Source organism: Pseudopipra pipra, chromosome 6 (genome assembly GCF_036250125.1).
Source record: "Pseudopipra pipra isolate bDixPip1 chromosome 6, bDixPip1.hap1, whole genome shotgun sequence".
NCBI classification, from domain to species: domain Eukaryota; kingdom Metazoa; phylum Chordata; class Aves; order Passeriformes; family Pipridae; genus Pseudopipra; species Pseudopipra pipra.
In genome coordinates, this window is record NC_087554.1 from 40,910,285 (window position 1) to 41,137,713 (window position 227,429).

A 227,429-nucleotide genomic window follows, 5' to 3' on the forward strand; every position below is an offset into this window, starting at 1 on the left:
AAAATTTATTAAAAAAACTCCAACAGTAAAAGACCAAACCAACACACTTTTGTCAACAGGAACCTTCAGTTGTATTTACAGCAAAAACAATAAGAAAGAAGTAGGCAGGTGAAAAAAAGTCCTCCTGCTACTGAACATAACAGATTATTTTATTTTCATAGAATCATGGAATCATTTATATTGGAATAGACCTCTACAATCATTAAATCCAACTCTAATCCTAACACTACCAAGTCCACCACTGAACCATGTCCCCAAGGGCCACATCTACATGTTTTTTAAATATCTCCAGAGTTGTTGCCTCAATCACTTCCCTGGGCAGCCTGTGTCAATGCTTTACAACCCTTTCTGTGAAGAAATTTTTTCCTAATATCCAATATAAACCTCCCCTGGTGCAACTTGAAGCCATTCCCTCTCTAACTCTCATTCCTAACCACTTTCACCTAGTTTATATCCTCACCCATTATTGACACCAGTAACATTGTTTAAAAGCAGTGCAAAAATTCAGGTATCAAGGTTCCTTAAAGAAATTCAGAAACTTTTTCTTTTCTCCTACCCCCAAGTCAGATGCAGTAATGTAATAGATTTCAATATTTATGTTACAGTAGGCACTACACAAAGGTAAACAGCTGTGCTGAAACTATGCATTTTGACATGTTCTAGATATTTTTCATTCAAATTAGACAACCAGAAAGATATAATTATTGTGGGTAATTTTTTCTTAAAAAAAATGAAAAACAAACTTTTATAAGTAGCAGTGTCAGGAGTCGCAGATCATTAAAAATATGATCCTACTAGAACAACAAAAATAGAGGTCTCTCTAACTGTTCCCTGCTGTTACAAGTGGAAAGTGTGATAGTCAGAACAGGTGTATTAGCCATGTTTGAGTATTTGCAGTTATTGCAACTTTCAGAGAAAATACCTTTTAAAAGATGGGGTTTTGTTTCATCTTTCTTTTTTTTTTTTACAAATCTTTAGCTAAAATCAGACAAAAATATTTGTAAGAAGAGTTTTCAATAAATTTCAGACCCTATCCCTTGTTCACCTTCTGGCTTTGCTGTTCAACTCTGTATAATCCTTGGGCACATTGTGTGTGATATACATCAATCATGAAAATTCAATACCTCTCATAACAGCAAGTAATAACAGCCTAATTGACCTGTCACTCCCACAGGCTTCTGCATTCACTGAAGCTATATATATATTCTACCATGTTTAAATTTAACACTGAATTAATGTTTTATTGCTGTTTGTTGTTTGTCTAGGTTGATGAAAACAGAATAGATTGCTCAGTCAGTAAAAATCATATGGAATTAAAAAACCTTCTCTATGACTTCTAATACAACTTATTGAATGATTGTGGAGTTCTAATAACAGCTATGAAATTGGGAATTTATGCTTTGTTTACAATACTTATATAATGTGAGTCAGAGCTTGTTAATCACTAACCTGTCTATTAAATGACCTCTCTAAACTGGGAAAGTGACTGTTTTCTCCCAGAAAAACAAACAAACAACAAAAACAAAACAAAACAGCCTAGCTATTGCTGTGATTAGCCAGATTGAGTTAGTTATGTCAGATGGAAAAGGTTGTCCAGTGTATCCCTCTATGTAGTTCAAGGAGAAACTCTCCAGTCTAACTCAATCCAAAGACAAGGATGACATTAATACCACGCTTGAGTTCAGAGCATTCCTGGCAGAGCTCACTTTGCTCACACAGAAAAGCCCGACACATCTAAACCAGGAATGGAGTAAAGACATGGGAAATGCCCTACAGAAAGCCAGCTCCATCTTTTAGTCAGTTAAGCTCCGCTTTGCATGCAGGGAGACAAAGGTGTGATCAGCTTTTATTGATCCAGACACCTACGATACAACCCTATAAGCAGTTTGTGACTTACTGCTTCTCCTGATTCGTAGCTCCAAGTTAGTCCCAGATGTGTAGAAACATTAAAATTAATGAAAAATAATTATTCTGCAAAAGTCAGTTTCAGGAAGAGTTATGGTGTTTCTGTACCATCCAAGCATTCCTTCAGCACCAAGACCATACAGAAGGTCAGGCAGACATGCCTTCATCTTACAGCACTTCCTTAGTGCACCATAGAGAGCAGCCAACAAGGCAAAGACACAAGACATGTGAGGCCTGGCATATAGTGTGCCAAATCCCAGACAGCTCATACAGCTTGTGTCATTTGCTCACAGCTAGAGGTGCCAAAAAGCCTTTATTAAAGCATGAAATTAAGGGTTTTACCAGAAATGAAACTGAGGCAGAAGGACAGTTTTCTGTAAACTGGTGATGCTGGTAATAAACTGTCTTATTCAACTTTGTACAGGAGAGCTACACTAAATGCTGTGCAGTGACTTGTTTTAAGTAAAAATGTACCCAAAAAAAATCAGGGTTCTGGTTACAGGGCACTGACGCTCAGAATGGGACATTCTCCCAAGCCTGTGTCCCAAAAGTTCACTTTCATTCACTGGAAGAGCAGCTTCCAGAGAATATATCTTATAGAAATAAGATCTTCCTGTTCATCCCTAACATCTGCGTTTGTGTTCCTTACTCTCTCTGGCAGCTTCTCTGTCACTCTGAGTTACTTCTTATCTCCTTGTTCACAAGAAAAAAGTCTTCCCTACCACTTCATCTGCCTCAGGCAGGCCTCTGATCTAGTCTTCTGTCTCTCAGCCTTGGGAAACTATGTCATATCTTGAGCTATGTGGCTCTTGAGAGTTTCATCCATAATTTTTATTCTTGATTATTAGAGTATTGTCTTTTAACCAACCAAAATGGACAATTTCTTTGAACATCAGGGATTGCCAGTGCCTACAGTGAGAAGAACTTTCTACTTTGCACACTCAAACAGTCAGGTGGGTGATCAGGTGCAGTAGCTGTCATGCTGAGCTCAGTGCATGTTGGATGGCTACTCTTTTAAACTCTGTTTCACATTAATGGGTCTGTAGCCACAGCTTTAAACAGTACATGGTCAAGAAACGTATTGATGGTGCAATCAGGAGTGACATAGATGCTGAAGACAGGAAAACAACTAATTAATTGCATGCAGATCCATTAATACTAGAGGACACGTTCCTGGTCTGTTTTCTTAGCAAAGTGAAGAAAGTGCCTACCCACAAAATCCAAGTGAATGGACATAACAGACTGGTCATCTGTGAAAGGTTAAGACCAGGAACAACAAGGAAAAAAACCCTGTACATGACATCTCCAAGTAAACTAGCAAGACTGAGATCAGCTGCTGCGAGTCACTGAAATGTTCATACCCTGACATTCTAGAGGAGATAGCTAGATTCCCTAATGGGAAAGGGAAAGTACCTTGGTCTTGAACAGTTAGGGCCAACTCAATAACCTAAAGGTTTAAGAATCTCTTTCTTTAAACACTCAGAGGCCTCTGTTCAATAAATGCTGCTTTTCAATGCATGCCCAGCACACTAAAGGTTAACAGTGTTACTGTCTGGTTAAGGACAATGTGCAATTTTCCTATCTGGAGTTTCCTTATTGTTGGCACATATGATATTAGGGAGGAGAGGGTGGGTGGACTTGCACTGATTAATTGAATTAATTTCCGGTTTAATTAAAATACATTATGTACTACATATTTTACTGCAGAACTACAGAATGACATGCTCTCAACAAACACACTTCTATTATAAGATTTCCTTCAATTAGCGCCAGCACAGCCAGCTTCTGAACGCAATGTACGGCCAAACAAGACTCGCTGGGAGGAAGGGGCCATGCCAACATGAAAGGCACTGTGCCTGGCATACTACGGGGTGATCCAGTGTGCCTCTGGCTTCAAAAAGATGGGTGGTTGTTCATTGTAGGACTGACTTACACCAGGAGACAGTGCCATGCTGCTTCCTGATCCCTCTGCCAGCCTGCTGGCAGCTTTTGGAGTTATGACATGGACAAGATATTGGGGTGCTGGCTGCCTCCTGACTACCAGGCATCGTGACCTAATCATGACCTAATCCATGGGCCTCATCTTTATTTTGAGTACCAGCAGTGCCAAGATGAAATAGGCAATTATTACAGCCTTGTACTAAAATTGTACTAATTCCTCATCATCAGATTTTGAGCCCTTCACTGCTGCAACTCCCCCCAAAAAGTACATGTCCAGTTTTACTGCAAGCTGGTTTCACATTCTTGATTTCTGACACATGAGCACATACATACTGAGTTAGTGACTGTTCTACCACCCACATTAGCAACATTAGCATCCTCACCACATTATGATGTCCGGATTTTGGGGAACCATTTCTCTTCACAGCTCTCTGTCATCTGGGGATAATTTTTGCTGTTGTTGAACCAATTGGATGCAGGCCAGAAAACAAGACTTGAAAACAAAAGCACGGTAATTGTGTAGATTGCTAGAACTTGAAAGCAGGAAGGAACTGAATATCACTGCTTCCCAGCATAGGGAACAAATACTATCTGTGTAATTGCAGAGCAGTTACAGGCACACAGGTAGCAGAACAGGTGGTCTGAGCAACATGGGAGAGCAAATGGAGACCTGCCAAAGCACCATGGAGTACAAGCAAAAAAAAGCATGCAATTATAAATCACAAGATGGAGTTAACTGCTACTTCCAAGCAAGAGTATGGCATTACTTATGAGTGAATTGCCCAGTGCAAACAAAACTTTTTTATTCAAAACCATTCAGCAGAGAATAAGTTCTCTTTTTTAGTAAAGACCTTAGATTAGAGGTAGCATGCCAAAGCCAAAGAACTGTGAATCTCACCCTGAATTTTTTAGTGAAGTTATTCTACAACCTTTTGACATTCAACACTTTTTTTTTTTTAATTTTAGAGGTTTAAAGAAGTATCTTGTATATGACATAACCTGACAGCCATGCAGGTGGAAAGAGGAATCATGTAATTATTCTGAAATTTTGGATTTACATCTAAATACTACAAGCTCGACTCTCCATAACCTCACATACTGTAATCATGTAGATGATTACTCAACTTAAATGCTACCGAATTCTACTGGTTACTCTCTTCCTGTATAGATGCAAATAACTGGAGGCAGGGAATAATCAGGGCCCTGTATACTTGAATGCCTGTGTTAGAGAACATATCCAGAACTGCTTCTGCTTTCACAAAATATTTGGGATTTTACTTCATTTCAAGGTCCATTCTGTGAGAGCTGAAAATCTGAATGTAATTACTGATGCTGTGCAGCCCTCTCAAATTTAAGAGTGATAAAGTTCTGAAGAGTTCATGCCAGTCTTTCTTTCACCTAAGCTGTTAAAAACACAGTGATTAACACTATATTGGCCCATATAAATCACAAAAGCCCTTCCTGTAGGAATAGCAGAACCTTTGCTTCCTCCCCTTAAATTAGCCCTTGAATTGCTTATCTTTTAAATGCAGGCTGCTCAGAACAGAGGAGCAACACAGTAACTGCTGAGACAACAGGAACAGATGTGGAACAGTATACAAATTTGCACATGAACTTCTTCTTCAATAGTGGGACAAATTCAATTCATCTGTCGATTATGTAGCAGTGCAGATCATATTTTATACTTATTATTACATTACAGGATATATACATGAGAAAATAACTCTGAAACATTCCCAAACACTAAACATCCACATTGCCAGCTACAAGATATTATTCAGAATAAGACAGTGTCATCCTCACCAGCAACTGTAAAGTTGTGGGGACATCAATACTGTAAGGTATTATGCAAGGTGCTGTAGTATTTGCATTTTATATTATTTAGAAGTTCTTCAGAAACTGAGTGGGATTTTCAGAAATGATCACAATTTGCTTAAATATGTTCTCTCCAAATGAAAATAACTGTACCACTGGCTTTATTCATAACAGAACTAAAGGATGTTAAAACTTCTTGAAAAAATCTTTTAAAGCTTCTCCTGAATACAGAATTTACAATCTTTTTGACATTTGTTGCTGACAATGTAGATTGTAATAACCCCTACAATCTTTTCACTGCATCACAGCTTGAAATACTCAGAGAAACAGACTCCTGTTTTTGCTATTCTGGTAGGGTAAGACAGACATAGGCCTAATTTTTTTCAACAGATGTTGCATCTCCACTGTTTTGGTGGCTGCAATAGTCAGGTAGGAGTTAACCAAGGACCTGCATCAGCTTGAGTTACTTTTGGAGAGCTGGAGCAAAAGGCCATTGGTGGCGGTAATCATGCAGCATATGGAGGTTATGTGTTCTTTGATGCTTTCCTGCAGCTTCTTCTTTAAGTAGATTAAAAGCATGGAGAAAAACTCCTGAACAGGAAATCTTTGGCAGAAACTTTAAGCAGAACTTGGAAACAGTTGAGAAGCCACAGCATGGGAAAAAAAGTTTGCAGAGGAGCAGATTGTAACCAGGCAGCAAGGACCTACCTAAGCCTGCAAAGAATAGCCAAATTTAGATAAGGCTCTGTGTGTCTAAGGATTTGTTGTTTTAATCACTTTGCTTGCAAAACTCCTATGGAAAAAAAAATCACCTGCTACTCTATACAAGCAGTTCCCTGTGACTGTATATGGTGGTTTGTGGCAGCTCCGGAAGCAGAGCTGTGGCTCTGACCAGTCAGAAGCAGATCAAGTAGGTCAGGGGAAAAAAGGGGTCAGTCATAGCAATCCATCAGAAATAAAGGACATGCCTAGGCCTGATGGTAACAGGACATAGAGAAGAGAGGAAAGGTAGTTTTACCTGATCTGCTTTACTGCTTTACTAAAAGGCATGCCCATTAACACCATGAGAACCTTCATGGGGCAGCAGAGGTTAACTAAATTTCTCTTTTCTTTCAGACCATTCCTTATGAGAGTTCCCTTCCACAAGGTAAATCCTTCTTTTGCCCTTAAACAAAGGATCATATTTCTAGTCAACCAAGATAACAGATTTTCTTGCTGTCTGTTCTTCACCTAGGTAATGGCCTACAGTTACAGAAAGCTCCAACAGCATTCTTTTCCCTGCTTTGAAGATACCAACATCCTGATCAAGAATAAACATAGCGGGACTGGAAACAAAGGCAACCATTACACAGGTGGCACTTCCCTGGTGGAAGCTTCCATCACACTACACCAAGCACTCCTTTCGTATATGTAGCCTGATGCTCAAGGTGAAACACAAAATTGTGCAGGATTGGAGAGCTGGGGTCTGTTAGTACCTTGAAGTATTTATCATGACTACCTGGTATTTCACACATCAGTGAAGTGCAAGACAACAACATTGAACCTTTTGCACTCTTGTCTCTCTTTCTGTCAATCACAAGTTTGGATTAATAACTTGACAGTTCCAAGTGTCTCATTACAAGTGAGAGCTGTCGGTGTTCATCATTGCTAGGAATGAGGCAAGTTTTAATGCCCTCAGATCATCACCTTTTGAATATTTGAGAAAGGAATTCAGTCCAACGTATAACACAGCTAATGGAAGGCAGGCAAATCCAAGAGATGTGATGTCTTATTGCTGTACCCATGCAACTGACTTATCAGAACTTGAGAGGGACTGACACAGAGCTAGCAAAGACAAACAAGGAAGATATCTGTGATCCAAAGGACTGATCAAGGTCTTACCTGGTTAATAAGAGAATGACATGAAGATAGGGAAATGTACAAATATAGCATTTAAAGACAAGATATATATTCATAGCATGAATGATTGCTTCTAGTGAATAAAAAGCCAAAACATCCTTGTATGCTACAGGCAAACAAACAACACCTTGGATTCATGCTCCTGCAACCTGTTGCTACTGTATGGCCACCACTGTATCAGTTGTGACTATTACTCTCTCCCATTGTCTCTAGGAGTCCACCTTGAGAGGAGGGTGAATAGCAACTGGAGTCCTTGCAGTGCTGGATTTGGTCCCTGGAACAAAGCAGTCAGCAAGGGAAAAATCCCATCAGGAGCCACCTGTAAAGAGGAACACTTAATGCTGGGGTGTGGTCAGCAAGGCCAGCAAGCCACCTCCACTGTCAACTACTGAAGCACTAGTTGGTTGGAGAGAATAAAAACAGACCAGCAGCCTAAAGAATACCTCTCCAGGGAGATAGGAAGGAATACTCTGCAGTTCTTCAAATGCAGGTCTGTTCCTATAATAGCAGCGGTACTGCGACAAAGAGGTCTCTGCCAGCGTAAAATAACATTTAACTTTTGCATTTTCCACAAAGTCTTTGGGGTTTTAAAAATTAGTCTAACATAAATCTAGATATTCTTCATATATAAATATGAAAAACTTAAAGGAAAGAAGATGATCAGAATATAGTTATTTAAATTAACATATAAGTAAGTAAAAAAACTCCAAACTATTGCCTGAGATCCTTTTTCTTACGTTTAAAAAAAAAAAAAAAAAAAGATGTAGACCCATCTAACAGCAGATTAATCTTAGCCTGGAAGGATAGTGCCCTCTAGTGACAAAATGCCCTGTTATTTGAAAGTATGATCTCTTGGGTTTTAATTATGAGCCTTCTAAGCAGCTGCACTAGACTACTTAATTGCCAAATCTTTAGTTTTAAAATATACTTGATTAAGAAGCTTTCATTTATAGTAAAGATATCTGACTATGAATGATTGCAAAAATCAAAAAAAATAACATTTTCTTACCTGATGCAAATAGCTGCTGACCAATTCTGCTGCTCTGCATTTTCAATATTCCTTAAAGTTCACAGGAATTTTATAGTTGCAAGAGTTACATGTTTTCTGGTTGTGCCTTTTGAGAATAAACAGAGGTCTAACACTCAGTCATTGACCTGCTCCGGTTCCCAGTAAGTTCATCTAGCTAACTACAGGAAAGTAGATAAGGATATGTTCACATTTGATCCTATTTACAAAAAATTATTCTACCTCCATAATGTGTTCCACTGAATATTTCACTAATTCATTCAAGTACAAGTAAATATGTAAATTTGAGTGGGGAGGGGGAAAAAAAGAAGAGCAAATATTCACAAATTGACAAATCTTGCCCAAAAGTCCTGAAATAAAGAATCATGAAAAGGACCAAGATATTGATTATATTACCCGCATCATAATACTAACCAGTATTACTCAGATGGTCTCCTCCTAGAGAAGTATGTAAATGTAACTAAATACTGTGCAATTGCACACCTCATATCATAGTTTATTTTTCTGTAAAATATCTAGTTTGCTTCAAAGAGTCCTGCTACAAATCTACATCCCTCAAATAAGAAAGAAAAAAAGGGGGTGAGGATGCTGAGAGAAGCGAATTCATTTAGACAGCAAGACAGATACTTTAACTAGAAGCACACAGCATCAGGAGTACAATAATGTATATTTCTGACCAAAGTCAATAGACACAACATTCTACTCACCCATGGCAAAGCAGGTTCAGTGGCCAAAAGGAAGAGACCTGACTCAGTTCCTCCCTGTAGAAGTTCCTCCAATTACTTACCATCCCTTATATTGCTACATCTTACTTTCAAATTATGGCAATATTACAAAAGTGTGTGCTAAATGAGATATGTTTAATATCTTTGCTAGGTTGCAGGGGAAGTTCAGAAGAGTCCCGCTTAAATCTGGTTCACTATCAGCCCTTTCTACCAAGATGAGACTTTTGCGGCCAGTTTTGTCTATTTGCAAATACTGAAAAAACTTATGTAGCCTTCTCCTGAGGCTGAAGACAAAAAACATTAGAGAAAGACAGAATACACAAGGGGAAAGAAGCTAGTGAAAGCCTTCATACTGAATTGGTATCTATAAAGATATTGGAGGTGCAGACTAATTCATCATATTGAGGCTCCCAGATCCTAGTGTCAGGTGTAAGGAAAGCACCTTTTGAACTCCTTATACTAAGAAGCAGCAGCAGCTAAGACACAATTGTGGGAATGCTGACATCAACCTGCCTGCATTCACAAAGAGGGAAACTGAGTGATGGAGAAATCCCATAGTCTGTGCCAAATATGACATTTCTAATCATTAGCTGTGTCTCACACTAAATATTTCCAGGTATTGAGGCTGCGATTCCTTTGAGATTTTTTTGTTAATGTTTTTCCATAGCTGTGTGCCCAGAACAAGAACCATCCTTAAGGAAGAGATTAAAGTAGGCTAATTTTGCCTTGGAAAAGGATGGAAGCATGACAAAGAATAACAGGAAAGCCTCGGAAAAGCTGAACCATGCTGCCATGGCAATTGAAAGAAGTATTATCCATCTTCCCACACACTGCAACAACAGCAGCAGTTGCCCTTAAACTGTTCAAGGACTAGTACCTGTACCAGAAATTTTTGCTACACCACACAGTTTAGTGACCCAGGCAACTCCCTTGGCCTATACTGTATCACTGTTGTTGGTTCTGTAGCAGCATGCATTAATATAACAATGCAATAAATCATCTAGAATGCCCCTAAACCCAGGATACATTCAAGGTGTTAAGTAGTTTCCCTCACAGCAACACTTGAGAAATAAAAGACAACAGCAAAATCCACTGAAAAGAAAGGAGGTTCGGTCTCATTTCCCTTTTCCAATATAGGTCAATCTAAATTTTTGAGCAGCTGTATCTGTCTAACTGCCTTTTAAGAGCTCTATGTTTTAGTTTTGAGAACTTGAAGATAGGGATAGTAAAAAAGCCAATTTCACCTAAATCTATGCTAGGGAACATGTTTAAAGTGGCATTCATGTTCTATTTAGAGTTTATGTAAAATTAAATCCTTGTTATTTAGTTATATGACTTTCTGAATGCTGCTTTCAAAATTAAAGCAGTAATTATGTGGGGGAAGTACACATCAAATGCAGTTTAAAAGTTGGAAATGTTTATATTATCCCCCAAATGGAAAATTATTTAAGAGAAATCTGCTTCCAGTTAACTAGTACTTCTTAAAAATAATCTTTGTAAAGCAAGATGCAGTTCTGCAAATTAGTCTGCACACTGTCTTAGATGTTTGCATTTTTTTCTAATAAAAATAGTTGGGTAAGGTGTTTATAATGTTGAGCAGTCACAATCATAATGTTAAAAGCTTTAGCTGGGCATTTAAATTTTTCATGAGCAGTTTCCAATTGACAAGAAAAAATAAAACACAAAGGAATTTGATAATAAGTCAACTGTTAGTTAAAACATGGAACTTCTAAAAATAGAGAAGGGAAAGGTAATAACAGGTTAAGATGCTTTAAAAACTACAATATATGTTCTGTTCTTAAATATTTTATTATCTATCACTGCTCCTACGAAATATATGGATGAAGGGGATATTGATTTTTTTTCTTTCCATTGAAATCCATTTATAGAACAGCTCAATTTTTTTTCATATTTGGTATCCTATTTAATATTCTTACTTTGACCCCTATGATTTACTTTGTCTCAGCATATCAAAGATTTCAGTAATATAGGACACACTCATCTGGACATGAATCAGATTCATGGAAAAACTGAAACATAGAAATTATCACAGGATTATAGACTGTTTGATGTGCTAGTTTAAAAATTGCTACTAACTGCTATATAGTATGACTCAATACCAAAGGAGATCAAGGAAGAACTTTCTACTTAAAAAGTTATTTTTTTGACTTGAGAGTGGAGATGTGGAAGGAACTGCAGTCAAATTTTAACAAAATATTCCTCTGGTATAGTCTCCAAGGATGTCACAGGATACTAATAATAATTCTGGAAGACAAGAAGTTTTGAAGTGTTTATAAGCTCTTCTTTTAAAACCTTAGCTGATGCCTCAGACTTTTAGTCTCTGTCAGTTCAAGCATATCAGAGTAGAAAGTGCCACTGATGTAACACACACTACCAGCTGTGGGAGAGTGAACCTACAGAATATCACTGTGGAGAACTAAGTGAACAAGGCTTTTTCCTACGTAGAAATTGAACATGTGAAGAGAGTACCTAGACATCTGTACCCAAAGTACAGCTAAATAAAAACAGTGAATAAGTAGGTTCCACAAGAAGGATATATAATTAAGTGTGACTAATTTTTAAGTGCTCTCTGAATATGCTGCTGACTCATGTCTATTTTGTTTGAATTTATGACTTTTGTTTGGTTTGGTCTTTAAGGAGAACAAGTGTTGCAAGAATCACTGCAAAGTCTCCAAACTTGTCCCAGAAGAGGACATCAGGTTGCGTGGCCCAGAAGGAAAACATGATACAGCATGGAGGATAGGAATAAAGTAAGGAATGGTAATAGATGAAATTGTCAGGGTACCAAACACCTCAGGACAGAGATGAGATAGCATGATGTGGGAACAACAAGAGAAGTGTGAAAAAGAAGTGGAAAGGAGGAAAAATGTATTTTTTATTAGAACTAATTTTTATGCAATTAACATTTTTCTCCACAAATGGAAAAGTTCTCCAGCAACTGCTGGATGAAACAAGACTTGTTTCATTTTTCCAATGTCTGGCATACAACTCACTTTATCCCTCTGATTCAATTTTCGAATCTGCAAAGTCTATCACACAAAGTGTTAAAAGACATTCAGACAGCAAATACTAATAAAATAGTATGCTTCATCTGAAAATTCCCACCAGTCCACTGTCTCACTACCTTGCACTGCATCCAGACAAATATATTAAAGTGGATCAGAATGACTGCACATCATTATCATTCCAGTCTCAAGATTTTTCATGCCGGTTTTGAATGGTTAAGTAACCATACCTGAAGTTAATAATGTGTTCAGTTGTTGAGGTTTCAATAAATTTCACTTTGTTTTGTTTATTTGGTGTCAATCTTATGTCACTTATATCTATGTTGGTTTTTAAACAGCATTGAAGATTATCAGATCATTACATTGAATAATTTTATTAAATGTAACTATAGTGCTACTATAACCATTGCTACAACACTAGTCAACATTCATTGCAAATTTACTGTTTAAGGGACATCACATAAGCAAAACTAATTACTCATTGTTTTATAGTAATATGTGAACTTTATATCAAATAAAGTCAAAAACATTGAACATTTTTAAGGTTAAGTACTGCTCCAAGCAATTCTGCAGACTATAATTAATTTAAATTAAAAATATTGTTTAATTATTTCTGCCAGCAAAACAGCAAGAAACTTATACCAGCTTGGGTTTCTACCCTGAAACTGTTTCATAATAGACTACAAATATTTACAAATTCTCTTGTCATAAAAAGAACATATGAACACTGATTTAATTGCTGAGAGACAGTATGTTCACATATGCTCTGGAGCAAAACTGAGCTGTTTTTCAACAGAGACTATTACCATCAGTTTTCCAGAGCATACACACACACACAAAATACTAAAGTCTACTCTTCTTAATATGAGACCTGCTATATTTGCTAAAACCCAGCCAGCTGAAGCTGCTAGAAGTATTGGAGTGCAGGTAACTATTCTTTCTTCCCTCTTGATCCCAAAGTCCATTGTCCACCCCTTCGCAACAGCCTAGATCTGTAAAAAGAGCAAGCAGGATCACCCAGTAGTTTGGGTACCCTTTGCTCTGGCAAGAGGTGTTTCCCCATCTGGATTGTAAAGAAAGGAGGGATACCAGCTGGATGTACTGCCCTCCGCACTGCAGGTCTGGGTGTAACAGTTCCAAGCTGAAGGAGGCTCAAGTTTTTTGTCTCTTACATACATACTTTCCTGAAATGCAAATTCCCCATGGATTTGGGCTCAAAGAATAAGGTCATAATGTAAATTTGGGGTTGTAAGCAGAAATATCTTAAAACATATGCAAGGCCTGTATCTGCACGTACCTTTCTGTGCACATCAATCAAATTCTCCTGAAAAGTTGATCTTTATGCTATGTTTCCTTATAGGATAAAGCACACAGACATGCAGATAACTAGGAGATACACTATGTGGCTGTAACATCCTCGCACTCTGTTCACCTTAACCTGGAAAGTGCAACTGTATCCGTGACAGCAGTATTTAGAAAGAATTTCCTTCTATCACAGGATCTGTGAACTAGGACAGGGTGGCATTTGGGGGAGTTTAATATTTTCCTTCATTTTCTTTCACCTCAACTCATTAAGTGGAGACAAACAGAATCACCAAAAGCCACATCTGACCACTAGCTCCCAAGAGTCTGTAAGAATACAGCAAGTTGAGTGACATCATTTTGGTTCCCAAGCCAGAGGTTGTAGCACTGTATTTAATAGAATTCGAGAAATCTTTCTAGTCTTATCATAGAATCATAGAATCATTAATAATACAATTTCCACAGTTTGGAATAGGATATCTACATTTTATTGGAAATATTATTCCCAGATTTGCAATTTATGAGACACTAAACACCTTAACTGACACCACACATTTCTGTTCTAGTGAGTTTGTTCCCATCTGAGTATTGCAGAGATGGTAATTTCTAGAAAAACCCTAAGTTGCTGAAATCAAAATATTCTTTCTCACTTTCTAAGTGTTTGATTTCAGACATATATATAGAAATTTTCAGAAGAACTATGTGTTTCAAACTGAAGATAATCGAATATGTGGTTTCACGTATCATGCCCACTATGAAGCCTGAGGCAAAATAAGTCCTGCGTATCTCATGCTGGGTGTCTCTGCTAACAGATATTAGATTGTAATCAAAACTTCCTAGGAAAGATTAAAAAACCCCAAACAACCAAAAAAGTTATAGTATTCACAATACTGAATTTCTGAAATTGCTGATTGTCAACAGAAATGAAAAATCTCGTTTCATGTTTGCACAAAAATTTGGTTTCATTTCAGGTTCATTGTGTATCACTGTCAGTTGCCTTGAAACTTCTACCCTGGGTGTTTTCATAATCCTGCTGGGGACCTTGGAGTGAACAACTGCCATCCCTAGTGCAGTCTCACTTCCTGTGCACTGCAGGAACTTGACTCACCCTACGAAATCGCCACAGCCTTTGATGGAAGGCGGAATAAGTGCACATAGGCTAGGATGTTCATACGCATTAAACATAGCAAGGACATACAAAACTTTCTTTGAACTATTTTTTTTTCAGAAGACCTTTCAAATGAAAAGTCAAGAATTCACTGATAAATTTATAATTCCACTTACTGTAATAAAAACATGTTTGCAGTCTCACAAAAATTAGATCACACTCTTTGTGGTTCTAAAAACTTAAAAACCTTCCCTGGATATTGCACTATTTAACCTAGATTAAAATGCAAGACTATTAAAATCAATCCTTATACTAAATAACTTTCAAGACTACTCTTTGCAGGAGAGAGAGATGGGGAAGCACAATAAATAAGTTCTACAATAGTCAAGCTAAAAGAAAAAATAGGTCAATACAATCAAAAAAGGTCAAAAGCAGCATTTAGTCTACAAGCAAATGTGTTACTTGCAGTTATGAAGAATAGCATGTCTAGCTAAATATATAAAGGGAGTAAAATAGAATAAAGAAAAAGTAACTGAATATATAATTTAATTATGAATTTTAATTTTTTTTAATATAGGATTAGTACTTTGGCTATATGGAACATATGTCTCATTACTATGAGAAAGCAGAAAGGGATAAACAAGATAAAATTTACTTGCGAGATCTGGATAAGTATAACTCTTCAGAGAATAAATAAATCCATTCAGCTTAAGTAATTGGCTTTGCTTTACTTTTCTTTGTAGCAAACTGTGTGATTTTTGAACACATCAAATAAATCTGGAATAATGCTTGCTTTGTTGACTTTTGAAAGCACTCATGTTAAAGACAGTGACAGGAATTTAATAGTTGCTACACTTAGATTGAAATACATCACCCCTGGGTTCAATCTCACTCAACCCTAGTTCACACACATTGCATTCCTTTGCTTTTCAGCAGGGAGTCCTGTGAATGTAGATTCAAAACTATGGTAAGAAAAGCGAAAATCGATCCTTTCTATGCAGGAAGGCAGGAGCCACCCAATCAGCCTAAAATACTCTGAAAATAAGCATCTCAAAAAAGACACAAGGATTAAACTAAACTGGGCTCTGAGGAAGCTCCACCAGCAAGGACAAAGTGCCCTACATATTCATACATAGAAGAGTGTGTTTTCCCACACACAGAAAATGACCATTTTTTACATGTTCTCTTAGCAGAGCATTTAATATTGTCCTTTCTCCACTAATTTCGCTCTCCTTTCTTCCTTCAAAGGATTAGTTCTGCCCAGACAGGGCAGAACTAGCTTTTTGGAAAAGAAAAAAATTACAGGATAACTACTATTTTGTAATGAAGTTTTTATTAATGTCATTAATGCTATGCTCTTCAGGTTAAACATTGCTGTCTTTGCTTAATCTGACTAGCACCAGGTGTACTATGTGTAAGCACAAAAAAATAAACCAGTTTTAACAAGCACACATCCAAGTGTCTTTTGTCTCCTATGATACAATATCACTGTCTGTTGCTATGAAGTCTTTTTCCTTATTACATTAACATTTTCATGTGTGCCTCGTTATTTCTTCATGCTGATTACTCAGTGGAAAAGTTGGATTCTATTTAAGGCTATGGAAAAGGTCACAGACAAAAGGGAGGTAGAGTCTCTGCTATTTTAAAAGAAAACTGTCACACTAGTGTTAATATTTGTTTTCACCTACAGAAGTTATACTTTGATTGTCTGAATGGCAAATCATGGTGGGCAGTGTGAATGAAAAAGTACTGAGGTGAAGTTATTGATCTCAGAAGAAGGATGTAGACATTCAACAACTGATTCTTTTTCAACAGAAAGATCTTAAATATTTGGGGGTTTCTTGTTATGACTAAAAGCTGTTGAAAGACTTGTCAGTTACTGCAAAAAAAGAGAAATTACATTTTTTGTAGATGATATCCAATGAAGTAAAATAAGTGATCAGAACATACAAGTTAAAAGAAAAGGCTATTATAATAATTTAAACTGAATACAAAGTAAAAATTACTATAAACAAAACATCTCTTTCAATAAAAAGAAAATTACTTTGGCACAGGACACGAATTACATCTGGGTTTGGTCAGCTGATTGATTACTTTTGGTGGGGGGAGTAAAAGCATTGTGAGAAGAATTTTGGCTGCAGCTTCACAGTCTTAGTTCACCAGACAGACAGTCATTTCTAAATGCAAATATTACCACTGATTTCAAGGATGGTGTCAAACCTGGTTTTCTAAGAGATAATAAAGGTCGGGATTTGAGGTTTGGTGCCTGGGATCATTTAGAACATTTCAAATAAACACTGTATTTTATATTGTGAAAAGTTATTTGTTGAGAGGCAATACTTCATAACTTGTAGAATTGTTTGCCAGTTACACGTGAGAGTTTGCACAGACTGTAAAAAGGGCTCAGTCACATCAGGATCTCCCAGAGCAGGCACTGACAGACACAGGTATTACTTACATTGCCTGCTCTGCCTTGACATCTGTCTTGGTTGTCAGAAGTGAACAATGCAACATATCCCTTCCAGTATGAGACTGTCTCTTTCCTCAGAACCATTCATCCTTTTAACATCTTGCCCATCTCTGTTTTAAGTGGGAGCCAAAGAGAAATTAAGTACAGGAAGACTGAGACTTTCCCTGCCTCCAGTTAAGAGTAAGGCTGTCAGCATAAAGAAGAATGACCTGAAGGAATATGCAAAGGACTATGCTAAAAATGCAGTTATGCTCCAGCAGAAGAATGGCAGGAAATTGCATCTTTGAAAGGTTGAAACAGGATGGCATTTCCACACAGCTTTGGTGTCAATATGCTAATGCTGTACATTTGACAGTAGTCTGCACCAGCTTCTGCATCTATGAGAGCCAGGGCAATACAACAACATTTAAGATAGCACTTGCTTATTATTTTAAAGTAGCAACTAAGTTCATAGATGCTATGGTATTATAATATGACTCAGATGATCATTGGTTACCTAATTCTTAGTTCAACCTAAGAATGCAATTAAACTGGAGCTACTTAAACGAAAATGGAATCCTAATGCATATTAGACTCTGCCTTTAGACTATTGTCCAAACACAGATGTCCTGAAAACAATGTTTCATAAATCCCAACACATCAGGAATGCTAATAAAGCTTGTAATGTCTGAAGACTGTAAGCCATGTTCTCTCGATGGGATTTGTGTAGGTGTTATTTTGTTTTCTTTAAAGTAGATTAACTTCTTTTTTGCTTTTTTAAGCTTTTAAATATCTGTAAAACAGCTTGGTTTAGCTGTTCACTGCAGATTGATTTATTCAGTCCAATTACTTCTTTTCTTATGTGATACGAAAGTGTTATTCATAAGCTCAGTTTGACAGATCTAAAATTATACCTGCCTCTCCAGTCCATTTTACACACTGAATGAACAGATAAACAATATAATTCACTTTCATGAAGCTATTGTCTTTAAGAAAATGGCACAGTTCACTACACAGAATTAATAAATTAAGTCATACTAAGGGATTAAAAAGCACATCGATGGTTTTGAACTCTGCAGAAATTGAAAACATAGAAGGCAGTTAACAAAAGTTTCAGACCAGAACTACCAACCAAGGAACAACACGACTTGGGGCAGTAGAGGAAAATTAAAAGAGTTCAGGATTATGTCAGAAGCTGCTTCCAGTGACTCATTTAGCAAGAAGAGAATAGAGTTTCTCTGTATAAATTCTGAGTGCCTCTGAGTTCACCTGGAACAGGGAACATTTTCTGTAACCTGCCCAGAATGCACCCTGCCCCATGGCCTCCTCCAGAAGCACCTCACCAAAATGTACCCTACCCATTCAGCAGAGTACTTTGGGGAGCAGGACATGGAGGTGGAGAAAGTATCCATGCCCAAAGAGAGCAAATAAAGTAGCGATCACCATGTCCTCTCCAAGAGGAACTCAGAAAAAAGCCAAGTTTCTGTACTACTCCTTAGTTTCTCCATTCCTGTCAACATTTGACTTGACCGCTTTCACAAGGCATCGTTTTCACTATATTCACATCCACATAGGCAAAATGTGCAGGCCAAAGCCACAGAGAGGAAGAAGGAGCACAAGGGAGAAACATCTTCATGTATTTGTCAGTGTCTTCTCTCCATTGACTATTATAACAATGAAAGAGTTCCTATTGAACATCACTGGTTTGAAACATTTCAGAGTGATTTAGTAGGTCGGGGATAAGAATTATCTATATCCAAGATTCACAGCACAATAGTTTACAAAATTCTGCTTCTTTCAATATCTCACAACAACTTATATCATCTAACATTTTTCTTAATTCTATGAATATTTCCAAAACAAATTTCAGCTTCCTTACCATATTGTTGTTTATTTATTGTTTTCATTTAAATTTTCTCCCTCGCACTAGGATCCCACCACAGAGATGACATAGCCATTCATATGTTAATAGGGTTTAACATTACTGGACCATCTTGTCACCTGGGTCTGAGCAAAGGAGTTTTCACATGTTTGCAAGGCACAAGTTCTTGGATTGGAATTACTGACCCTGAGAAGGTTCATATCATGTTACCTTTTCCTGCTTACTAATTTCACTGCTCATTTCATTAGTTCAAGATAGTTGAACTAATTGAACTAAAACACTCAAGAAAGAGATTAATTCTACAGTAGTGTTCAATCTCAGTAATTTCAATTACTTGCACTCATCACAAACAACTTTGGCCTACCCTTTATGTCACTGAAAAAAATGTATCTTAGAATTCACTCTCCTTTCTGGAGGAAAAAACAGAAAAGAAAAAAGAAAAAACCCTGACCTTCTAGTGCAAAGTACTGTGTTAGCAAAGCATTGTCATTGTACCACACTAGAAAAAGAATAATGTGGCAAATGTATAACGAACAATTTAAGCTTCTTTCTTCTACTAACTAAGATGATTACTTCCTCACATATTTAAAAAAAAAATTATATAAGTTGCAGCAAGGACAGTGATTTCCAACACACAAATCCTGAAATTGGACAAAATCTCTGTTTAATATTACAGTTTCATGTTCCAAGTTGCAGGAAGTTCAGACTCACAGGTCCAGGATCACTGCTATTTATGAAGTTTAAAACAGAAACTATGTCTCCCACATCAGCCTGGAGTCTGCCCTCCTAGAATAGTGTGTTCCTAGATGGGTACTGGGAGAAGCGTTTCAATCATGAACACTGCCTGATTCAAGTAGAATACTTTGGACACTTACAGTTTTACCAAGCATCATTTTCTTTCTCAACCAAGTATTTTCATAGAATCATTTAGGTTGACAAAGACAGTAGCAGAGTTATAGAGTCCAAAAGAAGTGCACAGGACAAGCTCTTCTACGGGACTACAGCTTGCCCTTGGTGTTTTGTTGTAACCCTGGCACAAATCTGGCGTACTGGAGTTGGTGGTCCCCAGCACAATATGCAGATATAACTCAGAGATGTCATATCAACACTAAGATCTACTCCCAGCTGGCAGCATAGGCAGGCTGCACTAGGCTTGACTTCCTTCTGTCCTCTAAGACTATCCCAGACAGCTTCGCACCTTAAAGCATCCTTACGGATCCCTGTGCCAAGTCCCGTGTTTTCATGCCACAAAGACGTCATTTCAGAGGCTTTGAATTCTTCACTTCTATCCTGGATTATGTTTGAGCAGGACTGAGGCTCTGCATGGGGCTTGCAAGAGATTTATGGCAACTACTACATCATCCAAATACCTCTACACTGCAGTGCTTGGCCTCAGTTCCCTAACACAGTTCCTGGCTCCATTTCACCTGGAACAGGCATAGGCTCAGACTTCTTCAGCCTTGTAACAGAAAGGCAAGAAATTCAGCAAGACTTATCCCTCTTTCAGAGATGCTACCCTCATTCCCCACACCAACTTTCACTTACGCCCTTAACATTTGATAAGGATGATAGACTCCATGTTTTGCCATCCCTATTTCCTCCTTCTTCATCTGTGTCATGAACTTCTTTGTCAAGTTTCAGGTGAACTGTTGTGGTTTTGCACTGACCAGTGCAATTGCCTTTACCACAGTCATCAGCTATTCTTCCCCTAAAGGAACAAAGATGTACATTTGTTTTGTCCTTTACTCCATCAATTGGGTTTTTAGCTGTTGAAGCACTCCTAAAACCACATATAACAAACTGAATTAAGTTACCAAAAACCTTAAGGCTCAATCTCATCATACATAAGAAACATGCCTATGAGAAAACAGATTCACCACCTGCAAAACAGGCAACAACACTGCCAAAACAAAAAGATCTATTGTACCAAACTAAAACATAGTAAGCTCCAGTTACATCCTTCTACTGAAATTAAGTACAGCACTGGCAAGCCAATACTTCAAACACCAGCATGAAAAGTGTATAAAAGGGGGAGTACTACTTTTTATAGGAGGTTTTAAGACAAATGTTTTTCTTTTTCCTCACATCAGTACCTGATGCCCTAAAACAAAGTGGGGAGAGGGGGGAAAACACAAAGACTCATACAAAAGAAAATCTGCCATCCATCTTCTAAGAAGCATAAATAAAGCTTGAAACTTATAGCAAAATATGTTTGGGGAACATATATTTAGCTGAAAACATTTTCAGTGTTAGCCTAGAAAAGAAGTCTGAGAAGCTCTCCTTCATCTAGCACCAGCTAATGATGTAAGATTTCTTGGACTTCAGACAGTTATTTCTGACTGGTCACAGTGGAAGTGGGGAAGTGTACTCATTCCACCACTTCTAGCACAACTGACTGAACCTGGCACAGCTCAGCATTACCGGGGCATTGACTAATTAAAAAAAATTAATATTGATTTTATTCCATTTTCTACAGCTCTACTCAAGGGCTTTCTTCCCTCAGTTCTGCAAGTACACAGCTCTGCTTTCTAAATTAAGCAATTTTATAACCCTATCCCGTAATAATACAGGTTCTTAACACTGGTCTCTGTAAAACTTGGAAGGAATAATCACATAATCATTTAGGCTGGAAAAAGTCTCTACAATCATTGAGTCCAACCTTTGACTGATCACCACTGTGTTGACTAGACCATGGCAGTGACTGCCACGTCCAGTCATTTCTTGAACACCTCCAGGAACGGTGACTCCACCACCTCCCCAGCCAGTCCATTCCAGTGTTTAACAACCCCTTCTATGAAGAAATTCCTGCTTATGTCCAACCTTAATCTCCCCTGGGGCAGTATGAGACTATGTCCTCTCATCCTGTTGCTAATGTGCAACTAAATGCCAGGAGAGGAATAGGAATGGCCAGAAAACATAAACCAACCCGTTTTACCAGAAAGCGCAGAGGGCAGTTGGCAAAGGAAGCAAATGCCAGTTGTACCAAGCACCCTAGAAACTTCAGCCCCAGAGCTCCTCAGCAGCAGTACAGGCTTATCCGAGACAGGCAGAGCAGGTAAGCCTACATGTTTGCTCTTACATGGTGCCACACAAATACACAGTAACATTTCTACTAGTGCTTTGACAGAAGAGACCTACCCACCTCTGACACAATCCGCAGAGCATGCGGTCATTGCCAAATGCTCACACAATGTTATCAGCCTAGTTACGAACAGAAAGGTTGTTTCTGTTTAACAAATGAAGGGAAAAGAAGAAGCAAACACACCTTTTCTCTTCACGAAACCAGGAAAATAAAAAACATTTGTAACAGCATGATTAAGAGATCACTTTTCCTTGCTTTTCTTGGGAGAAGATCAGAAATAGCCACAAATAGATTTATGGACAGACTAATCCATTTAAATGTTAAATTGCAATCCCATCTGACAAGAGCTAGAACATTAGTGCCTGGCTTTCATATGTGTTGACATCCCACACAGCAAAATCTTTGAATTGTAATGAAATTACTTTTTGCTGATGACAGGGAAGGGAGTTTGGGTGGAACTTTTTTCCTCTCAGTAATAAGATTTTCCATTGGCCTGGGTATCCCTGAGGAATTAACTTTTCAGTGATTTGCCTCTTTCCTTTCCATGAAGAGTTTTGCTACAATTGGTTGCTCAGGAGTCAAACTCCAGAAAGTTTCAAGGCCTTAAGGTCGGTGTGCCTCATAAAGACACTATTTCAGTGAATGGGAGACTACTCAACAGGTCTGTCTCATGTATGGTTCATAACATCTCATAATATCTGTCTTTCAGGTACTTCATAACCTCAGTCACTTCTTTCAAACAGGTCCAGTCTCCCATAATACACCATAATGCACTGTAGCACGAGGCTTTGCACAGGTGACAAAGCACAAGGCTCATCACTCCAAGGGAGAACACAGGGCATTAGCAAACAGCATAGGGACATGTGTTACAACTCCATGGATAAACTGTGGAACTCTGTGTCATTAAACATTACATTGCATCTATCTAAAGTTGGCGGTTCAATTAAATACATAATTTCAGCTTTTCTAGAGAGAAACATAATATTTCAGCAAAAGTCTCAGTGAAGAAAAATTCCTTTGCAGGTCATCCCTGTACTACTTTTAGAAATTCCCAGGTAGCCAGTGGAGGTCAGGAAGGATAGATTGGATGCATTATCTGGGAGGCTATAGCTTTCAGAACAAGACTCTAATATTTAGACCATAATTCATAAGTCCTGGTAATCACATATGCAGCTAAAAATTGTAAATTATAATAAATAATAAGTAGGGCATGTAAGCAAAAGACCCTGTCACTATGAAGCCAAGAACCTCAGCACATCCTTAAGTAGTTTGCTTAACCAGTTTCATCAAATGATCTTTTCTGCTTCCAAGGGATGTACTAACTCAGCAATAAGTGGGTGTTCATTTAGATGTGATTAAGAACCTGCTAGTAAGCCTTACAACATGCTCTTCCCAACACCATCTGTATCAAGATGGGATTAATATTTTTTTAAACATAACCCAATCTACATTTCTTCATTAGTTCTCTTAGTGTTTCCTATTAAACGTTCCTCCTGTGGTTCTCGCAGTTTAAGCACTCCTCTCCATTGTCCTGCTTGCCGTTTTGCCTGGTGTCACCAGTCTATTCTGGGAAATCTCTCACTCATGGAGATTATTCTGCTATCAATTCCCAAACTGGCACTTCTCTTCCACCAAAAAACAAATAAAATATGATATTTTGTACTGATACTTTGCAGCTACCTGGAAAAATCACCATTAAAGAGATATTAAGCTAAAAAGTAAATAAAAATTTATTAAAATTGAAATATAAGTAATGTAGTTTCAAAATTTTTATATGAATGTACAGAAAAATGAAACACTTCCATCTTCCTTTCCTTCAATCCAGTTCAAGATGTTTGTCTCTTCTTGTGCCAGCTACCTTACTTTGAAGTTAAACCTGCACGGAGAGATTATTTCCACTCTCTTTTCACTTTCCTCTTCCTACTCACTGCTCCCAAAAATATTAACAGAACTCTCATAGCTAAGTGCAAACATCTCCCATCCTGGCAGGAAACAGAATCTGTAATTTTCCTGAAGGTTACTAAGCTAGAAATAAAACATTCATACTTCGCATGGTTTTGTGAGTGAAATAAACATAGAACTTAGATTTCTATGGCAAAACAGGCATGTATAGAAATAATGCTGCCCATTTTTTTATTGTTCTTAAGTGAAGCCGCACAGTGGCAGACAAACACTCAGGGTAGAGATGTCTTTCAAGTGACAGATCCCAAGTCACCATGAAAACTGTGACTAATTTTATTGCTTTGCAAACATATTTACTGTAACCAAATGTCAAAGTTGTTCAGAGGGCTAATTCTAGTAGAAGAAGAGAAAGTAAGACTTAAAAGGTCATTTTCCTTCTTAACAGGAAGTATTGGAACTGGGGGCAGGAACTGGGGGGACGAGCAGGGAGAAACCAGTCATGCAGATAAGCAGGGCCAACCGGCCTCCTTTGATGAGGTGAGGAGGAAAACTAATTTAAAAACCCAAGGTGAATGACACAACTACAAATAAGTTCAAGGTGCTGAGGTCAAGTCTGACCTCACCATCTGGAAGTCTTCCAGCTTCTGAATCAGTCCATAGAGTCTGTTCAGAACCCTTCCCGAGAGCAGTCAACCATCAAAACACACAGATACCAGTTACATCAAAGTCACCATAGCTGCAGGGCTTGTTTTTTAGAGAGCTGTGTAGTACTCTGTGTGTGTATACATTGAAAACTGGTGGGAAAACAATGTGCCTTTTTGATTATTTAACTTGATACTCCAATTCATTATATCAGAAATTAATTTTTAAAATAAAAGTCAATGGAATATTTATAAGCATCACAGAACACTTCAAAGAATAAAAATAGTGTGTCTATTCCACTCCTGTGAATGTCCTTAACTAGTGCCAGACAAAACATACCATGTGTCAGCCAAAATTAAACTAATTGGAGAATTAAAATCCTTCATGTTACCAGAACAGAATTCATTCTAACATAAATCATGTGTAAATTAATTAGCATAGATAAGCTATCACTTACAACACCAATCTACTTGACAAAATAGCTTCCCTAGTTCTGGGCCTGTCACTGAGCCATCTATCTCCCAATCATTGTAATTAGCTCCCACTCAAACATACTAACTTCCATTCAACAGCATGCTTTAGAAATGTCTGACTCTGTGTACTTTATGACTAAAGGCATGTTCCCATTACTAAGGATACAAAGAAGAGCTGATAGGAAGAGGGAAAACAGTGAAAAGAACATTATTAAAAAAGTTCAGTCAAAATAGTAAACTTAAAAACTAATCTATTCGATCTCAGTCTGATCAGCACACAGGGGAGATTGCTGCCTATTTTCCTGTGGGAACTTGCACATGAGCAGCTACTGTAGAAGAGGTATCTTGTATATCTTGTCTGGTAATGTTGTTTTACTGATATCATCTAAGAAATTAGACTTTGCCATGTTCCACATGTGAGAGGATCAGTTCAAGATAGTCAGAAATCTGTCCTGCATAAGCCAACTGAAAGGAAAAAAGAAATAACAGTAACTTTTGCAGGGACTTGGCTGAAGGCTGAAAGAGTTACAAGGGCAGAAATAATAATTTACTGTTAATTATTGGAACAAGACTGTCCTAGACCTAGAGGTATCTTTGTAACAGAAGTTTCCTAATACTGCATGTACATGAAAATTTTACTCTGACATGAATATTTCCTATTTTTGTTGCAGTTTATCATAGGATTAGCTAATAAACAGGTCTGCTTCACTCCCTAAAGCTTTAGACTGGAAACTCCACAGAACAGCTTATATGACAGACCTGTGGTTGTGAAACAGTGTTATTATTATAAGCGGTTTCAGAAGTATTTTAAATATTTTAAATCATAGCCTAAAATTTCATGTAAGATTTGGGAGTCATGCACAGATATCTATTCATATGTCATGTCACTGAAAACCCTTTGTGGATACTGAGCAGTAATAAAAATGTTAAATAGCAAATCAACTAAGCCTGGGTAGGAAAAGAGTTGAGGCTGGTAAGCTTGAGAAAAGTGGGTTATATTTGAACACCGTAATTACAGCTCTTCATTTTATCAGCATTAGTGAAAGTCTTTCATAATAGACCAAGAAAAAGTCTTTGGGATCATGGCAGCAACAGAGTGGTCCTGGAGGATTTCTTGATATGAACTATGACACACCTCACCTTATCTCTGACAGCTAGTGAAAGGCAGAGCCCAGGCTGAATCCCCACACAAGTTGAAGTACTGTTAGGATTACTTTAACTAGCACCATGGATGGCATTCAGTTCAGGATCCCTGCCCACAGTGTATAGTAACACACTTTCATCCACACTCTGGAAACATCACCTGGAAAGACGAAATTAATGTGCTGAAGATCACAAGATATTTGGATAGAAAACCGGTTACTCTTAGATGTAATGTATTTTTGAAAAAACATTTCATGTCTGCTGTTGTACAGCTGTATTAGTAACAGAAGTTTTTAAAGAATTTTTTTTTTATGTTGGTGTGTTATGAAAGACAACTTTTTCTATTTTATCTGTTTTCTGTTCCAGGTCTTATACTTCTCCAGGCATACAAAAAAATCCTTCCAAAACAACTGAGTTATTTATAACTGCTTTTTTTTTTCTGTAACAGGAATGCCTATACAGGTATGACACAATATTTTCAAGATCTAAGAGAAGTTTGAAAATGTCACACGTGTGGTATCACATTATGAGACAGTTTCATTTTATACATGGAGAAGAACTTTTAAATCTAAACAACCATTGCATAACTAAACTTGTAAGCCAATTCACTGAAACAAGCCCAAAAACACTGGGTAAGCAACACACACTGAGTCATTTTGCTACTGCAGCTGGGACAGAAGTCAGCTCATCATAAACCAAATTTCAGGCAAATCAAAAGTTTCTTAAAACAATTTCAGCAATACAGCTGAAGAGAAAAACAAAAAAAGAGCCTAAAATAAGTTCAAAATTTGAGGCTTGATATGGCTAAATTATTATCACACAAACTACTACTAGCACGTAGACAAACTAAATTCACCAGGCCACAACACTGTTTATGGCCTAGGCGTGAGCTGAAGACCCCTTTTGAGAGCAGAGAGGTTAACTCTTTAAACTTTTACTCAAATTTTAATCAGTACAGTGACCTCATTTGAGACAGATCTCTAACAGCACTGGACATGCTGTAGACTGTACCATTTCAAACACCAGTGGAATTGAGTCCATTGTCCAAAAAAAGTCCAAAGGCAACCTTAGTTACTGTGGGTCTGAGGAGAGTTGTTAAAATATATCAGTAACAATCCTATGAGAGCATTGCATTTAGACAGGAAACTCTACAGAGAACGACAATCGGCTTTGGTTTTGTGCATTTGAAGATCATTATTACATTGTCATATGCATCAGGCCAGAATATTGAGATGTCACACTTTCCCCTTAACATGTTGGGGAGTATTCACTTGGGATCAGATTATCTTCCTCTTGTTATTAAAACTGTAGTGCTGGGGAAAATGGAGTTTACTTGTTTACCAGTTCATTTTGGTTTTCCTTCTACAGGATACCACCATTAAGATACCCAAAGATAATGAAAAAGATTTCTCTTCTCATGTCAAGCATAAAGACCATGTAGTCATACCAGAGATTCCTCAAGGAAAATTACTTGCCAGCCTTAAGTGGCAACTGCTCCAATCTTTTTCCTGGCCTGCTTCCACACGCCGTCTTTCACTTGTGTCAGGAAATGTCTGCAGTGGCACAAAACCCTCCCTGCAGCCTACCACATCATGCTGTACTCAGGAATTTCTCAAGGATTGGTCTGCACAACCAACCTGGAGGCAACTTGCACAAAACACCTGTGGCAGATTTCTAACCACAGCTGAGATACTGGACTCTTCATTACATATGGAAGATTATCAGTGAGGTACATTTCCTTAATAAAACAAAGTTACACTGTATTTCATTCTCTGTTTTGAATGGAAAGGAAAACAAACAAACAAAACAAGCAAGGATCTTTTCAATCTATTTCTCAAAACAGAGAGTCAACATATTCTTATTACTATAATGAATCTGAAAATTCATTCAGTGATCCCAAGTTACCACTATCATCTTGTTCATATCAATTTTCCTTCAGTCAAAACCACCCTTTTTTCACTGCTGAGCCCACTCTTCCAGTACTCTTATGGTATGGAACAAGTCTTGACTTCACACTAGTCAGTATGCTGACCTTCGATGCCTCTTTTTCCCCCCAGAAAAATCTTCAATTCTGTTTAACATGGGAAGAACTTAACAGGGTCTCCATAGTCCTCACATACATAAAACCTCCTATCAAAATAAAGTTCTTGTGACATGAGACTTCCAAGCCGATGATAGAGAACAAAGACTTTCTTTTCCCAGTTTGTGTAGCTTGGTTATTGTGCTCAAAGATAAAAGCATTGTTTCATCAAAAGCTGAGTCTACCAAAAGCCATGACCTTATGCATTATGCATGTACAATAAACACATTCCACGGTGTATGAGACTACAGACTTAGAAATATTGCAAGTATTCAGTAATCTGAATAAAGATAGGTCAGTTGGGTCTGAGCTACATTTGCTTCTTGCAAAGGTTACAAGTAAATGTCACCTTAACTACATCTGCATTGCATTAAGGCAAAAATTCCAAAGAGGGGAATCATTCAGATTTAAAGTGGTTTCTAAAAGGCAGGATTGTCATAAAAACTGGGTCACAAGATCTGTGAGTTGGCCAATGGCAGAATTTAGTCTAAAAATAATAAAAAGATAGATGTACTAACAAAATACCCTTGAATTCTAATTACAGGCTGATTTTGTATGCAACCAAAAACTTTGGCAGAAGGCCCAATTGGCAAGGCAAGGAGTTGTTAATGAATTAAAATGAAAAAAAAAAAAAAAAAAAAAAAAAAGAAAACCTCCAAGAAGCAGAAACAAGGACAGGCAACAAAGGAGGAGTATAAATTATTGCTTAAGCAATTAGGGATGGAATCGGGAAAGATGGAGCCCAGTTGGAGCTCAAGCTGCCAAGGGGCACAAAGAGTAGAAGAAAAAGAATTTTGTAAGTGGGCTAATAGCAAACTGAGGGTCAAAGGAAATGTGAAACCAATGTTGAATGGGGAAAACAACCTGGTGTCAAACAATATAGCAAAGGCTGAAATATTGAATTTTTTTTTTGCCTCAGTCTTCAAAAAAATTTCAGACCTCCATACACAACTGCAGTTCAAGAAAGGAGGAAACACAAAAGTAGGAGAGTGAAGGACTATTTAGAGACATTGGGTATATTCACATCTACAGAGATACATGGGACCCACGGAAGGATGGTGAAAAAGATGGGTGATGTGATTGTGAAGCCATATCATCCTCAGAACATGTGATGATCCAGGAAGGTACATTGAAAAGGGGCTAAATTTTGCAGTCATCTTTAAGAAGGCTACAGAGGAAGATATGAGAAACTACATGCTGGCCAGATTCAGCTCAGTCCCTAGACAGACTTAGGACAACTCCTTAGGATCCATTTTGAAACAAATGAAGGACAAGTAGACAGTGAGGAAAAATGTGGATTTACAAAGGGCAAATCAGGCCTGACAATCTGATTGCTTTCTTTAATGAAATTACTTGCTCTGTGGACAAGGGGGCGGTAGTGATTAGAATATACAGCCCTCAGGGACTCCATGCAGCAAAGTCACCGGTTTTGCCATTGAAAGAGCTTCTTCCATAATGTCTACAAGTCACCAGTACCATACCTCAGCTGCAAAGACACTTGTGCCTGCTCTAGCCTTGCAAAATCATGTTTCTCTTTCCTGACACTGAACTTCCTTGCCTCAGGTTTGCCTGTTTTCACAGAACCACAGAATGGATAAGGTTGGAAGGGACCACAATGGGTCATCTTGTCCGACCTTCCTGCTCAGGCAGGGTCATCCTAGAGCACATGGCACAGAATTACATCCAGACTGGTTTTTTAATATGTCCAATGAGGGAAACTCCACAACCTCTCTGAGTAACCTGTTCCAGTGTGCAGTCACCCACACAGTAAAGTTCTTTCTCATATTCAGGTGGGACTTCCTGTGCATCAGTTTCCTTCTGTTGCCTCTTGTCCTATTGCTTGGCAAAACTGAGAAGAGCCTGGTTCCTTCCTCTTGACATCCCCCAGGGATATCGGCCGCTCCTCCCAGCTTTGTGTCATGAGTGAACTTGATGAGAAGGTGTCTGCCCCTTCATCCAAATCATTGATGAATATGCTAAACAGCACTGGGCCCAGTATTGAAACCTGGGGGACACCACTAGAGACAGGCCTCCAACTAGACTCTCCTTTTACCTGTTTCATGCCATGACACAGCTCCCAGCTGTCTCAGTATTCTGCAGAGCTGCTTAAGTCATTTGTGCGACACCAAGGATACTGATTAGGTGCAATGGTCCTCTTGTTCTCTCCCATTTCCAAAAGATCTTTGACAATGTTAAATACCCAAAGGTACAAAATAAGCTAATGTTGCCAAAAATTTGGATTAAAAAAAAATTATTACAAGGCAAAAGCTGGTTAATGGAAGGAAAGCACAAAAAACCCCATCCATTATCATGACTTGGTGACGAATTGATTTGCTAGGCAAACAGTACTTAACTGCCAAGTAAATTGGACATATTTGGTGTTGTAAGAAAAATTAAGCTGTTTATTAGCTAAAACAAAACAAAGTCAAGAGGGCTACTGAATTATCATCTTCTAAACTAGTGTAAACAGTTCAGTACCTCTGGAAGTTTGATACCAATTATTACATGAATAAAAGTGGTGCAGTTATTTTAAATTTTGTCATTACTACCTTTATTTCCACATTTCATTTCAAGAACCAACAGAAATCAGCGCAATAAATACAAAAGTGAGAGAAAAACATGTATTTTATTTGTTTTGAGGCAAATGGAGTTCATCTCATTTAGATCAAGGAAATGGAGAACAATCGATTTAATCAAGTTTTTAAGAATTTACAGAAAAACCACCCTCATGCTTCTCACACCAGTAAACGACTGAATTTCCTATGCGAAAACCTTCTTCCTTTAGACTTGGCACAATTTTTTACTGCCCACTACCACACTTCACATCTTGGCTTGTCAAAATGTCATATTACCTATGTAAACGTGTTTTATGTGTAAACTTCAACAAGTAAATGGGAAAGTCTACTAATTTACCCATCAAAAAAAAATTAAGTATGAACTAAATAGCAAATTAATTACATCACATGCTATGTAATACTGTTTCAAAAAGAACTACAGCCTGTGGAACTCATAATAAAAAAGATGCAGAAACAAAAAGCAGATGTGCAGTGTCATGCATTAGTGTAGTAACATTATAAGGCAATAGTAAAAAAGGTGGATTTTTTTTTTTAAGTATACTTGCCAAGACAAAAATCAAGGCTGTACTCTTAGTCAGTTCACTTTGGTAGTGTAGGATTTCTTTTTAGCTAAAAGTAGAACTATTTTTTTTTGAGCATATTCACCTGTTAACTGTGTTTGATAATACTTTTTTGTCAAAATACACGTGGATTTAAATTTCGTGCAACAACAGATTTTATACTTTTCAGTTCAAATTCTCTGTGTTGAAATAAAGAAAAACTCTGTTCCCAAAGAATCGAATCGGGTAAATGGGAAGGAATATTTGAAATTAAATACCCCTAAAATAAACACAATACATGAACAGTAATATCTCTGCAGGCAATGAAAGTTCATCAGCCTAAGTAAAAAGACTGAGTTAATATCATTTTTATATGGTTTTTGTTGGTGCTTTGTTCACTCCATGCTCAAACTGAGTAAGCAAAAGTAATCATGTGGCAGTCTGGAAAGCCCAACATCACCAAGGATTTCCTTTCTTGTTCAATGGGCCTTTGTAGTGCTGAGCAGAATCAACCCCAACGCTTTAAAAAGGAAACTGAAATTACATCTCAAAATTGTTGCAAATGATCCCAAAGTAATTATAATATCACAGTAATCAAAATAACTGTTCTTTTTCCTCTGCTTATAACTTAATTTACTACCTGTCATTTTTACAAACTGTAGTTCACATTAAAACATTTGCTGATAACAAAAGCTTTTCTTTGAAAACAACACTGCTTTACATCTAGTCAGGCAGCTTGTGCATATCAGAGCATTCTGTCAACTGAGACATGGGAAAGGGTAAAGGAGAAAAAGCTGAAATATGGCTGCAGATTATCTGTGCCTTTAGTGCACTGCAGAATCTCAGGCAGCACTAGAGACAGCAAGTTTCTTCAGATGATCCATAAATACTTGCAAGCTGACATCATCAGTAAGAATGGGTGCTCCAGACTCCTATAAAATAAGAGAAACAAGAAGAACTGATTATGCACATTGTGAAGAAAAAGCATTTTAAGGCACAATATGTTCCACTGAATAAACGTTTTATAAATTTAGAAAGACCTTAGAAGCACACCATTACTGAAATTCTCCGACCAAAAAAAACCAGCAGACTGTACATTTACATAAATTTTCATATGTTTACATGAATTCAGGCACAACCCACAACTACAGTCTTTCATATTCATGCATACAGAAATGAGATGCTGTATAGCAAGATTTACATCAACCAGACAAAACTCACGAGTTTTTGACAGCTGCCAAATACTAACTTACAAATTTTCAGAAGTAAATAAAATTTCAGTGGTGCAGTTCCTGTATGATTCCTACCTCAGTGGAGCAGACAAAGGGGAGAGGAACAGTAAAATACAAGTGACACAACTAACAAATCAGTATCTGTCAGTGAAGCTCAGACATATCAAAATGATGAAAGGAAGAAACAAATCCACTAAGGGTCTGATTTGACACCGAGTAAAGGTCAACTGGCATTCCCAAGAAGAGCTGGGCAAACTCTCCTCCTGTAGCTCTGTGCCACCTCAGAGAAAGACCAAAAAATATGAAAGTCACAAAAAATCAGAACACAAAAGCTCTGAAAAAACCTTTTGGGTGGATTCTTGCAATTTACTTTTTGACCTCAGAAGTATTTTAAGAAATTCAAGAAGTTCTAAATGGTCAGGTTTTAATTACTACTTTTGAACAAATTTAGAGTCAAAACACCAGTTGGTAACTCTGCAAATGTTACATAGCAGCTCTCTTAAGTCTTTTGAGACCAGTCTGCCACTATTTCCATTTACAGCTATAGTAAGAAGTCCTATAAATCTCAACAATTCCACCATTTCAAAGGTACTAAGCACTCACATTTACAAATTAAACTAGAGCTGTCTGAACTGTTGCAAAGTCTTCCAAAACACAGACATAAAAGTCTAAATGAGGATTCTTAGAAGCATCTTTTTGAGAACGGTGGCTTTTTGAGAACTGGCTAAAACCAGTTCTCAGTTAATAATCAAGGGACAAATCCAAGTGCAGTAAGATTTCTTGGATCACTACAATACACATCTACTCTCAGGGAAGGCACACTAAATTACCTATCGGCTGATGGCAGCAAGGTGAGATTAAAGGACGCTTTACTTCCAAGCCTGTTAAATACTAAGCCTGAGCTCTCTTAAATAAGAATCATAGAATCATTTAGGTAGAAAAGACCTTTAAAGTCATTGAGTCCAACCATTAACCCAGCACCACCAAACCCCCCCACTAAACCATACCCGTAAGTGCCCCATCTACATGTCTTTTAAACACCTCCAGGAATGGTGACTCCACCCATTACCTGGGCAGCCTGTTCCAACCCTGTTGACAACTCTTCCTGTGAAGAAATTTTTCCCAATATCCAATCTAAACCTCCTCGGGTGCAACTTGAATCCATCTTCTCTTCTCCTATTGCTTGTTGCCTGGGAGATCGACCCCCACCTCTCTACTACCTCCTTTCAGGGAGCTGTAGAGAGCAATAAGGTCTCCTTTGACCCTCCTTTTGTCCAGGCTAAACAACCCCAGTTCCCTCAGCTGCTCCTCGTAAGACTTATGCTCCTGATCCTTCAGCAGCTCTGTTACCTTTCTCTGGACATGCTCCAGTACCTCAGTGTCTTTCTCATAGTGAGGGCCCAAAGCTGAATGCAGGATTCAAGGTGTGGCCTCACCAGCGCCGAGTATGGGGGACAATCACTTCTTTGGTCACGCTGCCTACACTACTTCTGATACAGGTCAGGATACCACTGGCCTTCTTGGTCCCCTGGGCACACTGTTGGCTCATGTTCAGTCACCTGTCAATCAGTACCCCTAGGTCCTTTTCTGAAAATTTCAACTGCATCTTCAATAACCAACCACATAATAGAGATGCATGAAAACTTTACTGCTATCTTCTGAAAATGCTTTTCATACTGTAAAGGCACCGACCTATTAAAGCCTAAAGAAAATCTTTACTTAGAATATTAAAAACCAAACTAGGCCATTCATAACCTCCTGAAACACGGTTTCAGTGGTGTGTGGGTGCCCTCTTCAGGTCAATGTGGACTTTCAGTTGTGCACAAAATAAAATTTTATGAAACAATCCAGGGAGCTCATGAAAAAAACAAAAGCAAGATGCAAATCAGTTTTAAATTGCCTCTAAACTGTCACATTTCTCATTTCATAATTTGTACTTTATTCAACTTTGTTCACAAAAATCCCTGCAAACACAAGAGCATATTATGTTGAGCACATACACTGCAATGCCACTGGGGAGATTAATACATTTCTTATGTTACCCTAGAATTTCTCTCACAATTAAAAGGGAAAGCTGTCTTTTGTAAGATGTATAGAAGAGTCTCTCCTATCCAGCATGAATAATTTTCTTAGAGCAGGTAAAGAATTGTTTTGTATTTGCATTTACATTTGTAATACTGCTTCACTTGCTTACTAATTAAATGAGCAGAAAATAGTTGTCCTGTACTGTTGGAAACGTGAATTTCAAAAATTTCCAGGTAATGTTTAGATAAAGACAAGACCTTCCAAACTACAGGATTCGTGTGTATGTTGTGGGGTAAACATGATGAAGAGAGATAGTAACAGACAGCTTGTTAGGTTATTGATGTTGGAGGCAAGGGAATTTGGGATTTAGGTTCAAATCATGCTGGTTCCAACACAGTACAGAGTTTTCAAGTATTTTCACTCTGGACCCCAGTGCTCTTCACTGCCCGAAGCTTCATTAGAACCAATTCATCCTATGAAAATGTAACCCTGAAAAACTTACCTGACAAAGACCACTGCCAAAAGATTGCTACAGAGCTTCCTCACTCATGACTTTACACTGTCAACGCTTTAGCAAAATACTCTAAGAGCACAGTTAATATGTAGCTTCAAGTGTCTGATGCCACTACATTTGCATGAGAAAATGACACTGCACTAGCATTCGCCCACAGCAGTGTTTCTCTTCCCACTAAAGAAGCTGAATGTGGAAGGAAAACATGGGAAAAGAGATGCAACATTCAAGAGTGCAAGCTGCTCCAGAAAGTTTAACTTGTGAACTCTTACATAACTTCCTTCCTGAAGACAAGATTTGTAAACTGATTCCTGGTCAACTGGGCCACAAAAATTCTGGAAAATGTCAGTACGCTGGCACTTATGTATATTCTTGTTCTTGTCCATAACTATCATCAGCATTTATTTCCCCTATTGCAAAAAGGTCCCTTAGTCCTTATGTGTGGTAAGTACTCTCATTGCCAGGATTGTGAAGGTATTTATAGGGATGAGGTCTAAAGCTCTGTGAGATAGGTGGCCAAGGAGATAACAATACAAGGCTGCAACATGCTGACTTTAGAGGAAGCCATAAGATGACGGTCAAACAGCTTCACTAATGGCTCAGCTGGGGGAAGGAGATGGCAATACTAAGGTGTTACAGTTCAGTTCTGCCCTTCAGCAAGATATGCACATGTTCATCTGCAAGCCACGTAGCTCAACCCAATCAAAGCTACCTAAACCCTCACTGTCCCTCCTTTATATATGAAAAACACACCCACCAACATGAAAATTATGAAGTGGCTGCTCTCCTACCATCTTTTATGGCAGCCAACAGGGAATCAATCCTGTTTGACTACAGCAGGTATAAAATTGGTATTTTAAGTCTGCCATGGTGTGGACCACCGTACCTCTCAGACAGGTTGATGGGCTTGCTCCTCTCTCCTCCCCAAAGCAGGAACACCTCTTTGGTAAGATTTGTGTCTCTGCTATCTAGTGGATAATACTCGATGAAACTAAACTTAATTATAAGGTAAGTTTAATTAATTGTAAACTGTAAACTCAGTTTAATCAATCATTGGCTAGCCTTAACATATTTAGAGCTAAGGCAGCAACTGCATTCCAAATCTTCATATTTGTAGCCTCACTAAACTATCTATTTTTGATTTTGCAAAACTGTCTTAGTGAAAGTCCTCAGGCAAACATCAAATCTGTACTTTTAAGACAACACTGCATAAGAAAGTTGGCTAAACATGAAAGCAGCCTAACAGAAGCTTAAAATAGCAAACCAGACCGTTTTTGTCCAGAGACTAGAATTTTCTTAACTTTTATAATTTTGGTTACATCAGACCAAAACTAAATTTCTTTTTCAGTTTCAAAACTTGGCATTATTACTTATATGTACACAACGTGTCACTTGACTTCTGAAATAGGGAAAAAGAAAACCGTGTACAAGCTTCATCAGCAGATTCATACTTACCTGTCCCCATGCATACATATTGTTATGAGTCTGAGAGGGATTTACTTTTGAAAGCAGGAAGCGAGCCTTTAAAAAACAAAACAAAGACAGTAAATTAATCTTCTCAAATAGGATTTTCTTGCAGTCAGAAAAAAGTTGCACGTGTATTTGAAATATGTCATTTCTATTATTTGGAGATGCAGACACCTATCCAGAACTGCAAATAGCACCTCTATAAATAAATCTACTCTCTGGATGCTATAGCTATAATTCAGAATTGCTAAGAACTTTTTGATGCGGCTGAAAGTAAGCTTTTGTCTTTTTTTAAGCATTAACAAAGTAAATGTGAATATAAACAAGACATTAATGAAGAAGTTTTTAAAAAATAACACAAAGAATAACTCTGGTATTGGTTCACAGACCCACACAAGCACTGTCTTTTCTGTCCTACACACCCTACACAAAGAATCCAAGAGTCCAAGTCAGTAGGGTAAAAATAATAATAACTAACAGGATTGACAGATTAGAGAAAAAGCTGCTATTAAATATCTGGCTCTGTAAAAGCTTTAAGATACAAAATGTTCACTTGCAATTTATATACATCTTAGCACAGAAATGCATGTTTACTACTAAAACATCTCATGACATTACCAACACACCATTTCCTAGATTATATAAATACCTGGCTTCCTCCATGTTCTGTATCAATGTATCTGGGCATTGGAAATCTGGAATGAAGAATTTCTTGGGCATCATCTATTGGAGCTTGTAGCAAGTGGTGAAAATTTTCATATTCCGGCATATCTTGGTACCCTGATTTACGCCACTGAGCTATGGTCTGGGCACAGGGAAAAGAAAGAAGTTTAGAACTGATTCACCAGTCTTTCTTAGAAAATACACAGGACTTTTCTGAGGAAAATGTGCCATTGGTGGCCTTTTTTCTATCACTCACCCCTTTCTGCCCTGTATGCAAGTTAATTTTTAAAAGCCAAGATGTGCAAGTAACATGCCACTATATTTCTTTTTTTTTTTTTTAACTCTTAACATTTTGTGATCCATCTGTCTTTCCTCTTTTGTCATCTTTGGTATGTTAAATATTTAGTTTAGAAGGTCAAAGATACTATTTACACTTCTCTATTTTTCATGTCTACGACACATAAGAAATAAGTATTTATACTGATATTTATCTTTCAGAGCCTGTAGCGAAACCTCATCACTTTCTAGCAGTGAAGCTGGCTGCACAAGGACAGCTCAGTGACACAGCCTGTTGTTAGGAAAGACCCCAGGAGGGACTCTCAGCAGGCATTCCTTTCTCCTCTGCTTGGCAGCTGCTTTTAAGCTGAAGGTCTCATTCCTGACTCCTGCTTGAGCTACACAGCAGCCACACCCATGTCTGAGCATGTACCCTACTCATCCCAACTCCCATCCAGGTACCTGACTACCTAACTAGAACCTGGACCTGCTTCATCCCCATCGACTTGTCTGGTGATGTGGACTAAAGGCTGAGCCTGGCTACTGCCCACAACTACTCTGCTTGCCTTGCTCAAGTACACTGGGGGCCAGGTCTTCACTGGCAAGACCCCTGACTGCCTTGCAGTGATGATCAGTTCCCTGTTCCCTTTCCCTCACAGAGCAGCCCGCCCCTGCTGCTTCCTGACAAAAATGAGATAACATTTTGCTGCTTAAGAAGCATTGAAGTTTAGGAAATATTTTTATCAGTGCAGCTACAAGGATATGATCCAGAACAGTATTTTCCAAACTCTCAGCTGTGAACCATTTACAGTTGCAAAGTAGTAAAAAGCAGCAGTTCAGTTCCTCCAGAGAAGCAGAGAACTAGGAAATCACAAGCATTTGTATTTAAATTACTAAGGAATGTCTATCTACCTAACTACCAGGAGCAGATCCATTCCTCCAGGACAGTGCAGATGAAGGGTGAATATAAAACTGTGTTCTGACTCCCTGTCCCTGAAGAACTAATTTAAAAGTCTAAAATAAATGAGTGAAAATTTGGGGAGAAAGGGAGGGGCAGGGAATAACACTTTTAAAGGTAGGAAAAATATTGATCTAAAACAAATAATCTGCATATTGAAGTTAATTAATCTTAAACTCATCATAAGAAATAGGACCAAAACATCAAGTAATGTCAGTTATCTGTGTATAGGCATGTCAAAGTACCAAACTACAAAGTTTAACTACAACTCTGCTGTCAGCCAAGCAGATGACAGGGCCAAATACTAAGGTGCATTGGAACTGGTGCTTGACTTCCATAATGTAGCACTCCTATCAAAAAAGAGTATTTATGTAAGCAATGACAACTCTTACCTCCCCATGATAAATAAGGATCTGGAAAAAGGTGTCCATAAGGAGAATGCGATCTGGTAAAATGCTGCTGCTATCCAGAAGAACAGGCTAAGGTTTAAAAATAAATAAAAAATTACCAACTGATGCATAATTGGACAATCAGATGGCATTGCCAGCTTTTTGAATCAGTAACTGAATCTTAGGAATCACTTACTAAAACTCCATATTTGCTCCTTTTCATGTCCCACATCTGCAACCCACACAATCTCATTCTGAAGTTATCCAGCCTGATTCTGAATACATAACTTCATGAAAGTAATAAAAAATGTATTCAAGACCTGAAACTTCTTTCATTATTATGCGCTTTTCTAGTCTTGCAAGTACCTCCATATTTACCTATACAATGTCATTAATTTGAATTGTATTTCAATGTATAAAGATTTAGAAGTTATTTGAGTATAAGATTTGGAGGCTACGGGTTGTTTGGGGTTTATTTTAGTCTTGTTCTTGCAGCTCTTATTACTGTGCCTATATATCCACCAACACTGTATATAGTAAATATGCATGACTTATGAAATCTAATGTAATATTTAAGGTTTTAATTCACCTTTTTAAGGGTAATGACAACATATTGGCACTATATTATTTAACTGAATCAGTACCACATGATGGACTTGAATCAATATTGCTAGGGATACCAAAAATATTAACCATTCCAAGAATGAAAAAAAAGTATTATTACTCATTCTACACTGAGATATCAGCTCCTGCTTAATCAGATTTCTCCTCTGCATCATACCAATGTGATTGCTTGTTTTTCATACATGGGAGAATGATCTTACACCTGTGAGCTTCACACCCCACCTTATTATTTTAAACTCCACTTTTAAAAGTCCTATTTTTTAACCCCATGGATAGTTTAAAAAAAAAAAAATCCTAACAGAACTTAGAATTCCAACCTGCCAAGAGCTTTTACTACTATGTTTGTTTCACTGTCTCACTCTCTTTTATGTAGCAGATTATTTTGGCTGTCTCCTGTCTTATACTTCTTTCAGAAGCTTCTTGGAAGATCAGCTTTTTATTTTAGGTTTATACAGAACATGCCATGACAAGGTCAACTGGAAGGTTCTGTACCAAATCTACACATAAACGGGAACCACATCAAAACTAGAAAGTTTGGATTAGGGCATTAAGATAGAGGAAATTTTGTACATTTCAAAAAAACCTCAACTTTTCTTTCAGACTCGACAGAAAAAGTACATTTTTAATTAAACCCATTTTTGTTTATATTTACATTCTGGAACCACAAACACAAAAGCAAATCTGCTACATCTCTCAAAAAATAACAAAAAAACCCATTCCTTAGTTTAAAACATCACCTCTTTAAAAAGCAACTTTTGATCTCAAGACTTCTACATCAGAATTCTGAGATATGCCTTGTTCATAGCATGTTGTAAATTAAATGAATATTCTTTCTCATAAAGTAGATTATAAATCAACACCTTTTATAACATGCAATAGTGAGAACAAGAATCACTTCTCTCAAAAAAGCACCTCTTGACCTACTATGAAGTTATATTTACTGATACCTCTGGAGGTCCATTGAAAGAGTAGGCATAAAGAATTGGCTGAACCATGATAAGCGACTGGGTTAGATCTTGACGCATAAAGTGATGACGATAGTATGAGCTCTCATCTGGACTGTTGTTAAAAACTTGTAAGAAAGGAGATCTTCTCAAGTGAAACATAAACTGCAAAACAAGAACCATTTGTTTGAACTCTTAGAGATAAAAAGGACAATTGTACAAGGAGAGAAATGTTTTCCACAAACTACGAGACCAATGCCACAACAAAATTGAATTCTAACTCCTTTAACATTTCTAACTTGTATATGCAGCTCTGCCAGTTTTTATATACTCTCATGACAGTAGAAGAGGTATCAGAATGGGTAAACCTACAAAGCTGCTTTGAAGTAAGAGAAAAATTTAATATTTCTTCTTCTGCAGTACTAACTGATAAATAGTATGACTAAATATTGTTAAATCCTTTCTTTACTCTAAGTTCTACTGTTCCTGTGAGGGTGGTTGCTGTGCTGGAACAAAGTAAGTTATAGCATGTGTACAGAAAAAAGAATATCAACCACAGCAAAGGTGAACTTTGCAAGTAAAATGGAAAAAGTATATCCCCTCATTGCTGAATCAAATTTTCCACATGCTGAATCAGTCTCTCCACAACATTTAACACCTTGAGACAGACTGGTAGGTAGTTCAAACAGAAATATTATGGAAGTCTATGGAGAGTCCAAAAGTGACAAATCTGGAGCCATCAGAATGGAGTAATTTATTAGAAGAGATAATTAGCAAAGAAACTATTTGAAGTTTAATATAACCAATAATGTTTCTTTTGTGGTCAGTATTGTAAATAATATGGGAAAGAAACAATAAAGCAAACCCATACATTTTCTTACATTTCTGAATTTCTTCATTAAAACAGTCCTTAAAAAGTATCATTATATGAATTAAAATTCAGGTAGGATGAGGATTTCATTATAGGAGAAACAAAAAATATACACAGTTAGACTAAGTTTAACTGTAAGGGCAGAGGACAAAAGGGGATACAGCAGCACAGGCAACAGAAGTGATTTGCTTAATGTCATGCAGCAGACAGTAGCTGGGGGTAGGGGGTCTGTTCATCGTGATATCCAGCATAATGTCTTACTTCACTCTGTGCTACAGGGCCTCTTTCTTCACTGAGCATTCTCTTTTTATCACTTATAGATAAACCTTCCAATAGACAAACTCACCTGTGGGTAAAGTGAAAAGGTTTCCGAAAATCTGAAAGAGTTTGGATCATCCTTGTGATATTCTCCAAATTTCTGACACTGGGGCAAAAGAAAAAATTATCTAAATTCTAAATTAAGAAACATACTTGCTTGGTCATGCAATTACTGTAAGCTTGGTTTTACCAGACACATGACTTGTGGTGCTTACAACTTTGTTTACAAACAGAAATCTAGCAAAAACATTGACATAAGTTCTCAACAAGCAGTGATTTTCTTGCATATGTGGCTTTAATGGTTTTTGGGGGTTTTTTTCCCTAAAATCACTAAGCAGAGTTAGATGATTAAATTATTGAAAACTACTTACTTACATGTAAAAAGAAAATAAATAAAAAAACCCAAAAAGAAAATTGAACTTTTGAAAATAAAAAAATTCCATATGGGTTTCTAGATACTTTGCCTCTCTTTTTTTTCCCCCCTAAAAATATTTAATCTACAATTTCATTACAGGCAGCAGAAAGTAGAGAAAGCTTTGATTTCTGCAAATCTCATGTCATAATTTCTCTTAACTGCTGGCAATTACCACGTGTTGAGGAAACATTAATCAACAGAAAACACACTTGCTTTTTTTTCATTTAAAACAGAATATCTTAGTTAATTCTGCATACCCTCATGTGAAAATGAAGCATTCAGCTCATTTTCTGTTTTTATTTTTAAAGAAACAATCACTGAACACTAGTCATTTAAGACTTATGTGTCTACAAGCAAGAAACCAATCTGACTCTTTCAATACAGCTCTTTTTACCAGGCGGATAAGTTGTCTGTCCAGCCACCTAAGCACATCAGGCCCCTCCTCTGTCTCTGCCCTGTACACTGCCAATCTAGCCATGAGAATTGCAGCAGCTTCCTGGTCAAAAGATGCAGCGATGTTTTGAATCTGGGTTTGTGCATCTGCCCAGCTGCAAAAGAAAAATACAATGTTTTCATCACAGTGAAAGGAAAGATGTCCAACCACAAAATATCCCTTCGAAATTAAGGCAAAGAAAGTAGCGTTAGCAGTTTAACAAACTGATGCTGAAGCTTCAAAAAATCTGCTGGGTATAAACAAGCAGCCTCTCAGTTAGCCATTCTTTAATTAGAAATGTTCCTTATTTGTACAGATGCCATTCAACAAGTGAAATAAAATATAACGTCACTAAGAACAGCTATTATATTTTTTAAAAAATTAATTACGAAAGGTAAGTTACAGAAAGCACCATCCATGAAGCTTACCACATATTCCCACACTAGCAACTTTCTTGTGCACCTTGATTGTTCTTTTCAATTTATAAGGTGAACTATTAATCTCATCTTTTATCAGCTGCCAAGATTTTACTAATACAACTAATGTAAGTTAACAACGTAATCATATCAACAGTTAAGGTAAAGTTTTTTTCAATAAATGGAATTTTCCATTGAATTAACCGAGCAATGATCTCCTTCAGCTTCAAGGAAATGTCACTGGACATTGAAAGATGCCTTTATAATATTAAACATCACATCCTAAAATTGTGAATCAAGGAAACTGTAGGTAAGGGGTACACGTGCAAGAAGAGGTATTTACATTCCCCCTGAACTGCAGCTGGCATTCTCAAGTTAAGTTATGAAGTGATTGCTGCCATTCTGTAAGTCCAACCATCTCCTCAGCTTAAATCACAGAATTTCACTCAAAGCTTCCCCCTCCTCTAAAACCACTTGGTTTACTTCAGAGCACTCCCATCACATCATTATACAGCTACTGCAACTCTCAGAGAAAAATCATCCCACAGAACAAGAGAGGCAACTGTCTCAAAGGTATGCTCATGCTTTCACCACCTGTGGCACTGTATATCCCAGAATAAGAAAATAGGTACAAAATCTATAGAGTAAAAGGCATATATATATCCTGATCTTTCAAAATTCATTCATCACAAATAGAACGTACTTTCTGGCAACTGTGGTCACTCTGATACGTCTCTGTCCACTGGAATGTTGGTACTGAGTCACAAACTGGATTGCACCACGTCCTCCTTGAGGAATGGGAGCATTGTGCTAAGTACAGGAGGAAAAAAAAAATTAAATGAAGGAGAATCTCAAGATTTTACAGTATACGTTGAAAGTATGTAACTAATGACTAGAAAATCATAAAATTCTTTGCAACAGGCAGCCCAAGTTATATAAATTAATTGTCTGGTGCTTTGAGTATCCTTACTAAATCTGGCTAATGCACTTGGAGACTATTAAGGGATATGTTGGAAGCAGTTGCTGTCTCCATCAGACATCCTTAAAGCAACCAATGCTCTCTCTTTCCACATACCCTTACAGAGACAACATTTTCCAAGGGGCCTTACGATTGCTAATTTCATTACATCATATTTGAAGACCTGGAATTACAGGACAAGAAACCTGATATTAGTCTAAAATGTTGAATAATGAATCTCCAAAACTGCTGTCAAAACAAAGATTGGAATACAGGTGTAAATTGAAATTTCAAAACTCTAGTCAGTGGAAATACAGGTTTACACACTAATTAGGAAAGTAACTCAAAAGAGAAAGATAGTTGAAGTTATTTACCACATATCATGACTTGGCCAGTTTTAGAGCTACTAATAAAATGAGACCAAAATAAATATGCAAAAAGTAAAATGAAAAATGGCTAAGGTAAGTTCAAGTTTTCAAACCTTTGCATAGATAACAAACTATGAAATACAGCATACTAATTATGTAGAAACTACAGTCAGCTCACGTAGTTCCTGAGTTTCAAATATTTGGAAGAAGAGGAAGTATGGGAAGGAGTGGCACATTTGCTCCTCATATTTTCATCCTCTTTCCTAGCAGCCCCTCAGGGAAACAGGAAACCAGGCTATATGCCCCTGACACCTTTCAATGAGGCCAATCTTTACTTGGAAATACTGAGCAATTGAAGCATAAATTAAAATGTGACATCACATAGTAATTACCTTGTAACTAAAACATCAGGGAAATACTGAAAAGGACTTTTAAATACGCAGATTACAGTATTTTCATATAATGCAATTGAAATACATTTAATAAGTAACACTCTGAAAGGAAAAATTGGAGTTAAAAAGATTATGAACACTATCCAAAATTTGTAGAGTTCTTTGGTTCCCATTACCATAGTCAAGAAGAAGATTAACTCATCGTTAAGCAGTTAGTGTCCATCTCTAAATTTTGACAAAACAAAATGGCGGCATCATTTGTATCCCTGCTATTGTGCTTGGGGGAACCACACAAAACTACAGGCTTCAATAGTTACATAAAATAAGATTACTGTGTTTAGTAGACGAGTAGACAAATATTTATTACCTGGTTTACCACCTCAAAGTACAGTGCAAGCGTTGTAGTAGGATTAAGACCACAAATCTTCCACTGACAAGTGCCTCCTGTTCCAATCTCCTGCAGAAAGATTTTATAACACTTTTACAAACTAGAACTATTTCCTTGTTTGTGAAATACAGCATCTAGCCATTATACATAACTGTTTAGAACTACTGTCACAAGCTTTCTCCCTGTTCAATCTGTCACCTTTCCACACACTCTAGCAAAACAACTGTAGCACTGGTTGTGGGAATAATAATAAAAAAAAAGAGATTGTTGTTTTAAAAGATTAAAACATTTATAAGACAAAGAGTTGGCATTAGAAAAAGTTAAAAAGCAGGTCAGAAACAGGAAAAAGACTTTGCTTAAACAGCCCCAAGATAAAGAGGCAAGAAGCACATGTAAGTGGAAAGACTCTTCTAGGGCACAGCAGTAAAACTTCATGTAGAGAGTTTACATAGGATATTGTATAATATAACTAATAACTAGGAAGGTAACTGTACAGAGATAGTGACCTATTTCAACTGACAATTCTTTTTTGGCATCAAAGGAACATAAATATCCAGAAAAGCCCATTAAAATAATTCATTAACCATAATGGACACAGTGAAACTGAATAAAACATTCAAGGAAAATTACACTGGCAATATTGTCACTGTGCTTGTATTCGTTTAGAAGCATTATAGCTACAGGAATTGTCCAGTTCCCACTGAAATGAGCTGCATGCATCCTCATTTTATTCATGTTTTACCCCAAAATTTTTAATTTGGATAATTTCAACAAAAAGGTGTTTGAAATATAAATTATATAATTGCAAGGCAAAACAATGATAGAACAGACATGAATTCACAACTGAATTTCCTATTACATCCTATGAAATAGATATGTAGTTTAAATAAGATGATGTACATTTAATTGGTTTTATGGGGTTTTAACATTTTTTGTAATATATGTGGTCCCTTCAGGCAACAAAATATTAAAATCTGTACCATATCACTGAGAAAAAAAAATGCTGATTATATAGAGATTTTTAATTCACAAAGATGCAACCACAAACACAAGGAAAATTTAAGGAATGAAAAATGTTTGATTAAAGCAGGCCATTTGTGAGCATTTTCAAACTGGAAAGTGCTCTATTATACAGACTGTTAGGAACAAAAATGAGACTTCTCAAATGTAAGACATTTGGTTACTTGCATGAATTGTTTTTTATTAGTAATCAAATGTTAAGAATATTATCTGATAAGAAAAAAAGTGATGATTTAAGCCTAATATAATTTAAAGGAGTTACTTCAGGAGCCTGCAATAGTTGTATCTTCCAATAAATTAAATGTGCATTTGGTGAAACAGCTACAGAAATGGGAAGGCAGAATCAAGATAAAAGGGATGTTTCCACAGTCTTGTATCCTTCTCTTCTCTCAAGTCTTTCTAAAAAATGTATTTTTACTGTTCACTTTAGATAAAAGGACATAGCTCTGATTTTAACAATAAACCATTGGTTTCTGCTACATCAGGGTGTAATTTCTGCATAATAATTTTACAGCAACCAAATCTAAACAAGTGGACAAATCTTAACAAGGAACAAGGAGTCTGCAAGGTTTCATACAATGTGAATGTGATCTAGTAATGAATACAAGCTTCATGTATTGAATTTAAAATTGGTAAAAATTGAACACTATTTGCTCCATTTATGGAAAAGTTTCAGTGTCTCTTCAAATCCAGAAATCTTAAATCCTATTTTTCCATAGTAGGATATTACCCTCATTTTCAGCAAAGTTTACTTACATTTTCTGAGACACAAGGTCCTTTAGAGTTGAGAGAGACACAGGGTCCAATTGCTCCAGAAATCTTTACTTCTCTTGAAGTCTTCATATTTAGAACAAAAACATACATTACCATGCCATGCTCAAGAATTCAGTCTTATTTTATCATTAGATAATTAAAACCTCAATGCATATCACATTATTGATACCTTTAGGAAAGGTTATACATACAATAATGCTTAGAGAAACTTTCCATGTGCTTACTTTCTACACTTAATTACATTTGTTTGCTGTACCAATTAGTACACCTGAAACAACAGCACAAACAAATTAAAAAATGGAGAAAAGTTGCCTAATTTATAAATGTGAGAGCCTATAAAGTATACTGGGTAATATCTCTTTTCTAACCAAGAGATTAAAATATTCACAAGATAAGAGTAAAACTGAAGACTGGAAAGATAATGTTACACATATCCCAAAATGCATTTATATTCTATCTCCTAGACATATGCAGCTAAAAGCAAGATCCAGTTATTCACATTTTTCCAATCTCATTTTCCTGTTTGAAGTGATTTGTACATCCCTCTAGACCTGGGGCTCCCTTTTTACATTTTCCAGGATCTTCCAACAAAATTCACAAGAAAATGTATACAAAAAAAAAGGGTTCAACTATTTGTCCCAGTAAAACAGAATTTTACTGAAAGTGAAAATAACCTCATATTCTTCTACAAGGCAGGACTGCAATATTTTGCAAGAAACATCATGGAAGACAATACCTGAACCTATAGCACATTCAGCTCTAAGCTTCTCAAAAGGGTGGAGGTGGAAATGACCATTGTTTAAGTGCCACAATGGATTCTCAAAAGGATGGAAAATGAAAGGAAACCTGTCCTGAACTACGTAGAGAAGTTGGACCAAAACCCAAGAAACACTCACTACTGATATCAAAATCAAAGCACATGGCATTTTGAGTTTCTAACAGAGACATTTATTTTAGTTTAGTTTCTCTTTTAGCTGTCACTGAACGCAGAGTGAGAAGGAATTACCACTCTACCTAACTCACATTTACAGAATCACAGAACTACAAAAAGATAGCTAAGCAGTAACAGCTATATCCAAGCCAACCTTAACACATCTGTTTAGCATGTTTTCCTAAAAATTCCTTTAAAGGGCAAAGATTCCTCAGTTTGTAGCCATCCTATTCCAGAGTTTCACTAGACTGAATTTTTGTATGCTTACCTTTATTTCTAATGTGCCGCCAAATCCCATTTTAAATTGTCCCTGCATATCTTTAGTGAATACTCTCTGAAAGGTCTGTTTGAATAAAGATGTATTGAAAGAGTCTCCCATTACCATGTAGCCTCTAGACAACAACAAAACAAACAAAACCCTTGAGTTAAAACAGATTACTTATTATGCAATAATTTAGCACATGGGATTTACATAGCTTATTTCTATTAAAGACTAAAACTAAAGACAGTTCATTGTGAGGTACATTTTTGCCTTCTTAAAATAGACTAACATTAAATTACTATTTTGCTACAATGTTAGGGATGAAATTTTTAAGTTAGCTTCTTGCCCTATGCATCTTGAGGTTATTATGATTATAATATGTAACAAAATCACTGGGAATATACTATACTGGACTTCAACATTTTAGATGTCTCAAAACTCTGTCATGCAAAGTCAGCTTACTTCTAATATTTACAATTCCAAACTATATTATTTTGGGTAGCTTATTCATTATTTCAGGCTTAAATCTATGCTCAAGAAGCATGATTTATTTTTATGCTTAGCAATATTTTGTGTATGTAACTGCAACAGTTGCCACTTACCATGAAATACTATATAGTGCATTTAGAAAATAGTAATGGGAGATACTATTTTCATTCATCTAAAAATATTAATTAAATTCTATTAGTAAAATACGTCAATAGGTAAAACATTACACCCAAAAGAAGTTGTCAGGTGGATATTCAAAGATAGAAGAAAATAGACATGGGTGGAATCAGAAATTCTTCCCTGTATGTAGGATGTAACTAAAAAGAAAATAGGAACAGCTGTAGGAGAAATAGATAAACTATATATTAAGGATAGTTTTGCTAGAGGAGTGAAAACAGGGTGAGTCACATGAGCAGACAGAAAGAGCAAAATTACACCACTGTATATAGAAAAAACACAGCTTGAGTTTGACGCAGAAAAGGAACAGGTGTCAAATATGCAGACAAAATAATAAATTTAAACAAAGATTCTGAGCAGTGAAAACTCCCAACCTAGGGCTATACACACAGCTCCAAAAAGAAGCAATCCAGCAGTGTCAAGCTGGCCTGAAACTCAGTGGCATATCCTCATTACAACCTGTGGCTGCACTCTTATTCCTCTTGGATAGAGCATATGTAGCATGTGCTTAGGATCCTGTCATATACAGATATTGACACACAACTAAGAAGGCCTGTTACTCACAGATATAACAGTTATTAAACTAATAAGCAAAGATGCTTCATTTAATTTTACCTGTACTTCATATTGACAGAACTAATGGTAACAAGTAAAAGAAACGAGTTTGGCACAAGAATCCAGAGTGAATACAGAAGACTAACCTAAAACTCAAGTAGTACATAAAGCAGATGGCTATACTAGGAAAGAAGAAGTATCATAAGTGTAGAATAGGCTTTCAGAAAGAGAAAGAAAAGACAGCATTTGAAAAAATAAGGAGGAAGACTTGGGAGGATTTACCAAATTAACGAGTGAATTACGAAATTAATACAAGCATGAGTGAAAAGCTATACCAGACTACAGAACTGTGTAACAGGAAAGGTAAGGGTGTTATACAATGACAGAAAATAGAGGAGTGGTTTCATGAGAAAGACTAGAACTTGCTTTAATTGTATCAAAGTGAACTGATGGCAAGACAAGCTGGAGGGAATACAAGATCGTGTCTGAAATGCAGATCTGGATAGGGGGAGCAAATATCAGGAGTAAGCGATGTACCTGATAATCACCTACACTACAAGCTGAACCTATAAACACCAATATATAAAAGAATGGCATAAACAAGACAGAAAGAATAACAGAGCATTTTGTACCACTCTGAAGAGCAAGAAAAACAAGGATGACAGGTCCTTATCTTTACTGAAACCTGCAGCTTACATATACACACATTGAAAAACAGAAATAGTGCATATGATAAATTGTCTGTTTAAAAGATATCTGTGTTATTCAAGCCTCAAACAGATCACATTAAAAGAAAAACCCCCTTCTTATAAAACCCACAATTGTGGTGACAAACTTGCCAGAGGCTGAGAAATTCCAAAATTCCAGTATAAATACAACCAGCACAGTACAGAGTGTGTGTGTGCTTTTTTTTTTAAAGCAGCTCATTTTTTGTAAATGCTTCCTGTTAAATAATTCAAGAAACCAAAAAATTGCATCTTCATATACTACTTAAAAATTAAGAGACACATACCCAGTGTAGTTGGGACAACACTTCATCTCCAGAAGACCAGTCTGATCCAATGCACATGCATATATGTCAATAACATGACCATTTGTTGCAGCCCGATTAGCCAGGGCTTCAAAATGCTAAATCCAAGATGAAAATACAGTTCATAGCAATTTACAACATGAACTCTCCCCATCTTCATACTAAATCCTAAACTCACAGAATTTTACTAAAACAACATTATCAGACTTTATTCATATAAAAGTATATTTTTAGCTCAAGTTAAAATTAAGACTGGAATTTCAACACTTGAGGTTTTTTTCTGATAAGCTGAGAGCCCAGTTCACACTAGAGAGAGCAGTGGTTGCTATTTAATCTAAATCTAAAAAATTACCTTAATCTTTTTCTTTTTAAAATTTGCATTTAGTAGTAACACAGCACCGAATTTACCATTCCAATCTCATGTGTCTATAATGACAGGTGCCTGTGACTGAGCTAATTGTTTAAGCTTCCATTATAATCAGTTAAGATGAATTCAACAGGTTTTGGATGCAGTTCACCAGCCCAAATCTACATTTTAGATTAAATTAACAAGGTCTAAACTCTACAGCCTAGCCCTCCCCCAACTACAGAGGCAGTTTTGAGCACCTGCCTTAGAAGTACCAGCCTTACACTAGATATACCATTTAGTAATATAAATTTTTTCTGACTTAAACCAGAGAAACACTCCAAAGAACTTTAATCTGACTAGAAAAGTTCTAACTCAATATACTGAAATTTCTGAAGACATTCTTAAGACACACCACTATTCAGAGCCAAGTGAACAAAACCCCACCATCATCTCTTACCTTAGTACCCTTTTTCACATATTTTGCATTGTCTTTTTCAATATCATGCCATGATCTTATGGGTAACTTCAATTCATCCCCTACAACCATGCCAGGTCCCTGCGTAGCTGGGCCTCCAATGAACATCATTATACGTGCACCAGTATTAGGAAAAGTGCACTGCAGGAAATAAAAGACAAATAAAACCATCAGGTTTTGCTACAAATTGAACAAAATAAATAGCTGTGTGGGTATTTATCACACTGATAGGATTCTAACAACAACTGCACTTCTACAAAACTTAAATCTGCCATTAAAGTCTCAATTTTGCCTTATTAAAACGTGTAAATGTCCACAATATTCTACGTATATAAGGGATGATATGCATCAGATCATCCTACAACTCTAATATGCATCAATTAGGAAGGTTTTTACATATTGATTGCAGCAGCTTTTCCACAAGAAAATTATCTACATATTAGCACAGCTGTAGTTAAAAGCTATTACCTCAAGGAGTCCTACAGCTATAGAAAGAGCCACTCCAGAAGAACGTAAGGGCCGTTTTCCTTGTGGAACAGGCCAAGGATCCCGTTGCAGTTCACCCAAAAGATCAGTTAGATTCATATCAATCTTCTGGACTGGTTGCAAAAATCTGGAAACAAATACATGGAATTAGTTTAGAATTAAATTGTTAAATGAACATTTTATCAGTAGCTTACTAGCAATATATTAGACATATACCAGCAACATCTAATTCTAGATTCTAGTCTGGATTCAGAGCAATGTCTCTGCCTCACCAAGATAAAGCCATTTGGAATTATTACATACACACTCAGCTTAACAAGTTCAGCAAGGAGCTTGTAAAACTAAAACTTGCTGACTTAGAGATACCACCACTATCCAGAAAGAACCCTACTTAGTCAAAAGAACAGAGCAGGCGATGACCTATGAATCTCAAAAAGAAACTGAAGTTTCACTACTGCAGTGAAAATCTAAGATCAGAAGACAAAATAACATAAAATATCTTCTGTGCTGCTGCAGGCAGTCTACAAATACAGCTATTTTCAGGAGGGCAGACTGGAAAACTGTCGTTCTCTTTTATCATTCCATAAATTTCTTCTATGTCATAGTGGAACACACAAGAAAACCAAACACCAGGCTGTGATTTCCAAATGAGAGACAGAAGAGGAGTAGAAGAGGAAATAAAAGGGAAGGCACAACTGGATAGCCACATAAGAACGGGGCATTAAAGAAGCTATTAACACTTTCCAGCACATCAGCCAACAGAAGCATCATTATTTATGTATCTGTAACGTGCATCTCAGAACACTTCCAAAGCATCATCCTGATAATTTTGCAATTACCCATTGAGCTGACTGTTTTCATTGTCTAAAAACACTGGTTTTCCAGTAAATCAGTGTAGTCAAGTTATCTGTTTTAGGTGTTTTAAGTAGATTACCTGTTAGAAGGTGGTGGCTGCTGCACTTGAGGACCCCGACCGACTTGTGAAACAGCTACTTTTGTAAGCCCTAGCATTTCCTGTAGTCAAATACATAAGATTTTATTACAAAATTTGTTTACAGACTATTTCATTATCATCACCTTGATGGCTTCCTTTTGTTTGCTTCAGTGCATTACCTGAAGCTGTTTTGCAGATAGGTCCTTTGTTCCTCTGAAGACATAACTTTTGGAAATTCCTTCACAGCCAAGTTCATGAACTTGCACCATTCGGCCAAAGGTAATGAGACCTACTAATGCAGTTGGTGGCAGGAGACTAAGGGACATCTGCATGGATTCCTTCAGAGCTTGCAAGTCTTCATCTTCCATGCATGTGTCCACAACATAAAGAAATATCAACGGCATCTGAGGACCACGCTTTGAGAAACACAATTATAATCACATGAAAAACAAATCTTCCAATATTTACAGGACCAAAAATTAACAAGTAAAGTACATTTTGTAAAAGTTTTAACTTTAATCATACCAATAATGTTAATGTTCCATCTACCTTAACTCCCCCTCAATTAGTCATCAGGATCTGGAACAAAACCCCTACCATAATGAACTCTGCACAAAAAGGAAATGGTTACTATAGAAGAAAGGAAAAAATCCTTTCAGGACGTCACAATAGTTTTGAAGCATGTGCCAATTACAACAAACTTTCATTGCTCCAAATGAACACAACAGTCACAAAGCTATTCACAATGATAAAATATTCCAAACTGATGACATTCTGTAGCATTTCACCTCATAATTTTACTCTAGAGATCATCAGTTCTTTTTATTCTATCCAAACTGTACTATAAATAAACAACCCATTTACTTTGCACTACAAGAGTTGGCAAAAAGTATAGATTCCGCTCAGTGTTCACTCTTCTTTTGATTAAAATTTGTAAGACTTCAGTGAGGATTCAGATTATGATCTGCCTCACTCAAATCCTACAAATTTTAATCCTCAAAACTGGAATTTAGACATTACAAAAATTTGTAATTGCGAATATTTGCTATTTAGGGGTTTAGGTCCATTTTTTGTTTCTGTTCAACTAACCTCCATGCTAAAAAAGGATGAATATTAAAATTTAAACACTTGATTTGAATACATATTAGCTGTTGTCTCCAAACCAGTTAGCCCTAAAACTAACTACTAATCATCCAAATACAAATTTCAATTCAAATTATTAATGACAGGTCAATCAACAGTCAGTCAAATTTGAACTGAAACTGCTTGAGCAACTAACAACAGTGAGCAGCCTCCTGGCACAAACACAAATTAGCTCCCTTGTAAAGAAACAGACCTAATAGAAATATCACCTTTACAATAGGCCTCTCTTTTTCTTTCCTTTTTTTTTTTTAAACCAGTCTTATTAGCAATCCTAGTGTTCTTATAAAATGTTGTTTTCCTTTTCCAACTGATGACATAAATGTTCAATCTACTAAGAAGTACATATATACCCAGAGTCATTACAATTCAGTGAAGAAGTAAAATTGAAATGAATTCTTTTTGTATATTGCAAGGCTATAAATGTCAAAGATTTTATCTAATGATTTTACCTGTACTACATATTCAATGCTGGAGAATTGAGGCAAAAGTTCAGCTGGCTGATTCATTTCAGATATGCCAGCATAGGTAGGAGGAAACTGCAAATAAAGCCAGAGAAATTAAGCATAAATGAAAGATAAAAACTTCCACAAAAGCGAAAACATACATATGGACTACTTTGCAACAGATGTTCACTACTGTTGTTATGAAAAAAATATCAATGCAATGTCTGAAGATACAGTTGCATACTCCTGCTCTTGCTGTCAATTTCAGTTTGCAACTCTAATTTGAAAAATCAAGATTTTCATTTTGCCTTATAAAAATATCTTCTATACCCTGAATGTTTCATTTTCTTACCTGATTTCTCTGGTAACAGAAGTTGCAAGCCCAAAGTTTTGCTCGATAATCCACTTGGCTATAAAAGTACAATAAGAAAAGTTTATATGGCATGAACAATTCATTTTCCTCCACTGTCCCTAGAACACATTTCTTTTAGTGTTTCAAAAACACAGTGACTTTGGAAAAGCTTCCTTCTAATGTACTTTCTCCTAAATACCCATATTACAAACTCAGAATAAGTGAAGTCTTACACAGATGTATCAGGCAAATTACTGTGCTTAAGGAGAAAGAATGGTGTTCAAGGAAAAGAAGAAAATAAGAAACTTAAAAATACTCAGCCCCTATACTAGAGACTTTCTCCATGCTTTCAGCAAATCTTTTTAACTCTTCCTACCTTTGCATTTTTCATTGTTTTCTGCTTCTGTCTATTAGCTGTCAGTCTGAGACTATCCTGAAATTACATTATGCCCTAAAAAAACAGGTTCCAACATTACAGCTACCTCTATAATGAAAATAACATTTTTTTTCAGTTGATAAGACTATCTCCTTTTGTCTACATTTTTATTAATATAGTTAATATAAAAAATGCAAATTGTATCTTCATGCCATAGAGATGTCTTAACAGAGCCCTACTCACATCTTAAGGGAAAGTAAACTTTAGAGTTCTCAATGTACACTTCCTGCTACCATATCTTCTGTCTGCAAGGGCAAAAATCTTTTTAAAATATCACCAAATCTTTGGATAAGTCCCAGTATGCTGTAAACACAACACAGCTTTATTGCTATCAAATTATCTATACCAATTACAGGGGCTGCAAATTACCCAGCCCAAAGCGCCACACAGAGTTCAAAAGGTCCCTCCATATTGAGTCTCTTGCTTCAAAACTGTCTTTTCTCCCAGGCAAGGACAAGTCATTCATAAAACTGAATTTGTTCTACAGGATCTTTTACATCACGTCTAGTCTCTCATTATCACTATCTAATCTCTCACTATCACTCTGGATCTTTCCCATGCCATCAAACTCCAACTTAGAAATTTTTCTGTTTCTTTTCTATACTTCTGTAACAGGAATGACATATGAAACGCCTCCTTTGCTTCCAACCTAAACTTGTCCATGACTAGTCCACAATCATTTCAGCTTGTGCCAATATTACCCTTTAGCTTAAACAGCTTTTCACCCTTTCTCATGCCTTCTTCTGATGTTATCTATCTATCTGTCTGTCTATCACCTTCTGCTTTGGTAAACTAAACCAGCTAACCTGCTTTGATCTACAAATGAACTAAGGTCAACAATAAAAATAGTTTAGTTCACTTGGAAATTAAACTATATCAGGGTCCAACAGTTCAAAAGATACAGTATTATAACTTTTTACTGCAAGTCATTTTCTAGAGGCAAAATGTTAAGAGTATACTAACTCCCAAGATGTTCCAGAATAGTTCCAGAAAAATAACATACCTAATCAATAATTAAGTACATTGAAAAGACTCCTTAATGAAAGCTGTGTCTTAAGTGTATATGCCACCTACACAAATCTATGTGCAGAATCATCTAAGATCTGTAAGTTTGAGCTGTATACTCATGTGAGGAGCACTTGAATTTGCACACGCCAGATCTTTTCCGCAGTTCAACTAGCACTATTCTCAAGATTTTAAGATAAAATACTGGAATAACATATGCATTAGGTTTACCATAAGGGATTCAGAACAGCTCGACACGTGGTCCTACTGCACAAAACTGGCTCATACTGAATAGGAGGCAAGTCTGGCCGTTCCTTCAGTGGCGTGAAGAGAGCAGCCACTGGGACTACCATTCTCGTAGCTTCAAGACGACTTGAAGGCCAAACATTCCAGCTGAATCTAACTCCATCTCTGTCCTCATTCTGCTGGATAAATTCCAGGAAGGTTGTCATGGTCAACTTCTCTGTTTATCACTAAAATAAGAAGATAACCATTAGCAGAATGTTGACATACAAACATTTTTAACCACTAAACATTGAATACACTTTATAACAGTCACTCATTCAAATACTGTAATTGAGTTACAATCAATAAAACACTGAGTAGTGCTTCCTAAATCCTAAAAGCAGTGTGCGGAATTCTAAGAGGAAACAAAAAAAATTAAGACTCATAGGATGCAGCAACTCCTTCAAAATAACAAATAGTTGATATATTGCAAGTTTTAGCAGTATTTATACTGCTAAAATACTTACCTTCTAATAACTTCTTGACTTAAGCAACAAACTCAGACAAGGAGTAATATAACTAAAGCAATAATTCTAGGGTTGGTCAGAGTAGAGATTATACAGCAAACTAATACTATAAAGAAAGTCTTAGTTACCACACTGCTTTAAGGACTTTCACTAATGCATTTAGTCATTCATTCTGTTCACTAACAAAAAAATCAGTCAGTCATTCTTCCAAATTGTTTTAATTCTCTAACTTATTTTAAGAATGAAATAGCAGAAAGTATATCTCCTAAGAGTACTTGTTTTATGTTTTCTGCTGTATAAAATTTTGTAAGAGTTTTCTAACCATGTTTTCGGTAACTCAGGATGCTGCCAACATGCAAACATAAAGGAATAACAACATGATATTCCACAAGAGTAATTTCCTACAGCAAAGCTAGTAAATAACCTCATAGGAAATACAAGTGACATATTTCAATACACTGTCTATCAAGAAGCACTTTTCAACAATTCTTTGAATTCAAGTTTACAATTTTGGGCACTGACCAAAGGCTTTCAAAATTTTCAGCTATGGTTACTCAGAAGCCAGAGCACTGGGGAACAGACACATCTGAAACACTCAACAGGTACCTGTGAACATCAAGGAAAGCCAGAAAGGAGTGCACTCCCTCCTCTCCAAAACAAAAACCCTCAGCTATATGCACGCTGTTCTTGAATATCTGTTGCATGCTTCACAGTACCTTTTATAGTACATATAGCACAGGTTTTTCCAGGAACTAGGATATCTAAACTCACACTGGCTAATAATCAAGAATTTATCATAAAAGTCTACATGAACCTTGTTAGAGGAAGTAGAAATGCTCCTAGGTCTCAATTTAGACTGTACTAAGTTAATGAACAGCTATCAGAAATGCTGGAATCCTCCTGAACTGGGATTTAAATCAGGAATTCTCACAAGCACACTGAAATTCTAAGTCCTGCCATTACATATGCTATGTGAGACTCCAAGAAACTCTCCATTTATCAAAACCTATCTCTATTTACCAAAATTATAATAGCATTGTACCTTTTGTTTCTATGACAGTTAAAAACTTTTCAAGTTATTTTAAATTATAGCTTAACTTAGTGGTTTTACTCTAATGCTGACTTTCAAGAAAACAGATTAACAAAATACATAAAACAAAGAGAAGCACCACTTTCACAGTTAATATCCTTAGGAAATAATCAATATTTTAATGGGCATGTCACTGATACTAGGTGCACATCTGCTCCTATCTAAACATGTCATGGCAATAGCAACACAGGGAGCATACGGGACTTTGTGCATAAGAGCACTTCCACCATCACTTTTACTCAAATTGCTGCAATACCATCAGGCAGGGGACAAAACTGAGCAAAAGGAGAGAATATCTGGAAGTTATAATTTCTACAGAGAGATCTGAGACAGAAGTTAATCCAGCTAAGAGAGGAAAGAACAGCCTGGTATTTCAAGAGGATATAGAATTTAAGAAATTTCTCTCTTAACAGATTAAAATCCATCAGTGTTTTGTAAAAAAGGTGAAGGAGCATTATCCCTGAAAAACAGGGTATCGATGCAAGAATCTGCACTAGGCAACTATCTCCACTATAACCACAAACTGAATAATCCCTCCTTTTAAAAATGATCTGAGAAGACAGAGCAAATTGCAATTTAAAGGTTATTTCAGCCATTCATTGGCATTGGCTACAAAGTACACCAACTCCAGCTCCAAACAGTGCAACATGAACTCACACTTTCTGTACTGGACTTCAAACTGTTTTCTCAACATTTTACTCTAGCAATGTTTGAAATGGCTTTACGCAGACATTACTTTTACCACACAGTTACTGCTCCTTAGAGAGCAATGTACAAGCACCAGTGTGCAGTGACTAATAATAAGCACATATATACATAAAGGATTTTTTGGACTTATGGAGTTACATACTGTTACTTTCTCATAAAGCATGTATTCCCTATGTGGAAGGCAAAACCTGCTAATAATTACTTTCTCCTCCATCTTTTCTTCCATCCTTTTCTTCCTTTTCAAGAGCCAATAATGCTGACCTATTTCATCATTCATCAAATGTGGACTCTTGGTCTGACAAGTTACATTCAGTACTATTTTTACAGCTATGCAGGCACATTTTCTGGGATAGCTGTGGAGAGGTACTGCATTATACAAGAACAGCAAAGCCTCCTGACCTACAGGGTACACACCAAACTGTGGACACCCAAATGCCACAAAATACTCATTGCCCTCGGAAAACAACAGAGAAGGGATTTTCAGAACAGCTGAAAGCAACAGCTCCCATGTTGGGATGTCACTGCTTTACCTTTGCTGCAGATTAGGATATCCAGACAAAACTAGCAATCCTTTCTGGCTTCCTTCCTACCTCCCACTGCTAAGGCTGAATGTACCTTGCATCCCTGCACCATGACAATCTGTGTCACAAAAGAAGCCACGCTTCAGTTGCATAGAGAGTCACTGGTTGACTTTTAGCACCTTTAAACATTTATACATCCCGGGTACATCTGTCCCAATACAGAAGATCCCCACAACAATATCCATTAATCCTCAGAAGCACATACAAACAAAATCAAAACATTTCTCTTTACGGCATTGTAAGAGTTCAGCACAGACGGACCAGAGTCCCACATATGACCATGTGTTTAAATACAACCAGATCAGTAACAGTTCACTGTGTACTTTTCTCACAAAACACCTACTTTCAGTTTATTATGCACTAACAATCTGGTAACAATTTCTTTATGCCCAAATCGCGCATCAGATACAGATCTATTTCAGTTTCAAGGAGGAACTCGAATGCACGAGGAGAATGGCTAAGTAGTTATCTAAAGCAATTACAAGTTGACAAATTGACAACATTTTCACTACTGAAACACAGCCATCCTCCAAACGTGCTCTCCCAGTCCTGTTACTGAGGACTTTCTTTGTTTTTTAATAACCAAGGTATGTGATAACCCGCCTAAATTAGAAGAGAAACACATATTCAAAAGCAGCAGGGCCTGCATTTTGTATAGTTTTACCTACACCTCAAGGCACCCCCGCCAGCGGCACAACGACGCGGGTACAGCAGAGCTTGGGCACAGGAGCGCCGCAGCCGCTGCCGGAGCGAGCCGCCCTTTACCCTGGGCGCAGCGACGGCCGTGCAAAGGCCGTAGCCCGCCGGCCCTACCCGAGCTCCGGCAGCCCCGGCCGACCACGGCGCTCTCGGCGGTCCGAGCACCGCCCCGGCCCGGGCGGGCGCTCCCCGCCGCACGGGAAGGGCGCCCGCACCCCCGGCCCGGGAGGCCGCGGGCAGCGCTGACCCGCCGCCGGCAGTACCCCGGGTACCTCAGGGCCACCGGGGGCCCCGAGAGCAGCGCAGGCCGCCCGGGGATCCCCCACTGCCACGGTGGGGAGCTCCCACCACACTCGCTCCGGACCCGGCAGCCAGGCCGGTGCACCCGAACCCCGCAGCGCGGGGAGCGCGGCTGCCGCCACGGCGCCGGCGAAGGACTGTCCTCCCCCCGGCACCCCCAGCTCGGCCCGCTCGGGCTCCCCGCACCCTGCGCTGCCCCCTCAGCCCTGCCCTGCCCGCTTACCCCGCGTCCCGGCCGCCGCTCTCGCCGTAGCCGCTCTCGCCGCCCGCCCGCTCACAGCCGCCCCGGCGCTGCCGACGCATCAACATGGCTGATGGGAGAGTCCGCGCCACGTCAAGGGGCAGAGCGTGGGGCGGGCTCAGCGCCGCCGCTCCCCGCCCCCGGCACACCGCGGCGCGGCCCCCCGGGCCTCCGTCTGCGTCCGCAACCCGTTCAGGAAAGGAGACATCCCGGCTGTCGGAGGCAGTTTCGCTTCCTCTACCCTCCGGCAGCGCTGGGGCTGCACCTGTGCTCGCAGGTGCCGGATGCGCTGCTCTGTCCGCAGCTACTCTGTCTGTCAGAGAATTCCTCGGGACTGAGCCAGCCAGGTTTCCAGGAGTCCTTGAGCTCACCCTGCTCGTTGCCCACCTTCCACTAGGTGTACTTATGGCAACTTTTTAATCTGGAAGATTGTTTACATGTTTCTTCAGCGTTCCTGGGGAAAAAATATACTGAAATTATATTCCTGCTCGTTTTTAGCCTGAAACAATACCTCATATTTAGAAATATTTATAAATACGTGTTTATTTACTATCTGCACAATAACTTTCACATAAACACAACTGTACGGGTTTGTTTGGGTTTTTTATTAGTGTGGTTATCTTTTTATCCCCCAAACCCAAGTTATAGTGACGCTTCGGTTTCAGGAATCATTTTAACGAGCCTGCCGCAAAAGGCTAGAACGGCAACTTCTGTCTTTCCTGAGATATCTCATTGCCACCGATTCGGACATGGGGGAGGACTGAAAAACATTCTGCTGACTGACTACCCCGTCCTGCTTTATTGCAACTCGGAGAACCATGCTATGACCTCCAAACAAATATAAATGACTAAAACATCCTTATCGTCTTTTCTTACATGTCAGATGTCATTATGATAGAATTTCTATGTTATTATTATCTCCAGTATAATTTGCCAGTCCTCTTCAGTCTAAAAACATGAGCATGTAAACAAAAGCAGAACTGTAAGGAAGGGATTTTAAATTTTCTCATCCCCAAATCCCACTGCCAGTTGGGGGAATATTAAGCAGGAGCTTGCCAAGGACACTTAGCCTCAGTCTGAACACCAAAAAAAAAAAAAAAAAAAAAAAAAAAAAAAAAAAAATCCAAACCCAAAAACCCACAACAGAGTGAACTTCAAGCAGATGCACAGAAAACAATTCAGTGTTATAATTTCAAAGTACTCAAATACTTTGTGAAACATTTTCGGAAAGTTACATTAAAAAGAGGCAAGTCCCAAAATCAAAACTGCGGGATGAAGAGTAAACCACAAGAGAAAAAAGAGGCAACTGATACTTTAAGACACATAAAGGAGAAGGGAAAATAAGAGAGTATACTACTCTGAAAATTCACTACGAATAAAAGATATACAGTATTTTTAACCAATCATCAGTACAATTAAATTTCATTACATAATAACTCAATCCAATGCTCTAAATTTCAAGAAAAGTCTTGCAGCTGTTATGATGGTGCAAACCACAGAGAAAATCGAGGAGAAAGAAAAAAATAGAACAGAAAATAGTTATATATTCACTATAGGAAATTATTTCATTAGCTCCCAGTATTAGAAGGTAGATTGAAAGCATTTAATTTTTCCTAATTCAGAATTTTTAGTTTACGTGTTAGATTCTTAATTTTTTTTAGCCAGAAGTGCATATCCACTAATGCAGCTTACCCTTTCTTTGGAAAAGTACTCTTCCATAATACCTATGCAGTTGAGGAGAAAGAATATACATTTCCAGTTTACTTTTCCTCTTTCTCCACAGAGTCATATTTGCTTGCCATTGCATCAGCATTGTTGGCAAAACTTGTTAGGAACAATTTTATTACCTGTGGAAGACTACCTGTAATAATTAAAAACCTGTTACTTTGTTTAAAAAGTATCAATGGAAAATTCCAGAAAAAGTAATCTAAAGACAGAAAGTATATTTAAAGAATATTTATATCTGTGGATTCTCTTTCTGTTCATAGTTCTTGACTTTACAAGAAATAGGAAAAATAAGTTCTGAATATTACAAAGTATTAGAAATGAACTTTTTATAGCTGGACTCACCAAAGCTTTTGTCTTGATCATCAGTCAGCCTGCCCAGCGTTATCACTGTAGTTTTAGCTAAGCAAGTTTTATTTCTAGTGGTGACTGCAACTGTTGCACACTCAACTAGGACCTTAGATCCGGGTTTCAGAATTAAAACTCCCTGGTACACGTAGGTGGTTTTGGAAACACCTTAAAACAAACAAAAGCCCTGGGAGAGGAGGAGTTAAGGTAGGTGTTTGATTAGAACAGCTAAAACACAGCCTTGCAGGGGAAAAAAAAAAAAGGGCATTCCTTTTTTTTGAACTCATGTCACAAATATCTAGAACTACTCCGATCTACTAGACGGACTGTGCGTAGCACCAAAATGACTTCACATGCAGAACTAATAGGAAAGATCATATCTAGACTGACATTTAGTGTAACAGGAATTTCATAATACATAATGTAAATTATTACAGCATCATCCTTCTGCTTTTTATCTTAGCTGAGAAGCAATCCCATTATGTGCTACCTTGCTTTCTGGCATGGGGGTGCTCCCACATAATAGTCTTTAGATAAACGCGTACAGGAACAATTCACACACTGACCCTTCCAGAATGAGAACTCTGTGTAAATTTATAGCAATTAATTTTATGTAACTGATTTCAACCACAGATCTCTAAGTATTTCAAAGAAGGGACAAATATTATTATTACTGGATGTTCACAGGTAAAATAGAAAATACTAATGGGTGAGTTTTTACTAAAGAGTCACTTGTAAAAACTACAGTGCATTAGAATAATGGCATAGGGCCTTACGAACGTGATTATTAAAGGTTTACACATAGTCATCAAAAATAGTGTTGTCCCAAAATAGGTCCTTTCACCAGGTGTGCGAGAGGCCAATCCACACACAGAGTTGAGGTATTTATTTACAGTTCTGCACTGAGAGAAGAATTTTCTAGGTGGCAAATTTACAAAGCCAGCAACATATCTACCAAAACTGTTCACTATTTATACATTTAAGCAAACAAAGGCATTAATATTCATTTGCTACAAGGTACCTAGAACTCTTATTAATTAGCATTCTATATGTTAATGATTCACTGCTCATAATAATTAGTCTGCACGCTCATTCTTTCTCTTATCTTGGGTCAGAGGATTTTTTGAGTTGGTGGTCACGATCTGCCCCTGCCAGAATTACCTTTAACCCAATTGGAGCTGGATCAGCACAGTGGCTGAGCTGGCTTTATTAGTTTCTTCCTTATCTTGGGAGTTCTATCAAATGTCCTTGTGGCTCACAAATTCTGCATTCTTTGTGTCCACTATCAGTGGTACATCCTTCTTCCCAGCCACTGTTAACCTCCCCCTAGGTCTGAGATCTTTGAAGCATGTCCAGCCCTAAACCTTAATAAGGCAATTCTACCAACAAGTAGTTTGTCTTTCTAACACCTGGGCATCACTTAGAGCTTGTTAGCTGCTCTCTGTTTCACGGATTCAATCACCCTTCTTCTTCTATGTAAAAATTTTACACATTCCACATTTTCCAACAACTGGCCTGGTTTGATGGGCAGTAAATTGGCACAACCCCTTTCTGCTCTGCTCTTGGGCCAAACTCCCCTCACGGGGTTTTCAGGGCAGCCGAAACGGCCGGAGCAGGTCGCGACACATCAAAGCGCACCGCCAGGCCTCCCTTACCGGGGCGCCCTGAGGGCTCCGCGAGGGCCCCATCACCCCCCGAGGGCACCATCGCCCCCCGAGGGCCCCATCACCCCCCGAGGGCACCATCACCCCCCGAGGGCACCATCGCCCCCCGGGGGCCCCATCGCCCCCCGAGGGCACCATCACCCCCCGAAGGCACCATCACCCCCCGAAGGCACCATCGCCCCCCGAGGGCACCATCGCCTCCCGAGGGCACCATCATCCCCCGAGGGCACCATCGCCCCCCGAGGACACCATCGCCCCCCGAGGGCCCCATCGCCCCCCGAGGGCCCCATCGCCCCCCAGCCGCGCTCCCGGTACCGGAGCGGCTCCGCCCCTCCCGCTCCGCCGCTCTCGCGAGAGCAGCGCCGACCGGCCATGGAGCCGGGCGTGGAGGAGTTGATGCCGCGGCTGCTGCCCGTGGGGGACTGGGACCTGGCCGAGGACTTCGACCCTACGGTGCCTCCCAGGACACCTCAAGAGTATCTGAAGCGCGTCCAGTGAGTGGCAGGGCGGATGGTTCGGGGCGAGCCCGTCACCTCTCCGCTAGAGCGGCGCGGCCCCGGTGCTGCCCGGGCCGAGCTGCGCGTCGCGGCGCGCCAGGGCGGCCGAGCGGTGCTGCCCTTTCGCCGGCAAATCCGTGTCTTACACACCTGCAGGAGGGGCAGGTACCGGTCTCCTCGCTCTAGTGACCAGTGACAGGACTCGAGGAAACGGCATGAAGCTGAGTCAGGGGAGGTTTCTGTTGGATATCAGGGAAACATTCTTCACCCAGAGGGTGGTTGGGCACTGGAACAGGGTCCCCAGGGAAGTGGTCACAACACCAAGCCTGACAGAGTTCAAGAAGCGTTTGGACAATGCTCTCAAGCACATGGTGTGATTGCTGAGGTGCCCTGCGCAGGGCCAGGAGTTGGAATCGATGATCCTGATGGGTCCCTTCCAACTCATGCTTTCCATGACTCTAGGAGTATTTCAGAGACATCCGGCATATATCCACCTGTTACAGAATGGAAAAAATGCAGCCACTTGATTTTATTTTGTAGGATTGAAGCAGCACGATGTCCCGATGTGGTCGTGGCAAAAATTGACCCCAGAAAATTGAAAAAGAAGCAGACAGTAAACATTTCAGTAAGTTTGAGAGCTTCTACACATTTTGAAAGGGGAAAAAATAAAGGGCAACAATGTTAATATGATGTTTATACTAATTTTGGGAAGTCGGCATAACTAAATAGCACTGCTGGATTTTAAAAGCATTTAAAGAATTAAATGTCTGGATTCGAAAAAACATCTGTGCAACTGCTGGTTAACAGCAGTCTTTATAACTGATTAAATTGATAATATCCATACTATATGATACACAGCAGACTATTTTACTGTCTGAGGAAATCAAATGTTGCATTAAATTTTACAAATATGTAATCATAAAATTAAATTAACCTGCATAAATTTTAGAAGAAAGATCTCTCCATACGTATTTTAAGGTTTAAATTTATATCTAGGGTAAGGGTAGTAAGTGCAGCTGAGCTTTACTAAAGTCAGACAAAATTCTACCACCATTTTTTCCTTATTGGTAATAATATTTTATTGGAATTTTTCCTTACTGCCCAAGCAAATTTTTCTGTTGTTACATTGGCCTGCCAGCTTGGTCTTTAATCTGCTTTCAAATAGTTCAAGAGACCAAGTTTGCTGTTCTCTGTGTAATCTGAAATTTCACTACTAGATTGCTCAAGGGAAGTTTCTGGTGCTGACATGACCGTGTAACTTCTGTGACCATTCTCTTCATCTGTCTGTAGTGGAATTCTTAAACACTTGTAGAAAGATTTTAATTTTTTAAATAACTGTTTCATGCTAATCTTTAAAAAGGTTATATCTACTTAATTGTAAGAGTTAATTTCCTAGATGTTTTTGTGATCTTCTGTCTTCTGAACTTATTATCTTGACAAGTAGAATGCCTAAGATTGATAGCTTCTGTCCAAGGTAAGGAAACAGCACCCTGATTTTTATAAACAGGGAGATTAAGGCAGAATAATTGCTAAAAGAAAGACCTTAAATATTGACAATATGTTTTGAACACTTAGTTCTGCTTTCTGTGTAAATATGAGAAGAGTCAGACAGAAGAAATTTTGTCTGAAGCAACTCTTAAGTCAGTCTTGGATGCGGTCATGAAGTTACCTTAGGTGAAGATTTAAAGGATATTGTTTACCTAACAGTAAAGATCCACTGATTCTCTTGTTCTTAAGGATTCTTCTTATAAAGCTCTCTTTACATTATAATTATTGCCGGTGTTTTCTCAGATTTCCGGATGTCAGCCTGCTCCTGAAGGATACTCTCCAACACTCAGGTGGCAGCAGCAGCAGGTGGCCAATTTCTCAGCTGTACGTCAGGTACAAAATAGTGTATGTGAGGGATCTTGCACAGTCTAGATAGAATATCTGTGCTTTCTGGGGGACAACTTTACATCTAGTATAGAAATATTATGACTTTGTGGTAAAATAGATGTTTGTAGGCAAATGTTTTAAGTTCTTGAAAAATAACTGAGTATATACTGTATGGCTTTTAAACCCCTGATAAAAGTCTTGAGAGAGTCACATTTAAAAAATTCTTCAACTTCAGCAAAAATATGTCAGTATTTAGATTAAGTGATATGGAGTAGTTGAGGAGGAACAAAAACCTCTATGATGTGATCAGTTATATTAAAACCAAGTGCTAGCAGGAAATGTTCTGCAGAACTCAACTGAAAAAAACAAGTGGATTCTAACCCACCAGGACATTCATAAAGTAGAACACACTTTCCATTAAGGAATCTGTTGACACCCAACAGATGTGTGGCACCCATTATGAGGAGAAATATTTATTTGGTAAAATGTATTTGTAAGGTTGTAGTGTTAGCACAGACTTAAATCTTTCCTAACACGTTTGCACCCTGCTCTTAAATAACAACAAAACTAGAAAATTAAGCACTCTCAAAGGGTAAAGGTTCTAGGTTCAGCTAAGCTACAGTTCTAAACTAAAGGAGGGTCAATTTAGATTAGATATAAGGAAGAATTTTTTCACAATGAGGGTGGTAAAACACTGGCAGAGCTTGCCCAGAGAGGTGGTAGATGCCCCATCCCTGGAAACAGTAAAGGTCAGGTTGGATGGGGCTCTGAGCATGATCTAGTTGAAGATGTCCCTGCCTATGGCAGAGGGGTTGCACTACATGGCATTTGAACGTCCCTTCCAACCCAAACCTCTCTCTGATTCCATTATTCTCTGTGTACAGTTCAAACAGGGTGAAATGGAAAACATAACAAAGATGAGATCATTTGAGAGATCATTTGTTACCCCAGTACGGTGGACAGCATGCAGTGCATCGATGCTGCACTGCAGGAATACCTCAAGTACTGAGGTATGACCAGCTGTGCCAAAGCTGCTGTAGCACTGAACTCTGCATGAACTCATGTACCATGTTTTTTTCAGGGAGGAAAATCAGTGAAGGTGGAGATGCATCTAAACATTAACTGAGCTACCCCCTGTTTCTATGAGGGATCACATTGCATCCTGTATATTAGTCATAATCTAAGGTTTTAGGAGAACTAAGGAAACTGACATCTAAAAGAATATTCACTGTATAGATATTTCTTTAATGCACAAATCAATTGTCTTCTCATCTGTGCCAGAATTAACACTGTGAAGTGTGAGACTATCCTAAAAAGTCTTTAAAACCTAAAAAGAGCATTGGAAATCACTTGTTCAAACACTGCCTCAGCTGCTGTTACTTACAGCATTTTTATCTGTTCTTTTGTATGGCTACAATAACAATTAGATTGGGAGACAAATTTCTTCTGTTACAGAATGTTTACATCTCCCTACAGGAAAACTGTCAAGCAGACCAATTTGTCTTACATGGCATCCCCATCAGCTAGAAGAAATGTGCTAAGGAAGCACACTTGCCTTCTTTCAAACTGTTCTGTAGACCTCTGATGCAGATACAGACCACTATTGGAAATAGGATATTGGCTTTATGTGTGGTTTTGGATTAAATCAGTGGATTTTTTCTTAAGTTTGTTATACCAAGAGAAGTCTAGAAGACTATTAAAGCTTATTACCTAGGCTAAACTTTATGCAGTAGACTTCAAAATTCCTTCAGCTTTAACATTACTTCCAAAAACACAGTATGAGCACCTTAATTACATTTCTGCTAAGAGGCATGAGAAATACTTGGCCAGTTGTGCTGCCTATAAATCTATTGATTTATAGAAAGTCATAAAACATACTTTTCGTACATTTTAAGAGTAATGAAGAGCACTTATTGCTAGGATAAAATAACTGCAGAGTTAAGCTGTGATTTGGCTTTGTTTTAATTACTCAGAGCCTGAACAAGCACAGAAATCACTGGCGGTCACAACATTTGGACAGCAATGTTATTATGGTGAGTAGAATTCATAACAGTGCCATGTGGTTTGTTTTCCCACTCATTAAATCCATGGTTAATCTTGCTTTTATGGTTTCATGCAACAGTTTAAGAATATTATCAAGTCTTTTCTCCAGTGTCTTCAAGACAGCAGTATTACACAGTTTTCATTTATTTTTATTTACTTCAGCCAAAATCAGAGGATGAAGAAGGCTGGAAGAAGTTCTGCCTGGGTGAAAGAATACACTCAGAAATAGATGCACTACCCAATAATGAAAGTATAGGAATTGATTACATGAAGGTAAGTATAGGACTTATATGTAGTTTTCAGCTGTTATTTTGTAGACTAACTGCCAGAAAAAAATCCTACTGTTTACTACCACTTGTGCTAAATAGAAAATAGGCTCTCTGGTGAGTGCAGAAAGTCCCATTTTTCATTCCTTTTAAGCAGAAACTGTGAAGCAGAGAATGAGTTTATCTCTTCAGTCAAAAAGCTGAAGAGTTCCTTCATCTGTTGTCAGCTTAAGTGCACTACTTTGTTGCTTGCTGATCTGAATGGAAAGTCTGCATAGACTTCTTTAGTGTTTGTTGCATAGTGATATGTGATTACCCTCCTCATAGATGTTATCCTACAAACATGCCTTTCACTGCATCATTTTGAAAAAACAAAACTTTAACAAAAAACAGTAAAAGCAAGGTTCTCTGATACCAAATTTGACTAGACCTTATCTTCAACTTGCTTGAAGATTTTTTAACAGATTTCAAAGCTCTGAACAGACTTTCCAATCACTAGAAGTGTCTGAACATCACCTTAAAATCTTAGCACATCAAATTAGAACAAAAATGTTTATGATAATGTTTGCATTTTCCAACTTCATGTTTTTCAGGTGGGCTTTCCCCCTTTGCTAAGTATTGTTAGCAGGATGAATCAGGTAAGCCTACCTAGTAAAATATGAGAAATAATGATGTAGGCAATGTTACTGTGTGATTCTGACTGTTGCAGCAGTCTTATCTATTTTTCTGTGCCTAGAGTAGGCAATTGTTTATTACAACTTCTATTCATTGTACACTTTGAAGGAAGACATGTAATCATTATCTCACCTTCAGCTACAAATAACTTTACTAGGGAATATTTTTCGTTACTAGTTTTAAGAGTATTTTGTTGTTGTAATTTCTCTATAGAACATTTAGTGTTTGAATTTTTGCTGAATGCCCCAATAGGTGCTTGACAATGTTTTAAGGTTTCTCATTTGGTGTTTTAAGTGCAGCCCTTCAACTTGATTGTGAACTTTTACATACATTGCAAGACGAGTCACATTTATCATTCCTTTACTACGTTTCCCACTAGTCATCTTTATGCAGAAACAACTAGTCAGTGTGATGCCTCTTTCCTAATCTGTAACTATTTATCCATAACTTTTTGTTAACACTGAAAATTACTTCATTTTATATAAAGTTCTTTCCGGGAAGTGGTGCTTAACACACTTACTTTACCCTTATATGTAACTTCAACATGGAATAAATACCATGGAGTATCACAGTGGAGTAGAAATATTTTATAATAAAATCCTTCAGCTAGAAGGACAACAAAACTAAACATTTCAAGTATTGTCTCTTTCTGTTCCTCTTTTGAAGGCAACAGTAACCAGTGTCTTAGAATACCTGATAAGCTGGTTTGGAGAGAAAAAATTTACTCCAGAACTGGTAACTTTTAATTTAACTACTTGCACATGAATGCGTTAAACGAAGCATAAATTGTTTATAGTTTTCTATTAAATTATTTTGATTTCTAAAGAGTTTTTTAGATGGATGTGTCATATTGTTACTTTCAAAGCTTTCTTGGTTAGATATTAAAATAAGTATTCACAGAACTTGCTGGAAGGCTGATTACAAAACATACCAGATACAGACCTAACAAGTATTACCAAAACCCCTCCCCTTTTTATCACTCCCCAAACTAACTTAAGCCATAAGGCTTGACAATTATCAATGTTGGGGAGAGCAGAGGGTCAGAGAGCAGCAGCTTTGGTTCTGATCAGTTTAAGCTGCCAGGGTGCCACACACTGCATTTACCAACACCTCCATTTTAGTTTGGAGGTGCATGACAGTGTGCTGGCAAAAACATATTTAATCTTTTCATGTGCAGCACACACCAGAAAGCTTAGCTGCATTAGTGTGGCGATAAACCAAACCTAAGAAATCCTGGCACTGTATCTACAGAACACCTTGGTGAATGCATCTCATCTCCTTCAGTACCACAAAGCAAGAGAGTCATGAAAAATTACTTACATGATACTAAACACAGTTTCACTATTTTTGAGTCACTAAAAAGCCTTTCACGTTCTGTCCTTTTCTGTAGCACTTGTTTCTTTTTAAGCAATGTGTTGCAGAGAATGTGCACATTGACTTTTACTTTAGTCCTACAATGAAAGCCACTAGACACTGTAATTAAATGAAAAAGTTAGACTGGTAGCAGAAATTATATTTGTAAGAATGCAGTAGAATTCTATGAAGTAAAATGCAAAGGACATGTTTTCAGAGTGGTAGAAATCTTCAAGCAGATCTAACCACTAATTCCACAAAGATCTGACTTAATAGATTCACTCTTCAGGAATGTTTTTCTGCAGATTGTGAAGTTAAAAAAATAATAGCCAAGTAATACTCTTTAGATATTACTAAAATAATCCTTCCCTCAGATGGTAATACTGTAAGCTGTATTAATTTGTATTTTGGCCAGCATTCAAAAAATACCAGGAAACCCAGGAGTACTCCTCACAATCTTATCTAGAGGCACGAAACTCTACCGCGTAGTGTCTAATTTGGCTTTCAAAATTCAATTACAGCATGTAGCACTTAAATGCAATTTTGTTTTGAGACTTACACTCCAGTCCTACTCTGTATAACAATAACAGCTTGAATCTTCAAGGAAATGCTTATAATTAAAACTTTTGTTATTTGAATCCTCACAGGGTAGATGGCTTTATGCGCTGTTGGCATGCCTAGAAAAACCTTTGCTACCTGAAGCTCACTCCCTTATTCGACAGCTGGCAAGACGATGTTCAGAAGTCAGGGTAATGGAGGTAAGATTTAATATAACATTGTGCAAAGGACTTGGTGAATTTAGCAGATCAAGAGGATTATTTTTCAATTCTTGAAGTCTTAGTAATTAACTTTTCATGTCCTAAGTTTGCTTGAGAATGAAGGGAAGACTACAAATACATAAAACATGGCGTGTAACAGCTTTTCTATTTGACACAGATAACAAAAGAACTATTCTAATATTTACCTCTTTTTCAGGAGAACAAGAATGAAGAACAAATATCAGCTCTGAACTTGATAATATGCTTAGTTAGCAGGTAATGCAACTTATACACCTAAAACAGTAATGTATGTCCAGCATAAATGTGTGATTACTTGTCCTAACCTATATTCTTTTAAAAATGATATAGCAAATATACTTAGCTAAAAGGACTTAAGATAAACCTAAGAATAAAGTAAGCTTATTCCTTTCCTCAGACGAGCCGCCTGAACCACAAAGCTGTAATTATGATAGAAACACTAAAAGAAGAGCTAGAAATCAAGGGATCTAAGAACTCAAAGTATGGAGTACATTGCATTAGAGGTGTTTTACCATATTCCACTTTATTCCACTAGGTACTTCGATCAACGTGACCTGGCTGATGAGCCTTCCTAGGCCATTTTGACAATATCCAGTATTTTGCATTGCCACAGTACAAACAGCATTATCAGAGTTAACAGCAAGACACTGCACTGTTCAGACCCAAAGTACCATACAATCCCTTCAGAATACTCTCACCCTAATGCATTTGGGACAACTATGAGTACCTTAAGCTGAACTTTAGCATGAAATTGTCAACGTCTCTGATACCATCATCGTGAAATGGTAAATGAACTGTCTGGCATCATCTCTCAAGCTCCTCTCTTTGTAAACTACATTCTTGGTTAGAAATTTCTACCATTTGAGTAATCCTATGAACACTGCTATTAGGTAAAGTCTGAGGTTACATTACAAATGATTGTTCTTTTTCTAACAGACCTATTGAGGACTTTTTTTAATAAAATTAAAGGATTTTATGGAGTGTTTGTAAACACTGTGTTTTTTCTCAGTCTATACTATTTAACAGCAGCCTTACTATAGAAATTTACACAGCTAGGGTTTAAGGTACTTTTTCAAGTTTTGGTGCCTGAGCTTAAGCACTGCTAAGCAGTTCAGCTATATCCAGTAGGTTACTGAAACAATTGTTCTAGTAAAATATAAATATTACTACTTCATGAGTAATAATACTATTTTTAGTAAACAGTTGCAGAAACCAGTGAAAATTACACATCTGTATTCAATGCTTTTAATAGAAGCATTTATTAACAGAATTTATTTTCTGTACAAATGTATCTTGACAAATACATTAGCTCACTTATTTACATATATATTTAACGTGGAGTGCTTTGCCAAGAGGATCAGCATCTGCTTGGTATGTACATAACTCCCTCTGATTATAATTGTCTTCTGCAATTAAAAATCCATTTTAAAGGAACTATGAATTCAGCTCATAGCAGCCAATTGATATAGAGTATTAAATGACGTGCTTCCTGTGTATTGTGGAGATTAAGTCCCTCTCCTCATTATTAAAAATAATCATTAGCCATAACCAGTTATTGATACATTGTTAAAATGGCTTTGAATGATTGGCATTTTTGCATCTGGAATGGTAGTCTTAACTGTCATTGAAAAATCAAAATTAGTTGCAATAACTACCAGAGTGTTATTTCTGGAGATGCAAGTAAGAGATTCTGGAGATGCAAGTAAGAGATTCTGGAGATGCAAGTAGCAGATTCTGTCCATGATGATGCCACAATAATCCCCACTGCAGATACCTAAACATGATGACAGTGAAATGCCCATCTATTAGGCACATAGCACAAATTATTTCTAATCTCTTTATAGTAACATTTTCAGCATGTTGAAAGCAGAATGTGTTGGCAACTGAATAACCTGGGTAATGCAAGAATACGAGTTAGCTAACTCTCCACTCCTACAACTCCAAACAAATCTGAGTTATAAAGGTGAACAACCACCACCACCTTCTTCTAAACAACCAGTATAAGAACCCAGTGTTTTCAATCAAACTGCAAATCCCCACTGAGTACCATACTACCATAGTTACTTTCACCTCTGCTAGTTCTATAAAAAGTGGGACAGCATTCTGCTGGTTCAATTTCTGCTCTCTTTGTTTCCAAGAACTGTTAAGTTATTCAGCTACAGCTAATCTGAGCTATCATTCACAGTACCTGAAAATATCAGAACTTGGTCACATCTTAAGCTCAAGTATAATAAACCCCTGGTTATCATATTTATAGTCTCTAGCTTGCCAGCTTGTGACAGCTTTCTAGAAAAGGTTTGATCCATTATAATTTTCAGACCTTTACTAGAACTTATGAAAGAACAGTTTCCACTGTTCTTGCCCACCATACTACAGTACAACATACACTTCTCCCAACACGGAAGGTAGTTGTGTATCAAAGGTGTCATTTTAATATGTGAGCTTTTCTAATTAGCCTGTTATTTACTGGTCTCAAAACCAGAAACTGAATCACAATCACAAGGCATTCTCATGCTTCTGAATAAACACTGTTTCTATTGTGATGCATTTGAAAGTAAGTATAAGGCCTGAACCTGCCAACAGAAAAGTCTTACAGCAAAATTCATTAGAAGTTTTAACAAGATGTTTTCATGCTTACCTACAGCAAGATATGTATTGTTATGCAAATCTTGTAACAAGTATCTAGCAAACCCCAGTGTCCTCAAGAGTCTTGGCGATGTCTTTATAGCTTCTTTCAGGCCTAATCATCTTCCTGCACACACTCATTACAGAAGTGATCCGTAGTTAGCAATTAAAAGCAAGTACATTAATATCAAGTTTATGTACAACAAGCTAGAACAAATTTCCTTCTTGGCCACTACAGATAACCTTAGGTGTAAAATCATTCTGACACAAAAAAAAAAGGTGCTAATTTTAAGGAGGTAGGAGAAACTGTTTAACTATGGAGAAGTAAGTTCTTGTTTCTGCTGCATCATACCTACATTCCTACATGCCACATGCCCCATTCCGACACTGGCTCCGTAAGAGAAATACAAAGGCAATCTCTGCTGCCTCACAGTTCAGAGTGAACAGGGAAAAACAGCAGTTGGGCATTCACATTAGGTGACACAACACACGTTAGTTTCTTATTCCAATTTCATCTTGATCAGGCTTTTACTCTGTTCTCAAACTGTGCCTCTGGTCTTCCAGATGTGCTCTCTTGGTAATTGAAATATTTTGCTGAAAACTTGTGAGTACGCAGTTTTTACCATATGGACATTAACACCTTGGAATACAATAAATTTCATACGAAGACACAAGGATAGTGTTAAGTTATTTCAATGAATATTTATTACATATTTTGGAATTGTGCTGCATACTGCTATAATTTACAAGTTATATACAAGACTGAGCCAAGATACTGAATCCATACACAAAGGATTTTTAAGGTAGATACCCAGATTTGAATGTGCTCTACATCTTCTGTATCATCACCTGAAATTTACCTGCAAAAAAAGCAAAGTCAGGTCACATTATTACCATTAGAGTTATTTCTCCAAGTAACTATTTTATTAATTTTTTTAAAGAAATAGTAAGGAACATCCCAATCTTACAGTTCAATTGTAAGCAATTGTGCCATTATTTAAATTTAGCATTTAAATTTTAACTCCAGCTGAAGAGCTTTTTTTTTTCTTTTCTTCTTCCCTGTAAGTTGATCCATTCCCACATCACAGAAGTTAGGTCAGCCAAATTTAGAATTTGTGCAAAGTCTGTGGAAAATTTTTAATCGAGCAGTAGCTACAATGGACCTGACTTACTAACTTTTTTAATGGCTCCTGTACAGAAAGATCTTCACTTATTCAAATAGCTTTCTGGACATACATCCTTATGCATTTGATCCTTTCAAATGCAAATACAACTTTTTAGTTTTGCTTTCCACTCAACATGATGGAGGTTTATCCTCTGTCAGTATTTTCTAAATACCAAAGCATTTAGTGGAAAGCCATATCCTGAAGTTCATATGGATTTCTATAGCCCAGCAGCTTCAAACTAATCCCACCTTGATAAATGCTTATACAGTGATGAAATCAGCCAGGAAAGTTATAAAGTGAAATAGTAATTGAATACTCCAAGAACTACTTACATGCAGGCATTGATGAAACTTCAGCTGTTACAATACTCTTTATTCCCAAATTCGATAGGCCTCCTCTGATTAGTCCACAGGTAAAAGCTAAATACTAAGTACAAAGTTGCTCTTTAAATAAGGGTAAAGGCTGTAGCTTATTGATAAAGATTGAAACTAAGCATTCAAGCACAAGACTTAATGCTTGGACAATAGAAAGCTATGGAAGTTTTGTTTGGTGCTTGAGACCTTGTCAGGTCTCTAATGGACAAAAGCTCCAGTATTTGGTAGAGCAGAGCTCACAACACAAGTTGCTCTTGTTAGAGGCACTATTCTGAGTTACTTGTTTCTAATTCCATTAAACCTTTAGGAATTCAATATTCTTAGAACAATATTCCTAAGACTTGGTTGAAATTAGCAAGTGGCATTAAAGTCAATTAAGGAGGAACAGTGCAAGACAGCATTTTGGCACAGGCCACATTGCAGAATACAAAGGCCGGCGGATACTTAAAATATATGTTGCAAAACAGAAGAAACATCTCACCAAACACTAAAAAAAAAAATCCCAAGGACAGTAGCCAGCAATAAGATGATCAAGAATTAAGAAACCATAAAATGGAACTGAATGTTCTATTTCTTACATCCACCTGAACTAAAGTCCTCTATAATAGGTTCTTCAGAGGCATTGATTTTACTTACATGAACTATTACCCTAACTCAGCATCTGCACTCAGAACTGTTCTTAACTGGTGGAAGATCTTTCTGAACATTCCTATCAGCTCATCTCAGAAGCTTGTTCTCACTAACAAATAGTATCTTCCAAATGTGTTTTGTAAGTTTTAAAAAAGCTTCTGAAAGCACATGCTTTCCAAAGAGAATTTGTGTGACTGCAGCAGATAGTGGCGGATAAGCTTCCACCATCAACATAATTGAAACATAACAGCAGCAAGTTTCTCAACAACCATGAGTGTTTCTTGCACCATAAATCAAATCCGCTGTTCCAAAACAAGGTGCATTTCCAAAAAGTACACAGGTTCTGAAAACTTATCTTTAGCTGCCCTTTTCAAGAGTTTGTATCCATTCAATTACAAAATTTAAAGTTATTATTAATAGATCAAGGAAATTCAAATCAAACCGGTAGACCCCGCATATAAAATTGAAGGGTACCTTCGGTGCATGTTCTAAATACTGCTTTCCTGCAGACATTTGTGTCAAGAGACGAAATTTATTGTCTTGGAGGACATAAATACCCTGTTTAAAAAAGAAAAAAAAAAGTTGGTTTTTTTTAGTTGAATGTGCAGTACCTTAGAATCAACATTTTATGTAAATACATTTGATTTGTAAATATATGTTGTTTATTGTCTTCATTTATCTTTATTCTTAGGCTGAAAAATGAAATTTTAGATTAAGGCATATGTGATTTAAGTTCAAATTGTATTATATACTTGCAAGGAATATCAAACCAAAAGGTACTTAATTATGAGTTTACAACAAAACTCCTAGATAATAATATGATCTCTAAAAAACGTTTATGTACATTTCTTCTTGGAAAAGTCCTTCCAGTGCTCAGAAACAGTAGTTCCATACCAGAAAGTCTTTAGCCATATATCAAATGCATACTGGTTTTTACATTCAAATCTCAATCTTTATCTGGTATGCAATTCACTATTCTTATTCTCAAATACAGTGGGAATTATCTTCCTTAACAGCAGTACAGGTAACACACCTAGCAAACAACAGAATTAAAAGTCTGGTGTTTTCTACATTACAATTTTGTGTAACAATAATAAATTAGTATAATAAAACTATAAGTAAATATAATAATAAATAAATAAATTCTGAACATAGTATAGCTTTATCTACACCTGTCATTTTAATTTCTTTGTTAATGACTGTGCTACTTTGGAATTTCATAACCCTTGAACTTAAATAAAGGTTGTATATACAATTAAAATCTTAAGCTCAATACTGCAGCTTTCTTTGAATTAAAAAAACCAGATTTCTAAGGTAATTATTATCTGTTAATATTGATAAACAAATCACTGAAAAATAAAACCTACTTTATTTGGCACAATCTTTGTACAAATCTTCTTCTTACTAATTGGACACAAAAGGAAAATGGTCAAAAGATAACCAAGTCTTCAATAGGAAAAAGCTTTTTTACTCTAGTAAAATGGCTCCTTAAATTATTTTGATCTTGCTTTAAGAACTGTAGCTGTTGATATAGACAAGGACATGGATACAGCACAACGTCACCAACATGCAAATTTGAGAATTTTTTCAGCTGTTTCTTACACAAGTATGTTCACTAGAGTGAGCTGTCTCAACTGCTGAAAACTGTAAATATTCTTCAAAATAAAAAAATTACTTCAAGGCAGCCATTCTATTTAAATAGATGTTAAGACAGCAACATCACTTTTTCACTAGTTTTCTACTAACATTTAGAGATACATAAAAAAATGTTCTTGTTTAAATGTTAATCAACTGTAACCACTCCCGCCCTCTATGTAACTCTGCAACAGTGCATATGAAATTCAAAGCACTGAGTCTTTTCAAACAGAGTGGCAATAAAGACATCACTAGCAATCATTACATTGTATTCTGAAGCTACATGAATATTACAAAACCCTGCTTTTTAAACAAAACAAATAAGAGCATTTTGGGTTTCTTATCAGGTAATTCATTCCAGACCAAGAAAAACAAAAATGAAATAGCAATTCAAAAGTCATAATGATTTTGTAAGTTAAATCTTATTCTACAGCATTAGTACCTGATGATTAGTCCTTAGGTTATCTATTTGTTTTTTGAATACAGTTGTCCAAAAATCTTTGCAAATGAACTTCATAATATCTAATTCATCCTTGAACCTGGCAGTATCTTTTGTAAACCTAAGAAATAAGTGAGACATGTATCAATAATGATGGTACACACATCACTAATTAAACAGAAAAATAATTTTTTAAAAATGGTACTATGCAACATTATTTTTGAGGCTGTTACAGAAATTAGTTTTCCAACCATTGTACAGCATCATTCTAGCATCACTCTGCATTCATCAAGTATTTTAACTTAAGAGCAACAGTGTTACCTTAATATCTGCAACATGATAGCAGAATAAATTGTTTTAATTCCATGATTACTAAAGATGATTGACATACACAAAGATGCAAAGCACTCCATCAGTTTTATCTTCAATTAAATGTGTACATAGAAGATAAAACACTCATACCTATACTACTGCTTAGAAGGAATCCTCAAATATGCAAAAGAGGTCTAACACATAGGAACAAACATGTAAAACTTGTTCCTGTTTTTCAAAAAGGGAGATAGATCTCTCTCTTGCTTATTTCAGTTTTCTCTCCCTTTATCCTCCTTGAGGGTCTTTATCTGGCACAACAGCATCACTTTGTTGAATGAAAGCATCACTTCACAAGACCAAGAGTCTTCACACGACCCTGGAACGAGGGCGCTGAAGTTGTACCTCGGGTCCCCAAAGGGCCCGAGCAAACAAGGCAGAAACGAGCTCGGTAGCCAAGTTACGAGGACTGGGAGCGCTTTGCAGAAACGAAACAGAGTAGTAGCCAAACATAAAATTACGTTTAAGAATTAAATCAGAAAGAGAATAAGATCATGAAACGTACCAGAACTAGGAAGCATGCAAAAGTCTACACAAACTGAAACTAAAGATGATTATAAGTATTAAAAGTAACCGTATACCCTGACTCAGTTTTCATGATGGGAAGCACCAGTCAAATGCATACCCCAAAACTGTCCTGTGACACTCAAACACAGGTGCCCATCAGAATGGGATTCCAAAATAGAAGATGCCGGGGTCCGGAGGGACTCACCTCTCGATGAGCCCCTGTCCGACGCGGAAGCCCATGCTCTCCAGCTTGGTGGTGCAGCGCCCATTCTCCTGCAAGACACAACGCGCCGCCACCGCGTCAGCCCCGGCGGCTGCCGGGCGGCCCTGGCACGGCCCCAGCCCCACTCACCCCTTCGCCCTGCTCGGCGGCGCGGTACAGCCCCGCCACCATCTCGCTGTGCAGCAGCAGGAACAGCGCCTCGTCCGCCATCGCCGGTGCGGGACCTCCGCCCCTTTCGGGCGGGCCCGGACACCGCAGGAACTCCCGGCCGAGGCGGGGCGGCCAAGCAGCGCGGCCGAGCCGGTTCTCCCCGCCGGGGAAGCGGTGCGAAAGGGGCTCTCGCGTTATGTGTCTGCAGAGCCCGCGGGCTCGGGCAGCGCTAGGCCCAGGACCGGAGGTAAACGCGCCTCCTCCTGCGGAGCTTTTCCCGCCCGCCCCACTGCTGACAGCGGGCGGGGCGGGTGTGTATCACTGCCCCCGGGACAGCGCCCGTGCCTTCGTCTGCCCGCCGCGGAGAACCGGCAGCGGCGCCGGCTGCTCCCGGGGAACAGCGCGGTTTACAGCCTGGCCGCCGCCCCGGGCGCCAGGAATAACGCCCAGTTCGGAGTTTCCCCACCGCAGGCCGAGCCGGGCCGGGCCTCTCCCGCGGGCGGGAGTTGAGGGCAGGCGCAACCTCAGCCTCAGCCAGGCCTCAGAAACGGCCCCGCCTATTGGCTCGCCGCGCACGGCTGCCTTTGATAGGGCAGCGGTGATTGGCCCCCGCCCGAGCCGCGCGCGTGCCGGCTGGTCAGCCCCATTGAGAGAGGGAAGGCAGGACGCGTCCCGGTGGGCGGGAACGAGCGTCCGCGAAGTGGTTTTCTGACCGGGCTACAGGAAAACGACGCCCTGAGTTCTCATTGGCGCTGTGTGTGTCAGTCCGACGACCCATTTCACTGATTCGCGGAGCTGGCACGCAGAGCCTTCCTCTAGTTGGGCGGCTGGGGTGCCAGTCAGCCTCTGAGTCCTGTGATTGGTGAGCGCCTATGGAGATCCTTTACCGCGGGGCGTGTCCTTTCCGCTCGTGCCCGATGATTGGTGCTCAGAGGGCGCCGCCGAGTCGCGATTGGCTGTGCCGGCCTGGCCCGCGGCCGCGGAGTGGGCGGGGCCCGTTCCCCTCCCTTCCTTTCCCAGCGGTGCCTCGCGCGGGGCCCGGCCAGGCCGCGCGGCGGGCGGGATGGCGGTGGCGGTGCGCGCGCTGCAGGAGCAGCTGGAGAAAGCCAAAGAGAGCCTCAAGCACGTGGACGAGAATATTCGCAAGCTCACGGGCCGGGACCCCAATGATGTGAGGTGAGGCGAGAAGCGCCGGGCGCGCCGGTGGCCCGCGGAGGGAAGAAGGGCCGGGCGGGGGGTGCGCGGCGGGCCCGAGGCGCGGGCGGCGCGGAGCTGCCCGCGGGCCCCGCGCCCTCTGTGGACTGGGCGTGGCGGCAGCTCTGCCCGCGGCGAGAGGGCACGGCCGCGGACACGTCGGGCCGGGCGGGCATCACTAACAGCGGCCGCCGTCTCTTGCAGGCCCCCCCAGAACAGGTTGTTAGCCCTCACAGGCCCCGGTGGAGGTAGAGGACGCGGGAGCTTATTGCTAAGGTAAGGAGGCGCAGAACGGGGGTCGGGTTCCCTCCACCCGTTCCCTGGCGGTGCTGCCCTTTCGCTTTGATGTTGCGTGTTTCTCGTTTGCCCCCGCTCCTCTCTGTACTGCTGTTTCAGTGAGCACCAGAGCTGCCCGACAGGACTTCGGTGTTTAAATTTAAAGTGCCTTTTCGTTTTGAGTTACAACAAGTTTAAACTGTGGCCTTCCCCAACCCTTTCAGCTGTTAAATGTAAGGGGGGGGTAACATCACATTTCAAGGGAGGAATTGTGTTGTGTCTGGGACGTTGTCTCTTTGAAATCTGTCAGGATCAATCTCTTGGTAATTAAGAAACTGGTAGGTGCTCCAGGAGGAATGGGAAGAGTTGAAGTGGGCAGGAATTTTAAAATACATTTAGATAAAATCACTAGTCTGTCATTGTGGCTTCTTCTTTCTTATTTCTCCTTTTCTCTCCCCACTCCACCAAGTAGAATGAAAAGAACAATTTTTGTTCAGCAATTCTTAATGGAGCATGTATTGGCTTTTTCATTGAAGTTCAGTATTAAGCCACTGGTTTAGGCTTAATACATTTTGAATACGATTGCAAGTACGATCATTTGAGCATAATGGGGTCCTTGTTTGACTGTAGTTACTCAGTTAAGTGCAGAAATTCAAGGTTCACAAGCAGTATGTTGGAACAGCTTCGTCCACAAGCAGTATGTTTGAACACTTTATTGCAGTAGCAATAGTAAACAGTGATATAACTGAGCAAAACTTTTGTTTACATCATGACCACAAAGCCAAAATACAGTTGAATTGTGCAGCCTTAAGGTGGCTCTAGGGTTAACCTAACCTGTTCTGAGATCACAAATGTTTTCTTTTTAGGCGTGGATTCTCTGATAGTGGAGGAGGACCCCCAGCCAAACAGAGGGATCTTGAAGGTGCATCCAGTAGGTGGGTGCAAAAACTGATGCAGAGAACTTGCTTTTCAGAATGAGAATTTGTAACAGTAAATCAATAACTGTTAATAACTGATGACTTTCACTGTCTTCTTTGGAGATTATGTATGCAAGACTTGTTGGAATTAATTTGCATGATAGCAAAATGATGAAATCTTTTTCATACCTTAGAGCAATACAAAGATGGTAGCACTAATATAATGATATAGCAATACAAGGACACGTGGAATTTTCTGTTTTACTGGATGTACAATTTGCTGTATTAGTTCTGCTTAGTAGCCATGTTTGTTTACAGTAAACATAACTTGAATTATAATTGAAATCTCTTCAATAAATTGACTGCAGGCAGTCTGATAATGGACTCAAATTTTGAGTTTTCACATCTGGATGCAAATCCATCAGATGTGACTGATAACAGTGAGCTTCAGGCAGTCTGACAATGGACTCAAATTTTGAGTTTTCACATCTGGATGCAAATCCATCAGATGTGACTGATAACAGTGAGCTTAAGTGCTGTGGGCACTTAATGTGCAGTGGTAGTTCTTGGCTAAAGCAAGGCTTGCTTTGGAATTTTTGAGTTAATGGAAAGTGAACACTGGGAAACAGGAAAGTGCTGTGCCACAAAGATGAAATTTGGCTTTGTGCCATAAAGCCAAATAACTTCTATTTAAATTATTTATTTTAATTTTTATTTTATTTAAATTATTTTTTTAGGTTGTTTTTTGTTAAAACCTTAGTTCATTCGTGTTCTCAGATGCTAATACTTCTGCCCCATTTTTAGGTATTTGGCTAGGTAACTTAAATAGCATTTCCCATTTGAGAAATCATACCAACCTTTCCACCTCAATGCATTTCAATCTGTCTAGTGATCCCTTTATACCAGTAGCCATTTTAGAGGGTCAGCAAAAAGGAAAGTGCCAGCATTTAAAACAAGAAATAAATTCCAAATGTATTCTACCATCTCAAGTATGGTGGTGTTGTGGAGTCTTGTGTTTTGCTTTACTGTGCAAGTTGTGTTAAAATTTGAACTATTTTGTCTCAGTGATTTTCACCGATAGTAGAATTTGTCTGTAAAATGTTATGTACTGGTTGTTGGAAGAGTGGGGAGATTTTTCCTGGAAGTGTTGGTTCTTCTGACTTGTATTTTTCTCCTGTTAGAAGAGATGCTCTCCTAAATGACATTGTTCTCTAATGGCCACTAACACTTTTTCCTCCTCAGGCTGGGTGGAGAACGTCGGACAAGAAGAGAATCACGCCAAGAAAGCGACGCAGAGGATGATGATATTAAAAAGGTAATATATGGTAAGAGGAGCTGTGCAGGAAGAAACTTACCTGCAACGTGATGAACAAAGTGGTTTGCTTTTCTTTATTGTAGCCAGCGTTGCCATCTTCTGTTGTTGCTACCTCCAAAGAGCGAACACGTCGAGACCTTATACAAGATCAAAATATGGATGAGAAAGGAAAACAAAGGTATGCAGAAGTCTCTAAACACTAACATGATACTTTTGAGTGCTAGCATAGGAAGTAGGTTTACATTTAAAAAGTATAACACACAGGCTGTAATGTATCAAAGATTGTGTTGAAGAGTTACCATAATGGTGTCAAATTTATTTTAAGGAATACTCTCTGAAAACACAGCAGTAACACGCACATTGTTCGGTTCAGGTAACTGACAAGGAATTCTGCTTCTCAGGCCCCCTACAGGAACAGGTTTGCTAATGCTGTTGTAACATTGCCTTTGAATAAAACAGAAATATATTTAGCTTCATTGGTCCATTAGCTTTTTGGACTGTTACAGCTGTCTTGGTTCATCCTTTGTTGTGTTGGTTGAGGGAGGCTTTTGGTGTACGTTCTTCTCCCCCCCAGCTTTTTTCTAAAACACAGTAGTTCCATCATGTGGGTTTTTTTCTCTTCTTACTTTCAGACTTAGTATTGTGTGTTCAATCTGACCTTCCTTTTTGCCTGCTGCTTTTTAGATTTCTCCTATGTATGTATCTCCTTTTTCCTATATTTTATTTGTCTCAGGTAGCTTATTAAAATTCTCACTGAAATGCAGTTCTGTTTGTAAGAGTTGTTGGAAAAACAAATTTCCAACTGTATCCAAACTCCTTAGACTCAATCTGCTTCAGACTGCAAGTCACCTGGTGCAATAATCCATACCTCAAATAAATAGAAGAATGAAAACTGGAATAAGGATCTATAGAAGGCTTCTCTGATAAGGCCCACAAATCAACTGGTACAAAAAACTGGCTCTTTGCTCGCTTCTTTTAGTTATCACACCACTAATGGTCTGCTCTCGCTTCCATTACTGCTTTCTAACTGCTTTCCTCACAGGAAGATTTTCAAAATTCTTAGTGAACTTCCTAGAGCTTCAGGCACTAAAAGTTTGTTCCCTCAGAATTGTAGTTTTACTGTTTTTCACTTCAGTAGTCTTAGGGTAGATGAGAAAACCAGTATTGGTTTCTGTATGACTTGTGGTGGAAAGAAGTTCTTTAAGAGGACAGCATCCACTGAACTCTTGATTTTGCACAGCGCCTTCTGGGATGTCATTCATATAAAATGCACTTTGAGTGATCTTTGGCTTTCAATTCTTTATTTGTTTGTGCTTCTACTATTTAATATCCAAGTGCCTTTACCTTTCCACGTCAGGTTTGAGCCACCGTAGTAGAGTGGTACTTAGTGAAGACAGTAGCATTTCCTTTCTCTCTTAATCAGGAAAAAGGTCAAGGCAAATAAGAGGCTCTGCCTCTTGTTGTACAGACTTAATTTGGGATTAAATGGAAGGAGAGAAAAGTTGAAAGTCAAGAATCCAGTTCTTGTTCTGAAGAAGGGAATTTGTTGAAGAATTTGACTTATTTTTCTCAAAACAACACCTAATTGGATGAGAGCACTGGCTTCATCCCACAGTGCAGTGTCTCATTGTTAGGCAACTGTGATAGATAAGCTTTCACTCCCCTATGGCTCCATTTCTCCTTAATCCTGTAAGCAGGTTGTGGACAGGGGAGTTTATGTTTTTCAGAAAGTGCAGTGACCTTCCAGTTTGCTGCCTTATTGATAGCTCCCACTGTATTTACTTGAATCTTTTTTTCTTCAGTACTCTCTTCTTTAGGATTTTTTTATAATATTTCCTTAGTGTCATTATTTCTAGATGAAAAACGTGCAGGCTTCCAATTTTCCCAGTGCCGAGTTATGGATAAGATCTGTGTCTTACACATAAGCAAAATGATATGTCACTGTAACTTATATCCTTGACTGTTGGCACAGTTAATATGTCTTCTATTGCTAATGGCCTTGAGTAATACTGAGTCTTTAAAAATAAATATCTTTGAGGTGGAAAGTTTCTCTGATTGTTTATGCAAATAAAAATCTTAGTACTTGAACTGAATCTCAAATACCTTTTTGTTGTTTGTTTTTCAGGAATCGACGTATATTTGGCTTGTTGATGGGCACTCTTCAAAAATTTAAACAGGAATCCTCAGTTGCCATTGCTACCGAGAGGGTATCTCATTTTAAGTTCTATCAGATTGTAAACAATAAAGCAAAATTGTGTGGTTAAGCTACTTCAGATAGGAATGAAAGTTCCCTTCCAGGTGCAGCAAATTGGTGAGAATGCATGTAGGTTTTTGTTTGGCTTAGGTCAGGGAATGGGGGTAGGAGGCAGGATAGGGGCTCTAACTATGACTTTGTAACACTATTTATGACCTTTGCAGAAGTGAAAAGGCAGAGTTTGGTGGATTTTTTTTAATTAATGTACATTTTTAAAACATGTAAAACACAAAATAGATTTATCTTTTTTCTTGTTCATGTTATGGAGGATCATTTCAAAGTAAATGGAATTTAATCAGGTAACTATTTAAAAGGTCATAGACTACTTCTGGAAATAATGATGACGTGGTATTGTTGAAGCAGTGCCTACCCTGGTGTGTTCCAGATGTTTAAATTATAACCACGTGTACAGAAATCTGGGGTTGTATTATGCTGTCTGTTTGTCTAAAAATGCCTTCCCCTTTTCAGTGTGGATAACAAGAATCTGTTTTTTTCATAAATGATTATGTGATTGCACTGAAGTAAAGGCTTTGCATAGCTTAATGATTACCTCAAAAAACTTGTATATAAGATGGTGGTAACTTTATTCCTAGTATGCCTTTTTAAATTATGAAGGATATGGTATTTGTTTACTGTTGCCCCAAATGAGTTATTCAGTTAATACTAATAATCTTTAGATTAAAAATAGTGTTTGAAAGTTCTCCTTTCAGCAGTTTAGTGGAAGCAGATAGAAAGTCTTTGAATTTAGAATCTTTTCTGTGTAGTGTTAGCATGGCTGACTTGCACTGCTGGTATTGATTACTTTCAGATTCAGTATTTGAGTCATTTAGCTAACTTGTCATGCGGCACGTAAGACTAAAGTTCACTTTTGCCTGCTTGCTTTAGAAGAAACTGTTGATTAGGATGGTCCAGAAACATGGAGTCCTTATCTATTTTATAGTAGTAGGTGTTTGCACAAAGAGACCTTGAGGAGTTACTGCCCTTTGCAAAATTTTTCTGAGAGTTCATATAGACATTTTTCTCTTCTTACGTATAAACTTGCTATAAATCAAAGTAGAGGCCTGAGGAGTTTTATGATAAAGCTATTTTGTTGTTTAGGCATTAAATTCTGGGGTTTTTTTAGACAATTATTGTACAATCTGAGCATATGGCAGTCTAGGGCATGAGAACAGGGCATTCCTTGATTATAATAATATATACTGGAAGTCTTTACAAACTAATTTGTTTTGTTGGTCACAAACACCAGTCTGCAGTCCTTCATTTGTTTTGGGGGGAGTTGATTTTTTCTCTCAGAAGTGGGAAATCTACCTGGCTTCCCTGATACCTGAAATACATTTCTTTTATTTTTCTGCCATTGAGGGGAAAAAACCCCACAGAATATTCTGAGCTGGAAGGGACCCACAAGGATCATCTAGTCCAGCTCTTCAATGAATGACCCTTACAGGAATTGAACCCACAATCTTGGCAATATTAACACCAGGCTCTACCCAACTGAGATAATCTCAGCTTATATTGAAAATTCAAATCCAAGTGGTATGATAGAAAAGCAGACAGAAATTCAGAGGGCCCCATAATTTTATTGTTAAACCAATAAAAAATTAGGCACCAGCAAGCAATGATGCTCTTTTCTTCTGTTACCTCTAATTTAGGCGATATTTCTTCATGTGTTTTCGGAATGTCTTTAATGGTGTAAATAATTCAAAATTTTCAAGTGGACCAAACTAGAACGCTTTCTTGATGTAGGAAAAAATTCACATATTTCTTTATTTATCTTAGCAAAAGAGACGACAAGAAATTGAACAAAAACTTGAAGTGCAGGCTGAGGAAGAAAGAAAGCAAGTTGAAAATGAGAGGCGAGAACTGTTTGAAGAAAGACGTGCTAAACAGACAGAGCTGCGATTACTTGAGCAAAAGGTTGAGCTTGCTCAGTTGGTGAGTTTTAGTTTTGTTCTTGATCTTTCGCTTGTTTAAACTATTCTTTTGTATCTCAGGATGATTTACTTTCATTTCTCAGCAAGAAGAATGGAATGAACATAATGCTAAAATAATTAAATACATAAGAACAAAGACAAAACCCCATTTATTCTACATACCTGGCAGAATGTGTCCTGCTACGCAGAAGTTGATGGAAGAGTCACAGAAAAAGATGAATGGTAAGTGGTCTTTGTGATACAAAGGCCTTCGTTCTTACCTCCCTTTGTTTGCCGAACAAATGTAAGTCTCTGTTTAAATACATGAATTTCATGCTTAGGACAAACTGTATGTTTTTACACGGGTGTTCATCATAAGTGAACATTACTCTTTCAGTGACTTATTTTTTTGTTGGGTGTGATTTGATTCTGTTCCAAGAAGTGAAAAGATGTGTATGCACAGTCTCAGAGGTATGTGTTTAAAACATAGTCCTTTATATTAGCTTTAGTACCAAGATGTATGCCAGTGCAGTAACTTAGTCTTTGAAAAGGCAGATTCTGTGGTTTGAAAACCAAGGAAACGCAGGTGTTTACAGAGCATTTGAGAAGTGTTTTCTTAAGCACAACACTGGAACTTTATGATTTTTTTTTTTTTTATCTCAATGTGTGTTCATTTCTGTTTCACAGGATACCTATATTTTTCTTTTGGAAAACAATTTAAAATACTCCAGTTGATGGTAGTCCTGCTGTTCTTTTTTTATTAAACTAAGAATATATTGGTTTGTTGTTTTTTTTCTTAGGAGCTTTTCTTCATTGCATGGGGTTGGGGAATAAGAGAAGCTAGCTCATCTGAACAGCCTACAGTAATTAAGCTTTCTTAATACCTAAACAGCTTTTTGCTGATTCTTACTATCTTTTGTTTACCTTAGGAAGTATAACCTTATTAATAGATAAATACCAGGAAAATAAGATGGTATTTTGATATGCTGTTGGTTGGATTGATTTTAATGAAGTCAGAAGCTCTTTCTGTTAATTTAGATTTAGGGCTTTACGTTCTGATGCTCCACTGAATTTACTGTCTCCTTTGCTTTGTTTTTGTAAGGTAACTAGCAATCTTTTTCATCATGAACCAATGGCTTGCTACTTCAGAAGGAATAAGGATGCAGTATTTATAAGTTGAACAATTTGACAACTTATTAGCTCATAGTTAAAAGGAAAATAGACTTCAGTGTCTGTAGATTATCTTAACTATTATTTATGCGTTTATTCCCTAGCACTCTTTGAAAGCAGGCGAAATGAATTTGCAGAGCAGATTAACAAAATGGAGGCCAGGCCCAGAAGACAATCTGTGAAGGAAAAAGAACAGCAGGAGGTGCAGAATGAAGAAAAGAAGGAAGAACAGAACAAGGAGCAGGAAGAGGGTAAGGTGGCTCAGCAGGTGGAAGAGATGGAGACAGGTAATCAGCACAATGATGTAGAAATGGAGGAAGCAGGGGAGGAAAAGGGAAAAATAGGTTCAGGGTCAGGGCATAGTGATGCAGAGAAAGAACAGGAAGAGGATGAACAGAAACATGATGTGGAGTTTAAAGTAGAGGAGACTACTGAAGTGAGGGAGAATGACAAGCAACAGGATGGTCAGCATGAGGCGGTCACAGTTATAAAAGTGGAAAGTGAAAACATTCAGCCAGTGGATAATGAGCAGGATGTGGCTGAAATGAATGAGGCAGATAGTGTAGAACCTGTAGAAAATGAAAATGGCAAAGAAGGAGAACCAGAGACAGAGTGTGATGCTCAGCCAGAAAAAGTGTGTAATGTTCCTTCTCCCAAGAAGGAGAAAGGTATCAAAACAGAAAATAAAGCTGAACTTGAAGAAATGCAGGAGAAAGCTCCTGAAGCTCAGACAGAACCTGTGGCTGAGGCTCTGTCTCAGCCGCACTCTGAGCCACTACCACAGTCACCTCAGTTGTCTCAGTCCACTCAGGATATAGAGCCCCAGGCAGACAAGGATGAAAATGCTGTGGTGTCTGTAAAGGTGGTTGAAGCACAGGCAGAGCAGAATCAAACACTGAGTGTAGAAAGTAAGAGTAAGACCAGGAGTAGAAGCAGGGGTAGGGCAGGAAACAAAACTGGTAAGAGTCATAGCCGCAGCAGCAGCAGTAGTAGCAGTAGTACTTCAAGCAGTACTACTAGTGCAAGTAGTTCCAGCACTGGCAGCAGTACCAGTCGGAGTAGTTCCACCAGCAGCAGCACTACAAGTGGAAGTACTAGCAGGGATAGTAGCAGCAGTAGCTCTAGTAGTAGTGAAAGTAGAAGTCGAAGCCGAGGAAGAGGGCATAACAGAGATAGAAAACGCAGAAGGAGCACGGACAGGAAGCGAAGGGATGCTTCAGGAGTAGATAGAAGTCACAAGTCCTCAAAAGGTGGGAGTAGAGATACCAAAAGCTCAAAGGATAAAAGTTCAAGGTCTGACAGAAAAAGGTCAATATCAGAAAGTAGTCGGTCAGGCAAGAGAACTTCGCGGAGTGAAAGAGACCGTAAATCAGACAGGAAAGACAAAAGGCGTTAACAGAAGAGACCAAGCTTCCTTAGCCTAATCTTTGCAGCAGAAGATTATTTGAGTGAAAGGATTCCTTGTAAGGAGGAAGAGAAGGCTGCCTTAAGAATTGCATGCTGTAAAAAATCTTTTGGAAAAATGCAGACTGTTTACCAGGCATTCTTGTACTTTTTACATAATTTTGTAAAAGGTTACTTACCAAAATTATGTGAACTTCCTGAAAATGTAAAAATAAAAGATTAACACTCCTTTGCATCTTTTTTTTTAAATATCCTGTACTCATTAAGATCTTCTGTATATTTTAATAGGTAAACCTTTTACGTAGGTGTGAGCATTTCTTCTGTATCATATACTTTTTTTTGTAGAAATAAATGTGCATTTTAAATAAATTGTTTGATGTCCTGTTGACAATTAAATTCCCCATTTTAGATCATATTTAGGGAGGCAGTATTGCAGGAAATGTAAAAGTTTTGCCTTTCCCCTCTATTCCTTGCAAGAATGGGAATTGTAAGACCTAGTATGGCAAATAATCTCTTCAGTGCTGGTCAGGAAGGAAAAGTAATTGATTTGGATCTATACTTTTTGCTTTCTTCTGTACTTGCAAGCGCTTAGTCGATACTATCTTCCAGTCTTATAAAACCTTCCTGTCCATAGGCAAGCAGTGATTAAATGGGAATGTTAACACTGGCCAAGATATCTCAAGTCAGTCTGGAAAACCACTCTTATCTGCCTTCTGCAGGTACTTTGGTAGTATTTACATCTGTATTCTGGAGACAGTTAGTCTGTTCAGTGATGATCCTTGCTTGGTGGCCAGTGGAGGAAAGACTTCAGCTTGCTCCTCAACCAGGGTTCTTTTTATTTTAGTTGCAGACCAATCTTTGATCCCTTCATACCACTAGGAATAATTACATAGCACTGTTGGAGTTACCTGGGACTACCTAATACTAATGTTTTGTGCGTGCAAGAATGCTTTCTGAATGTATTTAATAAAACTTAAAGTGGTATGGTGTTATCTCTGAAGGTGAATACTGGTTTTATATAATTTTGTATTGAAAACAATAACATCTGTTGCTTTGTTCTGTACATGTGCAAATAAATGTTGCTTTGTAGACCACTCTCTTGATGCTTGTGATATTTTCTTTTAACAGGTGTATTACCTTGGTCTTTCTGCATTTAAAGCATGAATTGTAATTACAGGTGACTGTACCTTACATGCTCCATATTCAAAATTATTCTTAAAGGCTTTAATGAATTGTCTATTAACTGAGTATGAAACACGCTATAATCTGTGTTGTTTTGACAGGAGAGAATTCTATTATCTGATATGCCAAATCACAGACTAAGAAGTACTAGAAAGATTTCAGTATGGAAAGGACATGTAAGCTTATTTTAGTGTACAAAATGCCATATACACCCCATGTTTCTGCAACATAGAGCAGACTTTTGCAAAGTTCTAGTTTGGAGTATGTCAGGTTTTGGATTTTTCATCTGAACTCAAGAGTAGTGACAGATTTATGTGTTCTGAAGTGCTGAATGTCCTGACTTAACGAAATGTGTCTAGCAGGGGATGGAGTGTCCTTTCAGCAAATTAGGCACAGTGGGAAAACTCCAGGCTTCCTCTTTTTCAGTTAATTCAGTACTTCATTCAGATTCTTCAGTCCATATCCTATCTGCCTCCGTTTCTCTACAAGAGTGGTTTTTAGTTCTTGTCAGTAGTTTCCAACCACATTTCCTTTCCTTCGGAAGAATGTCATAATTTAATGTGCTGTCTTTTCTGAAGGACAAACTAAAGTTCAAATGCCTTACTGAACATATTAAACCCAGCATTTTACCAAAAAAACCAAAGTCTTATACTTAGATGTTATTAGTTTGCAAGTTTCAACTAACTTCACATTTCAAATTGCCTTTGGAAGCCGTTTTAGTTTTGTCAATTATATTTTTTACCTGAGTATTTTTGAGGTTTCTTATTTTGAGCTTATGTGATTCACTGCTGTAGTGTATTTACTCTACAAGTCTTAATGACTGATACTAATAATGTTGTCATTATACAAAACTCCTGGCCACTGTTTCAGAGCACCATTATTAACAGCGTTTATAAAAACAATTGGTGGGTCCTGGTAGGTGAATTAGGGATTGGATTGATTGTTTCAGGTTATATTACATTCAGGCAGCAATGTATTTCTGATGGTGAAAATACAGGAGTTTTGTTGCCGAGTACAAACTTGGTGATGTATTTGATAGTTTAACGTTTGTTAGAAGAATCTTACTGCCATGGTTCAACTGTGCCAATAATTGTTAGCCTTGCTAAATCTAAGCAGCTCAGTGCAATGTAAACATCAGTGTGTGATAACTTTGTAATAATGAAGTTATCTAAGAGCTAGGTATTCCAGCCAATATTCCAATCAGAAATAGTATGAGATAGTAGTATACTACTAGCACAATAAAGCAGCAGTATATTTACTAACTGTTACATTTTCCCTCAAGGTCCCCTCCTCCTGAAACAATTTCAGAGCTGTGGATAGGAGAGACCACAGAAATAGCTGACAACTTCAAGACTAAATGTGATGGAATAGGTTGTATTTTCTGAGCATTTGGTGCAGATAGCATGGGGTAGGAAATGATTAATTTTTTTTTTTATTTCCCCCCTAGTGGTGAGTTGAGATCAAAGGAAGAACACCTTGTTCTCATTTCACTCAAGTGGAAAAAGGAACAATGTTTTTCCCCTTTTCTAAGAAAGGAGTAGAGATGCTTTATGTGAGTAGAGAATATACCATGTATGCTCTATGCCTGTCTTGTGGAGTGCTTCCATCAGATAGTCCCTTCTAGCTTTAAGTATAATTTCAAAAGCCAGTTGGTTCATTTTTTTAGAGCCTGTATACTATGCACTGACTATATCATTACTTATTATGTTTTTCTTCAGTCCTGATGCACAGATAAAGTGGAAGTCTCCAAGAATGTGTTTTTTCCACAATGCTCCACTTGGAGTCCTTGTCAGCATAGATTTTATACAGATCGTTCATTAACTATAAGCCGAAACATGACTTTACATAAAAGGTATACATCTTCAGATTCCTGCACCTTTATTTCAGGCAATGTCTTTGTGCTTGAAACTTCTTTATATTTTATTCAAAGGAAACCTGAACATAAATTTTCCTGGAGAAAGTAAGTATTAGTAAACTGAACACCCCCCTCCAGCAAAGTTAATTTCCAAAACCAGTAAATTTGCAAATAGATATCTAGAGCATCTTTTATTTCTCAGGAAAGTAATGGTCTTGTGGTTAGGTCCCAGTTACAATTTTAACATTCGGGTTCAGCTGCTGATTTTTTAGCAATTACTGTGGTATAACAGGGCAAACACTTGTTTTATTTATGCCCAAGATCTTTAAAATTAGTTTCCCTGATCAATGAAGTACTTCTCTGAGACTATGTGTATTTATGACGGGATCAAATGCCGCAACAGTGGTGTATGAGTAATATACAGAGACCTGTGTTTCACTCTTTCAGACTTCTTTTTTCTCCTCTTATTCCAGCAGTTTTTATTAGGTGACAGTATTCTATTATATGGCAAAATATGAGGCATTGAAAGCTTGGAAATGTGTTCTGAAGATGCAAAATTATAAAAGTCACAGGTTCCATGATTTTCTAGAAATGCACTGTGAGTTATGTTTGTAACTGGTTTTGTAATAGGGAATCTTGCTATTTGTTATCATAGGTAAAAAAGTTGGTTTAAGTCTGGATGATGAATGACTGTTACCTGTTAAAATTTGTCCAACTGGAAGCATGAATTAGTGTTACTTTTCTTCCTTTGACTTACTTTTTAAAAGATACTTGTTTAAAAAAATCTTTTTGGCATGACACTTGATCCAGTGTAAAAGTTGATCCATATTTTCAGCCAAACGTCCTAAGTCAAGAGAACTATATTGTTAAAGTGTTTTTGCCGTGGACTATATTCTTCCATATATTAGTGCAATATTCTACACTGTGAAACTCTATATTCTGCATAGAATAGCCCTTTGGTGCTATCATAAAAGTGTAGCCAAAGCTGTATATTATAAACTATACAGTACTTATTATAAAACAGATATTAGGAAAACTTTTACCAACTTATGATTTGCTTTGGGATCTTTATTAATAAAGCAGACACTGAGTGGTGTAGGAAATGCAACATCTCCCTTACTTATACAAAGCCATGTCTTCAAAGAGCCATCCAGTGTGCCATACTACTCAGATTATTTAAATTACACCATTAATTCTGAGTTGACCCTTCTGTGAATTTTAGTATAAGAGCCATAGGAATTTTAGCCACAAGAGACGTCTGCCTTTCTACTCAGTAGTTACAGTTACTAAGGTGTCATTGCAAATAAGTTAATAGTTTCATCCTAATTAAAGCTGTTGGAAATATCTCTTTTTCATTATCATTGTTTGTCTGCACATATGCAATAGTACTCATGTTCATTACTTCAGTTCTGCAGAATGAAAATTAACTGAAGTCTCCCTCTATCTGCTATAAAGCTTTCAACTTTGTCCTTTGGAAGCCAGCTGCAATAAACTCTATGAATCTTTGACTTTGGTTCAAAGGTGATTAGAAGTTATGCTTGTATAGCATATGGAAGTATAGGATTTGCACCCAAAAGTAAAGAATATTTGATATAAATATGATTTATTATTGAAGTTACTAGAGGAACAAAGAACTAGAGATCAGAGCAGCATTCATCAGCATTTAAGCCTTGAAAAATGGGTGTTGGGACTAAGCTACACAATGAGCAGTGCCCAGAATAACCTGAAAATTTCAGATGTAGATTTAACTGAGTAGCTAAGATGAGCTATTTATTTTACCTCCATGTAAAGACTTGACACTAAGTTTGGATATCCGTAGGAAACTGAAGTCAGAGCTATTCGGAGCTATTTTCACAAATACAGTAATAATGTGCAGATCTCAAGGTGTAGGTCTGATTGTTCTCCCACCCAAACCTGCTGAAGTATGTAAATTTAGGTGTCAGAATACCTGACTTTTCCATTTTTAGGTAAAGGAGCTCCATGTTGCCAGGTTCAAAAAGGGACTGTTAACCTTTCTAGGTCCATTGTTGGGTTTTCTCCCAATGTTCCGTGGTAGATGTGCAACACTGTAAAAGACTTATGACCAGCTGGATAAAAATGTTGTCTTTTTTTTTTTTTTCATTTGTTCTACACTTAGCATATAGAGAGTTCCAATACAAATTTCTTGTATATTCCTTCTCACCAATCTGCCCTGTAGAGATCTGGGTATGACCCAAAAAAAAAAAAAAAAAAAAAAAGCCTGTCCTACTTTTCTACTTAGAAACTTCCTTTGCGTTTGTCATATTTTAGCTGCTTGGCATTCCATTTTTCTCCTTTCACATCCTACAGATGAACCTAGAGGACACCAGGAAAGGTCCCAAATCACTGAGCCACTAAGCAATACAAGCTCCAAGGGAGGGAATGTTCATGCTGGGGATGGGGTAGCATTAAAGCTAGTCAGGAGTGACTGGGTGGTGTTTATAGTGTACTTTCCTTGGTGCACAAGGCTCCCTTGTGCGTTACATAACAGCAGAAGCAGCTGGTGTACTAAGTCATAGGATAGGCCTGTCTGACAACCAGATCATGTGGCAAAGGAAAGGGCCAAAGTGTTAAATTGCAACTGGAGGACATGTCATCTGCTGTGATGTTTTTGTTTGCAGGCCACTGCGGCTTAACGTGACCCTGGCTCACCTTGTGCCCTCTCTTTGCTGGCTCAGTAGATCAGACTAAGCATTAGTGTCCGGCAGGTTTGAGTTACAGAGCAGGAGGAAGGGGAAACTATGCTGCAAGTAGGATATAGCTTGGGTTTGGGGAAAGAGAAAACAGCAAATTCTGCATGAGTCATACTCAGGACTGAAGGAGGGGCAGGCCTAGTAGGAACCATATGACTGCAAAGATCAGATTGGGAAGGAATGCAGATTCTTAGGGTGCTATCAAGAAAGCAGAGAGGAAAGGCTCCCTCATGCAGGAGAGTGGGAAAGGAAAGGTGAAGTCTTTTTTGTAGGTAAGTGAGATGTACTGTGTTTAGGTCACCAAAGAAGTGTAGGAAAACCTTTGAAACAAAGCTTGCTTCTAATGCAAACAAGAAGATGGAGACTCCTTTTTTCACAAGGAGTCACATGGAAAAGACAATGGATACAAGTTAATCCAGGAGAGATTCTGATTAGATAGAAGAGGAAAATTTTTCACAATGAGAACAATTGGCCATCAGCGTAATCTTCCCATGGAAATGGTGTATTCCCCAGTGTTGGACACTTTTAAAATTCATCTGGACCATCCTGTCTAGACCATGCTTTTGCAAAGACAGGATGGACCACATGATCCTTGAGGTCCCCTTCCAACATGGTATTCTATGATTATCTGCAAGATTTCATTTATAGCACAACTTCACACCAATATAACCAGTTTTCAACTCCCTGCATAATTACTACTTTAAAGCATAACCTGTAGTTGAGAAAACATTATTTATAACTCCATATCGGATAATAGGTTGCTAAGATAGAGGGTATTATTTAAAAAGCAGGACATGTCATTTACTTATCTTTGGTATATTGCTCTGTGATATGTGATGTAGGGATAGCACATGGATTTTCTAGTTTTCTTATGAGCCTGAAAACTGCCAAGTACCTTTAAAAGACTTTGGAGTTGAGTAAGTATTCTCCATGCTAAAGGATTTTACTTAGCGTCTAGTGCATGAGAAAGCTCCAAAACAGTATGTGAAAAAAAATTCTATTCAAAGTTCCCAATGACCAGCTACAAAGTATCTAAAATGTATCAGTGCACACAAAATAGTTTATTAAACAAACAAATCAACAGAAAGCTAGAAAACTGTCAGTAGCTATATTAGCAATCATGCAAATCAATATAAGCATAAAACTGATAGTTCATCTCTTCAGTTAAGAGTACAGAAATTTGGCAGAAAATACACCCCGCCCCCTGCATTCCAGCTGGTCCTTGGAGATCAGAGGGTCTGGATGTGGCTGGGCTTAATTTATGATTATAATCAATTTGGCAGTATAGTCATGTTCAGTAAGAACTTTCACAAGCACAGATTCAATAATAGTTTAATTTACCAATCCAAAACTACAGTTCTGTTGTGTTCAATAAGAACCTTTACTGTCCCAGATTCACACACATGTTTATTCAAACAACAGAAACACACATTTGGGATTGCTGTTGATAAACGGACTGGCTGTGATAGAGCTCTAACAATAACAATAATATTGTGCTAGCCTGGGTAATAATAACTGCACATAAGCTTACTAAGCAGGCATCCCTGCTTGTGAAGAGGGAGAGGAGAGTAGCCTGCCAAGTGACTCCCAGCCCTTTTCATGTCTTCCTCCTAACTACATGAAAATTCTACCCTCCTGATATACAGCCCAGTCTTATTCTCCTCCTCCATCTTTACATGTAGCATAATCTAGGTGGAGAGTTGAGTAATGTAGTCATATATATGGTAGAATGTACTTCATTAATCTTATTAGTATATGCAGGATATGCATTTTAATATCCAAATAACCCTTAATCAGGCAAAAGTTACTTTTTTTGGCCATGGTGTCCTTCAAAGCTCTGGTCATATGACTTTATTCTCTTCAGTTCTTCAGAGCCAAAACAGGACCATCCTACCCGCACAGGACCTCCTCCTTAGGCCAACTCATCCTTTCTTGACATCAGCTATGTAGAGTTCCATCCACAAAGATAATGTAGAAGGTATGTGGTGTAGGCTGTAGATAGTAGGCTGTCTCAGCCCTTGCCTGGCTGCTTGGTCATCATCCCCCACCATCTTAAAATCAGATGGAAGATGTACATTAAAAATGCATTCATAATACAGAAATAATCCTGATATACAACTCCTGTCGAATTTCCCCAAGCACAATCTCCTACAAACTCAGAACAGAAGAATCTATCTGACAGAGGCTAAATATTGATGTGACCAGAACTAGTTTCTTTGTATTCAAAGCGTCAGCCTAGCTATCAGAACATAGTTAATTATTAATGCATGTGTATAATCAGGACGTCTGACTCTGCAGATTGTTAGCAGGTTAGCATAGTGTACTTAGGGTTTAAGCAGATGAGAGAAGGAAAATAGGATTGTAAGTTTACTTGCAATGTTTTGTTAGGCTAAGAAAAATAATGTAGAATATTCTTGCTAACGGCACATCTATGCAGTTTCCACAATTTCAGTGCATTCTGGATTTAATCTAAAATGTCAAAGATCTTGGATCAGAGAATTCTGTTGTTAGTAATTTCATTTTCAGCAAGTGTGCAGAGTACAAAGGTACTTTCAGAATGGAAGAAGTGTGGTGATCCAGAATGTGAGAGTAAGTAAAAATTTGGTTTTTTTTCAAAAGGAGTCTGTGGTATATATGCAGCTATTACAAACCATAATTTCAAAATTAGCAATGAAACAGACTGAAAATAAGTAGCCATAGCAAATGTTTGTTGTTAATACACTAAGTTTACAAGCAATAGGCTTAAACTTTTAAAACAAAAAGAGAAAAAAAGATACTTGCTGGATTGTTGTGTAAGGATATACGGATCAAAGTTCAGTAAAAATACTTTTGAACAGCTAGTTTTTCTCAGTTTTCCCAAAATGGGCAGTGTAAAACAACTTTAAAGTATTTTAACTCATTTTTTAAAGATATAAAATAAATTTAAAAAAAAAAACAAAGAGATAAAATATAAATAAAATAAAAATGGTAGGCTTTAAACTGAGAAAGAAGACTCTAACATGTGTTTATAGTACATTCATAGCCTATTCTGCAAAACTCTTTTTTTTTCTACTGTAAGCAAGCTGTTTGGTTTGGGATTTTTTTTTTAATTCTTCTTTAAAAACATGTTCTTAATATATCCTCTTTACTTATTTTTTCTTCTTTACCATGAAGTAAGTGCTGTAAATAGTTATGCAGTTCCTGAGCAGTAAATAGCTCTGTGGGAGGCTGAGCCACTGAATCACAAGTGGGCAGCAGCAAATAATGCCCCATTTATTATCCATCGATTACCATTGTGAAACCTATCACAGTTATATGAAGCTGTTTCTAAGCTGTTTCCATTGGTTTGGCAGCCTTAAGTTTTGCATTTTCAATGTAGATACCTTTTCCTGAAGTGGAAGAGACCTTAGATTTCCTCTGATGATGGATTTTTATTTTCCTGTGGAGCCATACCAACTTCAATGGGTTCTGGATGTTCAGAGAAGTCTATCTTTGTGCAACAATGTGGAATGGGCTCCAAACTGACCAGAGCACATCAGTAGTGCTTTCTGTGGGGAGACAGGGGTGGAGACAAAGAAAATTTAAAGTAATTCAAACTGAATTGGAAACTTTGGTCTTAACAATGTGTTTAAGGTTTAAGTTGCTTAAATTTACTTATTTCCTTCATAAGATAAATGTATGCAAAATAGAGGACAAAATCCCTGAAGTAATACTAGATTTAACTCAGAATTTCTAAAATACAAAATTAAATATGTCTGAGAAATATTTTTTAACTGTTTAGGTCTGGCTTTAGTAGTTAAATTTGCTAATTCTGCATACACATTTAAGCATTGAAACTTTGGCTGAGTAAACGTTGGAAAATGTCCACATAGGACAAGAGCTTTTCCACTTGATGTCTGCAGTAAATAGGAAAGAAAACAGGAGAGGGTTGCTTTTCCCATTAGTCACTTTCCACTTGATGATATAAACAGATTAGTATCATAACAAAGCACATACATTAAAATGTTTAATACATCAGTATTATATATACATCAGACTTCTTCAGTAACCTGACTTCAGACAAAATGGCAGCTATACTTATTTGTTTCTTTTTTTCTACATATTATTCCAGAGGCAATGAGCCGAGTTCAAGCCACTACAGACTATTTAGGGCCTGACTGCCGGTATCTTAACTTCAAAACAGGAGAAGAAATAATGGTATACTCCAAACTTTCCAGGGAAAATGAAAATCTGTGGACTGGCAGTGTAAGTACTTCAATCCGAAAGACTTTCCCTGTAAATATTTTAGATACTGTAATAAGAGCATAACAACTGCAGACTGCTTGCTTCTAAGGATCTTCCACTTCTTTTGTAACATTAACCAGTCCTGGATCAATACAGTATTTGGGAGATGGGTCATTGTTGCTATATTTATATAGAAAGCGAAAATCAAATCTTGGAAAAGATCACTCATGAAGAAACAAAGTCAATACCAGAATACAAGTTTTCTGACTCCTTCATGTTATCATTTGGCTGTAATGATTTCATCTGGTTCCCTTAAAAACACTCAGGTCTATCAGGTCAGGTTCCTACCTACAGGTAGGTAAGACATCCAGTGCTGGGACCTGACTTCACAGTTCAGTGCTTAAGGAAAGTTCCCAGAGAAGTTATCATGCATATTTAATGATTTGGAACAATGGACAACACAGACCAGCCATTTGAGAAGGAATAGATGCATTGATCCAAATCAAGTTTTACTGCTAGTAAAACTGTGTAAGTACTTCAAAACTAGAATATATTGGTAAACTTTTTTTATCGTAAATGATCTTTCACATTTATTGTTTAACAGTGAAATTCTGTCTTCCTTTTTGTCATTTGGGAGTATCTTTGCAGGTACCTCACTATTCCTTGCCTTCCACAATGCATTCCTCCATTAAAGACAATCTGCAATGATTTGATGTAAAGCTAGCAGTTGGTTTCTTGGCCAGAAGGACTTTACTTGATTCTTTTGGACATTATCATTAACTTATTTTCTGCAGTGTTGCTGTCTTCATGGCCATTTTCTCTTCTGCTGCTTGTACCTGAATGTCATATCCTACTTTTCTTGCAACTTATTACGGGTCATTAGTTATTAATCATGACTTTTCTCCCACTTGAGACAATGGGAGCCAATTTTAGTAGGAGGTGGTTGCGACCATCTATGCACACAACATTGTCTTCAGCTGAAACACTTTTAAGGCTACTGCCTGGGTTCTGCACAAACACACATTCATAAAAATAACACAGAAAATAGCAATATGGAGCAATACACTCCCCCTTGCTTTCTGAAATGGCAAATGGAACATTTCTGTGAAGGAAAAATAAACCAATCTTCTGACGAAACAGAATGAAGGGGATGGGGGCAGTTCTATAAACTTATTGTTCATCCATGCTTTTCTAGGACATATGCAAGCATCTAACATATTTATCACTTAAGTTTAAATGCTCTCATTCCTTTTATATTTTTTACAGAAAGGAAAGGATTTTGGATACTTCCCAAGAGATGCTGTGAAGGTTGAGGAAGTTTTTATTGGAGAAGAAGTTGAAGTGCTCACTAAGGTAAACCAACACCACCAGATTTTCCAATGTAGTTTACAGCAACTGAAAATCTAATATTCGGTAAGAAATTCAAGTGTTGATGCATATTTTATTCCAGATAATTCAAAACATTTGTTTTTTACACTTGCTCCATTTGCATGTTTATTGTCCTCTAAAATATTTATGTAATTCATTATATAGAACCCTTAGGAATAATACAATTAATTATAGTTCTTTGTGTAAATTTATAACTATACAGAAAGCATGAGAATATATATTGCTGTGCTACACGGTGCTATAGAAAATTACACATTAAACCATTTTAAAGTTAATATTATTCTTTTAGGAAACTGATTTCCTCTGTCTTCATGAAGATAAGTATGTTTTTGAAAATGAAGATAGCACATTATATGATCACAACAAAGAAAGTGAATATTCATTGTCTGATGCAGAACCAAAGCTGCATGAAAACGAAACCTTAAATTATACAAAAGACTCCATCCAAAATGAAGAAAAAATTGAATCAGTTTCTGAAAACGATTCTGAGGAAACTCACGTTCAGGAGCCTGCAAACAAAAAGTTGGTTAGAAAAGATGATAGTAAAGAGCCACAAACCCAAAATAGTCTCCCACTAGAACCCATTCAAACTCAGTCTAGCTGGATTTCAGGATGGTTCACCACAGAAAGTAAAAATGATGAAGAGCCCTTAAAAGTTGTTACTGAATCTTTAGAAGAAAATAAATACCAAGGGAGAAAAATAATGGTAACAGATGAAAATGACTTACAGGAGCCAAACGACAAGGAGGAACAAGAACCCCCAGCACCTGGTTGGTTTCAAGGTGGACTGACGAACTTTCTGTTTTTTGGTGAAGAGAACGAAGATGTAGATTTGGCATCAGAAAAAAATGATCCACAAATCCATGATGTTTCTGGTGTGTCTGAGCATACCAATACTGAACAGGAAACATCAGACACAGAGTTACTGTCAGAAGAAGAAAAGAGTGAAAGCCAAGAATCCAAATCAAATTGGTTTAATTTGGGTTTAAGCGATGTTCTTAATTTTGGCCATGCCGAGAAAGATACAATTGCTACAGAGGACCAGAAAAGTGGAGAAATAAAGGATGGAGCAAATAAGAACGAGGAAGAGCAGACTTTAGACCAGAAAGAATCACACATGGACAAAGAATCAAAGGAGACAGCTAAAGCAGTGACAGAGGAAGATGAAGAGAATAATGCACAAGAAATAATAGATTCACACAGGCCACATCCTGAGGAGATACCAGCAAGCGTACATACTCTTAATAACACCAAAACCACCTCAAATAGCACAGAATCATCTTTTGATATACTGACATGTGACAAAGAGAAGCCAATTGAACCTTACAGTTCAGAAGAAGATTTGGTATCAGAAATCCAACTGTTGAAAAACACTGAAGCTGAAAAGAGAAATCAGGAGTCAGAAAGCAGACGTGGCCAGTCAGGTTGGTATACAAATATCTATAATAGTTTTATTGATTATAATGCAGACACACATGATAATCAACAGGGACATGAATCAATTGCATCAGATCAGATTTCTTCTTCTCCTAGCCTACCTCCAAATTGTGATCCCTCAGACATAAAACATACAGAAGAAAAGCCCGACATATCTGAAGAAGAGAGCCATTTCTTCTCTTTTAGACATTTTGCAGACATACTGAAGTTTCAGAGTTCAACAGCCAAAGAAGAGCAAGTGCAGAGTTATGGGGAACTACCAGGAACCACAAATAATCATCCAGGCATCAAGAAGACCCCCTGTGACAGTGAACCAAGTCTTAGTCTGGAAACACCTGAGAAAGACAAACCAGTCAAAGCTTGTAATGCACAACAAAATTCAGCATCCAAAAGCCATTTCAAAATGGATAATGATGTAAAAGAGAAAATTCACAAACCAGAGAATAAAAACAACCCACTGAGTTTTTATGAAAACAACATCAAAGATTTCAGTCAGGATATTTTTAATAATGAACATAATCAGAAACCTGGGGAGTCCCAAGAACCGACTCCAGACCAACCTTTCTCTCCTCAAACCTCATCTAGTAGCTTTGGTTTAACAGGTACCAAAACTTCTGAAGAAACTGGCCATTTGGAAGACATGTGGAGTTTCAGAATGGAAGGTAAAAACTGCTTGCAGAGAAGATCTAAGCTTCCATAATAAAAAAAAGGCCTCGTTAAAGTCTTGATAAAATACCACAGGGGAAAAAAAACTGAAGGCATTTCAAAACAGAAGGTTAAACATAAAGAATCAGATAACAGTAATGCAGATACCTCCAAAGAGACTGATCTTTCTCTTCAGCTGGCAGTGACAAACAGGGCAGTGGAGGAAAAAAACTACAACAAAATCTACCAACCTAGTAGAATATTCAACTGCTCTTGATGCTCTTACTGATAGCTTGTCAGAGAAAAGTGACAAACTGAACAAATTCCTATAAACATGCAATATCATCAGAAAGGTGAAGCAGAAGTAACATGGGAAGATTCATATTCCCAATATCAGCTTCTGGTACCAGAGAATGGGCAGTCTTAATCCTGATCTTAGAAAGAATATAAACATTACCTGTGATACAGTAAAGGAAAACATTATTCTGTATCTTTAGGTTTAGGCCCATCAATTCAAGCTATTATGATAGTGCAAGATACAAAAGCATAGAAAATAAATCTGAGTTTTGGAAGGCATCATCAAATACTACTTCAAAAAGCAAAGTAATACCAAAGTCTTCAGCTGAATCCAAGTCAAAGTATTTACAAAGACAATTTACCAAAAATAAAAGAAAAAGTCATGTGATATTAGTCTGATCAAATGTGAACTTTTACCCTAGAAGCCCTCTAAAATAGAAGACATTTTTAAAGAAAAAAAATAGACACCTAATGTCTCCTAAACCCCTCAAACTAGAAAGCCAGACTGCTATTAAAAAAAATTAATTAAATCTTGATAACCTGGGATTGCTCGTAAACCTGGCTGATAGAATATATGTTGAAAAACAAGATACTGTTGTAATCAAAAAGATGGATAATAGTGGAAAAAAAAAAGATTGCTGCTACTAAAACTAGTTAGAAGAAGAAAAGAAAAAAGAGAAAGAATCTGAAAATCAGAGAGTAAAAGTCCAGAAATATAAATAATAGCAATTATATTCTAGCAGAAAGAGTTCCAGTAGTATTTTTACCAAACCACTAGGGTTCTTTGCAAATATATTTAGTAAAACTAACAATAAGCCTGTCAGAAAAAGTCTAAGTATACATGTTTTGTCAAAAAGCCAAATGAAAATAGAAGTGACACTAGGACTACTGTCACTAGTGTACTTAATACTGCACAGAATGATGAGATGGAGGTAGGAGCAAAGGAATCTGAACAAGAAAAGATACTCCTAAATGTGGAGAAGGTGCAGAAAATGCTGAAATCAATTTAGAAATCGTGCAAGAAAAATTTGGGGAAGGACAGCTTGGCATTTTGTAAAAAATGCTGGAAAACAAGGAAATTGACAAAATCACAGTAGGGTGAACAGAGTTCAGGTCCCAAAAAAAAGGAAAACCACGCAAATATTGTATGATGAACAGATTTACCAAACACATTAATAACATTCCAACAATTTTATTTAAAGCTAAAACAAAATGTTCCCTCTATGAAGGAAGCAAACTGCTGCAGCTGCAGCAGCAATTTGAAAAGATTCATCATGAAATCACAGCTTACTCAACTAAAGATAATCCTATGCAGAGGGAACAGGTCATTGTCTCTGCACAAAAGGGGCACAATTTTGACACTGGGCAGGGAAAAATATATGGAAAAAAGGAATGTTCTTCTAGAGCTGGCAGAGCTTTTGTCTGCTATACAATTAAGTGTGCTGCCCAAAATGCAGCTAAAGTTACTAGGCTAATGTTTCACTAACAGTGATTTAGCAAGAACAAAATATCCTTTGTTGTCAGAAAAAAGTACAACAGATACAACGCTGTCTCCTTCTGGTGATTTAAAATTAAGAGATAGTGAGCCTAACTCACACTAGTTAATGTCTAATTTACGATATTTTGAGGATCTGATAATACAGGTTGTGTTAATATAATTGTATCACTTTAAGAGCCAATTACTTGTCTTGAATTTTGACTACTGGACTATTTGTGATGCATATCTTTGGCCCACTATCTTGAAGCATAGAATTAAATTAAACAATCCATCATTTTATTTTTTTTATTCGTGGGTAAGCAAGATGTGCGTTTTTTTGAAAGCGCTATTTTATTGACTTCAGACAATTTACTCCAAGTCACTAAAACTAAGGCAGCCAGTTGTCTTCAGTCATACTTCTGCATGAATATACCTGTGGTTCCTTGTATTTTGCAGTGAAGCTTGTTATCTTGTGGGAATTTGTTAATCTTTAATCCTACATGGCATTTTTAGTTGTTCTCCTTCTAAAGCTCTTGTATTTGGAAATAAGAAAGAGATTTACTAATCCTGACCAGGGAATCTATATGCTATCTATCAAATCCTGAACACTGATTTTTAACTCCTTTACTACAACACAAGTTTTGCTTAAAGCTCTATCCTCCAAATTCTGAGATTTTGAATAGTATTTCTTAAATAATTTCTTAATCATAAGTCTTAGCATATTTACTCTAATGTGGTATTCTAATGTTTGGCTTTAAACTGAGAAAAATAAAAAAAATTAAAATCTCTGTAGAGGTTTATATCTTATCAGAGTACGTATGTGTAAGTTGAATCCTCGGAAAATAACCATGATTTCCCTTTACATTTATTTGTAGGAGTAGGCAGAAGGAAGCTACTAGAAGAAACACCAGAGAAGAAACATGAAATAAATGTAGCTGTAGATAGGGAACTCAACAGTGACCAAGATTCAAAAGGAACAGCCATTGCTTCAGTAAATTCTGAAATAAAAACGGACAGTTCAGTAGCTGACTCTGTATTTGATGTTAAAAAGCCTTTCTCAGATGCCATCCAGAACTACGTTCCAAGCAACGGTAAGTGTTGAGTTTCTTAATTTTAAGGAAAATTAATTTGCAACATTAAAAAAACCCCAAACCACTAAAAAACAGTTGGAATTACATGAAGCTAACAATTGTAATGTAGAATCTCTTTTTTTTTATTTCCTTATGATCAAATTAGAAGGAGGCTGGATATATCAAATACTACTCTTCTTGAATGCTCTGGAGATCAGGGACTCAATGAAATCTGTATTGTCAGCAGTGATGAGTGTTATCAAAAAGGTAAGAATTCTTTCTGTGATATAGCATTGACATTAGTGCAAAATTAAGCCAGTTACAGATTATGTTCAGCAAGGAAGCTCCTAAAAAAAAAAGAAAAAGAAAAAAAGAAAAAATCCTTTTAAATAAACCCTCTGAAGTTTTTTGCTTCTGCAGTTATCTGATGCCAAATGAGACAAAGATAGCTCAGGAAAATGTCAGGTCAGCTGCTGCTCATCTGCCTGTTATTTGCAGTGCAGAATCTGATGAACATAGGGTGTGAGGGGATTTTTTGGTTTTTTGGGGTTGTTTTCAGAAGAGCCAGAAAACACCTCAGTGGTGTTTTTAAATTTTCATGTGTGTTTGCTGGTTGTTTGTGGTTTTAAAAATGAAAATAATAGCTCTCTGTAGTTCCCATGATAGTACTGCTTAAATTTGCTTGGACTTAGAGTTTGGGTTAGGATGACTAAAATAACCAGAATGCTTCCATTGTTTTTAAAAAGTATTTTCAAAGCCTTGAGTCCCAAATATTCCCCTAGTTTGTAATTGCATTAAAAATACTTTTCTAAGCAAATATGCAAAATACAAAATGGGGTTGTTATTATTGCTATGGGGATGTTTTAAATATCAAAACATAGGGCAGAGTGAAGGTGGACCTTAATGGACATAACTGCACAAGAAATGATGCTGCCAGAGAGAAAAGGTAGATGGTGTTGCACTGTCTTTTCTAAACAAAAGAACAGAATCAGGAAAAATGAATAATTTTGGTGCTTTGGTTTAACTTTGTTTAGATTGGTTAACTGAAGTTTAAGAACCACATAAATGTGTTCCTGATTTACAGTGTACTTATACAGAATAGGGTTAAACTGCAGTCTAGGATGATGAAGACTGAAGGGCTTTGTTTGTCATGACCCAGACTGGATCGTAGTGATCACTGACAGTTCGCCACTACGGCCAAACTCATTCCTGTTTGTTTGATACAGCTAAAAAAGCCACTGCCACCTTTTACTTAGCCCAGTCCCTTAGGTGGTACCAGCTTCACAGGCAAGTCACTCGCCTTGCACTGTGAAAGTTGTTAGCACACGTTAATTAAAAAAATCATTAAAAGAAAAGTTAAAACAAACACAAAAAATAGAGTTAGTCTCAGTGAATAAGATGGAGAAAAATCCTTTGCCATGTGGCGTTGCGTTTGTACACTGGCGCAGCAGCAGCCCCGGTACGACCAGTTTTTGGCAGACACGGGGCAGGAGGTGACGCCCCAGCCCTGCGCCACCGGGGCTGCTCCCCCCGCGCTCCACCTGCCGCCCCCGCCCCGCCGGGCACGGACGGCCCTGCGCCCGCACCGGGAACACGCGCGGCGGGTGTCCCGGCGGGAGTCGGGCCCTTCCCGAGCATTCTGTTTCTGGGATCACCCGCCCGCGCTCGGGCGCACATGGAGGCAGCGGGCACCGCGCGGGAGGTGAGTTTTCCTGCGCGTAACTTTAGGGAGTGACAGGAGCGTATTCCCGCGGGGCCATGTCGGTGCCGGAGCACGGGGTCGGGGGGAGCTGCCGGTCCTTCCCGGCTGCGGCCCCCCTGCCAAGGGCAGGGTCTGTCGGGAGAGGCCCCGAGCCGCCGCTGGGCGAGCGACGGAAGCCAGGCCCGGCCCCACCACTCCCACCTGTGCCGCGCCGTCCCCCCCCGCTTTCCGCGGCAGCGGTGGCTCTTTCCCGGTATCCCCCCCTCCCGGGCAGTGGTACGGGCCGGTTGTCAGGCGGCGGGCCGGAAGGGGCGCGCGCCGCCCGCGGGAAGATGGCGGCGGGCGGCCGCGGGGAGCCCGGGGCGGGCACCGGCACCGCCGGGATGTGGCCGGAGCTGCGGGACAGCGCCCGGCGCTACTGCGGGCTGGCCTGGGAAGGGGCGCGCTGGGTGAGCGAGGGAGTGGCTCCGGGGCCCACCTCCGCCCGGGGAAGCGGGGGCCGGGGGCCGTGCGGCGGGGGGCTCAGGCCGGGGAGAAATCGAAATTTACAGCACAGTGACATGTTCTTAAGCACGGCTCACATATAGTAAGTGTGAGCTACGTTGAGGATGTTGTATCTTTGAGTAAATAGTGAGATCCATTTACAAATAAAATGTGAGTGTATTTAAGTGTTTAAAATGCGTTAAATCACTGACGTTTTCAAGTATGTTATTTTAGCATGAGGTTGGCTGAACAGGTTTTTCCACCAGAAAAATGTTAAATACTTGCTAGTATTGATTCTTCCAACAGTGAAATGTGTAGACAGCTCAAAGGAGAATTTGCTGTAGTACATTCTCAGTACCTAAAAGGGTCCTACAGGAGAGCTGGAGAGGCACTTTTTACAAGGGCTTGTAGTGATGGGGCAAGGGGGAATGGCTTCAAACTGCAAGAGGGCAGGTTTAGATGAGACAAGAGGAAGAAGTTCTTTACTGAGGAAATGGTGAGACACTGGAACAAATTGTCAGAGAAGCTGTGGATACCCCAGCCCTGGAAGTGTTCAAGGCCAGGCTGGATGGGGATTTGAGCAACTTGATCTTTTGGAAAGTGTCCCTGACCATGGCAGGGGGATTGGAACTATATGATCTTTGAGGTCCTTTCCAACAAAAACCATTCTGTGATTCTGTGATAGTGGTAGGTTCAGAAGGAAAAGTTTTCAAAGCTTTATCTATTCATTGTCATATCTTGTTGGAACTTTTTTCTTCTTTTTTTTTATTTACTTGGTAAATCTAAAATTCAAAAATCAAATGCTTCTGTTAACCATTTTTTCAGAGTTTTCGGAAAAAAAATAGATGTAGAAGGCTTGTAAGTAAACTAAGTCAACATGTAATGTCTATTTCTATTGAAAATCTTAATCTCTTTAGCTGAAGCTTTTTACTTTATTTTTCAGGCTGTGGCTTCACTACCTGAAGATATGAGACCTGGCCCTGACCTGTATGGTTTCCCATGGGAAATAGTGATTTGTGCTGGCATTGTTGGAGCATTTACAATTCTCTTGTTCCTGTACAGAAGTTACCAATCAGTAAGTGTTTTTGTTTAATCCCAGATGGCAGCTAAGCACCACACAGCTGCTCTCTCACTCCATCCCCTGCATAGGGATAAGGGAGAGAGTCAGAAGAGTAAAAGTGAGAAAACTCATGGTTTGAGATAAAGACAGTTTAATAGGGAAAGCAAAAGCCATGCACGCAACAAAGCATAACAAGGAATTTATTCTGCTTCCCATGAGCTGGCAGGTGTTCAGCCATCCCCAGGAGAGCAGGGCCCCATCATGCAAAACGGTTACTTGGGGAGACAAACTCCATCACTCCAAACACCACCACCCCCCCGCTTCCTCCTTTCCCCCAGCTTTGTATGCTGAGCATGATGCCATATGGTGTGGGATATCCCTCTGGTCAGTTGGGATCAGCTGTCCTGGCTGTGTCCCCTCCCAGCTTCTTGTGAACCTGCAGCCTCCTCACGGGTGTGGTGAGAAGCAGAAAAGTCCTGGACTCTGTGTAAGCACTGAGCAGCAATAACTAAAACATCCATGTATTATCAGCTCTTTTCAGCATAAATCCAAAACCCAGCCCCATACCAGCTGCTGTGAAAAAAATTAACTCTATCCCAGACAAAAACAGCAGAGTAAGCAAGTTGTGTGCAGATATGTAGAGTGCATTAATGGTTTGCATTGAAGTTGTTATCCTTTTCAAGGTATATAATGCTTCATACATATAATGCTGTTGTAGTTGAATTTAGAATCCCTCTAAAAGAGGAATTGAAGGGTCTGTTTTGTCAAGACATTAGGCGTTTAGGCATGTACTGAGTGACTGTTGTCATAAGAGGAAATGCAAGGAAACTTGATGTAGTAAGGCTTCCTTTTTCCTTTTCTATTTAATTTCTACACCAGGCTTTCAAAGACAGCCCTTAAATTATTTTCACAGCATACAGATGTCTTCCTCAGGGTGTATATTTACTGTGACTGTTGATATCTCTGTGACTACCCTGGCCATAGCCAGACCAGCTCAGGTGTTTCAAGGTAATTGTAAGCAGAAGCAATCCATGTGGTTTCCCATCAAGAAGGACATTTTAAAACTCTTTGGGCAGTGAGCTTGATTCTGTTTATTGGAACGTTGGAACACTGAACCAATTTCACTGCATGCTTTTTGTGAGCAGTAATCTGGTGACTTCGAGAATTGCAGTACTGAAACCTTTTAATGCACAAAACAGATTATATTTTTGAGGTAATGGCTTTATTCTATCGTGAGTAAGTAAGAATCTGACTAATAACAGCTGCCTACCATACTTTTCCTACTAAGGAGATGGGGTCAGTATCCATAACACAGTATTTAAATTTCTCCCCAGTTTTTGCATACTCTCAAATAGTCTGAATGTGATTCTAGTGATAGGTGTAATGATGCTCATGTTTGAAGATGGGTTGGGCAGCCGTTTAGTTTTTCAGATATGAGCAACTGCATTTTTAGGGTTTTAACATCAGCTAACAGGTTGTGTGTAAGGGGATCTGTGTGTGAGTTAATGTAATTGTAACTTGGGTAATACCTTCTGTTTTCTAGCAGCATCCCTTTAGATGATTCAACTGAAATCACACAAGCATCAGCTCTGGTATTGTTTTCCTCCTGCTTGTCACTTAAGGCATTAGGTATTACAGAAGTTATTGATGTTTTTTCAATCAGCCATACTTACAGCTGCACTGACTGCTCTTTGGACAATTGATGATTACCTAGAAGTAATGGGGATTAGCTTTGGGGATGATAGGATAAAAGTATACTTATGACTTTCCCTTTTTTGTTACCAGGACTACTTAGCCATCCCATGACTTTAAATGAGGAAGAAACAGGGAAGATCTGAGGGACCCATTGTTGCATTAGGCACATGATCCAGGCCCAGCCTTGAGAGAAATGCTATGTTGTAATGTTTTTGTGGGTCCAGCCAAGTTCTGCATCTCTTGCACAGGCCATTTGTGATAGATTTGTCCTGAAGTTTGTAAGATTTTGATTTTAGGGCACTAAACCCCACATGGCAGCTGCTGACTTGGCACTTCCCACTGAGTTGCATCTGAGCAGGATGTCCATGAGGTAGTACCCCTACTGCAGCTCTAACTATTCTGTGTTAAAATGTAGGGGGGGGTGGGTTTCCCAATGGGAAGTTTGAGCTGGTGTATAGAGCTTCCCCCTTCCTTCCCTTTCCTACTCTTTTGACAGTGCATGTCCACTACCACTCTGTGTTGGCAGTCATGGTTATGTGATGACTATACAGAGGTGTGTTATTAAAGTGATCCAAGTGAACACTAACCTTCTTTCTCTCTTGTCTCTGATGAGAGTGGGAGAGGGACAGGGCAAACACACAGACATGGAGGAGGTAAGAGCAGAAGATACGATTGCCTATTTTTAATAGCAGCCTGTATTTATATTCCTTTTTTAAGTTCCATGGTTAAACTGATCATGGAACCACAGCTTAAAAGATTAGTTTTCAGATACTATGCAAGAGTAATTGATCAGACATTTTCAGCTTGTTTTTTTTTTTTCCAGGTTAGAAGTCGACTTTATGTAGGTAAGCGTATTTTTCATACTGTTTCTTTGGAGTATGACTTTATTCTTTCTTTCTTCTTTTGCTCCTTAAACTATTAGGATATTGCAACATTTAAGTGTCATTCTCTTTTTAGGAAGGGAGAAACAGCTTGCCAATAAAATTGCTGAACTAATTGACGAAAAATGCAAAATTCTTGAAAAACTCAGCCTTTGCAAAAAAGAGGTAATGGTTCTCATTTAGTGCTTTCAGATGTGTCACAGAAATGGACAATCAAAGTATTAAACTTCTATAAAAGTAAGATGTTTTAAAGCTTTTAAAGTAATTCTTCAAATGCTTTTTTCTACTGGTACCTTAAGAGCATTAAGGTGTTATCAAGTTCTGCCTTTAACTCTTAATACAATATGTTCCACTGGAAACAACTTCAAAATGTATTTGTTTGGTTTATGTCACTGGGATAATCCAGTAGGGCTGAATCTTTCCTGATTTCCAGCAAGGTGCATTTGTGAATATTTAGATGGTGGCTATGTTTCAGACTAGAGCATCATAAATTAATGCTATTATTTAATCAATTATTTACGTACACTCTGACATAAGTAATTCCTTTTCAGTTTGAAGATTTAGAATTGTCTCTGAAGGATGGTAATATTATGAAAGAATCAACAGACACGTCTTTTTTTGAGGTAAAAAGATAAATGGAAATTGTTGCTTCTGTATTTTAAGACAGTATTTTAGGAAAATGCTGCCCATATTAAATAAAAAGCTCTGATTAAAAAAACCCCAACAGATAAAACCAGCAAAGCTCTTCCAGACAAAATCCAAAAAAACGCCAATTTAATTGTTTTAATTGGGTTACTGAAAATGACATAAAATCAAGGCATTTAAATTAAGAGAAGTTTTTCTTAACAATAGCATTGTGAGTGATTGATATAGAGCAAATGGCATATTGGACAATAAATAATTTTTTAAAAGTGAATTGTTCCTGTTTCTAGGATTGAGAGTAGTGCATGAAATATCTTTTCCACATCTGATTTAATTAAAATATATTTTATAGGCTACTGGAGCACAGTTGTAAAGAAAAACTACCGCTACATTATTTATATCCCCCAAACTGAGAATATATTTGTAAAAAAGTCCTGAATAAGTGAATCGAGTACCTATTAGGCTCTATAAAATTCATGTAACAAAAAAGCAAACAGATTTATTTCATTCTGCATGTCAGATCCTGTAGAGCTAATTCTTCCAGTTTTGTTAACATGCAAGAGTCTAGAGTACTTGATATGGTGAAATTTGTTAAACATATTTTGCTGTCATATTTAAAACATACTTGTTGTCTTCAAATGTAATTAATTTAGGAAATGCATGAAAAACTGAACAAGTCAAACTTGGAACTCAACCAGGAAATAGAGAATCTAGAAAAAGAACTGGAAGAAGAAAAATCTAAGCAATCAGAAAATGACATCTTGGTAAGAATAAGGAGAATCCAGGTTTTGTTACTATTCATTTAAAAAAATTGCCCGCAGAAAAAAATTTTCTGTGGAGAAGACAAACTATTCTCCTTGTGTGTTTTGAAACAAAATGCACATTTTTCATTTTATCTCCCCTAATACTCATTACATTCCAATTACACTCATAAAGGCAAATACTCAAAAGAAGAAAAACTTTTTTTACTGATTTGACAGTAAAACTTCCTGAGTTTGGAAATTAAAATAATGTTATTAGTTGCCTAGACCTTTTCAGTCAGATGTGTGGAGAAGCTATATGACAACTAATAATTTTCAGGTGGCTGAAATTCAGGAGAGAGTGGAGTCTTTAGAGAATGAAGAAAAATCTATCCAGTCACAAATTGATGAGGTATGTCTACTCTTCGTAGTTTCTATTTTCAAACCTTTGTTAATTCTCTATTTTCCATATAGTTACTGTTTTAATTTTTTTATTTTAAGGATGCAGAAATAATATGCTGTATAAACCAAAAGAGTTTGTAAGGCTTAGTACTTCTGTGTGACTTGATTGAGCAAATTTTAATTTTATATAGGGATTGGCATTTGTCTTTTCTTTGTCGTCTTATTACGCAATGATATATAGTGTTGCAAAAGTACAGTCAGCAAAAACTGTTGAAATGGTAGAGAAAATATGAGAACACATATACAGGACAGCTAGAAAACATAAAAATAAGTCCAGTAATACCATCATGACCCATCATGACCTTATCTTCACTTACAACATTTAAGCAACACGCTTTTTTATTTCACTTAGGCCAAGTCCACCCTAAAAGTCTATCAGATTAATACAGAGAGACTCAAGACATCTCTTCAAGATGCAGTAGATGAAAACAGCCATCTCCAGGAAAGTGAAAAACAGGTAGGTTGTTCCTAGTTATCCTTAGACATATGTATTGTCTTGTGGTACTACATAAATAGGATTTCTCCAAGGAGCTAATCTTCAACAAGTTTGTTAACACGCCTCATGTATTCTAGTAAATGGAATGAGGAAGAGGACATGTTTTTTAAAATGTTTTATGTTGGAATAACTTTGTGTAAAATAGTCTTGTTTTAAAAGAAATTTAATAATCAGTGGGGAAACATACATAGAGTTCAGTGGAAAAAGAGCATGTGGTCATGTGAGCCTAATAAGAATATTGCTGAGACCTGGAGGAAATCAGAAATATTTGAGCAAGTCCACAGCTAGGACCCTCTACAGAGGCAGAGAGAAAATTCTTCTATGTGATCCAGAAAACAAAAGAAATTGAGAAATTGCAGAGTATGCAAATGCAGGTAAAAAGCTTATTGTAGTATTTCTTTAAATGTATTAATGGAAAGTCAGGTAAGTAACACAGATAAAGAACAGAAAAGACTGTTACTTTCCAAATTTTAGCTGTTTGTTTTCCTGAGTGCTGTAGACAGATCCCAAAGAATCTGGTTGTTTAAAAGTGTTCAGCATATGCAGTAGTTGTCCTCTGCAATAGGTAGTTTTACAGTGAAGCTATTAATTGTCTCTTCTAAAAGATATTTTCTCTGAGTATTTAATTTTCTGAGGAATGTTTCTGGGGTTTGGGGTGGTTCATTGTGTTTTCAATGGATATGTTCTTGTTTTCCTGTCTGATTGGTGATCTTGTTGTCTGTGGAGTAAGACATCTGATAGATGTCTTGCAGGGGAAGGAGTAATGGTGGGAGTACAGGCCTGTTGCTTTTTACCAGTCTTATAAAAAGGTGAGGAATATTTTAGTCCTCTCAATGAAAACATTGTGTAGATCAAACTTATGGATTCAAGAAAAAGAAAGGTTACTGGAAATAGAATATTTTCTGCAGGACGAATATTTCAGTTCTGCCCAACTCTGGTACCAATAAAGCTTCAGCTTTTTCTCCAATTCTAGGAGGAGTACCTGGTTGTAAAAAAAAAAAAAAAAAAAAAAAAGATAAATTTATTAGGTGCCATGAGTGGAAAACCAGTATATTGGGGTGAGATCTCTCACTGTGAGATGAAGTTGCTTGAGAATTATTTTCCTACAGGAGTCTTTTTCATCTAATCTCTACATCCTTATTGTTTCTGTAAGGAAGAAGGTTCTGGTCTCAGTGCTTCATTTCAAGTGTGACAGTATTCTTATGTAATAAACTTTGAGAAGCAATGCACAAAGTTTTATTAGAGAGGGATTTTCTTTTTTTCCCCCCTCTGATGATTTCTTGGGTTTAAACAAAAATAATCCAATTATTTGTGTGTGTGACAGGAATCTTCTCTTTCTTTCATTTTATTGAGAAGTAATACTTAGAGAAAAACAATACTAAGTGCTAACAATAAACCCTGCGTTCACAGGCAATCATTTTATATCAAGCAAAACCAGGGGGAAAAATCAGTAAAAACAACTCCCAGAGTTTAATTGCCATGTTCCTAGATGAAAAAAAAAAAGTTTTTTGCATTCCTTCCAGATAAAACAACCTGGGTTATAGGTAGTTCTTTAAGGATTAGTTACTACACTTCTAGGATTAATTACTATATTTTGTTGTTAACTGAGCTTTGTTGCAGTTTTTAGTAATTGAAGAACATTTGTGCATATTGTAATTTGTTGTGCTTCTGAGTAGATAAATAATCTGATAAGAGTCGATGGAACCTGATAAGTAAAGAAGAGAAAATATGTGCTTTGCTTGTTTGTGTTCTCATTTCTGAGGTGGTTGTAAGCATGTGAGTTAGTTTTCTGTATTAGAATATCCATATCCCTCTTTTATTTTTCTTTCTTACTTTTTTTTAAGATGGAATTGCACTTATTCTCAAAAGGTAACAAAGGTGTTATTTGTTTACAGAAACTTGAGTACTTTCTTCCTCTGTCCCTTTGCACTAATGGGTCATAATCTTCTGGCACATCATATCTTAAACATTATAACAGATGTGCGGTTTCAGGTTTATGATGTGTCAGAGAGAGGATTGGGCCTTTTAGGTTGAACAAGGGAACTGTTAATGAACTCCTGTGCTTTGCTGTTTGTTTTTTTTTTTCTTCAGGAACATTAGAAATATATATTGCTTTAACTTATTGCAAATCCTTGCTGTTATTGTAATTTTTACAGGTGCATAAAATCATGTAAATTTGTTTTGGTTTTGGCTTCATGAAGAAGGAATCACTTAAACTTTAGCTTCCCTTTGCGGATGACAATGATAAAAGTAGTTGTCTGTGTATGTCTTCTAATCCCTAATATGTCCTTTGCATGATGCTGCAAATTCATACATGGCTTTTACTGCTTGGAAAGTTCAGTTGTGCGCCAAGGGGCAATGTGTGTTAATCCAGCTCTAGTTACATACCTTTTGTTTTATGTCTTCTAGTTTATCTTTGAGAAGTAGTGTTCAGGCTTGTTTGTCTATTTGCGCCTAAGTTCCCCTGTTTAACTACCATTGTCTGGTTTTATTTTTAGTATAACTGGCTGTTATGTTCTTGTTGCTCAATCTTGTTAATCCTTTCTGTACAGTCACTGCCTTTAAATTGATTGCCTGTTGTGCAGCTTTAAGCACTATTCTTTTGACACTCTTAAGACAATTTTTTTTTGTATTTTACCCCACATTGTAGAGCATGTTTTAACATAAATTTCTGTCAGTTCAATTTTATTAATTTTATTCTCATGATATAAAGACATGGTTTAATTAGTTAAGATGTTTCAGTGGTTATTTTTAATGGGCTGGTGCTGAAGTGTTTTAATCTTTTTACTGATGTAAAGTATTTTTGTGAAGTTAGGTTTTACTGGGGAATGTCTGCAAAATGTAACCTTGGGATCGACCTGTCTTTTTAGTTAAGCGCAATAAATTACTTACAGTTGCTGTGACTTCCATTAACAGGGAAGCTTGTTTAGAACAAAATTTAAAAATTATTTTAAGAGATATGGAGAAGAATAGGAGAAATAATACAGTTTTGCAAGTCACATGAATTTAAATAGCTGTCTTAAAAGCTCCCTGTTTTCCCTTACTTCGCTGACCTCTTTTAAGTTGAAAAGACAAAGGCATCATTTAAGGAGTGTGTGTACATATTGGGGTAGGAGTGTTCTCCATCTATTCCCCAGTGTATGTAGCTGTTACACAAACTACCAGTATTTTATATTAATTGCTATTTTCACTTAAAGGTTTTTAAACTGAGTGGATTCTTAATTATGTTCTTATGAACTCTATGTTTAAAAATATCCTAACAACTAATTACAATGGATAGCTATAGCAGCTAAAGCAACTGAACAATAATATAGAAGTCTTAATTTTCAACTCTTGGGATTTGTCTTGTCTCTCTTAATTCTTCCTGATGGGTAAGAGGTTTAAATTCTGCTTACGTATAGATAATATACATAACAAGCTCAGTACTATTCATCCTTGATTCTTGCTTGTAGTAGACAATCGCAGTAATCTGGTATTTCCCTTTTCAGCTTTTACAAGAAGCTGAAGGATGGGGTGAACGATTTAGTGAACTCAATGAACAAACAAAGATGTTTGAATCGTCTAAAGCAGATGTAGAAGACGTTTTGAAAAATAAAGAGAGTCAAATCAAGGTAAATTATGACACTTAGCATTGAATCAAATTATTCAGACTGATGCTAATCATTGACTTGCAAGAAAGCCTGACAACCTCTCCTTGTTTTAATATGCATTAAGCAGTTTGGGGTTTTTGTTTGCTGTCTCCATTCTCTAATGTCTTGTTTTTCTGCTAAGCAAAAAAAGGTTGCTTAGCAGCACAGTATAGCAGTCTGGTAGCCTGGGAAGCCAGCATGAAAAATGAGGAAAAACTCTTAATTCTGATAGAGTTTGTTTTGTTGTTTTTTGGTTTTTTTTAAAATTTGGAGCATGGGAATTGGGTGTACCTTGCATATACAAGCCTTGCTAAAAATATGCATGCTTGGCTGTTTGAAAATTCTTCACAAGGACATGCCTGTTGACCTGCAGATACATGTTTTGATAGAAAAAGTAATATCGAACATCTAGAATCCTGTGTATGGGGCTCACTTAATCTACTAAGGGAACTAAATAAAGGACAGAAATCCTGAAAAGCAATTGTAATGGCAACTACATTTTCATTGCTTGTATTTGTTTTATTGTTTGTGGGTTCTTTGTGGGTTTCTTCTTAGTCGCTGACACAATATATACTGAACATGAAAGACTGGAGTTCAGCAATAAGAGAAGATGATGACACTGAAGACAATCACTGGGACACAGATACAAAGGGTGAGACAGAGAATGGAGAGCACTTAGGTATGGTTTGTAAAGCTTCCCAACTTAAATATTTAATAGATGTTTTAGAAATACAGAACCAACAAACTTGCAGAAAAGCTGAGAGATTGGCTTTGTGGAAGTTAGATATTTAAATCTCACCCAGTGTTATTCATGTTGGATGGTTAACTGTTGCTTAGACACATCTGGAATAACAACCTATCCTATGTTTAGCAGTGTGTGGCATACATACTAGCACAGAGCAGTGTAAAGACTCAGTGTTCGGTCTCTTGCAGAATGACTTTAGCCTGTGTGAGTATTAAGCAGTGATACTCTGGCATTTTTAGGCAGAAACCTTGCTTTCATTTCTTCTTCAGGCTCCTCCCAGCACTGTGGGTCCTTAGAGCCTAATTTCTGCTTCCTTGTTCTTACACAGTGTTACTTGTTGCAGGCAGTGTGGTAGCACTGGAATTGGATGAGTGTTGATGTGGGTCCCCTTAAATAGCAGCACAGAAGAGCCCTTCTTCCTCCTGTTGCTTGCTGCAGCTTCTTTTTATGCTGGTGCTTATTGTACCATAGGGCACATCCCTGTAAAACTTAACAGTTCTAACATGAGCAATCTGAGTTGTGATCGATGGGCAAAAAAGATGCTATAATACAGGCATATCTCCTCCCCACCTCCCTGCTTTTCTTTTCTCCTTTATCCTCAAAGTATGCTGTGCCTGTCATGGTATTTTGGGATTGTTTCTGTATAAAAAACCATAAAATAATAGCAGTAAGCTCTGTCACAAACCTTTTTGTGCTTTTTATGTGACATGTTATTCTGTTCCTTCAATCAGATGATGAGCAAAAACGAACTGTAAAAAAATTGATCTATGCTGCAAAGGTATGTGATTTTCAGAAACTTGTGAATGTAAGGGGGGAAGCTGAAGGGAATATATGCAATTATTTTGGTAATATCAGTATTGTAGTTCAGCATCTTTCAATGTTTAATTAGATATTTTTGCATGCAAACAGTTTCTGGTAATCTTAAAGTGCTCTTTTTTTAAAATTTTGATTGTAGTTAAATGCTTGTTTAAAAACCATGGAAGGAGAAAGAGATCAAATGTATTCAAAACTGTCCGATGAAAATAAAGCTAAAGAAGAACTTACAGGTAATTAAATGTTGTTTTACCTTTAAGATTAATAAGATGCTGCCTTTGTAAAATGGTGTTACTGGCTGTATTACTTCCAGTAAAAACTGAATTAAGTTTACATTAATAACTACTTGATTTTTAAAATTCCTGTTTAAGTTGCTTAGCTATTTTAAATATGTGATTTTAAAGGTAAAGCAATTGAAGTTGCAAATTTTGTTGTACTGTGTTGGAATATTTTGTAGCTATTAAGTTATAGAACTTTAAAATATATGGGCAAAGAGATGTTAATAAATATATAATACCTCCTTTACGTAATTTCTGGACATGAAACAATGGAGTTGTAATCTAAATTTTAAAACCATCTATTAAAATGGTAGCTTAATTGTAGTTAGTTTGTAATGGGTGCAAGCTCAATACTTCTTAAAATTACAAAATACTGCATTTGGAGAATTAAACTTAAAAGCATCTTGCTCTGTTTTTTTCCTTTGTTGTGTAGGACATACTGAATTAAACCTTATGAAATGAAAACACTGCCACTCTAGTTCAAATTAAAACCTATAATTAGCTATTGTTTTCATAATCATAGCCAGCAGAGTGGCCATCACATTTGAATGTACTGCACTTTGTTATTTGGGTGGTGAAATGCTCTGTAAGACTGTATTTTCCAGTTTCTGATAGTCCTTAAAACTTACTCCTTGTGCTAGTGTGTTTTCTAAATTGATTGTAGCTCTGTCCCTGTGCTGGTTTAAAGGGAAACCGGCAGGGGAAATGAACCCAACTCAAAAGAGAGATTATAAGTCAGAATAACAATTTAATAAAATAATACAATAAGTACAATCATACAGACAAACAATTGGTTTTAACCCACAAAACCCAAATGTATAGCCCAGCACCCTGGGGCATGAACAGAGTGGTGTTCTTTGGGCCCCCTGAGTCCAAAGTAAAAGGAGAGGGGAAAATCCTGTTGGTGAGAGTGCTGTTGCATTCCGGTCGAGAGTGATGGTTGCAGTCTGGTTGAGAGTGGTGGTCTGCAGCCTTTCTCTGGATCCCACGAGTGGTTAATAAAGTCCCAAGACCCCAAGATTATATATCCTCCAGTTCAGGCAGGAATGCCCAGTACCTCCCTCAGGGCGGGGAGTTCCACAATGGGTGTGAGGACAGGAGCAGCCTCCTATCTCGCAGGCCTCTCAACACCCAGTTTATAGCCTGAGGAGTCAGGCTGCTCTGGGCAGAGGGTGTAAATGGTCTATTGACAACAGTTTCTGGGAAATGGCATGGAAGGCTATAGAATACACAGTTTTGGATTACCCCTGTACAGTGATGAACTGGTCTCAGCTGTCCTAACTAGGACTGTTCCATAAAGATACTCCAGCTTACTTGAAGCTTTGTTACATTTCTTGAGAAGAGGTACAGGAATAGTAAATAGGAAAAGAAACATGACTGAATTTAATTTGGAAAGATAAAGAGATTTTGACAAATCTGAGTTAACTCTTCAGGCTTTTCAGGAAGACCTTGTGTGAGTAAATCTGCAAAAGTGTGTAGTGGTACCAATCTTACTTCTTTAGTCAAATAATTACAATAATAAAAGTCCTAAATGAAAATTTATATTGTGAATTACAAAACTGCATTGTTTTCAAGGAAGTTATACAGTTTGGAGCAAAGACTAAATCACACACAGAGCTGCACTTTGTGGCAGGTAGAGAATGTAATTGCTGGTTCCTCATTTTGTATAATACATTGAAATAATATTAAATCAAGATAGGATCAAAGGTTTTTACAGACTTTTTGTACACTAAAATATTGCAAAGGTGTTATCCCAATGTAATTATATTTCTCTAAATTTGACAGAACGCATAGAAAACCTTCAAAGTCAACAAGCTTCCTTGCAGTCTGAAAATGAACGTTTTGAAAGTGAAGTTCAAAAGCTTCAGCAGAAACTTAAAGTAATGACTGAGCTTTATCAAGAAAATGAAATGAAACTACACAGGTGCTGCTTCCTCTTTTTATATTCAAAGCTTACTGTTTTATTTGAATGTAACTCTTTGATTTGGAGGACTGAAAATTACTGGATGTTTGAATAGTTTCCCAGAATTTTCTGAGTTGTGAAGACACAGTTTGTCACACCTTCATGTACATTTGTGATCACAGTAATTTTGTAGAAATTGTTTCCAATTGTTTCCAAATAGTGCTGTATTATTTTAGGACTTTTCCACAAGCAAGTACAGAACAAAGAAGTAACAGATTTTTAATCTATGAAATCAGGTTAGTAAAGTAGGAAAGCTTGATTTTTTTTTTTTTAACTAAATTATTACCTGATGTAATACAACTGTCAAAGTTACTGAAAGAAAATCAGTAGGTACTTTAACTGTGAGGTATATTTTTTTTTTTATATACAACGCGCTTGCAACAAACGTGGGTAGAGCCCTTCCCAAATCTTCGTTTGCAAAGCCCAGCCATGATGACATATTTTATATAGTAAAGAGAGCTAGTAATGTCAGAGGAGTGATGATATATGTAAAACTAAGAGTTAAATCCTAGGCAAGCTCTTGTCAGTAAGCAACATGGAATCCCTGTGAGTCAGGCTTTCCTCACCAAGAAAAACCGAATGTGAGGCCCTGCTATCTGCCTCGCAGTCAGGATGGCATCAGAAGTATGTATAGGACTAGAAATAAAAGTTGATTGGTCTGGGGCATGTAGTAACCTTCAGAAGTGTGTGTGTATTGGGCAGGTGGGAGCAGGGTGCATCATTTTAGGGCATGATGGTAAAATTACGGTTTTAGTAGCCAGAAATGATTTCTTCAAAGAGAAGATGCAGATTTGAAGGCGGCAAGAGAATCAGTGCAAGACTAGATCCTGTACTGAGCAGTATGCAGGACCTTTTGAAAGTATTAGTTTCAGTAATCTGCTCTGTAGTATATATATTTGTGTAGATATTTAGCATCTTTGTAGATGCAACAAATCCTAGAAATCCACTACATTAACATTTGATTTTTAAAAAAGTGCAGGGAGGGAGTGGGAAGGAACCTATCAAAAAGAACATATGATGAGCAGTCAGAAAGGAAATATGTTTGCAGACTGTGTGGATGATATTTAAAAATACCTCAGTAAAGCTCAGAAAATGTACGCTGCTTACCAAAGAATTTTAGAAAAGCCAAAAAGGACTAGGGATAAGCTTGTGTGGTGAAATAGCAGCACAAAAGAGGCTATTAGCGTGAAAAAGGCATCTTTTAAAAAACTCCCTCTGTTCAAACAGGGGAAATAGAAAAGTAGGAAATGACGACTGACTAGAAAACAAGTTTAAATCATGTTCACAAGATGCATGATTTTGACAGCTTGACTGCTCAGAATGGTGTTTATGGGAAAATGACCAGTTTATCCAATCAGGGCTATGTGCACCAGTGGCATCTGTGTGTTCTGCCGAAGGACCTTGTGCATAATCTGTGGCCTGGCGTGTGGGTTTTCTCTCCTGTAGTGCCCAATAAGGCATAAAAAAAGAGGGACCTGGAAAGACTTTTTTTTTTTTAACAGCTAGTAACAATCTTTTTTTTCTCCAGAAAACTATTTTTAAAAAGGACCAGAACAAATCGCTGACCATTAGTGTAGTTTGGGGCTGCTTTCAAAATTGTTGACTTGAAACAAAATTAACCATAGGTTTTGAATTTTTTTAAAGGAAGCTGACAGTAGAAGAGAGGGAGCGTTTACAGAAGGAAGAAAAGCTGTCTAAAGTAGATGAAAAAATTAATCATGCTGCTGAAGAACTAAACAGCTACAGGTAATTGCAGATTTTACTTGCTGTAATCACTTGTTCCGAAGTGAAGCAAGTGCAATAGAGAATTAATAAAAACACCAGCACAAGTAAATGTTCTTGTTCTAGTTATTATTCTAGTTTCTTTGTGAGGGGTGTGTGTGTGCATTACATGCTAGTTTGTGTGTAATAATACAGACTAAGGGTGGTTTTGCTTTGTTTGAACATTTGGGTGTTGAAGATTACTAGCAACTTCTCTTCCATTAGAATGCTAATTGTATGGATATGTTAGCTTTAATGCTGTAATAGAAGTGGGTCTCTAATCTAATTGCCTTTACTGAACAGAGATAAAAATTTTAATTTAAGAGAATGCTGTGAAATAAATGTAATGTTTAGTTTTCATGTAGAGCTAACATTTATTCTGTATAGTTATAGTATTCTATTTTGGTATCTCAAAGCTTGTCAAATAGTTCTCTTAGAAATTCTTTACTAAAATAGTGTGATGGGGGAATATTTCCTGTAGTTGTTTTTTTAACTGCTTTGCCCTGTTTTGTGTTACACCAACTGTGTACCTCTGGTTTCTTGCTGCATTTTCTCAAACTATGGCATAATGTTTCAATATGTAATGTATATTTGCCATCTTACTTCAATGTTTTTGGGAGTATTAGCTCTTAACTGAACAATAGTGATCAACAACACTTCCTGAAGAGTTAATTAGATTAATTCTTCCTCTAGAATGTAAAGTGCTTGTAAACATTCTTCAGTATTCATATGGGAAGACAGAATTCACCCTTCTTGATTTACTCAGAGCATGAACTTTGTAGGCATCTTAATTTTAAAGGGAATATTAATATTGGAAATGGATTATAACTAAGCAATGCATGTGTCTTTGGCCCACCTCCTGAGAGAGTGTAGAACCTAGAGAGGCTGTGCACAGGGTAGCTGGCAGCAAAGGTGGCATCATCCTGACAGTGGTCTTGAAATAATGTCAGTGCAAGTGACTGCCCCTCAGGACTGGCTATGGTAGTCTGTGACAGCCTGGTGCTCCAGCAACACTGTTACCTGTGCTGAGCTGGGAGAGGAGGCTGTTAGGAGATACACTGGAAGGATATCCTTTATATTGGAAACATTGCAAACCATCGAAAAGTTGTGAGATGTTGGGGTTTTTGGTTCTGTTCTTTTGTTTACATTCCTGTTTATGCTAATCTAGGGCCTAGAATTTCTGCTGCTGCTATAATTTTTGTGTATCTGATGGCCGTAAGTGACAGTCCTGTCTTTTGGATAGAAAAATGTTAAATTATACCTTGTGACTTCCATTGTGTTTAGTGTATTTAAAGGTACTTTCCACCACATTTTATTACAATGTCATAAATCTTCATTTTGTTACAGAGAGCGAGCAAAGGATCTTGAAGAAGAGCTAGAAAGAACCATTCGCTCTTACGAGAATCAGGTATGTGCTTTGTGTTACCATCTGTGCCAAGTAGGAGGGATGTTATTGCAACTGAAATACCACTTGTCGTTTGGTTGTGATATTGTATTTGGCTTGGCTTTGTTGGGTGTTTATTTTTGCCTCTCCCTCCCTCTTCTTAATGTCATTTGGTTTTAACTGACACGATTTCATAGCAGAGATCACCAGATAACTTTGTTAAAAAGTTAAATTTGAAGTTTAGATGTCTCATTGTAAATTATCCACACATGTTAAATTTATTAATAAGAGCATATAATCTTAAATTTTCCTTTTTAGATGAATAATGAATCTCTCTTTCACAGATTACTTCGCATGAGAAAAAAGCTCATGATAATTGGGTAAGTTCCAAATACTGAATTTTCTGAACTTTGTGCATCTTCATTTTTCATTGTTTGAATAGCTTTCTTTATCACTTCTTTTGTTTCTTACTGAAAATATAATCAAATTATCTCTAACTTATCACTTTTAAATGTATGGATTTTTTGCAGAAATACGCAAAAGCGTGTTAAAAATACTTCTGTTATATAAAATAGTTGGAATAATTGTCGGATACCAATGAACACAGTAGAATGATAATCTGGTATTATTTGTTATAGCAATAAATCTGCTGGAAGAACATGACACCATATAACAAATGCGTGGCATTTTGCTAATAATAAAAGCTTTTGGCCTTGTTTCAATGCCATTTTGATATTTTCCCTGGATGTACTTCACTTCTTTTATCTACTAATAGGATACGTTATGTCCTATGAGTACGGTATGTTCCACTGACAGCTTCCTAAGAGTGTTTCTACACAGTCCATTTTTACCTTTTTTTTTCCAAACAGGAAACTTTAAAATATCTCCTGACTAATAATGCATTCTTCAGTTTCACAGAATGGTCTCTGTAAGATAAAATCCTGGTAAAAGCTATAGTGCTTTGTGGTCGTAATCCTAGAGTTTTTAACTATCTGTTTTTAAAATAAAACTTTCTTACACAGAACTTGAGACTTTAAATCTTCTGTAGGCTTCAAAGCAGCTACAGCCAAAGAATTTAATTTCTGAAGTTTTAAGAACCTGCAGGAAAGCCTTATCATTCTTCAAAAATTTGGGTTGTAGAGCTGTTAATGTCATTTGCTGATGTACATGAGGCTCCATACATGAGTCATGTCTTGTGAAAGTACAGTCCATGCACTTCACATAGAATGTCTTGTATCTAGGAACTGTCATGTTTATGAAGCATTTAATCAATAAATAGCAGCATCTAAGCATCTGATTTTTGTCATTCCCCAAAGCTGACAGCCCGAGCAGCTGAAAGACATCTTAATGATATAAAAAAAGAAAATGCACATAACAGACAAAAGTAAGTGCAGTCTTGATCTACTTCTAAAGAAATGCAATTTGGCATGTGAGCATGTTTTGGATTTATGTAATTTGATGTTTTCTAGATCTGTGTTAATGAATATTGGCCCAAACAGGGCAGAGAAATCACAGTGTTCCATTCAAGTTCTGAAAGAAGGGGAGTCATTTGAGCTTTCCTGTGATTATGACATGCAAGAAATTAAGAATTTAGGAACTGTGTGAAGTATTGAAATATTTCATGAAAGAAGCAGAATGTAGTAGTAGAACACAAATGTTTGGGAGGTTTATTTTTTGTTTCAAAGAAGTAAGTATCAACTAGATGTCAGGGTTATCTAATGATTTTACAGCTTATCTCAGAAGTTAATACTGAGCTAACAGATCAAGTGGTGGTAGTTGAGGGGAACCTTTAGGTATGAAGTTAACTAATACTTGGAATGCATAACTAATACTAGGAAAGTGACATCTAACATGTCACTTCAACTTCTGAATTACATTTTAAATACAGCAGCATAGAGAAATACTTTCAAGCATTTTTAAGTTCAGAGTTCTGTGACATCCTTTGTCTTTTTTCTTTTTATTTAGGGAATAAAATACTTTGCTTCATTAACCAGTGAACTAGAAAGCCTAGCAGTAAACAGTGTAGTTTGCTAATGCTTTTGCACTTCTTGTTCATTTACTACTTATTTGTTGTTTATTTGCAGATTAACTGAAGCAGAATTTAAACTTGAACTTTTAGAAAAAGATCCTTATGCTCTTGATGTTCCAGTTAGACCATTTGTCAGAGGTACAGTATTGAATTGTAAAATAGAGCCTAATTGTTTTGGTTTACAGTTTTGTTTCCCAAGACTCCACATGTGTAATTGTTTGAAAACTATCTTGGCCATGTGTATGTACAAATACCAGTAATTTTAAATATAATTGGGTCAGAAGTGACTCTAGGTCATGTCAAGTATTTTGTAGAAACTAAGAGCATTTGTAGTATTGATGAGAGTAGACTTGGGAATATGTTACACATGGTAATTAGAGCACAGTTTTCATTTCACTTACACAATTTTTAGTTTTTAACTTCACCTGAGAAGTTATTTATACAGTTTGCTAAACTAAGTATTGTGAACTTGAGTATTTTGTTTTAACTGTTCCAGAGCATTCCCCATATGGACCCTCACCAATGGGCCGGCCTTCATCTGAAACAAGAGCTTTTCTTTCCCCTCCAACTTTATTGGAGGGTCCTTTAAGGCTTTCACCTATGCTTCCAGGTGGAGGAGGAGGAAGAGGTACAATTCTTAAACTTGAAAATTTATCTATTCTGGATTTCTCTCTCCTCTCCTATAAACCTGTCACACCTTTTCCTCTTGCTGGTGACAAAAAGTATTAAAATAGCCAACTCAACATAAACAGTTAATTGGACAAACTCTTCCTGTTTTTCAACTTGCTTCTAAAGCTGTTTAATATGTAACAGTACAATAGAAAATCTAGTTATTACTGGTAGGCTGGTCAGGGGATTCAGTTTAGAAGCATAAATTAAGAAAAGTGAAAAACCAAACTTAATCAGTCCTCTTTAATTTCTTGGACAAATGGTGTTCTGCTGAAATAACCATGATTTTAAAGTAAACAAGAGTCAGTTAATTTTCTGAAGAAGGAATACTGCCACTTACATCTCACTGGTCTACAGTCACGGAGAGACTGTTGTCAAAAACATGAGGCAGTTTTATTGGGGGTAGTGATACTAGAAAGTTACTGATTCAGTAAATTGTTTCCCTTCCTTTTGTTCTAAATTTGAGGCAGTCATCATACATGGAGAGCATTTCTTCCCTAGTGATAAAAGGGACTAGGAAGGCCTTGTGTAAGCAGTACAGTTCAGAGATTGAGGAGTAGGTGAAAGCAAGCTGAGGTGTCATGGGTTGTAAGGGAAGAAAAACACTGTTCATCCATATTTTTGATGTTGATGGATACTGTAGATAAATGCCAGAGTGGAGTTCAGCATGTGTTACAGGTAATAAAGAAGCTGCTATTTAATTTGCTACTACCATTACACCCATTGAAGCCTGTACTTAATTAATGGAAAATATGTCCAAATATCTCTTCTGTAAGGATTTCATTGATTAATATTGATTTTTAAAAGGCTAGAACGGACTGTTTATTTACTTTAATTCTTTGTAAAAAGCATATCCAAGTGCATATAGAAGTTGATTCATTTCCTAAATCAGAAAAGCTTGAATGTTCAACTGTACCTATACCACACACAAGCAAAATTATACTTGACAATGTATTTCTACAGAGCCAGTAATGAAACTGAGCTGTCCAATGTATCTTTAAATTGTGGCTCAGCTGTTGTTGGTGATGAAGAGTGAATACTGGGTTTCAGGATGCAGCAAGGAAAGAGACCATGCAAAGGCCTAACTGCTGCCCAGTTCACCATGGAGCACTGATGTAACTTAGTTTAAACAAATGATGTCTTTAATGCCAGCTACAGAGGAATTGTAGTACTCATCTCACAGTGCGCAAGACACACAATGGCTTCAAATTTTAGGTTGAATTTTAGCATGGAGAATAATAGAGGATAATACCAGAATTCAGTATTTATGTCATTTTTTAGACCCGGTCTATTTTAAAGGAAGCTTGCAATTTAAAATCACTCATTTTTACAGTTTTTAGTGCACTTAGTTATGTGTTGACCTGCTCTTATATTTTTTGTTTGTTTGTTTGTTTCTTCTTGAATAAAGAATTAGAAAGAACCAGAAGAGTGTTGAATGTAATGTGGGTATTTTACAATACTGGTATTAACTCTTGATGTGCAAAATTTTAGTTTGATAAGCAGCAGGTTCTTATCACTGAGAAGAAGATTAATCATGAGGGTACTAGTTTCTGATTTGAATGAACCAAAACTTGTAAAATTACTAGTTTTTTAGAAAGCATTGCAGGTCCTCTAGATTGTGCTCTTCCTGAACTCAGACTTTTTCACTGCAAACTTCTAAATGCTTCTAGTAGACATAACTGATCATCAGCAAACAGCTGGAGTGTCCTGCGGAGCCATGCGCCTCTCATATCTTGACAGTGTTGGCATTTCATGATTTATTTTACTATTTTCAGACTTAATGAAGAAAGCCATAATAGAGGATTTAAAATACCTGGATAAATAACTGTCTGATTACTTTGATTAGGATCCAGAGGACCATCTGCTATGTATGAAGTTGGTAGCGAAAGAGGAGAGCTGATTTCTGATAGATTAACTGATCCCCACAGACCACCATCAGATACTGGATCCCTGTCTCCTCCTTGGGAGAGAGAACGAAGGATAATTCTGCCTCCACCAGGTATAAAACTCTGCTTAGCTACTGTATCCATGGAAAAATGGATATATATATATTGCAATATATATTTAAGTATATTTTGCTTAAAAATATTAAATGTTTTCTTGGACCTGCACATGCAACTGCACTGGAAGGGGTTTTTAGCAGTATTTTTCTTCTGCTTCTTGAACGGTGAGGTTCACTTGCACTTCTCCTGTGCTAATATATATTGGTGTTAGCAGGGTACAATCAGCTGTTTGGTTTCATCATTTCACTGGGAGTTTGTTTAGTGCATCCCTCTCTGGGATGGATAGTTAATAAGAGATCTGAGAAGTAAAAAGTTTTAATTTATTTTAATAAATAAATAAAAACTAGCTAATGTTGAAAAATACCATTTTTCAAAAATAAATTTATATTAATAGTACAGGAATACCATGGTCCAGTCGTCCTGTCTGGCACATATTTTCCTGTTATACTGTCTCTTTGATGATTAACAGGAACAAAATCAGTCTTCACTCTCACTTCTTCAGCTAAACATCTGTATTGCACTTTACCACCCAGGGGAGGCAGAGATGAGTCAAAGAGAATTCTACTGATATTTCTCAAGTTAAAACTTGGGGGGGATGGACAACCTTCCTGTATACTTGTAATAAAGAAGGAAAAATGTTAGAAGTTCAGAAAAAATAAAAATTTAGGTAACATACACAGATTAAAGTACCTCAATTATTGGATGCAGCAAGCAATATTGTAGTTGCTACACATCTGTGTGAAAGCCTGATGATAAAACTCAAAAGTCTGCTCAGGGTGCAGTTTCTCATTTGCCAGATCTGATCTGTTGACGGGATACTGCAGAGAGGTAATCTTGTTTCCTTGACCTGTGCTGTGTTTTTAGCCCATCTTTGCCCTTGGATCTCACTGATACGGTTTGTCTTGTAGCTGCATGATTGAAATACAGCGCAACAAAACATAATGGAAAACAGCATTCTTACCGAAGAATGGCTTAAAACGCAGAGTATCTTACTTTGTCTTTGATCTTTTTTGCTATGCTGAACCTTTGTCTCAAGGCCTCGCTGCTTATAATCATAACTTTCAAAATTCTGCTGTATGTTAAACCAAAAATCAACAAACTTTTTCTTTTGCAGGTCCTGAGAAACATAAGCTATTGTACATACTTAGTGGGATTCCTGTGTTTGAGTTATTTTTGTTTGCTCACCTTGATTAATAGATGCAAGAGAATCTTGCTGGTCTAAAGTTGTATGGAATGGGAGAAATAAATCTTCACTGACTTGTTCTGTGATTTCTTCAATGATAGGTGAGCCTTACGCTGACCCAGTTCTTCCTCCTCGAAGACAAGAAAGATTTTTCCCTAATCCTCCAAATACTGGAAGACTTTCTGGACCAGCAGAACTACGAACTTACAATATGCAGTCTTTTGATAAAACAGGTGGGAATTGCTTCCATGGTACTGTCAAACAGAGAATCTCAGTGTAAGCTGACTATGCATGGTAAACCATGGCAAGAAGAAGCTTTATAGTTACCACAGACCTGCCGTTCCCTTGTGTAAAAACATTGTAGCACCTGCTAATCTCGATGCAGTCTTTCCCTATTGCTAATAGCCCTCCCTGCTGTCAGGTGGATGGGATTCCGTGAATGGTAGTCATGAGGTATTTTTTTGGTCCACCTTCACTGTTCTGTATGTTAACCACTCAGGATTGGCTTTGAGTCTGTTTTGGCTCCTCCTGTGAGGCTCACCACAGCGTTGAAATATCACCAACCTGTACTTGCATTTCCATGCCAGATTTGGTAACGTTAGATAGAGTTAGAATCACTAAGAGTGAAAGAAAACCAGCAAACTTTTCAAGTATCCACTGGCTTGGCACATGGAAGTAGAAGGTCCTGAGGCCTCTTCCTTCAAACTGTTGACCATACTGGCAGCTTTTTGTAGTTCACAGTGCAGTTGCCTCCAACTTAATCACACCTTTCACTGGCCCAAGTACCACTAGTTTTGAATTGCCCAGTTACTTACATTCTAGTTCGTGACACTTAGCAACTGCCAGAAGCTCAGAGGCAAAGTTTTGGTGACTGAAACAGTTTAAGAGCTTAAAACTTATTAAGCAGTTTTTGTCCTTATGTAATGCCTGGTAAGTCACATGTGTTTGATTTGTCAGCAAGGTGAAGCCATTAAACTCGCAACAGAAACTTCACCACCCAGTACTCAGTTACTGATATGATTAGTAGTCAGGTACCATCCTTGTTGCAATGTTTCTGGCAATAGGAGAGAGAACCTTTGTTACTTGGTGTCATAATGTGAGAACTGGGACTGCTGAACTTAGTTTCAGGTTGTAGGTTCAGGAGTTACAGTGAATTTTTCTCTACCGGAAGATAATTGTGTCCCTGTACAGTTACTCAACTTCCCTCTTTCCCAAGCCTCCCATGTGTTTCACTTCTGCTTTCTAATACTTTGTGTTCCACTGAGGTCTTTCTTCTAGTACTTGGATGCTGACTGAAGGACAAGAGAGGTGCACTGCCTTTGCACTTATTGCATCCATTTTTATCCCTTTCTTCAGTCGCTGCCAAGCAACAATTAATTAATTTTTTTAAATTATGTATTCAGTTCTTGGACAAAACCTCCTTAATGGAAACGGGTTTGGATAACTTTGCTGCCAGCATTTAACAGGTCATTAAGCATGTGTAAATGTTGCTTTTTAAAAACATAAAATTTCACTAGACTTGGGTATTCATTAAAATAAAAAAAAAAAAGAAAAACCTCTTCAATTAAACAACCAAACGAACAAAAACCAGCCCATCCAGCACATAACATCTGACTTTGGAACAGCAGTGTGTCTCACAGTACTGAAATCCAGGCTCAAACTCTAAAGAGAAAATGAGTTACTCTTACTTAGAAAGATTATTAAATGTTGTTTAAAGTGAACAAAATAATATGCATTTTCCTAAGCTGGGGTGGCAAACTCTATAAAAACTTTCCACTTGAGGAGGTACCTGAAGCAGGAAACTTCTTGTCAGAAAAGAGAGTTAAAGGTTGACAGTTTGTGAGCAACTTCACAAGGACTTAAAATGGAAAGTGTTATGGAACCTAAGTATCAAGGCACGACTGTTCTCTCTGTGACATAAGGAGCTGAAATGTTTCATATGGTTAAGTAACAATATCATCAACAAAGGCAGGGCCTGCTTGAAATGACAAGTAATTTCGATTTTTTTAAAAGAGCTTTGTTTGCTTTCAAGGAGTAGAAATACAATATGTACATGAAAATTCTGTCACTAGTTAAAAGTATTGTTTTGGTCTTGTGTTTTTTAGTATAATTGCCTGTGTTCAAGCTGAACTGTAACAAAAGCAATATTTTTCAGATCTTACGTTTGGGGGGTTGTTTGGTTGGGGTTTTTTGGGGGTTGGTTGTTTGTTAAAGAAAGTGCATGTAATGTATATATTTAGTATATTTATATCCAGTCAGATTCTACTCTCTGACAATTCCCTTTAATAATTTTCTCCAGTTATTACTGAAAATAGTTGTTCTCAGGAAAGTATAAAAGTAAAACCACTGAAGTTCATATTTATCTTTTAAGTTATAAAGTGAATACAGCAAATGAGAGGATGATTATTATTATCATTTTTGAATGCTCATCCAAAACTGATGTTCTGAAAGTCTCCTTGATATTTGGCAGCCAAGGAGGGAATTAGTTTTTGTCAGACTTTAATAGGATTGGTGTCGAGCTCTATGCCAAGAGCATGTCATAGTGCAGCCATTCCCAGAGTGGACCTTACCACAGAAATAATTTATTAGTAGGAGAGAGGGGGAAGTGGAACTGCTACAGTAATGTTAAGATGCACTGCCAGGAAAAGGCACTTGTTACTTCTAAAAAAACCCTTATTTGGACACAAGAAACTTTGGTAAAAGCTACAACTTGTACATAAGTTGGAGAAAATAGTCAGGCAAACCTTGGTGTTCCTCAGTTGTTTTTCAGTCTGCCTGCAGAGCAGTTGCTTGGTACAGCAGTTTGTTGTTATTGTTGCCTATATATCCTGATTTCAGAAAAAAAGTACTGAATTCAGTGGTGGAGAGAAAGACAGCACAGAATAACTTAAATTTAACTTTCCTATACAGACGGACAAACATCTTCAGAACATAGTCCACGAACAGAACCAAGCGGAGATGGGATGAAGGATCATTCTAACCTTAGTGTAAGTAGTGAAAAAGAAGCTTGATTAAAAGAAGCTTTAATTTTCTGCAAGATATTTAGAAACATTTGTCTCTCTCTAGTCCATTGGTCATGTTATGTTGCACTGTGCAGTCCAAATTATAAAATTATATGGATACTTTTATCAGAACACTTATTGACTTGTGAATTAACTTTGATGTATTACTGATATAATCCCTGTTGAAAATGAATTATAACCCAAAAGATGAAACTGGTCAAGCTGATGGTCACTGCACATAGATAGCCTCACTCAGGATTATGCTGCAGCTAAGGCAGAGTTGGAACTAGCTCTTAGCTGGTGTCACAGCCTACATGACAGCGGGCCTGAGGGGGTTGGAAACATTCCCTTTCCCTCAGCTAACTTCCCTGGTTTCACTGTGTTGCAGAACTCGGTCCCTGATCAGTCACTGGTACCTGAAAGTGAAGCTGTCAGTTCAGGGTTTGTGCCCCCACCTTTCCCTCCAGTCAGACCTCCATTGATGCCTGTGGATCCTAGAGCACCACCAGTACCTTTCATGAGACGAGGACCTCCTTTTCCTCCCCCTCCTCCTGCTGGCATGTATGGACCACGGGAATGTTTTCCAGTACGAGACTTCGGGCTTCCGCGCCCTCCACTGCCAAGTACGTGGCTTTTGCCAGCATTTACTTCAAGTTGGTGAACATGTACATCTTTTTTTGGATATACTACTTCTTAATTCAGCTGACAGGGAACATCTTTTCTGATTAAGGTTCATGGTGGTGTATACTTCCTTTTCCACAACAGGTTATCTTGATTTTTTACAAATACTAGCTTTGGCTGAAAAATACACCCACACATCCTGTTCAGCATTTAAAGGATTCTTTTTTTGGTGTAGGAAAAGAAGTAGCTGGTTACCTTAATCCTTTTCTTCTTAAGAAGTTGCATCATCTATAAATCTTGAAGTTTTGTCCTCTGACTCTGAGGTGTGTTAGTGTCCATGCAAAGGGAAAAACAACTGTTTTTCCTTAGCGTTTGCATTAGTGGAGCAAGATGTATCAGATGGCAGCGTTTCCTTCTGCCTCCTGCTGTTCTCCAAGCAATCTGTGAAGAACTAAGCCATTTATCATCCAAATACCTGTAAGGTGTGGCAGGCAAGGGCTGCTACGGACTGAAGGGGATGCTGGCAGGAGCAGCCCATTAGCAGGCAGTGACCGGCTGCTACTGTGAGTCTCTTGTGGGTAACTACTGAGAAAAGTGATGTTTTGTCTCCTCCTTCCTGGTACCTCTGTCTCTTCAGAGTGTAACATGACTTCTATCTAGGTAGGCCTAGCTGAGCAGGAAGATGTGGGGCAAGAGGAGCAGCTGTGTGTTTACTGTTGTGATTGATATTAACTGGTCTACTCTGATTCTTTCACAGTAAGAAATCCATTTCCAATGAGACCTTATCCTCACTATCCACCTCAACGACCTGGATTTTTGCCTCCACCACCTCCTCCTGAAAATAGAGTTGAACCACCTCAGTCAAATCCATCAGCTGTAGACCAACCAGAACCACAGCAGGAGACTTGATGGCCATTTGGGGAATGTGCTGAACCCTTTCTGTGCTCTCCTAATGGCATTTTCCTTATGTTAAGTAACTGTTGTTACTTAGGTATATATAAACTACTTTGCTCAAATTGAAGCTTAACAGAGAAAATTCTCAGGATAGTACATTGTAAATAAAGAATGAAATAACTATGAATATTGTGAATAAGTGATTTCCACTGTACAATAGTCATTTTAAATTAAGTATTTCTAACTTGAGTAATCTCTTCAGAGGTGTATAAAATTAAATCATGTGAACCATATTGTAAAAGTCCAGCTGCTCTGTCCTTGTTGACCTGTACAGGGAATCTCTCTGCATGCCAAAAGTGGTACTTGCTGCTTTATGACTAGGATGTGAAAACAAATGGAAACAGTTAATAAAAATCTACAGAAAATGAAAGCAATGTCATTGTTAATGTGGTATAATAGAAGTAGGGGAAGAGGAATCACCATCGTGCTCCACTGCAGTTTCTGTTAATGACCTCGTAGGTGATCTTTCAGCTGTCAGAGCTTTACAAAGTGGCAGTTGTCCTACCATGACACTGGCAGGGAAGGGGAAGTGGAAATGCTGAGCAACTCTCCCATCACTCCTCAAAAGCTGGAGTGGGGTAGTGTTTTATTGAACATGTGTACAAGAGGTTTTTATGACCTGGAGGAAGGAGTCATAGCTATGAGATGCTCCAGCGCCACCTGACCCTGGCCTTTGAAGACGTACATCTGCAGCAAACTAAATTAGAGCTGGTGGGTTTTTTTTACTGTCTCAACACGAATTCAGTTTATTAGGCTTCAGATGTTAACACTAGTGTTTGGGAAGCTGGGCAGGACAAAAGCAGAATTAAAAAGTACAAGAAGGAAGTGGCAAACTGCAGCATTTGTTTGTGTGCAAACTGCACATAAGTTTGTGTCTATAAAAGCATTTGGTGTGTTATCTCACTCACCCCTTCCTGTGAGGTTCCTGTTTGCACTGTCCCTTGCAGGAATGGCTGTCACAAGAGGCACAGTGCCTTAGCTGCAGCCAGGGCACAGGCTCTCCAGGGCTGTGCTGGCTCCAGACAGAGCCAAGCTCTGTTTACTGACGACTCTACAGTCTAAAAACTTCTGGTAGAAGCTGTGCTGGCTGTTCTGGCAGCTTGAAAACAATGTAAGGACTCAATGCAGTCATTTGCTAAAGGACCCTTTAAGATAAATAAGCAAAATGTTTTTAGCAAGATCCCCCCCCAGCAGCAGTTCAACCACCAGTCCCCATTCTTTGCATGCACACACACAACACACGGTTTCAGCCTTTAATACAAATGCAGCCACCACACCCCATAATTAGAAGTTAGCAAAAAACCTCCAGTCTACTTTTTTTGTAATTGCTTCGGTCAAGTCTGCCAAGGGAGCTTTTTCTTTTGCAGCTCAGTACTCCTGCTCCTACCATTATTCCCACCTTGGCTTCTTTCAGCTGCAGAACTCTTCATGGCTCATACCTGCAGTTTCTTTATTCTCCTTTCTCCTTTAGCCCTCAAAGGCATTTAGATTAGCCTTTGTACAATGACAAGTTCTGACAACAGATATTTTAAAGCATCATCCATGTCAAATTAACTCTTTTTGACTATTGCATCACTTTTAGCCAATTAGTTGTTGCTCTAAGTTTGCTTGAAAGACTTCACCAGGATTCTAAAGGGAATTACTGGATTTTACCCTCATCGTTGTCATCAACCCTAGGAACAATCAGAACTGGCAACTACAACCTTACCCCTGCACAGAGAACCAGTGGATAGCACAGTCCTGGGCTGATAACACTACCATAACCCTTTTTTATTGATTCCCCAACTCACCTGAAGGGCTACAAAAACTCTTTGGGAATGCACCTATGTTTTCTGAGAAAATACAGTATTTTCTCTGTATGGGTTAAATATTTGTTCTAGCTTGTAACCATTAACTCTTTGAAAAAACAATTCTTCCTCCACCAAAACAATCTACTCTGCCCACAATGGTACTGGAAGCTGCAGGCAAAACAAAAGATAGCTGGACTAAGATAATGCAGGACAAGCATGGATTAGATCATCCTGCAGAGAGAATTTCAGACTTTTTCCCTCCTCCAGTAATAGCCCAAAATTTTATTTGCAAATTTGAAAGCAAGCTCAGGTTTATGCAGGTAGATGGTATCCCATAAGATGTATTTAGGTATGTTTAAGAGAAGGGTCACACAGAAGTGAATGTGGGGAAGTCTCTTTTTCCCCCACCCTCAAGCAACCCAGTTTTAGATGAGGGCTTGTATTCCAAGTTTCTGCAGCTAAATCTAGAATGCAGCAGACTAACCTAACAGTGCCATCTCTTCAGGACAAAACAACAGAAGTAAAATCCCATTTGGGATTATGCAAGCTCAAAGTAATTTCACAGTTTGTAAGGTCCCACTCCAAAAGCAAATGCACTTTCCACATTAGGAGCATCTTAGTTTCCTAACATTTGGTTTCAGATTGCTTCATCTTGAATCCCTTCATCCTGGTATCACTAATACAGATTACTGCTGAAAACACAGGCAGACAACAAAACTAAGACAAGAGAACAATCAGAGGTGCTTTTCTCCAACCACTGCTCAAGGTGTGGCTTTCACCACACACTCCTGCCTTACTGGACTCCCTGTACTTGTCAATTTAAATACATTGACTTCTTCCCTGGAACACAAGCCAAAACCAGTGAGTAGACTTCAGAGTGTATGAAAAAAATCAGACCTGGAGCACTAACAAAGGACACTCATTGATAACAGCTGATATTAAACATTCTGGCTGTAACTGCAGTAAGTGAAAGGGCTGCAGATCTCTACCATAGTAGGATGAGCTGCTTCTCCTGTTCGTCTTATCTTTTGAGATTAAGTTAATTAAAACAAAGCATAAAATAGGTTAGACTGAATAGAGAAAAAACCTTGTTTATATAATGGAAAGGCAAATGGGTTACTTCCAACTCCAGTTAGTAAAGCAGTTACCCATAAAATGCAGTAGCTTACAGAGAGAAAAGCTGCATCTATGTTTAAACCAGAGAATGCAGCATTTGCTCCATTTGCTTCAGGAAGCTGCACAGAAAAAAACAGAAATCTTGAACCCTTTACGACCAAACTTCAGGTTCAGATGTTGCTGAGCAATCACTACCAACTTAACTGCTACATAAACCTCACTCCTGAGGCTGAGCCCGGAAAGGCACCGAGACCAAGTCCCTTTATTTCACTTTACTAGAATATGAAAAGCTGTATTTGCCTTATCTTTTTTTACCCACAGCATCTCTTCAGTATGTTGGTAAATGATCTTGCTCACCAAATTTGGAAGATCTAGGAAACTGCTTGAACAACAAGCAATGCAACTCTCACTCTTGGCAGCAGTTTGGACTATCATAAAATGAAGTTCAGGAGCTCGAATGAAGTCCGTGCTTGGCACGCACACATGGAACAGCCACTCTGACAAGTCTCACAGCACAGTCAGCCACTGCAGGGCACAGCAGCTCCTCCACAGCTGACCAGACATCTGCAGTTTTCATTCAGAATTCACAGCTGTGTACTCTGAGTACGGATAAAATGTCAAACTGAAGCATTGCAGGTATTCATAATCTATTTAATAGTGGGACACCAAAGAAGTACTACACATTTTTCTTGAGCACATTAGATTTTGATTTAAGCAATTGCAATGGATGCAGTAATTTCCCAAAAATAGTCTTCTATATTCTACAATCCACAGTTTACTGTATCAGTCTAATAGGTCATATAATGATATACTGTTTGTGCTAACTGGTCTGATCTTTAGCAAAGCATCCTTCCCCTTCCTCCACCACCCCAAAAATTGTTGACAAAATTCAGCCAAATTAAAAAAAAAAAAATTACTGTATGACTTATTTTAGATTCTTCTGCTGACCTAAACACAACGGGAGCTACCAGTTACACACAGCTTATGAATGATGTTGCGTTTTAATTCTAAAAATCTTCATGCTGACAACAATAAAATATTTTATACAGCGATCAATTTTTAATGCTTTATTCATTGATTAAAAGAATATAACATTTAACATAAACCATACAACATCAGTCATCAATTCAAACATTCAGCTGGTTTCCTTACATTTTCTGTCAGGAGTTTTTTTTTTATCTGATCACATTTGTAAGATAAAATCTCACCACATCTGGCATATACACACACTGTGCCAGTGGATTCACTCTACTGATGTACATATAAAATCCGCATGGTATGTGCTCACTGGAGACAAAACAGCGCACACCTGTCAAAAGGTCATTTTAATATAAGATGGTAAAACCATTTGTAAAACACATATAAACTTTTTCCATAAATAGAATCATATCTGGACATCTGTTGCATAAATTGTGTTTTCCAAAGCTTACAATATAGCAGCCAGGTCTCAGCACTGCTGGGCACCCACGTTGGCCACTTACTTTATTATTGCAGACTGTCCTTTAAACATTAAATGCACAACATTCGTACCACTTAAAACTGGGGTCAGGTGGAAGTCTCACAGAGACCACGTCTGTACCGCGGTTGCCCTGAAACAGTTAAATCGGCTTCTAAAGCCTCTCAGATATAACAAGATTTTAAAACATACTTCATGGAATGTTCTTCATGCATCATAGCAGCTCATACCTGTGATAGAACAAGCTTTGTATTAATTTCCTTTCCTTCCTTTACATTCACTATTCACAGTGAAACAGGTGCATGTTTGTTAAGAGTTCTGAGGTTGCTGACTGAGCCACAGCACAGCTGTGTACCACAGGTCGAAATTCGACCTTATATATTACAATCTAGCAGTATCTGGCTGGCCAAAAGTTGGCCTGCCCCTGCCAGCATGTGGGCACTTCTTCGTTTTTAATCTATTCTTTGGCAGCTGACACAGGCGCTGACAGAGAAAATCCAGTGACTTGGTTGTTAGGGATTTCACGACTAATGTTTGTTTGCAGGTGTAGACCTTTGTATTGAAGTCTTCACTGTTATGTGTTTACCTCATCGGAGTGCACATTCTTGCTTTTTCCTTTTAAACTTTGGCCCAAAGCTAACTTTTAAGAAAGATGACAGAACATGAGAAGAAACAAGGAGGAGTTTGCAAAGAATCCCAAAGACTACAGCTTATGGAGTGAATCTGTAAGTGCAGGTACCTGAACGCTAGTGTTTCACACCGCCGCTTAACAGCTAAGGAAAGCCGAGAATGGAGTTAAGTCATGCTTCAGAATCCGCACGTGAAATAAAGCAAGGTAAGAGTCTTAGAGTGAACAGCCCTGGAGAGACTTCTCGTCCTTTAAGCCTATTAAGCAGCATGCTACTGGATTAAGCACACAATGACAGCACAGAAATCCACTTGACTATGAATATGGGTATTAAAAACAGTTGGCTCCCGAGCACAGGACTCCAATAGCAAAATAATTCAAAATGCAGTTACTCAAGTAAAGTAAAGTTAGCCGGCAACCTCAGACAGCCTTTGGCTGTATCTCTTAAGGTTTGGTAGACAAGTCCATTAACCGTGAAAACCCTAAACACTGCCACTTTCAGCTTCTAAACCAATACCCGACTACGTTCTTTGATCAAGAAGTAGAATACACATATATAATTCTATATAGCTAATACTGATTAAACACAGCACAAAAGGGGTTAATTCACACTACCGAAAAAACATAATAGGACCCTACTTGCATATGTAACCACAGGAATTGTAAATAAGGAGCTAAATGCCTTCACTGAAGCTCTGCATCTCTCTGTAAAAGTGACGGGTTGGTTCAGTGAAGACACTGAGCAGCTCAATGTCCATGACGGCGTGCCAAGGCCGACCCAATCCGAGAGATACTTGCTCAATGAAATTGTGTACTGGATCCACATCCTGATCAGCCAGTTCTCCTTGGTCGAAATCGATGCTTTCTTCTGTGACTTCCAGTACTTTCAGGTCAGAGCCACGAAGACGAGCGATTGCTATAAGATTATGAGCCCAAACAGTGTAACCTACGGTGAAAGAAAAACAAAGTCACTCTGTCATTTTGCTACAAGGCAAAACTGTAGAACTTAATATCTGACCATCTTAACATCCTTCCCAATCTATTTTGTCACCTTCCATCTGGCAGAATCCCCCTATGGCACGGTGGGGGATTTTTTGATTGCAAGTGGTAAAGCCCCATTTTATACTTGGAATAAGAAAGTATAAAAATATTTCAGGTAGTTTGACCAAGCTTTTCTAGATCTATTTTTTTCTCCACTTGCAGAACAGTGGACTACTTCAAGTTATATATACAATTTCAAACCTCCTGTGATCTACTTTGTAGTATAAATAGAATGAAAAAAGGGAGTAATCAATTATTTGAGGTGAATGCATAAAAGGACTGTTTTAAAACTCTGTGCATGGTAGAAAAAAACCTGAAGTTTGCTTTTGTTGCATTAGAGGTAGAGTTAAAAAAAAATGCCACCAAACAAACAAAAAACTAACACACACAAACCAGAAGCCTCTCCAGGTCACAGCAGTGTGTGTGTGTATATATATATATATATATATAATCTACATATATCTTGTTTTTCTGTCTGAGATTAAACACAATTACCAAGCTTCACTCTCTTCACCTTACATATTGGCATCCCTCTTTAAAAATTCCTACTCCCCAGTTACCTATTAGCTTTCTGTGCCCAGGTTAAGGCAAATGCTGAGCTCCTCCTTATTCAGATGCAAACAACAGCCAGTCAGTCTGGGAACTTCCCTTTTGGGGAGCTCTGCCAAATCAGTCCTTCCACTGCAAAAGGAAAGGCTCATTTCTGCCTCTATCATCTTTCTTGCAGGTGCTAAGCTTCTTGGTAAGATGCCCACTTAGATTCCAAGTGAAGCTGCAGTCTGCAAAATATTTGAACTGGGAAAGCTAAGCTGCTGAGAAGTAAAAGCTAACTGTGGGTTGGTCTTCCAACAATGCAGCTAACATGCTCTACATCAAAATGTATCAAAATAAGACATAGTTACAGAAACACAATAGAGAAAAGTAAAAGAAACCAGAATGAAAATTTCTCTTTATTACTTCATCAGTTTTCTTCATTCTTTAACTATGTTGCTTAGGGTAGGTTTTCAACAAAGAAGCCTGTATACATCTATATGGCTTATTCCTGGTATATTAACCATTAGGAATGCATGAATTCCCACAATTTTCATATGCTTGATACTTCACCTTCAACACAACTGTCCAGATGAAGTTGTCAACAGGCAGCTTAACTTAATGTCCCTTCCTTAATAGGGACATTAAACTCAATGGAAAACTCCCCCCTGTGTGATGACACTCCTATCAGGACATGAAGGAGATCACAACACCTTCCAGTTACCTTGATCATAAAGGAACTTACCAACAAAATTCTTGAAAAAAAGCGCAAGAATAAAGGGAAAAAACCCTTCAGACTAAGTCCCCTTTACCACCTGGTGGTCAGGTATATGGCTTTTGCTATAACCTCTCATGGTGAGATCCTCTATGCACCGAACAACTATCTTATTCTCAACTTAACCTAATTTTAAATTAACTCTCAAAAGTTTTGCCTGAAATTTCCTAGTGACCTTCCAGCTGCCAAAAAGTCTCTGTCCAGCTAAGTATTCAGAGGTAACAGGGACTGATCACTTCACTACCGGTATCACTGAACAACAAATTCACCATAAGCACACCATAATTTAGTCTTCCTAGCAAAAATTTCAAATTCAGCATTGCTCATGGATAGAATGAAACTTAATTAGTATGTTTACAACACAAAGTCACAAAAGCCCACATGAAGTGTCCTTCCGTTGAGGAGGAAGAAAAAAAAAAAAGGCTTCTATTCCCACTGATGTACCAAGTTTTTTACACAGTGCCAGATCATGTCACTATGAGTATTCTACTGTCCTTATCCCATCCCAAATGACCACACACTCTTTACATCCTTTCTTCATTCTGCAAGAATGTATTTAAAATCCTTCAATCTGCTTTCCTCTGCTTTTGAACATGCTACGTTGGTGGACAGACAGTATGACTTCCCACAAAAGAAAATGTGGAGGCACCCCAGAAAAAAAGTGTCCTTAAGCATATGTTTTCCCTTCCTCTTTTGGTCAGTGGCAGCCAAAACTAGATGTAAATCAAAGCTATTTCCAGAGCAAACTGACACCAAAAGAGGGAACACACACATACACACAAAAAATCTGAGAACTTTGGAAACTGAAGAACAACCCCTTCAGGAGACCAGAGAAGAAACCAAAGAAGAAACTTTCATTAAAAGTGAATTATGGTACCTTGGTCAAAACCATCACCTTTTCCTGAAGGAAGCTTGACAGTGTAATATGACAAGCAGAGCCAAAAAACATTATATAGTAAACCTCAGAAAACCCAAGCATGAGGCTAAGATGCTGTACTGAGGCATCACAGTATTTCAGATATTTCTTCCTAGTAGTGTTCCTCCTACAGTTGCTACTCTCAAAGAAAGATGTTCATGCTCTAGTACTAGAGGAGTCATATTCACAGCTTAGAAAAGATCAGGAGGCATTTATAAGCAGCTTAGCTAGCTTCTGCTGCAAGGAGGGGGGAAAAAAGGGTAAAGAATCTGAATCCAAACATAACAGCAAGGTGATATTTGGCCCTTCTCTCCCCCTGGCAGACACAGCATCTCTCCAAAGAAACATGTAGCAACAACCATTTGCTAGACAGAACCATCAAAGATGTTTGCTTTCCCAATGCTCTGCACAGACTAATACCTTCTACTGAATAGACATATGCTGATATTAAATGGTATTTACACTAGCTTATGTTTACATGTTTTACAAGCTTTTAAAGTTAGATAACATATGACAGGACTTCCCCACAGCAGGATGATAATTTAAGGTAGCAAATATTTTTTTTTAAAAAAGGTCCCAAAGTAGTATACAAATGTTAAAAGAAACTACTGAAATCCACATGTAGAGTGGCATGGTTGTGTACCAGTATCCAAAATCTGTCACTCCTGGAAACTATAAAGGAGAGAGAGCTGATTTGATCATCATTCCCTGCTCCCCCCCACCCTGCAATGATTTTTCAGTAGAAGACCAAAAAAAAAGAGCAAATACAGCAGGAACTTCTTCTGACTTCAAACAATGGAAATATGAATCTACATCTCCCTCTGCTGAAGGTCTCTCCTGTTTGTGCTGAATGACTGGAGATTAACTCCCCAAAGCACTCTGAAGAAACACATTCATTCTTATGCAACACAGTAACAGTCATCACTTAACGCCTTCATGCATCAGCAAACTTTGTCTTGGTAAGCTGATTCCAGCACAAACAAAAAGCATTATTCTGCATTATTTCAGTTTCAGGTGCCTTAAAATTTGCCAAACTGCTTGCAACTTCTAGCAAGTGTTGTATTGATGACAGAGCTAAATACAAGTGCACACTTGTTAAAATCTATTTGCAATTATATGGCAAATAAATAGGTGGGATAAACCTATCTCTGGTATTACTGGTGAAACCAGTGTACTCAGTGAGGCAACCTCCTCTACATTACAGTTTTTTAGCCTTCATCTGCTGGTAAAGTCTTACCAAACTGGTAAGAAACTTCTTCCCCTCTGCTTTGGGGCACTCAACCCATGTTATTTATCAACAAGAAGCAAAATCATCTAATCCTGCCAGCATATGAGCTCACAGTAAAACAGCAAATGTTTTCAGTGTTCACACTCACATAAGCAGTCACTTAGTGGAACTCACACAGTGCAGACCACTTCTAGGATAAGCCTCCTGGAACGCTGAGTTCTTAGTTATTCTCATTTCTGTGAGAACTCTAATAAAATTCTGTGTGACTTCTCAATACAAGTAGAAAGCTACAAGTATGTTTAAAACTCATAAAATAAAACACCTTCAACAACAGCATGTATAGTAACTCTGCAGCAGACTTTGGAACACCACTGCACTAAAATACACTATGATTAGAAAGGCTGAAGTGTTGAAAGCATTTAAAAAGTCTCATACTATACCTGTGCAAGGCATTACCTACCATGAACAGCTAGGAGAGACAGCCTTGTGCACCTCCAGGCTAATAAGACAAGTGGATCTTCATTCCGGTTGTCACTAAGATCTGGGAAGGCAGACATATCTACCACATCATTCATTAGTATAAAATGAGTGAGGAATTTGTCATACTGCCTGGATATGAGGTCAACAACAGCCCCTGAAACACAAGTGACATAGCTGTCAAAGTGAATCCTCTCTAAGGGGATACTGGGCTTAAGAATCCTTAACATATCATCACTCTTGACATCAAAAGCCATTATATAGACCCGAAGATTAGTGCTGTTGCGAGTCAGCGCCTGCCAATTCTCATCTTTTGGCATATTGTCCAATGACTTGTGCATTATGGAAACACTGTGGACCAGGAGAGACAGTCGATGCAAAGGCACATGGTTGCTGTCAGCCAGGACTCTTGCCATTTCAGCTGTAAAATCACAGAAATCCAAAGCGAGCGAACGCAGATTCACAAAGCGCTCCAATTCAACCGCAGTGATAAGAGTGGTATTACCAGGGATGTGGTTGTCCAATAAGCTCAGATGTTCCATGGTGTTGGCTATGGGGTTTGATAAGGAGGACAGTGATGTGGGAGTTACTATTTGCAGCATTAACCCACAAGACAGCCATTTCAATTGCCTGCTATTGCCTAATATCTCTTCAAACAGCTGTTGGATTCTGCAAGTAAACAAAACAGACAATGATCCTATTAAACATGGTTTAGTCTTACCAATTGCATATAATTCAATTTTTTTTTATTCAAGAATTATTATTCTTTTATTTACAGCCTTATTCTGCAAAAAGGTCCTATTATTATGGTTCTTGTGAACTACAAAATGTTATAACCTGACTGCAGACCTCCCACAGCAATTTAACCTTTGCTGCACTTAAAAGGTTAAAACTGTTAACTATCTTGAAAGAAATTATGTACTTTGTCTTTCAAAAACAGTGGCACACCATGAACCTTCACTTCATGTATTTTCCAGCATGTATTTAACACCCTCCCACATATATTTTAAGGTTATGCAAATAAGAAAACGTGTAATGCTTTTAGAACACAGCTCTTGTTTTTAAAAACAGCTCTTCGTATTTGCTAACCTCTCTAGAACTGCAAATTCAATATGGAAAAAAAAAGTAATTTTCAATTAAAGGTGGCAGAAATTTGACTTCGAGCATAAGTTAGAATGATCTGAAACTACTTGCTTGACCTTGTTCATTAAATGCTAAAGAAGAAACATATAAGAATATTCCTTAAATAATTCCAAATGTGCAGCTAACTGGATTTTCAAGTGCCAACAGGTTCAAGTTTTACCAAAACAACTTGGACCCAGTAGCATTTCAATCTCAAATTATCAGTGCCAATGATCACTATGCACTTACTCAGATGCACCCCACCTCTCCTAACCCCCACTTTTCTTTTAGTGAAGAGATGTTCTTTATGTGGGATATCCATTCAAAAAGGCAACAGAATTATTTTAAATTTTTAATATTAAATGAAAACAGCACAGTCAAACTTCACAAACTTTCTTCATATAATTATTTTTCCAGTCTTCATCCCACAGCTGCTAAGGCTCAAAAGAGTCAAAAGATCAGCATTAAAGGGAAGTGGTTGAGCCAGGCTATGACAGTCCCATGAAACATTAAGAAATAAGATAGAAACACCTCCAGTACAAAATTTGCAGAAATCTTTGCGCCTCAGATCAGATAATGTTTTTGCACAGAACACTTTTTCCTTTATTGCTATCAATATCTGTATACTTTATACATCTAAGCAAAACAACATTGTAAAGTTCTTATTCTCATACATGTAACTTTAATGAAGATAATGTCCAGACAAAATCAAAAGTTTAGCCCGGTATCCCAACTGACAGCAGAGAAACACTAACACCTTAAGGTGACAGAACAAGGAAAGCACATAGGGATATTTCTCAAATATCTCTCTAGTTTCCAAAACTTTCTAACTCAGATCTCCTGAGCCAGAGGCAGCTTTATATATTTTGCAACTCTCAGAGACTTCAGTTCTACAAATTTATCCAGGTTCCTCCCTTAGCTGAGGAAGCGTTTAGCAACTATAACATCCAATAATAAAGAACTTTGCAGTGTGATTCCCCCCTCTTCTTGCTTGCTCTGAACCCATCACCTACTACCTTTGATGCCCCACACTCCTTCTGTTGTAAAGAAGTCAAAGATTAGTTCTCATTCATCCTCTCCCTCTGCAAATCTTTATTCATAGAATCACAAAATCATAGAATCAGACGGGTTGGAAAGGACCTCCAAGATCATCAAGTCCAACCCTTGATCCACTACCACCACGGTTACTAGACCATAGCACCAAGTGCCACATCCAGTCTCATCTTAAAAACCTCCAGGGGACAGAGAATCCACCACCTCCCTGGGCAGTCCATTCTGATGCCCGATTACCCTCTCTGTAAAGAATTTCTTCCTAATATCCAACCTAAACCTCCCCTGGCAGAGCTTAAGATCATGCCCTCTTGTCTTACTGACAGCTGGCTGGGAGAAGAGACCAACCCCCACCTGGCTACAACCTCCTTTCAGGGAGTTGTAGAGAGTGATGAGGTCTCCTCTGAGTCTCCTCTTCTCCAGGCTAAATCACCCCAGCTCCCTCAGCCTCTCCTCATAGGACTTGTGCTCAAGTCCCTTCACCAGCCTCGTTGCTCTTCTTTGGACCCTTTCATCCCCTCCCTTGCCTGCGTGTGCTTTCTTCCTTCTCCTGTGAAGGTACTGAGTTTGTAAGGCCTGACTTCTCTTAAGCAGAAAAGTTTGTGTGGTTATTGTATTTATCTGTTGAACATCTCAGTTCCCAAGGTTTTGCCTATATAGTCATCAGGTCAGAATACTTTGATTTTTCTAGATTTCTCCAAATATTTATTTCAAATTGAGGACTGGCAACTGTGACATAAATTAAACACAGTTTTAAACAAAGGGTGAGACTCACAGACAGTGTAATTTTTCTATTTTATTCCTGAATTCTTTTACGGTTCAGATGAGCCTTGTTTGATCCTGGCAATGTTTGTTTCATAACTGTTCTTGTCAATGCTTATACTGAAGGCAGATTTTCTCACAGTCCCCCCAAAGAAAAAGATTCTACCACAGCAACCTCTCAAATTTCTTCCAAACACCCTTCCCTACTCCCTCACCACACATCTACAAAAGGTTCTGTAATGGCTGCAGCAGTGGTAGGATTCATTTTGTAATAGCCCAGGTAGTCAATCTTAATAGTGTGCTTGTAATATTTTACAGAATTATTAAAGATAATTTTGAGTTGCTCAGTAGTATACTACCATTTATGTGTCTCGCTGCACTAAAAATCTGTTAAATTGTGGTTCTCATACAACTTCAAACATCTGAGCTTAGAAGAATACTGTTCTAGTACTTGCACAAGTTAATAAAAAGAAATATGATATAGAACTCTGCAGCTGTAGAGTGGGTTCTCTCCCCAGTGGAAATTGCATTAAACTTTTTAAAAGAGAGATACTGATTTAATGCGATCTACATATCAACTTTTTAATGCAAGCACAGAAGTATTTATACAGGTATTTAGATTTGTACTGCTAATCTAACTACCTGTAAGTCCTAAGAAAAATTAACTAAGAACTGGAGAAAGTTAATAAAAAGAGATCAAACATGTCAGTAGAGAGTATTTAACAGAAATCATTTCTGGATTGTTTCTAATATCTGCTTTATACAAGGCCAGACAGAAAGCACTATATATGGTCATTCATTTTAACGTATTTCAAATAAATTTTTTAAAGTCCTTAGCAGGTTTTTTTTTTTCCCTCCCCTGCAAATTCTTAAGTACATTCTATTTTTCATAAACAGATTGCATCTAACTGGAGTTTGCTGTAATAGTCTGAGCCGTGTCCTAGAAATTTAGACACATCAGGTGAACTCTTGGAAATTAATACCTACCTTATTTTCGTATTAACTTCAACTGTCTAACATGTAGTACAACATTTATCCCAACTTACACACAATTATTTCAAAGCTCACTTATAAAACTAAGTTTGAGCATATAACAGAAAATACAAGCAGAACTCAGCATATGCAAAAAAGCAATATAACCTACTGATGTCTCAACAAGCTTAATCAGTTCCCCTTTGCTCCCTGTAAGCAGCAATTGTGGTTTTTTTACTATCGACCTGAAACCTACAAATTACTAAACTGAAGCAAACTCTTTTAAAAATAAAAAACTCAAAATAATTTACTTTCACAAATAATGCCCCAAATAGCGCTTTCATCCAGAAGACAGACTAAAGCCTGACTAGATAGGCCAAGTTACTGCTAAAGCCCCAAAACCAGTCCTAACCAGTACTGAAGCACATCCATGGCCCTGGACAGGAAGCAAACAAACTAGCAAGGTCCATATGGAAGCCATCAGCAATAAAAATGGTTTTTTTAACACAGGCTAAACTGGTTCTTTTGGAAACCAAACTACCTGAACCATAGAGATCAATCACGAGAAGCAGATTTCAGAAAGCCAAAATTTTAAACAACTACCCTTTGTTCAACATAAGACAAATTTAATGTTCACACTGAGTTTCCCAACACTAAGGAACAGAGTTATGAAGACAATTTTAGGAAGTAACCAGGGGATACACATGCTACACAGAAAAAGAACAAGTATTACAAACTCATACTGATCACCACAAAAGTATTTTTGAAAACACAAACCAAAGCTTCCTCTGCCTCAGGACAACCCTTAGTCTTAACCTGGGGAAGCATCCTACTGGTTCTGTGATAGCTGAGATTCCACCTGCAGTCTGTTACACTCAGATCAATGCAAAAAAGATTTAAGGAAACATCACATTTTCTTCCCTTACTGCTTTAATTGCAGGGAGTTCCTGAAACAGCTAGTAAAGTTTATCACCATAGAGGTTCCAAAAATCCTCAACTACCAATAGCACTGTCTTCAAAGGTTGCTCACATCTTTCAGTGTTAGTTATCAGCATCCATGCTTTGCAACTTAACTGGTGCAAATCCCAAGTGCAAAAGACAAGGCTAAGAAGCTATAAAGATTTACTTTCTGAAGTAAATCTGATGCTAGTGCTGATAAACTTCAGACAACCGAATAAAACACTGCCATCTTTAATTTAGACAAGAACTAGCAGGTCCCAAGTATATTGTTTTATTTTAGCAAAAAGCCAAAAAAAAAAAACAAACCACCAACCAAAAAACGAAGACCAAAACAAACCAAACAAAAAACAGGTAGCATTTATTTCCTCTTTCAAAAACGTGCAAAGTTCAATACTCACCTAAAAGACTAACATCAAGTTAAATAATGAGTTTGGAAGGGTTTATGGCTCCCAAAATGTGCAGACTAATTTGAAGAAACATTTAACCACACGCTCAGCTGAGTAAACATCTGCTTAGATGGCTCTCTTCAAGCCCCTTGGCAAAGATTTGGTTATATATTTACATTTTCACAAAGGATATGAAATAAAAGAGCTTTTACTGAATCAGCTTTTTACCTGCACACAGCACTACAGTACCTACATTAGACAGAACTGCAAATTGTTCTGAGTTCTGCATTCTAAACATAACAGATAACAAAGACACAGTATGTGACTCACAGCTGTATTTGCACTGGTTTGCAAATTTAGGTCAGAACCAAACACTTGACGATTGTGTTCACATACATACACTGATCTGACAATATACCTATTTTAGTTCTAAAAATCGCTCAAAACAAAAATTAGTAAAGACTGGCTGTACTTACTCCACTCTCAGGTCACTGGGAGAAAGATGTTTAAACTGACACAAATCAAAATGACAGTATTCAGTTTTTATTATATAGGAAGTTTTAGCAGAACTGCTAAAATAGTTAAGTTAGCATCACTCCCTTTGTGGTAATTTATTCCACAAATCAGTAGCTTTTTACACTGTATTTAACCTTTTCCAAAGAAGAACAAATAACTATTCTCATTATAAGCATTCAAGGACTGTATCATAATGTAATTATGGCAAGCTAAAATACACCTCTGAACTAAACAAGCACATTGTGAGCTGTGATCTTCCAAGAATTGTGCAAACACATAACCTAGTTTTGAGATACAACTAGAAATCAGTTGTAGCAAGTAAACTTGAAAGAGAACATAAACACAAACATATTTTTTACTCTTGTGCAATACAATTACTTCCTTTTCTAATTTTTTTCCATGTACAGCAATAGTAGAGGTGCTGGTAACAACAACCCCTCAGCCCTCCTCTCCCTTTGTGCCATTAACATAATATTATTTCTAGAACACAATGAAAAGAGGAAAGAAAGGATTCTCACCCTGATGAGAAGGGAGAAAAAAACCCAGAACAGCCACAAAACCAGACTACTTCATATAAATAGCAGAAACGAGAATTTAGATTCTCATCCTGTTACAAAACTCAAAGCTTTCTCAGTCTTGTATTTCAGAAATGAAAATCTGTGTTTCATTACCTATTTTTATTATTTTACTGTGCTTGATAATTCACAAATATAACTTACTGCTTAATCTTCTTGCCATCCGGGTCAACCTTTCCAAGGTATGTATTTGATATACTTCCATGTTGCTGCAGAATGCTTATATCCCCAAAAAGACTTAACTTCTGGAGGTTCCTACAAAACAACAAAATAAAAAGGAATCTGTACACAAAATTAAAACAACGTGAGAAATCATTCTGGATAAGACAAGTACAGGCAATAAGAACCCATTATTATATGGAACACAGTCTGTATTGGGAACCTTCCTACTGTCCTAGAATACAGGCACACATGGAAGTACAGAAAATGAGACTGAAGTGTAAAGGGGAAGAGGACTGCATGAACTGCTGAACCAGCTGTAATAGCAAATGCCGGTTTTCAGTCACCACAGTATTTTCAGCAGGCCAGCAGCACCACAAAGAAAACTTTTAGCAGTGGTTTCGTGCAATTTTTAACCCTCAGAACATGTGTGTTGAGTATCACAGATGAAAACATCAAATACTTATTTCTTTTAACATTTAACACCGCATTGAATGCCCAAGTAGAACACAACCACAAAGAACCCTTCCTGAGCACTTACATACATCAGCTGGTTTACAAATGGGAGCCCAAACCTGCCTCAACTGAGGCATCACAAACCTCAGGCAGGGATAGCAAAAGCTCCCCACGCCGTAATCAGTATCTAATTTCTGTTATATCAAAGCAGGGGAAGCTGCTCTAATATTTCCTATCAGTGAGGGTTAGTGGTCCACCATGACATACAGCTTTAACTTTTAGAAGGGACACCTAAAAAGAGTGAAAGAAGAACCTCTAAGTATATGCTGGACATCACACAGTACACTAGACAGTCACTTTTCCTTTCCCTAGTACAGCTTATTTTTCTGACATGCATCTTTTCTATTCCTAAAACAGACTGAGCAAGAGATATGAAAATGACTGCAGTTTTAGAGCAGCTGTGTGACGTTTGCTTTTAAGATTATTAATTTTTTAGCTGACTAAATTTTGGGTCAACATTTCTTTTATTTATATATGGTGTAAATTAATTTACTCCTAACACGAAAGGACTAGTCTACAATTGATAATTAACATGGCAGAAACTCCAGTTTCATCACAAATGGATACATAAGTTAAATTAATCTTAAACAATGGATGCCAATTAAGGGAGTTACCATACATTCTTATTTCTTCTGGCTTACAAATCATATGCTAATATTTCAGATCAGCTTTGAGAAAAATGCAATACAATTACAATGCTCAAAGTATAGGGAAGCTCTGGTACAGTTCACTTCATTCACAGTACAATTTCATATTCTACCAAAAGGAGCGGGGGAAAAAGTATTAGGTAGCCAAGTTTTACATTTTTAAGTATGAACTGCAGTCTGTAATTGGTATCTAGCATAAATCATAATTTACTTGTTTTGAAGTTTCTGTATTCAATAACAGTACACTGATTTCCTGAAATCTATCTACTGTTGCACCTAGTACTCTTCTTCTATTGGTGAACAACAACTTAATAGCAAGATCCGTGAACTTCATATAAAGTCTGACGAATAGTGGAGCAAAATACCTAGAATTTACAACTGTTTCTGAAATTCTAACAATTTAATATTTATTATTTTAAATACAGGACTACTGTACTGATGATACACTAAAATAAACTGAGTCTTCACCACATGATCAATATTCTACAAGTCTGACTAAGACAATGCCTGATCATACTAAAGAGTAAGCTTGGCAGAGAAACCTAAAGCACTGGTACCACCACACCACCACCAAGAGTATTTTAGGCTCTGCTTTCCTCAAAAGCTGTAAGAGAGAGTCTGGTGTGATAGAAAAAGTATCAGAAACCTCCACCTGGTCTGAAAAGCAGTGTTCACAGCCATGCTATAATTAAGCTTTTATCTTCTGATCTCAGTGACTTAATTCTGAGAGCTAAGAGCCAAAATGCAATCTTCAGAACAGTTCTGAACCACCTGCATATTCACATCACACACAGGTCTTGCTTAGTGCTACTCATACCCGCAGCAAATGCTATCACAGGCAGATATTAAAACTACATGACACATGAAACACTAATTACTAGTATCCCACACATTTTTACTACATCTATTTGACTGCCATTTCATGCACTACAGAGACACACAGAAAAGTTCTCCACCTGAAAACTTAAACAATGACAACATCCAATTATTTTGCCACTCACAGCACAGTTATTACCATCAAGAAATCTAATCACAGTTCAACACAATGTTAGATTTTTGTTACTATTTGCAGTGTCACACAACCTCTATCGCATTCAGCTCACATCTCATCTTTGTTTCAGAGTCAGTAAAGTGATCGTTATTTAAATAAAATTATTTAGAAGTTAATTGTCATCTTTTGCTAAAAGTAATAATGGTATCTTAATTCTGTGTAGTATCCATACATACAGCTGGGGAAAAATGTGTTTTGGAGGGATTTCTAAACCATTTATTTTCTACTAGCTCAAAAAGCGCACTATAAGTAATAAGCTTCTTACATCTTCAGTTTTGGTTGGTCTTTTTGAATAACCAATCAAAAAAAGAACAAAAGGTACTTGCTTACATTTAAGATGAACAAAGCAGTAAGGCACATATTGTATTATTATACCAGTTTCTGCCAGTTGCAGCTGCCTGGTCAGATCAACAGAAGAGAGTAGTTAGAAAACCTTAAATACAGATGCAGTCTACTGTTTTGAGCAATTCACCAATATTTGGCAACTCCGAGATAGATACCATACTTTGCCAAGATACCACAGTTTTACAGTAATCTGCATTTATGTTTCCACAGCAAAGATCAAACAAGACACATAATTTAACATACTGCAGAGGAGACGCGGGGGGAGGTGTGTGTCACTATTTCCCTATCTTCCTTTGTAAGCAAGGAAGGAAGAATAGGAGAGACTATGCTTTGGGATTCCAAGTTACATAAAAGAACACAGGATTTTCCTACTGAATGATCACCAGTTGCTTATTAGCTGCTGTACGTGCTCAAGTGACTCACACGAAGTTCGTCTCCCTCCCACCTGCTTTCCAGAACTTAGTTTTAAAAGATCAGTTTGAGAAGGTGCAGACCATGAGGATCTAAGAAACAACATCATCGTGCCCACCCACAGCTTTTTTTTAAATAATAAGTAGAACATCAGCTGTTTAAACAGTAATACACTGTTATTTTCCTTCAATTTCAGTCATAAACATAACTCATGGAAGAGTTATACAGATCACTATAAATGCTACTTTAGTACCTTTTAATTAAATAAATGACAGATTTTCAGAGCTCATCAAGGCCCCAGTGCTATTAAAGCAATATTTTGGGAGTAATATGCTGCCACACACAAAATAAAGTTTATGGCAACTTGAGCTCTACCTCAAATATGAGACAGACCTAGAACGTACCTTTCTGGATGGTAACACTGGCTGCCAGCAGGAATACTTGTCAGAAAATACTATCAGTCGTTTTCAAACCAAGTTGTGGACAAGCTGTTATTTCCTTAATTCCCTCAGAATTAGCAAAGGTCAACCCAATACCTTTTTGTATTTTTATGTACTTTATAAAAATATTTCTATTTTTCTATATTTTTCTTAACACATAGATTTGCTTAGAAATCAGCAATTTCGTGTTGTACAGAAAATGCTTTTAGTGGCAAACCCACACATCACTCTCCTCTAGCCAAGAGAGCATTTAGAATTACTTTTAGTCATTACTTTTCTTAGGTCCTGCAATATTGTAGATCCTCAAGGAATTCTAGAGCCATCTAAAGTACGTGTTTTTTCTTGCAAGGAGGGTTGTTACTGTAATAATAAATTTAAAACTCCACAACAACGTTACACAGTTAAGAAACAGCATCACAAAAGTAGATTTGTCCCTCTCCAGTTCTGAAGTAAAAGATGGAAACTTTTGTGAACTTCTCAAAAAGCTATCATAAGGGCTGACAGGAGTTATGAAAGAACTGTCCTGTTCTAAACTTAATTACAAAAGGAATACATTTACAGTGATTCAGCCACTGGATAAATTAAAAGCCCTGCTGTTCCCATTATTTTGGAAATTACACTAGCTATCCCTTGTACAGTGACATATAGAAAAAACAAGAAAGAATTATTCATTATCCTTGAGTTACAGATAAATAAAGAGAAGCAGAGAAATTAAGTGACTGGACTGCAGTCCTTCCTTAGACAAAACAAAGGATAAGGCAGGTGACAATGCCTCCAGTTTAGATGTTAGGTGGTCACGGTAAGAACCAAGCAGCAATTTGGCACAAGTTCATGTTCCTTCCCAACTCATTTCAATCTCAAAAATCTACTTAAAGAACTAAAACCCAGTGTTCTACATGCCAACTAAATAGTTACTGGTAGTTACTCTGCAAGAAAAAAACCTAAACAGTTTGAGGGGGAAAAACAAGTCTAATCTGAAACTAAATCTGAAAAAAGGGCCAAGTGTTTAATGTAAATCCCACGCACACACACACACACATTTTAAAAAGCTCATTAAAAAAAGGCCTGCTGTTATAACCAGGTACCCTGTGTTCCCCAATCATGCATTATTCATTTCAAAACAAAAGAGCAGCATGTAAATGATTTGGAGACAGCAAGAAAGTACAGCAATGCAAAATTCTATCCAACTTGGTAACTTTTCACCTCTGGCTTACCACCAAAATTATACTAATCTACCAGGTACCGGAGAAACAACTACTTATGCGTAGTATTTTGCTGCAGTCCTGAGTTACACTATGTACACAGAATCTGCGAAATGAACTTCATAAAGCAAATGTCCTTGTACAGATTTCAGATAAGGCGATGGAGAATGAATCTTTTTTCAAAAGAAAGAAGTGTACCAAAAGCCTTCTCACAACGCTTTTGACAGCCTCTTATTTTAGTGAGGGAAAAAAACCTATTTAGTTTTTCAACAACCCCCTCGAGGCAACATCTCCTGCGGATGCTATCTATTTTAAAATTCCAAGCCCGTGTAGTGCTATCTGTCTCAGATCGGATAATCGCCGCCATCATTTCAGTATTTTTTCCACTTATGATACTAGCAGCATTTCCCTAAGATTCAACAGTTAAGTGAAAGCTCCTGAAAGGCAAGAGAAGACCAATCAGGAGACCATTAGGATTGGCACACCAAGGATTCACAGGGCAAGAAATGAATTAAGATAAAGGTGAGCTGGGACTAACGAGGTGTTTTCAGAAGTAAGGTCTGTAAGTCTCAACCATCGGGGCTGCACCACAGGAAGTACCTGCTGGGTGCAAGAGAGCAGAGGAACTGAAAGTGAGACTTCACACACCACATTTGCATTCATGTGAAACCAACGAGGAATTGCATTTAAAGTTCTCTTGCTACAATTCAAAATAAAGAAGCAAGGGAGGCCTCAAGCTACTCTCTAATCTCCCCGGAATCAAAGAGGGGCAGTGACAAGCCGATGACTCAGTTGCAGACAGTTTTCTGAAGGCCATCCACAAGGTTTAATTCATCCTAAGGATGTCCTGAAACACCTGCAGTTCCCCCCCCCCCCACAGGTAAAGCAAATGCACACAGAGGGGAAATTATATTAACCATTTCCTATCCTAAAATCTGCATGGCTTTCCAAACTCATCATAGCCTAATTGTAATACCCTTGCTTTCCTGTCCTAGGTGCTGACTACAGGCCATATATTAGGGTATCTGATTATTATCTTTAGAAGAGAGATTTATCTCGATCACACCCACACATGGTAAAGAGAATGCAAGTATTTTCATTTTAAAGACCTCAAAGCTGAGGAAATTATCTAACCTGCCAAAGTAAATTGTGAAAAAGCAGGATCTACGCGCATCTTAAGTATAAACGACAGGAAGATATTTCTATCATTTAAATTCAACTTGGCCAAGAAAGTCCTACGTGTGGAGCGTTTTTTCAATAAACAAATAAACGTAAAAACCTCCTCCCAGTTAAAACCGAGTCAAACCTCAGCTTAGCAGGTAACACGAGCGCTGGAATGAAAGCTTAGCTTTTCTACGGCAAAAACCCTCACAGCTAGAAAGATGAAAGCATTTTACTGGGGCAGTAACTCAGTATACCAGTGGTGTGATTTTAACATCCCCTTCTTACTAATTTCTCGTGACAATTTTTTTCAAGCACGCATAAGATCTAAACCCTGTCTGTAGCTCTATTTTAAGTGAGAAAAGTGCCTTTGTTAGGCACCAGATTCAAACTCCCAGCTCTCACTCGCTCCGCTGGAGCCGCATTCCCCCCTTTCCGTCCAAAGGACGAAGAACTTTTTATTACTGTAGCTATGTCAGTTCTGCGTACTGACCAGCTGATCGCCAGCTGGACATCTGAGCGTTTATATGTTTATATTCCCCACCAAACTACACCATATGATAAAAATTTGTTATTTCCGAGCGGTGCGGCCCCGTTCCTGCCCAACACCGCAGAGCAGGGCTCCGGCCGCAGCCCCGGCACGAACCGGCCGCCGCCGGCTCGGGCGCTGTTTCCGCTCGCAGAACCCGGCGGAACCGGCCCTGCGCGGCCCGGGGGGCTCCGCCTGCCCCCCGCCCCGCTGCGCGGAGGTACCTGTTGTTTCGGACGCTGCTCAGGACGCACAGCACCAGCTCCAGATAAGTCCTCAGCAGGTCGAGCCAGCGCGGGCTCAGCGGCGGCGGCGCCTCCCCGTCCCCCGCCGCCGCGGCGCCCTCGCCTGCCGCCGCCCCCCCTCCGCCGCCGCCCGTGGGGTAGTTGTCGGCGGCGAACTGTACGCGGAGCTCACGGACGAACCAGCCGCACTTGCGCATGAGGAACTCGAGGCGCGGGCGCTCGGCGGGCGAGACGCGGAGACTGAGGCGGAGGCGCGGCCAGAGCGCCGGGTAGAAGAGGCACTCCCGCCAGTGCGAGCAGGCGGCCGAGGCCCGCAGCCGGTCGGGGGCCGCCAGGAAGGAGAATATGTGGACCACGAGCTCGCTGGGCAGGGAGCCGGCGCCCACCGCCTCCCCGCACACCGACATGCCTGGCGCCGGCCCCAGCCCCGCGGCGGCGGCCCCGGGCGGCGGCCCCGGCCTGGCCTGCGGCTCCTGCGACACAAACAACAACATCAATGACACGGCGCGGGGGGGGCGGGCGCCAGCCGGGACGCGCCTGCTACCGGGATGCACCACTCGCGCCGCCGCCGGGGGGGGGACGGGGGAGCGGACCGGGAGCTACCACCGCGCGGCGCGGCGGGGAGAGGTGGCCCGGTCCAGCCACCTCAGAGCGAGATTGTGAGGGGAGGCCACGGCGTCACGGCGCTCTCTTCTTGCGGGGTGGCGGGAGCCGCTGCGGCGGACGGAGGAGGACTTCCCCCGCGGGGGAAATGGAAGGTGCCGGCGGTGGGCCGGGAGGCGGGGCCGGCGCGCCCGCCCCGCGGGGGACGTTGGCCGGTCACCCCCCGTGCCGCCGGCGCGGCCCCCCCGCCCCCGCCCCTACCGCCACTCCCAACGCAGTGCGGCGGAGCCTCCTGCCCGGGGCGCGGCTTTGGGACCGGATTCCCTGCGGGCTCCACGGGCGCTGCCGGGGGGCCAGGCGCGGGACGTCCCCCGCTGGGCCCCCCTACCTCTCGCGCCTGGTGTTTGGGAAAACTTGGGAAGGGTGTGTGGTGGCCGCGGCGCGGAGGCCCGTATGGGACCTCACGTACGCTTTTCAGCCAGCGAAATTATCTCAGCAGTATTCTGCTGCCGCCGCGGGAAACGCGCTGACTACGCAGGAAAGGCGGAGCGCGGCGGAGTCCGACATGTGACAGAGCGGGGTGCGAGCCCGGGGGGAAACAGGAGGAAATCCTCCAAATCTTGGTGGGCTGAGCTTCGTACATCTCAGCCGCTTTGTAACACCCGTGCCAACATCCGCTGTAAGCGTGGAAAGGTAATTTTTCCTGTGCGTACAGACTTGGGGGAGAATTTAAAAGTCTATTACATGCTGATGCTGGAAAGGCTGAACATGAAAGTGACGGTAATTGCATTTGTACATGTAAGTTTAATAATAATCTTGGAATAATGGACATGAGTTTATATAACAACATTATATCTGAGTGTATAGAAATGTACACACGAAAGAACAGAAGATGTGCTAAGAGAAATAAAGCCTAGACTCCCCTTTATATTCAGAGTAGGGCCCCATTATAACCAGATTCATCAATAACCAAATCTAAAACACCACTCTCCCCTCGCTCCATGACTAGCCATTTTCACTGTCTCACAGCAAGGGTGAAAAAAAGGTATCATTTGTCTTTTCTTGAATTTGGTCATGGGGCAAATGTGACTGAGTCTTCCATTTGTCCTTGATTAGAGAGAAGGATCATGGAGAGGCAGATGTTAATGAGAAAGTGAGACTGTAGGAAATTCCCAGCCAGCCAGTTCTTCTCCCATCAGGGAGCAGTGCTGCTTCACGCACCTGTGCAGCTGATTTGAACCACCACAAACAACTCAGGTAAGTGCTGTGCTACTCCCTCTGCAGATTCCACCAAAATTCCCCAGGCAGTCAGAAAGCAAGTTCTGAAGCAGCCAAACTCATCTGGCCTAGAACGATGCAAATGAAAGGAACTGTTGCGCCTACATGTCTCTGTATTTTAATATCTACTCAACAATTTCACATTGTTGAGCTGATGAGTCAAAGGACTTCCGACATTACTGAGGATCTTAATGTAAAACAGAATCAAGCTTTACGATTCAGTGCCCTGGAATTACCGAAATGGCATCAAGAAAAATTGGTTTATGAATTTAGTAGTTCTGCATTTCTGGTCACCTTTGTTGAATTGCATTGGATCAGCAAATGTGGCATGTTGGGATCGTGCCCGTGATAATAAATGTTAAGGAAACTTTCCTGGACAACATCCAGGAGCCGCTCTGGCAGTAACACATGCACCACCTGAGCTGGGACCGAAAGGCCTTCACAGCAGGCATCTCCAGCGAGCGCATGGGTGCCAGGCCTGACTCCCCCCACACACCACGCTCACACTCAGACCAGGTTTCCCATAACAGAGTCTCAGACATCCAGATCTTTAAAATAATTTAATCTTGGTGCAATAACTAAATAACAAAATAACAGCTCAAGCTGGAACCCTGAACAAAGGGAAAGTCTGGAGGTCCTTAGCTCCTGCTGTGTCTCTGAGTGTCTGGTTACCTGGCTGGGCTGCAGGTGCCTGAGCCCTTTGTTGTGCAAAGGGCTGGCAGTTCATGGCTTCAGGCTCAGGCTCCAGACCCCAGAGCTCACTCTGTAACTCACACTGTAGCTCACACCAAGCTACCCACACTATATGTATGCATCTTTAAGCTACAAATCAAAATTTTCTGAAAGGCAGTGCAGCCATACTGCACATCCTGGAGGGGCTGGGGAGAGGAAACCGTTCCAAAGCAGTTCACAGGCAGGAGATGACAGTCATTTACCAGGAAGTGACTGCAGGTTTTTGCACAGTCCATCATGGATCAGAACAGGCTGTGCTCCTAGGGAGCCTCAGGAAACCACGTTTTGCCAGCCTCAACAGCCCCTGTTGGGTTACTTCGCTATCACTAGGATTCTCAGTGCTTAGCAGCACCAGCACTGTGCCACGAGCAGCTGTTTTGGCATGGGAGCCAGGAATCACACATGGCTCCAAAGATACGGGCTAGCCATAGGAAAGTTAAAGTTTATTGGACCTGAAGGTCACTGATTCAGCAGATAACGTCAAGACCAGAGGCTGCCAACATCTTCAGGTGCTCTGTCCTGCTTACTTACAGATACCAAAATAAGGCTAATGAGCTAAAACCAGAGTGCAAGTGTTTTAAATTAGTCAGTCCCTTCTTGGTTTTTAGGTACCTTTCAAAGACATGTATGTTTCTGGAATTACTAACTTGGGATGTGTCATTAGTGAGCTACTGTGAACTCTGGAGTTTTCCATCACCAACTACAAGAATGGACACAGCAGAAAGTCAGAGCAAAGCAGAAACAGAAACCAAGTACCAGTAGGAAACCTGTGTTTCCACATGTGCTATAACTGGACTAATGTGTCTTCCGTGTTGATCTATGTGGAAAAAAAGAGGAGCTGAAGGTTGACCATAAGCTTCCTGTATGATCTTCACCGGTACAGTAACTCTTCATACATAAAAGAGTATTTGAAGAGGAATCAGGCTGCAGCTGAAGCCTGCAGCCCCGGTGTTGCCTTAAGAGAGCGCAGAGGAAAAAAGACTCCAGGCCAATTTAGTGTATGAGATAAAGAGTAGGTCCTTTAATCAGCCTACAGGCCCAGGGAATACACGTGACGCACGCGCACCCAGACAGCAGTTCTACGATTTTGTAATAAGGTCCATCAATCCCAGATTTGTCCACCCCTGGTTCTGCCCAGTTCTGCCCTCTGACATGCCCCTTCGGGAATTGGGTCTGGGGTCTTTGGGACCCCTTCTTCCTCATCTTCATCTTCTTCACAGCATGTACACTGCTTGGAGCTCCTCTAAAGTTCTGGGCTTGAAGGTTCCTGTGTCTGTGTGATATCTCCTGGTCCAGGCCTAGGGTGTTTTTTTGCAATTCTGTCTTGAAAAGAAGACTAAACACGCAACGGAATTTAGAGGGATTGATAAGAAATGGGGTTGGGTATGTGTAACTATTATGTTAAGAGTAAGGGATATAATACAGCTATATTAAAATCTACATTTACTACACCACTACTTCTAAAATCCACAAAAAGCTAAAAAAATCAAAAACTCTGAGGCATCACTGGTAATGATCCCAACACAACCGGGGAAAGCTCAAGCACAGAGCCGTTCCCCTCTGTCTGTGGGGACGAGGGTAGTGCCGGGCCGGCTCCGGGCGGAAGCGACGGAAGGCCGGGCGGAAGCACCGCCCTGCTCAGCGCGAGCTGGCGGGCCGCGCTCTCCCCCGGGTGGTGCGCTGCACTTCCGGACGGGGCTCGTCACGTCCGGGCAGCGGAGATGCCGGTAAGGCGGGCGGGGAGGCGGCTCGGCCGCTCCGCCGGGACTCGCCCCCCTCCGCGGGCTGCGGGCGCCCAGCGCGCCGCGGAGTGAGGGAGGCGGCCCAGCTTTCCCCTCCCCGCCGCTGGGGCCGCCTCTCACGGCGGCGGCCGGACGCCCGCGGGCCGGGCGGGTGGCACCTGCCCCGCCGGGCCGCGGCGCTCCGCCCTGTCCGCGCTGCTCCCCGGGGGTCCGCCGCGCTTCCCCCGTGCCCTCCCGGCCGGAGCGTGGTCGGCTGGACCTGGCAGCGCTGGCTCTCGTCCCCTGGGCTCGCTTGGGGCCCGCTGTGCCGGGTGCGAGCTGCGAGGGGCAGCGGGTGGGCGCGGGAGGATTGCCGGGCCCCGGCTCGCTGCGTGCGGCAGGCTGAGTTACCCTGCGGTCGCTGTGTGTGCTGTCTTGTTCCCTCGCGGCAGGCGAAGCTCCCGTGCCGCACTGCTTGGTGTCCTGAGCGCTAAAGGAGTAGTTTTAGGTTCTCTTTTTTAACATAGTCAATAGATTGGTAATTATGATGGAAGGGGAAGAGAACTGTACGTAATTCACTTTCTTTTCCCACCGCCAGTGTCCGAGTGCTTTCCTGGTAGGCAGAAATAGATACAGCTTGTTCTCATTTTCCCCTTTTAGCCCAAAGAAGAAGCATCATATAGGTATTTATGAAATAGCTTCCGTTTATGTGGACTCACCAGGATTTGTCACAGAATCAGAAACGTAAGGTCTCAAATTATGGGAAAAGATGAGGTTTCCTGGTGACAGGTTGTTTGTATATGGTTCCCTTTCATCAACAGTTTGGATAATTCCACTGTTTTGAAGGCTGGGAATTCAACCTCCTTGTCTCTTGCATGATTTATGTGATTTGCAGTTGATCCCACAAGTTTCCAGAACAAACAATGCAATTTTCCATTGAAAATGAACGATTGCAAAGGAAATGTGGTAAATAGCCTTTAAAACTTACTTTCATAGTAATTTAGGATGTTATTTTGTTGACTCAATGAAAACAGAAATCCAGAAGCCTTGGTAAATGAGTTTTCCCAGTACCTCAAAGTATATTTTACAGTTACTTGCAACGTGTTCACTTCTTTACGCTTTGCTCTTGCTTTTCAGTTCCTCTTTCTTTATATTTCGTTTTCTATTGTTTTAGGTTAAACTGAATATTTGCGCAGCACAGCTTCTCACAGAAGGACCACCACACTGGTTTACACTTAGGAAAATATGAAAATAAGCAGGGAGTGTTGTTCTCTCTGAACTAAAAGAAAAAAAATAAATAAATTGTGCCTTGCTGAGGACAGCTGCAGGAATCAGACACTTGAATCAATGTTATCGGATGAGTTAGAATCCAAACCTGAGGTGAGCAATTATGAACTGGGTTTGGTTTCCAGGAACATTTGTGGGCAACACTTAGAAAAAGTTCAATGAGTTTCCTCAGTTTGCTGCTTACATATTAAGTTTTCTAAGTGTTTTCAGTGACATCTTCTAATGCTTCCATGTTTTGATTTGAATGGTAAAAGATTAAAGAATATTGCAGGTATTTCAAGTATCAGCCAATACTCCTACCTGTTCTCAGGTTACATTTTTTTGCCACTATTATAGTGTTCTTTCTGTTACAAGAATAAAATAAATTACCATATCGACTACTTCTTTCCCTTTAAACCAAATTGACTTTACTTGGTTTTGGGGAGTCTGAATTATTCTATTAGTATCAGCCAGTTCTATTGTTTAAAGTATATGTGTTTCCATGAAGCAGTTGACAGAAATGTTAGGCAGCAGCACCCAGGGGATCCTCGTTGCTCGGTGTGAGGCTGCCAGACCATTCCCAGGTCCAGCCAGTGGCACAGCTGAGCATAAATTGCAGTGATGTACCTGTGTGCATGCACAGCTGGCCTCAAACACATCCTCACATACACAGGTAAAGTACCTCTAAGAGATAAACACTAAAGCATGAACAATAGATTTTTAGTGGACTATAGCTATACCCTGTCATCACTCTACTCGTGCATACTCACATTCACATATGTCTGCCAGGCCTAAAGTCTTTGTGCCCAGGGCCAGTTTCTGGCTGGAATCCTTTTGGTTTTTTCCTGGACCATGGTAGCCTACTGACGTTAAGTCAACTGGAAGTTCACTAGCAGTGGACTCACTTGTGGGTAGAATATTTAGGAATATGTTCAGTAAGTAGATAGAAGGGGCTGCAGTAATCAGGCACAGCAGTGTTCTGACCAGCAACTAGTCTTTTCTCTCCCCTCTGCCCCTGGTTCTTCAGTTACTCACCTTGATTCATCCTTTGATCCTTCCCCTAAACATTGCATAAGAAGCTTAACACATCCTGCAGTCTCTGTTTTATTGGATAGTAAGTTTGGTCTTTCCTATGAGACCCATTCCAATTACCAAAGACAATTATGTTTTCTTACCACTTAAAATTTCTGGTTGAACCTTTTCAAGATTTCCCTTCAGCAGTAGCCCATTGATCAGTTTCTGAGGCTTTCTGGGTTTGTTACTCTTACCTATGATGTGCTAGATACAAGTGTCTGCAGTTTGTTACATTCGGTCACCTGCTGCCTCTGCTGTTTCTTGCCTTTATCTTTCAGGTTAAATGCCATTGGCCAGCTTCCTGTACATTCCCCCACTTAAAAGGTGCGGAGGATTGTATCACTTGGTGTCCTTGCTGTTCTGGTTCTCAGCTTTACCTCTGCAAACAGCTAAGGTCCTAGAACAGAGGACATGATACAACCTTTTGGGGAAGTTTGCAAGTCTGAATTGGTTTTATTGAGTCTTGTTTTTATCCCTTTTCAATAAGCAATACAGCGTGCACCTTAAAATGGTACTCTGAAAAGAATTATGATTACATGCTGGTAATTTGTTACAGCCCAGGTGATGTGGTAAGGCATTTGTTTCTTAACAGAGCAGCCAAAGCTCTTCCATCAAACTATTCAGGAAAAGTAGCTGCAAATTCGTAGCTGTGAGTAGTCTCAGCATGACCTACAAGGAGTTCCTCTCTCTCTTGCCTTGTTGTTGATATCTCATACTTTCTATCATTTTTTTTTCCCAGTTCTGAACGATAAGGTGGGGGGAATTTTGTTACTTCCATCTGCAAGTGGGTTCCTCAAATAGCAGCTGTAACTGGGCCTTGTCTTTTCTCTACTTGAGTACGGTATTTGTTAATTAGGCTTGTTTACATAATAGTCCTATTTCCCCAGAGCAGAGTTGCATTTCCTTCCCAGCAAGCCCAGAACAGGAGTTGGCCGTTCTCCAGTAGAACAATCCTGATGCATGAAAACTGCGGTGGTTGTTGCAGAGGACATCCTTTCTGTAAATGCTATCTTCTAAACCATGCTTCTCAATCTTGACCAAGGCTATTTTATACTACAAATTTTGATCCATTTCCATGTATACACGCCCTCTTTTTCCGATTCTGATTACATAAGTTGAGAGTTAACTTAGAATTATTTTGTACTCCTTTGATGTAAAACTGGTAGATATCCTTTTTTACACCTTTCCCAACTAGCAGTTCAAGTATCTCTAAAAGTCATTCCTGATTTTATATCCTCTGGTGAGCCACAGCACTACAATTCTCATAGCCACAGATGTTCTTTCAGATACCCTACCATGTGAGAATGGTATTAATTAAGAGCTAGCTGTATTTGTGTGACATCTAGATAATATCAATCAAAGCACTATGTCTGGATTGCACAGACTTCTTTGCTACTGGTTTTATCCCTAAAGAAGTCATCAAGGTGCCATTAAACATTTGATGCTTGAGTAGAGGTGAATCCTCCTTTCGTAGAAAGTTTTAAAATTGCTTGGAGACAGTTTGTATGAGGAGGTGGATCTGCTTTTTCCTCTGGTTTCCCTGCCCCCCAAAGCTGTATTACAAATATTCCTCAGGGACCTGATAAGATCTGCACTTTGCATGCTTTAAACCTTCAGGGTGATTTGTTACAATTGCAAGTATTTCCAGCCACCTCCACCACACTGGTCCATTGCAAGGTGCTTTCTGCTGCTGGGGTAGCTCTTAGCACAATCAAGTGAACTACAACTCTGTTCTACAAATTGAACCAGCTATTGAAAGGGGAGTGAAGAGAGATATTTTAGAGATCCTTTCTCTCCTCTTCAGTGCCTCACAAGGAGAGACTCTTGTGAATTAATTAGTTCCCCAGAGGCTGTATGGCAGGAGGACATCCCAGTTTCTAGCTAGCAAGTCTCCTGCCCTCCACACCCTTCAGCTCCAACCCCTCCTTTCTCCTCTCTCTCTGCTAAATTTTCTTTTGACTTCTTTGTTTTGTAGTGGTTCACTGGTTAAATTTAGAACAGAAATGTTATCGATTAATGGTCTCTGCTGCTCTGGGAGTCTAGTCTAGCTCTCCAGCTGTCCAGTGGGAGGATAGATCTGAACAATAGTACTGGAGAACCTTCTTCACCTGTCCCTCCCAGCCACTCCTACTTCAACCAAAGCAGCTGCCTAACACTTCGTGGCTTTTGAATTGTCTGTTACAGGACATGAACTTAACCTGATCCATCCCAGATGGCCGTGTTATCATTTGTTTCTGTAGTGGGTTTTTTGTTTGTTTCTTTAAGGATCTCTGGTAGGGGTTCTCAGTTCTTTCAACAGATTTTTCTTTGTTGTTTGTCGTGGGGTTTTTTTCCCCTCTCGCGTCAGGGACAGATAAGAAGTTTCTCGGTAACCCAAGCATTCAGCACTGCTTTCAGTGACAGGCCCTGGAATCATCCTGTACAGCCATCTCTTGTTGACCAGCAGGGATGACAATTACTTGCTTAGTGACAAGAGCCAAGAAATATTTTACATTTTTAATACATACAGTGTCCTCATTACTTACAGAATTTTCAGAGTTATGTGGTATTTCAAAAGAAGTAGTTAAGGAGGTTATATTCAAGATGGTGATATGGCAGAGCTAAAATAAAATTCTTTATAGCAAGATGCAGCCAAACTTTGCCTGTTTTGTCCCTCCAAGGCTTATAGATTCTCCCTGTATGATTCATGTCTGGCCCATAAAGTTTGAATCTCTAAGTCAAGAATGTCCTTTTACAATATTAAAATTTATTTCAAATTCTAAGGGATCTCTTAGCTATAGAGCAAAGCCTCCTCCATTTGTGTTCTGTTAATATTCTGTACATTAAGTTCCCCTGGTGCCCCAAGATGACCTGTCTGCTTCATTACAGATTCTGCCATTTTGATCATATTTGCAGAAGGATCAGTCTCCTCCATATGTAGGGATTTTACAGTCACCATCTTGGGAATACTTACAGCCCGTCTGGGGCCTGTTTGTGATGCCAGATGTTATGTGGTGATGAGATCTGCCAAACTGTAGCATCCACAAGATTCTTCCCTTCCTAGTCCTTCAGACATGAGACCAGTGGACTGTTCCCAGGTACACACAAAAGTGAGGCTGAGCCTGAACTGCCAAAAATGTGCCCACATAGACGGTACAGACATCTATGGCTATATGGCAGGATAGTGCTTTTAGTGGCACTCTCAAACACAAATGGCATTCATGTAGAAAAGAAAGACTACAAATGGCCTAATCCTGTCCCTACTTATCAGGTAACCAGGCTTGAAATCTGCTAGCATATCACACATATGTCCTCACTTGGCTGACATGCATGTTCCTGGTCATGCACCTGTCCAGTCTTTGCCAAAACTCGAGTCCTTCTGGTATCCGTCTCCAGGCCTTGGGCTTTTTAATTCAGCCTCTGGCCAGGATCTTGGGTTTCCAGGTTGTGGTTTCCTCTATTCACAGACTAGTTCAAAGTGAAGTTAACCAGATGAATGCACTCAGAAACTATTTAGAAGCAAAAAGCATTTGAGAAGATGGGCTAGACCACAATGATGAGACAGAGCAGCAACCTGCAGCCTGCTAGCATGTAGTCGACCCATATTATCTCCCATCCTGTCTGTTCCCAATGGTTGTTTCTCTCCTGTCTGTCTTGATCTCTCCCTTTAGTCCTTCCCCTAAACATCCATACATTTTTTACATTTCCAAGGTCTCAACTAAAGATATCTTAATAAGTTTTACCCAGTCCCAGAATTCCCTCATATCCCATAAGAAGTTTGCTCTTGGCCTGTGAGATGTGTTCTGGTAACCTATGATAATATTGTTCCTATTCCTTACAAAGTTTCTGGTTGAATTTTTTTCAAGGTCACACTCAAGTTGCTCCTGTAATGGCCCCATCCATCAGTGTCCCAGGAGTTCTGGATTTTGATACTCTCTTATCGGCAGTTTGTTAGAGCTTGTGTGTCTGTGCTTTTAATTTATCACCTCTGCTATTCCTAGACTTCTGTGCTGAATAGCCAATTACCAGATACCCTTATAATTTCCTATTTGCTTTCAGCTGTAAAACCATATTAAAAGAAACTTTAAAAAGTATGTCACAATGTTTGTAATGAGTTCTTTCCCATATTCCAGTTACTGTAGTTGTCCACAAAGGTATTTAATGATTTTGAACAGGAAGATTTATGAAAAATCCGGCAAGATAAAACTGTAGCACGAAAACTTTTATTTTTTCTGAATTATTTGATGTAGAGTTGGTGATTGGTTTGCTTTAGTTTATGTGAAGGTTTTTTATTCCAAATTTTAATAACAAGAATGATTTGCATCCTTTTGTTTCCTTCTGCTTCATTTGCCCCCTTTTAATACTAGCTTGTTATTACTTTACGAAGCAAATTAAAAGGACCTCTTTACTTCTGAGAATCTGTTTGTGGCTGCTGCATTTTGCTTTTCCCTAGTGGCTTAATGCTGATGTGTTGAAGTGGAAGTTTTAAAGCAAAGCTTTCCTTCTGTAGGAGGCAAGTTTCATCTAGGTCTTTTTGTATGAAAATAAAAGAGTCCATAAAACAAGTGTTTTATGGTAGAGTAAGCAGCAGTAGGGCTAATCAACAGCTTTGAAATTAAGACAATCCAGTAATTTAGAACTATCTTACCACTCACAGTTTTTAGTCCCCTGCTTCTTTCTTCTAGTTGCTCATTATTCCTAACTCTCCTCTTTTTTACCCCGTTTCTGCTATTTTTTTAATCCTAAATTAGAATGCATGGGGGAGGGACTGTCTCTTATTAACTATGTATTTTTTTGACAACATAAAAATAATTCTCTCTTCTTACTGGGTCCTGTGGATAATCTTAGATATAAGATGAAACAATTCTAACCTTTCAAAATGCAGCCTGGCTTGTGTCATAGTTCAAATGGCATATTGCCATCTGAATGACTTCAGGACTTAATTTGTACCTTCATAGTTGTCAGTGATGACAGGCTGCTCCTAAGAGAGGATGGGCAGGGAGCCAAGGGTGATCCCAGCCCAGGCAGTGCCCTCACTGACCAGGGTGCAATACTGCAGCACCTGAGCATGGCAGGCAGAGACAGATGCTGGAATCCACAGCCCTGGAGGAGGGAAAGTGATGAACCAGGTCCAGAGTCTATCCGAAGTCCAGTCAGGAGCAGCATGATATGGGGCTGGAGACACAGATGCAGTAAAAATCTGAGGTTCACCCAGGAGACAAGGCTTGAGACAGGTAAACCTACAACACAGCTCAGGAATGGAATGAGTAGCCCAGGCTGAGCTTAAAAGGAGCCCCTGGAGAGAGAGTGTGAGCATCCCAGGTGAGACTAATCAGAGCTGTTAAGGCTTCAGGGTTCTGACAGCAGTAACTCTTAGAGGTAAAGCTGTTCGAGGAAGCATCAGTATTTCTAATGTTTTCATGAGGAAATAAGCATGGAGAAATCAGAGCACAAACAATTAAAAAGTTTTCTTCACAGTTTCTTTGATTTAACAGGCTTTGTCATGGTGTAGGAGAAGCTTAAAAAGCTGATATTTGCTACAGGAATGATTTGGAATTAGGTGCTAGTAAAAAAGTTAAGTACTAAGACAATCACAACACACAAAATAAGAATCAAATTATTTGTGACTGTTGGGTTTTAATCACAAACATACCATGGGCACATCATGCTTTTTTAGTCTCTTTCTTTGACATTGATGAACCATCTCACTGTACAGACAACTCCATCTGGGCTCTGTGAAATTTCCTTCTACATGCCAAAGACAGAGGAACTTTGCTACATACAGTTGTTTGCTAGACAGCAGCAGAATCAGCAGAATGCAGGATCTTTATGTCAAGGGGTTTCCTAGAGGTAAGGAATAGTGACTTGAGGACTAAGTTTATGGTGTATTGTTATATTCCATATTTCTTTGTTCTATGTTTTTTAAAAAAATTTGAAGGTGTGAGTATAGGAGTTAGTCTGTTTGACAGAACTTGAAAGCAAATAAATAGATCCTACATACAGTTTCTGAGCAGTATATCTGCTGAAATGCAAAGTACGTGTCTTGGTATGTTACAACTGTGTAAAACAATTGTGTGTTACAGTTGTGTGTTACAACAGACCCCTTTCTGGTCTCCAGAAGTTTAATTCCATGCAGGGGAGGGATTTGAGACTGTGCTTACGAAAGCTTGTACTGTTCACCAAATTTGTTCGGTCCATTGCAAAAGTTATCTCCTAACTCCCAGCAGCACTTCCTTTGTTAAATCAAAATATTTTAATATGGAATGCTGTGGCGCTTGTAACATAAAAAAGAGAGTCTTATTTCTGTGTCTATGCCTTTGAGGTAGAGAGTAGTCCAGCATTACATCTTGTACTCTGACAAAAGCTTGAGATGTTGTAAAGGGGACAGAATGAATAAACAAGGCACATGCTTTGCTGCTATGAACTTGGTTAAATAAGGGAAGACTTTCAGGGGCGAGAAGAGGCGTTTCTCTGACTTCCTGTTCCTTTTCAAATGTCAGGTTCCTTTTTATAACTTGAGATTTTTAGGAGTTAGGTGGGAAGTAATTTTTGCATTGCCAGAGCTGACTGATGTTAAGAATGGGTAAATCTGCTGCATGGAATGCTCTGGGCCCATCAAGAAATATGAGGGCAGCTTTTCAATTCTGATCTTAGATCCAGCCACTAGTGAGGTTTAGTACCTATTTGAAAAGAGTTGCGTGCACACAACACACAGAGTACAGATGTGACTCCAAACAATGCAGCACCAAACAGATGAACACTGGCAGAGTGCTCATAGCTTTACCCACATAAACACAGGCAGCACAAAATGCCTGATCCTGTATTCAAGGGTTGCTGGCTAGAGAAAACCTTCACGGATTTCTTTGGGGTATATCCCCATGCTGCTTTTTCTGCTTGCCAACTAGTCTGGAGTTCATTAGCATATGACACACACTAGAAACTAGAGACTAGTGTGTGTCACTAGAGACCCACTCTAGAGAGTGGGATCACGCAGGGAGTGCTTAGGAGTGGAGTTTAAAGAAGACAGGATGGAGTGTGATGATTAGGCTGCACCAGACAACTGAATTGACCAACTTTCTGCTTATATGCAACAGGCCACTTTTCTTTATCCTCCCTTCTCCATTTTCCTGTGTTTGTTTTACCCCGATCCATCTTGATCCCTTCCCTTTCCTGCTCTTGGTCTTTCCCTTAAACAGTACAGTAAGTCCTGTACAATCCCCTAAATCTTTTATCCAGTCCCAAAGTCCTCCCCAGGGAATGCATCTCAGTTTAAGTCCTATAAATCTTTATGCAATAGTTTCCCTTATTTTGTGTAGTATTCTGGAGAGGATTTCTTCTGTTAATCCCCTTAGTAGTCATGTTGTTTGTCCATCTTTGATGGTTTTGGGAGTAGCTGATTGGGACGGATAAGGCTCTCTGTGTTTGCCCCCTTGTCATCCCAGCCTTGTTTCTCTGATCATTATATGCCTATTTTGAATAGCCATAAGCTAGACATCTTTGTAACCAGTCTTTTGATTGCTTTTTTACTTTAAAAAAAGCTACCTTTCATTTAAGGATTTAAAGACAATGATTTGAAAAATACCTGTACCAAAGGCTGAGTGTGGAACACATTTACTTGAAGGGTTAGAGCATAGTAAAGTATCAAGTGGTAAAATATAATCAAAAAGGAACATAGACTAAATAGTCTTCAGGTTAGTCTGCAATAATCCAGAGATGTTTATTGTATGTTAAAGAAATGAGAATTCTTTAGGTAGTTCAGAGATAACAAATACAAACAATTCCTTCTTTGTCATTAATGGAAATTGAAAGGCTTTCATTTACTTCCATGTGTTTTCATGGGATTATAGTCAGTGTCTCCTACAAGATAGTTGGGACTACTGGACTGACTGAGTTTAGTACCTTTTTAAATTATTTGTGCTGCTCTTGACCTAATCTTCAGTATCTTTTTTCAGCTGCTGGTTCAGTTTGTTCAGAATACTTCTATTCCACTGGGGCAAGGGCTGGTGGAATCGGAACCAAAAGACATCACCTGTCTTTCCCTCCTTCCTGTTACTGAGACCTCAGAATGCAACAGACTGATGTTGCCAGGTAAAATCTGTGTGGCACATCTTTGTGACCCTGCCCTTCATACAGCTATGTTTACTGCACCACTCTGGCCCACTGCCTCTTGCTGATAAGACATTCCAGGGATGGAGGAACAAGTTCGGAAGGGTGGCTGAAACTTCTCATTTAGTTGGACTGGTTAGAAACTTACTTGCTCCTCTGTTCTCTCTCAAGTTCTATTTTTTTCTAGAAAAATAACTTCATAGATATCTTTTAGTCTGTAAGGTAAAATAAACACAAGTATCTTCCCCAAGGTGGAAAGGATTCAAAAAGGTTTATTTTGGAGGCAAGGACATTAAAACTTACAAACTTCACAGTGCTGCAAGACAGCACCGAGCCTCAGGGGAAAGGCAAACTTCCTGCTCCTGGGCTTTATCATCACTAGTCCCCCTCCTCCCCCGCCCCCTGACTCTCCCCGGGCCACAACGGCCCTGTAGCATTTCTGTAACTGTTCTCTCTCTCTCTCTCTCCTCTCATTTATCAGAGAGAGAGGCTGAGCACTTCCCTTGGTATGCAGGGGTGAGAAAGCATTGAAACTGCCTGAGAGAGTTACCTTTTAGGCAGAAAGCCTTCCTAGCGAAAACTCTGTCTCCTTGTAACAAAATCTTCCGGAAAAAAGGGTATTCTATCCTCACATAGTCATAATGTATTTATACTTTTATTTACTCTGGTTTCACTTTCCTCACTAGATGATGAAAGAGATCTCACTTCTCCAAGTCACACTAATCCTTCCAAAGATGTTTCTTCATCTGCTGTCTTGAGAAGTCTCCAGGTAAATGTAGGCCCTGATGGAGAGGAGACAAGGGCACAGAATGTACAGAAACCATCTGAACTTCTGTCAACTCCAGAGACTTCTAGTTTATTGCAAGATCTCCAGCCCAGTGACAGCACTTCATTTATTCTTCTCAACCTAACAAGAGCAGGTAATTCTCCTTCTGTTTGTCATTTGGCTGGATATGTCTCAGCAGAATGCGGGAGATACAACTGTGTCCCTGCTGCTTATGAAGAGGAAAGATCATGAAATTTGCTAGGCATTACTGGATATTGTAGGAGCATTTAGTCATTAACAGCTTTCTACAAGGTAGAGGTCAGTGGAGACTTTGTCAGTGCAGCTGTGCCATCTATGCCATGAACACCAGCCTCTGAGAAGCAAAAGAAATTTCCCTCTGTTATATTATCCTTCTGTTTCACAAAGTTGTCTTCTTTTCTAGGGCTTGGATCTCCCGCAGAGCACTTGGTGTTTGTTCAAGATGAAGCAGAAGATTCTGGGAATGACTTTCTCTCTCATGATAGCACAGACAGCAGTACCCCATGGTTCCTTCGAGTGCAAGAATTGGCCCATGACAGTTTAATTGCTGCCACTCGGGCACAGCTTGCAAAGAATGCCAAAGCAAGCAATAATGGTAGGAAATCCCCAGATTGTGTCTTAAAAGTTGAATGTTCCATACAAGGTCCCTAGTTTCAGGTTGTTTCTTCCTCTAGTTCTTTCTTGCTTTTAATCAGTTCTGGAATCTTTAAATCATCAGTGACAGAATTATACAGGACAACTATGGTTTTTTTCTGCAATATAAAGAGGCTCTTAGTTTTTTTCTGAGGGAATGAACTTCAGTGGAGCCAGCTGTTCCATTTTAGTCTACCTGTCTTCTGGTACATGTAAAGAATATCTTCTTTCTCACTGCAGCTGCTTGTTTTTCAACTTTTGTTTTCACTTTCAGGGGACTGTTTTTAATGCATACTGTAAATGATACTTTCTTTTTAGCTCCACTGAGTTTGGAGATCAGTTTTCTGGAGAATACATAATTAGATTTAGTCATATGCTTTGGGACTTAATTATTTTAATAAATAATTGCAAACAAATGCAGTATCTCTTATTTTAGCTAAGGTGTTTTTAAAAAGAGTTATCCTGGCTGATACTTAAAACTGATTAGTTGATATTCATGTAGAGACCATTTTTACAATTTATGGTGCATTAGCTTTCTTTTCTTTTTGTGATAAGCCTGATTTGTTAGTAGCTGGTCTGATCCAGATGACCTGTTGGGAATAGTTTATGGGCCTGGTAAGGTTTGCAAATCTTTGTTTGATCCCTGTTACGGGCTATGCAGCAGCACGTAGGACATGCTAAACAGTTAGTAGCCAGACACCTACCTGCTTTACAATCCTGTATCATATATGATGCTGGTTTTTCTATTAAATTTGACACATGACAGTAACCTGTAAGGTTTTTAGATTTTAGTGGGCTTTTTTTTTCCAGGTGAAAATGTTCATCTTTGCTCAGGAGATGGGCAGCCGAAAGACTCTGGCCCCATTCCTCATCTATCTCGTGTGGAGAGGAAGCTGAAGTGCACAGTTGAGGGCTGCGATCGGACATTTGTGTGGCCAGCTCACTTCAAGTATCATCTGAAAACACACCGGTGAGCAGAATAAAGCTGTATGTTTTTATGACTTTGAAAAACTGTGCTCTGTATTTGAGATAACATTAGGTTTTGACATCAAAAAGCTGTGAAAACCTGGTATTACTCTTATATATACTAGGCCTGTTGGTTGCTTTATGTTGAAGGACTTTGACCAGATTTAGATTACTTTTGCAGGTCCTTGTTAGTGTTCAGTTTAGAATATTTGTATTTTTAACAGGTGCCCATGTTTAATAAAAAAAAAAAAGAAGTGTTCATGAAAAAATACATTGTAGTATTGTAATGGTAATGAAACAGCTATTTTGTTGCTTTCCAGGAATGACCGCTCCTTCACCTGCCCGGCAGAAGGTTGTGGGAAAAGTTTCTATGTCTTGCAGAGGCTGAAGGTGCACATGAGAACTCACAATGGTGAAAAACCCTTTGTGTGCACAGAGCTAGGCTGTGGCAAACAGTTCACAACAGCTGGGAATCTGAAGAACCACCTACGAATTCACACTGGTGTGTTTTAGACCTCACCTATTTGTGATCTGCAGAGGTGGAGTCTTTCCTGAGGAATAAACCACTTCCTCCTCATCCTCAAACTTTTGAGAGTATTATGTTGTTTACCTTTGCCCTCCATTAATGTCCCTTTTCCGTCAATTCACATTGATCTATAGGTCAGATAAATCAACTGCTTACCTCTTTTACTATACTGCGTAGTTTCACAGAGGTTTCACCCTTCAAATACTGTGTGGTGGTGCTGTACTCTGCTCAGACCCATGTTCTGAAGATTCCCTTCCCCTCCTCCAGTTGCGTGAAGGAGGGAGGGGGGTGTGTTCTTACGGGGGAAACCAGGCTGTTAGAAAGGGAATAGTTAGTGAGCATGACTTCTGTAATTGTGTTTTATTAAGAAGCTAATTGAAATTCCTGAAAGGCTCAATAGCTTAGATATTTCTCCAGTGTGGAATCCTTGTGCACACTGTTGTAGCTGTACTGACATTTGCCTGACTCTGAGTAGCTTGTGTTACTTATGCTGCTTATAGAATGACATTTGGGACATGTAGGGAAATGAGGAATACAGTGAAATGAGTAGAAAAAATATAGTAGCAAAGAAAACTAGAAAAAAGCATTAATTAGAAAAGAGCATTTTGGTGTGCAAACTTCTCTGTTTGTGCTAATGCTAATTTGGGATCTTCCTGTGTGCTGGAGCCTGTGTACTTTCAACTCATGCTCAGCTTTTTATAGTAAATAAACCAAGGCCCTTTATTTCATATGCTGTATTTTATACATGGTTTGTTTATGCTGTCTCCTCTGCAGAATTTGATCCTGCCTTGCCAGTATTTTTAGAAGTTGGTGTAGCAGCCAAAGTCTTGAGAACAGCATGAAGTACTTTAAGTGGTTTTGTCCTAGAAAGTTGCTTGAGAGAGGCACACAAGTTACTGCTGAAATGACCAGCAATTTAATAGTTAGCAAAGTTCATAGCAAATATTCTGGTGATTTTGTTTAGTTTTTTGAAGCCTCAGGGTTATCATGACACTCAAACAAATGGCCCAGTTCAAGCTTCTTGGAATATTGTTAGAGATTGCCTGATGGCCTAGGAAGGTAGCATTGGATTACTGTTGGTTAACATTTCAAAATAACCTTGGCAACTGTGAGAGCACAAGGCCTCTCTAGTAAAATGAAATCACAGATTATGTGGGCTGCCAGCAGCTGTTTATGCCTTCTGCCTTACTTAAACATAGCCGTATGGTTTGTAGTTTGTAGACACACATGGAAAAAGGTTGCTATTTTAAAGATTATGCAGTCTAGCTAGAACACATAGTTTGGGGGCAGATGTTGGGATGTAGTTAAAAATTATATATACCAATAATAAAATTTTGAATGTGTAGTAACAGCAGCCATAGTTTTTGCAGTTTTCTTTTGCACTTAAAGCTCCCAGCCAAGGTGCAGGATAAAGCTAATAGGCCCAGCTGACACATGCACAATCCTCCCTGAGTGTTCTGCAACCAACAGAGTAGTAGCTTCTGGAGGAATAAATAATAACTTTCTAAACTGCAAATGGATAATGTGCCATTAAGAGTTTGATCTTACCAAATGTGTTATAAAACTACAGGTGTAAATAGATAAAGAGTTTCTTATACATGGAACTGTGTGCTGTTACTTTAGTCAATGGTATTTTTTCCTTCTTTCCAAATTTTAAATATTTATAACAAGCCAGAAAGTACAATCAGTGTTTGAGACTCTGCTACATATTTCAGCTTTGTAACACCAATTGGAACACGCTGTGTTTTGCTCAGAGCTGTCGAGTGCTATTGTAGATAAGAAACTAATACATGAGCCGTAGGGAGAGGACTTCTAAAGGCAAAACCACAGTAGAAACACCTTTAAAAACAAGTTTACTCTGAAAGAACTATGTATATTTTAGACAATAAAATAGTTTAAATAGCTTGCTTAATCTCCTGTGGTCTTGCTATTACTCTTTAGAGGGGTCCGGTTAAAGACTTGAAATCATAGTGTTAAACATAGTATATCGAGTTCTGTAGTTGGATGTTGCAGGCAAAAGTTATCTCTAACATTATTTAAGGCTTTATTAAGAGACTGTTTAAAACAGATTAATTATATTGCGCTGCTCTAGTGTAGTGACCTTCAAATTTACCATCACTTAGACAAATCAAAAATAGCTGTGATATAAAAATAACAAATTTCAGCCTATGAGAACAAATTGTGCCTTGAATTACAGTTCCTCCACATGTAAATATAAACAACTGACACAGGATTTTGGCAAGTTTAGCCTGATCTGAAATAAAGTATAGAATATGATAGGAAAATACAGTTTATGGGATTTTTGGCACTGAGAGGCAGAAAGGGAACAGGATCCTGGGAGTGTGTGAAGCAGAGAGCTGGTTGTTGAGAACTACATATAGAAGATATATCATTGTTCAGGTACTTTTATATTACTCTATTGGTATTTATATACTTTGAAGATCTACTTAGAAACAGTGGTCCCTTGCTTCACTTTCAGTGAATTATGGTCTAAGAATATTTTAAAATAATACCAGTGAAAGCTGGTGAAGAGAATGCTTTAAAAGCCTTAGGAAGCATATATGTAATTTCGATGGAACTCTGACACACATAAAGCCAAAAGGGATAATGGAGTGGAGATGTCCAGGCTGTTCTCAGGGACTTCAGCAATCAGATTAAGTTGTAATCCCAAAATCTAAGAATTTACTTTTCCCTTGTAGGGGAAAAACCCTTTCTGTGTGAGGCACAGGGATGTGGTCGCTCCTTTGCTGAATACTCCAGCCTTCGGAAACATTTGGTTGTCCACTCAGGTAAGAGTCTTCATCTGACATTCTGTGATCTCTCTGAGAAAAGATCTTTATTGTAGGACATTGATTTGATTTTTCTTAAGAAAAACCCTGGGTTTTATGGAACTTCTGGTCATAGTGTTTCATGACTTACCTTTTGTGGTGCCTGTAGCCCATACTCTTTAATCTTTTAGCTTGTTTCTGGTTCTAAATTAAAATTATGTTTTTTAAATTATTTTAAAAATTGTTCCTAAAATGTCATGAAGTTGAATATCTGTTTCATAGCTGCCATTTTCTTATTTAAAAGAGAGACTCTATATATCAATTACAGCCATTTGAATCTGAAATCTCTCATGAGTGGGTTTCTGCCATAGGTAGGGTTTTCCTTTATTTTTTTCCTACTACATACTTAGATGGAAATGTATTTTGCAAGTGTTTCAAAACTTCTGCCTTCTGTTTTAATTCAGCTATCTTAAATATCATCAGCACATGATGAATATGGTATGTTTGTGGAAGGGGAGATATTACTGTGGTAATAACTTTTGGGATTGAGTTTTCCATGCTTTTTCTTTCCTCTCTCCTTGGCTTCCATGCCATTGAGCTGACAGCTTTGGACAGCATACGGGGTGTATTGTGAAAATGATAGACTGCTGTGTAAAATGGAAATCCTGTCATGGTGACAAGTCATCATCACGTCTCTGCTCAGTAATGTAAACCAGATGCTGCAATTCATTGTGTGATGGCAGGAGATAGCTTCCTTGCCTCTGCTTCCTTGCATTTGGTCATTTTATTCTAGGTATAGGACAGCAAATATTTCCATGTCACTAAGTGATTTGAAATAACTTGTTCCCTCTCATAAATCAGACTTGAAGGCTTTTTGTTACTTCAGACTTGAGTTTTCCAACAGCTGGCAATACTGATACCTCTTCTGTTCTAGAAGCTTATTGCTCTCCAGAAGACAGGAATATTTCTCATTTGTTTTTTACTGATAATTAGCACCAGTGGTGTTAACTGCCATTTCAAAACAGTACTATTAGTTTCTTGGTTGATGAAGTCTTTACTCCCAATTTGGTGATTCATGGGATATTTTTTTCCCCTTCTACTCCAAGGAGTGAAGCCCCATCAGTGCCAAATTTGTGGGAAGACGTTTTCCCAGAGTGGTAGCAGAAATGTGCATATGAGGAAACACCACTCCCGAATTGGAGCAGCTGGCAGCAGGGAGCGAGAACAGCCAGGTAAGGAAGGGAGCACACTCACCGAGGGGAGAAAGTGCAGGAAAAAAAATAGGGGATGGTCTAAGAGAACAGAAGATGTTTATCCTGAAAATATGAGACCACAGGCCAGTAAGAAATACAAGTCTGTTCTTCTTGGAGATGAAGATTGATTGCTCACCCTCCACTTTTCTAGGACAGGAGACAAAGGTGTATTTCTGTATTGTGGTCAAGGAGCAGATACGTTTATTGTTTTCAAAATTAACATGAATCTAGTTGGGGTTTTTTACATGGATTTTTTTCCCTTTGGTTATATGTTCTTCTAAGCAGCCTGGGTTTTTATGCAAAGTGAATTATTTAAAGAGAAAGCCAATCCTGCATGAGATCCTGCCATAGTAAGGTTCAAAAAATAAACACAGTATTTTCCATCCATTAGAGCTCAAAGAGTAGGAATGGGTAAAATAGGTGTCTAGGGAAGAAGTCTTTCTGACTTGAAGGGGGGCAGGGATTGTATCTTATGTTGCAGTACCATTACATCATGAGAATTTTGTTTTACCCTTTTTTTCACAATAGAGTCACTGATGGGTAGCAGTTTGCTGGAAGAATCGACAGTGCATAGTAAGAGTATCATGTCCATGAACTCTCAGCCCAGCCTTGGTGTTGAGTCTCTGCACCTGCCAGACACTGAGTCTATTATTGGAGTAGAGGAGGGTGAGACCAGCTGCTCCTTTTTCCGCCCTCTTATATGTGGTGACTGAAGTGGGATGGATCATTCCTCCTAGAGGCTCACCAAACTGCAGTGGATGAGTGAACGTTGTTTTAACTATGGATGGAGTGGGTGGGTAGATGGAGGATGAATCGTAAAACTGGAGCTGGAGAAGATCTGCTGGACCAAGTTACTCTTGCAGAGCTTAAAAGGTGAAGTCTGCTGCTTAGGTGTCATTTAACCCATGTTGTGGAATGCCATTTCAAAAGTGCTCATGCAGTCCATCTCCTAAAGCCTAAAGTGTTTGTTTTGCCTGGAGCACCTAGGAGCCCCAGTTAAGGACCAGGACCTCATTGTGCTAGGCACTGTACAAACATTCAGTATCTTGAGCAACAGACCTTCCTTCCATCCTTTACCTTCAGAGACTATATTGTAATACATCCCACTGTCAGAAGCTGACTTACTATCTGAAATAAATGTACTACTTGATATCATTTGGTTACATATGCTGTGTTCTTTTACTGCTTTTCCCAGTCACTTTTTCCTCCAAAATCTTTTTGGTATATCAAGCTCTTTAAATGAGCCTACTATGTGGTGTTTTGAATTTTCTGTTAACTTAGAAACTTTCTTCAGAACCGGCATTACTGAAAAAGCAGAGTTTTGCTAAGGTACTGTGTGTCTATAATAGCTTCTATGCAAGGAGAATGCTTGGAATTTATATTGGTCCCTTGCTGAATGGAAAGGTGGTGCTGCTGCTAGTAAAGATCTTGTAACCTGGAGGTTCCTGCAGAAGCTCCACCAGGTACCTGTCAGTTGAGGTCTGATGCAGTTTGGCTATCATCTCACCAGCTGATGGGAGATGCTCCAGTGCAATGTCTTCTTTTCTACAGTATTTTTATAGGCTGAACAGGCTGTAAATCTAAGTAAAGGTAACAAAATATTTTCATAAAATGCAAAAATTCAGAGCCATAGTTGAAATTCTTTACTTCCTTAACATTTTTGAGACATATTAAGAGATGACAAATCTCTTTTAGGATTACAGAAATGTAATCCTCCTTTCAGAATAAAACTTCTTTTAGCAAGAGAGATGTTAGTGAGTTTTACTTACTTAGTTTGATGCCTTTACTTTCATCACCATTGCAGCAATTTCTCTTTAGGGACCAATTTTAAGATTTGAATTTATCTGTTATTATATTCATGCATTTCACCGTAGTATTTCCTAAAGGGATATGGCATATTATCAAATTAATTTAAAGTCAAGCTTTTGTTTCTCCTTTCTTAGGATTTTCCTCTACACTTCACATACTTGGAAATTTCTTTTTCCAGCATCATTAACTATTATTGTGGAAATTAGCAACCACTTTTACTAAATAGCCCTTAAAATGTATGTTTTAAAATTTCAGTCCCACTGTTCCACATATATATCCATACAAGCCTAGGACTTAGATCATGGAAGTAATCTCTCCTTCCTCTTTCAATGTGACAAAGCATGGTGACAATATGGTTACATCACTGCTCTTTTCCAGGGAGTACCCCGAGAAAGAACAGCCTCTGTATATCCTACGCAATTACACCTGTGTAGAAGCTGGTACACTGGTAACAGCCACCCTCAAACCCTCCAAGTCTGTTGTCAGTGTGGAGACTGAGTCAGGAAGGAGGAATGCTGCAGTCCAGTGCATTCAGCTAGGTATTGATCTCTGTAACGTCGCAGCATGAAACCCCTGGGCCACAAATTCTTGGATTTAGTACTTTGTTATGATTAAAAATGTCACTATCTCAGTTTTTTATTTTATCTAATGTGGTAGCTCTTACAGGTACTGTATTTCTGATTTGATGATGCAGTTGCATTGTTACAACTGCAAGTGTAACAGGAGAAAAGGATTGAGATGACAAAAAAAGCTTCTATTTAAAAAGTGAAGAAAGATGATTGACAAGGAAACTGAACACTGAAGAACATGATAGCCGTTTGAAAATATTTTAATCTCAAAGTGCAAAATTCTCAGGAAACATTCCAGGTGGCAAGGATTTTTACTTCTGAAATGGTTATTACTGTCAGGTAAAGGAAGATCACTAATGTGTGAAATATACTATTCAAGATGTGCCAGGCATTTGAGTGCAACATGCTGACAGGTAATACCTAATCTTACTTCTACCAAAAACCATTTTTAATATCACAGTAATAGTAGAATTAGGACAACAGCAATTCAAAGTGATACCCGGTTTAATTACAGCCTTCTTTATAATTCTGGTTGGGTTTTGGGCCAAATTAATGACTTAAATTGGTAAGATGTTAAAACACTTTCAAATAATGAAATATGGGAGATTTTTTAATATAGGAAGACTATTGCTTCTTACTAGGGACTAGTGACTGAACGAAGAGTTAACTCCAGAGAAAGACCTCCTTTTGAGTCTTCTCCCAAGGTAGGTCAAATCCCGGTATTTGTTTTTGTAGAAGTACCTTGTTTGGAAGCATTCTACCGCATATATGTCTAAACCAAGGTTTAGCACACTAAAGGGCATTCTCCTCTTCCAGTGTGCTTCTGTGGCATGAATGCAAGGAGCTGACACTAGAGGATGCACCTCTTCAATCTTTCATATCTACTTTTATCCAAAGATAGTGCTTCAACCTTTTTAACTTGTTGCCCATTAAAGAAAGGGAAATGGCTCACACAAGGAACACTTGTGAAGACTAAGGGAGGCTGCAGGCTTTGCTGGGTTGGACAAGACATGCTCAAAACAACAGTTGGTCTTTTTTTTCTTTACTAAATTCTCCCATCTCACTTACCCCAGAGCCATTCTTAGGTGTCAGCTTAAACCATTAAGTTCCTGAGGATTAACCTGGAGAATCCTGGATTTAAAAAATCAAGAGATGGTCAATGGATTCTTCTGCTAGCTCTTATGCTGCTGGTTCCTTTCTGCTCTGTTCCTCCTGAGGTACTCCTTCCTGTACAGTACAGTCGTCCTTTTCACCCGCAGGCTTGGGCACTCTGCAGAAATAGTGACTGTCTAATACTGGAAATGGTTTGCCCCATGCTTAGGAAATAGAGTGCAGTCATAGGAATTCAGACAGAGAAGCCACGATGCTTAATAAGAGCAGTGAAGTTGATTTTTCCTACACTAGATAATAGAAACTGGAATGCTTTCATGAACAAGGAAAATACTTTAAGTCAAAGACAAAAGAGCTGTACTGTATTATTACCTGTGTACATCAGATTCTTCTTCCAGCAAGTCAGTGGCATCTTTCCCTTTTCTTCTTACAAATTCTTCGCTCAGGCCAACCTGCTGGAGAGTGTTTCTGTAGCGACGTTCTGCTCCTTGACGAGCATCATGCTATGAAATCGAAACTTACAACAGTAAGCAGTAGAACTGGGGCTTCCCATAACAGTCAACTTGTTCTAAAGTACACAGCTGACACTCCTAAAGGGGACAAGAGGACAGCAGAAGCTCCTGTCCAAAATTTTTGTAATCCATACAGTACAGTTCCATAACTGAATATTAGGACAATGTCTCATGTCTCTCAAAGCCAGAGCTCACCTTTTCCTGCTTCTGTTCTTTTTTTCTTCCTTCTTCTATTCTCCTTATACTGCATTCCAGTCTTACCAGACTAGCATACTTGTGTCTGAGTCCTAACTGACACTCAAATTGAAAATACGTGCAAAGAAGAGTTGTGGGAAATCCTAGAAATGTTTGCTTGTAATTGGTGAGAGCTAAAAACAGTGGGGTTGATAAATGGAGATCACCTGTGAAATAGCTTCATATCAGCTCAATTGAAAACCAAGCATCTTGGATCCTATATCCTCACTGCCTGCAAACGAACCTTGCAAATCAATGTAGTCTGAGATGATGGTTTTCCAGAGAGACCGGCCAGTTCTAAAGATTAAGGTGTTCTATGTGGAAGGATAGAAATCTGAGTGAATGCAATTGATACCGGTGAATTCTTACCAACCTGGCACACAGTAATGTTACCAATGTTTATCATATATGTCTGTTCTCTGCTTCCATGATCAGAACAGAAAGCCTGACCCAGGAGGATACTTTCCATTGAGAAATCTTAAATCAGCATATTGTCAATGTATTTTGTACATTGACATGTACTTTAACCAGCTCTCATCCCTGCAAGGATGTGGAACTGGAAGAGAAAACCCAGGGAAAAACATACAAGGAGTACATTAGAGAGTACGGATTGTATCTACACCTCAGGTGCAATACAGATTTGCAGCTGGTGATGGATGAGATGTGCTGAATGCAGACCCAGATTGCAGAGTCTGCAGGTGATAAATGCAATGTAACCGTCATTAATGTTCTAGTAGCAGTAGAGGTACAAAAAAAAAGTGCTTAACTGGAGAGGGTTTTAAGAAAAAGTTTTGCATTTCTAGACTGCAGTCTATGGCATTCAGGTGCAGAATAGGTATTCATATAATTTCTGGTGTGATAAAGGCTTGACTTTGACCACACCATATACTGTGATTATAATATATACTAGGAACTGGCAAGCTCCTAGAATTAAGTCAGTGTTTTTTTCAAGTGGTGGGAAGGAATTTAAATTTTACCTGGCTGGCTCTTCCATGTATTATTTTCAGTGCAGTCAAGAGACTATGCAACCATTCGCACCTTCTTATCCATGAATTAACTTGAGACTAGACTTCTTAATGCCTGTCTTAAATGAAAGACAATGTATCCTCTTGCCCAGAAACACTCTGCGACTTTGACCAGTTACCTTGGTGACCTGTTCGAAGAGGTATGGTCTGCTCTTGACTCGCAGCTGCATTTCTTCCAGCTCCTTTCTGTATTCTTTTGTTCTCTCTCTCATACTTTGCCTGAAATGGAAAAATTGCCTGTGCAATATAGGTTCCCTCTGACTGTAGCTGATCAGGAATGAGGAATCCTCAGTAACTTTCACTTTTTAAATTGCTTTGGTAATTCTCTTGATTCTGAATGCTGGGCAAAAAAAATCCTATTGCTGGCAAGTTGTGGACCCATTAGCAAAGCTCTTCTATGAGAATATAAAGCAAGGAACCAGTGTTCACATTTCTAGAAAACCTTGTTTTAAGTGTGCTTTACCAAGTAACACATTACAGTTGACTGGTTTGTAAAATTAGTTTCTACAAATGTTAATCTAAAGGAAACTGTTCTGTATGGAAGGGGTATAAAAGCAAAAAAAAGATAGGCTAGGAATGTTCTTAGACCCAATTCCTCCTAAAGAATTATTTGATGATTCCTAGTTGGTGGAGCAAACAGTCATTTCTGTGCAGAATAGGATACTGACCGGTTCTGTTTCAATTTCTCCTTGTGTGTTTCCTCCAGACTTTTATGAGGATCCAGTGCTTTTGCTCGGCTGTTCACTGACTTCTGCATAGCTTGACATTTCATTTTCTGTTTCTCCAGCCAATTAATTCCTTCTTTATCCCCTTCCTTTTTATTAACTTGGGAGTGTCTGTATAGAAAAAGAAGTTACTAATGAGCTCACTGTGGACTGCCAGACCACATGCTACCTGGGAATTTCACTTTTGCAGTTCTCCAGTGAGAAAAGCAAAATATCAGCCATACGAGTACACAGCTCCCAAATCGGCTGGGAGGTAGAGCAAGACTCAGCAAAGAAAGAAGACAGAGAAACATTTAGAAAATGTGTAGTTGATGTGATGAGGGAAAACACTGATGTTTTTTCTTCCATTTTGGTCATTAGTTAGTGTACGGTCTTGTAGACAAACTTTCCTGCTTACCTAATAGCAGATTCCCTTCTTCTAGTTGCATCGGTAATATGCACTGGAAGGGTGTTGGAAGAGAGAGAAGAAAGTCTGGTCAGAGAATGACTTCTTTCCACTGAAACCTTGGAAAGCTTCTCAGAATCCTGAAAAAAATGGAACTTCATTCAGTTCACAGTACAGCATCTCCTCTGTTCTTTGCCTACCAAAGAGAACAGCTGGAATATGTGGGCAATGCATTCATTCTTCTCTCTTCCCCCAGCAGGGTGGAGGGGTGATGGATGAGGGAAAGGAAACACGATTAGGGCTATGAAAGGGTGGCTCAGCCTTATCTACCCTATCTATAGCTCATCTCCTTGTGTAGAATGTTGTTTTGTGGTTTGTCCTAGGATTCTGCAGTACTCTCAATACAAGGGTCCTGGGATGTTAACCATCCATAGTTAAATGCTATAAATTGAAGAAATTGATATCTTGATCGGAGAAAGCAGTACCACAGAAATATCTAGGTATCTCACCTTTATCTTTTCATTAGCCTGCCTCTGCCTGGCACGGAGATTGGAGGTTCTTAGCTTGAATGGCTTACTACGAGTTGGCTCTTTGATTTCTTGTCTCCTTACTGCTTCCTTCTGAAATGCCCAGTAAAGTTCTTCAAAATCCGGTATTGTTGGATTAATCCTTGGCTTGAAGCTGAAACTTTTGTCCTGCAAGAAGCCAAGCCTTTCCTGCTTGGTTTTGGTGGCAGTTCGGGACTGAGGCTCCCTCCGACAGTTGCTGGTGTCTATTGGAGCCACTGAGCTCTCAAGCAAATCCTTTGCTCTCATTTGAATGCGGATTTCTCTGTAGAGTTCAGCTTCTAATGAATCAAAAGGAAAGCAATGAAAAGAGAATGAATGACATAAAAGGCTGTGAAATTGCCACTGCACAAGTCTAAACTCTCCTTTACGATGGCAGCTCACATATACAGGAGAGACCAGATATCCTGTGCTCTCTTTCCCTACTTTTCAGCCCCTCTCTCCTCTGAAAAATAATTTAAAGATACCAGAAAAAAACATGGTAGGGTCTCTTTCTTATGCATTAATTTCTAGATGTGTCTTTCAATTATTGAAGCGAGTTATTGAACAGGTCTTCTCCTATTCTCCAGGGTACCAGATAACTTGCACCCCTTTGTCTTGCAGAAGTGTTAATCAAGGTTCTGCTTTTCATATGGGACTTTATGTCATTATGTTGATGGTGTGATCCATATGGGCTGTTCAAATATACTTGTAATGGATGATGGCTTATCTATATAATATCCACCAGAAATTGTCTATATTGGGAAAGATTTTGAGTGAGAAATATTTGATGGATAAACCATGTCTTGTGACTTCCATGACAAATTTTCCATAGAAAGAATGTGTTTCAGAGTATAGCATCAAACTGAAGTAATTTCTTGTGCAACACTAAATATTTGTGAAAATGCAGACAAACAGTTGTCTGGGGGTTGGTTTTTTGCTTTTAGAAAAAAAAATCAATACTGCTGTTTCCAAAATAAGACATTTTACAGTCTATTTATAGGTTTTAATTGACTGAGATATGAAATATTCATTTCTCTTCTCGCACTTGGGTGTGAGTAATGGTCAGATGCAAGTAATGGTCAGATACAAGATACCGCATGGACCTTGGACACTTATGGCACTACAGCTGCCTTCATGTTTGTGCCACAAATGATCTCAGCCCCTTTAGTGTGACCAAAGGGAAGGAATCCAGTGCAGGGAAGGGTTCCCAAACTGTCATGATTTGCAGCAAAAGGCAAATCTGTCTGAAGAGCTCAGTGTGCCCATGTTTGCTGGGGAGTGGAACAGAACTGTTGCTGCTGACACTCTTACAAGACTACTAAACTTAGGACACTCTGCTGTAAGGGTATCTAGACAAAATGTAATAACCAGTGACACACAGGAGACCAGACAACACCGGGGGATGCAATGACACTGGCCTTATGCTTCAAGTAATACCCTATGGGCCATGATCTTACCTCCCAGCATGGAGACAGCGAGGGATGGGTAGGGAGGTGCTTTAGAGAAAGAGCCCTGGCATGTTACCTTTGAGTTTATTTCCAAGAAGTGGGTGGTAAGTAGATTTAGGAACTTTTTTACTGTCTTGCTTCTGTTTGGAGCTCTCATTTGGGGTTGCTGCTGACAAGAATTTTTGTCTGATAGCTTCTTTCTTTTTCTCCTCCTTCTCCAGGAAACTGAAGGGCCGCTGTGTTGAAAGTAGCAGCTCCTTTCTTTTCTGCATTGCTGTTTGCCTGCGAATCTCATTCTGCTCCATTATTTCCTGATAAAGGGGCAGAAACACATGGGCAGGTACAGGCTGTGCCCGGAATTGTTTCTGACATTCGGCTTCATCCTGGCTTTGCCTTTTGTCTCTCTGTTTGTCTAGTTCAAGAAACATGTATGACTTCATCAGCTCAGACTTTTTGCGAGCTTCCCGCAGTGTCATTTTGAAAGGCTGAGGGATGGTGATGGAAGGAATCCAGGGAGATGAAGCACTTTTTGGCCTCAAGCAGGATTTAGGAAATAAGTGAGGCTTTTGCTGATCCCAGGTACTGTCCGAGGTGAGGTCGGTCAAAGAACTGGACTGCCTTTTGTTACCAGATGTATGACTAAGGCAAAGACATTATGAAGGAGAAATTACTGAAATTATTAAAAAATAGAGTTAAAAGAAGGGAGACACTGTTGATTAAGAGAAAGGCACCATAGGCTGAGCTGATTGTTAAAAGACAGGCCTAGGGTTTGTCATTCTCAGGCTCCATATTTTGCTTTGCTACCAAAGTTCATGAGCAGAGCTTTGCCTGTTATATGTTTTCCATGTACAAAATGGCAGTTGCTGCTGCTGAGCATTGTCATGCAATTTTTTACGCTGCTAGCACTGTACTGCCAGAAGGGCCACAAGTAAAACAGAAAGTTCCAACTTTTGCCCACACAATTTGTGCACACAGATGCACACAGCATTCTCGAGACGCTGATGGGAAGGTCATTACAAGAAATTGCTTTAGTGCAACTCCTAAGAGGTTCAGTTGGAAACTATGTAATTGAGAAGATGACTATGTAACTGATAAAAAGAAAAAAAACCCACCCGAGACTATCCTAGGTCTCATTAAAATAGCAAACTTCTCACAGGATGTTTGAGGGTAATTGTGAAAGTGAGTAAAACCTACGAGATTTCAGGCAAGTAATAAATGCAGGCAAAATGAAGGATCAAGGTGAATCAGAGTGGAGTAAGAACAGGAAAAGGAAAACGGGGTGAAACAGAAGGTACAGATCACCTGTAAACAGGCTCCTTGTTAATATACTCGCCCTGTGATTGCTGAAGTCTCTCCTTCTTTATAAACCATTTTCTTTGTAAGAGCATGCATGTGTGATCTGCTAGTGAATGTCAAACTAGACTAACCACAGGGAAAGACATCTGGGAGCTCGATGTTGGAAAGACCATAGGTCTGAGGAGTGGATGCTGGGCAGAAAGGTGGTTGATCTACTGGCAGATTTTAAGCATGATTAGCTGATGAGCAGGAAGGGGATTTGTGCTGTTTTATGTGAATGCTGCTTACGTAGGCACGTGTTGACCCCATCCTCCCATCTGTGAATACACTCGTGGACAGTGTTTTGGACTACACACGTGGATTTTAGGACGTCATGCGCTGCCTTGTCCTTGTCCAGAAGCAGCAGGAATCCCGCATGCCATCTTGCCATCCTTACCAGGCACCATCCTACCTGAGAGCCTCCCTCAGCTTCTCACGCAGAACTTCCACCTCCCGCCTGAAACCCTCCAGCTCCTCATCCTCTTCGAGCACCCCGAGGTCACCCCATAACTCTGCCTGGCACGGTGTTCCCGGTTCTAACGGAGACCGCCGGCCTCCCATCCTGAGAGGCTGCTCCCAGCTCCTCGCCTGACGGTGGGAATCGGAGGAGTCGGCGTCTTACAGCCTGTGGGGGGGAGGGAGGGTGTCGTGTCGCCTGGAAGAAATGAAATAAATCGAGAAGTGCTCGTTCTGGGGGTGCGACTCCAACCTGCCCCTGCCCTCACCTGCAGCCCGTGCCGCCGCCTCAGCCCTCCGCGACCCCCTCCCGGCCTCCGCCAATCAGCGCGGCCAGTGCGCTCAGGCCCGCCCTCTCGGCCTCAAGCAGCCAGGCAGACACAAGGCCGGTGGCGCGTGGCAGGCGTTGCCATGGTTTCGCGTCGCGACTTCCGCCCGCCGTCACTTCCGCGGCGATGGCGGCCGCGCGCGGGCAGGCGCTGTCCCCGCTCTGGGCGCGGCTGCGGCCCCGTCCCGGCCCCCGCGCCCCGCTCCGCGCCGCCGCCGCCCGCCCCGCACAGCCGCTCTACGATGTGGTGGTGTCGGGCGGGGGTATGGTCGGGAGCGCCATGGCCGCCGCCCTGGGTAAGGCTGTGACCTTCTCGCCCGCAGTGTGAGATAACTGGTTGCCATTTAGGATCTTAATGTTCAGGATCCTGCTGTGGGATCTTCTTGTTCCTGCGCTCTAAAGTTGACTTAAAGCTGTTTGGTGAGCTGATCTGTGGTGAGCCTTGCCCCATCCGTATATGTGCACTTCTACTAATGGAGCCATTGCTTTGAATTCTGCAGGCTGCTTGTGGTGTTTCTGTCAAACATGGTCACCCTTAAATTGCTGATGGATCATTTCAGCTGTAGCTGAAAACGTTTTCTGATCAGGATGGTTAGGGTTGGAAGGAACCTTAAAGATCATCTAGTTCCAGCTCCCCTGACGTGGGCAGGGACACCTTCCATTAGATCGGGTTGCTCAAGGTCCCATCCAGTCTGGCCGTGAACACTTCCAGGGATGGGGCAGCCACAGATTCTCTGGGCAACCTATTGCAGTGCCTCACCACTCTCACGTCAAAGAACTTACTCCTATTATCTAATCTAAATCTACTCTCTTTCAGTTTGAAGCCATTCCCCCTTGTCCTGTCAGTACATACCCTTGAAAAAGTCTCTGTCCATCTTTCCTGCAGGCTCCCTTCAGGTACTGGAAGACGCCAGTTAGGTCATCCCTAAGCTGACTCTTTTCCAGGCTGAACAAACCCGATTCTCTCAGCCTGTCCTGTTAGGAGAGGTGCTCCATCTCTCTAACCATCATTTTCTGATCCCACATTTCATTCTCTAACCCTGTATTTTAAACACTGCAGTACCAAGATAAGCTGGATTTATGCTTGGTTTGTATCACTAGAGATCCTGAGATTACTGACTGCTTCTTTATTTGCAACATGGATTCAGAAGGGTGCAACAGTGAGAGAAGCCTAAAGAAAATAGTGCAAAGAAGAGCCAAAGATCCTGAGCAATAAGTGTTTTGCAAATATAAGGTTTACTGATTGTTCTGCTTGTATTATTAAATAAGACCACAGTGGAACTGAGACAGCATAAGGATCCCCTCCAGCAGTGATATCTAAGGCTGACACACAAGTCTGGGACCTTTCAAGAGAGGAGGTTATTGTTATGCATAATCTAGAAAATATGTCCAGGATATGCTGTCTTTAGGGCTGCTGTAGTAGCAAACTCTGGATGTTGCAAGGATACCATTTCTGTCCTCAGTACCTTCTGCGTCCGTAGCAGTCAGATGCAGCCAGTGGCCAGCACAGCTGCAGTGATTTACTCTTTACTTGAGGCATCTCTTCATTTTTATTCAGTTCTCTTTAACTGAAAGTTAAAGTCTGAACTGCCTGTGCTATTCCATTGTCAGAATATAAGGACATTAATGTAAGAAAACATTAGTGTAATTGCTACGGATCAAAGAAGTTCTAAGATCTCTTGTTCTAAAAGGTGAATTTATGTTTAAGCTCTGAAAGATGTGTTTGGTGCATGCAGTAAACGTTGCAGGTTTCACTTGTTACTACTCCAATAATGAATTTTCATAACAAAATGGCACAAATTTGTACTAAAATATAAACTTTAAATATAAGGAAAAATGTGTAATCCTTGCTTTAACTGCAGAAGGGTTGTCCGTCTCAGTAATGAAATTATAGTCATAAAGCTTTAAAATACAAGTTTACTTGCCTGGTCAAAACCTGTGTTATAAATGTTTGCATCTACTCTGTCTTATTAAAAAAGTACATAGGTGCTACTGAGAGAGAGAAAAATGAGATTTTTGGCAGGACTATTGTAACAAAGCATGTATTTGCTTATTTTAGGCCATGATATTCACTTCCATGATAAGAAGATTGCTTTGCTGGAGGCTGGTCCTAGGAAAGAATATGATCACATGCCAGATAGTTACAGTAACAGGGTCAGTTCCATCTCCCCAGGATCAGCAACCCTCCTAAGCAGTAAGTATGACTTTCTTGTTTGCATTTATCACATTTATATTTGAGCAGGTTTTATTTTCTTTAAACAAAACCCCTTTGAGCACATGCTGCCTGCATCCTAAACTCAATAGAATTATTTGCCTTTGTCTCTTAGTATTCTATATGCTGAGCTGTGGTGATTGAATCAGACTTCTCTTGATAACAGGGATCTGTGTTCTGGTGTCTTGGTCTGATTTATCATTATATAAATAGTTATGACATTAGGGTAGTGAAAGGTTGTAAGGTGCTCTCCACAGCAGCTGTAATGTTCTGTTCACAAAAGAAGCATGTTCTTAGTGCTTTGTAGTCTAGTAACTAAGTCCTGAATTAATGAGGTGTAATTGTCATTTTAAAGAGAGATTTGAGCCTTGATTCCTTATGGGAAAAGAAATATTCTAAACAATGATGCTTTTCTGTGTCTGTTTTATTACCCGGTGATGGGACAATGAGAGTTGTCTGCTAGGTCAGACGTTCATGGAGAGCTCTTGTTTCTTCCTGCTGGCTTGTGTTAGCAGCAAAACCATGTGATGCTGGAGCTGTGATAGCACTGAGGCAGACCTGGCTCTGCCGAGGCACAGTGCAAGCTGACCCCGAGCATTGATAGTCAGGGAGGGTAGAGGAGAGTGTGGAGTGAGCTTCAGTTTTGTTTTGGTCTCAGTGTCACATGTGAGCCTGTGTCTCCATTTGTGTCCTTTTTCAGGTTTTGGTGCCTGGGATCATGTCTGCAGCCTGAGACTCAAACCATTCCGGCGAATGCAGGTGCCTGATTTAGGGATGCAAATATACCGTGTGTTTGTCTACTCTGAATTCTCCGGAGTACTTACATCAATGTTACAAAGGTTTTTCTTTCTTTGGCAAAGGGCAGGTCATGCTTAAGTTCATTCCTGTTCCTTTTTTGTGGGTTACAATCTACTCAGAAATACTTGTCTCAGGGTCTTGGTGTTACAGGCTGAAAGGTGGATTCCTAATGGAACCTGTAGATATTGAGGCATGGGTACCTGCGGGAAAATAAAGGTAAAGGCGTGTATTGGGTTTGGCTGGGATAGAGTTAGTTTTCTTTATAGTAGCTTGTATGGGGCTGTGTTTTGGATTTGTGATGTAAACTGTCGACAACACAGGGATGTTTCAGCTTTTGCTGAGCAGTGCTTACACAGTGCCAGTGCTGTCTCTGTTTCTCACGCTGCCCCACCAGTGAGCAGGCTGGGGGTGCACCAGAAGGTGGGAGGGGACACAACTGTGACAGCTGACCTAGCTGAACACAGGGCCATGCTCCAGTTGTCTTCCCCATCCCGTTTGGGGGAAGGAGCAAGCAGCTGCATGGGGCTGAGCTGTCTGCTGGGGTTAACCCACAGAAAGGTGGTAGGGTAGCTTTATATGTTTCTTATGTAACAGGAAAGTAGGGATAAAAACTTGCAATTACTTTCTGAGCTGACGCCAAATCATTTAATGACAGGAATTACGTGATGCACTTTAGTAGCTTCATTCATTTAGGAATGAAGGAATGGACAGTAATCCAGGATGTTTCCTCTAGTTCTGTATTTTTCGATTACCGTGTCCTTTTGCTGTTAAGTCTCTGAAAGGGACAGCACTTCTTTGTAACTTCATGTAATGTATTTTTTCTTTGTAGGTGTGGGATGCTTGTTCTGAAGCCATGATCATTTTTGAGAAAGATGACTTAGATGACATGGGTTACATAGTGGAGAATGATGTCATTATGTCTGCTCTCACAAAACAGTTAGATGCAGTAGCAGGTAGTGACAACTTCTTGATTATTTTATTTCCAGCATAGAGCTTACAGTTACTTGCCTTCTGTTGTGTGCAATAAGTTTTGAGAGGGAGAAATTAGTCTAACAAGTGATTCTTGAGACGTGGGCAGCTTCTTGAACTGGGGGGGAAGGGAGAAATCTGTCTTCCGAAGGCTACACAGCAAGAGCAGTTGCATATGTAGTTCTCCAGAATGTAGTCTCTCCAAAAATAGACTTAACTAAAAGATCTGTAGCTCTTTGTCCAAAGCAGGCCTTGCACTGACAAGGGGTTGTTCAGATCTGTTCTTTCAGGGTGTCTTGAAAATTGTAGTGTCAGCTTTTATGGTGCTGTTAAAATATGTGTGACCTTTGCTGTTGTAGCAATGTTTCCTTTTTTGCTGTCTGTGTCATGCTGTGACCATGACACTTTGTGTTCCCATCAGACCGGGTGGAGGTTTTCTACAGGAGCAGAGCAGTCGGGTATACGTGGCCCCTTCCCTCCCACAGCTGTGACACAAGCCCTTGGGTCCAAATTCAGTTAGCTGATGGACGCAGACTTCAGACCAAGCTGCTGGTAACTAAGCTCTTTATTTCTGTTGATCAGGCAGCATCTCTAACCCAAGTCCTTTCCACTGGATTTGGTTCTGATTCCATGTGTGCCGCTCCACTCACATGGAGTGCTTGAGTGAGGTGAGTGGCTAACTCTGTCAGAGATGCTATGGGACACAGTGCATAGCCTTTTCTGTACCCGGTGCAAGGAGGCTACTGAACTGGACAGGAGCAGAAGGGGCTACCTTTTCTGGGTTTTGGGCAGGTTTGTTTTGTTTTTTTTTTTTGTGAGTGAACAGGAAGTGGGTACATGCAGGCTGAGGTTTGTAGTGAAATACTGGCTTTATAGGAGCTAAAGAAGTTGCTTTGTATCTCTTTGTTTTGCAGATTGGTGCAGATGGTCATAACTCTGTAGTCCGGAAGGAAGCTGAAATTAAGAACATTGAGCATCAGTATGACCAGTCAGCTGTGGTGGCAACACTCCATTTATCTGAGGTAAAATTCTGCTAACTGACTCTTCCATAGGCAGCAGAACAGCTTGATCAGGGTGCTCCAGGTCACTAATTCATAACTGCCCACTTGCTTCTTTCCACTGTAGGCCACAGACAATAATGTAGCATGGCAGAGGTTCCTTCCCACTGGGCCAATTGCACTTCTTCCGGTAAGGTGACTCGTGGCCTCTAATTTTTTCAAATATTTTTAAAAGTTTTGTAATCTGTTCTTTCTAGTAACTTTATTTCTGACTATGCCTTTCTCTGTTAGTTCTGTCTCTTAAGAATTTGTGCACTCTTCATTTATTGCATGTTCTCCCCTCCTGCCCCACTCACTTTATCCTTGGTATTTCCCACTTGTAGCAAGTTGAGCTGGAAGAGTAATTTGCAGAGAGACTGGTGTGGGGCAGGGCAGTGGGGAAATCTTTGTGCTGAATATTTATTTTTGCTTCTTTTTCTCTTGATATTTCCCCTTGACATTCTCTTAAATGAGCTGTCTGATACTGCCAGCTCTCTGGTCTGGTCTACATCTCATGAACATGCATCGGAACTTCTCGCTATGGATGAGGAAAGTTTTGTGGATAGCATCAACTCTGCCTTTGTAAGTATCAGCCTCATGGCAGTTATGAGGCTTTAAGAAATAGAATGGAACCCTGTGACTTGAAGTGATGGTAATGGGAGAGGTGGATTCTAAAGTTCCTTCCTTTGGTGAGGGTGATATTAAAAAGGCACTTAACAAAGAACGGATGACCCCTCGGGACTGAATTAGGTTAGTTCTGAAAGTCACAGAAGTTGACCTAAATTTCCAAAAGGTAGGAAGGGTAGGATCATCCTAGTTGAAAATTTGTATGTCCTAAAACAATGAAGATAAGTTTTTCTACTGTATAGTTTTGTGCAAGTGGTTAAAATTCAGTATTTGGAACTGATTCAGATTTTTTTTTCCAACTGGATTCTTTTATAGGTCTGGTTTGGGTCAACATCTAAAGATTTGTTTGTCTTTTTCAGTGGAGCAACATAAACCACTCTGACTTCATTGACACTGCTGGGGCCATGTTTCGATCTGCTATTTCACTCCTGAAGCCCTCAGGGACTGCAGTCCGTCAGCTGCCCCCAAGTGTTGCTAAAGTAGATCCAGAGAGCCGAGCCATGTTCCCTCTTGGAATGGGGCATGCAACAGAGTATGTCCAGCACCGCGTGGCTCTCATTGGGTAAGATGCCCAGTGGTGGCCCTTGGGTGAGTGGGTGGTGTGTGGTTAGAAATGATGCAAGGATAGCGACTCCTAGTCAACAAATCAGATGGTTAGAAATAAAATATCATTTCAGTTTGACTTTATCCAGGCCCAGTTTGTACTGTGTGCCCTTGTGTCCTTTTGCATGAGTAGCTCTCTGTCCATTATGTATGTAAATTGCAAGATAATTATTTCCTGTTTCTGGTTTGTATAGTCTGATGAAACAATCCAGTATCTCATGCTGGACCTGTACTTCCCCAAACATTGTAGCAGCCATTCTGTGCACCAGTTTGAGTTTTAAACTCACCTTTCATACAAATTATTCCATGTGGGATGTCATATGCTTTTGTATGGTGGCCTATTGAAATAGGAAAATATCTAATTTTTTACATTCTAAGGTTGCACGTACTTTTTTCTCTGCCACAGCTGCAATATGGTGGTAACTTTTAGTAATGTTTGGATGCTGTACTACACTTCAGATACTTTTCATCTTTCCAACTTGTGAGCCCCTCTGTGCTTGGGACCGCTCTGTGCTTTACAGCTTGGTAAAGTACATGACCTTGCATTTCATACCCACACTTCACTTAATTTCTCTAACTTTATGACTCCCTTATCAATATGTCTGGCTTTGTCCTTTAGAGATAAGTCTGCTCATAAAAGAACCTGATTTTGTTTCTATTCAGTGATATCCCCCTTCTCTGTTATATTCATATCTGTCCACTTTGTGTTTGTGCAATGTGCCATTGATAGACCACCTGTTGTGCTGAGGTCACTCACAAAAACATTAAGGCCTGTTCCACGCTCGATCTGAGAGAGGACTTTGGCTAGTCACTTCTTTATAATTTTTCCTTTCAGAACTGCTTTTTGTTATCTCCCCTTTGTCTTGCTTCTTACAACTGGAGAGGCAGTCAGGTAGTTCAGCATAGCGTGAAAGGAGGTACTGGAAAAAGCGCACTGTAAGGTGGTGTTCATTGCAGAGGTGAGGTGTGCTACACTGATCCCTTCTGGGGTTTGTCAGCCATTGTGGCTTTCTTCAAGGAGGGAAATAAATTTCTGTCTTCTCTTGCTCCAGGGATGCAGCACACAGAGTCCACCCACTTGCAGGACAAGGTGTAAACCTCGGCTTTGGTGATATTGCATGTTTAGCTCATCACCTCAGTGCAGCAGCCTTCAATGGGAGTGATCTGGGTAAGGATCCAAGACAGTGCAGTGTCAGTAAGAAGAATTGTCGTACAAGCCTTTGCTGCTGACAGCAAGACAAGCATTACCTCTGTTGCAGGATGATGCTGTCTTGCATTTGGAAGGCACAAGCTTTGTTGCAGCAAAACTGTTCTGATGTCCATTGGTTGTGGAGGAGTTTAAGATTCTTGGATGCAGTTTCCATCCCACAAATTTCAAAGCTTCTTTAAAAAAAGTAAAGTTCTGCCACATGGTAATTAAAGAGATGGTGAGATGAAAAGCACTAGCTGGCGGAAGGAGGTCTTTATTGATGGATTAATTCTCTCTTCTCCTTCTGTTGCCAGGGGAGATTGCTATATAGATAAGATGCACAATTGTTTGTGGCACATCAGGTTTAATAGAAGCATTCATTTATCTCTTCCAGGCTCCTTAAAACATCTCCTGAAGTTTGAAACAGAACGTCAGAGGCACAATGTCTCCTTGATAGCTGCTACGGATTTGCTAAAGAGGCTCTACTCCACAAGGCTGGCTCCCCTGGTGTTGCTGAGGACATGGGGATTGCAAGCAACAAATGCCCTGCCTCCTGTCAAAGTAAGGATCTCACTTTAGTGAGGGCTGTAGGGATTGTCCAAAACTATTTGTGAAATATGCACAAGCTGTAAAGCTTTTTGTTTGCTTGTTTTAAATGAAACATTTTTCGTTGGAAAAATGCTACTTGTTTAAACCTGAGGTTTTGTGTCCTGAATGAGCCAAGGAGTTCCTAAATAACTGATGGCTCAGTAGTGACTGTTTTCTTGCAGCACAAATTATGTAAGTGTCTATATTCTGTATCAGTATTTGGAGGTTAGAGGTCATTGGAAGTCTTTGGCTTTATTTTGTTATGCAATAGAAATGTTGATCCTGCATTCCACCAATGCACAGAAAAAACCAGCCCTCTGAAGACACATTTTCACTAAGAATAAGACATCACTGATGTGGTGTGCAGCTCAGACTTACCTGTTTCTGTGTTGTTTTGCCTTGTGAAATTGTTCCCTCATGGCAGAAGTGCAAACCTCTATGATGGAAATTACTTGAGGAAGGCAGTGGTGAGGAGGTTCTGTCTTAAACACAGACTCTCTGTTTGCAGTGTATCTGCCTAAATTCCTCACCATCTTGACCTTGTTGCCAGATTTTTGTGAAGTTCCTTAAGCCCTCTGGTTGCAAAGCTCCCAAGCACCAGCACATTAGAGTCCTCATTTCTGGATTTTAATTTTTATTCCACAAATCATCTTCCTGATAAATACAGGTGCCCTGTTGCCTTTGTGTCACAGTTGAGACACTACCCAAGTTGAAAAGCAGTACATTCCTAAGGCAGAGTAGCCACTGGCACAGTGTCTTATTTTTTTCTCTTTCTCTGTTTAAAGCAAAAAAACCAAATGAAGACCTTTTCTCTGATCACAGAACCTGTTGGTAACACCTCTAGTGTGCTACTTGGGAATGAAAGGAAATCTCTAATTGTCTAGCACACAGGGATAGGTGCTCTGCACTTGGCTAGAAAGACTGGCCAAGAAATGTTGTCCATTTATGTAGAAGGGAAGGCACCTAGAGCTGCTTCTTAGGACACATGCTTATTATGTTTATTAATTACTTCTCTTTTTCTTCTCTCATAGGAGCAGATCATGGCTTTTGCCAGCAAGTGATCTGCTGGCAGTCTGGAAGAGCAGCTTGCCCGTGAATGCATTGCCCTTAAAAGGACTGTGACTGACTTGAATCACTGAATTGTGTTATTTTATAATTTAAAAATAAAACTGAGGGATTGAGCTGTGTATTACATCATCCACTGATTTATGCAAAAACTCTGTCTCATCTGCTCTCCTCAAGAGGATTTAGGGTTTCTTCTCATAGTACCATGATGTCTTCAGCCACAGAACTAAATGTACAATGTACATTTAATTTGGGCCTCTTGAACTGAAGACTGAGGTGGAAACAGCTGTCTGTCTTTGCAAACATAGTGCTTAACTTTGCCAGCTACAACTTTTGCTGCTTAGTTATTTTCAGTTTTCTCTGATGTGATTTCTAGAGCTGTAACATCTCTCCTGGGTTCTTGGCACCTCCTCAGCTCAGAAAGTAGGGGTAGTGTTCAGCAGAGGGAGACAACACATGGTGGCAGATACATTTTAAAGCTCTGTCTCTCTTTCACCCTTTTCTCTGCCTTTCTCTTGCTCTATTTAATAATGGTGGTTCTTGTGAAATGGGCTAGTCCTAAGGGCTCCATGAAAAAGATGCAAGACAACAATAATGTCTAGGAAAGAAAACTGCACCACAACACCTTGAATATTGTTAAAAGTGCTTTAATTACTAAAATAGACAATTCAGGATATTCTTTCTTAGGTTCCAAACACAAGCTTCTTGCATTAGACATTTGCCACTCACAAAATTAGTAAGCACTGCCCATGACCAAGATTTACACATATGGTTGACCGGTATCAGGAATTAACATCAGAAAGAATGAAACATAAGTTTTGAACTGAAAGCCATTATTTGTGCTTTTGCAGTCCCTCCTGTTGGAGTTCCACTGCAGGAACTCCACTAGCAGTTCCTGTTAGTGGCTGACTAAAAGAGACTAGAAAGGAAGAGAGAAAAATCAGGGCTGCAAGTAGAGCTCTTCTCTTAAAAGGCTGTTTAGTCTTTAGTTTAGCTAATAAATAATCTCACTGCACTAGGGTAAGTGTGAGGACTTGACTGGCTTCTCTAAATCCCCCAACCCACCTGTGTAGTTCAGATGTAAACAGCAGGCGCTCAATTCTGCAATTTCTTGCAAACATAAACAAAGGTTTTGTTTCTCTCATGACTGAAGGATCAGGCCCCTGATAGAGAGCAGCAGTTTTGCTTCAGTTAATGAATTCTGCCACTGATAAAAGAAAGGCCCTGAGGATTCAGATTTAATTCAACTTTGGTACTGGGCAGCAGGTGCTCCCCCCTAGCATTTGTAGTACCAGAGTCTGAGGCAAAGAATGCAGAAAAGAAACTTCCTCTGCATGGTACTCTTCTAGTTTATCCTCCCTTCAGACAAAACCCAACTCTCAAGTACTCCTTCTGTCTGTGTGCCAGTGTCTGCTCAGGTGGCAGATGCAATGCTGCTTCTTCCTTCTATACAACCCACCTTCCCACCCTGTTTGAAACATAGCCTCGCTGTTTCAGCTCTTAGCCCTGAGATATAGTAAGAGTTTGTCATAACACTGGCTCAGAGTGAAAGGTGACTTTTGGATCATTAAATTAGCTAGTTCTCAGGGTAACACACCTGGCCAGTAACCACTGCATCCTACTTTGTATTCTCCAAGATTACAAAAATGTTCACTGAAGACAAAATGAATGCATATGCAGTCACCTTGTTGTGCAGACCAGACCATATACTAAGTTTTGCCAAACACATGGAAGAATAAGAAATGTTTATGGTTGAGAAGAGGCCACAACTACTTTCTTCATGTTCAAACAGCAGCTCCTAGTGAGGAGGGAACAGAAGTTTGTTGTGACACTGAGGAATTTCACAACATAGGTCTCAAACAGATTCTGGTAAGGAGTACACATGAGCATTTCCCATTTCAAAAAAACAGCCTGAATTTATAGCAAGGTGTCAGTGATGGGATGAGTGGCTCCATCCCCAGCCCTCGGCTTCTTGTTGCTGACTGAACTTGTTCAATCAAAAGCATGCCTTGCACCCTCATGCCATAAAACCTGAGTTATGAGAAGGGGTAGCTTAATCAGCCACAGGCAAACTTGCACTGCTAACTAGAGGAAAAAGGCTAATTTCACAGTAAGGCAAATTTCTGTCTCCAAACAGCTTGGCAAGACCATTGAAGACATGAGTGCAGTACTTCCTGCCCTTGCTGGGAATTAATCCAGCTTGCAGAGAAAGGGGTGCAAGGGCAGTCTTTGGTTTGACAGAAGCGGGAAATGTATTTTATTGCAAACAGGTAACAGCAAATGCCCAACAGAAAAGTGCTCATCACAAGAAAAGGTTCCCTTAGTCATGTGAGTAGTACCTCTTTCTTATGCTGGGGTAAATTCATCTGTGCATTACACATTCCATGGGGAGGAGAAGATACTAATTTTTGATGAGCAAGCTGCCAATTATTTCACAGGGTGGAAGAAGTCTCTACAGCGGCTTCTACTTGGGGCAATGCAAGGTAAAGCCTTGAGGTACTGGAGCAATCTTGATCATCTTTACAGCCAATTAAACAAGAAAACTAGGCTCCTACAGCCCCACTTTCTAGCCTTTCTGACAAGATGATTTAAAATATTAACCTATCATTGCATCTATGTGTTTGGTGTGAAAGAGATGGCAAGGTTCACTTTAAATTATTACTCAAACAGCTTCATGCTATCCTGACAGAAGTCTTGAGCTTCCTAAACAGCTGTAACCCCTTCACTGGATGCACTGTTCTGATGGACCTGCTGTATATATTAAAAATCCAGAGCATACACCATTTTATGGGTTCAACTCCACTATCTTAAATTAAAGAGAAATGAAGTTTAAAACAATTTGAAATGGATAAGGGATAAATAAAAGATAAGAAAGCAAAGTTACTTCTGTTCTTGTTCTCCCTGTTTCTGATGCTAATTTTGCTCTCTTTATTTTCATAATTTAACAACTGTATAAAGAACTTGTATCACTGCAGCTCTGTATTCAGAAGAGGTGCCTAAGGACAATGTAGGGAGCCAGACGCCCAAAGTTTCAGATGGGAAACCACGCCTTAGCTGACAAAATGGACTGTGGTGTTCCGACAGCTCGCTGGCCCAGCAGGTGTCCCTGCGCTGTGCAATGCCCACTTCCCTTGTGCTAGCACTGGACTCGACTCTTGGGTGAGCTGAGTTACCTCAAGTTTGGTGTCATGAATTAGTTCACCAAAGAACCTGAAGAGCACCAACAGCAGAGGAAAGAAGGCTGTGGGAGTGTCTTGCTGAGAGCAGAGAAACAGAACTGCTTCTCACAGCAAAGTGAGCTGTCAGATCAGCCATTTCATCTGGCTCCAATTTCCTTGTGGGTGTAATGTGACAAGCATTTCTTCTGGCAGTGGAGTTTAAATAGCTGGCACTGCTGCCTCGTTGTGCCAGCTCAACTATGTGTTATGATTACATCAATTTACCAAGTCTGGTAGTCAGATGTACGGTATAACTGCACAGACTTGTAAAGGGCAGCAAAAAAGGAGCACGGTCAGGCACACGTTCTGCTTAAACAAATGCTTGGTAAGTTACTATGTTTTAGCTAACACCTTTCCCAAAACCATGCCCAAAGTGTGCTTATAGCAGGCCCTTCTTAAAAGACTGGAGCCTTCTTGCCATGTATTAGCTAAGCTAATAGTGGAACACTGAGGTTGGCAGCATCCAGAGCTGTTCACTTCTCTTTGAATGACTGTTGATGGTATTTTTAATTTCTGTATTTAACATCTCAAAAGCAAACTTAAGTTATGTATTTTTAAAAAAGAAGGGGGTAAGGGAAGTCACACGTCTGTAATCTGCCACCACATCCAGGTACTCTGTGCTTTTAACAAACATGCTGGTGAATGCTGGTTTTGAGCCCCTCACGTATTCTCTGTTGGCGTTTAGGCCTTTTGACTTTCAGAAGGCAGATTCTGGATCATTTATTGCAATCATAATTATAAATCATGCTGTGTCAACTCTCATTAGGCACAATGCCAATCCAGGGTAAAGGTCTGTCTTATATCTTTGGTCCATGTTCTGCTCTTTGACCAGTTCCAGCTGAACAACATACCTGGAGATTTGAATTTGCTTTCTCAGCCTTTCAGAAATGCTGAAGTCCACAGGACTATCACAGGTCAATAGGTCATCCCCAGAGACTGCAGCAGGTAAAAGGTAGCACCCAAAGTCCAGCTTGTCTCTATGTTGTTCACTTTCTTTGTTAACTATAGAGAAAGAAAAAGAAGTTGTTCCTGACAGTTCTGTAGATTCCTATGTTGCAAAAATGACAGCAACTACATGTTACAACCCTGGAAAGATTCAGTAGATAATTAGCCAGAAAAACAAACTCACACATGTTGATCGATACAGAAATTGGGAAGGTGGCTTAGGGATTTAACTGTTTTTCTCACCTGTAAGAGCGTGTTGTCCCTAAATCCAAAACCTTCCTTTAACAAAGCAGTGATGTAAGTGAGATCCATGCAGAGGAAAGGACTGGCTGACTTGTACCTCTCCATGTTATCACAGACTAGAGAAGGAAGAAAAAAAAAGGGGATCTCAGCAAAATAAGAGCTTTTATCCTCATTGTACATTTGAACTGACCTCAAGCCAAAGCCTACTAAAACAAGCCACCCTTTTCTATTAGTGGATACATACGACATATGGTGGTACATGCTACACAGCTGTTCAATAATGTTGGAGAATAAACCATACAGTATGTCCAGTTGGTCTTAACTCCATCATAAGGACATCTTTTATTACAGCAACATAATCCACACAGACTCTTAGACTCTTCTGAAGTCCAAACTGATAACTAGCAGGGCATTGGTAGGTCACTTATTTTTTCAAGAACATAGCATCACTTGTTTTCCTCATCTAGTCTTCACGGATGGCTCCAGTAATGGACCCCATCTTCTAGGATGGCAGTCTCTTTTATTTTTTCCAACCACAGATGTCCAAGGACTTAGAAGAGGCTGTTGCCCAACCAACCACTCCCTTGCTGAAGCTAAGTCAAGATTCCACAGTAAGGGTGACAGTGACTGACCTACTGTTACTGTTTTATTCTACAAGCAGTAAGAGCAGAATTAACTTCCTGTTAAGAAAAGATAAGCAGCATCCTCTTACTACTGAAATGAGATAGAGGAGCACTAATTTAGGATCATAGAATTGATCTGCTGGTGCTCTAAAGCTAAATAAGTGGTTTGATGGTTTTAGTAACATCTTAGCCACGTCTTTGGAAATATGCTCTCTCGCTATGCGGGGAAAAAATAACAACCAACCCACACTCAAACTTTAAAGCTTAATACCCCTACTCAAAATCATCCAAGTTTCCAGGGAGATTAAGTTTAACTGAAAAATCATTAGAATTTAGGTCCTATTTTAGAAAAAGTAAGTCCTGAGCTATGTAATCAAGCATCTTCTGGTGAAAAATACGGTCTAGTAATCCTCATGAAAGTGATCACAGTACAGAGGTAACTTGCTTTTAGCCATCAGTAGCATGGCAGGGCGGGAGCTCTTTATTCTCAGGAGGTACAAAATAGAACAAGGATTCAGGAAGAAAGTCACAGGAAGGGAAAGGAATGCAGAAGAGGCTGTCAGACTTAAACAACCTCTACTCTCTTCCTCCATTTTGTTAGAGATTAAAAACAATTTAAGGTGACAGACTTCTGGAAGTCAGCGCTCTCTTAAACTCAGAGTTGCAGATTGACAGAAGGAGCTCTTGATACAGAAAATTCACTTTCTTTTGTACTGACATGTATGAATTACTACCTTCCTCTCTGAAAAGAGCTGTAAAGCCACCAACACTTTTCCCCCCTCACTGTGTTCTTTTCTGCATCAGTTAGAGGTATTGACTAATACAAATAACGTGACAGAGGTGTAAGTTAAAGGTTAAATAAACTTCCTTTTTTTTCCTTTTAAATCAAACTCATATTATGTACTGCCTATAGAATCGTATTTTTGTTATTTCTTGTCCACACCAGTTTCCCAACTCTTATGACAATTACCTTCTTTGGCTTTTATTTCAAAATCTCTCACTTCCAAAACACCTCCCTGTTCATAATCTGAAAAAGAAGAGGGGAGAAAACATTGTCATAGACGTGAGAGCATTTGAGTTGTATATCTAAGTTGACCCTAGAGTGCAACTCAGCAATGCTGTGCTAGGAGTGAGATCTGTTAGGAACAGAAAACAGAGCTGCAAGTATAACTGGAGCTCAGAGCATATGCTTCATCTGCTGAACTCTGAACATCAAACTGCACTGACAAATACACATCATTCCCTGAAGGCATTTTCTGTATTTCCTCTTCTTCAATATCACTCCTTTTCTCTGCCCCCCATGGCTCCTGCCTCCAGGGTTCCTCTGTTTACCTTCTGGTTGACATGCTCAAATGCAGTAGATTATCCCAAATTTACCGATTAGGTTGGTGTCAGCCGCTCGATCATAGTAATAGGAGAAAGCATAGAAGGAACTTCCACGAATCTCATCTGGTTGGTGAAGTTTCCCCTTGACAAACTTGAGTACTTCCAAATAACAAGGCTTGAATCCTGTTTCTCCTGTCAGGAAAACCACAGATGGGGTGAGCCAAGAGCATGTGCAGGAGATGGAAGAATTAGTAGCAATAGGATGAAAAAGAATCAGAGATTAAAGCATGAGAAGAGGTACAAAGAGTTTAGATATCCCTTCTGTAATCCAGCATGGCATCTGCAAGTGGGCAAGGACTCTAAAACACCATCATCAAGTGGAATTGGTTAGAGCAGATCACGGCTATGTCTGAAAGGTGCACTGCACAAACTACTTCCACATCAGGCAAAACTCCCATTGATAGGTTCTGTGGTCAGCAGAATCTCATTTACATTTGCTACCACCTCTTAGATAAAACCTTTCTTTTCCTCTCCATCACACTGTAATTTTATCAACCCACTTCACACGCCAAATCTGCAACTTGGTTCTCATGTTTCCCACTCTATTCAAGTCACTGATGGTCGCAGCCTCACCCTCTGTATGCAGCATTAGGGACTTATTGTTAGGGATTCTTAAGAACTAGTTCCCACAAGTGAGATTAATTGGTAGGTCAAAATGTTCGTACCCTAACACAGACAGAATTTTTGCACTTTGCTCAAAGCTTCAGAAAAACCTCTCTTACTTGCACAAGTAATTTTCAACATTTCCTATAAAGGTAGCATTTGTATAAGAGATCACAGAGGACAGAGAGTACAGATCAGCTATTCTTAAAGCTTCAGATTTTAATTCGGTTTTCTCAAAAGCCCACCTCTATGACTGGACAGGTATCCCTCATATCCCAAGGTAACTGATGGAATATTTGACAAGGAAAAACTCAGATTCTGGAGATAAGACTTTTGTACAAGAAACAAGTCTCCTTAGCTTACCTTCCTTGTTGCCACCATACCGGTATTTCACTCCCCCAAAGTGCCACTCTGCCTCCAGCTGCTTTGGCAAACAAGAACTGCGGAACATTTGTCCTTCCACAACTGAAATGAGAGCAGAAAGGAGAGCCAGAAAGTACAGAATTTAACACAGCTATTGATCAATACGCAAAACCAGGAAAGGATGAAAGATCTTTGTTACGGTCTTCCAAAAGTACAAAATTCTGAATTGATGGATGCAGCACTAGCTGATTATGAATTAAGGACCAGTCTCAAGTCTGAAAAAGTTGTGTCCATTTTGTCCTGCAAGCTGCAGAGCAGCCGGGCTTGTCACTTTTTAATGAGATAAATGGTATAAGGATATCTGGATAATGGCTATTCACAACAAAATACAAGAAATGAGAGGTAACAAATTAAACACACAGATACACAAACCCTAACAAACAGCAGACAACCAAGACAAACAAAGCAAACACCTAAGACAGCAGTCAATGGCCACTCTAGGATCCACTGAATGTACCTTTGAAAGGTTCAACCAGAAATACTGTAAGTGGTAAGAAAAAAACATGATTATTGCAGCCCACACAGGTCTCAGAAAAAGCAAACTTCTTAGAGAATGGTTGAGGGGAACTGTGGGACTGCAAAAGTTACTGTGGAATGCTTAGGGAAATGCTCAAGGGCAGAGAAAAAGGGGAAATGAAAGGATCAAGGAAATGCAACTATGGCAAACCAGAGGGGACTATAAAAGAAGATAATCACAAGTAAGCAGGCAGCTGGTCAGTGTGCTTTTCTGTCTGAGCCTTGCGACCAAACACTGCAGTCTGCCCTATCTTCTTCTACCCCATTCCCAACTATTTTTTGAGTACATTCAAGTAATTAACACAGGTTAATTGCCATCTAGCTGGCAAGTAAGAATCCAGAAGGTGGAAAAATCCCAGGTCCTGGCCAGAGATTGGACAAAAGGCCCAAGCTCTGGGTCAGAGACTGGAAGGACTCAGGAATGTGAGTACGCATTCAGGATAGTGAGCGAGAGTGTGACGTGCTTGTGGACTTCAAGCTAGACGAGTCTGTGCACACAACAGGTCTGGGAGAACACTGCAGGCCAGGCAGATACCAAAGAGACCTATGAAGTGGGTTTGTCCTAAGCAGCTATCCTTAGGAAAAAGATCTATTCTTGCTGTTTATGCTTCTGTGGATGCTTGTAAAGCTGTGTGTTCGTGGCTGGCCATGTCTATATGGTGTTTGTATGTTCCCATGTGTGCATTTCTGGAATTTACACTCAGTCTCACTGCTGGCTGAACTTTAAAACAGGGAAAAGAAGCTGTCTCACAAGACAACTCCTTAACAAGTGATAGCCTGTTTTCAGACAGATCTATACCATCAAAAACATAGAAAAGCACAAGATACAGAAGTGAAGACACACAGGAAATGAGCTGCTGACACAAGACTCAGTCTAACCATCTCTTCAAAAATCTTGGATGTTTTGTCATATGAACATACCTTCCATATTCAAAGCTCCAAGTATTGCCAGTCTGGCAGCTTTGAGTCCAAACCCCAAATAGCTGTGAACAACAAAGACACACACTATATTAATTCTTGCACATCTGGTATGCTTTACCTATACCCTCTTCCTAAGTCCTGGAACACCCAAACCAAATTTCCTTCCTCTGCTTCCCACAAGGCTCCCCTCTCTAAAACAGAGAGTTCCCTTTGCCAGAACAATCCCAAGAGTGACACAAGCCCAAGAACTTGTAAAATGGGTAAATCTAAAAGTGCAGAAAGTGCTTAAAGCTGATGTGACATTTATACAAGATGATCATGAAAAGCAAAAATGCACCATCTTAAAAATCAGGGAGAAAGAAGGGTATGTGCCAAGTGCATGGGGAACAGGATGGCCATTCTCATGTAACACACATAAGACTATGTGCTCTTAGGGCAGACCTGTAGAACCTCCCACTAAATGGGAGCTGTGGTTTTCTGTGAAATTCACCAGTTTGACTCCACTGATATCTACTACACTCATCATCCTTGTAAGCTAGGGTGTGAACAATGCTTATGAGAATGCCATTACACATTCCAGCAAGGCAGCTACACTAAAATCCTGTTGACCTTTCATTCTCACCTCTGTGTTCGGCTATTTATCCATTTTGTCATGTCAATATAAATGTTCACAGAATAATCAGAATTAAACTAACCTCCAGCTTCCTCCATTTTTAGGAGATGATTTTCAATCCCAAGTTTAAGTGATTTAATGGACTGTATCAATGGATACACCGATCAAATATACAGAGCAGGAGAGGAGGACTATCAGACCAGCTTTGCTATCAAGTAAGCACACTCTCTAATTGACTGAGATGATAATGTTCACTCCACTAGTAACAGGCTGAGACCAAGTCTGTTATACATGGTCAAGTTCTCACTGGACTGTAAGTCATGCAGGTAAACTCTGGATTTCACTGCAGAAATCCCAGAAACCTGTCAGCTTAACGTAGTAGGCACAATTATATTATTCCAGGCCAAGTATCCACTCCATTTGGTTCAAGAATCTGTTTAACTCAATGGTCTGTAGCAGCTGCCTATGAGTGTCTTTGATTTACATCAGCCTAGGTTTTACTTTTTGTCTAGTTGCTGATGTGCCATTTTGAACTAAGAAGGAAAAAGTGTCAGGAAGGTCTTCTTTCCAAATTTCTGATTATCTTTTGTTCTGACTACTGGCATATCTACCTTTCTGCCTGTTCCAGAATATTTGGCTTGAATCCAGTAATAAGAATTCTTCTCCTTAAATATACCGACTCATAATGCTTCCTCTTCATTTGACAAACTGCCTACTATTCCCTTGCAGTGACATTAACCATAATCTTGGAACGTTTCCAGCCAACTAACATCACGTTCAACTTCAACTAATGTTTCAAGCAGATAACTAGTAAAAAAGATCATGGTCTCAACTGCTGGTACCAGGATATGGCCATCTGTAGTTAGCTCAGGGGCTGCAGAAAGACTGATTTTACCAGTGGAGACAGCAGTCTTTTTGCTTCTCACCTGTGGGTATAGAGCTTGTAGGTGCTATTAAACATTTCAAATGAGGTAAGAAAATCCCCAGGGGTTTCCTTCAAAGTTTCCTAAAAGTTAAGTAAAAGAAAAAAAATTTTAGTTTTCTAAACCTAAACACCTCCAGTTTTCCTCCCTTCACAGTCTTCCTTTCATATGCACCTCCTTACCACTGGTACTCTACCCTGTCTTGTTTCTAGACTAATTCTCACACTCTTGTAGATCTGAACCAGCCTCATACTCAATTACTGCTTCTTTGTTTCCAGTCCCTGAGATCTCAGTTTCTGTCTTTCCTCTCCTCATGGGCCCATTCTCCCATTCCTTCTTGGCCCTGTACACTCAATGAGACACTCTGTTACTCTGGGCCAAGCAGCAGAATCTCAGTGAGAACTGAAGCTGCACAGTCTGTAGTTACCAGTCAAGTAAGGAGATCCAGAGGTGGGTTATGTTTGCTGTAATTGCAGAGTCCTAGACAGAAGCCTGCTTGAAGCAGGAATTTGGCAGTATTCAGCTTGAGCTTCTCTGGAACAAACAAATCAAAATTTGTTTTGGGCCTAAGGCTAATCTTCACTGAAATGACAGTCACATCCTTAGCCCCACACATCCAGACTGCCATATTTTTTGTTCCTAAACCTTACATAAAAAAAACTTTTAAAAAGCAGAGATCCAGGAAAAAAAATAGTTTGGAGAAAACAATCATCTTTTTTCATGCCTTACTTTTGCAAAAATGAGGCAGACACCAGACAGAAAATGTCATAATTATTATGATTGGTTTTCAGTTGCTTTGGCAATAATAACCATGAAAAGTATAACATTAGCTTAAAATCAGCTCCATGCAGTTGTCATTATATGTTCTCTATTTGCATGTAATTTATATTTCATTAATTAATCTCTTACAGTATTTTGTTCAAAACTAATAAAAGAGTAAACATGTGACTGCCTCAGATTGCAGGAAGGAAAAAATCTCCTCTGTAAATCAAAGGGACATCACTAATTCTGTCAGATGGGAAAAACTCCCAAAAACATACTGAGCTACGTATCTGCTTTTTTATATGAACTTGACAACGCAGGTAAGAAGCAGACATAGCATAAAGCAAGCAACATGAACCTTAATTCCACGCTGCCCTACAAATTCACACCATTGGTCCTGGTCAGCAGCAAACACTCGAGGCCTTTTCCTGCAAGGCTCTAAGGAGACATTTTAATCCTGAGCTGCAGTTCCCCCTATTTCACATTTCTATTTATTCTCCAGAACCCCGACATGCAACACCCTTTCCTGTTGGTCCAGTGCCCACTTTAGCAGGTGTTATCAACACAAAACAGAGGACAAGCCCAGAGTACTTGAAGCTTTGCTGAACAGGATAAGGTTGCATGTCATGTTTCAACATAACACACCATTGCAGAATTAAAATAGCCTCATGTAAAAGCCATGTGTTTTGTGGTCACCAAACACCCTTTGAGAATCTCAAGTTTTTATAGAAAACAAAGGACTCCTTCAAAAAGAGTGACACAAACAACATCACAGTATGAAGGTACAAAATGCTATAGGGCCCTTCCAATATCATGTAATTTTCTCATGCAAACTGCAGACTAGGGTCCCAGTTCAAAGTGTTTCTAAAGAGCTACAGAACTACTGAGAAATCCAGCAGAGATGGACTGAGGGACAGAGCAGGAAATTCTCAAAAGAAATGAGAAGAAATTGGCAAGAAAACAGAGAACTGACTGAGCTATTATTAAAGACGTTTGCTCTATATGACATTAACCTCCTGAAAAATTTAATGAGGATTTGTTATCAGACTAGAATGGAAACAGAAAGATAGATCAGATCCCACATTTCTTGTAATATTCAAGAATACTCCCTGTAAATGTTCCACATTTGTGGAATACACAACAATATCTACATTAAGAGGCTTTCCCAGGCTGGGTCTAGAAAACAAAAGCTGTTTCTTTTTGGGTTTACTAATTTGCTTTTTTTCTTTTCATTTTCGCATTATCCAGGCTACTTTGTTTGCAAGTGCCTATCAGCCACTGATAGGCAACAACTGCTGATCTCAAAGGGAACAGAAATACAGATGTTGTATAAGCCACAGATGTTCTGCTTGTGCCAGTGCTGACAAAGTGGTATCAGAGAGCACAGCAGTGCTCAGGTCTCTCCACTGGCCTTGCAGTCCCAACCCACATAGTTTTAACCACTTCTCACCTCAAAACGTGGTAGGAATGTGATTTGGGTTGAGGCTCCTCCCAAGTCCAAAGTCCCAACAGTTTGCCGGTTCTGGCCAGACAGCTGCCCTGCAAACAACACCATGCTCAGAACAGCCCCAAGCGCACAAATGCTAAAATGTGGATACTGTGTCTATGTTCAGGCAGCCACCAAGTGATTACAGTAACACAGCAACACAGGAGGGCTGAGCCGGCCCTCAAAGAAAAAACCTCACACAGAAAAGATCGGCAAATAGAAGGTATCATAGAAAGATTTCACAGACTTTCTTCCTTGATTCAAATCTCACTTCCAAAGATACAAAAGCAGATAAATCTCTAGGTGTCAAGCAAAAGCCGAAAGTAAGAGACAAAGTATCCCCTGTAGAAAACTGTCAGGGAGAGCATATGAATTCTGTAACCATGATATGTATATAGCTGGTCAAAAGTGGTAGGAGAGGAAGGGTAGTAAGAACAGAACCAGCTACTGTAATTTCTTTTCACACAGAGCAGCATTTTTGTTTGCTCATATATCTACTAGAGTCCTGATTTTCTTTCCACTAGATTGCATTCTCAGAAGTTCTCAAAGCCAGGAGTGCTAAAGCACAATCCCCTGCCACACTGTTGCAGTTGCATAGTTCACACTGGGATGAAGAGGATTGCAAGACCTTGTTTCCCACCTTCTAACACATTAACAGTACCACTCCCCAGTAACGTACATTAGAGAAAGCAGCTTGCCAGTGGCTCCCAGACCTGAGTAAATCTTGGCACCTTCTGGATTAAGATGCCTCCTTCTTACTACAGCCTCTGGAACACGGTCTGCCCAAGACAATCCAGTGCTTTAGCACTGGTGCCACAGTGGGGAGGAAAAGCAGGACACGGCAACCCAAGCAGAGGAACTTAGGGTGATCACCTCTGCAGAAGTGACTCAAGTTCATATTTAGAGAGTAGTTATACAGAATTAACTACCTGTCAAAAAGTTCACAGTGATCCAGGCTAAAATTCCTGCAAAGAGTGAAAAAAAAAAGAAAAAAAAGTCACCACTGAATACTCCCACAATTTCCTGCCCACTGTTACCAGCTCTCCACGTTATTTATTTACCTGGAAATCATTACTAACTTAACCTAACTGCCCCAGACTTCAGAGATAATTCAAACTTATAATTAAATGATACGACACATTATTGATTCACAAAAGTCTCATAAGCTGGAATAGGTAGGACTTTGTAATATCCATGCAACTGCAGCATGCACAAATCATGTCTATTATCCAAACAACATACAAAGAAGTAATGAGCAGCCACAATAAACAAGTTTCCTTAGGCCCTTTCCCCCCACACAGCATTTCAATTCCTAATATGAAAACTGCATTCACACCACTCTGTGTTTTTATCTTGTGGTTTCTATAATTACACTACAGACAGAGCAGCAACAAGTAAAACAGAAACAGCTCCTTTAACTCCAGTGGCTTGCTTGACACTGGCATGATTCTCACCCAAACACATGCAAACATGTGACAGCAGAAGAGGTGGGAATTTTAAATAAACTTGGCAGGCTACTCTGTGCTCTATTATGCCTCATTGGTCCTGCACCCTGTCAATACAGCACTTCCCCCTACTGTACAATTCACCCATTAATCCTAGTGACAAACTATGCATTGCACTGTACTTATAAAATACTCGCAGACTTTATGTTACTTCTCCTTTCCTCTTGGCCCATCTTTAAACTTCTTCCATTTATTAATTGTTTAAGCACTGTGATAATTCTTCTTGCTTTCCTTCAACACCTTCCAACTGGCAATTTATCTGCCATAAAGAAGTGTTCTGAACTGAACATAACACGACAGATGGCTCTTTGCAACAGACATCCATACAGATGATTCTTTACCTGCCTATTCTCCAGTGTCTGGATATGTAGTCAAAATGTTACAGTGGTCTGTTCTGCATGGCAAAATCATTGCTCACTCCAAACCTACAATGTATTTCACCTTTTCTTGTATTTTACACTACTTCCTTGCTACTTTACTAGCTGCACTTTTCCCAATAGAATATTTTTTAACTTACTATTTTATTATTATCTATTTTTTAACACTTGTCAATTATCCTTCATTCTCCTCAAATATTCACAATCCTTCCAATTTTAACTTGAAAATTGATGAGCTAATCATAATAAGCTATTTTTAATGCTGATATTGCAGAATTTACAAGGCACTTTCCATAAGCATCCTAGCTTGCTATATATTGTCAAGTAGCCTTTCACAGGTGAGTATCATCTTTTTTCCATCAGTTCCCAAGAGCAGGCTTCAGTTGGCTAGCCTGCATTAGCCGGTATGCTTATTGCTGAGACAAGGTTTTGCTCTGAATCCTCTGGAATCATTCTGTGTATTTTCATTTGTAGCCTAACAGGTGACCAAGTAATCACCTCCTAGGAAAGGCAGGATTGCATTATTTCAAACAGGGTTAGAAACCTTTTATTTTCCCCCCTTAGTTTAGTGACCATTTCTCTTTCCCTCTCACATTTATAAGATATCTCTCTTTCTCCCATTTCTCTTTGCTTTCACTTTTTACCTCTTCAAAAACATACCTTCATGAGACCCATCCATAATGCCAACACTGTCCTCTGGAACAAGAAATGGTGATTCTTCAAAGACTTCTTTCACCTGAGACAAGAAATTATGATTAGATTCCTTGGTCTTAAGAGTCTTTTTCTGCTCTGAGGGTGACAGAGAAAGTTTTCTTTTACACAGCAGTAGAAAATAAGACAAGTGTGTCGAGAAGACAATATTCTTCCTCTTTCAAGTGCCAGGAAAGAATGAAAAAGTATCGTAGGTCTCTCTCCATGCCTTCAATCCACATCAAGACAGAGGCTTTCAGGACCATACAAGACATTCTGTGAGTTTTGTGCTATCATGGGATTACAGTCTCTCTCCACAGATGAAATTCTCTTATGCTAAATAGAATGGATAACTGACTGAAAAAATGATGAAATTATGAAACAAGGACACCAATAGTAGTGCATCCAAAAGATCTTAGTACCTCTAAAAGCAGAGCCTGAGCTTTTTCCTCTGACAACAAGCGAAGTCCAGCTGTAGCTTTTAACACTACTGGGGTCTTCTTCCAGAGATGAGGTGGCACAGCTTCTATGGCCATGTCCAGCAACTTTTTGACAGTTTCAGCACCCTAAAAGGAAAAATATGTTTTTCTTATGGTTTCCTCCTGCAGGCCATCAGAGAATAGGACTCCCAGTTTACCCTCAGCACCAGTAAAAACAGTTTTCAGTAACAGAAGATAACTCACCTACACCCAAGACAAGTAAAAAAACATAGACATCTCTTTAGAACCTTAAATAGAATGTCTGCATTGGAAGGAAAGGTGTATTCAGAAATGTATTTTAGGGAAGAGAAATATTATCTGTGAAAGGTACATTTTAGAAAGGATGGAGGGAGATGAGGGAAACGATTACCAGACAAACCTAAATATCTTGCAGTATGATGAAACTAAATGGTGCAATTACTGACTGAGGCTACCAAAGCCAGAGGAAACATCTGTAGATTTCACTAATTGCAATATAAGAATTCCAAGTGCATAGAGCAAATACCATAATTAAAATGCCAGCTGTAGAATGGTTACCACACACAGGCATCACTGTTGGCACTCAACTATTTACACTGCTCTAACAATTACAGTTTGGCTTTAGTGATAAACATTCTCCTGTGAAACATCTAGAAACGTCTTTTTGGGCAAGTTTCTCTCCTACCCAACAAACAAGATTCTGTGAAATCATAGGCAATCTCATCCAAGTTTTAAAAAAATCCAAAAGCCATTCACTCTTCCATAAAGCTTCACACTCAAATTCCTGTAGCATGGAATGCAACTGATCAAAATAAGAAACCTGAAACCCTCACTATGCTAGCCCTCAGCTCCAAGGCTGCCAAAGCACACAAGGTAGTGTATCTCATCTATCATTTCTCTGGCATCTCCTTTAGCTTGTGAAAGAGCTTTTTGTCAGCCCAGGGGGTCTGGAAAATGGCAGCTTACTTCAGAACCGTCTCTGTGCACCACAACAACAGGTTTATTTTAGCTCTCTCTTCTCTGTTGCTCATTTCTGACTCCTAAACCAATAGAGTGGCATGGAATGAGTGTACTGTGCATGAATTCACAACCACCCACATTTGAAAATAAAAAGGATGCACTTAACTTCAATTTCTTATTACAATTATACATTTACATGTTAATTAATAGATCTGATTGTGGAAGATGTATCTGTCCAGCTGTGCTTCGAAAAACTCTGTATATAAACAAAACAGCAAAGGTCCTGAGGCAGTAGGAGAGAGTTACTCTGCCTGTACATAAGTCATTATTCAGCTGAAACTGTAATCAAATATTTGAATTGAGCATGACTGAAGTGAGTCCTACATATCACTGAGCACTGACTTACAAGCCATGGTTTCAAAGAGAACAGCAAAGAATCAAAATGAACAGTCTGATGGAAGTCTGTTGATAAGGCCTGACTTAATCTAAGTGCATCTTTATTCTTCGCCGTAACTTACTCACAAAAACTAACTTTTGCAGATCAGACTTCACACACAAAAATAAAATTAAACATTTTTAGAAGTCAGGGAAATGAACCATCTTTGCTTGTCAGCATAAAATTACTAAAAAGAAAACACCTGCAGTCCCTTGCTTTTAAACTAATCAAATCCAAGAAAATATCTCCATTTTGAACTGTGACCAAAACTGAAATTTTCAACCAAAAAGAAGAACAGAGAAAACTATCCATAAATGAGACAGAGTATGTATTGACTCATATTTGAGGTTGCTGTAGGGGAAACAAACACTGAACATGGATGCTGCTAGAGCCAAAAATCACTTTGTCTTTGAAATTCTAAAAGGCACATAGTCTAGTTATATATAACATTTAAGCAATTATTAAGCCACTGTTCCACTGATGAAATATGTAAAACATCAGCTCCTATTTCACTGTGTAGAAATTAACTCACAAAAGTAGAGGAACAGGTTTAGAGAGCCAGCAGTAGAACTTTTATATTTCTTCTTGACTCTTTGCAATTACAATCAGTAATACTTAAACTGCTTGGTAGAATCTAAGTGTTATCATCAGAAGCAAGATTAACTCCCAGGGAATGAAAAACAGCCTTACCTTTTCAGGCTGATCAGCATATGCAGACAGACCTGGCTTCACAGACTCAAAGATTTCCCCTTCCAGCTCTGGAAGGTTTTCTGCACAGATGAAACATTACATGTCAACAACTCACATCTTTTTCTTTAGTTTCAAAAAGGTTGCCCACAACTCCTGTAAGGAGACTAACCTTGATTTCTCCTTGCAAACAATACTATTCTCCTCCTAAAATAAGCCCTGTCCCTTCACTTCAAGAGCATATTTAGCAGAATGTTGCCCTTGAATCCTTCAAGTTCACAAACAATTTATTTATCACATGTTGTTACAATTAGAAGTATGTTCATTTAGCATTTGTGAACTACAGTGACTTACAGCAATGTAGCATAACTGTTGTCTACTCTTAATAAAATTTCTTTCCTTTTCTGTCCCCAAGCTAATTGTGAAATACTAGTGCATATTAAGACACACACAATCAATTCCCAATTATCCTTAGGTGACTCAGCCAACTCACAAACACAGAACAGAGCTGACTGGGCTCAAGCACTTGACTACAAAGCTAAACAAGTGTGACCACTGCTCCCAGAGCAACTCGGGTATAGGAGCTATCCCTGAGTACTGCACATTACAAACCATCAGAGTTGGATGTTGCACCAGTCCTTCCAAACTATGGATGAAATCATGTGAAGACACATAGGCCTTGAAGGCCTTATTAGCTTAGTCCCAGCAACCAGCCTTCAACCACTGCAACTGCGCTGGCCCACTGTACCCAAGCTAATTCACCAATCCGAATCCTGTTGCATGTGCAGCCAGCTTGGGCACCTCTGCACCATGTCAGCAGCAGATATACTGGAATGTGGTGCACCTGAACACAGGAATTCTCCTGGAAATGGCTCAGACCTTCAGAACTTAAAACTCTTTAATTTACTGATTTTTATTTGGTACAAAATGTGACATAAGCATATGCAGAATTTAAATATATCTTGATATAATTTAAGGTAACATGCAATTTGACAAAAAAAGTATAAGCATATTTTCATCTCAATGAAATATTCCTTTAAACAGCTACATAGATGAAAATGTTCAAAAATTCAGAACTCTCCAGTATATCCAGAATTAAACGTCTGAGTTTCAAAAGTCCTACAAAAAAGATATTTACACAGCAAAACACTGCCACAAAAGGACAATAAACATCTGCAGAAGGACCACTTGAAGGACAAACTGCAGAAATCTTCAGCTGTCCCCAAATGCTGTGTTGGGAAAAAAACCTCAAAACTGTTTTGAAAAGCTGGAACCTAAGTCAACATACTCCAAGTGCACAGATTGACACAGGGTCTTACCTGGGCTCTTCTGCACAAAGGTGTAAATATGAATACGTGTTCCAGTGCTTCCTGCATCAAACATGATGCCATAAAAAGTGTTTTCTTCGACATTTATAGGGCAGACATTAGGTGGAAAAAAATCCTGAAACCACATCGCCCTGTTTGAATGTGAAAGAACAAAGGACGAAGAGGAAAATGCTAATGCTACAAGGATGGTAAGTCTGGAAAATGCCATCTTGCCAGGACTCCTTAAAGCAGTCAAGCATGTATCAGCAATCACAGAGCTGTAGTAGGTCCTGTAAAGAAAAAAAAACCAGCAGGAAAGGAAATTACCAAGAGTTCTCTCCTTTAAAAGTTAGTAAAAAATAAAATAGATAAATCAGTCCGTACACATATATTCTGCCTTTTAGCTGCTTTTCAACACTTCATCCAAAAAGATGCATTTTACTGCACTTATTGCTACAACCACATCTAAGTGATGAAGTTTCTTTCCAGTATTTCTAGTTTTGACTTAATTTAGACAATTATCTTCCCTTATTTTTCTTGCAGTTTCTCAACATTTAGAGTCCCCAGAACCTTCACAAAGCCCAGATTTTATCTGAAAAGAAGCATCACTGAAAGGGAACTGTGGGTAGAACCACTTTACCCTAACATTTACACATTTGAGATGCTGTGGCAGAACACAAGCGTTATTCAGTCACAAACAAAGAGAATTTCATCTTGGGCTAAAAACAGCTGCTGGGAGAGATTAGCACACAGAGAGAATGAAGGCATATCCTTCCAGCAGCATCCCTATCTCCAAGAAAAGCCTGTGCTTCACAAGAGGGACTGAACTGTAAAGTGCACCTGGGCTGTGCCTCTCAGTGGTTTTTATATTTTTCTTTCTTTGTTCTGCTTTTTATTTTCAGAACTAAAAAAAAACCAAACAAAAAACAAAAACAAAAAAACCCACAACAACAACAAAAAAAAAAACAAACAAAAAAAACCCCATCCAAAACAGCAAAACCCCCCTACACTCTTATACCTGGAGCAGTTGTCCCAAACACTCAGGCTGCTTACACGGCTTCTCACAACAGTTTCAATAAGCCAAACTCCAAAGCTGTGTGACACAGTATTGGATATCAAGATACAATTACATCTCCCCTTAACATATACCTCTTTGCATGTATTTTTCCTAAGAAATGCTAATAAAAGAAAGACATGGGCATAGAAATGACAGGATGCCCAGGTAAAAAGAAAGAAAATATATAGGTATATTTGTTATTTTAATAGCAGAAAAGAGCATGTGGCCAGATGTCCCACCATATGCATTATTGCTTGCACCAACCTACACAGAGCACTTGCCATACAGAGGGTGCAAACAGCTCCTCATCACTTTCCACACACTTGGTAACACATGCATCCACCCACAGCATAGAATATTCTACTTTATATGGTTGTTCATCTGCTCTGCTCAAGACCTTTGTCCACCTCTTGCTCTTACACTTGTCTTTAAGCAATCTGCTCAGCCCCACCATGTTCATTCTCTTGAAATCTTTGTTTGCTGCCTGTGTCCTAGTTATTCGTTCCTAAACCTTGACCTGTCTCCTTTCCTTTCTACGTGAGCCTGCCATAGCCTCTATTTCCACACACCTTTCTCCCACACCCAAAGAGCTTGCTTATACTCCACTACTCTTTATCCCAGATTAAGCCTGTGTAAGACTTTTATTATTTCCATTCTTCACCTTTGTCCCCAGTTACAGCAAAGTGAGATTAACCTTTACCCATTCTCAGCCAAAAAAGTCACATTGGGCCACTCCTTGGGTGTCTCTCTAACTCACTCCAGTGATCAGCTATCTCTATGGCCAACAAAATGCACAGCCCCCTGCAGATGAGTAACCTCACCTGTCATCTGTGACCCTTATTTTTATCCTCCTGTTCCAAGTAAATGCAGAGAGATGTGGGCAGAAGCACAAGCTCTTGATCCTCTCTTCCTCACAAGCACATTCTCAGAAGAGGAAGAATTGACCACAACCCCACAAACACACAACAGCCCTGGCCAGTCTCTTTGACAGATCAACAGCAACTGTAGCAATTTCTACAGCACTCACATTTTATGTGGAAAGGAGTTAAAACTTACTTTTGTGACAAATTAAAAGTACTATCCCGAAGAGAGTTCATGAGAAGTGCTAAGAAGTTTGGCAGTTTCCTAGCTATGGATTTGTACTATGGTGCAGCTGGCATTATCCACATTTGCTTCATCACAGCAAGGAGGGCTACTGAAAATCTAAGTAGCTGTGCTGTTTTAGCAGAACATAAGCTTCATTAGTGAGTGCCACGTTCCAGCAGGTTGGAAGAGGCGTTGTTATTCTCATGCAATGTAAGGATTTTGCTTACTGAACTATCACAAATACAACCCAAGCACCTGCCCTAAGAACAAACTCCAGAGTCCTATTACAAGCAGCACACGTGACACTTACATAAGCCTCAGAATTTCCAATGATCCGAAAATATCTGAGCAACTGCCATCATTAACTCATACTTTTCTTGCCAAATCTATGAAACGCTCCCTCACTAAGCTTCCCTTCTCTATCCCTTCTCAGACATGCACTACCATTTCACACTTTCAGTTTTCCACTTTTCCCCTTTTTTCCTTTCCACCTTTATACTTCCAAGGACAAAAAAAGCTCCCAAACCAACAAGCCCACAACAAACCACATTGGGATTTTATTTTTCTTCTCCCTCACTAAAAATGAAAGAAGCACTCTGAGCCTCTTCAATGAGTGGTGAAGTCCATTTAACTAAGTGCACTAGCAAAACAATGTCCAAAAGAAGCATGAAAATAGATGAGGCAAGTAAGAAAATAGCAACAAGAGAGAAATATGTAGCAAAACAGAAGTGGCAATGAAAAAGGAATTTGGAAATAGACAGTCACAAGAAAGAATGGAAGAAGAAGTTTAGGGTAAACACAGACAAGAATAATTACTGAGAGGGAAAAATATTTTCAAACCAGTTCCTCTCAAACAACTTGAAGTCCTAGCTGCTATCAGAATACAACAGAATGGAGAAAATGAACAATAAAGAGAAAGGAGAAAACAGGGTAATGGTAATGCGAGCACAAGTTCATTAATGCAATCAAGCAGTACAGCAAGGTAAAACATACAGATCCCCATCAGTAGGCTCAGTTACTGTCTTTCAAAATGAGCAGTAATAATTAGCATTGATCATGAACACATTAGGCACACACCTGAAGCAGGATGGAAGCAACGGCTATTCCACTCCAGAAATTCCTAATGAAAACCACTTCGGGGCACCACAACGAGAGACACTGCGCCTGCACTTCTTCACCTTCACTTCCAGCTAGTAGGAATGGACTACGTATTAGACAAATTATAAGGTCATGGAGGCACATAAAATATCTGTCGAGTTGCTTTATTCAAATTTGATTTTATCATTGCTCAATACAAGGAGTGAAATGTGTGCATATAATTACACAGGATGAATTTCAAGAAGTTGAAAGTTAACCAAGTTCAACAAGTTAGTAAAACATTTACACAAATGCTATAGTTGAACTCCACAGCCCTGGGCTGGGCCCAGCAACACCAGATAGGACACACATTTCCAAACACAGAGGAACACGTGTAAATATCATCTGTATATGCCAGATTCTAGATACTAAATGAAATATATATGATATACATCCAGTATAAAAATTTGGGAGCTATGCAAACTGTATGATCCAAAAAGACTTGGATACTGCAAAGAGATTGCCAAGACTGAAAGCATGAGTAGGAAAAAAAACAACCAACAAACCACCACCAAACAAAAACCCCACCAAACTCTCCTTAAACAACAAAAGTAAAAACAATAATAATAATAATAACAATAATAATAATTAACCTTAAGACAGCAAAACACAACCTTACTTAGAGTTCACTATACACAGAAACACTAGTAATTTTCAAAACAAGAAAGTCTCATTCACATTCTTGGATATTTATGACAAAATAACATGCAAAACACAAACCACAGCAACAGAAGCATCTCCCTGTGAAAAGGAATCTGATCTGAGGGGAGGGAAAAGTGGTGTATCTGAGATACACAAGAACTTCCCTTCTGTTTCTCAACATATTATTGGGAAATATTTGGATATAAACAAAATATTAAAAAAATAATTAAAATATTAATGCTATATAAGTAGATAGGCAAATATTTTAAGAAATAAACTGGACAAATTACATAATTAAACTCCTATTGTTCTTCCTTGCTGGAGCACACCAGAAATCATTCAGAATGGAAAGTCGTCTGTGCTAAATCTGTTTTCCAGATGAGCAACTCCTATGGTAACAAGATCTATTTCCCAGATGAGAGCTTTTACACTTAAAACTAACAAATAAACAAATATTTTTTAATCTTTCGTTTTTTCCAGAAACAAATAGTTATTACATTTTCCTAGACTTACTTTTATCTATTGAAAAAAGAGTTTCTTGCATTGTTCTGACAAAAATTTAAACTTCCTAAAAGTACACTGTTTAGAAGTCACAATGGAAAGAATAACTAAATTAATTGGCAGAATTTCCCATAAAGACGATGGCACAGTATTCTTTGCACACATTTGTTTTAGGTACAATTCTGGATCTAGAGCTTCAAACTCTAAGGGGAAAAAAAAAAAAAGAACTAACTCACAAACATGCGTTATCAGCAGCTTTAGTCTTCCCTCCCCCCCCCCCCCCCGTACGGAGGCTCCAAATACACATTATTTATTAATTCTCATTTCTGGCCAAGTGGGTTTTCAATTTTCCTATTTAATTAGACCAAGGCAGCTTTTCCAGGTGACCGCTGCCTTATCTTGCAGAGTTATCTTCCCTTCGGAACCGCGGACCCGCCCAGCTGCTGGGGCTGTAACGGCACCTTTCACTGGAACAACTGGCATTCCTGGAAAACAGACCCTGGGTGCAAGGAGGTTTTGGGCGCTGAGAGCTTTTGCTTCCCTGCCAGTCTGCGAGCGCCCCGGCGGTAACTCCAGCAGGTCGCTGCCAGCTGCGCGCCGGGAAGCGCTCCCCAGGAATGCCCCGGGACGAGCACGGCAGGGCCCCGCCCGACCCCGCCGCTGTTGAGGCCGTCGGCTCTGCCTCTGCTGTGCATCCCAGCGCCATGGCGTTCTGCCCTGCTCCATCTCCGACCGCTGCCACCTAAACCCTCGCCCTGAGTGCGCCTAAAACCCTTCCCTACCTTCCTTTCCTCTCCCCGGGCAAAAGTCTCCGCGGCTCTCCCTGCGCCCCGCCGGCGGCGGGGAGCGCACACCGGGACCCGGAGGCTCTTTCCGGAGCGGCACGGGTGACGCTCGGCAGGACACCCGCAGAAACGCTTCTTTCCTCCTCACCGGCCGCCCCACGCTGTCACTCGCCCAGGACGCGGCGTCCTCCCGCCCGCTCCTGGGAGTAACGGAGACGCTGCCGGCGGCTCGGCTCTCGCGCGTCTCCCGGCGCCCGCCCGGCCTCGCGGGCAGCGGAGCGCCCTCCCGGGGCGGGCACGGCTCGGCGGGGCTCCCCCAGCCCGGGAGCGGCAGGACGGCGGCCGCCCCGCACGCTCCCGATCCCGCTCCCACCGCCGTCGGCCCCAGCGCGCGGTGTCCATGGCAGCGCGCGGACGCCGCCGCACCCCTCCCCCCGCCCCCGCCGGCTGCGCGCGCTCACCGGCCGCTCGCGGCGCCGCATCATCGTCCCGCCGGCCCCGCGCGACGCGTCACAGCGCGCCCGCGTCACGCGCCGCCCGTCGCGGGAGTTGCGCGTGGCGGGAGCGCGCCGGTCCCCACGGGAACGGACGCCACTCCCCACCGGACTCCGGATCCAGCTCCCCGGCGCGCGGCCATCGCCGGCGCGGCTCCTGGCGGCGAGTCCCGGTACTTCCGCCGCCGGCGGATGAGGGCGGGACGGCGTGAGCTCCCCGCGGGCAGCGCCTGTTCCGCCGGGGCCGTGAGGCAGCAGCGCCTCCCGGCGGTGCGACAGGCTGCCGGGACGAGCCGCTGTCCTCGTGCCTTCCCTGCCTGCCCGCCGACTCCCTGCCGCTGGAACACGGCGTCCCGGTTTGTCCCCCGTCGGTACAAGGGAGAGCGAATTGAGAGCGGGGGCTTCAGCATGTGATGTACTCGAAGAGGCTGAAGCGCTTGTTCAGCTCGAAAAAAAGAGAAAGCTGAGGGCTAATCCGCTGGGTTTGGCTACTTGGAGGATGTTTTAGAGAAAACGGAGCCAAATTCTACTCTGAACGCCATGAAAAAGAAGCCTAGACCGGGCATCTGCAGTGTAAAGTGGAAAAGCTGGAAATGGCCATATGGCACAGGACCAGAGAATCTGTGAGAGAGACTCGGAAAACAGCACCAGCCAAGCACGGTGGAGATCAAAAAACTGCAGCGACTAGTAGAAATTAGATTAATTGAGTGAAGAAACTAGCCTAGAATATCTTAAATGAGGGGTCTGAGTGGAAAGGTTCATCATAGATGCTCTGCAACATGTGAATCAGGAGATCATTAAAAGGCAAAATCTATGCAGCTGATGATGCATTCAGTACAGAATCAGAGAGAATGGACCAGGATGAAGCTTCATATGCCTGATTTTCAGATAGCAACTCAGATACAAGTATGTTGCTAATTATAACACTCCAGGGCAACCAATGTCAACTTACCCTGGAGGAATAAGTAGGGCGGGGTTCTGGCATGCCACCTCGTCAGATGTGAGGCAATCAAGCACACAAGCCAAAATGTAATATTCAGACATCAAATTATCGAAGTTCATAAGCAGGACCCCTGAAGGCATTTATATGAAAAGATGTGAGACACTTCCTGAAGCAGGCTGTCACTTCCTGAAATGGAAATGGAAGTGAATTGGAGCCCTTTTTTTTTTGTCACAGACAGGAAGAAAAGCCCTCAGAAATAGAAATAACAGGGCCCAATTCTCAAAAGTGGTTAAACTATTTTAACATAATTTTTGGACTTAAGAGTATTAAATAGCTTTGAAAATCCTGACTGCAGTGCCTTCTAGACAAGAAACAATTTTTAATAGGATTCAAAGGGTTGACTATAAAATTGTATTTTAATAGTTAATGAAATAACTTTAATGAAATACTTTATATCTAACTTATACTTTCGTATAAGGTAGAAGAGACATTTTTTAGCTTATTTTTATAGCGAATGTTGAAGTAAAAAAGGAGAATAAACAGATGGGTGGGAAGCAGTAACAGCAGTGAAATGAGGCAGGTACATCATGATCTGTCAGCATCTGCAGCTTATTCTAAAAAGGCAGTTAGTTGATTAATTAAAGAAGGAACATACAAGATTTGTATTTCTAATGCAATTATTTTAAACTATTGGTTTAAAAAGTGCTGTTTAAAATGCAGATAATTAGAAAAGATGGTTGCACACAAATGAAAATATCATCCAGGTATTTAGAAGATATCTGGAGAAAGTGCAGGGATAGTCCTTCAATTCTTCAGGGAGCAGGTAACCTTGATAACAGACTGACTGCTTTTGTTACAGGAGAATATGGATTTTAGAATTTCTAAAGGACAGATATAATGGGTTTTAATAGGACAACAGAAAAGTCATAGGAAGAAAATTAAGGTGTTTTGAAAGTGAAGGACTGTAGACAATATTAGAAGGTGTTAATTAGTATTCCTTTCCCAGGTGCATGGATGGATGACAGTGTCTTAATGTGGTTTACCTAGACTATTTTACCTTTGCAACATAGAAAATACTTCTCCCAACACAATATTCATTACACATCAGGCCACATTATCAGATTCATCATTTTCTGCAGTGATCCTTCCACATATTCAGATGTTAACACCACAGACCAAGTAAGGAAGGTGTTACACTCTGCATGAACAACAGCCAGCAACAAGCAACTCGTATGCACTTTTCACTTCGGCTTCTAAGGAAGGTTGTGAATTCTAGATCCCCTGTCTGCTTGTCATAGGTTCGAAAAGAGATGTTGGAATTTTCTTCTCCCACCCCCCCATTTCTTCCGGGATGGGGGGAGTCGGGGAGGGGGTGTGGGCAGAGCGGAGGCGCACCTGCAGGGCAGCGCAGGAGTGGGGAGAGCGGGAGGTGTCGCGGGAAAGCACGGTGGGCGCAGGGACAGCAGGGGAGTCCCTTGTTTGGGAGCTTTTGGCGTTTGGTCTGGGGCCGGACAGAGCAGGAGTCTGGTTTTTGGCCGCCTCGTTCTCTTTTCCTGAGAGGAAGTTTTCTTTCCCCACGGGACACCTCGCGGAGAACGACCGAGAGAGACCGACCCATCTCAGAGCGAGGTATTCTGCTGTTCAAGACTGCCCGTGGGAAAAAGGACTCCATTTCTGACTCCGAGCGCACCTGGCTGCGAACAGCTACAGTCTTGCATTTCTGCCCCCCTCCCCGGGTTGCCATGGATTTCTCCC

General features: G+C 39.3%; 10 protein-coding genes and 1 long non-coding RNA gene across 39 annotated transcripts; 6 read left to right on the forward strand and 5 right to left on the reverse strand.

Annotated features, from left to right (window-relative positions):
• Positions 1-31,008: 31,008 nt before the first annotated feature.
• SEC23A (SEC23 homolog A, COPII coat complex component) lies at positions 31,009-64,485 on the reverse strand. Its single transcript, XM_064658658.1, has 21 exons — positions 64,473-64,485; positions 60,379-60,396; positions 56,257-56,498; positions 54,585-54,642; positions 54,239-54,325; positions 52,826-53,062; positions 52,647-52,726; positions 51,695-51,839; positions 51,209-51,367; positions 50,385-50,500; positions 48,158-48,281; positions 46,941-47,021; positions 45,144-45,233; positions 43,762-43,868; positions 42,604-42,757; positions 41,823-41,900; positions 40,609-40,770; positions 39,041-39,127; positions 37,401-37,556; positions 36,740-36,805; positions 31,009-32,448 (listed from the first exon to the last, which is right to left on the reverse strand). Exons 3-21 carry the CDS (start codon positions 56,475-56,477, stop codon positions 32,359-32,361), a joined length of 2,298 nt encoding a protein of 765 aa, XP_064514728.1. The 5' UTR covers positions 56,478-56,498; positions 60,379-60,396; positions 64,473-64,485; the 3' UTR covers positions 31,009-32,358.
• GEMIN2 (gem nuclear organelle associated protein 2) lies at positions 64,471-72,630 on the forward strand. 7 transcript variants are annotated; one of them, XM_064658664.1, is made up of 10 exons: positions 64,472-64,627; positions 65,171-65,255; positions 66,422-66,511; positions 68,479-68,538; positions 68,711-68,821; positions 69,408-69,452; positions 70,156-70,224; positions 71,490-71,600; positions 71,818-71,876; positions 72,175-72,630. In XM_064658664.1, the coding sequence occupies exons 1-10, from the start codon at positions 64,506-64,508 to the stop codon at positions 72,212-72,214; spliced, it is 792 nt and encodes a 263-aa protein (XP_064514734.1). In that variant the 5' UTR covers positions 64,472-64,505; the 3' UTR covers positions 72,215-72,630. The 7 variants fall into 7 exon arrangements, with proteins under 7 accessions (XP_064514737.1, XP_064514734.1, XP_064514731.1 ...); XM_064658661.1 differs by lacking the exon at positions 64,472-64,627 and adding an exon at positions 64,634-64,795 and having other exon boundaries at positions 66,422-66,523; positions 72,175-72,454; XM_064658662.1 differs by lacking the exon at positions 64,472-64,627 and adding an exon at positions 64,634-64,795 and having other exon boundaries at positions 72,175-72,454.
• Positions 72,631-74,951: 2,321 nt separating this feature from the next.
• TRAPPC6B (trafficking protein particle complex subunit 6B) lies at positions 74,952-79,870 on the reverse strand. Its single transcript, XM_064658668.1, has 6 exons — positions 79,737-79,870; positions 79,590-79,657; positions 78,512-78,629; positions 76,909-76,992; positions 75,763-75,856; positions 74,952-75,124 (listed from the first exon to the last, which is right to left on the reverse strand). Exons 1-6 carry the CDS (start codon positions 79,815-79,817, stop codon positions 75,093-75,095), a joined length of 477 nt encoding a protein of 158 aa, XP_064514738.1. The 5' UTR covers positions 79,818-79,870; the 3' UTR covers positions 74,952-75,092.
• Positions 79,871-80,759: 889 nt separating this feature from the next.
• Positions 80,760-91,291, forward strand: PNN (pinin, desmosome associated protein). Its single transcript, XM_064658659.1, has 9 exons — positions 80,760-80,933; positions 81,156-81,227; positions 82,094-82,162; positions 83,387-83,459; positions 83,543-83,637; positions 85,585-85,666; positions 87,490-87,645; positions 87,728-87,866; positions 88,898-91,291. Exons 1-9 carry the CDS (start codon positions 80,821-80,823, stop codon positions 90,187-90,189), a joined length of 2,091 nt encoding a protein of 696 aa, XP_064514729.1. The 5' UTR covers positions 80,760-80,820; the 3' UTR covers positions 90,190-91,291.
• A 6,956-nt stretch (positions 91,292-98,247) lies between these two features.
• MIA2 (MIA SH3 domain ER export factor 2) lies at positions 98,248-136,028 on the forward strand. Of its 7 annotated transcripts, XM_064658678.1 has the most exons (30): positions 98,250-98,534; positions 100,036-100,169; positions 101,415-101,501; positions 101,827-102,961; positions 103,577-103,636; positions 106,269-106,484; positions 106,630-106,730; positions 109,592-109,723; positions 112,227-112,248; positions 112,361-112,449; positions 112,836-112,907; positions 113,580-113,690; positions 114,007-114,078; positions 114,481-114,585; positions 118,113-118,235; positions 118,809-118,932; positions 119,730-119,776; positions 119,954-120,044; positions 121,875-122,013; positions 123,697-123,798; positions 125,161-125,221; positions 125,542-125,577; positions 126,514-126,581; positions 127,282-127,364; positions 127,723-127,854; positions 129,742-129,894; positions 131,183-131,314; positions 133,992-134,068; positions 134,472-134,706; positions 135,462-136,028. In XM_064658678.1, the coding sequence occupies exons 1-30, from the start codon at positions 98,420-98,422 to the stop codon at positions 135,611-135,613; spliced, it is 4,206 nt and encodes a 1,401-aa protein (XP_064514748.1). In that variant the 5' UTR covers positions 98,250-98,419; the 3' UTR covers positions 135,614-136,028. The 7 variants fall into 7 exon arrangements, with proteins under 7 accessions (XP_064514745.1, XP_064514746.1, XP_064514747.1 ...); XM_064658675.1 differs by having other exon boundaries at positions 98,248-98,534; positions 101,827-103,636; XM_064658676.1 differs by having other exon boundaries at positions 98,248-98,534; positions 101,827-103,636; positions 118,809-118,905.
• Positions 136,029-139,616: 3,588 nt separating this feature from the next.
• FBXO33 (F-box protein 33) lies at positions 139,617-159,174 on the reverse strand. The gene is made up of 4 exons (XM_064658715.1): positions 158,645-159,174; positions 152,104-152,214; positions 145,600-146,285; positions 139,617-141,594 (listed from the first exon to the last, which is right to left on the reverse strand). The coding sequence occupies exons 1-4, from the start codon at positions 159,157-159,159 to the stop codon at positions 141,323-141,325; spliced, it is 1,584 nt and encodes a 527-aa protein (XP_064514785.1). The 5' UTR covers positions 159,160-159,174; the 3' UTR covers positions 139,617-141,322.
• A 459-nt stretch (positions 159,175-159,633) lies between these two features.
• ZNF410 (zinc finger protein 410) lies at positions 159,634-181,530 on the forward strand. 4 transcript variants are annotated; one of them, XM_064658726.1, is made up of 11 exons: positions 159,634-159,961; positions 160,385-160,525; positions 164,174-164,379; positions 173,271-173,406; positions 174,111-174,344; positions 174,633-174,824; positions 175,673-175,832; positions 176,149-176,330; positions 179,054-179,143; positions 180,229-180,354; positions 180,904-181,530. In XM_064658726.1, the coding sequence occupies exons 3-11, from the start codon at positions 164,347-164,349 to the stop codon at positions 181,086-181,088; spliced, it is 1,338 nt and encodes a 445-aa protein (XP_064514796.1). In that variant the 5' UTR covers positions 159,634-159,961; positions 160,385-160,525; positions 164,174-164,346; the 3' UTR covers positions 181,089-181,530. The 4 variants fall into 4 exon arrangements, with proteins under 4 accessions (XP_064514796.1, XP_064514798.1, XP_064514795.1 ...); XM_064658728.1 differs by lacking the exons at positions 159,634-159,961; positions 160,385-160,525 and adding exons at positions 162,903-163,005; positions 171,035-171,168; XM_064658725.1 differs by lacking the exons at positions 159,634-159,961; positions 160,385-160,525 and adding an exon at positions 162,903-163,005.
• Positions 181,531-183,779: 2,249 nt separating this feature from the next.
• Positions 183,780-190,880, reverse strand: FAM161B (FAM161 centrosomal protein B). Of its 7 annotated transcripts, XM_064658705.1 has the most exons (10): positions 190,801-190,880; positions 190,488-190,730; positions 188,817-189,379; positions 187,254-187,591; positions 186,757-186,884; positions 186,303-186,470; positions 185,754-185,853; positions 184,571-184,672; positions 184,236-184,366; positions 183,780-184,023 (listed from the first exon to the last, which is right to left on the reverse strand). In XM_064658705.1, the coding sequence occupies exons 2-10, from the start codon at positions 190,634-190,636 to the stop codon at positions 183,933-183,935; spliced, it is 1,770 nt and encodes a 589-aa protein (XP_064514775.1). In that variant the 5' UTR covers positions 190,637-190,730; positions 190,801-190,880; the 3' UTR covers positions 183,780-183,932. The 7 variants fall into 7 exon arrangements, with proteins under 7 accessions (XP_064514775.1, XP_064514776.1, XP_064514774.1 ...); XM_064658706.1 differs by having other exon boundaries at positions 184,236-184,315; positions 190,488-190,874; XM_064658704.1 differs by having other exon boundaries at positions 190,488-190,873.
• A 91-nt stretch (positions 190,881-190,971) lies between these two features.
• On the forward strand, positions 190,972-200,079 carry COQ6 (coenzyme Q6, monooxygenase). Of its 3 annotated transcripts, XM_064658716.1 has the most exons (12): positions 190,972-191,155; positions 192,919-193,053; positions 193,772-193,830; positions 194,699-194,822; positions 195,260-195,390; positions 195,753-195,860; positions 195,964-196,026; positions 196,350-196,457; positions 196,862-197,064; positions 198,158-198,273; positions 198,689-198,855; positions 199,914-200,079. In XM_064658716.1, the coding sequence occupies exons 1-12, from the start codon at positions 190,987-190,989 to the stop codon at positions 199,941-199,943; spliced, it is 1,413 nt and encodes a 470-aa protein (XP_064514786.1). In that variant the 5' UTR covers positions 190,972-190,986; the 3' UTR covers positions 199,944-200,079. The 3 variants fall into 3 exon arrangements, 2 of the variants coding, with proteins under 2 accessions (XP_064514786.1, XP_064514788.1); XR_010431415.1 differs by lacking the exons at positions 198,689-198,855; positions 199,914-200,079 and adding an exon at positions 197,941-198,064 and having other exon boundaries at positions 198,158-198,244; XM_064658718.1 differs by lacking the exons at positions 194,699-194,822; positions 195,260-195,390.
• Positions 200,080-200,578: 499 nt separating this feature from the next.
• ENTPD5 (ectonucleoside triphosphate diphosphohydrolase 5 (inactive)) lies at positions 200,579-224,835 on the reverse strand. 6 transcript variants are annotated; one of them, XM_064658723.1, is made up of 15 exons: positions 224,699-224,835; positions 222,250-222,362; positions 219,042-219,319; positions 217,726-217,805; positions 215,604-215,747; positions 215,152-215,227; positions 213,539-213,574; positions 212,574-212,662; positions 210,365-210,444; positions 208,826-208,887; positions 207,329-207,430; positions 206,354-206,494; positions 205,947-206,003; positions 204,354-204,469; positions 200,579-204,167 (listed from the first exon to the last, which is right to left on the reverse strand). In XM_064658723.1, the coding sequence occupies exons 3-15, from the start codon at positions 219,256-219,258 to the stop codon at positions 204,081-204,083; spliced, it is 1,287 nt and encodes a 428-aa protein (XP_064514793.1). In that variant the 5' UTR covers positions 219,259-219,319; positions 222,250-222,362; positions 224,699-224,835; the 3' UTR covers positions 200,579-204,080. The 6 variants fall into 6 exon arrangements, with proteins under 6 accessions (XP_064514793.1, XP_064514791.1, XP_064514794.1 ...); XM_064658721.1 differs by lacking the exon at positions 224,699-224,835 and adding an exon at positions 224,235-224,373; XM_064658724.1 differs by lacking the exon at positions 224,699-224,835 and adding an exon at positions 224,235-224,373 and having other exon boundaries at positions 222,250-222,376.
• On the forward strand, positions 207,426-208,474 carry LOC135416049 (uncharacterized). Its single transcript, XR_010431416.1, has 2 exons — positions 207,426-207,539; positions 208,445-208,474. It is a non-coding gene; the product is annotated as an uncharacterized LOC135416049 (long non-coding RNA).
• Positions 224,836-227,429: the final 2,594 nt, after the last annotated feature.

Excerpts from the sequence above, each read along its gene's own strand:
- SEC23A (XM_064658658.1), bottom strand. The coding sequence starts at position 56,477 with ATGACAACCTTCCTGGAATTTATCCAGCAGAATGAGGACAGAGATGGA. Across the intron at positions 54,326-54,584 it reads TCTGTTACCAGAGAAATCAG|TTTCCTCCTACCTATGCTGG; the intron begins GTAAGAAAATGA and ends CTTTATTTGCAG. Across the intron at positions 39,128-40,608 it reads CTTTCAATGGACCTCCAGAG|CCTGTTCTTCTGGATAGCAG; the intron begins GTATCAGTAAAT and ends TTTAAACCTTAG.
- GEMIN2 (XM_064658661.1), top strand. The coding sequence starts at position 64,644 with ATGGTTCGGGGCGAGCCCGTCACCTCTCCGCTAGAGCGGCGCGGCCCC. Across the intron at positions 68,822-69,407 it reads TAGGAATTGATTACATGAAG|GTGGGCTTTCCCCCTTTGCT; the intron begins GTAAGTATAGGA and ends CATGTTTTTCAG. Across the intron at positions 71,877-72,174 it reads ATAATATGCTTAGTTAGCAG|GTACTTCGATCAACGTGACC; the intron begins GTAATGCAACTT and ends TTATTCCACTAG.
- TRAPPC6B (XM_064658668.1), bottom strand. The coding sequence starts at position 79,817 with ATGGCGGACGAGGCGCTGTTCCTGCTGCTGCACAGCGAGATGGTGGCG. Across the intron at positions 78,630-79,589 it reads GGACAGGGGCTCATCGAGAG|GTTTACAAAAGATACTGCCA; the intron begins GTGAGTCCCTCC and ends CTTATTTCTTAG. Across the intron at positions 75,125-75,762 it reads AGTTTCATCAATGCCTGCAT|GTAAATTTCAGGTGATGATA; the intron begins GTAAGTAGTTCT and ends CTTTTTTTGCAG.
- PNN (XM_064658659.1), top strand. The coding sequence starts at position 80,821 with ATGGCGGTGGCGGTGCGCGCGCTGCAGGAGCAGCTGGAGAAAGCCAAA. Across the intron at positions 83,638-85,584 it reads GATGAGAAAGGAAAACAAAG|GAATCGACGTATATTTGGCT; the intron begins GTATGCAGAAGT and ends TTTGTTTTTCAG. Across the intron at positions 87,646-87,727 it reads AGGTTGAGCTTGCTCAGTTG|CAAGAAGAATGGAATGAACA; the intron begins GTGAGTTTTAGT and ends TTCATTTCTCAG.
- MIA2 (XM_064658675.1), top strand. The coding sequence starts at position 98,420 with ATGTCAAAGATCTTGGATCAGAGAATTCTGTTGTTAGTAATTTCATTT. Across the intron at positions 122,014-123,696 it reads AATGAAATGAAACTACACAG|GAAGCTGACAGTAGAAGAGA; the intron begins GTGCTGCTTCCT and ends ATTTTTTTAAAG. Across the intron at positions 131,315-133,991 it reads GCAGTCTTTTGATAAAACAG|ACGGACAAACATCTTCAGAA; the intron begins GTGGGAATTGCT and ends TTTCCTATACAG.
- FBXO33 (XM_064658715.1), bottom strand. The coding sequence starts at position 159,159 with ATGTTGTTGTTTGTGTCGCAGGAGCCGCAGGCCAGGCCGGGGCCGCCG. Across the intron at positions 152,215-158,644 it reads AGCAGCGTCCGAAACAACAG|GAACCTCCAGAAGTTAAGTC; the intron begins GTACCTCCGCGC and ends GTTGTTTTGTAG. Across the intron at positions 141,595-145,599 it reads GTCTCTCCTAGCTGTTCATG|GTTACACTGTTTGGGCTCAT; the intron begins GTAGGTAATGCC and ends CTTTCACCGTAG.
- ZNF410 (XM_064658726.1), top strand. The coding sequence starts at position 164,347 with ATGTTATCGGATGAGTTAGAATCCAAACCTGAG. Across the intron at positions 164,380-173,270 it reads AGTTAGAATCCAAACCTGAG|CTGCTGGTTCAGTTTGTTCA; the intron begins GTGAGCAATTAT and ends ATCTTTTTTCAG. Across the intron at positions 173,407-174,110 it reads CAACAGACTGATGTTGCCAG|ATGATGAAAGAGATCTCACT; the intron begins GTAAAATCTGTG and ends TTTCCTCACTAG.
- FAM161B (XM_064658705.1), bottom strand. The coding sequence starts at position 190,636 with ATGGGAGGCCGGCGGTCTCCGTTAGAACCGGGAACACCGTGCCAGGCA. Across the intron at positions 189,380-190,487 it reads AAGCTGAGGGAGGCTCTCAG|TCATACATCTGGTAACAAAA; the intron begins GTAGGATGGTGC and ends TCTTTGCCTTAG. Across the intron at positions 187,592-188,816 it reads TCTTGGAAATAAACTCAAAG|AAGCTGAACTCTACAGAGAA; the intron begins GTAACATGCCAG and ends TTGATTCATTAG.
- COQ6 (XM_064658716.1), top strand. The coding sequence starts at position 190,987 with ATGGCGGCCGCGCGCGGGCAGGCGCTGTCCCCGCTCTGGGCGCGGCTG. Across the intron at positions 196,458-196,861 it reads ATAGCATCAACTCTGCCTTT|TGGAGCAACATAAACCACTC; the intron begins GTAAGTATCAGC and ends TGTCTTTTTCAG. Across the intron at positions 197,065-198,157 it reads CACCGCGTGGCTCTCATTGG|GGATGCAGCACACAGAGTCC; the intron begins GTAAGATGCCCA and ends CTCTTGCTCCAG.
- ENTPD5 (XM_064658719.1), bottom strand. The coding sequence starts at position 220,546 with ATGAACATGGTGGGGCTGAGCAGATTGCTTAAAGACAAGTGTAAGAGC. Across the intron at positions 215,748-217,725 it reads ATGCTGATCAGCCTGAAAAG|GGTGCTGAAACTGTCAAAAA; the intron begins GTAAGGCTGTTT and ends TTTTCCTTTTAG. Across the intron at positions 210,445-212,573 it reads CATTCCTACCACGTTTTGAG|GAAACTTTGAAGGAAACCCC; the intron begins GTGAGAAGTGGT and ends CTTAACTTTTAG.